Raw genomic sequence first — 288,358 nt, 5'->3', positions numbered from 1 at the left:
TAAGGCACATAAAGAAGCTAGCATAGCACCCAGTATATAAGCAGCACTTAAAAACTGTCCACACTTCCTCACCCTTTCCACTAAGATTTTTGCCAGCTTCTTTCCACTCCAAGCTAGTTGTGCAAACCGAATCTTTGCTGACACTACACCATGAAGGTCTGAGCCCCCTCCTTTCGAGTCAGTAGGGTTTTGTATTATTCTGGGGTTCTAAACAAAAATTTTTAGGGCATTAGAAGTCTAAGTTCTATACTGACTGTTGGTGTTAAAACAGACCTGCTCTGCCTTCCATCTATTTTTTGTATTCATCCAGCCTTCCCAGGAACTATGATTCAGGCATTCTTCAGACACCAATTATTACTGAGGCCTAGAAGCTCCTGCTGAAGCCTCCTGACCCTTACATGTCCAGTGCCCACTAGCCTAAGACTCACATTCACGGCTCCACCAAGGTGCCATCCTGCTGACTCCTGTCTATAAAGGGATTCTCCTGTGGGTCCCAGTTCCCAGTCACTTTCCTGCCGGCCGCAGGTACTCTCCTTCTCATCCCAGAATGTGTCATAGCTTGGAACGTCCACCAACGCTTTCTACAAGCCTCCGTACAAAATGGTAGACAGCAAATATACACCCTCCCCTGCCCTTCAGCTCCTCCCCAAGCTCGCTCCTCTACTTACACGCTGCCTTGCCTCCAGCTTTGAATAAGATTCCTTTCATGTTTATTTACATCACAGGCTAATCAAATGAAAATTAACACACAAAAAACTAATGCCAGCACAGAATGTGACAAAAGTTTAAACTCTGTGAAATCTACATCTAAGCAAGGAAGAAAATACCTATTACCACTTACTGTCAAAAGAGCTAAAATCAGGTTACTTTCAGATTTCTTTTGTATAAACACCAACTCTGAAAGGGTTGTCACAGAGTGACAACTATATCTCTCTGAAGGAGAAAAACAAAAGTAAGACCCAGGAGTTTTATACCAAGCCAAACTTTAAATACACTGTAAAGGGAATAGGATACTATCTAATTCCTAACGTTTCAGAAATATATCGTTCGAGTGTTTTTTTTAACTAAAAGGTTATGCTTAAAAGAAATTCTGAGTATTGAATAATATTTTCCTACTGATTTCTAATATATTTTCAGAGATATGTTCCCACAGGGAGCAGGAAGGGAGAAAAAACAGCCACTTGAAAAAAAGTCTCTGCTTTTAGTTAGTCTTGATGTCTTTTACTTCGCACGTGGATGTTACAGAAAAAGGTGATAGGTATGTCATCTAGTGATATTATGACAAAATATTCAACTGATAACAGAGTTAAATGCTGTGTCTTAGAGGATTCTCATTGACGCCATACAAGTTGAATATATAAAGCCAATCAATACACAGAAATGGCAATTTCCTCATTAGAATTCATAATCTGAAAGAGTCAGCTAAGAAATTTTCAGCTAAGAATTCCATTTTGCAAATTAAGAAACTAAACTGAGAGAAGTTATTAGTCCTAAGCCACAAAAGTAGTGAATGGAAGAGAGGTTCAAACCCTGCCTTTATGATGAGAGAGTTGGTGTCTTTGACTTCTCTGTTGTCACCTCCACACTGAATGGGGAACACAAAGCCCTATGTCATGTGCACAACCTTCCCACGGAACTCTGTTGCCACCCAACACGATCTTAATTGATGTGTGTTCTGATGATCTGGCGGATTCAGGGGTCTATTGTCATTTGAGCTGCTGAAGAATTTAAGAAGGTGGAGACTTACAGTCCTTTACACATCGTGTTGAAAGTATATGCTTATAAATTATAGACCTTCCCTGTTAGACTGCAACCATTTTTAAGGCATCATCTTCCTTACCTCTTTGTTAATGGAGTCTATCACTGTGTATGACAAATAAGGGCTGTTCAGTATTAAATTTTTAATGTACCTTAAGATGAGAGGCAAACCTGCCCGTAGTATTTGTGAAGCTCCAGACAAAAATGCAAATGGAAACTTCCAGTTCATGGTCTGCCTCTTTTTTTTTTTTTTTCTCATTCCCTGTTCAGTCATACACCAAGTGTCAAGGGCTCTTGACACTCGTATGTGAACACTACAACTCGTAAGTCCAATGTCTGTCCACACCCCATGCAAACAGACCTCACTTGGCTATTTCTCAGACCTGGGATGTGTCCAGTTACATCATGTGCCCTTCAGGAAGATGAGGGAGCATGCTCATGCAGCCCTAGAATAGGGCCTGGGTCCATTTGGGACAAAGAACTCTGGAGACTTGTGTACCAGACCAGGTCTAGAAAAGGGATGCCTAGGGTCTGGTTGAGCCCAGCTCCCTTGAGCTCTCTAACTCTTAGGACTGTGGAAAGGGAAATATCCAAGGACGGCCAAAAGTACAGGATCTAAAAGTGGTACTGGATCTTGCTATGACCTACTTTATAGAATGAGAGAATGAAAACTCTGATACTTTATGTGCCTTATTCAGGCTCAAAAAACTAGTGAGAAGATCTGAACCAATGCCTTCTAATGTCAATCCAAGACATTTTCCACTATGCCATTTGTACCATTGTGTTTCTATAGGGATCAATAACAAATTATTCGGAGTATTTAAAAGCAACAATTCTCTCTTAGCTTTTCTCTGTGGGTAAAGCTGGGTTCTCCCTCTGGACATCATCAAAAGGTTCACATCAACTTTATAACCTCTGGGCCTCCGACCTCTAAAGCAGAAAATGGGGCTGATTGAGCGATAGTGAATTTGTAAGGGCTACTGTCTCCTGTGGAGCAGGCTGTCAAAAATGATGCTTGTTGTGTTGAAAGAAAATTGAAGTTTTGTAAGAGCTGTAACCAGAGATGACTTCTTATCATAATATGTCACTCATCCAAGTTGGTTTCCAGTCTGGACAGGACTGTGGGAAATGAGCATTTTCTCTCTTAGCAATTGCAAAGACCGAACTGAACATCAAGGAGTTACTACTAGCGTCGCTGGGTTCTAATTAACTTCTCACTTAAAAATTAACTTCATTTAGTTAGGTTCTATTGTAAACATAGAGAATATGTTAGAATGTTAGGAAAAACTAATACTAAAACTAAGACTAGCTTTTCATGTTTCATTTTAATTCTCTTTGTGATGGAAACCCTCTCTTAAACTGAAGAGGAAGATGGAATTCCTTATGGGCACCGCATCTTCAGAGGTCTAGCCAAAAAATAATTGATAAGATTTCACAAAAAAATAGCAGTCTATTACTTTGCCTTTTGATTAATAAAAAATACGAAAATGGTGAAGATGAAGTCCATCTAGTGTCTTTTTAAAAACTGTGGTAAAAAGCATAAAAATGTCCATCTTAACTATTTTAAGTGTACATATAGCTCAGTAGTGATAAATATATTCACACTGCTGTACAACAGATCTCTAGAACTTTTTATCTTGCAAAATAGAAATGCTGCACCAATTGAACAACTCTCCATTTCCCCTTTCCCCAGCCCCTGGTGTTTCTGTAAGTTTAATCACCTTAGATATCTCCGATTAGTGAAATCATACAGTACTTGTCTTCTTGTGGGTGGCTTATTTCACTTAGTATAATATCCTCAAGTTTTATCCATGTTGCAGCAAGTGATAGAATTTCCTTCTTTTCTTTTTTTAAACTGAAATACAGTTGATAGAATTTCTCTTTTAAGGCTAAATAATATTTCATTAGATGTACATACCACATTTCCTTTATCCATTCATCTGTCTATGCACATTTGGGTTGCTTCCACCATTTGCTATTGTAAATAATGTTGCAATCAACGTGTTCCAAATTTCTCTTCATGTGTCTCTCAAATGTCTTTTATAATGTGAAAGAGTACATAAACACAGAGAAATGCATACTGAAAAGTATTCATAAACAAAGGCTTATTTATAATAAATTTATATTTAACTTGAAACTCTTTAAACCAGAAGCTTAATAATTTCCGTTTTATGCTGATTAAGAAGTCAGTTATTTTAGGCAAGTGTGTTTATTTATATCTATCTTGATTTTGTTTATAAACTATTTGACAGTGATTTTTCAATCACAGGTGGTTTGCCCTGGTTACCTGAAACACAATTTATCAGAAATCAAGTAAGTATTTCTTATATCATAAGGAACAAACACTCCTATACCTTTCTAGGCTTTATTCCTAAAGGATAAGATATAGTTGCAGTATGAGATGTGTATACTTAAGTATTTATCTTCTCCTAAATCCAAACTAGTGTTACTTATTAGTCTTTTATTATTATTAAATATTATTATAATAATTATTATTAATATACCAGAAGTCAGTATTATACCAACTACTTTACATAAATTTTCTCCTTTAATCTGCATAAAACTGGGAGATTAAAAAATCTATTTTTACAAATTAAGAAATGAAGCTCGAAATTTTTAAATAAACTTGTCAAAGGCTACTTAGCTAAAAGCAGTTGAATTCGGACTCAAAGCTAGGCTTTCTTTCTCTTCCTTAGTTGTTTGACTTTTATTTTTAAAATCCATCTAATGGAGATCAAGTTTTGCTTTTACTTTACTCACCAACCTATTTGAGGTCCTAGTTTCAAGGCAAGGATAGTATTTCCATTATTAACCCTATAAGAGAGATGATATTTCTCATGTAGTTTCATATCCCCATATGTGTATTCATGATGCTTTGGGAAGACAACAATTTTCTTTGACATCTGCCTTGACTATCCAAAACAGAATGAAGATGCTTAAAGAATAAAGACAAAGAATTGGACCTATATTTGAGAAATATGGGTCTAGACTTGAGAGCCTAAATATGTTATATGCTGCTCAACACCATGGGGTAAGTAAGCAACAATTCTTCAGGTGTATGTGTGGGCTGGTGGAGAACCTGGGCAGGTTCCTAGGTTTCCTTCTAAACATTCCTGGCTGTGCCATAAATCCCAGGAAGGTGAATTACAATTTCTTGGTCATTTCTCACTGTTTTCAGCTCATCCTGGAGGCTGGTTGAAGTTCTCATAGAGACTGCTGATCACTGGGGCTTCCCTGCCATACAGTCCCTCTGCCCTTCTGGAAGCACATCTCCCACCAGCTAAAGTAAGTCATTTTTTCCTTAGGGAACCAAACCTAAACACTAGACCTTCTCTTCCAGCCTGTAATTAAATCTGGTGGGCAGGTCAGCAGTGCCACAGGGTCAGGAAAGAGAAGAAAAAGGAAAGGGAAGTAGTGGCATTTGTTTCTTGGCTGGCATGGGTGCTCCTCTGAGAGGGAGGCTCTGGCCACCACACAGTGGTGTCCCTGTGCCCAGAGATTCGTGCTTGCTCGGGATCGCCAGCTGGCTCCAAAACGGTTCTTCCCAGTCAAGGGCTATTGTGCTCATTCAGCAGTGGAGGCTGAAGAACTTTCCTGGTGGTCTGCTGCTGTCCAGTTCACCACCTCAGATTATAACACAGCAGAACTTCTTGTACTTCAATGTGCATCACAGTCACTTAAGGGGCTTGTTAAATCAAGACGCCTGAACCCCAGTCCAAGGATGCAGATGCTGCATATTTACAGCAACAAAAGGCAATAGGCGGTCAAGGGAGGAGAAATGAGTTGAGATCAAGTTGAAAACAAGAAGGTGTCTTAATGAAGATGCATAGGAACTCTGTGGTGCCTTAGACACATAAAATCTCCTCCATAAATAGCTTTCAAGATGTAGTTGAGAGCATCATTTATTTCAACTGACTCAACTGAGTAACTAAGGGGAAACTGTCTCTTTTTAAATTATCTAGCATGAAATGCATGAATCTTAAGTGTACAGTTTGATGAATGTTGACAAATGCACACAACCATGTGCATTTGTCAAAAACTATACCCTTATAAGATACAGAAGATTCCCACCACCACAGAAAATTTCCCTCATGCCCCTTCCTAGTAAATCTCCTCCTCCTCCTTTTCTCTGGGATACCACTATTCTGATCTAGTTAACACAAATTAGTTTCCTTGCTCCAGAAATTCATATAAATAGGAAAATACAGTATATACTCTTTTGTGTCTTGTGTCTTTTGCTTTGCTCAGCATGTTTTTGAGATTCTTTAGGCTATTCCATGTTCAACAGGTGTTCCTTTTTGTTGTTGAGTAGTGTTGCAGTGTATGAATATCCTACAGTTTGTTTATCAGTTCTCCTATTGATTCAAACTTTTGGTTGATTCTAGTTTTGAGCTTTTTGAGGAAAACTGATATAAACATTCTTTTCCAAGTCTTTCTGTAGATCAGAGGGTAGGTATATTTAATGTTTTCCAAAGTGTTTGTATCATTTTACACACATAGAGAGCTCCTAATCCTCTCCAACATTTCCTGTTGTCAGGTTTTAAAATTTCAGCCATTCTCTTGGGTACATAGTGGTATTCCATTGTGATTTTAATTTACGTTTCCCTGATCACTTATGATGTTGAGCACTTTTTCTTATATTTCATGGCCATTCATATACATTTCTTCTTGCTCAAGATTTTTGCCCACTTTGAGTATTTTGGACTGTTTGGCTTTTTATTCTTGAGTTCTTTATATATTATGATTATAAGTCTTCTGTTAGATATATGTAATGTAAATATTTCTGCAACTGTGTGCTTCTTCATTTCCTTAATGGCGTCTTTTGATAAGAAGTTTATAATTTTTATAAATTCTATTTCATTTTTTTCTAGTTAGTATTTTCTGTGCCCTTTGTAAGAAATCTTTGAGTCACAAATATATTCTCCTGTATTTTCTTTTTCTATAAGCTTTATAATTTTAGCTTATTTGATATCTTATAAATGAATTTTGGTGTTTGGTGCAAGTTTGCAACTTTTAAATGATTTCCTTTTTGTCTTAGCTGCCAGGGGTATCAGAGTCTAATTTTAAAGTTAATTATGGCTATTACGTTAACTTTTATGGTTATCACATTTGCATTCTCCTTTTCCTTACTGCTTATTTTATTTTTGTTTTTTCTTCTTATTGTATATTACTTTTATTTAAGAATGGGAGTATTTATAAATTCAATAACTAAAAATAAGTACGATTTCCTTATTTATCCTAATAGGTAACTAGGCTTAAAGTGAGCTACTTCAAATTTTCTTCTGTTGTAGAATATGAAGAGCAGGTGGGACCTCAGTCATAGGCATCAGAGGTGATGTTTGGATAATATCCACCTAGCTGAATAAGAAATACTGAATTTAATGAGATTCAGATTAATGTCTCCTTCAATCAGCGTGGGGTCCAAATGCAGTTCCTGCTACATGACAAAGAATCTCCCTAATTCTGTCTCACCTTTTTTTGGTTTTGGTCCAAATGCCTAGGATTCTACCTCACTATGCCATCAGTTGGGCTTCTGTCTGTTCTTTTTGGTCAGGAAGATACAGAAAGTTAAAAGAATGTGTTTTGTCTCACCAAGTCTTATCTCAATGTTAATACACCTGTGTTTGTGGTACAGTATGAGGAAGAATGAGGCTATGAGTCAGATGCCCTGACAGTACATTTCCTCTTAGCAAATGAGATGTGTGTGCTGGCTCATTTGTCTTTCCATGAGCCCTGCCTTACTATCAAATATCAAACTCCATCACACAGAGCCTTGAATTTATATTTTCATTTATTTACAACTATGTGTAGTATATCAGTAAGATTTCTCATAGGCTTCTACATAATAAGGCAAGCTTTTTACTGTGCCAAGTGCCAATCCTAATATCTTTATTTCTCAGCTAGCTTATATGTCTTCCAAAGAAAGTTTAATAGACTGCAATTGAGTAGAAGTGATGTTGTTAGAAAGATAATCTCAAATCTTTTATAATTTACAAGAAATTAAAAATAAGGTCTTTGTAAACATTGGCCCTTCATTAGTAATACATTTCTTGTCATATACCTCACAGTCTACTGTGGCATATCGAATGTTTGGACTCTCCTTCGGGTCACTGACTTTGATTACTTGTTGGAAACCTCCTTTTTATTATGTCTGGACTTCCTGGTATGCAGTTTATCCTCTGCCTTCCTGTTTCTCTGAAAATTATTACTCACATGCATTGAACTTAAAAAAGAATCTTAGAGTAGGTTCACTGATTATGAAGAAATAAGTTTGGCACTAGTACTTGGAGAATAAAGAAGCATCAAGAGAAAGAGTGACCTTGAATAGGAACCAGTGTCTACCATCCAGAACTACTGATCTGCTGTCTTTCTAGAAGCAATTTACTCTAACCTGAGATAGAGAGAAAGCTCATATGGTCAAAAGAGGCAGGAGACAGGGATTTCAATTTCAGAAGCTGGAGCTTTTTGGGGGATTCATCAGCAGTTCTAATAGAAACAGCACAAAATAGAAGTCTGTTGGGCTCAAAGTCTAGAGTTGGTTTCTGTCACTAATTTACTTTCTACCTTGAAAAGGGAAGAGGACTAAGAAGTACTAAGTATGTACTGTTTATCAGGCATAATTTTAATTAAATTCTTCAGGGCATGCCTAGCAGTTAAGTATTATCCCCATTCCACAAAGGAGAATACTAAGGCTCAGAAAGTTTAAGTGACTCATCTAAGTGTACATGGTTACTAGGACAGGGTTCAAGTCTGGTTCTATCTGACTCTCAAACGCATGTCCTTGCATAAAACCGTACTGGCTCCTTGAGCTTCGTCTCCTCATCTGTAAAGAGAAGTAGCGCCAGCGTTCTGATGCCTCTTTGGGCTCTAGCACTCTCTCATTTTACATGCATAGGGACACGATGGCTGCGAGAGATAGGAGTAATAGAAATACACAGTGTGCTTTATCCTGTGACACAATTCTCCTTCTAACTGAATGTTATCTTCCAAAATTATAAGAGGAATGAATGTCCAAATCCAAAGTTATAAGAAGATACCACTTCAGATTTAGAACCAAACAGCAGTGTAAAAGCTGCATATTCATTCACTTCACAGTTTGCCAAAAAGATAAATAAAAATATAAAATCACACAATGTAACAGCAAGCATGTTAGTTATTAAAATTACTAGATAAAACCTCAGTCTTCTTGAGGTTTCAAATCTGACACATTTTTTAAAAATCGGACAAATAATGAAGATTTTTGGAAATGATTTTCTTATTTCAGCTCTGCTGCTTTTACAAAGTGCTTTGTAGTTTGATTGAAAGCATTAAACTTGTCCAAATATTTCCCACATGATCACTGGCTGGGAAAACAGAACAAAAGCCAGAAAGAATGAACCAGATAGAACACTCATTTCCAATGAGAGATAACCATGAACAGCAACATTCCAGGCAATTGGGTAGTTTTCTTTTCACGCTGAAATGTGTTTCTAAACACAATGTTGAACATAAAGTTAACTGAACTTGGGAGGCAACCATCCTTTTGGAAAATCATTATGTGGACATTTACTAAATATCATAATGATACTTATTGTCACTTACAACCTCTAATATACAAGAAACAGTTGTGACAATTATACTACGCTCCACAAATGTGATCAAGGAAAAGGGAAATGTAGGCTTTATATTTGTAAATAACAAAGAAAGCTTTTGTCAGCCTCTCAGTTTGGTTTTCAAAGGAGCTGGGTTTTCTCCTTCATTACTAGTTGAGCCTTGGCTTTGTAAGTTGGATCGTTTGTGCCTGAACCAAAATAAGTCTAACAGTGAGTTGCTGTTACTGTTTTATAAAAGGTGGTGTTTTTCTTTTTTTCCCTTTTCCCATTATTTGTGACTCCATATCTATTAGGAGTTTGGAGCAATCAAGAGACCTGACAGAAAACTCTCAGAGCTGGACGCTCTCGGCTGCGAGCTTCACATCTAAATGTTCTCATACATTTCACTGCACCCCCAGGACGTATCTAAGGGTCACTCTTCAGTTCCTCCTACATTGTGGTGCTAAGTGATGTTTGAGAGCATTATTTTATTGTATTTGAAACAGAACAAAACAAATACCACATATTTGGGTCTTTTACTCAAAATGTTGGCAATCCAACATGAAACTTCAAAATGTAAAGAGGAAATACTGTTTTCTTCTTTTCCTTGAACTGCGTAGGCTCAAGATTGTAAACTGTCATTAATGACAGTTGAACAGATTTTTAAGCAGATACTTGGTTTACATCTAAAAAACATCCAAATGATTCAGCTAATTCCTATTCATATTCAAGGACAGTATCCCTTGCACAGGGTAAGAGCTTAATTTGTTAAATTTTCTTTTCCCACAGCCTGCCAAACCCTCGGCTGAAGATTAGACTTGCCTAAACCCGTAGAAAGTGAGAAGATTGCACAGGGCTGTGCAGGGTAGCTGAGTGCTTCTGTTCTGGTTGGATATGGAGAGAGAAGGACAGGTCACGCACACCTTTGCTTCCTTGCTTCCCCATTAACCTGGGACAAGAGCTTTCACCTCAGACTAAAACTTCAGAGCATAACTCTGGGTAGACTTACGTCCTGAGACCAACGTGTGAAGTAGAAAATGCAGCTCTCCCTGACATTTTTGGGGAACATAGTTTTATTCAACATTGTGAAAAATTTAGCAGAGTACTAGGTAACACCTGAGAGGCTAGTAAATAAATATTTTCTACGCTTCCAGTTTCTCTATACGCCTCGGAAGTTAATTTATCTTCCATAGAAAAAGTAAGGTAAAATTAGCTGTAGAGGATGCAAATTGGAGTCTCCAAGTCCTTAAATATTGTAAAGATATGCATAAGGGAGTAATAATTATGACTTATTATCTCCATCGTTCGTGGCTGCTTGCTTAGTCAGTTGTGATTAAACCTTAATCAACTTGGAACATGGTTATTGTAAATATAGCTAAATATACTAAACACTGAATGAAGCATGAATCGCTGAGTGGTTTTTATCAAAAAGACAAGGTGTAACTCATCTTTTCCTTTCTCTTAAGCAAATGACCTGAATACCACGCTACACCTACCCTAAGATTAAATTAAAAATATGTCACTTGTCCATCTTCTCTATCAAGTCATCTTATTATAGTCTTTGAATGAATCCTGGGATTTTTTTCAAGCTGGGTCAGAGCATATCATGGGGTATTTTATATTTGCAATGCCAATAAAGATGTTGAATTCAGTTTTTAAAAGAATCATCAGGGTAAGCACTGTAAATGAAACAACTGGGAGTCTGGCAATTTTCTTAATCAACATAATTTGAAGACTTATTTCAATTTGGAAACAGCAATTAAAGCTTAAGAATGATGTCTTCTCCTAATTGCTTGGAAGATTTACAGGTTTCTGACTTTCCAAGCAATATGGTGTTTATAATAAATCTCTCACAAGTCTAGCAGAGTAGCAAATTTTCTTAAATGGAAGTATTTTCCTAATATTTTTCTTCTAATGATAATAGTTTCCATGGCTTCTTTGCAACATTCTGGAGTGGAATCTGAGTGACATAAGGCAAAATTGTAATTACTGAGGGAAGAGGACATTACAAAAGAGTGCATTGGCATTAATATTGAATTTATTTCCAGATTCTCAGTTCTGTAGAAGGACTCTGTGTGTAAATGTGTTCATGGAGTGTTAAACCTCATTATTTTTTGTTTTGTTTCTCCCAAAATGAAGATAAGTGCTATTGGGTTGAGGTCAGTCACTTCTGAATATAATCAAGAGTTAATAGAACAGAATAAAATCTATACTTCATAATGCTCTGAAGTTAAAGCCAAAAGCTGCCTTCACCATTTAATCATGTTGAAATGTTTTTACAAATGCTTGATCGGAAAATTATTAATTTGATCAAGATCATCTTTAGTGATTTTATATTATTATAATTATTTAGAATTCAATTATTTTAAATGTATGGGGAAATTTTACCTTTCTTCTTTTGCAAGAAAAGCATAAAAATTAGAAAAGAAAATTAAAGGAAACTTCATATATATTCTCTAATTACAAGTTTTTGGTGACACAAAGTATGAAGTTGCTGGAATAGAGAACAGATAATTTGTGTTTCCCTGAGATATAAGAACTAGATGTATACATTACTAGAGTAAGGAATTATGATCTGAATTAATCCTCTTTAAAGACAGCTTTAGTGCAAACTTCAGTACTAACTCAAACTTAAAAATTTTAAAAACTGAACAATATCATGGTTGCACAACACTTTAAAAAGTGCACATTTGTTTTACATATACATGTACATTTTAAAGGCATGCTGCTGTTTTTCCTATTCAAATGTTTTCTGATCTTGTTATCTGTCTTGATTTTTTCAACTTTTATAAGAATGCAAAAAAGAACCATTTTATTTTATCTCATAAAGACAAAACTTATGTTCTATGGTGGTATGGAGGTTTGGAGAAGAGCTCTTTCTTTATAACCAGTGCAACTTCCCCTATGATGTTTTGGACTTTGCTGTAGCTGTTAGTCTCACGGGCCATAAAGGCCACAGAGCATCCAGGCTCCCCTGGGTCCTGGATATCTGAAAGTCCGCCCTAGGAATCCTGGCATCATCCAGGTGATAGTGCGTTCCTTTGGATGGTAACCGTTTTCATTCCTGGGAAACCAGTCAAGGCAGAAAATTCTCCATAGAGTACTCTGCAGCTGAAAAATTGATTCCAGCCCTGAAAGTAATGATCTCCAAACTTCCTGTCTGTGTACTCCTTCAAGGAATTTGAAAATCAATATAACTCTTTGTAAAACTTTAAGGTGACATCTAAAATTTGTCCACAATGTAAATAATTACAAGTTACATAATTTTCAACTTATTTTAACTATTAACTTCTTAAAATAAAATTGTTACATAATTTAAAACTGCATCCTAGGTAATATAAATACCAAAGTGATTTAGTCCCCATTATCACCCATCTGAAGGAACAGCAGTTCTAAAACAAGCTCTTATTTAACAGTTGGACATTTTAAATTTTCCTTTTATTTTTTAAACATGTTTTTCCATTTCCCTTCCTCATCAAGTTTTATTCTAATTTTTATTTATATAATTTTATCCTTTTTTAAATAAGAAAGGAATACATTTATTTCTTTATTATGCTTAGTGTACTTGTCCCTGAAAGTGACATTGCTAGTAAATCCTTAACAGAGAAGCAAGGCAGAAAGTTTTTCCCCAGCAGTGATGACAGCAAGGAAGGTGGTAAAGACCCAGGTGTAAGGAGGCCAGTGCAGGGGCCAGCTAGCTTCTCCAGCTGGCCAGGCCTTAGGCTGCCCACCATTACCCTTTCTAACAAGTCCATTCTCTGGTGATGGTCATTATCACTCCCACTCATCTTTCTGTCAGTCTTCACGGAAAAACCAATATAATTTTATTCTTCAAAGTCTCTATTAGACACAATCATATTACTTCACAGCAAAAATATAAGCTAAATGTACTTTTAAAATTTCCTAAGTTCTAAATGTTAAAAAAATTTCTCCTGAGTAATACTACAGTTATTATTAGTAAATAGTTGAGCAAAAGATTATATTATTGAATTATGTTTAATACAATTATATTAAAATATTGATTAATATATATTCAATTAAAAGTAATAAAAAGTCATATTTTAAAAATACCTCTTTTTGCATGTGTATCTCTCAATGAGATGGAACAGCCATGATTTTTCTCCATGGACCTATATATGAATATTACTACTAGAATGAGTTAGGGGTTTAGTATTAATTATATTTCATCTATAATTTTAATTGAGGTTAGTGCTAAAACCCTAATTTGTAGATGGGGATGGAAGGGGTTTTATTATAGTTACGACACTTAATCCTTGGACTTTTAAACAGTTTTTATGTCAAAATTTATATATTTTAAAGACCTATCAGCTGAAAACTTGTTTAACCCTCCTTCATTTTTGTGGAAAGCAAAGAATTAGAGACTGCCTGTGATGTGTTACCCAGACATGAAATCCTTTCACCCTTCCACTCCTACACTAGCGCAGTACAGTATTGTCAGGTACCCATGTGTCTGGTAACACTGCTGAAGTGCTTTCACTCCAGGGCAATACAATGGGTGAAAAATGTGACTTTCTTTGTAAGGCTGCAAAAGGGCAATAATAAATACAGATGCCTTAACCACAGACCATTTCTTAGGGAAGAATTTACCGGAAAAGTGTGACTCCGAAAACATCCTCAGCGCTATCCGTGTCCTTGGAAGTTCTCTGCACCGCATATGAGTCCTCTTGTTTGAGGACCACTATTTGGAGCATCTGTGGTCCCTTAGTGGTGTAAGAGTTTTTAAAGAACAAATTATTAGGAAGATGAGCTGTCTTCATGGCTCTGCTACTGTGACTTTTCTATAATATTTTAGTTAGTGATTCGTACAGTCCTGCCTTCAAGTAACTAACATAATAAGTCAGTGCAGTATAGTAGGAAAGATCTGGATTTAGGAGTTCAAAGCATGGTTTCATCCACTACCTCTGCTCCTAACGCTGCCTCTAAAGAACACCATACTTTAAGTCTCTGGACCTCAGCTTTCTCATTGGAAGGCTGGACTAGAATAGTGTTTCCCAAAGCTAAATGGCATGATTTTTAGGTGGTACGTGTATAAACTTTTTTATTTGTCATACATTTCTTTGATTGTTTATCAGGAAAATGTAATCAGCATACTAAATATATGATTCTTGAATATAGTTTTTAAAAATGCATCTTAAAGGGGGACTATTTAAGTTTTTTTTAAAAAATGTAATCTATTTAAAAAAGGTAAATAAATAGATATATAAAATCCATGAGTATGGTATGGGAATTAATTAAGTTTGAGTAACACAGAGTAGTTACAATTGCTATGGCTCCACCAAATTCCAACATTGTATTATTTTATGAAAAATAACTGGAAGAAAACAAAAAGGAATAGAGGAAGCATAGGAGAAGAGAGGGAGGGAGAGAGGAAGAACGTTAAGAGGGATATATATTTCTCAATAGGCTTGTAAAGTGCCACAGTCATGGATGGCAAATATCAACCCACATCAGAAACTCCAAAAGGCAAGTTCAGGCAAATTATTCAGGTAAGCATTCACAGATAGATGTTTTAAAGGCAGAATACTAATTATGCAAGTCAGGCTTTCTAAACCTGCTGAGCATGAGCTAAAATCTTCGCCATGCCTACACAGCCAAGTGATGTGGAAATTTGATGTAATTACCTGGGCAAGGTAGGCAAATAAAAAACTTGGGGGACTGAGTGACAAACCTACATGGTCTGTCTTTACTGATCAAATTATCTAGGTAATCTATTCACTTCCTTGTCACATTGCCTATGTTGCCACAGTTAATTTCAATGCTGGAATTTTAATTTAGACAGTTTACTTAGAATAAATGCCCTCCAAATAAGTGTGGGGTTTTCCAGATTAGCAAAGAAATTCAACTTTTAAAAAGTTAATCATTACTCAGAGATAAAGAATAGATTGAATTACTCTGTATTAATGTGTTTCATTTTCTGAGCCTTGCAGATCTTGGGTGTAATGTGTAAATACATCCAGCTAGTGATATTACAATATTTTTACTTTATTTTTATGTTATTATGATCAATTTCCTTAAATTTTTTTAGTAAGATACTAAGAATAACCTTTGTTCTTCTTCCTTCTCATGTCCTAATCTTTTTTTAAGAATCAATAATATGAAAATTATTCAGCCAAATAAAAATTTTTAATGTGTGCACACACACAGATACACATACACTCACAAAGAACATAAAGGTACACGTAAATAAACGTACCAAATGAAGTTTCTGTTAGAAATGCCATCAATACATCTTAGAGATTGACCAATCCAATCAGTTATGTCTTCAGCTGATTCCTTGCTTGCCTTCTTGTCCTATATTCTAACAAGGAAAGAGAGGTCACCCTATCTGGTGTAGCCTTCAGTGTTTCTTGGATCTCAGGTGCCTTTTCTCTAAATAACCATAGTAACTTTGTATTTGTGGCTTTACAAAGCACTTTTCATTTTCCCTATTTAATACAGAAACCCTTCATGATAGACACCTAAAGAAAAACTGGCCAGTTTTTCTGAGCATTTCCTTTTGCTAGAAAATTTCAGGATATTGTTAAGACAACAGTAATAATAGCAGCTGTCATTTACTGAAAACATCACTACTAGTGAGTTTTACGTGCAAAAATATTTATTTTTTCTCATAACATAGCAAAGATGTATTATTTTATTTGATAGCTCAGTAAGTGATACTCTAAGAGTAACATGCCCATAGGGTTACAGATAGTAGTGATGGAGTTGAGACTGGAACCTAAATCAATTTTTTTCTGAAGCCGTAAGGACTTTTTTCTACTCAACACCATCCCCTTATTACTAATAATTACTGCTTAATGCTTGTTGAATGAAACCTAATTCTCAGATATGCTCTTTCCAGATGGGCTTTGATGGCAGATGTCAGTTCAATTCCCTTAGGTAGCTAGGATCAAGTAGAAAAGGTTGGAAGATTTCCAACTGACTATGAGTAATAATGAGGCAACCTGGGTAAATATAAACCCATTCACACCAACTCCTTTCCAAATCCCCCAAAGCGTTTTCATTTAGCAGGGCAGGCCAGCGAAGGCTAACTGGCTGCCTGAAAGGAAGGGTGAGGCAAGAGGAGCTTTGCTCTAACATGGGCAGGTCATTCTACCCCGAGGATAGTCCTGGAAGGATATAGTTTTAAAAAGTGTCAGTCCTGGGACCATCCCAACACTGGCTGAGCCATGCCAAAGTATATCTCTGTTCTCTTAAGTACCCCAGAATGAAGGAAAGCTGGCAATGTGAACATTCAATGGCAGAATATCTGAGGGTAATTCTCCTTACACTTGTGAAGTTTGCATACTCATTCTTAGTGGAAGTAACCATGTGCTGTAGGCATTCTGAGTGCCAGTCGTCTGTTATATTTATGTGCAAATTACCAAAGACTGTGCTAAAATATAACAGCAGCAAGCCCACATCAGACATGGGGAAAAAAGAAATGGGCTTATTTCTTATTTCTTTTTATTGCCAAAACAGAGTCAGATAATGCTTATAAATCACACTGAGAAACACCTCTTACCTATTACTTTGTCTAATCTGTAACATCCCTTTTGTAGCAGAGTATGATATGTTTTATTCTTCCTTTTTTCCAATTTAGGAAACAGGTTTAGGGAATAATTAAAATTTATTGAATACTAATGTGTCCCAGTCTCTGTGTTTAAGGAACAGCTCGCATTATCTTATTTAACCTTGCCACAAGCTTAAGAGGAAAATTTCATTGTTATCCTATTTATTACACGAGGAAATTGAAGGTAGAGAAGTGAATCACCAAGTCACGTGGCTGGTAAGTGGTCCGCTGAGATTCTAGCAGAGGCCCCTCTGACTCCAGAACTCCTTTAACGCCATGCTGCATTGATCTGATAAGAATTTAAGGGATTTGCCCAGAGTTACTAATCTCAATCCCATCTCCATTAATTCCAAAGCCCTTTATATTTCCATAACCACAGTCTCCTCGATACTGAATCTGGTCATGGATTTTATTAAAGGAAGCGTGGGTTCTTCCTCTCTCAGAATCTCGGAAGTGAGGTTGTTTACTCTAAGATGCTTCCATCCAGATAAGAGGCATCTCCACCAGGAATAAATATTTTTTGAGCACCCACCATCTGCCCCACTCTGTGATAAACACCGCCGAGCTCACCAAAATGAACCTGATGGCTTCTGGAAATTCCGGCAGCAACATGTTTCTCTAAAACCAGTGAAAGGAGGTACTCATACCTTTTCAGGTTACATGTTTACTGTAAACAGAAGTATGGAAATAAAATGGTTGCATTTCCTTTTGTACTGTGTGAGGAGCAGAGGCGAAAACCCAGCTTCTTGTCTTTGAATCATATACAGGCAAACTGGTGGTCACCTTCAGGTCCCAACCTGCAGAGCAACCCACCTCAGGAAGCCTCGTCATTCAGGGAGGTGAGGTGCCAGGTTCCACAAACCTGGACTTGCTGAGGGAAGGCCTCTTCAGCCAAGAACTGCACAGCCAGCAAGGGATAGTAGGAGGTGGAAGCAAGCTCAGGGCTGGCAAGTGGGCAGAGTGAGTCATCCTTTTGATGTCGAGTGGTTACTTCAAAGACAGCGAAGGTGAGCAAGCGTTTCCTTCCCCTGACTACTCTGACTACTGTGCAGCAGCCCTTTTATGTAGGCAACTGAGTCACAGGACAGGAAGGCTTCGGAATCAAGGGAGAGGAAATTGCTAGTATATAGTGTAATACAAGTTTTATTGAGATGAATTTGGTTTCGGCCTGATAAAATTTAAGCCTGCCTATTACAAACTAGTTACCTCATTTCTAAAACCTTTCCCTGCTGCCCCCTATTTTTAGTAGGCATGCCGACTGAGAGGTGTTCATATTCAGCAGAGTTAACCATTTAAAGGGATCAATTCATTTTAGTAAAAAGATTTGTGTGCGCATTAGTGTGATTGAAAATGCCATAAAGAAAAGATTATTAAACCCATTGGTGGTTCTGGAAATGCCTGGTTCTTTCCTAAGAACCGAAGATTCAAATCCTAGGTCGTATTAGATCCATCTGGCTCAGTCTGAATGGATCTAGTTTGACCACAGAAAGCACTGCTGTTCTCACTCGTTTCAACTCTGGGCCTGACTGTTGGTATTACAGCATGTTTCCTGCTTCTTTTCTGTGCTCTTCCTGGAAGCAAAGCCTAGAAGCCTGAGGATTACATTTCCTAGACCTCTTGTGAGTAGCATTCTAGTTTAGGATCTTCCAATAAAAGGCATTTGCATGAGATTTGGAAGGTAGAAGAGAAGGCACCATCATCGCTTTGGTGGTAGGTAGAAGACACAATCTTTGGCAGACAGGCCTGGGGTTTTGCCAGTGACCTCTGAGGGCCCTCCTGCAAATAACTTACTCTGCCAACGTAGGCAGCCGAAGGTTCCTTGTAACTCCTGCACTTCTATATTTCCTGAACTTTAATAGTGATTTCTCTGATTTTTTTCTTGCTTCCCAATGTTTTGTAATTACAGTGTTTTGTAATTTCCTAAATTAAATTCCTTCCTTGATTGAAATAGCTAGAGATTTCTGTTTTCTTGACCAAACTCTGCCTGGTACATACTTCAAAAGGTCAAAGGATGCATCCAAACAATTTGCTTTCCACAATTTATTAAAGATCTATTTCCATCTAGCTGTTCATCCTTTTCAAGTTTTCTATATTTTCATTGTGTACTTCCTGTGGCAATGAACTACAAAATGTACTACCCAATCATGAAGTGCATTTCATTTATTTTCTCCATTAAAAATATTTCAAGCTCTGAGGCATCTCTGGTATAATATTAATTAAATATATATTCATCTGCCTTATGCCCTTTATCTCATTATGGCTATTGATCATATTTAGACTGAAGTGTTCTGGTTGTTTACCCTGTTCTTAGATCAAAAAAATCACTTTTTAATCTGAATTTCATTTTTTAAATTTAATTGGCCTTCTCTGAATCTTTTCTGAAAAAAAAAGTAGGAGAGAAAGGTAGAAATGAGCTGAGTTGTTAACACTAGCATCCAAAGTTTTAAATTATATAGGCCAAGTGAAGAGGCAAGATAAGACTGAGAGAAAATATCTGTGAATTAACCTCCTTCTTTCACAAAGATCAGTCTTAATCTCTGTTCCCTCCTGTCTCTTTTGTATTTACTTTCTTCTCATTTCTCAACCAGCAAAGGAACTGTGCTTAATTTTAGATACTACTTACTTGAAGCTCAAAACTGTGGGTAAGGGATCTATTCTGAGTAGCTTAAACTCTAAACTTTGTGATTGCTGGATAAGCATCTAATAAAAATGGAGTGAATAAAATATCATGGAATAATGAATCTGACATTGTTGGATATGCTTTACTTTTGCATGTGAAGGATACTTTAAGTGACAGAAATGCTCTTTGAGATTGTGGATGATGTTTGACTGTTTGACTTTCTTAGAAAGTAAGTTTAGATGTTCACTGACCAAACTTTATCGTGTCTCCTTCCTTTGGGTCGTACCATGAAATTTTCAGTATAAATCAGTAGCCACAGATTGGAAGACCAGACCACAGACCAAAGATGGCCTACAGATTCAGCCATCCATTCATTAACTCATTCAAAAAACATTTATCAAGTCTCCACTATGTGCCAGATTCTATTCTAGGCACTGGGCATACAGCCATGAGCAAAATAAATCAAAATCCCTGTCATCAAGAAGCTTATATTCCACTGCAGAAAGAGATGGGGAAAAAAGTCAAATAAATAAAATGCATACATGTTCGATGCTGATAAGTGATTTCTAGCAAAATCAATCAGGAAAGAGACATAGGGAGTGTGGGGAGAGGGTGGGATTTCAAATAGGGTGACTGAGAAGGGGATATAGAGACAAGACTTGAAGGAAGCGAAGGGTGAGCTGGGTGGCTGTTTAGGGAAAAGATCTTTCAGGTGACAAAAATGCTGGTGCAAAGGACATGAGATAGAAGAGTGCATTCCACGTTCAAGGAACAGCTAGACAGAGCTAGTGAATGAGGGTGAGAGAGCAGAGAGTTGTAGGAAGGGGACCACAGAGGTAATGAGGGCCCGCTAATAGCCATGGTGAAGACGTGGTAGAGAGATGTTCTCCGTTAGTCAGCCCATTGGTTTTAAAAAATTAATTAGCTTCTAACACTTTGAAAGTATGATATTTTATATAAACATTTTGATTTCTAATATCCCAAGAAAAAATTTAAGATTTGGCAGTACTAGATGTATATTACCACGTTGTGATCAAAACACTGAGCAGTAGCTGCCCCCTTGATATGGTTCCAGGGCTCTCCAGTGACCCTTACTCTCGTATTTTCTGGCACTTGGCCTGCTCCACTGGGACCTGAAGGGGTTTTGTTGGTATTCCTATAAACGAAGGGTTGGTTTGGTAGTTAATTTACTAAAGCACATGGAATGCCCTTCGAGCTGCCTTGGTCTCTTCCTAGCCAAAGTCTGGATGGAATGACTCTGGGCCTTGGAGGCTCCAGTCCTGGCTGAGCACTGATGATGCTCTATAAATGGTCACAAACCACATGTATAAATGTGCAACAAGAATGACTCTCTCAGCACGACAACAACTAACATCCAGGTGTCTGCCAACTGTACACTCAGGAAGACATGTGGCTGTGGGTCAGCGTATAAGAAACCATTGTTCTGGTTTCATTTGGGCATTAAGAACTACCTTTGAATTTTATATTTTATTTTTTTAAGCATACATGACCTACAACACTATGCTAGTTCCAGGCACACAACATAGGGATTTGATATTTCTATATATTACAAAATGATCACCAAGATAAGTCTAGTTACCATCTGTCACCAAAGTTGTTACATCATTATTAACTACATTCCCCATCCTGTGCATTTCATCCCTGTGACTCATTTATTTTGTACTTGAAAGTCTGTATGAAAGTCTGTACTCTTAATTTCCTTCAACTTTTTCACCCATGCTCCCACCTACCTTCCCTCTGGCAACCACCTATTTGTTCCTTGTATCTATGAGTCTGTTTCTGTTTTGTTATGTTTATTTGTTTTGATTTTTAGATTTCATATACAAGTGAAATTATGTGGTATTTTTCTTTCTCTCTGACTTAGTTCAATTAGCATAATACCCTCTAGGTCCATTCATTTTGTCATAATATTTCATTCTGTTTATGGCTGTGTAATATCCCACTGTATAAATCTTTATCCTTTCATCTGTTGTTGGACACTTAGGTTGCTTTCATATCTTGCCTCTTGTAAATAATGCTGCTATAAACACTGGGGTGCATATATCTTTTCCAACTAGTGTTTTCATTTTCTTTGGGTAAATACCTAGAAGTGGAATTGCTGAATCATAAGGTTGTTCTATTTTTAATTTTTTTTAGGCTCCTCCATACTGTTTTCCATGGAGGCCGCACCAGTTTAAAGTCCCATCAGTAGTGTGCAAGGGTTCCCTCTTCTCCACATCCTTGCCAGCACCTGTTATTTGTTGTCTTTTTGATAATTGCCATTCTGGTAGCTGTGAGGTGATACCTCATTGTGGTTTTGATTGGCATTTCTCTGATGATTTGCGGTGTTGAGCATATTTTCCTGTGTCTGCTGGCCATTTGCATGTCTTCTTTGGAAAAATGTCTCTTCAAGTCTTCTGTCCATTTTATTGTTTGTTTTTGTATCCAGAGTTCTACTTTTTGACAGATAACATCGAGAAATAGAATTTAGCTGTGTTTCCACGTGTATCTGTGAGGTGGAGGCGAGCAAGGAGAGAAGGGAGAGCAAAAGAGTATTGCCCATTGTCAAATCAGAATGAAGAATATTGGCTCTTTAAACTGGGGGTATGCTTGCCCTCTGCTAATTACCCATACCCAGGAATTGATGTGGACTGCTTGGGAAATCTACAAGGCTTAAAAATGACCAGCTGGCCTCTATGTGGATGGTTTTCTCGTCATTACAAAATATATTTACTCATGGACTGATGACTCAGAAGCTATTATATTTTTATCTTCCTAATTCTGCTAGCCAAAAGTTAGGGTTGAGTCAGCCAAATGCTTCCAAAATGAGTTACAGACAGTACACTTACTCATGAGAAATACCATTGTACACAGCAGACTTGTTCTGGGGCAGTACCAACTTGTGCCTGGGACAAGTATATAGTGTTTTTTTTTTTTTAATTAAAAGAACATAAGTAGGAATGATTTTTATAGCTAACCTGTATCTTAATAAGGCTGCATTAAAGAATCTGTCATTTAAATGACAGTTTAGAAAGTTCAAGCTAAATACCTCACAGTAAATCTAACCCCAAAACATTTTAAGGTGAAAAAGAGTCTTGACTGCTTATTACTTTCTTTAAAATAATTCAGGAAGATCACTGAATCAATCCTAAAGGTTTGGCTCTGATACTTCTCCCCTTGAGTGAGGAAAATGCTTACAAAAGCAAGAACTTCATTTAAAGTAGGTCTTACGGGGGTCTGTGGCTTGCTTTGGAATTGTGGTTTCTCTAGTTTAGCAACGACTCTGATAGCAGGCAAACAGAAATAGCATCCACAGTGTGAAATACTAAAATGACAGAATCTCAGTAGGTCATGGATAGTAATAAGGTAACTGCAGCTGTCACGACAGTGAAAGTAAGGTAGAGAACTAAATATTTAGCAAATTTAGACACTGTAAATTATTCATCTGAAAAGTGCAGGACACATTTGTTATAATTCAGTGTCCACCATGTTGATGTCCTGGGTTGGATTTCAAGGGAAAGAGAGAGACAAAGACTTTGTACTGGAAGTTTATTGGAGATATCCTTGTGGGTAACACTTGTAAGAAAGTGAAGGAAGCAGGATTGGGCAGAGGAAGAAGTTCATCTTCGATTCAGTAACAACAAACACCACAGCTGGTCCTGTGGGTAGCTCTGTGGTTGGCATGACCCTTCAGAGTTGTCCTAAGATGACAGATGCAGTCCCTTGGGCCAAAGGTATTTCTGAAGAAGGGACTCATCTGTGAGTATTCATAAACCAGCGTGGCAGCTGGAGCAATGAACACCTGGATGATGGAAAGGGAATGTGGGTGTTGCGCTTCAGCACTTGCTGTGGTTAAAGTAGTTTCTTCCTCAAAGACAGGAGAAGCCATGGCACTGGGAAGGGTGAATGACACACGGACTTCACTGACTTAATACTACACAAAGTGTGTCACAGGAAGGGGTATGGTACAGTGTGTCGTTTAGATGCAGAAAACCTAGGATCAAATTGCACTGGGCCATTTATGAGCTGAGGGCAGGGGCAGCTATATAATTTGAAGTACCTGGTACAAAATGTAAGTGTGGAGTCTCTGTTCAAAAGGAAGGAAAAAGTGCTATTAAAAGTACTAAAATATAAAACTCTACCCCCCTCTTTGGCAGTCTCTCTCTCAACTTGTTGTGGCGTCTTTGATTGCTATTCAATGCTGTTCTAAGTAAAGAAAAATTTAAATTTAAATCATGAGCATGAATTTTCCCATTCATTTTTATATTGAGCAATTCCAACTTAAAGTGCAAATAGAATAACGTTTAACTTGTACATCACTATGTATTTGATTATTACCAGAACAGTGAAAATGTTGCATGAAACTAACTTAGCTGTTTTATTTCACTTCTTGATATACTCACATTCTACAAACTCTCTGTACAACTTACTGATAAGTAAGGAAGGACTTAAAAGAAAAACAACTTTGGGTTTCCTGATCTTTTCCTTTCCTCCTATCTCAAAATTTTCAGCATAAGTTGTTGGCTAGTAACATGACTGTGGAAGGATATGATAGGGTCCCTTGGTTGATTGTGTTTCTTAGAACACCATTGTCTTTTTCCTTGCATTCAAAAGAAAATTCTGCTTTGAAAAGAAAGCTGACTCAGTCAGAGATATAACATGCTTACCTTGTACTTGCTTTGGGTCTTACTGAACTTTTACACATCCCTCACCAGAATTCTGGGCTCATGGAGTAGCAAGAAACCACGCACACACACATACTGTGTGTATTGCATCTGCTCACACATATACTCCACTGTTTTATCAGACTTCACTTACACAAAAAAAATTCGAAGATAAAATTTTGTAAAGAATTTCAAGACAGTGGCAGCGGAGTATTAAACCAAGTGTGTGATGGGCATTATGCCACTGCAAATGTTGCCTGTCCACGAAGCTGACCCAGGCTGTGGGACTTTGTAAATCGTTTAATCTCTCTGAGCCTCAGTTTCCTCATCTATAAAATAGAGTAATTATGCTTGGTAAGTTAACTTAAATGATTGTCAGAGAACTAAAAGTATGTAAAATTGTTTTGTAGGGAGGGAAGAGAACTAACGTTTTTGAGCTCCTATTATGAGCTCTACTCCAGCCATTCTAAAACACTGGCCTCAAGATAACACCAGGCACTCTCTAGCCTGTAAGCCTTGGTACATTTCTTAGTCTTAGAAAATAGTTCCTGTATCTGAGCCCCCTCACTTATTTATCCTTAAGTTACAGTTTTGATGCCACTTGATGCAACAAATGTTTATTAAGCACCTAATATGTGCCAGGTGTTGAGCCAGAATGAGGTTTAAGTTAGAGATCCTGATTTGCATTGCCAAAGCTAGTTGATTATCCCCTTCCTGTAAACTTATCTCTATTATAGCATGTATCACATGATATTCTATTGCCTATTTGCATGTCTGCCATCTCCCCTAGACTGTCTCCTTGATTTATTCAACATCTTTCCAGTGTATGACACTGGTACATAGTAGTGACTCAATAAATACTGTTGATAGACTAAGCAAACACTAGCCATTATTGGAATGCAAGGTGAAGAAGCTGAATCAGCAGTTGAAACAATGGTCTGAACAAGAATAGAAGAATGGACTGAAGAAATAAATGTAGTACTCCTTAGTATCAACAGTGAAATAAACAGCAATAATAAAACTTTTAACACAGAAAAGCTAACATTTATTGCACTTTTTTTTAACCCAAGCACTATGCTGTGGTCTTTTTGTATTTTATCTAATTGGATATTCTCAACTCTCCTGTGAGATGGGAGCTATCAGTAACAAACATCACTTTTAAAACAAGAAGGCCAAGAGTCAGAATAAATAAGTAACTTAGCAGAGTTTTCCAGCCCTTTGGACTTGACTTCAGCTCTTTCAGCTCCAAAGTTGTTCCATTAAGGCCTTGGAGACACTGATGACAGCAAAGCAGTAATGAAAATGAAGGCAGAAGCTCACCAGACACACTGGCAGTTAGGATGAGAAGACAGAACATTAGCTTTTAAGGTATTTCAGAGAAAGGCAGTTTATCCAGAGGACAAGGTCCAGAAGAGCTGGTGTGTGAAGGTACATGTAGGGAAAGGTCATTGGCAGTGAGCAACTTGAGTCTCTCTCAGTGAAATGATGTGTTTAAATTATATCCAAGTCAAAATGCTATGCCCAAATTCTCTCTTTTTCCAGAAAGAAATCTTTCCTGATTGTCCCATCTGAAAAATTTTCCTTCTTATTTTGAACTCACATAATTCTATCTGTGCCTAAATTATTAAACAGTATCCTAGATATTTGTATATGTCTTATTTCCCCACATTACACATTCTCTAGACAATCTACTTCATCCCTAAACCTTTCTAAAACACCAAGGATAGAATCTTGCATCTATAAGATGCTCAATTTGAAAGACAGTGAATACATTAATTAATATAGTAAATTTAACATTTTTCTAAACATTTTCTAAATCTAAACATCTTTAAACTTTCAGATAAGAAGTGGCTTTAAGGTTTCGATTCTGTCAAAATGCAGTATTTTAAGTGCTGTTTATGTTCCTTGAAAATTTTGGACCCTGTTGAAAAGGATATGAAATCATACAGATTTCTAAATAATATATTGCATTTCTCAACTCAATTTCAACACCAATGACATGTTAGAGAGATCTAGCTGTAAGGTGGTAGCATTGCAAATTTTTCTCATATGAACCAATGATACAAAATCATACTTTTTCCATTGAGATGTACCTATCAGTAATTATGGCTGTATGATTAATTTATATTGATTTACAGTCCTAAGAATTGGAAGAGTCTACTGAAATTGAATAACTATTAAAGTGAAGAAACCAAATATAATGTAAGTTCCAATTTTAATTGGTATTTGATTTATTGAGGGGAAATGAAGATGAGGTTTTGGTAGATTTCAGTTTATTCCACATTAAAAAGAAAAGTGAAACTAAGCTTTCAACTTTCATAAAAATTAATTTTCTTCCAGGGTGATAAACTCTTTGGTTTGTGTTGTTACCAATGAAATTATATTTGACTATTGAATCATTGTTGTCTTGTAATCCTGAACACGTTTCTACTGAATTCAGGAAAGGCCATTTGAGTTCAGTAGAACACCTGCAAATGCAGCTGAATTTTAAATACTGGCTGTAGCTGAGCATATTTTATCGTTTTTTTTAAAACATTTTTTATTGATTTATAATCATTTTACAATGTTGTATCAAATTCCGGTGTAAAGCACAGTTTTTCGGTTATACATGAACATGTATACATTCATTGTCACCTTTTTTTCTCCATGAGCTACCATGAGATCTTGTATATTTTTGTTTGTTTGTTTTTTGTCGTTTTTTTGTTTTGTTTTTTGTTTTTGTAGCTGAGCATATTTTAAATGATGTGCTTTATTACTCAATTAAAAGCCTCTGAGTCATCAACTACTTAGAAATTAGAATACATTGTTGAATCAGAACCTAGGTTACAATGCAAAATCAAATTTTTTTTAGTGAGTAGAAATGTGAGAGTTCCAACATGATACACAGAATGAAATTAGCAATGATTTTGTTGGCTAATTTGGCGATTCAAATCTTCCTTTCCAAGCATGGCAGTTGTATTAGTCTGCTCGGGCTGCGATAATGAATTCCAAAGACTGGGTGGTCTAAACAACAGAAACTTACTGTCTCACAGTTCTGGGAGCTGAGAAGCCCAAGATCAAGGTGCCAGACAACTCAGTTGCTGGTGAGAGCTCTTTTCCTGGCTTACAGAGGCCACGTTCTCTATGTGTCCTCACATGGTAGAGAAAGTTAGTTCTGGTGTCTTTTCCTCTTCTTATTGGGCAATAGACCTCTCAGATTAGGACCCCATTCTTATGATATCATTTAACCTTTATCACCTCATCACAGGCCTTCTCTCCAAATGCAGTGATATAGGGGCTTAGGGCTTCAACATATAAATTTGTGGGGGATACAAACATTCAGTCTATAACAGCAGTTATGTTGATTTATTAAATTATAAGTTTTTTCTACTAATTTCTCTAGCTACTGGTCTATTTAAGTTGCTCTTTTTTGTAAACATTTTTTTATTGATTTTAATCATTTTACAATGTTGTGTCAAATTCCAGTGTAGAGCACAATTTTTCAGTTATACACTATTTAAGTTGTTCTGAAACACATATTTTACCAGTGATTCTCAACCATGGCTGCACATTAGAATCATCTTCAGGAGAGCTTTTAAGAAAATACCAAATCCTTGGGTTCTACTTCCACAAATTCTGATTTAATTGATTTGAAGTAAAGCCTGAACATCAATATTTTTGCTTTTGCTGCTATTGTTCTTGATGATGATGATAAGCTGCCCATTTAGAGGGGAAAAAAGTGACTTTATACACTTTATTCAATCATCTATATCTAAAAATGTATCTCAGCTACCCACCAGGTTTTTAAAATTGAAGTAAAACTTACACACAATGAAATATACAGATCAGTATAATTCATTGAGTTCACATGTATATCCATGTAACTACCACTACAAACAAGATATAAAATATTTTAACACCACCAAAAGCTCTGATTTCCCCTTCCAGTGAACCCTCTTTCCCCCTAAACAATCATAGTTCTGATTTCTTTTCACCATAGGTTAGTTTTGCCTATTCTTGAACGTCATATAAATGGCATCACACAGTATACACTCTCTTGTGCCTGCTTCTTTCATTTCAGTAATTTAGATTCATCTGTATCATTGCATTCTTGGTTGTTCTTCTTTACTTAACTTACTTGTACAAACGTATCGGAATTTGTGTATTCATTCTCCAATCAATGGGAATTTCTGTTGCTTCCAGTTTAGGGTTATTATGAATAAGTTGCTATGAACTTTCTTGTGCTCTTGCTGCTCTTGGTATATATCAAGGAGTGCAACTGCTAGATCATAGAGTGTGTGAAGGTTTATTCATATAAGGTCCTGCCAAACACTTTTCAAAATGATTGTATCCTTCTGCACTCTCACCAGCAATGCAAAAGGGACCCAGTTGCTCCAAATTATTTTGTTGACTGCCATGGTTGCTCTTTAATTTTCACCACTTCAGTTGGTAAAAAATGGTATCACTGTGGTTTTATTTTGAATTTATGTTTTCATCACTTATTTGCTATTCCTGTACCCTTTCTTGTGCATTATCCAACTTTTTGCCCACTCTTTTAAAATTGAATTTTTAATCTTTTCGTTATTTATTTGTAGCTGGCTTTTAAATATGCTGAATAAAAGTTCTTTGTATTCTTGACATTTTCTTCCAGTCTTGACTTTTCTTTACATTTTCTTAACATACTAGCTTTTAGAAAAACTTTTCAGATGCAGTCAGGATTGAGAACTACTGTCTCCTGCCATATCTGTAGTTTGTGTTCCTCTCCCTCTCTTCAGTGTCTCTAGATAAGAGTTACCATTTTTTGACAAAGTCATTTCCTACTTGTTTGTTCATTCACCGAGTTTATCATCATGTTGAATTGGGGGCATTAATTTTATTCAACTGTTTTGTCTCTATTTTGCTTACCAATTAAAATTTAAACTTGAGTAAAATATGGTATATTCTGGATGGTATACAAGATTGTAGTTCAGCGGAATGTTAAATTAATCCAAACGTGGTGACTTCTTATTTTAATAATTGCTTTTGATACAAAATTCTGCAAAACCCAGAGTCAACTTTTCCTTTCAGCTAATCTCACATTTAATCACTACACAATAGATGACAACAACAAATACAAACTGGATTCCACTATAAGTTGTCTTCTAGGTGTATTATTGCAGAGCACAAATAAACTTATTCAAACATACTTCATTTTCCATTTTTCACAATCTTTTCCTAATTTTATGATGATTGGAACTTTCAGAGTACATAACACTTTAATTAGCTTCTTTATGTTTTGCATGTTAGCATGAGAGCATGTTAAATTCAATGAGGTCGTCAATTTCAAATGATGGAGCCATATTAAATTTAACGAAGCTAAGAGTCACATCCATACTCATGAGAGAATGACTGTAGAGACATCATGACTTTCAGTGAAATATTCAGGTCGTCCTCAATCTTTTCTTCTTTCAAACACTTCAGTCCACCTGCCATCAAGCTATGTCAGTTCTCCTTTAAGTATCTTGAATTTTGTCCCCAGGGCTATAGTGCCTCTGTCATTTATTTCATTATTCACAATCATTTCTCACCTCATTTTTGCAAAAGCTGTCTTAACTTGTCACCTCACACTAGGCTGATCCTCTTATATTCACTTTCTGAACCACTACCAGAGTGGTTTCTCAAATAAAACCTGATCAAGCCACACTCTTGTAATGGTTCCACAGGATCACTCACATCTCTGAGGCTCAAAACTCCTTAGAATGGCAACCAAAGCCCTGTTATAAATTAGCTCTCTAAATTTATTGGAACTTATCTACTGCACTTGGTGCCAAATATCTTTCACTTCAAGTATACAAAATTCTCATTTTTTCCTTCTGTGTTTTTACACATGCTGGTACTGCTCTCCAACACCCACTTTCTTCATTACACCTAGTGAGCTTACTCTGTTCCAGATGCGGCATAAATATTGCCTTTTTTTTTTTTTTTTAATCCTCAGTTTCTTGCTTTCCAGTGTAAAAATACTACACTTTCCAGTGTATAAAAAATTTCTCCGTGAGACATTGAAGACACAAATTGATAGGATTAGAAGATAATGGTCAAAAGAGTTGGAGTCAGAGCTGAATTTGAGACTTAATTTCTTGGACATAATAACTGTCATTTGGAGAAAGTTACTTAAGTTCATTGTCTGTTTCCTTATTTATAAAATAAAATTATATACACCATAAAAGGTGGTTGTGAGGATTCAATTAAATCATGTATATAGAAGAGCTTAGTACACAGTGCCTGGAACATAGCAAACCCTCAAAGGACAATGGTGATTGTTGTTTTATTATTTATTGTCATTATTATTATTTATTATTTGTTATTTTATTATCTATTATTATTTATAATGGATTATGTTTTCATGTGGAAAAGGTTAGGTGTTGAAGAGAAAGAAGCATACCTTTTCTAAATAGATAGGAGAGAAATGGGAGAGAATGTGTATCAATACACTTCAGTGTATATTACATATAAAATCCCTACTGCATTTTCCTTACCAATACCTAGATATGTAGAGTAAGAAATCAATGTGTATAAGAACTCTAAAAAAACTAGAAATATCTATTACTATAAAAATGCATTAAAATGCATCCATCTAAAATTCCATAAATACAGTTGACCTTTGAACAACATAGACTTGAAATGCATGGGTCCACTTATAAGTGAATTTTTTTTCAATAGTAAATACTACAGTACTACATGATTTGTAGTTGGTTGAATCCATGGATGCAGGGCCACAGACAGAGAGGAGCCATGGATACAGAGGAACCATGTATGTGGAGTGCTGACTGGAAGTTTTGTTTAGAAGATGAGCCCCATTGGCTAGTTTTAAAAACTTATGGGGCTTATGACCAGAACCAGAGGGTTGCAGGAAACCATGACTCCACTCTGGACAGAAAATCAATAAGGAAACAGTTGCCTCAAATGACACAATAGGCCAGATGAACTTAATAGATCTCCATAGAACATTCCATCCAAAAATAGCAGAATACACATTCTTTTCAAGTGCACATGGAACATTCTCCAGGACAGATTGTATGCTAGGCCACAAAGTAAGTCTCAATACATTTAAGAAGACTGAAATAATATCAAGCACCTTTTCTGACTACAACCATATGAAGTTAGAACGCAATCATAGGAAGAAAACTAGGGAAAAAAAAATGTGGAGAATGAACAAAATGCTACCAAAAATGAAGAAATCAAAGAGGAAATAAAAAATACCTTGAGATGAATAAAAACAGAAACACAACTTTCCAAAACCTACGGGACACAGCAAAAGAGTTCTAAGAGGGACGTTTATGGTGACACAGGCCTACATCAAGAAACAAGAAAAATCTCAAATAAACAGCATAACTTTCCACCTAAAAGAGTTAGAAAAATAAGAACAAACAAACCCAAAGTTAGTGGAAGGAAGAAAATAATAAAGATCAGATCAAAAATAAGTGAAATACAGAACAAAAAAGCAATAGAAAAAAAATCATAAAAACTGGGTTTTTGAAAACATTAAACCACATTGATAAATCATTAGCCATACTTATCAAGTGAAAAAGAGAGAGAGCCCAAACAAATAAAATTAGAAATGAAAGTGAGGTTACAACTGATATCACAAAATACAAACAGCCATTAGAGACTACCATAAATAGTTACATACCAACATACTGAACAACTTGGAAGAAATATATAAATTTCTAGAAACATATGACCTTCTAAGACTGAATCAGGAAGAAACAGAATCCCTAAATAGACCAATTACTAATAATGAAATTGAATCAGTAATCAAAAAGCTTCCAATTAACAAAAGTCCAGGACCAGATGGCTTCACAGGAAAATTCTATAACACATTTAAAGAGGAGTTAACACCAGTCCTTCTCAAACTATATACAAAAACTGAAGAGAAAGGAATAATTCTGTACTCCTTCTATGAGGCCACCACTATCTTGATATCAAAACCAAAGACACTACAAAAGAGGAAAAATGGAGGCTAATATCCCTGATAAACATAGATGCAAAATTCCTTAACAAGATATTAGCAAACCCAAGTCAATAATACATTTAAAACATCATACATCATGGCCAAGTGGGAATTATTCCAGGGACACAAGAATGGTTCAGTATCTTCAAATCAATCAACATAATATATCACATTATCAAAACAAAGGATACAAATCACAGGATTATCTCAATAGATGCAGAAAAAATATCTGATAAAATTGAACATGCATTCATAATAAAAACTCTCAATGAAGTGGGTATAGAAGGAACATAATAAAGTCCATTTATGAGAAACTCACAGCTAACGTCATACTCAATGGTGAAAAGTTGACAGCTTTCCCCTTAAGATCAGGAACAAGACAAGGACGCCCACTTTCATCACTTCTATTTAATATAGTATTAGAAGTTCCTAGTCACAGAAATCATACAAGAAAAAGAAATGAGAGATGTAAATTGAAAGGGAAGAAGCAAAACTGTCATTGTATGTAGATGACATGATACTATATATAGAAAACCCTGAAGACACTACCAGAAAAATTAGAACCAATAATTTTAATTATTTGTAATTCTTACTAATAAGTTAATTCAGTAAGGTTGCAGGATACAAAATTAATAGAAATTTATTGTACATCCATACACTAATAATGAACTATCAGAAAGAGAAATCAAGAAAACAACCCCATTTACAATCAAATCAAAAAGAGTAAAATACCTAGGAACAAATTTAAGCAAGGAAGTAAAAGACCTGTACTCTGAAAACTGTAGGACACTGAAGAAGGAAACTGTAGATGATACAAATAAATGGAAGGATATTCTGTATTCATGGACTGGAAGAATCAGTATTGCTAAAATGTCATACTACCCAAAGCAACCTACAGATTCAGTCTAATGTCTATCAAAATACCAATAGCATTTTTCATAGAAAAAACAATTCTAAAATTTGTACTGAAACACAAATGACCCCAAACAGCTAAGGCAATCTTGAGAAAAAAGAGAAAAGCTGGAGATATTGTGCTCCCTGACTTCAAACTATACTACAAAGCTATAATCATCAAAACAGTATGGAACTGGTACAAAACAGACACTTAGATCAATGGAACAGAATAGAGAGGCCAGAAACAAACCCACAGACATATGGACAATTAATCTACAGCAAAGGAGGCAAGACTATACAATGGGGAAAAGACAGTCTCTTCAATAAGTAATGCTGGGAAAACTGGAGAGCTACATGTAAAAGAATGAAATTAGAACATTATTTAATACCATATACAAAAACAAACTCAAAATGGATTAAAGACTTAAATGTAAGACCAAAACCCATAAAACTCCTAGAAGAAAATACAGGCAAAACACTCTTTGTCATAAGTCATAGCAATATACTTTGGATCTGTCTTCTCAGGCAAAGGAAACAAAAGCGAAAAAATAAACAAACAGGACCTAATTAACCTTAAAAGCTTTTGCATCAGAAAGGAAACCATCACTAAAACAAAAAGACAACGTACTTAATGGGAGAAAATATTTTCAAATCAAATGTCTGATGAGGGGTTAATATCCAAAATATATAAACAGCTTATACAATTCATTATAAACAACTCAATTTAAAAAATAGGCAAAAGATCTGGATAGACATTTTTCCAAAGAAGATATATACATGTCCAAAGGCCACATGAAAAGATGCTCAACATCACTAATAATCAGGAAAGTGCAAATCAAAACCACAAGGAGATATTACCTCACCCTTGTCAAACCATATGTTGGGGGAGGATGTGGAGAAGAAACCCTAATACACTGTTGGTGGGGATGTAAATTGGTACAGCCCCTATGGAAATAGTATGGAGGTTACTCAAAAAAAACAAAAATAGAACTACAAAATGATTTAGCAATTCCACTATATCCAAAGAAAACGAAAACACTAGTTTGAAGAGATACATGCACCCTAATGCTCATACCAGCATTATTTACAATAGCCAAGATACGGAAGCAACCTAAGTGCCCATGGATGGATAAAAGGATAAAGAAGATGTGATTTTATATATATATATACACACACATACACACACACAATGGAATATCACTCATCCCCTCAAAAAGAATAAAATCTTGCCATTTGCAACAACATGGATGGAGCTGGAGGGTATTATGCTTAGTGAAATAACTCAAGACAGAGAAAAAAAATACTGTATGTTTTTATTAACATGTGGAATCTAAAAATTTAAATGAACTAACAAATACAACAAAACAGAAGCAGACTCAAAAGTACAGAGAACAACCTAGTGGTATGAGAGGTGAGAAGGGAAGACTGGAGGGGCAAAATAGGTGAAGGGGATTAAGAGGTATAAACTACCAGTTATAACATACATAAATCACAAGGATGTAATGTACAGCACAGGGAATATAGTCAATACTTCATAATAACTTTGAACGTGTGTAATCTATAAAAATAATGAATCACTATATACCATCTTGACACCCAAAACTAACATAATGTTGTAAGTCAACTATACTTCAACAAATTTTTAAAAACTTTTACTAAAATTGTTGCTTCTATCTTAAGTTCATACTTATAAAGTATTGTGATCACCTAATATGGTTATCACACACGATGACAATTCAACTGGATTTTTCAAATCAATTAAAATAGCTTTTATGTATTAGTTATACAAAAAAATAGTAACTTAATGGTTAGCCTGTAGTTTTCAATTCCAACCTGGTCTAAGTAATAACAGCAATAATAATAATGAATTTTCCTAATAAACATAGATGCCAAGTTTTAAAAATTTCCCTGTGAAAAATGGTCAAATTTATTGTATTTCTCTGACAAGTTCCATGAATGTGCTGATATATTACATGAAATAGAAATTATTCTAGTGACTTTTTTACAAAGTAATGTACTAATATGCTACATAAACAATATACAAACAATAGCTCTTATATATAGCTATAACAGATAAATTAGTCCTTGCTTTACAAAGGAACTTGCTACAGGATTTCCAGTATGTTCTGCTAGGTACAATTTTTAACTTCTCTGAAGTTATAAAATTCTTTGAAATCTAGTTAAAAGCTCCAGAATTCTCTTTCCAGAGAAAAAAACACATTTACACACAGACCACATTTTGAACGCATGGATTATGAAGTTTTTCATAAATCCTAAGTTATAAAGCCCAAAGCACTCCCCTAGTGTATTTAGAAAGTAGCTTAACTGTAAGAAATTCAGTTCCCAAATCACTTTTCAGGGACATGAACAACATACAACAATCTGGGAAGCTAGGTCTAATACAACAAAAAAAAAAAAAAAACATAATTATTGGAAGAGAAGAGACACCTTGGTGCCTAATAAAGGCCTTTTAATGGGTTTCATAGATGACAGAGACTGGAGGGAAGCCTGTGTATCCCACTGTTTTCATCAGGACGGCCTGCCGTTGGGGTTTGCCTTGGAAAATCATCCTCAACTCTCTCCTCCTTCCACCCTTCTTTTTCCTGGGATAAGCATTTTGACTATACAACAGCCAGGTGAGAAGTATCTTTGGTCCTACCCTTTTCCTATTCACATTGTCAATATTTTAGCAGATGTGATTTGATTTGCTTGGATGTTTCTCTCCAGGATATTTTTGCTTTTTTGATTCTATAATATAGTGATAACCTTGTAACATGTATCAAATATTGATTTTTATGCATTCATTTAACAAGTATTTATTGAGATCCTACTATATGCTTGGCACAGTGCTGTAATGGGGGATCCAATGAGTAAAATCACAGTCCCTACTGTCATAGGCCTGATAACCTAGTCTGAGATATAAACTATAATCAAAGAGAATAGCATAAATCACTACAAGAGTCCTAGTGCTATACAGGAAATGTACAGGAGCTACAAAAGGATACAATTGCAATATTGGACAAGTCAGGAGGTTAGAAAAGGAATTGAATGTGCTGAAATGTAAAGAAAGAATGAGAGTCAACCAGGTGAAATGAGTAAGAGTAGAAAAGCATTCCTCTGCAAAGGCCTGTACGCTCTTCTTGCCTTATTCAATTTGGTCTGTTGTCGGATGTTTGTAGCTTCCTCAAACAGCCTGTGCAAAGGTCCTGTGGCTAGAGGGCAAACTAATTGGAGGTGCAGGTGCAGTTCATATTGCTCTTGCAACTATATACTTTTCACTCAGAAGACTCAGGGCCTCAAAATGCCCTAAAGACTGAGTTTTCTTCTTCTTTATATAGATATAGAGATGGTTTGGCTAGGAGGATCTTTGGATCTGAGCATGAGATGAGATGGCTACTACCAGCTGTGTACTTCTGGGCAAATCACATAAACATTCCCTTCTCAGGTCTTGATGTTTTCTTTAGGATAATACATATAAGAACATTTTAGCAAATGTTCAGATAGCTATAAAGAAGACAGGAAGTGTGGGGGATACAGGTAGTGGTGATAATTTCAGTGCTGGTGGTAATATTCTTTTCGAAAACCCTAACCTGTTCAATTTTTCTTAAAGTGATTAAATGGCTGCCACAGAGCTTCTGTTATGGGGCAAGGGTGAGGAGTGGGGAGGAACTTTAAGGCAAGGTATATGAGTCTGTACAGAAAGCATTCATATTTTGGCTTCCAAAGAGAAGAAAGCCATTGCCCTTATATGTGTCTAGGGAGGGATTGTGGTCTTTAAGGTAAAGGAGCTAGAGCTAGGAATTTGCAGAGCATTTTGGAGAGAAGAAAACCTATTGGGAAAACCATGTAGGAAACAATCAAGATGTTGTACTTTGAGCAAATTTAATTCTTAGGCCAGGGTTTGAGCAAGACAGATATTTGAGCATAGACCAAATGGAGTAAGGCAAGAACAATTTAGGGCACAGAATAGAATCCTTACTGGACTAGCACAGCAGCTCTCCCCCTACACAGATCTGTAAGGACTATCCTTAGTTTTGGGGAGTGGGGACCCAGTACCCAGCTTATGTTCTTAATGTGCAGAACATACACATAGAGTACACTTTACTTGGGTCTCATCTCAAAAGAGGGGTTCAGACTTTCCCAGCAAGTCCCTATTTTGGCCTTTATAAACTAGTAAGTAAAATAGATTCTTACAAAGAGATAACTCCACTTGGTAAATCCTTTCTATTGTCCAAGACTGGGCTGTCAAGACTGAATGCAATCAGTTAACTCTGTCGATCAACCGAATTCTGTCTTGATTTTTGTTTGGTAACCTATGTGTTACCTTATGTTACATCTTGTTAAATCTTCATGTTCTCAACCAAACTTCCAGAGTTAGTTATGTATTTAAAGTCAAAGTGAATCGGAACTATTTTGACTGAGCCAGCTACTCCCGATATTTATTGTTGCATTGCTTTCTAACCCACCCAGCATTGTCTGTCTCACTCACTAATGGAGTTAATGTGAAACCACCTAATGGTCTATGCTAAGCTGTTTCACCTTCCAGCTGAACAATGCTCCCCTTTAAGAAGCATCAGAGAACCAAAATTGCTAGATGAGACCTGACTCAACTTGTTCCTCTATTGTAGCATAAGATTAAAGCATTTTTTCACCTACTTGCCCTCCCCCCTTGCCCTTCTTAATCCTCTATCCGGCTGATTCATTATAGCTGTTAAATAACTAGACATTTAGGTAAAGGCAAACTGAACCTATAAATCAATGTGTGTGATATAATAACCAACTCTTTCCGGCATAGCTTGCTCGTACTGTCTTGGTTTGCTTTTTTTATGCTGACTTCAGCTGCAGTGTCTGTATGAAGGGGTTTAGCACAGTTGTAAATACTAATCTCCAGGCTGCTAATGTTATTATGGAAATGGATATAAGTAAGTGAAACTCACAGTACATTCCTAAACATGGGATGGGAGATTCTGAAGACATATGCTTCCTCCAAGCTGTTACAACCCTCTCGAGTGTAAATATTTGTTAGGATTATCTTGCTTATGAACAATAGAAGCCAACATCAGCTAGTTAGAGCAGGGTAGGTAAATTATTAGAGTACAGGATGTCTCACCAACTCAGATGCAGGCATTCAGTGGAGCCTGAGAAGGGGACTGACACCAGAACCTGGAAAGCCTTAAAGGTTTTCTTTACATTTCATCTTGTTTAGCCCATCTGTTCATTCTTTTTGCTCTGCATTCACTGGCTTCCTCTGTGTGGTAGATCCTGGCTGGTTGTTGGCAAATCCATTTTCTCTTTCTTCTGCAGACTCATCTAGACTACATTTTCCATCAGGTATAGCCACATACTCAATTCTGGCCTCCACTTCAAAGTCTGGCCCATAAGAAGCCTCTATACAATTCTCTGTTCTCTCTCTCGCCCCATCTGCTGGCAGAATGAAGAAGACTGACACCTTGGGGGAAGCTGGGAGTCACAGGATAAAAGGAGCTCAGGCCCTGAATAACTGCATGCCCCTTTCTCCTGCTGTAAACCCCTTCCCCTCACCAGCCATGGACTCGATGTGACTGAGAAATAAAGCTCCATCCTGTTAAATTCTATTCCATTCTGTTAAGCCATTGAGATTTGGGAATTTATCTTTTATAGAAGCTAGTATCACTCCAAGTGTCCTTTCCTGAGTGGAAAATTCCCAGCCTGAAGCTTCAGAGCATATATTTTACAAATAAGGAAAAAATCTTTCCATTAGTCTTAATTCTACATTTTCAGGAATCAGACTGATAGAACCAATGGGCCAATGTCTACTCTGGATGCAATCAACTTTAATGAAGAAAGTGGGGCTGTCATGTGCAAAATGGCCACTAGAGGGTTCACCATGTGAACAGAATAAAACCAAGACTGCTATCTAAGTTCCTCTTCCAGCTCTACTGCTAATTTGTTGGACAGGCTTAATCAATGCACTTAACCATTTTGGGTATCAGTCCCCCCATATCAAAATAAAGAGATTTTAAATTGTCATCTCCAAAGTCTTTTGCAACTTTAACATTATATAACCCATAAAGCTTCCTATTATGCTTAGAAAACAACTCAAACAATGAAATGAGTTTCTTTGAATTTTTTTGTAGCTTAGCATAGAGATGCCCCAAGTATAACGGGACCTTTTGGCTATTTCCAGAGAGAACAGAGAATTGCATAGGATTTTTCCACTAATGGCTTTATCTGCTGAACTTTCTTAAGGTTTTCATAGTTCTTGAGAAGATTTGGTGTATTAATTAAAAGCACAGATGCCAAAGTCAGATTGTCTGGGTTCAGATCCCAGTTCTACCATTTACTAACTGTGGAATGTTTACCTTACAGGGTTATTGTAAGAATGTTTTTAAATTCACATTTATATGGCTCTAGCACCTAATAAGTGCTCAGTAGATATTTGCTGAGAAGATAAACTTACTTCCTTCTTTTGCACTTATTTAAGCATCTGTCTACACCACCAGACTTAAAGCACTCAAAAGACACCCAATATTATTGACCTTCCTGTCATTCAGACTCTAGCCCAGGGTCTAGCATGTAATATCTGTTAAATAAATATTTTAAGTAAGTAAATGAATAAATGATATTACATGGAATATTTAGTTAGCCTTACAAAAATATAAATGGTATGTATTTTTCTCATATTAAGGTCCTTCATTAATTACTACTTATTAAGGATATCTCCTCTTATGCTGGAGGTACATTCCTTTCTGAATAGTATGAAGTATGACCATTCTTCTATCCCAAGGTTTCTAGTATGTAGCTATTAATTATAATTACTTGGGAATCTGGGGAGCTCTTCATTTTATTTTTTTAAACAGGCAAGGAAGACTTTATTTAAGACTATTACAGTAAGGGAAAGAGGTTAAACTCAACTCCACTGAAACAGAAGGCAGGAACACTTCTAGGCACTGGCATAAACTAGTGGAAAAGTACTGGAGGGAATTAGGAAGCAGGTGGCTCAATGTGATTAGGGCATCCGTGTTTGTTAATTGTTTCTTATTGCAAGTTAGGCTTGGGGAGCTCTTTAAATACACTGATGCCTGGGTACCACCCAGACCTACTGAATTGGAATCTTGGGGGTAGATCCGAGGCATCAGGATATTTTTAATGCTTCCCAGGGTAGTAGCCAGAGTTGAGAACCTCTATTCTGGCCTATTTGTTCACGTTGCAGCCATGTATTAAATACATATGTCTTTCATTTTTATAACTCAGATTTTTTTCACTCTTCTACTTGTTCAACATGGTCTATTAGGCACTATATTAGTCAGAATTTTCCAGAGAAACAGAACCAATAGGAGATATATATGAGAGATTGATTTATCTTAAAGAATTAGTGCATATGATTGTGAAGGCTTGGCAAGTCCAAAATCTGCAGGGTAGGCTGAAGGCTGGTGACCCAGGGAAGAATTGTAATTTGAGTCCAAAGACAGTCTGCTGGCAAAATTCCCTCTTCTTCCCGGTGATCATTCTTTTCCTATGAAGCCTTTCAACTAACTAGATGAGGCCCATCCATATTATGGAGGGTAATATGTTTTCTCAAAGTCTACTGGGTTAAATGCTAATCTTATCTTAAAAAAAAAAAAAAACCCAAAACCTTCTTGGAGAAATATCTAGACTAATGTTTGACTAAATATCTGAATTCCATGGCCTTGCCAAGCTGACACATAAAATTAACCAGCATGGGCACTAAGAACCTCAGTTCTTGCTATTTCCTCTGCTTACTTAAAAGTGATTTCCAGTGGCTCTGTACATGCTCCAAAAGGGCTTGCTTTAAAATAATCTCTTTCCTTATGGTGGACATTATCACTGATACTCTGAAAGAAGCAGGGGAAGCAAACCTGAAGTGAAAGGGTTAAAATCTGACTCAAAAGCCCAGCTCTCAGGATGGTGTGGAGAGGACTCTGCATCAGCTATCTTTGTCTGCCAGACCTCTCTTGTTTCATACTTGTCTCCCTGTGAATATCTCTTAGAAAACTGAGCTACTATGTCTACCAAATGAATGTACGCATTCATCTGCTCTCATGGAAATTACATCCAGGAAATCTAGATTAATCACAGATCAAAATTGCCAGTGTAACCAACAGATTCTCTGCTGAAAGAAGTCACAATAACTATGTCAACACACAATTGTACTTTTCAAAAGTTATGATTCCATAATTTGAACCTAGTCAGAGTTCCTAAGTAAAGGTTTATAGGGTGTTCTCCTTGCTGAGATAAATAAAAATCTACTTTAGAATAAAAATACCTTTACAATTTTACTTATGGTTCCAAAATTGAAATTATTTTTGAAAGGTACAATCGTTAAGCATTGACTTTTTAATCCAGATTGAGTGGTCAGAATGTCAGAGGCACCAGATGTCCAGAATTATTAGTAATGTGCCTGACTTATTTGACCCCAAGAATTTTTAAATAGACTTTGTACAAAGTCTGCAAGACGTGTTCTGTAGCCAACATTGCTTTTACACCAACAATTCAAACTGGTGTACAGTTTTGGAATAAACTGGGATTTTAAAATAGTCAATAATTTCTGATTAATCCTTCATGTTTGTTAGACAATTTTTACACCTTTCATATAAAGGATCTGTATCACTGATTAAACTGGATGATTTATAGACTGGTTAGTCCCATAAAATTTTAAGTGAATCTGAATAAAATAATTTCTGGCTTATGTATTCATATGTTAAACCATGCATCATCTTTATAATTGAGCTAAATTACCAATAATACTATTAATAATTCCACTTATTAAAAAATTAATTACTGGCTTCAAAATTAGTAATATTATGCCAATCTAGGTCCCAACAGCTTCTATTGCTAAAGGGGTGTGTAGTGCCTACTCCAGACTAAAAGTATCACTCTTTCTCCTAATTGACTTAAAATATTGAATCATAACCATTTTTCACAGAATGAAAGTTTTGTATGGCCTGTCTTAGTTCAAAGTGATTTAAAATAGGCATGTTTTGAAAGTCATCATTAGATTTCGGGGAGGGGGAGCAAGTTGATAGATTAGGAAATTATTGATTTCTTGGAAGAGTACTGTAAACTACGTGGTTGGAAACATAAAATTACTTATATCAGGTCCTCTCAAACTACCTTAGTTGTAGAAGATTCACAGAGTGGTGGAAAATGGCATAATATCTCAATCAATGTGTCAAGATCACTTTCAAGGAACATAGCAGATAATTTATTATTATGACAAGGACCAAAAAAAAATAATAAAGCTATAAGATTTGTGAAGTTTTACCCTCCCTTCCTCCTCTGCCCCCATTTCTAAACAGAAAGACTTCTTGTTCCCTAAATCAGCTTCTGGGACCCCTGCTCATTTGTTGTACAGAATGCAGGTAAAGGTGGGACTTAATAGAAGCAAGAGAAGCAAAGTTGATCTATATGATAAGAGATGAGATAGAAAGCAGAGGGAGAAGGGATAAAAAGTTAATCAGATTGGGTTTGTGAGAGTTTTTGAGGGCAAAATGAGGAGGAAAGATGGGAATATCTGGGGATATTTGGGGAAAATTTAAAGAAATAGAGATGAGGAAAAAGGATTTAGTTTTAGCATGTTTCCTGTGCTTCATGCATGTCATTTTGGTATTTTCAAGAGAAGTGAAGAATTAAATTGCTCCTCAGTTATTTTGAATGCCAGACTCATGTTTCTCTGAATAATTCCATGCAGACAAAGAGCCACAGGGAGGTTCAGCTTTATTTAGATTATATTACTAACAATAATAATTTACATTTTTAATAAACTGGAGTAATATTACTTTTATTCAGTTGCACTCTGATATGGCTTAATGAGTGAGGAGAAAGAAGTAAGGTTAAAACTCTCCTGCCAGAAACAACACATGACCAGCGGGTGTTGATGTACTGTTACTAGTTGTGGCAATTTCAGTATACTAGAGGGTTTACAAATTGTAATTTTTAAAAATCTTACCCTCATACTATTTTCTGTCACACTGATGGAGGTTTCACACAGCTGATGTGAGAGTCAGAATTAGAACTCAAACTTAAAAAAAAAAAGTACTTTTTTTTTTTATTATAGTGCACCATACTACTGCCAGTTTTTTAAAAGATCAACAAAAACTTAGTACCATTAACATTTCCTTCATTATCTTTTTTCACCAGGTATACAGATATGTTAAAAGAAAATTATTTTCATAGTAGACAACTATTTTTATTGACCTATTAAATTACCATCAATCCTTCTTATGGTAAACAATAACAATATTATTTGATTAAACACTAGTATTATTATTCCTTGATATTCAAAAAGTACTCTATGGATCAGCAGCACAAGTATCTCCTGAGAGCTTTTAGAAATGCAGACTCTAAGACTTTGGTCCTGATGTATAGAATCAGAATCTGCATTTATCTTGATCTCCAGGTGATTTGTAATCACATTGGAGTTTGAGAAATACTTTTCTAATTCATAGAAATTCTTCAAGCAAAACCAGTGACTACCTGTATTACAATCACCTAGGATGTTTGTCAGATATGCATTTCCTAGATCCTACCTGAGACCTGGTGGGGCCTTTGAAAACAAATTCTTAATAATACTCTATCTGATTGTGAAGCACATTAAAGCTAGAGGAAAAAGTACTGTGCATTTTTGTGTATCAATATTTTTACCCATCTTCTGCTCTACGTATATTTAGCTCTAAGCCTGTAGCTAAATGATTATTAGGTTTCCTGTACTTCTTGGGTTTGTTGCACTTCCCTATTAGCACCCCCATCCTTTTGGAGCAACCAAGACACACATTCATTACTCTTGGGAGACTCTTTCTGGGCTAGTCTTAATGGCTTTTCCTGTATCTCTATTCTACTACTGGGCAAAGGCGCATTTTCTACATTCTGAACATAAAAAATCCTACCCAGAGTTTGGATACCCCAAGATAGCGGAGTAGTAGGACCACAAACTCATCTCTCCTAGCGACTACAACGAAACAACAACTGACTGCTAAACAACCATCAAAAAAAGAGTGGAACCTAGCAAAAAAGATCTTCAACTGGAAACATAAAACGGGAACCACAGCGGAATGGTAGGAGGGGCGTGCTCGCAATATAATCGGGCCTCATACCTCCTGGGTGGGCTTAAGTTGCAGAGGCCCTCCCAGAGGAGTGAGAGTTCTAAGCCCCACATCAGGCTCCCCAGCCCAGAGTTCTGGCATTGGGAGGAGGAGGAGACCCCAGGAAGTCTGGTTTTGAAGGCCAGTGGGGCTTAACTCAAGGACCCCCATGGCATTCAGAGAAATAGAGACTTCACTCTCTTGGGAAGTGCACACAGAATCTTGCCTGTGCCAGGTCCAAGGGCAGAGGCAGTGATTTCATAGGAACCTGGGCCAGACGTGCCTGCTGGTTTTGGAAGGTCTCCTGTGGAAGTAGGGGATGGCTGCAGCTCACTCAGGGGACAAAAAGGCTGGTGGTAGACATTCTGGAAGTGTTTATCTACATGAGATTTCCTGCAGGCTGACATCTTGATCGGATCATTAGCACCAAGACCTAGCCCCACCCAACAGCCTATAGGGAAGTCTCAGGCCAAACAATATACCGGGTGGGAACACAGCCACACCCATCAGCAGACTTCCTAAGCCTCTAGACACAGCCCTACCCCCCAGAGGTCCAGGACCAAGCTTTACCCAGCAGTGGGCAGGCACCAGCTCCTCCTGCCAGGAAACCTGCATGTAGCCCAGGCTCATCCACAAGGAGCAGATAGTAGAAATAAGAAAACAATCCCAAAGTCTGTGGAAGGAATCCACCAACACAGGCCAGACTGCACTGAGACCAGCTGGACCCAGGCCCTTGGGTGACAAGAGAGGAATGCACAGCTGGGACACATAGGATGTCTCCCACAGAGGGCCACTTCCCCAAAGTCAAGAAACGTAACTAACCTACCTAAAAATACAAATAGAAAAATAGACAATATGAGGCAGCAGAGGAATATCTCCTAGGCTAAGGCATAAGATAAGATCCCACAAGAAGAAATAAGTGATGAGGAGATAGGCAATTTATCTGAGAAAGAGTTTAAAGTAATGATGGCCAAGATGTTCAGAGAACTCAAGAGGAGTATAGATGTACAGAAGTTGTTGTTAGCAAAGAGTAGGAAAATATAAAGAATACCCAAACAGAGTTGAAGAATAAAATCACTGAAATGAATAACACACTAGAAGGAAACAAGAATAGACTAAATGAGCTAGAAGACAGATTAGTGGAAATCACTACTGCAGAACAGAAAAAAGAATGAAAAGAAATGAGGATAGTTTAAGAGAACTCTGGGACAACACAAAATGCACTAATATTCACATTATAGGAGTTCCAGATAGAGAAGTGAGAGAGAAGGGACTTGAGAAAATTTTTGGAGAGACAATAACTGAAAACTTACCCACCTTGGGAAAAGAAAACAGTCACTCAAGTCCAGGAAGCACAGAGAATTCCATACCAGATCAACCCAAAGAGGAAACACCGGGGCACATAGTAATCAAATTGACAAAAATTAAGGATAAGGAGAAAATATTAAAATTAGCAAGAGAAAAGCAACAAATAACATACAAGGGAACTCCCACAAGGTTATCAGCTTATTTTTCAGCAGAAACTCTACAGGCCAGAAGGGAGTGGCATGATTAATATTTAAAGTGGTGAAAGGGAAAAACTTACAACTAAGAATACTCTATCCAGCAAGTCTCTCATTCAGATTTGATGGAGAAATCAAAGCCTTCACAGATAAACAAAAACAAAAACATTTCAGCACCACCAAACCAGCTTTACAACAAATGTTAAAGGATCTTCTCTAGTCATCAAACCATAAGAAAAGAGAACAAAAAGAAGAAGGGGGGGGGGGGAAGACCTACAAAGGATTGCTTTGGCAGTTCAGGGTCTTTTATGATCCATACAAATTTTGGAATTGTTTGTTCTAGTTCTGTGAAAAATGTCAAGAGTATCTTGACAGGGGTTGCACTGGATCTGTAGATTGCTCTGGGTAGTATGGCCATTTTGATAATGTTGATTCTTCCAATCCAAGAGCACAAGATATCTTTCCATTTCTTTGTATCGTCTTCAATTTCCTTCATCAGTGTTTTACAGTTTTCAGAGTATAGGCAACCTCCTTGGTTAAGTTTATTTCTAGGTATTTTGTTGTTTTTGATGCAATGGAAATGTTTATGCCAGTTATAAAATCCTGGTTTTTGAAGTAAAAAGAAAAAAAAGTGAATGAAGGGCCACAAATGGCAAAATATCCTTCTTTCTTATGGGTGAGTTGTATTCCAGTACATATATATGCTGCATCTTCTTTATCCATTAATCTATTGATATGCACTTAGGATGCTTCCATACCTTGGCAATTATAAAGAATGTTGCTGTTAATAGCAGGGTGTATGTATCTTTTTTAATTAATTCTTATTTTGTGGTTGGCTTTAGTCCTTTGATAACTATGTAAGTTAAAAAAGCTAAAGCTCTAAACGTTCTTAGAAACAATGAACAGTACATATATGTAAATTAAAAATAGTGCAGTATATTGTGTATATGTATTTACTTGCAATACATTGTATATGTACAGTCAAACTGTAATAATTCTACCTAATAAAATTGAAAAAGGAAAAAAATCCTACCCAAAAGAACCACCTGAGAGACTATCCATAGCTGATTCTGAGGGTCTTTTATGGGAGGACAATTTTCTACTTCCAAAATATATTTTAAATTCATAATGTAGTACTAAAGGTTTTCAACCTAGCTAAAGCAAAGGGGCAATGCGAGAGAAACTACAATACCTACTTCTAGTGCCGTCTCTCCCACCTATTAGCTATTGGCCTTAGGCAGATTATGTAACCTTTCTGAGCCTCCTTGCCTCGTCTGTGAAATGAGGATAATGATACCTGTCTGAAGGTTGGGCACTGCTCCAGACTGTCCCTTAAGATCCCTTCCAACTCTGAGATCCACAATTCCATTATTCTGTCAAGTCAACATATATCACAGTAATCACCATTTTGTGTTCCTACACTCCTGGATTCTTTCATCAATTTTCCTCTCCAGTCTGTCATCTCTTTGAAATTACCCTGTACATCTCTCCCTTATTTCTAGTAAAAAAGTATTTCTAATAAAAAATGAGTTTAGAACATTCTTATCGGAGAAATTTACTTTCACCATAAGTTTAAAATATACCTTTATTTAAGGTAATCAACCTGTCACAGTTAAAACGTCATGTCTATTAATTATGTACTTAAGTGGATGCAAGTGAAATAAATGGGTGTGGCTAAAGAGCCATACCTGAGAAATTTAATGGTAGCCTATTTAATTTAACTACTCACTGAGCTCATCTAAAATGCATGAAAACAAAATAGTAAGATGAAGCCTCGAAGGTTTCACCTGTGGTAGGAACAACTCAACAAATAAATTAGTGAAAATGAAATCTGTAAAATTTGATGAGCCACCGGGATATACAAACTGCACAGGTAATTATTTAAATTCCTTCCCATCAAAAATTACCTAATCTCATCTACATTTGCTGAGTTTATTTATTAGGGCTAAAAAACTCCCTCTGTTTTCATAACCTCTAACATTTTCCTAAGTCGTGTAAAAGGACAAGGTGCTAGTGGAGCTACAATGAGGCTTGTCTAAGGGAACACTTCCACTTGAAGAATTCTTGTTAAACATTTCCTGAATGCTGCACTTGAGCAGTTCCACTTATAAAAAATTTTGCTACTGTTCCCTGTTATATTTGGGTCTTGCTTTATAGATATATGGCTATATGATGTATTCATTAAGAACAGAAGCACTGAAATCAAACAGACCTGGATTTGATTCCTGCTTGACTTACCAGTTATGTAGCATTGGGCAAATATTTTATTTTCTCATCTGCAATAATGTTAATAATACCTTCCTTTGGAGAATATTAAGGATTAAAGGAAATAAATTTAAGTAAAAATTAAATTTATGCATATCATGCTTTTGTTCATTGATTTCATCAGCAAATGTTTATTATGTGCCTTCTACGTGTCTTCTACATTACAGGCATGATTAGGCCAAGGGATGCCCAGATAGCTGGTTAAACATTTTTTCTGGGAGTGCCTGTGAGGGTGTTTCTGGAAGAGATTAGCATTTGAATCTTTGGACTCAGGAAAGTAGCTTGCCCTCCCCAATGTGAGTAGGCATCATCCAATGTACTGAGGGCTTGAATAGAACAAAAAGCAGAGGAAAGGATTTGTCCCCTTCCTGCCTGCTTGTTTGAGCTGGGACATCCGTCTTTTTATCCCCTTGGACTGAGATTTAATATCATCAACTTCTCCAGTTCTTGGGCCTTTAGATTTGGACTGAATTACACCAATGATTTTCTTGGGTCTCCAGCTTGCAGATAGCGGACAGTGAGACTTCTCAGTCTCCAAAATCATGTGAGCCAATATCTCATAATAAATCTCAGTATATTCAGGATCTATCTATGATCTCTCTCTCTCTCTTTCTCTCTTTCCCCTATTAGTTCTATTTCTCTGGAAAACCCTAATTAACACAATCCCCTTTATGATCGAGTCAAATTTCTTTTATATTCTGAGTTATAACCTATGTCAGTTTTTCTGGCTGACACATTCTTCCAGTTAAAGAAGTCATGTTTTTTAAATTGAGGTATAGTTGACTTACAATATTATACTAGTTTCAGATGTACAACATAGTGATTTGATATTTTTTATACATTATATACCATTCAACGTTACTAAAAATATTGGCTATATCCTTTGTACTGTACACTACAACCTTGTAACTTAATTTATAACTAGTAGTTTGCACTCTAAATCTTAATCTTCACCTATTTTCCCCTCCACCCACCCCTCTCCCTTCTGGTAACCACTAGTTTGTTCTCTGTTTCTGTGACTCTGTTTCTGTTTTGTTATCATTGTTCCTTTGTTTTGTTTTTTAGATTCCACATGTAAGTGAAAACACCATATTTTCTTTCTGTGTCTGACTTTTTTCTCTAAGGATAATACCCTCCAGGTCCATCCATGTTGTTGCAAATGGCAAGGCTTCTTTCTTATGAGTAATATTCCATTATTATGTACATATCTCTTGTCTTCCTTAACCATTCACCTGTTGATGGATGCTTAGGTTGCTCCCATATCTTGGCTATTATAAATAATGCTGCTATGAATATTGGGGTACATGTATATTTTCAAATTAGTCTTTTCATTCTCTTTGGATAAATATCCAGGAGTGGAACTACTGGATCATATGGTAGTTTATATTTTTAATTTTTCATGGGACATCCACACTGTCTTCAATAGCAACTGTACCAATTTACATTCCCACCAACAGTGTACTAGGATTCCCTTTTCTCCACATCCTTACCAACACTTGATATTTTTGTCTTTTGGACCATAGCCATTCTAAAGGTGTGAGGTGATAATCTCATTTTGGTTTTGACTTGCATTTCACTGATGATTAGTGATGTTGAGCATCTTTTCATGTGGCTGTTGAACATCTGTATTTTTTTTGGGGGGAAAATGCCTATTCAGTTCTTCAGCTCATTTTTTTAATCAACTTCTTTCATTTTTGATATTGAGTTGTATGAGCTTGTTATGTATTTTGAATATTAACCTCTTATCAGACAAACCATTTGCAAAAATGTTCACCCACTCGGTAGGTTGTCTTTTTGTTTTATTGGTGGTTTCCTTTGTTGTGCAAAGCTTTTAAGGTTAATTAGATCCTATTTGTTTATTTTTTTCTTGTGTTTCCTTTGCCTAGGAGTTTTATGGTTTCAGGATTCACATTTAAGTCTTTAATCCATTTTGAATTTATTTTTGTATATGGTATGAGAAACTGTTCTAGTTTCATTCTTTAACATATATCTGTATAGTTTTCCCAATACCACTTACTGTCTTTTCTCTATTGTATATTCTTGCCTCCTTGTCATAGATTAATTGAACATATAAGCATGGCTTTATTTCTGGCCTCTGTATTCTGTTCCATTGGTCTAAGTGTCTGTTTTTGTGCCAGTACCATACTGTTTTGATTATGATAGCTTTGTAGTACACTTTGAAGTCAGGAAGTGTGATATCTCCAGTTTTCCTCTTTTTCTCAAGAATGCTTTGAATATTCAGGGTCTTTTTAGGATTATTTGTTCTAGTTCTGTGAAAAATGCCATGTGTATTTTGATAGAAATTGCATTGACTCTTTAGATTTCTTTGGGTAGTATAGACATTTTTACAGTATTAAGTCTTCCAATCCAAGAGCATGGGATATCTTTCCATTTATCTGTGTCATCTTCAATTTTCTTCATCACTGTCTTATAGTTTTCAGAGTACAGGCCTTTCTTCTCTTCAGTTTTAATTCCTAGGTATATTATTCTTTTTTACTTCATTGTAAATGTGATTTTTTAAAATTTCTTTTTCTGATAGTTCATTATTAGTGTATAGATACAACAGATTTCTGTATATTATTTTTGTATCCTGCAACTTTACTGAATTCATTTATTAGTTCTAGTATTTTTTGGTAGTGTCTTAAGGGTTTTCTATATATAGTATCATACTCCCTGCAAATAGTGACAGTTTTAGATCTTCCCTTCCAACTTGGACATTGTTTATTCCTTTTTTTGTCTGACTGCTGTGGCTAGGACTTCCAATACCATGTTAACTAGAAGTGATGAGAATGAGCATCCCTTGTCTTATTCTGATCTTACAAAAAAAGCTTTCAACTTTTCACCTTTGAGTATGATGTTAGCTGTGGTTTGTCATAAATGACCTTTATTATGTTGAGGTATGTTTCCTCTATACCCACTTTAATGAGTGTGGAATTTTCTCAAATGCTTTTTCTTATCTATTGATACAGTCCTGGAATTGTTATCCTTTGTTTTGTTAATGTGGTGTACCAAGTTAATTGATTTGCAGAAAGTGAACTGTTCATAGCATTCGCTTATAATTACCTGTATTTCTGTGATAAGAAGTCACATTTTGGATTTAATAATATGGACCTACAAGGGAAGCCTACAGATTAAACAATAAACTTGTAAATCTAACTTAGAATGCTCATTCTGGAGGGAACCTAAGAGACTGTCTGATCCACTGCAGATAGTGACTAGATTCACATTATACTTTCATTAAAGGGCTTTATTTTATCTTCAGGAAGATTAATGGACATCAGCAGTTTATTATACTCTTTTCTTTTGCCTATGGCTAAAATTTGCAAAAGATATTGAAAAATATCTAACAAAATATTTCATAGAGAAGGTACCTTAAATTCTTTTTAGCCATCTATCTGAACTTTGATCTTTGGACAGAGCTATCAGCTCATTTTGGAGGTGAAATTTAATGACAATAAACATTGTGTGAAAGCCTGCATGTTTACATAGCTTACATAGATTTCTTGCACTAGCTGAAAGAATTTACAATGTTCTTTCCATCTCTTACCATCCCCTCCAATCAAAAACTCATTTGTTCACTTCTCCCGCATTCAGATATCTCATGAACTTACATCAGTGCTCAAGTTTCAGACATCACAGGCCAACACACAAAGTGAGAGCCCACAACAATTATTCTAACTCACAGCTTTACTGATGACTAGTTTAACTGTGGGAAAATTTGTCATCTGTCTTCCTCCATCTTGCCACCAACCTACTACCACCGCTTGCACAGTATCCTATTTTAGTGATGTCTCCAGCACTTCCACCAAGAATAATCTTCCTATGAAATGTGTAGCATGCCTCTCCTAACATTTCCCCCAACTTCTATTTTTATGATAATATAACATGAGATAAAATGTTTGCATTCTCCCAACATGTTCCATAGCCTTGTACCCAGATTCTTGTATCTATAGAAAATTAAAATTGATGTCAGAGATAACCTGGTCTGTTGTTTTCAAAAGTATGTTACACAGGTTATTATTACGTATTTGGTAGAAAAACGATTGCTTTACTTCAGGAATTCTGGGAGACTTTAATATGCTACTAGAGTGATTTTTTTTTTTAAGAGTTAAGGAACACAGCATTTTCCAAATGCATGTGCTCATGAAAATGTTTTTCCTACAACACTAGAATCTGAGTTCTGTGGACTATGATTTGGTAATTAATTCCATCCTTATACTACAGGAGGGGAAAATAAGATCTAGAGAACAGGAACAACTTGTCCAGAATCTCTCAGATACATATATAGTAGAATAAAGATATATATCGTAGACTAGAACCCTTGAGTTCTTTTTCTCACACTCAAGTTTTCAATATCTTTGTGTGGGTCCAGCCACACCTCTTTCTTGGTTCCTGTAATAATCAATAGACTGTGTATAGCTAGTAAATCAGATATGGGTGAGACTCAAGGGTAAGAGTCATTCTGAGGTAAAATTCCTCTCCAGCTGCAAACCCATGAGACCAGACAAGTTGTGTGCTACCAAAACACAATGGTGGGAATGAGACATTCTCATTTCAAAAGGGGGAAATAGGAAAGAAAGAAGAGGTGACGGGTCCAAAGGAAGTTCAAAACCCGGCCAGGCAAACTTGATGAGATCTTAAGCCTGGAGAGTAATCCTCTTTGGCTCCATGCTCTGTTCTCCAGGCCTGCTGGAGAAGATGTCCCACATTCTGGATCCACTGGGGTGGTGGTCTTGCCCCCAAAGTTTTGCTGGGCAGGGGTTGGCCCCATAGCTCTGGGATGCCCCATTTTGGGCAGAGGTTGTCTCGCCAGTTGAAAGTAAGATGATGACTTCCTATTTTGAAACCACGGAGGCAACTCTGATGCTCTCTGAGTCAGCTTCAGAGTCATTCTTCCCTTGTCTTCAAGAACGACAGCACACATTTGCAAACAAATAGCTCTTTGGTCCGGTCCTGTAAAATCCAAGGAGTCCAATACCCTCCCCTCATTCCTTTCCTTTTCTTTGCTCTTCAGTTCAAACTGGCAGTTTATCTGCTGGGGTGGCTGACTAAGTTCAGGGTTCATATCTACGTCCCTTATCAAATGGATGCCTGGCCACATCCTTCGTGTTCCCTTCTGAACATACATTCTCTTTTTTTGCAACATGGATAGGCCGAGAATTTTCCAAGTCTCAAAGTTCTAGTTCCTTTTTGCTTAATAATTCTGTCTTCAAGTCATGTTTCTCTCCCCGAATTTTACGATGAACAGTCAGGAGGAGCCAAGTTGCACCTTCAACACTTTGCTTAGATACCACTTCAGCTAAATATCCAATTCCATTATCTGCAAGTTCTACCTTCCAAAAAACACTAGAACATGAACAGATTAGCCAAGTTCTTTGTCACTTTATAACAAGTATCTTCTTTCCTCCATTTTCCAATGACATGTTCCTCGTTTCCATCTGAGACCTCACCAGAAAGCCCTTTACCATTCAAATTTCTACCAAAATTCTGTTCAAGATTATTTATTCTCTAAGAAGATTAAGACTTTGTCTGCAACTCTCCTTTTTTCTTTCTGAGCTCTCACCAGAATTACCCTTAAACATCCACTCACAGCAATGTAGGCTTTTTTTAGCCTCTACCCATTTACCCTGTTCTAAAATCACTTCCACATTTTAGTTATCTGTTACAGCAGCACCTCAACTTCTTGGTACCAGTTGCTATCTTAGTTCAGGCTGCTATAATGAAATACCATAAAATGGGTAGCTTAATAGTGACAGAAATTTATTTCTCACAATTCTTGAGGCTTAAAGTCCAAGAGCATGGTGTTAGCATGGTCCATTTCTGAAAAGAGTGTTCTTCTGGGTTGCAGACTGCTGATTTTTCATTGTATTCTCATATGATGGCTAACAGAGAGAGATAGGAAGCAAGCTCTCTCACTTGCTTCCTCCACATCTTTTAGACTGTATTTTTCAATTTGGGGGAAAATCAACTCACTACAGATATAAGATATAAGAAATTTAGCAATAAGAAAAGACATTCAACACATTTCATTGAGTATCTACAATATGCCAGGCACTGTGGCTAAAACCATGAACAAACCACACACAATCCTTGGCATCAGGGAATTTACTGTCTAGTGAGGTATACCCACTAGTGAGCAGGAAGCAATGCAGTATAGGTATAGCGTGATGCAAAAGCACAGATAAGGGACAACTGATTCAGATCTGGAAAGAAGGAGGAGGTCAAGGAAGATTTCACAGAGAAAGTGATATTCAAGATGACCCCTAAAAGATGAGTAGTGAAGATGAAGGTGGGTTTCAGCAAAAGGGGTTCTAAACTGAAAGGACATCTTCAAAGCCCTGAGATTAAAGGGAACTTGACATGTTTGAGGAACTGACAGCATCTAAAGTGTAAAGGTTAAGAGATGAGGCTAGAGTGATAATGCTGCTAGATCACAAAAGGCCATGTAAGCCACATTCAGAATTCAGGGTATTACACAGATGGGATTGGGAGCCACTGGCATGTTTTAAGAAGAGGAGTTTTGCATTTGCATTTAAAAGGCTGGCTAGGGTGCAGAGTGGAGAACTGATACGAAGGAATCAAGGCAGGAGTCAAAGACCTGGTGGAAGGTGTTGCAGTCACCGCAGGAAGAGATAGATAATGCTAACTATGCTAAGGGAGTAGCAAGGTGGACAGGGAGAAGCAGGGTGCATTTATGAGGTGAACCAACAGGATTTGGTGGTTGGTATGTTGAGACAGGTGAGACAGAGCAAGTCAAGGATGAGCTGGGTAGATGATGGACCACTCACAGTATAAGGATCTCTCGTAGGAACAGAACAGTTGAAAGAAGGAATTAAGAATATATTTACAGATATATTAAGAGGAGACTGTTACAATATATTTCTTAAGTTAGCATTCTATATAAACCAAATGCAGAATGTATATTGAAAATGTATTTATGATTCTGTCATTCTGTCATTCTATTGTCATACATCAGTAGGGAATATAATAGTAGTGAATTCCTTTTACATAATTTAGTAAAAGTTGAAAATAATCTTTACTCCTTTTCTGAACACTTACAGATTATTCTAATTCTCAACAAGTACTGTATTGTCCTGGCTATCCTGGTTTTAAATATACTTTTTATATAATAAAAGAGAAACTAAAAGTCCAAAGTTAACAGTCAGAAAGAAAATACAAATTGGGAGCTATAGATGGACTAAAATTTATAGGCATTGTATGTTTTTTCCCCATACTTCCATATTGCTTTGTACTCCTTTAAAAATATTTCTCTAACAGTTGGTAAAAATGCTCACATGGAATACCAACAATTATAGCAGCTGGTGTTTACAGCAAATGACAAGGCTGAATTAAACAATTATTATCTCCATTTCAGAATGGCTTATAAAAACAGTAAAACTCTTTTAAGAAAGCACTGACTTTTAAACAAGGTCCAACTAAATTTGTGCTCCTATCTGGAACTATAGTACTAATCTTGGGATCAAAATAGAATGCTACTAACATTGAAAAGTGACCTCAAAAAATTGTGCAAAAGTTTACACAGCTCATAACAAAACATACTCTGATAATAAGCTACAAATTCAGTGTGTTAGCTAAATTGGCAAAAGTCTCAGGAATTTTTATATGAGAACTCTGGAAAATTCCTAGCTTTGAAAATTAGTAAGAATTCTTACCCTTTATGATCAAATACAGACACCATAAACAATAGAAATCCATTTTAAAAGAAAACAATCTCAAATTAAATAATTGCTTCTTTATTTATCATAATTGTGTTTTGCTTACTTGTCCCCATTTTTGTTTTAAATAGCATCTCACAATATTTATTATCTTTTTAAAGTGAAAGTGGTAGAAAGAAATTAAAGAAAGGAATTCTTATTCACTTTCTTCCAGTTGTATGGCAAGTACCTCCAGATATATAAGAGATGCTGTTGAGTAGTGGAGAATGTATTTTCCTGATCAGAACAAGATCCCAAATGCCATGCAGTTTTGTCTCAGCAGACATAGCAGACTTCCTACTTCTCTAGTCCTATGAAATGTGTATAGCTCATCCACTCATGTTTACAGTTAGTTGGCAATCAAAACTTAGTTACAGGTTTGGAAATATTAAAGAACAATCAGAGCAGCCAGGAATATAAGATGCAGAAAGAAGAAAAATGCATCGAAATTATCCTGTATTTACTGCTACTTTTTCCTCTTGGGCATTTGCTAATTCACAGCTCAGGGCACCAGAGCTACAAAAAGTAGTGTTCTCAAGTCTGTGGCAGTCTCAGCGGGCTGAGAGAGAAGAAATTAGAGTTCAAAACTTCAAAGACAGACACTGCTTAAAGGACCGATTTTCTGAAGAAAAGTGAGTCCAACATTCTGCATGTATTTTCCTCCTAAAACAATTGCCAATCCCTAAGCTTTGCATTGGTGACAGAGAGACAAAATTGGAGTCTACATCCTGTTGAGGAGGTAGAGCCTGGTAAAAACTCCAGGATTTCATGTAAAATCCTTAAAAATCTTAGACTCTAAGAGTAAATACAAATTATAAACATGCCAGTTTTCGTAAATCCTGAAATTTAACCTCAAATCAATTCAGTCCACAATTGAATCAAGGTATCTTGCTGGTACTGTATCTTCCTACCAAAAGAAAATTAAAATCTCTTTGGAGGATGTTAACATCTCTTACAATTTTTCATAGACTATATCCATATTCAAAATTAACAGGCATATGTGTACAAAGAATCAAATGATTGAAGGCCAAGAGCAAAAATTGACAATGGAGATAAATCAAGAAATGATCAAGATAATTAAGTTATCAAACATAAACTTTAAAATAACCATGATTAAAATTTTTAAGAAAAGAGGTTAAAAAAAGAAACAGAATTTCACCAGGGAACCAGAATCTACTAAAAAATAACATCCAAGAAATTATAGAACTTAAAAACACATAACCATAATTAAAAATTCAAATTCAATAAATGGGTTTAATACTGTAGACAGCAGAACACAAAATTCAGAGTACAGTTCAATAGAAAATAACCAAATTGGTACCCACCAAGACAAAAAGAGAAAAAATACAGAAAAGAACATGAGACATCTGAGACTTAAGAGAAAATATCTAACATATGTGTAACTGAACTTCCTAAAGGAGAAGAGAAGAAATAACTGGCCAAAACTTTTTCAAAATTAGTGAAAGATACAAGAAATTCTTTGTACCCCAGGCAAGAGAACTACAAAGAAAATCATGGTTAATATACAAATAAGAAAACTACTGAAGGCCAAAAACAAAGTGAAAATCTTAAAACCACTCAGAGGAAGAAGACACATTACCTTCAAAAGGGTAATGAAAGACTACAGTTGACTTTTCAATATTTTCAACAGAAACGTTGGAAACCGGAAGAAAATGAAATGACACATTTAAAGTGCTAAAAGAAGGTTAATGGTCAACTCAGAATTCTTTGTCTAGGGAAAACAGCCTTCTAAAATGAAGACAAAATGAAAAGTTTTCAGACAAACATAAACTGAGAGAACCTTGTTGCCACTATAGAAATACTCAGTGGAGTTCTTCAAGCAGGAGAAAAATGATCCCAGGTAAAAGGTCAATCATAAGAAAAAATGAAGAGCACAGGAGAGAATAAATAGGTAGGTAAACCTAAGTGAACAGAAACTGTGAAAACAGTAGATAAAATAATTAAAATTTTTAGTTTTAATTTGAAAAACACTGCTCCTACCAGACTTTTGAGCTATCAGTTCTAGTTGTTTGGCTATGATGGAGATAAGCACAGGAGACAGGGAGAGGACAGAGCAAGGGCACCCAGACATCTTGGAGACACAGGAGAGATTTTTTTTTGAGAAAGTAATAGGTGTAAATTATCTCTGATTACTCCCCTTAACAAATTCTTTGCTCCCAACAAAGTAAATAGTCCCTGGTTTGTTGAATCATAGCCTACTGTTTCTTCACTTAGGATTTTGCTCATGCTATTCACTCTGACTAAAATGCAACAATCCTCTCTATGTCACCTTCCAATCTCCATGTGTTCAAACCTTTTAGGCTTGAAATTCGGTGTCCCTATAACATTCAAGCCTTCCCTGGCCACATATCACCAACCATCTCTGACACCCACCCCAATCCACACTGTAATAATCTTTGAGTGTCTTTTGTAAAAGGTATATATGTTTATGTTATCTTCTCTATTAGGATTTTGGCACTTTAAGAACATTTTTTCTTTTTCATGATCGTTTACCCTCCAATAAATGTCTGTTGAATAGACAGATAATGGATACACAGACAGATGGATGGATGGACAAATGAATGGGGAAGGCTTTCTAATCATTCCCCAGGTAAGTATGGATTTTTCTATGATATGTCACTTATTAAACTATCATTCAAGGTCCAACATGCCATTTTCTCTTGATCCCTGCTTTCTCCTGGTTTTAATCCCACACTTACTTTTTAATCATCAAATGCAAAAGCCGGAACATGTTCAAGCTAGTGAAAATTCCCAGTAACTATTTCCGACCTTGAAGTCAGTTAGAAGGATACTATAAAAGGAGAAAGTGATAAGTTGTTGATATTGTGATTTGGTGAGGGGGAAATACAAAAGACAGAGTGGTTTTTAATACATTCAACTGGTTTATAATTTTCAGAGTAATACATCAGCAAGTATATGCCTGTGAAATCAGTGTTTCTCTATGCTGTTTTATGTCTGGATCAGGACAGGGAAAGTAAGCAATATTCATAGTAAAATGAAAACGAAATGCTGAGTTGTTCTTTCATGCAATGTGCTGGCCTGCATACAGATAGCTGAAGTCTATAAAATTAATCTATTTTCAGTTACACACAGATAAAAACTGCCACTAACACCAGCAACTTAGAACAGAAACACTGCCTGAACCCTCACATACACAAAGAAAAAAACCTCCTTAACTGAACCCATGTAGTGTTTTCTTCTCAATATTTTTCTTGTAAATATTCAAGCAGATGATATAGGAAGGTCAGACTTCACCATCAGTGACTCTTGATTTTCTGGTTGAAGGCATTTTAAAAGAGCCTGTGTAAATGATGCAACTGACAAAGGTTTAATTTCCAGAATATATGAACAGCTAATACAACTTAATAATAAAAAAACAAACAACCCAATCCAAAAATGGGCAGAAGACCTAAACTAGCAATTCTCCCGTAAAGACTTACAAATGGTCAATAGGCACATGAAAACATGCTCAATACCACTAATTATCAGAGAAATGCAAATCAAAACTTCAATGAAGTATCACCTCACACCAGTCAGAATGGCCATCATTAAAAAGTCCACAAACAATAAATGCTGGAGAGGGTGTGGAGAAAAGGGAACTCTCCTACCCTGTTTGTGGGAATATAGTTCGCTGCAGCCATTATGGAAAACAGTTTGAAGATTCCTCAAAAAACTAAAAATAGAGTTACCATATGAGCCAGCAATCCCACTCCTGATCATATAGCTGGAGGAAACTCCAACCCGAAAAGATACATGCACCTCAGTGTTCATAGCAGCACTATATACAATAGCCAAGACATGGAAGCAACTTAAATGTCTGTAAATAGATGACTGAATAAAGAAGCTGTGGTATATTTATACAATGGAATACTACTCAGCCATAAATAAGAATAAAATAATGTCATCTGCAGCAACATGGATAGACCTAGAGATCATCATTCTAAGTGAAGTAAGCCAGAAAGAGAAAGAAAAATACCATATGATATCGCTTATATGTGGAATCTTAAAAAAAAAAGAGAAAAAGAGGACTAATGAACTCATCTACAAAACAGAAACAGATCATAGACACAGTAAATAATCTTATGTTTACCAGAGGAAAGGGAGTAGGGAAGGGATAAATGTGGGAGTGTGAAATTTGCAAATGTTAGCCACTAGAAACAAAAGTAGAATAAAAAATTTCTTCTGTATAGCACAGGGAACTATATTCAATATCTTCTAATAACCTTTAATGAAAAAGAATATTAAAGCAAATATATGTATGTATATGCATGACTGGAACATTGTGCTGTACACCAGAAGTTGATACATTGTAACTGACTGTACTTCAATTAAATAAATAAATAAAAGAGCCCATGTTTTGGTATAAGTGTATTGAGTGAGTTTTCCACAGCCCTTAGAAGCAAAACAACAACAACATCTAGACAGAATTGATAAGATATCTCATGGACTTCAAGTGCATTGAGCAGACTTGACTGAAATGCCTACCTGTTTATCCATTCTCCACTTCTCACTAACATTCATTCTTTTGTTGCACATTTCAATGTGCTCAGCTTAAAATAAGACAAAACAAACAAAAAAATACAGACATCTCATAGTCTTTCTTGCAGCTAAGAATAGGTCATGTGACATAGGTCTGGCCAATGAAATGTAGGCAGAAGTCAAGTACAGATTTCGGACAATTTTATTTTCCTGGAATAAACATTACCCTTTTCTTCTGTCCTCCTGTCTGGGATATGAACAAAATGACTGGTGCTGTGGCTGCAACAGCTGTCAGGTAACCTGAGGAAATGGCTGAGAGAATTTCTAAGACCTCTGTTCTCACTGCTTAAAGTATGGAACCAATGCTAGCAACTGTACACCTCCAGACTCATGTGAGACAAATAACATGTGCTTTTTTAAATCAAAAAAATTTAAGGTTTTCAGTTACATTTGGCTGAAATTAAATCCCAGAATGAATCACCTCTCAAGAGGATGAACCATTTCTTATCAATTTCTACCCTCAACAACCTAGTATATACTGTTTTCTTAACACAACAGAAATGAATGAATGAATGAGTGAATTATGAATGAATGAAGTAAGCAATCATTCTACTACTCATGGCAACATGTATTTGAAATGCCTAGGAAAAAAAAGAAGTGTGAAAAAGCAACACCAAATGCTATGGCAGGCACTATTACCCCATTTCAAAACAGGCTGCTGGGCATCCTGAGTCATGGAATACATATTTGGACAATCAAAAGTGGTCTTGTTTGAGCTATGTCAGTGAGAAACTGATCCCTATGGCAGCCAGCTTCTTGCATAAAGAGATATTAAAACTTTGGAATCAGACCTGTTAGAATTAACTGCTCTTCTGTGATCACCTAGATCAGAAATGGAGAGGGAGTTAATTCTGCCAGTGAAGAAGATCAGTAGACTCAATTTTAGGCCAGTGGAGTGTGCAGGAGCAAGTAAGTACAGTGGGGGAGTGGAAGTTCAACCCTTCCTCCTTCAGGAAGGTCTCCAGGCAATATGCCAAGATTGACAGATAAGGAAATGAATTTTCTCCCCTACTCTATCCAAGAACTTTTTGTGTCAAGGACATTTGACTCCACTGTTCAATTTTTGACTTCAGAAATATGAAAGGTAGTTCTGCATTATAGAAAGCTCAAGGACTCCTCTCCATCCTGCTACTTAAAGTGTAGCTCCTACACCAGCAGCATTAGCATTAACTGGGGGCTTATAGAAATGCAGGTGTTTGGGCCCCAACTTTAGACTATTGAATCAAGTGCTTCTTTTGCATATTAAAATTTAAGATATGGTCTGCTAGGAGGCTTACTAAATATTGTCTGTCTTGATGTTTGAGTAGTTATTGAACTATATTTAGGCCAGTCCAGACAGTAAAAAAATTCCTTTCCTCCTTCATTTGTAAATTCTCTCATTAATAATTTATTGAAGGGTTATAACTTCTCTAAGTTCTAGGTATCAAATAATTTTTTAGAATGTCTCTCACAATTTTTCTTTTCCATATTATTTTATAAAAATGGCTATGTTAGAAAAATAATCTTGAGATAAACTGATAAATGAAAGAAAATGATCCTCCCCCCACCTTTCCCCAGGAGGTCGCGAGAGATGTGCCATTCACCGGGCATTGCATTTACTAAGTCTATAAACTAGCCCCTTTAGTAATACCTTTGTTATCTATTGCAAAGTGAGGTTTTTGACTGTGTTGTTTAAAAGCCTACAAAGCCCTTGAGAATTTGAATCATCCTTTTCTCCTTTTTGCCAATATACTTTCACTTGTAGGGAAGCTCTAAATGAATGGCATGAGGAAAGGCCAAATAACTTGGCTGGAAGTCAGATTCGTTTTTACAGACATTCTTAAAGAAATGAATTATAGTGTGGTTAGGAAATAAGAACTCTTTCTGCTGACCATGCCTATTCCAGAAATGATACAACTGTGAGTGAAGTTATTGTCTCTACATTTCTTCAAAGAATGATGTCAGGGTAGGCACAGGTGGTCAACCTACCAAGGGCTCATTCCTTCTGCCCACAGATATGCACACTCCTTGAGCACAATGGTTACAGTTTTAAACATCACAGCCCAGATGTGCAGAGAAAAACAGTTTCTTTATTTTCTCTGTAACCTATTGGATTTTCCTTTATACCTATCAGAGGAGAGGCTTTAAGTCTGATACAATAAATAGTCTATCAAATTAAATGTTCAACCTTTTTCAAATAAAAGGCTCAGAACTACAGGTTCTGCCTCTACCCAGCTCCTCTCCAAGAAGGCCGTGGATGAATGGAATCATACTTTCTGTTGTCCCCTCCTTTCTCTGCTGACCAGTGGCTGCTGTCTGGTGTCTCTCAGGAACCACCAGGTGTGATTGGTTCCATCCCTGAGCATGCAGGTATCTGCTGCTAAAGTTTGCAGCAGACATAACCTAGAGTCCCTCTTTCAGTTTAGTTACATCTTACTGTCCCTGAATGACTTGGTCCTGCCATGGGTTTTACACTGCTATAGTAGACCCCTCTAAGACTCTGGCATTTTCTCCATCTATATTTTGGCCTTGGCTACCCAACCCATAGCCTCTGTCACAGTCACCTGATGCCTTGCCTCAGTGAGCTATGGTAGACCCACTCCCCCCAATTCAGCTTTCTTCAGCAACTGCTAAGGGACATGCAGGCTATCCCTGAGTTCCTTATCTGTCTCCCTTGCTACCATCTGCCAATGAGATATGCCATTGCCCCTGGCCATGATGGAAGCAGGTGCTGGTAGGATAGAATCCTACAAAGCTGATGGAGAGGATAGGATTACGGAAAGAACACAAAAGTCTTGTGTTCTGTCTTCTCACTCTGCTTCTTTCTCCTCTTCTTTCAAATCTCTGGCTTTCCAGTTCCCCTACACCAGTGCTACTCAAATAGGTGCCAAGCTACAGACTGCCACTGGCCCACAACAAGACAAACACCAATACTGAGAGTAAAGTTTTTGATACATTTTTAGCAGTTTTGCAGAGTAACTTTGTTTCTATTGAATCTATTAAAAATGTAGGGCTTTTATTTCATCTGTCTTTGTTTTTCTATTTGATTTTTCTCGTAATTCATTTTTATTATATTTACCAAGTTATAAATGTAAGATGTGTTGGAAACTTTTAAAAAGTGTTCCTTCCTCATGGGAATTTGAGAGGCACTAAACTTCATCATATCTACTTTTTATTCAGCAAGCTTAATGCCTAGAAGGGGCATCCTCTCTTTGCTACAGGAGAAACATGGGGTGAGTCCACCAGACTTGAGCCTGGGTGCACGAAAGAAATTTATGACTTTTTTTTTTCTTGACAAAGCCTAACTTTTGCACTTATTTTAAGTTGTAGATGCAAACTAAAATCTAATTTGACACACAAAGCTGAGTAGATTTCCTGTGTTCTGTTGGGGGCTGTGTCCTGACACCCTTTCCCTGAAGCACCGAAACCCATTGTTTCAAGGAGTGAGAAACCCCAGAGCAATATGATGTACAAGATAAGGAAAAGATGTATCAAAGGAAATATTATCCTGAGATTGCTGATGTAAGGAGAATTGGTTGGAGAATGACTCTACTTTAAGAATATCTGAAAAGAACGTTTTTCATAATCATGAAAAAGCCCATATAAGCAATCAATACAATATGTTCTACATGTTCCTGTTCCTTGCAAGAGAGAAGAAAATCTCCAGCAAACCGTAAGCATTCAAGTACACTTTGCAATACCTGCAGCAGATACTGGGTCTCAGTCTTTTCCAGTCCAAAGACCAATGAAAATAATCTGTACACCACATTTAAACAACATAAATTGAATGCTGTTCCCTAGAGAAAGCTCACACAAGCTGGGATGCCTGAAGCAGTTCTGGCATTAAGTGGGTGGGTATTATCACTATTAATATTTAATTAAGCTTCTCGCTGAGCATCCTGTTGAAAGGACCTCTAAAAACTAACCTAACATCATTACTCTAACAAAGACCTAAAATAGGAAACAGGAGAAAGCTATAGTGATTTTTCATCATTCTGAACTACCTTAGAGGTAACACTGAATCTCCTTGGAGTTGGTTTCCAAAATACAAGTTCCTCTGTCACCACCAAACTGAAGAAAGGCTAAGCTGCGCTTGAACATAATTGTCTTGATATTGCCTGGTCCTTACCTTCACCCCTTCTTTAAGGACCCAATTTCATTCAATGTGCCCGCCAGACTTGGTCTCAACTCGAGTCAAAATAGGGAGGATCTGATGTGATTTATCTACCAAGTCACACTGTTAGTCTATATACTATTCAAGGTCTATTTGTATCTCTGCTCTCTGCCTTTGATCTGTAATTGTAGACTTCAGACAACTGCAAATCACACTAGGTTTATCTCATTTGAGAGAAAAGAGACTTTTCTTCAAGGAAAATCTCTGTTCTCCCCTACCCAGGTGGACCTCTGCTTCCTGAGCAGAATCCATGCTGTAAGTTATGCAGGTAAAAGGGCGGTGTCCTTCCTCCCCAGTTTCTGGTATAAGGCATGGCTGTGGCCCTCTTGCCTTTAAAGATGAAATTCCTTATCATACTTAATATATTAAAATATATTCACATTATAGATTAAATATATATAATATGTCAACTAAATTCAGTTGCTACAGACTCACTGATATACTGTCAAATTTTGTAGGAATTTCTTTCATTTAGTGGTTTCATTTCTTTCATTTCATTTTATTTATTTATATGTTCGCATATATATTATACATAAATGTATGTTTTTATTTATTTATTTATTTCAATCTGGTAGTTCTCTTGTTTTGGTGTCAATTTGTTTTTAGCTTTCAAATATTTTTAGTTGCCTTGGTCCAGGTCCCGCAGAAGCAGAACCTGAGATGAGGATTCATGGACAGGTGGTTTATTAGAGAAATGATCCCAGGAGTTGGGAGAAGGGAGTGGGAAAAACCAGGGAGACGAAGAAGCCAAGCAGGGGTGTGATTTCAGCTGAAGTCCCAGCCTTAGCTTGGATCTGTGGGGAGCTCTGGAACATAAATCACACAGCAAGGTTTGTCCTACCTTGTGAGGCAAAGGAGCCAGGCTTTTGTACCCTCATATCAGTCAGTCGTTGGCTGGCAGCCAGTGGATAGGAATATTCCCAGGCACTTTCCTTACTGGTAAGGCAACCATGTGCCAAGGACAGTCCCCTGACAGCAAAGAATGCCAAGGCTCAGGGGACAGGAGCACGGTGGTGGTGAGAGGGATTGTGGAGGAGGCATCTGGTCAGGACAAACAGTGTCCAGTACAACAAGCTTTTAAAAGATCAGTAGCACCATCCTGGAGCACCTACAGGATGAAATATGCCTTGAAACCCAGACCGTTTCTGGCATATCATAGGTCTGCCAAGAAGTGTCTCCCTTCTTCTGTCCAGCCTAATCCCATCTTTATCTTCTCCTTTCTTCCTTTAGCCCAGGACAAGCATTATTTGTGGTGTCTGGTACACTTGAGGACTCTGCTAGGTCTCCTGAATTAAACAAGGAGAGAAGCGTTTTAGCATCCTATCTGGTAAAGTAAAAGAAACAGTTTTTTCAATGATTCATCTATTTTCATTGTTATAATTTCATATTTGCCTATCTTATTTTCTGATTGGTTCTTACTCAACAATTGTTTCCCATATTTTAGCCTTGAGTTGTTCTCTCTCTTATTTAATGATCTGACTCCAACTCAAGAGATACCAAGATCCTTTTTATACTACGATGCTTGCACTCTCATTGCCTTTTTTTCAAGTACAGTTCCCAGGTACAGATGTAAAGCTTTCTACTTCAGAATATAAAAGAATGTAAGAGACTATTCCATGAAAAAATCTATAGAAAAACTTTTTTTGAAAACCTCAGCCCTAGACAGGAATGGTGGTTTTGGCAAAAGCACTGCAAGCATGAAAGCAAACTTGAATCTGGAATTCGTATCTATTCCATGAGGACATATCTCTGCTTTCTCCAAGTGGTTAGCTATTTTCCCTAGGAATAATGATATGTCAGGACCTTACTGTTGGCCTCTGTGCTACAGCAATGGCCATAGCCAGATCAGCCTCGATGGTGTGAATTCTATGTTGTTGAGCTCATACATAGCCACATTCCAATCGTTATGAAAGCTTTCTGGTTCTTCACTCCCACTTTCAGTGGGGAGTTCAAGGCTCTAAACTTACTTTTTTTTTTTTTTTTTTATAAACCCTCTAACAAAATCAGGTGCAGTAAACATGCCCTGTAATCTTTGTAATCATCATTGTTGCACAGCAATCAAATGTAACCTCTACCTGATCACTCTCAACCTTGCTTTCTATCAGCTCACCATCTCACACTGTCACCACTGGTAATCTGCAGAATCATGACACTATTACATGCCACCCATTACCAGGTTCAACTTCTACCTAACAAAGAGATCATTCATGTGTTCATAAAATATGTAGCAACTCTAGTTTCAAAATCCCTTCCAGAAGGTCTGTTTTCTGAGGCTACTCCTGGTACCAAGAACCACATCATCTAGAGATCAAGCAATAGAACAAGGTACAGGGCATTTTAGGTGGATAATGAACCTGTGGGGACAAGAAGGGTTGATGAAATAGGATGCTTCACAAGGACCTATAACCTAAAACTGGGATTATTACTACCTTCATTTCAAAAACTCTACTTTATACAGCTGTCTTACAGGTTGCAAAAGTTAAAGAAGATAAATATTAAAATTCATGGATACCTAATCCTTTGAAAACATATTTATATTAAGGACTTTTCATTGGTTCTGCCACTCTTCCATACAGATGTATATGTGTGTATATCTATATACGAATGATTGCTTCTAACCTCAGCTTCTTTTTCCCCATTGTTCTAGCTTTTGGCCTGTAGGTATTTCATCAATGTCATATCAATTTGATTTAATGCTTGGCTTCACAGCTAGATTAACAGCCCTACAGAGTGACCACTGCAGAAGTCTCAGGTGTTAGCACCCATGACCACAAAAACTGTGCAACCAGGAGCTATTTATTTGAGGCTCTAGGACAAGCTCCACACAAACACCTAATCCCCTAGTTTTCTTAAAATTGTTTTCCACCATGTTGTGGGATGTTGTCTGGCCTAATATGATGGGGCATGACATGATAGATATCAAGAGAGTCAGGAAAATGTAGGGGGAAGTTTGTCCAGGGGGAAAAAAAAACGTAAGACTTTCTGCCAGATCCTTCATGTCAGACTTGATGGAAACGCAGACCTACCACCATGGACTCTGGTAGTCAAAGCAAACTTTTGAGTGGTGCTAAGAAACCTTTGGCATGTGTGAATTGGCAGCCTGTATTGCTTCTGATTCAGCATAATTTCTTAAGCTTCTTGGCATGTTTGTTAGGGATTATGAGGCACAAAAGCGCATGTCTTTTTTAAAAGAGAAAAGAGCCTTTTTAGTGATTGTGACAACGTCCCAGATCAAGAAGGCTGGCACTCAGCAGTCATTGGCCAAAGCTGGTAGCTCAGGATCTTGGAAGGTGGGAGTGGGGATTTCACAGCCCAGGTGTCTCCCTGATGCTAACATGCAGGCCTCTACTTAGGGAAATCACAGTTCTACTCTACCTACATGCCATTGCCTTGTTGGATATGGTTCCCTCTGGGCTCCTCTAGATCTGGATTAGATACCCAGTGTTTAACACCACCTAAAAATCAATGGTATAAGTGGTCAGTTGACTTTCTTAGTGAAAAAAAAGTTCTCTGAAGTCAGGGATATGGCTCAGTTAAGCTTGCTACCTTTCATGATCCTAATTAAAGCTAAAACCCAACTATCCAACTCGTAAGTGAACTGCAGAGATGGGGCAAAACTGTGCAGTCGGAGGAGTGTAATTCTTCCAGAAAGAGTTCCCTTCTCTGAAATACTGCATACCATACTGGGCCTTACCATACCATACTGGGCCTTACCATACCATACTGCATCCTGTCAAATTTCCTGGCTAGTCAAGGGATGACAGGAGGAAGGTAGGGTTTTAATCACTGGCTTGGCTTTTCCCCCAAATAGATATTCCTTTGAGGTGTCTTATAATTGTAGTCAGACATAACTTTTGTCTGGAAAGCATTCAATTTCACAAGCAGTTGTTGAGAACTTACTATATGTCTAGCACAATCCTAGGCACTATAGATACAACGATGAACATAAACAAATTCTATACCATCCCGAAGCCTACATTTGAGAGGAAGGAGACAGATATTAAAAAATAAATACATAAAATGTATAAAGTATGTAAGATGATGATAAGCATAATAGAAATAAAATAGGAAGAGGGGAGTCAGAGAAGGCAGCAGGGGTCAATTTTAAATAAGGTAGTCAAGGAAGACTTTACAGAAGAGAAGTCAACATTTGAGCAAGGACCTGAAGAAGATGAGGATGATGCCACACGGCAACCAGTGGAGGCCAGTGTGGCTGAAGCAGAGAGATGAGCTCAGAGAAAGAGGAGCTGCAGTGCAGGATGTTGCAAACCCACATGTCTTTTTCCCTGTGTAGTGATGAGAAACCATCGGCGGATTTTGAGCACGGCTAATGTCTCTTGTAAAAATATGTTGTGTGATCACTCTGTTAGAATCACTACGGCTGCTTTGTTGGAATTGGCTGCCAGGGAGCAAAGGTGGAAGCAGAGAACCCAACCCAGAGGTCACTGCACTGATCCTAATGAGAGGTGATGGTGGCTTGGGCCGGGGTAAAAGCAGTGGGAGTGGTGAGAAATTGTTGTATTTCAAATATATTTTGCAGCTAACACAGACAGCATTTGCTGATGAGTAGGATGTGGAGTGGGAGAGAATGAGAGGAGTCAAGCTGGACCTCATGAGCAACTGGAAGGCTGGACTCTAATATGTAAGCAGAATCACCTGGCAAAGAAGCCAAGCCAGGTACAAGATGGATTTATATGTTTAATGCTCACCTGTAAAAGGAAGCTAATGTGTGGCTATTTTCTTATGCTTTCATAAATCAGCATGTATTAAATACTGAAGTGTGTTATTTAAAGGATAGGATACAGTCTGCACACATTTAAGTTTCATAACAGTAAATATTATTCCTGCCTCATTAATTGGGAGTTGACATCACCCTCAGTCAGCCTGTGGTTGAGTCTTGCAGGGAGAATGCTATTGAGTTTTCCCAGCCTTAAGAAAATAACGTGGGCTTTCCTCTAACCTAAAATCGGGAGCTGTGAAAGAAAATGCAAAGTTGGATGCATGAACATAAATGAAATCATACAGCAGAATACTATAAAGTTGAAGACTTAATACTAAAGTAAGTTTATCCTGTTATAAAATTTTAGTCCTAATATCTTTTCTTTCAGAGTGTATTTTTTTCTTTTCCCCCCATATTCTCAGCATATTTTTGCCCTCAAAATTTGGGCAAGGTAACAAAAAATTAGTGTAAAAAATTGAGCAAGAGTCAGACAGTATATAAATTATTTTATCCTTTTTTTCAACCATTAGATCACACATTCCAAAGACAATCCCAATTTTTAATTTGATTTCCAAGGAAATAAAATCTCAAGGAACCTCAAGAATCACCATTGCGCTTTACTTTTCTTGTGTCCTCAATCAGTTTCTTGCTCTGACTATATTGTATAGTACTTTTGAAATCATGTGGAAGAAGCTTTGAAAGTGGAAAACACCCAGACCCTGGATCAAATCAAATTGTTGAAGTATGACTATGGGGGAGTGATTAAAATACCGTAATTCTCAATTTCTATAAAAGGTAATAATGGATAATATTACTGGATAATAATGGATAAGAATATCTGATAGGGTTGTATGTAAGACTCAAATTAATTAACATGTATAAAGCACTTATGTAAAAAGCATGGATTTAACATGAACAATGATTACTGTCAGCATTTTTGTAAATACAGAAATAAAACTTCAGTGAGCATAGCCACATTTATAGAGAAACACAATTTTGAGATTAGTCCAAGTTGATAAAAAGATATTTTACTCTATCATAAAATAAGGTCTGTCTTCCAAGAACAAATGAGTGATCATTATTTCACATTTCATGTTTTTCCCCTCATTTTTATGACCCATGCAGGGCATCATATGTTTCACAAACATGACCTGTCTGTATTTTACTCCTTTTATGGCCAAGTGATGCACCATTACATGGATATACCACATTTTGTTTATCCATTAATCAGCTGATGGACATTTGGATTGTTTCTACCTTTGGGATATTATAAATAATGCAACTATAAACATTCGTATAGAGAATTTTGTGTAAAGGGAAAAATACCTTGTGTTTCAGAGGGTAGCTAAAATCTGTTCTAAATGGACAAAAAGTCTCTATTTCCTTGAGTTGATTTCTGGCAAATTTCCACCTTTCTTATTTTCTCTCAGGCCTGCCCATCATTCTTATTTTAAACAAGCTATCATCATCCACTCTCACAGGCTGATTCATGGTCGATTTGTTCAACAACCGCAAGGCATCGCATTTACTGAAGAATATACGAGGACCCTCGGGGAGAATGAAAGTGTCACTGTAAACAGAGCACCAGGTCCATTAGAAGCTCAGTCTGAGAAAAGACATGAGGGTGAGTGGGTGGATGTGGACGTGAAGAGCTGTATATGTGTTCAGAAGCATTAAAGGTCTCCCCAGGTGTGGAAGGGCTGGCCAAATCATGTTAGATTGAAATGCAGTCGCTGAAGCTCTGCCAGAAAAGGAGAGGCATTTGCGTTAGATGAGATGCACCTGGCCCATTAGCAGCAGGCTGTTCTTCAGAGCTCACATAAAGATAATTTGTCAGAATCCTATTTAACCATTACTTGTAATATGAGCCAATAAACAGTGGGAAAGTCACAGGATCTTGATCATTGTTAAATTATATCCTGGAGAGCCTGAAAGAAGAAATTTATGAGTATACTGATGGAGCAGGTCACCAAGTCCCTGTTTTGACTAAGGTTCCCCCCTTCTTTTTTGGCATGGGAATGCAATTTTTTAAATAAAGGCATTCTCATAGTAATAATATAAAGGTGGGAGTGTACACTGTGTCTCCATGGCAGGCTTGTAAGAATAATGGTCTCACAGAGTTGGTTCAGCAACTGTGTAATGAGCAGAGCACTTACTGTGTGCCAGACATCATGCTACATGCCAGACACGCTGTTGTGAAATAAGATGAACATGGTCCTTGCCCCCACACTGTCCCAGACAAGGTTATTCTCTGATTCTTGGATTAGTGAATCAGTCCTGACACATCTGCTGGATATTTCATCCCTGTAGAATCTGGTTAGATAAACAATATCTCTCTTATGCCTTTGGATATTCTTGGATTCTTAAATATCAGTCTAACAACTGAGCACTTGTGTGTGCCAAACACTTTGCTAGGCACAGCAAGTTCAAAGAATAATTAAAATATATAGTCCTTCAGCAGCATGTAAAGCAATGAAGCTAGAACACTCCCTTACACCATTCACAAAAATCAACTCAAGATGGATCAAACACTTAAAACATATGACAAGATAAAATAAACCTCCTAGAAGAAAATATAGGCAAAACATTATCTAACATACGTCTCAAAAATGTCCTCCTAGAAGAGTCTACTCAAGCAATAGAAATAAAAGCAAGAATAAACAAACGGGACCTAATGAAACTTATAAGCTTCTGCACTGCAAAGGAAACCGTAAGTAAAACAAGACAACCTACGGAATGGGAGAAAATTTTTGCAAGTGAAACCGACAAAGGCTTGATCTCCAGAATATATAAATATAGCAGCTCATACGACTTAATAAGAAACAACCAAACAACCCAATCCAAAAATGGGCAAAAGACCTAAATAAGCAATTCTTCAAGGAAGATATACAAATGATCAATAGACACATGAAAAAATGCTCAATATCACTAATTATCAGAGAAATGCAAATCAAAACTACAATGAGGTATCACCTCACACCAGTCAGAATGGCCATCATTCAAAAGTCGACAAATCACAAATGCTGGAGAGGCTGTGGAGAAAGGGGAACCCTCCTACACTGCTGGTGGGAATGCAGTTTGGTGCAGCCACTGTGGAAAACAGGATGGAGATTCCTCAAAAGACTAGGAATAGACTTACCATATGACCCAGGAATCCCGCTCTTGGGCATATATCCAGAAGGAATCCTACTTCAGGATGACACCTGCACCCCAATGTTCATAGCAGCACTATTTACAATAGCCAAGACATGGAAACAGCCTAAATGTCCATCAACGGATGACTGGATAAAGAAGACGTGGTATATTTATACAATGGAATACTACTCAGCCATAAAAACTGACAATGTAACGCCATTTGCAGCAACATGGATGCTCCTGGAGAATGTCATTCTAAGTGAAGTAAGCCAGAAAGAGAAAGAAAAATACCATATGAGATCACTCATATGTGGAATCTAAAAACAAACAAACAAACAAACAAACAAACAAAGCATAAATATAAAACAGAAATAGACTCAGACACAGAATACAAGCTTGTGGTTGCCAAGGGGGCGGAGGGTGGGAAGGGATAGACGGGCTTTCAAAATTGTAGCACAGATAAACAAGATTATACTGTATAGCACAGGGAAATATACACAAGATCTTATGGTAGCTCACAGAGAAAAAATGTCTCAATGAATATATATATGTTCATGTATGACTGAAAAATTGTGCTGTACACTGGAATTTGACACAACATTGTAAAATGATTATAAATCAATAAAAAATTTAAAAAAATATATAGTCCTTGCCTTAAAAGTACTAACAATCTAGGATGTGCTTATACATGTGCAATACCATAAACCATAGCATGTACATATACCAGGTATATGATGGAAAATTCTAAAATAGAGGTATAGAGGTATAAAAAAAATAGGAGCACAGAAATCCTCATCCTTCCAAAGAATATGGCTGGTGGTTGTGCAGCAGAAGAGTTGGGGAGTTTTCACAGAGAAAGTGAGGCTTGAGCCAGCTCTAAGGATTAAAAACATTTGGGCAGATAGTGAATGAAGTTAAGGGAACTCTGCTTGGAGGGAATAGCTTGAGGAATGGCTGAACAGCATGAAAGTAGTGTTTGGAGGAGGGCAAATAGGCAGACATCCTGTCTATTATTTTCTCTGTCACCTCCCAAAGACAAAAGGCTCAGACTCAAAGACAGTTCCGGTTAAACACTTCAATGGTAAGTTAAGACCAGTCTGTCATTTCTCATTTGAACACCTGGAAGGTCTCTAAGCACATCAAAGTATGCTCAACTTTCTGGGGCTTAGCACATACTCAACTTCAATTTCTATAAAAGCAGAGGACAAGTTTAATAGGAAAACAATGTTGATGGATAGGATCTTGCCATGTCAACACTAAGTAGAGACTCAGGTTTAAGTATAGTATGTCCTTTAGCAAAACTGACACTAGGTAGTCCTCCAATTTTCAGTGATGACTTTAACTTGGATATAACTGGCAATGCTCTTCCCACAAATTTATGTTAATTGGGTTACTACAGGTCAAGGGCAAACTGTGTTCAAACCTGATGGAAGCATCACAGCATAGGATAAGTTCTGAAATCAAATTGCCTTTGTTTAGATCCAAACTCTTCTACCTGCTAGATTTACTCTTTTCGAACCACACAAACTCACTTGGCCTCAATTATTTCACTTGTAAAATGTGAATACAATTGTACCTGCCTTAGGGGCTGTTGTGAGGATTAAATAAAATAGTACATGTAGAGCAGTCAGCCTGGGACCTGTACAACATTGGCATATGTGAGCTGCTACTGCAGAGTTGTGGGGAAGACCCTGGGTGTCCTTTGGTTCTCATCTGAATCTGAATCCTGCCTCTGTGAAATCTTTACTTAGTTTCTAAACTTTGGTTTCTTCATTTATAAACAAGACAATTGTGAAGGTAAATAAGAAAACTACATCTCAATAAAACTGGAAAAAAGATATATTGAGAAAAAATGTATATGTAAAGTGATAACCACAATACCTGGCACACAGTAGGTGCTCAAAAAGAACAGTTGTCAATGTTATTATTCATATTATATAAATCATACTAAAGGAAAATTTAAATGTTCTTAACAGTCATATTTTCTAAAATTAATTTTTGGTGTAAAGTAATCATGAATACATTCTGAATATTTAATAAAAGCCTGTGGTTGGCCCTTTTGCATGGATCCTCTGATGACTTTCTCTTTATTTGTATTAGAAATTTGCTGGGGACTTTCTGCTTGTCAGCAGCATTTCCCTATTTCTGTCTTAATATTTAGACTTTTTAGCTTTAATATCTATTGATACTTGGGTTTTTTGGAGGAACTGTTGGGGTTGGTTTACTTGGGAAGCAGACCCTGATATGTAGTGAGGAATATGGAAGGTTTTAGGAGAGTAAAATTGAAGGAAGTAGCCAGGATCGGGCAGGGATAGGCTTGAGATTCACTGCAGACCTACAAGGCCTCTGCCAGGCCAGAGGAGAGCTTCAGAGCAAGATTTACCCATTAGTGTCATCATGAGCTTGATGGAAAGGGTTGAGTCCTTGTACTCTGCCTTCACCAATTATTGCTCAGAACCATTCTAAGAAGCACATAATCTTAGCTTGGCTTAGTTGTTTTCCAGAGCACTCCAAGACAGGTATGCCCTCAGCTTGAAAACTGAGATGGATTGTGAAGGAGAGAGCTGGAAGCCTGCAGCTAGTTGAATTCCTCACAGCCAGGCAGCAAGTCCCTTCTGGGAGGAACATCTGAAGAGTGCATGTCTGCGTCTGCCTCCAGAAGATTTCAGGGGATAATAATGGCAACAATGGACCCTGTCTTGATTGTTCAGGTCACTATAACAGCACACTACAGACTAGGTGGCTTATAAACAACAGAAATTTATCTTTCCCAATTCTAGAGGGTGGGAAGTCCAAAATCAAGGCATGGGTAGGGTCAGTGTCTGGTAAGAATCAGCTTCCTGTTTCACAGAAGGCCATCTTGTTGTGCTCTCATGTGGCAGAAGGGGCAAGGGAGTTCTACGGAGTCTCTTTTATAAAGACACTAATTCCAGTTAAGAGGGCTCTGCTTTCATGATCTAATCACCTCCCCAAAGCACTCCCCCTCTGCAAATGCTATCACTGTACTATCGGGGATTGGATTTTAACATATGGACTTTGGGGAAAAACAAATACTCAGTGCATAGCAGACCCAGTTTATGTACTTCCCCACATTTTCTTAGCCCTTAACCTGTCCTGGAGTTCAGCTGCTTCCCCAAGGAAGAGCCCCAGCAACCCCCAATTTCCCCTTATCTCCTACACCAGCAGCTGCTTCAGCTTCCCCTAAGCTGTGGGCCAGGTTCACATTTGGCCTCCACTGCACCTTCCATGGGTAGAGATTGCAGCAGCTCTGACGTTCACCCCAGTCAACTAGATCCTTGAAGGCTCTGGCTCCCTAACTTCTGAACTCAGATGAGGTCCCATGCATAGGACATAAATTTATCCAGGTAACCGGACCTGCTGGAAGTGAAGGGGAATTAATGCCCCATGGGCTGAACTCTGACCAATGAGAAACAGAAGATTAAAAGGATCAAGCAAAGAAATCTCTTGTACTTCCTCTCCTCCAATGGACTGTCCCAGGATGCCGTGGATCCACATACCCCTATCTGCTTGACGTCCCATAAGATTGAGTGCCTGCCTGTGTTTTCTTGTGACTCTATTGTCAGCTCAAAAACACTACCTTGCACTTGTTTCCCTCTATCCCTACCTCATTTCTTTTTTCTTTGTCTCTCTTACTGCCCTGGAATCCCAGTTCCAAATAAAGTTTTAGCACATAACCTTAGCTTCCAGATTATTTTCCTGGACCTGAGCTGAGAAACTAGTTAATTATTCCATGATTATTATGTGTCCAGAATTGTTCTAGGAGCTTTAAATATGCTCTCATTGGATTTTCAAAACAACCCAATGACAGAAGTATCCTTAGTATCATCATTTCTGTTTTACAGGTGAGGAGCCAAGGCAAGGAATATTAAGGATCTTCCACAAAGTTCTATAGCTAAGATTTGAAATACAGATAGTTTGACTCTAGACACAAGGCCCTATGTTGCATCTGCAGCTGAGTTTGGTCCTCAAGTCTGTTTTTATGGTTAAATGTAAATGTGGTGCCAATTCCACTGGCAAAAAGGCTGTCACATATCATCCAAGGGAGTACTGCTGAATCCAACATGATATAAGAAATCGTTACCTGATTAGAAAATTTGAATCAAGTGAAGAAAGATCATCTAGAGGCCTTGGAAGAAAAATTGGGAAGTCTGGATTCCTCCTGGCTTCCTCAGTTTAGTTAGCTATTTGGATTTGGATAAATCACATAACTACTCTGTACCTACTCACTAGCTACAGTATGAATGTATAATCCATAAATTGCCTGTTTCACATAATTTTTTAATAAGTGGATAAGTCATATCTATGAAAGCATTTCTAAATACTAAATTATTACTGCCATCTCAATACAAGTAATTCTATTAACAAGGGACTTACTAAATATTATGAAAATTTATATTAGTTTTTTACATCTCCAAAAAAAGGACTGAAGTAGACTTTTGAAGACACTAGAATACAACAAGACAATACAAATTTAAAATAATGAACAAAAATAAGGCAAAAGGAAAAGTTGCAAAGCAAATAGATCTAGGAACAAGAGCTATGCATGGCACAAATGCTATCTACCTTTGCTAGTGGTAGAATCCACGTTTTATTCTGTGCTTTCTGGAGCCAACATAAGAAGACAACATTATCAGTTACTGCACTCCAGCATTCACAAACTGAAAATCAGCCAATTGCTCAAATAATCCTGAAACTGAGAGCAGAGAGAAATTTCTCTACTGATCTGCACCCAGAGGACTTTACAAAAGTAATGAATAGTACCCTCAATAATATTCTAGCAATGCACACATTTTTCCCCTCAGGATAGGGTAATGACAACACAGAATACAACTGTATAAAGCAATCCTGGGAAGAGCCCACTCTGAAGCAGTCTGTGCTATTCCAGCTCAATCCTGAGCTATCTTTTATAATTCCTAGATAAAACAGAACACAATATGAATAATAAAAATAACAAAAATATTAATAGCTAATTCATTATTTTATTCAACAGATAGTTCTTTGGGCAACTACTGCACAAGCCAAACACTGCAGAGATGGCAGTGAACAAAACAGATAAAAATCAATGCCACCACTGAGTTTCATTCTAAGTAAAAAAGACAGACAATAGATAGATCAGTTAAATACATTGTATGTCTGGTAGTGATAAATGTTATGGAGAAAGATAAAACTGAGAAGTGGGATAAAACAGCAGTAGAAGAATTTAGCACTATTGAAGTAGGAGTGTGTGAGCTCACACACAAAAAAAATCTCAGATTGTGTCTACAAACTTGTACCCTTTGGAGTCTGTAATATTAGGAGGCAATAATGTTCTTTGCTTTTTTCTGTGAGTGGCCAAAGCAAAACTTGTATCAAAGTTAAACAAGCAAGACTATTACAATAGGAGAAAGAGGCCAGAACTCAGTCTGAACTCAACCCCACTAAAACAAAGGGTGGAAGGGTCTTTAAGGGCTAAGATGACTGGTGGGAAATTCCTGGAGGACGCTGGAGCATGATCAATGGGATGTGTGGAGCACACTGAGTTTACAAATGTTTTTCTCTGTAATCAGGCCATCTGTGTTCACTAACAAGTGCCCGTGGGCTCCAATGTTTCCTCAGAGACTGAGAGATGTAGGGTGTAGGGTGCTACCTTCCATGATAATTACATTGCAAAATGATGGCTCTGAGGTCCCTGAGAAAGACATTCATGGATTGTAAAACTGAAAAGAGGCTTTTAAAAAGAATGACAACTAGAGGGACAGAGAAAGAATGTACAATTACAAGTTTTCTTATGTAAGTCCCCTCGGAAAAGGGAGATCAGGTCCTAGAGTCAGGAAGAAGTCTGTCCAAAATGTAGTCCTGCTGAGGGAAACATAAAGCCATCTTGGCCCATATGTATCCACTCACACATACTTGCACATAATTTAACTTCAACATATAGGCTTTGCTATTAGTGCTCACAATGCTTCCTCTTTATTATGTCATATTTACTTGACAGAATCGGCACAATAAGCATTGTTAAAGTGTGTTATATAATTACATGGAAGTTGCTTTATACCATAAACAATGAGACAACAGACAGCAAAAATAATATGATTTGTACATACTCCATCATTACTAATAGAATATAGGCAAGCCAATAGGGTGGGATATTGGTATTCAACAAATGTATGTTTGCTGATTGGTCACCAAATTTTGTTTGATTTCATGATCCATTTCTTACCAATGTATTAGAAGATGTCTATTAAATGCTTTTTTGTGTTTTAAGAGCACTTGGGAGATATTTCAGGATATTTCTGAAAACCATTTGTATCATCATTGCGGAATGTCACATATACAGCTAAGGATGAATTTAAAGAGTAATACATCAGAATCTCTGCAGTAAAGGAGGAAGGTCAATAATGTTTACATGGGAAATGTCATAGCATCCATCTTTCCACCAAGTGGAGGATCCATTTTCAACTCAAACTCAGTTTGAAAGTTATTCTTCTTTCTGAAGGAAACAAAATTTAACAGTCCCCCAGTTTTTCTATTAGGGAGAACATGGAGGGAGGAGACTGAATGAGAGAGAGCAGTCAGGGCACAAGAATGGTAGAAAGCAGTAGATCAAGGCAAACAGAAAGAAGGGTTTCCAGAGAGTTAATCAGAGGCTGGCAGTGTGGGGAAATGTCACTGTCTTTTAATACTCTTGATAAAGACTATAAATGAAATCATCCAAAGACCAAGAATTTTTTCTTGCAACAACATGGATGGACCTGGCGGATATTATGCTAAGTGAAATAAGTCAGACAGAGAATGACAAATACTGTATGGTATCACTTACATGCAGAATCTAAAATGACAACAAACTAGTGAATACAACAAAAAAAGAAACAGACTCACAGATATAGAGAACAAACTAGTGGCTACCAGTTGAGAGAGGAAAGGGGGAAGGGGCAAATTAGGGGAAGAGGATTAAGAGATTTAAACTATTATGTATGAAATAAACAAACTACAAGGATCTGTTGCACAATGTGGGGAATATAGCCAATATTTTATAATAACTACAAATGGAGTATAACCTTTAAAAATTATGAATCACTACCTTGTACACCTGTAACTCTTATATTATACATCAACTACACTTCAGTAAAGAAGTCTTTTAACTTTTTAAAAAAGAATTTTTTGCTACTACTAATAAACACTGACATAAAAATAAATGACCATCTCAGTGAAAGTCAATTGGCGACAGCAAGGAAGTAAGAGGGACAGATGAGAGTAAGAGGGATCTAGATAATAAAGGAAAATAAATCCAATGAGACCAAACCAGAAACAATTAGCCAGCACACACTTGGCTTAAACCTGGAAAGGAAGGATTTGAAATTTTGGCAGAAACCTACAAATTTTAATTAGAACTTATAAGTAATTATGCTTAAGTTAACGTACTACCGAGTTCCAGTTATTTCAACTAATCCTTCATTTTTCCCATAAAGTCTAGAGATAAAAGACCCCAATAGGTACATTGAAGATGGAAACCCAGGTCAGAGGGGAATCCTAACCTGACCACTGCAGTTAAGATTCTGGTGCCCAGTAGGGCAGAAAACATAAATAGAGCCCCTTAGCAGGCCTGATTTCCTGTCTGGGACTGTTCCCATGTCACAGCTTAGAATCAGGAGGACTACTAGCAACCTATTTCCCCTGTACTTCAAGTAATGAGTTAAAGCATTTTCTCACAAGAGGAACATAAGTACTGTTAAGGGATCCTTGGCAGTATACTTGGCGTACAGAACTCACAGAGCTTGCCACTGGAGATCAACCATTTATTTTCTAAACAAAGGTCAAGATGAAGCTTGAGGGATTTAGCTAAATCTCTAATACAAAAGGATACAGTTAAGATTGGAGTTCACCTCTTCCTTCCTAAATCTCACAAGAGAGAAAACCTGCCCAAGGCACTGGGGAGCAAGGTACCTAATGCACAAATGTTAATATTGTCCTCTAGCACTTTGTGAAAATAAATCCATAGAAAGCGTTAAAGCTCCCTCCATTTTTGTTTTTGTTTTCTTTTCTCCTGTTTTCATTCTCTTTACTTCAACCCAGGATCAGCACATGACTGAGATGACTAGGTACAAAAGAGAAGGGAAACTGATGGTGTGGATTTAAGTTTCTGTCTAGATTGATCATTTCAGCAGGGACAGTATGCATATTAGAAAATGCATCAGGCAGGTATAAGTAATCTCTATTCTCTTGGCATTTAAAAAAAGTTATTAAATAGAAGTCATCAGATATTGCTTTTACCTGAAATGGTATTTTTTTAAATTTATTCATTTTTTTAATTGAAGTACAGTCAGTTACAATGTGTCAGTTTCTGGTGTACATCACAATGTCCCAGTCATGCATATACATACATATATTCATTTTCTGCAGTGGTATTTTCTTTAAAGGAAAATGATCAGTGGAAAATGGTACTAGGATTGTTTAATTCAGAATTATTTTGAAGCTCCTGTAAGTTTCTATGCAGTTCTGCCAATGTATTCCATTTCTGACAGTCTTATGAGTCACTGGCATCTTGTCAATTATAGTAGCCAACCTCTCTACCTATGTATCTACAGGAAATTAGCAGGCATGTGAATTTAGGAGATGTATCAGGGAAAATACATCAGCAGCTCCAGAAAGTGGATCAAATAATCTCTCAAAAGGCAGAAGGGATATCAGGTTCCTCTGCCTTGATTTTGAATAACCTCCCTCATTTTTTGCCCTTTTGAAAATCTGGATAATATGCAAACTTTGATATATCCAGGTTTTTTAATCCTGCCAAGAAAACATTATACATGTGAAATTATCAAGAAGACAGCACTGCTGCTAATTTTCAGAAGAAACACAAGGAAAAAAAATCAAACCACAGAGCTTATGAAAAGACCCTAGAGCACTCAGAGCTTGTAAATGAAACACGTTGTTTCCTTTAGGTTGAGTTTTTCCTTTCATGAGGAAAACTCTAAGATATACAAAAAGAGTTCTTTATAGCTGGACGCTCTTATATTGTTAATGGCTTTTGACAGTGTCCTACAGCTTATTTAATCCAATTGAATTTGATTAGTCATGTCAGTAACAAGATAAACTAGTTGACAGAGGGAATTTTCTTCAGCCACTGGTTTATATCAAATCCGCAAATTCAGTTGTCTAGAAAAAAAGAGACAGGGGCAGGAGAGAGCCAGAGAGGCCATTCTAATCCAGGTTATTCCTGAAATTTGAATTTGACTATGGAGAAGGTATTGATTGTGTAGAAAATCGATACTTTCTCTAAAAATTAGAGTGAAAACTTTCCAGTGGAATATATATATCACTCATAAAAATACAGTCCCAAACAACATTATCAGCCATGTCCAGCCCATTTATGCACACACACACACACACACACACACACACACACACACACACACATCCCTCACTGCAGTTACACAACACTTCATGTTTCCTAAATAGAATAAATCCCCTCTTTCCTATTTCTGTGCCTTTGGACATTTTATCCTTTGCAGGGTGTTCTTCTCTGAATTGACAAACTACTTATCCTTCAAAATGCAGCAAAAAAAACATACTGCTTTCTCAATAAAGTCCTCCAGGAATCCCTCAGTGTCCCATAGCAATATGTATACCCTCTTAGCTCAATGTCCCTCAACCTTCTGTGCACTTAGGCACCCCTGGAATCTGGGACCATCTTGTTAGTAGCAGCAGCTCACTGGGATTCTATATAAAGGGAGTGGCAGGGTGAGGAGTGGGGGGACAATGCCTCTCTCTATTATAGAGTTGAAATTTCCACTCCTTCCCCACTCCTACACCATCAAAAGTTTTGGTTTGTCCACCCCCAATTCCAAATTCTATAGCCAATCACTGCTCCAGTTATTTCTTTTGTCATAACATCTTATAAATACTTGCTTACACCTCTGTCTCTAATACTAGATGCCATTATTTGTCTTTATAGTCATCATGCCACAACCCCTCATACACAGTAGGTGTTCAAAAAGTGTTTGTTCAAGGAAAAGGTAAGTGAGTGAATGAATTAAGTAAAGGAATGATTTCTGGGACACCATAAGCAGTTAGCATCCATAATTAGTGAAGAGAAGAACCAAAAAAGAAAGTTCTTCAAACTGAAAAGAGAGGATGCTAACCAGTATCATGAAATCATATGAAAGCATAAAACTCATTGGTAAAGATAAATATATATTCAAATGCAAAATAAAATAATATTTTAATAATGATGTTTAAATCACATATAACTCTAGCTATAAAGGTTAAAAGTCAAAATTAGTAAAAATAACTATACCTACAACAATTTTAAATGGGTACATAATATAAAAAGTTATAAATTGTGACATCAAAAATATAAAATAGTGGGGGGGGGGAGTAAAATGTTGAGCTTTGGTATGTGAATAAAGTTAAGTTGTTACCAACCTAAAATAGGCTGTTTATAAGATGTTTTATGTCTCGTGGTAACCACAAAGCAAAAAATTTATGGCAGATACACAAAAGATAAAGGATTCAAAGTGTACAACCACAGAAAATTATAAGATCAGAAAGGAAACAGTAAAGGAGGAAGAAAGGAACAAAGGATCCACAAAACAGCCAGAAAATAATTAATAAAATGGCAATATTGAGTCCCTACTTATCAGTAATTATTTTAAATGTAAATGGACAAAATCAACAAAATGAAAAGACAACCTACAGAACAGGAAAAAATATTTGCAAACTGTATATCTGATAAGTGGTTAATAGCCAAAATATATAAGGAAATGGGCTTACCATATGATCCAGCAATCCCACTTCTGGGTATGTATCCAGAGGGAATTCTAATTCAAAAAGACACATGTACCCCAATGTCCTTAGCAGCACTATACACAATAGCCAAGACATGGAAGCAACCTAAATGTCCATCAACAGATGACTGGATAAAGAAGCTGTGGTATATTTATACAATAGAATACTATTCAGCCATTAAAAAGAACAAAATAATGCCATTTGCAGCAACATGAATGGACCTAGAGGTCATCATTCTAAGTGAAGTAAGCCAGAAAGAGAAAGAAAAATATCATATATCACTCATATGTGGAATCTAAAAAAAAAGAAAAAGGACACTATAAACTCATCTACAAAATAGAAATAGACTTGTAGATACATATATAGATGTAGATATATATATATATATATAAACAATCTTATGGTTACTGGGGTAAGGGGGTGGGAAGGGATAAATTTGGGAGTTTGAGATTTGCAAATGTAAGCCACTATATATAAAAATAGATTAAAAAAACAAATTTCTTCTGTATAGTACAGGGAACTGTATTCAGTATCTTATAATAACCTTTAATGAAAATGAATATATGTATGTATATGCATGACTGGGACATTGTGTTGTACACCAGAAATTGACACACTGTAACTAACTGTATTTCAATAAAAAACTGTAAACTCTAAAAAAATCAAAACACCCCACAAAATATATAAGGAACTCATTCATCTAATAGCAAAAACAAAAACAAAAACAAAAACAAAACCCTCCCCCAAAGTGTCCAATTAAAAATGGCAAGAGGGGAGGAGGAGGGTATAATTTAAGTGGGAGAGCTTAGCATGCACGAGGTCCTGGGTTCAATCCCCAGTACCTCCATCAAAAAATAAATAAATAAAAGTCTAATTATCTCCCCTCACACACACAAAAAATGGCAAGGGACCTGAATAGACATCTTTTCAAAGAAGACATACAAATGGCCAACAGGTACATGAAAAGATGCTCAACACCACTAATCACCATGAAATGCAAATCAAAACCATGGTGAGATATCAATTCACACCAGTTAGGATGGCTATTATCAAAAAGTCAAAAGATAGCAAGTGTTGGTGAGAATGTGGAAAAAAGAAAATCCTTGCACACTGTTGCTGGAAATGTAAGTTGGTATGGTCATTATATAAAACAGTATGGAGGTTCCTCAAAAAATTAAAAATAGAACTACCTTATAATCCAGCAATCACATCTCTGAATATATATATATCAAGGCAATAAAGTAACCATATCAAAGAGATACTTGTACTCCCATGTTCACTGCACTATTATTCACAGTAATTAATATGTGGAAACAATCTAAATGTCTGTCAACAAATGATAGATAAAGAATATGTGATATATATACACGTGTGTGTGTATCAATGGAATATTATTCAGCTTAAAAAAGAAAGAAATTCTACAATTTGCAAAAACATAGATGAACCTGAAGGATGTTATGCTATGTGAAATAAGCCAGACACAGAAAGCCAAATGCATGATCTCATATATTTATAGAATCTAAAAAAAAAAAAAAAAAAATGCCAACACAGACTGTAACAGACTAAAATGGTGATTACCAGAGGCTAGGCTAGGAGGTAGGGGAAAAGGGGAGATATCAATCAAGGATACAAACTTTGAGTTATAAGATGAATAAGTCTTGGAGGCCTAATGTATAGCATGGTGACTATAGTTAGTAATAATGTATTATAAACTTAAAATTTTCTGAGAGAGTAGACTGCAAGTTTTAACCATACACACACACGCACACACACACACACACACACACACACACACACACAACAGGTAACTATGGGAGGTGATGGTAATCAACTCACAATGTATATGTATATCAAAACATAATCTTGCACACCTTAAATATCTACAATTTTTATGTTAAAAATAAATAAATAAATAATTTAAAGAAACAATAAACAAATTTAAAAAAGAAAAACTCATCTGAACCTCAAGGTGAGTGGTTTCTTTCCTTCTAATGAATATACTACTTCCAGCCATTCTCTATCAAGATAAATAGACTCCATCATAAAAGGATGTCTGCTGAAAGCAAGAAAGTAGAAGAAACACTACTGAAATATAACAAGCTGACAGAGTACATTCATTCCTAGCCTCAGGACTTCCTTCTGCACTAGTCTCCAACTTTAAAAAAAATACTTGTTTACACTCCAAGAAGGTGAGGCTGGGACGTCACCTCCAGATGGGTTCAGAAGGATAATTGCCTCTGATCAAGTTGTCTGTCAGCCATAACTGTTACTAGTACTGTGAGACAAGCTCCCTAAGTCAAGACCATTTAACAACAACAAAAAAGGAATCACTGCTTTCTAAATGTTTCATTTTCCCAAGCAGATGGCTACCTTCTCCACTGTCTTAAAGGATTTTCAACTATCGTACTATATATACTAGCATACTACTTGCACAGAGCAGTAGTATATCCATGTATTAGAGGAAATAAACATATTTATTTACATAGCTTATGGAGCATTTCCCTAAAATACTTTAGATGTTTTATTTCTTCATAACAACTGAATTTTGTCCATCAATTGGAAAAAATTGTAACACATTACCTGTTAATTATTTAAGAATTTAATTTTCTTGAGTGGTGGGAAGATTGTGAATAAAATAGAAATATCTTCAAATTTTCCAAAAATTTTATCTTTGATTCCATTTTACTACCACTTATCAGACAGATGGTGCAGGAATAAGAGAACAGTGATGAGGAGAGGAAGGAGCACACGGGAACCACGGTTAGTGCTTTAAACTTTTATTTACACATCCAGTTATCAAGATCTGTTCTCATTTTAGATTTTATAGAAAAATGGATTTAATGTGAAGATGTGGAACCTATCCATTTATTTGAAATATTTGATATACTATCAATTCAAAAACAAACAGCTGAAAGAAAACTGAAACAGTTCATCAGTCAGAAATTTTCAGAAATATCTAGATGCACTGAACACAATAACTTAGTGACTGGAGTTTTTAATTTTCTCCCAGACAACTGGAAATCTTTGGATAGAGTCTTCTAAGTTGTTCTAAGATTCTCTCAAGCATACGAATACATAACAAATCATAAATAACATAAAAATATAATTGCAGCATACTCTGATGTTAACTCCGACACTTCTTTTTTTTTTTTAATTTTATCTTATTGAGTTGTAGTCAGTTTACAATGTTGTGTCAATTTCCAGTGTAGAGCACAATTTTTCAGTTATACATGAATGTATATATATTCGCTGTCACATTCTTTTTCACCGTGAGCTACCACAAGATCTTGTATACATTTCCCTGTGCTATACAGTATAATCTTGTTTTATCTATTCTATATATACCTGTCAGTATCTACAAATTTCGAGCTCCTAGTCTTTCCCTTCCCACCCTCTCCCCACTGGCAACCACAAGTTTGTAATCTATGTCTATGAGCCTGTTTCTGTTTTATATTTATGTTCATTTGTCTTTTTCTTTTTTTTTTTTTTTTTTTTAGATTCCACATAAGAGCGATCTCATATGGTATTTTTCTTTCTCTTTTTGGCTTACTTCACTTAGAATGACATTCTCCAGGAACATCCATGTTGCTGCAAATGGCGTTATGCTGTCGGTTTTTATGGCTGAATAGTATTCCATTGTATAAATATACCACATCTTCTTTATCCAGTCATCTGTCGATGGACATTTAGGCTGTTTCCATGTCTTGGCTATTGTAAATAGTGCTGCTATGAACATCTGGGTGCAGGTGTCTTTTTGAAGTAGGGTTCCTTCTGGATATATGCCCAGGAGTGGGATTACTGGGTCATATGGTTAAGTCTATTCCTAGTCTTTTGAGGAATCTCCATCCTGTTTTCCACAGTGGCTGCACCAAACTGCATTCCTACCAGCAGTGTAGAAGGGTTCCCTTTTCTCCACAGCCATTCCTACACTTCTTCACCAGAGTACAGGTCTTGTACCTAAACAGTTGTGTCAGTACTGAGTCTTAATTTGCCTCTCCCCTGTCCTGAATTTATATTTCTAACCCTGGTTGATCTTTTCTACATCCTCACATTGCACTATGCCAGACCAGTCACTTCCTGGTAACAGGACGATACACTAAAGATGGGAGAGTTTTGTGCACTTTGCAACTGTTCTAAATTCAGAGCTGCAAATGCAGGCTTTCCATTTCGGCCATGGAAACTTCATCAACCACATTTCGATTGCTCCTGTTATTACTGCTTCTGTTCTGAATTGCTGTTCTATAATTCCTTATGCAAGAAGTAGAGATGGCACTTCTATGTGACTAATGTCAAATGCTCTAAGCTTTCTTGCCTGAACTACCCTGAGTGAAAGTGATGGGACACCAATTGTGGCTTTCAGAATGAATAAACCCTGCTCTCATTCAACTGCTCTTCTCAAAGTTGCCCTTAGTGTCGAATTCCAAGTGGAATTATTTTATTATTGCTTGGACACTCTTTTTCCCCCAGCTTTATTGAGATATAATTGAGATACAATATAGCATTGTAAGACGCAGTCTTGATGTAAATTTTATATTACTGTACCATGACTCGGCTTTTTAACCAGCTCTTAGTCCTCAATGGACATTTTTGAAAGATGCTGATTAACTGTTTAATGAGGAAAATACTCTGACTCACTCAACAAACTCTCCCCAAGTTTCTAAGCACCTTTGAATATAATTAAAACAGATAATGCTGGTGGGATGTCAGAAAGCTTCTTTTTTTCCACTAAAGCCAGAGTAATTCAGAAGAGTCTAAGATTGGTACAAATGGGATTCAATTTAAATATAAGGATCTAATTCCTGACTTTAAGGCTTTAAATCTTGTAGAATAGTAAAAGTTTGTCATCTTTTTTAAGAGTTCTTAGAATAGACAACATTTGCACAAATATTGAGAATCTACTAAATATCAAGCACTAAAACCAGTAAGACGGTCTTAGTTCCCATGAAGCTTGCAGTAGAAAATCAAGGCAGCTAACTAAACAAGAAACTATGATAAAGTTTGATGTGTGCTATGACAGAGGAAATTCAGGTACTCTGGCATCAAGGAAAAGTCAAGAAAAGATATTCTGGAAGAAGTGCTACCTAAAAAGATACTGAAGGGTGGGTGAGTTGCAGTTAGGAGAAGAAGGAAAAGAGGTGAAGAATGTTTGAAACATTCTCCAAAGCACTGATTTATTTGTGGTAATGAAAGCGCAGTAGAAACACAGAACCGACAGAAATTCAGAATGAGATGGTGGAGTGGTTTGAGAGGAAGTTGAAACCCAAGGGTAAGAGTGGAGAGAAAATTGCAAGCCATTTAAAGGAACTTCCCCCCCAGGGAATACAGGAAGTTATTGAAGGGATTATTATTTTACAAAAAAATGTCATTGGCAACAATATGGTCAAAAGATTAGGGACAAGTTAGAACGTAGGAGACCAAGTAAGAAGCTGTGAAAGGTAATGGCGACTTGGATTAGGATAATGGCAAAGGGAACAGAGAGAAATGAATGGAGTCGGGATTTTCTGAAAGTCAGATAGATTGGCTGGAAGGGAAGGGAAAGGAAAAGAAAGATGGGAAACAGGTAAGGAAGAAACAAGGTAATAGCTCAAGTGAGGTTATTACTGAGCTCAAAAATATGATTATAGGAATTTAAGCACAGAGCTCTGTTTTCATCAAATAAAAATGGTTTAGATTATTCAGAGTCTTTCTTGTTCAATGGTTCTATAGATATGTGTCTCCTAGTCACTTGGTGCTAAGACGAAATTTAATTTTTCATATTATCTCTAGCTCTAAGTACTCTCTGTGAAACAACCATCATCATTCAGACTTCTAATTAGCCATCCCCATATGTAGAAAGATAGCCAATGTTCACACTTTTAACACTATAAAATGTCTGTGTGTAAATTTTGATCTACTGAGCATAATTTGAGAAGGTACAGATTGGGAAATTTTTTTTGAAAAGTTACAATGTCCTTATTATTATTTATTTATTTATTAAACTTTTTTTTATTGAGTTATAGTCATTTTACAATGTTGTGTAGATTGGGAAATTTTTGATGCAAAGTATTTTGAATTACACAGCAAAAGCATATTTTCTATATGACATGTATTCTCCTAGAGACGAAGAACTAACATATTTCTTTACATAGAAATAATTAAAAAAACAAAATCTTAATGAATTCCCAGTTAGACCCCATTTTAAAGGATTATTAAAAGAATACAGAAAATTAATCTATTCACGATACAGGGGATCTTCAATATTTATATGTGGTTCTTTTAAAATATATATTACATGTCTACAGAAATTATTGGTAAGAAAAATATACTGGAAAACAGTCTACCGACAACAGTTCCTATTAGAAGTACAATGAATGTTTACAGAAAACTGAGTGAAATAAAAGTACTGAAAATAAATGTAATTCTGTCCTGCTCAGTATCAATATGCTGGGAACATATTTTAGAATCCTAACATTAATACAGAGGAACACAATGAAGTCCTAGTAATCAATGTATCATTGTGAAATACTGAGACTTTTTAGGATTTTTTTCCTAAAAAATATCCTTAGCACCTGCAGTAAGTAAAGGGTCTGGATGTGTACATACGTCTAGTATAACAAACTCCTTACCTCCTCAGCCCCTAAATCTGTTTACCTTCCTATGTTCCCTGTATTATTGACAGTTTGCTCTTGCTACTAGGCATCAAAATAAAAATCTGGGAAGCATGCTGGACCTCACCCCTGACATCTACTAAGTCTCTGATTTCAGCCAATTGTATTTCTTCAATTTGTTCAAATTCATCTTTTGTTCTCTAGAATCACCTCTAGCCCTCAAAGTCTCTCGCATGAATTTACTGCAATATTTTCCTAACTAGGTTCCACTCCCTCGAGTTTTTACTTTTCCTTCAAATCTATCATCCATGCTTCCACCAAAGAGATTTATCTAAAACATAGATCAGACCAGGTCACACTCTGTCTAAACTTCTTTATCAGCTTTCCAGTTTTCCTTGCAGTATATAGCTTTTATTTCTTTTTTGAAAGGTTTTTAAATGGAATTTTAAATGTTATGATCTCAGAGACTTCCAGCCTGATAATGACAGAACTTCTTGCATCAGACTAACAGTTCCTCAGAAAATAATTACAAACTCTGCACCAAATACTTTTAAAACAACACTGTAAAAGCACTAGAGAGCAGCCAAAAGCAGGCAGAAAATGGAGGTGATCTGCCCCTTGCGATGAGGGAATTACATTGGATTCATACAGGTTTTCCCCTGAGGCCTTCTCTGGTCTCTGTGGTGTTTGAGATATAGAGCTCCAAAACAGAATTGCAGACTTACTGGCCTGAGAAGGGAAATGAAGTATTTCCCTCCAAGAAAAGATGAAGTCACAAAAAGGGAGGTCTTAAACGTTGCACATACATATGACGTCATTTATATGAAGAATCTAAAAAATAATACCGATAATAATGACACGAATTAATTATTATTTTGATTTCTTGAATATGTGTAAGCACATTTGACTATCCTTTATGATTGGATTACCGCATTCTGTTGATTCTTATTTGTAGTTGGCTTTATTCCTTTGATAATTATGTAAGTTTAAAAAGCTAAAGATCTAATCTGTTCTTAGAAACAATTAGTACATATATGAAAACTAAAAAAGTACACAGTATACTGTTTATATGTACTTACATGCAATATAATGTGAATGTACAGTCAAACTGTAATAATTCTACAAAATAAAACTGGAAAAAAGTTGCACATAAATATCCCCTCAAATCCTCGCTGATCTCCCCAGCTGCGGGTGTGTGGGGAAGAGCGTCCAAGGAAGCCAGAGGGAAAATGACTGAAAGGCTGAAAGAACTAATCAAACATTTTAGCTGTCACCTGCTGCAGAGAAGCAGTTTAGGGTTCAAGTCCAACCAAATTAGAGGGGTTTGGTAAACATTTTGGGTTTTCCACTGAATTCCAGAAAGGTCACACATTGAAAATAAAGATAACATTCTAGGACTAAGGGATTTTCTCTTGAACTAAGGAAAAAACTAAAATAGGCCTGATTTAGCAAATTGTCAAACCAAACCCTGTAGGTTCAAAACGATCTATAATTCAACTGTCTCCTAGAATAAAACTTAACTCCGAGTAAGGGTTAGCAAACTACAGTCTATGGCTTGTTATTTAAGAACCTCAAGATAAAAATGGTTTTTACATTCTTGAAGGGTTAAAGAAGAGGAAGCAGAAGCAGAGGCAGGAGTGGCAGCAGCAGAAGAAACAGAAACTGTTAAGAGGCCCACAAAGCCTAAACACTTACTATCTGTCCCTTTATAGAAACAATTTTCCAGCTCATGGCATGTCTCCAAGGAACACAGCATAACTTAGTATTTGTACAGAGATGCTTAAACTTTTCAACTGTACCATAAAGAAAGTAAAAAATAAAAACTCTCCATGTCCCCATTTCCACTTCCCAAAGGTATTATTACTAATAGTTTCTTCTCTATCAATATATTCACACACATGCCTCTTAAAACACTATTACAGGTTGGATTATGGCATGTATTTAAAGTATATACTACTCTCAAACAGCTTCTTAATACTTAATAATGTATTCTAACTGTTTTCCGTATTAACACACATAACTCATTATTTTCAACTGTTGCTTAGAAACTCACTGTACCATGACTTATTTAGTCATATCCCTGTAGGTGAATATTTAGTTCACTTGCAACTTTTTGTTGTTATTATTGAAATATGCCTAGACGGTCTTCGCATGTGTTGCAGTGGGAAACATATTCATAGAATAAATCTCTAGAATAGGAATTTGGGTCCAAAATTTTACATATTTCAAATTTTGATAGTGATAAAAGATCTTCCATAAAGATTGTACCAATTACTAGAGTAGTATCAAAATATCTGCTTTCCTATTCACACACACACACAAAACAGAACCCAGCATAACCTGGGGTTTTATGATGTATCATCCACCGTGTCCCATATGCCATTAAAAATTACTAGTAATGTAAAGAAACAGGTAAATATGTCTCAAAGTCAAGAGAAAAATCAACTAATGGAAACAGATCCACAATGCTGGCCCATAAGAAATTCTTAAAACAATCATAATAAATATGTCACATACAGCTTCTATAGGTGAAGGGAGGAGAAATTCCAGGAGAGCTCTGTAAGCTGAAAATAACAAAAACACAAGTGGAAATCCTAGAACTGAAAATTCAATATCTGAAATAAAAAATGCATTGTTTGGAATTATTGGTAAAATTGCATACAATAGAAAAAAAATCAATAAGCATGAAGACTATGTAAGAAAACTCCTCCAATTTAAGCATATAGAGATTAAAAAAAGCTTCAAGGATCTATAGGGCAGTATCAAGCAGTCTAACTTGTGGGTAATTAGAATTCCAGCCAAGAAGAGAGACAATGGGTTAAAAAATGTATATATCTATATACAGACAGATAAATTTAAAAAAAAATCTAAATTTGGTTGAAAACTATGATCCAAAGATTCAGGAAGTTCAGTGAATTCCAAACAGGGTAAATACAAATGGTATGGTTTCAGTTTGCTTCAGAGAAAGGTGGAGGGAACCCGTGAAGTCGGAGGCTGACTTCACAAAGCTCATCTCTAGCTCTGCGAAGAGTGCTCACCTCTCCATGAGGACAAAGCCTCGGTCCCTGGTTAAAGTAGTTGGTAAAGAAAAAATGAACTTCATCCTCAGTTGCCAAATTTGTGTACATCTATTATTTATTCAGTTTCTACTATGTGCTAGCCATTTGGGTGCTTTAACACGTCCTGTCATTTAATCCACACAAATTTATGTATAATTTTACAGACCCTATGACTCACAGAGGTTTGTAGCTTGCTCCAGATCATAAACCTTGTAACTTTTGGAAGTAGAATTTAAGTACAATTTTGTCTATAAATGAAACCTATACTCTTTCTACCAATCTTTTACCTTAGACCCCCTCACACACATATATACATACACAGAGTTCAATAATTATTTGCTAATTTAATGACTAATGTTAAATTATTACATGAATCCAATGACATCTTACTCACTGTCATTCCCCAGATTTGGTCAGATATGTCCTGCAACCAGCAAGTGAAGCTCTGCCCACACCCTGATCCAAACCTGGCCAAAGCAGTTAAATATTTGCAGCTTCAGACTCATCCACTGATTCAATCTAGAATTACTCTTATTTCCCTAAACAGAATAGTTAGTGTCCCAAGATCATCCCATCAGGATGCTTTCTTTGCTCAACATCTGGCTGATTTGCTCTATGATTTAGTTCTGAGCTCATACTTTAGTTTCTTATTGTGTATTCCCTTTGCTCACTTAGGCCTGGGGCTGCTCTCGGCGGAAGCCCAGTCATCAAGATATCTACCCTTCAGTATGAGTGAACCCTACCCTCTTTATCCACTGGCAGGGATTCTGAATCAAATTAAATGGGTGATTTTGAGTCACACTAATGACTTGGAAAACACTCTGTCTCCCTTGGCTATCAGACACCAGCCTAGACTGAGTACCAGTTTACTTTTTGGTCCTACAGGCATTCAGAAATGTTCTATTACGCATGGCTATGATGATCATTCTAACAACGAAGGTCATGTCCTGAAAAATCATAGTATTTCCCAATTACCCGATTCCATCCTTTATGCACCAGGCAGATATAGTGGTCTCAAATGCCCAGCAGCAGAGCCTGCTTAAGATTGTGGAGGTTTCAAAATCCAATCCTCATGAACATTTATTTGAATATGAAGAGTGGTAGTATTTGTGGTTGGTGAGCATTCAATCTGAGGTAACACATGTGAAAACTTTGCCTTTACAAAGTAACAGAGGTAATATTAACGAACATTTATTGAGTATTTGTACGGGCCAGATTTACACATGTAGCGTCTCATTTAGTCCTCACAACAACCATAAAAGAGGGGTGTGGAAGGAAGAATAATGGTCTCCAAAAGATGGCCACACTCTAATCTGCCTAACCTATGAAAATGTTACTTCACAATGCAAAGGAGAAGTAAAGTAGCAGATGAAATTAAGGCTGCTAATCAGCTAACCTTAAAATAGGGAGAATATTGTGAGTTATCTGGATGGGCCCAACATAACCAGAAGAGTTCTGTAAATGTGGAAGACAGAGGCAGGAGAGTCAGTGTCAGAGTGATACAGTGTGAGAAAGACTTAAATGGCTGTCGCTGGCTTCAAAGATGGGAGGAGATCACGAGCCAAAGAGCGTGAACAGCCTCAAGAAGCTGGAAAAGGCAAGAAAGAGACTCCCCCGTGGGGTCTTCAGAAGGAATGAAGCCCTGCTAACATATTGATTTTAGTCCAGTGAGACCCACATCAGATTTCTGACCTACAAAACTGAAAGATAATTGTGTGTTGTTTCAAACCACTAAGTTTGTGATCATTTATTACCGCAGTAATAGGAAACTAATACAGGGAGCCACTATTATTCCTCTGAATTTAAGATGAGAAATTTTGAGTCCCAGCTGAGGGGAGTTAATTACCTCAATGGACAGTCTCACAGTTTGGATTATGAATATGGTGAAATTTCTGCTTATTTTCTTTAATGACTTTGTAATTTCTGCTACCCCTCTCCCCAAAATGGATGTATCGCACTAGTTGACTGCACTTAGTCATATAACATATGGCTTTAAAAACTAGAAAACTGGCCTGCATATAATAAAGGAATTTTTCTGAAAAATTTTCATCTCGCAATCACGGGATGAATATTTCACATACCTCAAATGACAAAAGCATCCTCCCAGCACCAGTAAAATTTCCATGTAAGAAGTTCAGGAACTAAAAAAAAAAAAAAAAAAGTCGATAAAAGGGAGTTATCCAAGCAAAGAAATCTATCAGAAAACGGTTTAAATCTATCAGAAAATAGCTTAAAACTGGGAACAGCATATGGATGTTTATAACCAAGCTAAAATGGCATTTTCTATGGTTGACTGTATAAATCAAACTGCTGTATCTCTTGAAGTCAACTAGCTCATATTAGCGTTCTTGGTATGTAGCAGAGCTTTAGTGTTTGTGCCAAATTCCTTAGAAGTGTCAGACACATCACAGGAGCATATTTCATGATAAGCCCATGTGTGTTTTTATTAAATATTACAGTAAATCCTCACCTGCATAACTCTGAATAACGTATTTCTGTGTTAAATCCTTCACCAGGCAATGATTTACACTGAGAACAAAAATGCCTCAAGCACCTTCATTTTTAGCACTTTGTTCCAGTGACTTTAATCTATAGCTTACTTCATGAGCAAAGTATACACTGATATATCTAATGGGGCCTAAGCCCTATTTGGCTTAAGATACCATCCTCCAGGAAAATGAAATGCGGTTACTAGTATGAAGTCAGCTAGTAACGTAAAAACTATGTTTAGCAATTTATGAATTTCATTTGTAAGGCTGCAAAGAGCCAAGACAACAACTGTCTTAATCATTTGTTCCTTATCCTATTTCCACCCACTGACAGGCAGCATCTGGGTGGCTCCTAGGGCTAAGCTTAGGAGTCTGCCCAGGGAAGAGCTCTCACACTGGCAGGGCTCTCTTCCACCCCTCACACTCAAGCTCCCTCCAGGTCCAGCAAATGAACACTCAGGAACAAGTTCTCACATGTGCTTAGGCCATGTATTCAAGTCCCCTTTGTCATGGACTTTCATTTCTGACTTTCTGTCTTGAATGACTTAGAAAGACTAAAGATGTGGAAGAGTATTTTTCATCTCATGCATCTCCAATTATTCTATGTATACATCTTGGCTACATTAGTCACCTACAGGCACAATATTGCTGCATGACAAATGAGCCCCCAAAACTCAGCGGCCCATAGCAATAAGCATTTATTCTTAAATTTGTGGATCTGCATGTGATATGGTTTAGCTAATCTAGGCTCTCTTTCAGGCTATGGTTTGGCTGGCCTTGGCTCCTGGCTACAGGTACAGATCAAGTCTGTTTCAATTATCTTTGTCTGGGACTAGGCTGATGGGGAAACAGCTATCCAGGGCATGTTCTTCTCATGGTAGGACACTGGAGCACAAGAGGGCAAGCAGGACCATTCAGGTACATTTGTGGTCTCTGCTGTGTCACCCGAAGCAAGTAATGTGTCCAAGCCCAAAGTCAAAGAATAGGAAAAATACAGTCCACACACATGAGAGTAAGGCAAGGGAGGAAATGATATAAATCTCTCATGGGAGAGTGAAGAATTGAGACCAAAATGCAATCTACCACACTGGCCCATGTCCATAGGATATATTGGGCTTCCTAGCGAACCAATTCCTGAAAGGAGTGGAGTAGAGGAGTGTTTAAAAAAAAAAAAAAAAAAAAGCAAACTGCAGTTAGAATACCTATGAGTTCCCAGCAATAAATCAAACCGGGCAGTTATACATTAGATGGTTTTGTTTGCTGGAATCCATAATTCTCACATTTTTAGCATAACTGTAATTCATCCACACCTTCTTTTACAGTTATTCTCCCATTTTCCCCATGTGTAGATATTCTACTACTAGCACTGAGTTATTTAAAGATATTGATAGACTTGGAGTTTGAAAAGCCACATTTTTAGTCACAGATCTCTTGTACTTTTTTTGAAGTAACCCTGAGTGAGTTCTTGTGTGTTTCATGGCCTTGTCTTTAAACTATAACAACACCTGTGCTGCAGAGTTCTTGCAAGGATTAGACATAACACATGTAATACTTCTGGCACATGGTAGGGGTCCAAAACATAGGAACAGACTTTCTCATAATTTGTCCTTCTTCTCTCCCCTTCTCTCTGCTCTTTCACCCAGCATCCACCACAGAAATTCGTGTGTTGGTTCAGAATGGTCAGTGGACATCTGACCATTTGTCCATTTTGACCATTTGTGAGAAGACAAATAGTAATTTGGGGCCACGCCATTGGGGGTCATCAGGAGCGCACCATCTGGAGATCTTTCTCACAAGTCGCAAGTCGCAAGTCCCTGACTTTGTTCTCATTCCTGTGGAATATCTTAGAAGAAATGTAACAAATACAGAATGTCAAGCATATCAGTGTCTAACCGTACCATCAGTTTTCAACAAGGCTACAAAGAAAAACAAATTCCACTTCCTGCCAGGGTGCTTCAGGTCAATAGGTTTTAGAAGCTTTAAATATTCCTTTATAAGAAAGGAGAACTTGAGATCCAATACTCCACCTCAACCTTGATGTCTGACCCCACTTCAACTTCCTAATATATGTTATAATTATAACTTATCAATAAATAGTGTAGTCGACTAATCACAGTCTATTTCAAGAAGGTATACCACTGTATTCTTGGCACAGCAGATGCTCTATGAATATTCGTCAAATAAATAAATAAAAGAATTAATGACTAAATCTAAATTTTAAACTCTAGAACTTCCTAATTAAATACAAACCAAGTCCATTAACTTTACTTCTCAACTCAAAATGCATTTTTATTACCTGCTCCAGAGTGACTTTAAGCTGTGATTTCAAATAGCTGTCAGTTCAAGGTGTTCATATTTGAATTATAATAATTTACTCTTTGAGACTTACTGTGTAATAGCTTATTTTCTACTTTATATGCATGCAGCATTTAGGGGTTAAAGAGGAGGTCATTATAATCTAACCAGAGATATATTTAAATTTATAAAATGAAAAATAATGCTAAAATGAAGCTCTCATTGTTCCATAGTTTGATCTTTAAACAATTGGGTTTTAACTTTTTAATTCTCATAAAATGATATAATTACACTTAAACTTATTTATCATATTATCCTTGCTTTAGAATAAAAGACAAATGCTTGGGAATCATTTGAAGGGATTATCATAAAATCACACTTCAGAATTTGAAGTGAAGCAGCAGTTCAAGAGCTGCCAAGGAATTTGCTAAACAATAAAATTACGTTAGTGTCCATGTGTGCACACATATATGTATATACATGTATATGTACCATATATACAATATATTCCAATCCACTAATTGATATAAATATATATGTAATGCATAATAATGTATGATATTTTATTCATATAGTTTTATTCATATAATGTACTTATAATGCAAAAGTTTAAATATAGTTTCAAACAATGCATTAAACCTTAGAGTGTACTTTTCGTGGAAAGGTTTCTAAGTAAAATGATTTTTTTCTAGTCACATTAATTTAATTTGAAAAATTTATAAAACTATAAGAAAAAATAAAATTGAATATAATGAAGATATTCCTACAATTCTCACTGGCATCATCTAGGGAAAAAAGCTCTATTAAATTTTTGGTGTATTTCTTTTTTTTTCTTGTGAAGGTATATGGGGGTTGGGGAGAATTATCAAAATTAAAGTCATACTGCATAAACAACTTTGTTTTCCATTTCTTTCACTCAACAATACATACTATAGAGTAAGCATACCTTTCAAAGGTCTTTATTTGCATCATTTTAATGAGTGTATAACATTCTATACTATGTGTTTACCCAATCCTCTAATTTTGGACATTTAAGGTATTTTAAATTTTCTAATGTCATAAACAAGACAATAATTATGGTCTGCTGCTAGCTACTCTGTTCAACCCAGAAGCAGGTTTTAACCTAAGTACACAGTAATGCCTTCTTTGGCCAGATTTTCAAACAAGGACAACTTTTTAGTCAACCAGGTACCTACCCCTGGTTGAACCAGTCAGAATCACCAGAGAGTATATGTTCACAGGGTAGAGAATAGAGCCAATCAAAGTGCAGTAAATGTAGTGGAATTCAAAGGTAGGCAAGATGGTTTGGGGTGGTACAGGGACACATGAGTAGTTATACATTTGGTTTTTAATGAGTAATAAAGTATTATCAATAAGGCAACCTCTTTGCATGAATTCTTATGTCAGTTTTAGTGATGATTTATGCCTCTCATTCATTCATTGAACAAACATTTATTGAGAATCTCCTAGATCCTAGGCTCTGTTTTTAAGCATTGGGGATTTCACTATAAACAAGACAGATAAGATTTCTACCCTCAGGAGGCTTATATTCTAACAAAATAAATAATAATTAAAAAGTAAACAAATAATAGTTTAAGTTCAGGAGGAAATAAAGGAAAGTAAGATAACAGAACATGACTGGGCAGCCTTGGCTTCATTTTGGATAGAGAGGTCTGGATAGAAAGTACCCCTCCTAAGAAATGAAGGAAAGAGATCTGTGAAGATCTAGAGGAGTAGCATTCTCAGCAGAATAGGCAACAAGGACAAAGACCTGAAAGAGAGAGTAAGCTTGGTGCATTCCAGGAAACAAAACCAGCCTGCTTGACTTAGGCAGACTGAGCAAGGGGAGCTGGTAAAGATGAGGTCAGAAGGGTGATTCTGCAGCCAGATCATAGAGGGCCTTGTAAGACTTGATAAGGATTTACTTTGTTCAAAGTGTAATAATAGCAAGCCACAGGATGGTTTTAATTGTGTTTATTAAACAAATTCATATTTTGAAAGTATAATCTGCTGCTGTATGGGGAATGATTGGAAGAATACAGGAACAAAAATAAGATAACAAGTTAGGAATTTAATTAATGCCACAGCCAGATATAATAACTTGGACCAAAATGATAGAGGTGGATGTGGTAAGAATTGCTAGATTCAAGGTATGCTCTGAAGGTACAGCTGCTACGACTTATTGATGAAAGAGAAATGAAGTTTGAGATAATAAAGGATGACACCCAGACATCTGATTATGTAACTCAGGCAATGGTGATGCCATATACTTAAAAAGAGAATCTGTATAAAGAGCAGATTTAAGAAGGAAAAATTATTAATTTTGGTTTTAACATGTTATGCTTTTTAGACATAAAAGTGGAAGTATCCAGTAGACAGATATTCAAACCTGGAGTTAGGGGTGGGGGGTTATTATCAGCCCGAATATGCTATTTAAAGCCTGGATGAGCTTACCTAGGGAGTGATTACAGACAGTGAGAGGGCAGGACCTGGAGCTTCAAGCTGGAGCACTCAAACATTGTGAGGTCTGGAGAGAAGGGGGAGGGTACAGAGGAAACCAGGAAGCAGGAATTGGGAGATGAGAGGACAACCAGTAGAGTATGGTAGGCAGGAGGGCAGAGACAAAAGTGCCTCAGAATGGATGACAATTGTGCCAAATCTGCTGGGAGGCCGCATAAAATGAAGATTGAGAATTGATCGTTGCTTTTAGAAATATGGAGATTGCTGGTGATTTTCACAGAGCAATTTCAGGGGGCTAGTGGACACAAAATCCCAATCAAAGTGAGTTAGAGTTAAACAAGATAAGAAAATGTGATGGTGAGTACAGAAAACTCTCAAGCAGTCTTGCTGTAAAGGAAGCCCAGAAAAGCTGCTGGAGTCAGAGTGTGATAGTAAGTCTAGGAGGTTCTCTTTTGTTTATGGAGATGAGAGGTCTATTTGTATGCTGATGAGAGAATAATCTAGTAAGGGGGTGCAGCAAGAGTGGAGGAACTGTCCTTAGGAAGAGCAAGAGCTGCCCATCCTTTGTGGCTGGAGGGAAGACCGAGCGTGAGGGCAGGAACTGGAGGCTGGTGGATTTGATAAGGGGGAAAGGAAGCAGTTCTTCTCTTCTTGCTTTTATTTTCTTAATGAACTTTTAAAAATCAAGGTTATCAGCAGAGAGTGAGGACTGGGAGGAAATGTTGGAGGTTTGAAAAGAGAGAAGAAGATATAAATCAGTCGTTTGAAAAAGTGAACAGGAAACTGACCAGAGAATTCTAGCAAAATTATCCTACAGTGCTGAGAACTCACTTGAGATTTGTGGCAACAAATGTAAAGCGAATGTGTTTTCCTCCCATCCCATTTAGCTGCTTGAATGTAGATGTCGAGTAGGCAGAGTTGAATATAACGAGGGTTTGGGTTTTGCTAAAGAAGCACAATGGAGATGGAGAAGGACAGAAGAACTGAGGGTGCATGAAAGGGAGTTATGGTGACAATCTACGGAATCTAAACTGAGTAAGAAAAGAAGGACAAAGGAGAGGACTGGACAGAGAAAAGGTCATGGGGTGGATTCATGAATTATTGAGGTGGTGCTGTTCTTAAGTGTTCTTGAGGAAGCAGGAGGAAATGCTGTGTAAATCAGAAAGTGGGATGATGGAAAACAAGAATTTGGAGGGTACTGATAATGATAACATCTAGGCTATGACTGTAGGAGTAACAGGTTTTGGGAAGCCTGAGCCCAGGTAATCTTTAAAAACAACCCCAGCTGATTGAACTGTGTAGCCAAATTTGAGAACCAATGATCTATACAGATGTTGAATTCACCAAAAACAATGCCAAGGGTGTTATCAAATCAAACTTGGGTCCACTCGCCCACAGCGCAGCAGAGCCCATCCACTGACACCAGGTTGTGGTGAAGGAAATTATAAGCAAGCAAGGAGAACGGGCAGTTCATGCTCAAAAGACCCAAAGTCCCCAAAGGCTTTCAGGGAAGGGTTTTTAAAGATAACATTGGGGATGAAGGTTGCAGCTTCCAGTTGGCTGGTGGTGAGGTAACAGGGTGATGTTTTGGGAATTTGAATCATCAACCTCTGGTTCCAACCATTCTGGGGTCTGGTTGTGATCAGCATGCAGTCACCACCTGCTACTTGGGTGGGGGGTCTTGGTTTCTGCAGAACAACTCAAAGATATGAATCAGATTGTTATGTATATTGCTTGAGGAGGAACTAGGATTCTTATTTTATCCCTGAACTATTGTCATTACTTTTCTTGCTTGACTGTTTTTCCTTTGTTTCTGCATTCTCCCACTTCCCTAATCAGTAACTGGTTGAGTCTGCTCTTTAGAACTCCAGGAAGGCTAGGAGACTAAAACCTTATTATACAAAATAGAAACAGGGGACACAGAGAGGCTTCTGTACGCACAGAATCCTGCTTGGTTTCAGTATCTCCCTTTCCTTTGATACTCCTCAATTCTGAAGGGAACAGGGATAGGACAAGAAAGGGAGTAAAGTTTTGGATAGAGGAATTAATCATAAACTTGACAGGGGAACTTGATTTTCAGGGACTTGATATCAAGAGCAGTGGTAGAGGGAAATGCAGTGAGTCTTTGCTAAAATCTTCAGTGCAACAAGCAGAGTGACGGAGTGGATAGGATATGAAAGTAGCTTAATATAATCTCAAGGGAACTGGGGTTTCTGAAAGAGAAGCAATGATGAGAAACAAGAAGAATACCTATTTTTATATTCTCACCTCCAGGATCTGGAAAGGTAGGGTGTGGAAGCAAAAACAGCCACCATTTGAAAGAGAAGCAGGTCAGCAGGATGTGGGGAGGAAGACTAAGTCTTAGAGCAAGAAGGTGAAGGTATTCAAAGAACAGATTGAGAAGAAAATTCAAGGAAGACAATTTAGTAGAGAAGAGTTCAAAGGTAAAAGTTGTTCAAGCTCTGAGTTCCAAAGGCTGCCCTTGAAAGGACTGCAGTTTGAGAAAAATGAGAGAATGGGTCCAATAAAGAGATACTGCAGAAATGTATGAATAAGAGTCTCTGTGTTGTTATGAGAGGCTTGGACTTGTGATGACTAAGGCCAACAGAGTGTGAGACGTGATGATTAGTCCCATAGACTCTCAGGGAATGGTGGGAAATTAATTCTAAGTACAGCTTCTGATGCAGGAAAACGGATATGGGGCATGAGGAGGGCAGTGTCCCAGGCCTCAGTTCAGCCCCTGGGATGTGCCCCACCAGGTGTGGGTCCTTGACTTCGCACAGGAAAGAATTCAAGCGAGAGCCACAGCTGAGTAAAGGTAGATTTATTTAAAGAGATACATACTGCATAGAGTGTAAGGCAAGAGAAAGGCAAGGAAAGAGGTGTGGGAATTGGGTGCTCAGGTTAAAGTAAAAGTAGGTACACACTCCATAGACAGAGTGCGGGCCATCTCCAAAGAGGAGGGAGCGGAAAAGGGCCACTAGGCATGGTGTTGTCAGTTTTTATGGGCTCAGTAGCTTCACATGCCTACAGGTGGGAACATTCCAACTGCCCTGGGCAAGGGGCTGAGATTCCCAGGAACTGGGCCACCGCCCATTCCTTGGCCTTTTGCTGTTATCCTTGGGGCTGTCATGGCACCTGCGGGGATGTTATTCATCACACTGTTACAATGAGCATATAATGAAGCTCAAGGTCTACTAGAAGTCAAACCTCTTAATCCTTAAGGCCAACTAGGAGTTGAATCTTCCACCATTTTGGTGTTAAATTGCTGTCATTCCTTGAGTGGCTGTGCCCTGCTCCCTTCCCTCATGTCTCACTTCCTTCTTGGGATAGATTACTTAGGTAGCGTGTGGTGATGGAGCAAGTGGAGGAACTGAGTGGGCGAGGCAGGAGCCTGTGAGTCTCAAGCCCTTTAAAGTTGGAACCAAGAACAGTGTCAAAAGAGGTAGTGATATGGTGTAGGATCCTGCACCCATCCCCCACCCCGCACCCCTGCCTCTTGTTTATAGAAAAGCTGAAGTCTGTCAGGCCTTCCTGCGTCATACAAGAGCAGAGTCAAGTAGTTGATGATTAGGACAAGTCTGCACGCAGAGGGGGATGGTGACAACTCTGACCACCTATCTGAATGATTAACTGAGATTACTTCCTTGTTTCCCTTAACATTTTCATGGCTTAGCAGAATCTTCAGAGATGGTTTGGGGGCAGGGGGCAGGGAGGACACTGGATCCACCAGATTGCTGGCATTCTGATTAAAGTCAACTTCCCTTTTTGTTACCAAGGCTGTTGCCTCCAAGATAATATGCCTGCCCCTCCCTCAAACAGAAACCAATTACTCTTATCTAAGTCTCAGGAAGCAGTTGAAACAGAATAAACAAGAAATGGTTAGAACCAACCAGTCTCAAGATGGCGGATGATTTGACTTTCAGTGGTCCTTGAGCTTCATTATATGCTCATTGCAATGTATTAGCATGCTAAATGACACACCCACCAGCACCATGACAGTCAATGATTGCCATGGCAGCAACCAGAAAAGCCCATACAACGATGGGTAAGAAAGGTGATTTACTCCAGCACACCCAGAGGGAGGATATGACAGAAGCTCCTAACGAAAATTCACTTGGCCCGACCTGGAGCTGGAGCTGTCTTGACTGGCTATCTTGGATGACAGTTCCCTGCTCAATAGCTTCTCTTTCCTTTTCCTCACTCAAGCACTTTATTTCCCTCTCCTCTGTAGAGCAATAAAGCAGCTTTTCACTTTGTCCCTCTGCCTCTGCTGTGAATTCTTCCACACCCAGCAGCAAGGACCCACACTTCAGTGAGCTTCCTAATTTAGGGGTCTCTCTATCTGCTAACAGTAGAAGAGTCCTATAGGATATAAACTATAAGCCTTCCTTAAAATCTTTGACACAAGCAATGAAATGGTCTGACTTTCTGAACTTAATGAATTATGTTGCAATTATCTATTTATGTGCCTGTCTACAACTAGGCTTTAAATTGCCCCAGCAGAATCTTTTTTTTTATCTTTTTACCCCTAAGCGCCTGGTATAATGCCAGCTATAGGGGAAGTGCATAATAAATGTTTGCTGTACTGAAATAAAATGCTTAAAAAGCTGAAGAAAAAGTTTTATTGTGTCTAGAGTGAAGTAACCAAGTGAGGCACAATATTTTGTTAGAAATTCTAAATTGCAATCTTACCAGGCTGGACCTATTGCTAAATACGCTTATATTTCTAACCACAAACAGCATTTTTATTTTTTACATGTTAAAATAACTAAATTAAAATGGTTTCTGCCAGGAATTGATGCCATAATATATGTGGTTAAGTGTTACATTAAGAAATCAATATTTCTAGCCTGCACTAAGTACATTAAGGATCCCTTAATTTAGAAGCATGAATAGTGTGTCTGTTTAAGATTCATTTCATGAAAAGAAAAAATAAATGAGAATAGCTAATCAAAGGAGACAATGAGGCCTCAACATTGTAATTCTAAAAACTTTGCTCTATTTGGGGCACAGGTTTTCCCCTTTTTTTGGAATTTGTTGTTTGGAATCAGGGCAATTTAACACAAAGCAAAAGCAAAAAAGAGATTCTCTGTGTAAAGAATTGGCTGTCTGTTCTCAGTCTCTTGTGGTAGAATCCTGTTATATTTCTTCCTTATTTATACTAACATATCTCAAAAAAAAATTCCAAGTGTTTAAACAAATACAATGATTTGCTAGAATATTTTTTAAAGATCTTTTATATGCTGTATATCAGAATAAACCCCAAAGTTAAGAATTTGATTATGAGGGGGAAAAAATGAAGGAAAATAGAAGAACTCATCCTATTTGGATGCAACCCAAATGCAAGGAAAAAATTCAAAGAAAAATACTCAAATATACAAAAATTTATAAAATCACAAATATGTAAATCACAAAACAATTGAAAGAAAAAATATTTTCCTCAAATATGAAAAAGAGTTAATATCAATATTCAAGTGTATAAAAAATTACCTCAATAGTTAAATGGTCAAAGGATACAAATAACTTCACATAAAAAGAGCTAAAAATTGTAAAAAAAATAAACTTAAAATAATAAACAATTAAAATATTAGTTAACACTTATCAAATGAGCCAAACTAGATTAATAATAATCCAAATGCTAGTGAGGGTTTGGTACAAAATATTTACACAATATTGGTAATATTGTAATTTAGGATAACCAATTTTAAAACATATTGAAATGTTACTGTTTTAAAGTTCATACCTTTATATTTAATAATTCTAGCTTCTCAGTGAAAAAAACAATAGCATGAATACAAAATTTTCTAAGATGTTTATCGTGTATTTACAATTGTAAAGTTATAATAGGAACAGTCTGTACAAGTTACAACAAAGGGATAGTCACAGTACCACAAAAGGTATGTGGCACTTGAACTACGTACAGTAGTCCCGCCTTACCTGTGGTTTCACTTTCAGTTACCTATGGTCAATTGCGGTCCAAAAGTACTAAATGGAAAATTCCAGAAATAAACAACTTATAAGTTTTAAATTGTATGTCATTCTGAGAATCATGATATAATCTCACGCCATCTCGCTCCATCCCGTCTGGGACATGAACCATCTCTTTGTCCTGCTATTCCACCCCTTAGTCTCTTAACAGCCATCTCAGTGATCAGATCAACTATTGCACTATCGCAGTGCTTGTGTTCAACTAACTCTTATTTTACTTAAAAATGGCCCCAAAGTACTAGAGTAGTGGTGCTGGCAATTCGGATATGCCAAAGAGAAGCTGTAAAAAGATTCCTTTAAGTGAAAAGATGAAAGTTCTTGACTTAATACGGAAAGAAAAAAAATTTATGCAGAGATTGCTAAAACCTACAGTAAGAACTAATCTTCAATCCATAACATTGTGAAGAAAGAAAAATAAATTCATACTGGTTTGCTGTTGCACCTCAAACTACAAAAGCTATGGCCACACTGTGTGATAAATGCTTAGCTAAGATTGAAAAGGCATTAAATTTGTACAATAAGGTATTTTCAGAGAGACCACGTTCACATAACTTTTATTACAGTATATTGCTATAATTGTTCTATTTTATTATTAATTATTACTGTTAATCTCTTACTGTGCCTAATTTATAAATTATACTTTATGATAGGTATGTATACATAGGAAAAAACAGTGTATATAGGGTTCAGTACTGTCTATGGTTTCAGGCATCCAGTAAGGATGCTGGAATGTAGCCCCCATGGGTAACAGACCACTGTAGTACATGACACTAGAACAACTTCATGGAGCTATTAAAGGTAATACTTATGAAGTCTATATAGCCACATGAGAAAATATTTATGCAGATCAATAAAAATGAGTAAGTTTAAAACTGTATTGCAGTGAGATTATACCCAATAAAAAAAATGTGGAACTTGGATTTAGACTAAAAGGGACTAATATTTTAAATACAATTGCTTCAAAATTAATAATAGAAGTAGCTAATATTTAGTAAGTACTTAGTAGTGCAAAACACTGCTCTAAGTACTTCATGTATTTTATTTAATGTAATCCTCAAACAACCCACTTAAGTAGGTATTGTCACCATTTTGTAGATGAGGAAATCGAAGTCCAAAGAGGTTTAACAGGTTTCTGCAAGGTCACTCAGTTACAGTTACAAGGCAGAGAGTCAGAATTCAATCCCTGGCAATCTGGCCTCCTGACGACATAACAATGAATTACTCTTCTTTTTCAAGCTGTTCTGTACTATGGTTAAGATATTGCTTAAATGATTAACAAAGAAGGAATTTCCTGCAAATCTTTCTACTAAAACAAAGCTAAAGATGTGGAAAATAGATCTCTTTAATTCTTTGCCAAATTCCATAGGGATTTCTCTAACTCTTCAGAATTATTTATTTTAAAATAGCCTGGAAAACAAGGACTGACACTCCATTCCTACTATCATTCCTAATAAACCAGTCCCCATTACAACTTGGTTCAGGAAGAGTTAATACAGCTCACTCTCCAGAGCAATCAGCTCCGTAAGGTATGCTGGGATAAAGATAATATTCTTTTGTTCTTATCTACCTGGTGAATATTGCTACAGTTCAACTGTAGAAAAAACTACAATCAAAGCATAGAAAATCATGTGTGCTGTGTGAATAAACGCAAAGGCATAGGCTTGAAAAAAATGTGCTACAACAATTGGGTTTTTTTTTCCTCTAATTCTACCTTGAGCATTTTTGCCCAATGTCATAGCATTCTCTTTTTGCTTTCACTCAACAACAAAGGTAAATCTGAGTGCCCTCCAGCACACATATGCAGTTTAGATTCCTTTTAGAGGAACAACCCACTGATTTCTCTTGCATAGTGTGAGACCACAGGGTTGCAGTGACGTTTTCAGCAGACTCAAAATACTGATTCATCACTCCAAACTAGTCCTCTTCTCTAGCTCATTAAGAATCAATATTCTTTTTTTATTTTTAATATATTATGGTTTAAATATTTCAGAGACTTTAACTACAAGTCTCCAACAATAATGAAAGAAATCTGAGACAGAAGAGAAGGAAACAACAAATATATAAAGATTAACTTTCAGCTAAATCAAGCCTTCAATGAACTACCTCTGGAATAATAAATTGCTTTTATTCTCTGAGAGTACTTGTGACTGTTTAGACTTTGCTGATTTTTTCCCTTAGATTCCCATCTGGGTGACCCGGATAATGTAAAAGATGTTCAGTAAGTTGCTCAGTAGGTAGGAGGAAGTCACTAATTTATCCTTCTTACTTTACTGGCTACCAGGCAAATCTACTTAGAGGTAAGGCTGCAGAAGCACCTTCTCCATGACTGACCAGCTGTTGGACAATGTGGCTTCTGGGACAGGATGATGTCAGCAGCTAGCCAAGGCTAACCCTGGCTAATGTTTCTCAAGTTTGAGTAAGTCATTTCAACTGTCAGTCTTGCTTTCTCTTAGTGGCCAGAGGAGGAAGAAGACAACAGTTAAATCTACTCCATGCATATTTGTAAAACATTTTGCAGGTTGATTTCCTTCACTAGACTATAAGCTCCTTGGCCTGCAAAATCTGTGTCTTGTTCACTCAAGTGTACTCTTCCTCCAAGTATTTATAGCAACAGACTCTTTAAAAGCAGAGAAGAACTGGAAAGTAGAGAGCTTTGCACACAGCAGGTTCTCTACGTTTGTTCAGCTGAAACATGGTTTCTCAGAGATGGGCATTGCTCAGTAGCAGAATCTCCTTCCTCTCTCAGCCCGTGACACAGGACCAACCTATGTGATAATGTCTCTATATGATAATGAGTTTCAGGTATCAACTTGCCCAGGCTCTACAGCCCAGTTGTTTGGTGAGACATCAGTCTATATGGCCGGGGAAGGTTGCATTTTTTTTTAAACATGTGATTAACATTCAAATGAGTAAACTGGGAGAAAAAAAAAAAAAAAAAAACAGATTACCCTCCACAGTGTGAATGGGACTCATCTAATTATTTGAAGGCCTTAAGAGAGAAAACCGAGGTCCCCTGAGAAAGAAGTAATTCTGCCTCCAGGCTGCCCTCAGACTGATGACCACAATATCAACTCTACCCTGGGTCTCCTGCCTACTGCCTGCTGGCAATGCTCTCCTGCTACAAACCAACTGGCGCTTTATCAGAAATTAAGAACATGAGTATAGGATTAGTTCACACCTCTCATGATTAGCTTCCTTGCTCTCACTACTGGAACCAAAAGGGAAGTGGATATGACATGCTTCATAAACATTTCCATCACTCTGGACTCTGATCCCAGCACAGCAGCTTCTGTTCTGCCTCTGTCAACCTCCCAAAGGTTAGCCAGGGAAGCCCTGGGTTTATCTATATCTACCAACTCAATTTAAGCCATGTGCCTTTTCCCTGGGAAGTCACAGGTTATCTGAAAATGAAGAGTTGTCTTTATAAGAAGAGTGGGTTTTAGGTGGTAAAACCCACTCTGCCAAAAATACCTTGCTGCTTCTCAGCAACTACTGTTTTGCACCGTCTCCCTCCCCTGCTAATCATACACATTCCCTTTAGCCCTTTCCAGGTGTGTTAAGATACGATTTTATCTCATCATCAATTCTTAGGGGACTATCTATTGATCTTTAAAGGAGCTGTCAAATTAGATTGAGCTCTCCTCTTAAAAATCCTAGACCTCTTGTATACCTTTAAAAATAAAAATAACACAAAGGTGACTGGAAGATTGATCACTCCTCCATAACAAGATTAAAGGTCAGCGTTTTCAAAGAATGAATTCTATTTACTAATAAAATCTTACAGTAAAAGCCAATGATATTCAATTGCCCAGGTGTGTATCCAGACACTTCTCATGATAAAACTTTTGTTTTATCCTCCACATGAAAATGCAATTAAATCACTGCAGAATCTGCTACTTAAAACACTTTAATGCGCTGCATGCCCTATGGAATAGAATCAGAACTCCTTAGCATGAAGATCAGAGACACAAATGCCGATGGGCTGGAAGTTGATGACTGTACTGAAGGAGGAGAGACCTGGGACAAATCAGGCAGTACACACGTGATCTTTGGTGCTGTGCTGGAACTTAAACAGTACTGCCAGCCTCTCCAAGTTTTCTAGAAAGCCTGGAATCCAGGTGTTTCCATGTAAAAGATGCTAAATTTTAAATGTTGACACCATATTTAAGAAAAATACTCAATAAACCACACAAAACCAATCTAATTTCCAAATTCAGGCTACAGGGCCCTCTTTGCAATGCTGAATTCTCTGATGTCTGCCATCCATACAGCTTCACCTCTCACCCTGCCCCTTAAGCACATACCCTGTGCTCTGATCATAGTCTGAGAAGGGCAGCTCAGTAAATGCACTGCCTTCAGTCACATATTCGCAAGCCCCTTCTTGCCCCCTTCTCTTGCCTGCAAACACATAAGTCATATTTCATGATTCAGATCAAGGGCCTTTCCTCAAGACATCCCTCACCCTTACCCAGGCCATACTCAACACACTGTCCCTTGTACCCCTCTTTCCAAACTCTATATAACTTTCCAATTACAATTGTAACTTATTGTTCTTTTCTGTTTACCCAGATCCCCCCTGAAAGACTCTAAGCTTCTCAAAGACAGAGATAGTATTTTATCGATCTCTACATTCTCAGCACCTAATGCAGTGCTTGGTACATGACCATCATCACTAACACATACAGCTCTTACTACATTCCCAATGCCTTACAAGTATTAACTTGCACTCTCACACCACACTGGTGTTTTCCTCCTCATTTTACAGATGGGGTAACTGAAGCACAGAGTGCGACAAGATTTAACACCAAATAGTCTGGAGTTAGACCGTGCTTCTAGACCATACTTCCTCCCTTATGGAGCAATGTTGTTCTTTGGAAATAAAATTAGATCTAAGGGTCATTTCCTAATAGTTGACCCCTCTTTAGGATTTCTAATCCTTTTCTTATTCATCTTTCAGTTGCTAATCAGATAGAAAAGCTGAGAGACTGTTTTGCCAAGAAGGCAAAACTTCATTAAAATAGTGGTGTTTAAAGAATGTAAACCCACCTAGCCTTCTGAATTCATCTGCCATTGATTCGGGCTTGGTGAAAAACAGAGTGCAGCCTGACCCAGTGATAACCCCATTAGGGAATTTCTTTTGGTGCAAACAGCAATTTAAGCAAATATGCCCTTCTGTTTTTTCTAGTGCTCTTTGTTATTGTAGTAAAATCCAAGTTGGGTTTCATGTGGGAAATCACAGAGCCAAAAACGGGAACTTTTCTTTATACGCAAAAATGCAATGAAATGCTTTTAATTCCCATACAGCCAGTTATTATTTATCCGCACGGCTAAGGAATGGAAGATCTAAAAAGAAACTAAGTGCTAGACTGGCCTCGGCCCCTTTACACAGATGGAAGTTTCACAGGCCTGTTTGAAGTTTCAGGGTAAGTGCTGTCAATCTCAAAAACCAGTGGGTCTGCATTTTCCTTTGCAGTTCAAGTACTCAAACTATAGACATTGTTCCTGTTTTTAATCTGATTATAAATATTCAACTAAAGTAGTTAAATGTTTAGAAAAGGTGAAGACCTGATAATACGTAAGAGACTCTGAGGTACTCTGTTGACACTTAAATAATGTAGCCAAGGACAACGTAGGAAGTCATTTAGTGCTATTAATCAGTAATCTAAAAGCATTGTGTCTGTGTGCAAGTGTCTTTCTCTTGGCTAACATCTGTGAAATGATCATTGAAAAATTTGATAAAGGAACATTTCTAAAAGTACACAGTAAAATCCAAATGACTGCCATCAATTACAGCTCACCTTCTGTAAGGCTCAAACTTGACATTTTAAAACATTTTAGATATCACCCTGCTTCAGAATGAACAATATACTCATGGTTAAAATTCTACCTTCCTTTCACCGAGATATTTCATCAAGATATTTGAGACCTACAAGGTTTAATCCTCTACTTAGTATTGATTTTACTCCTGTAATTTTTAAAATAAAGGTTTCATGCCCTGTAAATGCTTAATTTTTTTCCCCAAAACCTTGTTCTGTATTCCTGATCCGTGAAAAGCTCTGCCATCTGCTGGCCATTGGTATATAATGCTCTATGAGCAGTTTGGGGTCCTTGAGGAAAGAACTTTGAAGAAAAAAAAAAAAACAAAAACCCTGTGCATTGTTCTACAAGCAACTGAAGTTGCATACACTTGTCACTTTAGAATTCACCTTTAAGTTACAACACTTCTCTTACGTTCTCACTCTCTCCTTTGAAGCCAACTCAAGCATTAGACAATGCTGACTTGTAGGGTTTAAAAAAAAAGCTTATGTTTGCTGCCCCCTACTGTTCAAATTTCTCAGCATTTCTGAGCTTTCATTCCCTCTTGCTGAAACTAAAAACATAATTAATGCGTTTGTTCCTCTATTTATTCACTCATATAGTCATTCACTCAGTTACTCATTCAGTGAATGCATATAAGCCATCCTATGCACCAAAAAGCATGCTGTATGCAAGATGACTGGGACACAAAACTCCAATGTGACAAGGAAAGGAAAAAGAAGAATTTCAAGGCAAAATTACATGAAAATCTGTTTTAAAATGCCCATAGAGTCCATCAATTCAGTTGTACCAAATCTTTAATGCCTGGGCTTAATAACAGTCCGAGTAAGAGAGGGCGAGAGAATGGAAGGGGAAGACAGGTGAGGAGCAGGGTGGGGAGAAGAAGAGTGGACAGGTTCAGTGAACATGGTATAATCCAGTCATGACAAACTGCTGCTTCCTCTTTAAGTCCATCATAAGCAGAAAACTTTTTAATGAGGAGCTAGATGAGTTTAACAGGAGTATGTTCCTTTTGGAGCAAGATTTGTGTCTAATGTTTCAATTTTCTTCAGATAATGTGCCCTGCTCTGTCCTTTCATAATACCGAGTGGCAGTCTCTACCTGCACCCTAACCACACTGTTTTAGAATACCTGGCTTCCCTTTCTGACTCCTCTCACCAGACAGGAGTTCCTTAGAGGCTGAGATTGGATAGGTCATGCATCTTTCTCTCTTTAGCATTTAGCTTAAGGCCCAGCACATGGTAGGAAAAATAATATGGTAATTAAGAATTCAGACTTTGCAGTTAAGACAGATTGAGGACTGAAGCCCATTTACCCTAGTTATATAAATCTGAGAAGACTTCTTAAATATGCTGAGCCTCGTGTGATAACTGTGATAATGACACCTACCCTTGCATTTTCTCAAACATCACAATCCACCTAGAATTTTATTACCTTAGTTTGCTTTAATCTTTGTAAAATTCCTAGACCCCAAGGAAAGGTAACATTTTAAGCTACATTGGACATTTAAAACTTAACAGTAATGATAGATTTGATGGACTTTTTGGTGAGGTGTGGAGGTGGTGGACTGAAAGCCCCAAACAGACAAGGAAGCTTCTGAAAAAGGCAAATCAGGGGGAAAAAAAGCAGTGAGGGTAAGTCAACTTCTCTCAGTCTCCCTTATCTGTAAAATGGGGATTATAATAGGATCCAGGTCAAGGGTGGCTGTAAGGATTAAATGAAGAATACACAGTTTTCAAGAAATACTAGCTATTTTCAACATTGCTCTTGAAGATTCTCAGAAGAAAACATGACCTTGCTCTGAATTTATTTTTAAGGCTTCATTTCCAGACAACACATGGATTTAGCAGGGAAAGAAAGAAATGCTATTAGAGTTTTCTTATATTTAAATTTTTCTCCAGTGCCATAGGTGTTCCTCGAGTTTTAAAAGCAGAATGATGAGCAGAAGCCACACAAGGACCCCTCATATGAGCCTGTCATTGTCCAAGTCCAAGATTAAAGTACTGGGAGACTTGGTGTCTAGTGAGGACCTGCTTCCCAGTTCATAGATGGCTATCCTCTCACTTGTCCTCACAGGGCAGGGAGGGTAAAGGAGCTCTCTGGGGTCTCTTTTATAAGAGGACTAATCCCATTCATGAGGACTGCAGTCTTATGATCTAATCACCAATCAAAGGCCTGACCTCCTAATACCATCATCATGGGGGTTAGGATTTCAAAATACAAATTCTGGGGGGACACATTCAGTCAGTAACATCTGCCATAGCTCAGATACTGGCATACTGAACAGAGCAAATTATGCTGCACCTGTATACTAAAGCATATCTAAGGACCTGCAACTTCCTGGTCCTTGTCTATCCTGAGCACAGAAAAGCCCATGTCTGCTTATAACAAGACTGAAGGGAGATGTTTAGTGTTTCATCTTGCTATCTGTTTATCCTGTAACAGAAAATAATAGTATCTACCTCCTACAGGATGTGAGGGTCCTGGGATGCTAGGATTCCAGGAGAGATGGCCATTCAATCAACCAGAACATGTTCTTAATCTGCAGCATTATTCAGGGAGAGTGGAAAACTAGACAAGATTTTTCTTTAATAAATCCAAATAATATGTGACTTTAATCATCTTCAGCAGGGTCTCTAGAAGTGAAAGGACAGATTCATTTTGAAGTGAACATTGAAGAGAAAAGGTGACTTGGAATAGAGGCTATTTCTAGATATTTCTTGGATCAAATGAACTCAGAATAGAAGGAAGAAGCAGAGGAAGCACTAAAGGAGTAAAACTTGATTGGACTGAAATAAGACAATTGACTAGGGGAATCTCCAACTATCTGGAGCGCACCAAATTCAAACCAGACCCTGCTTACTTCATTTCAAAGCATGTGGTTCTTCCTTCAACCAGATATACAAGTTACATGCCACTCCACTTTTATAAAGGTCATAAAGGATTGCCACCTAAACTTTGCTATATTTTTGAGGAAGTTAACTTCTAATTCCCTCTACAAAGTGCCTTGCAATAAATGTATTATAAAAATCTAGATTTTAAATAAATAATGAAATAATGCTTTCTTCTTGTGACACATGACTATGCTTCTTCATCCTGACTTAACAGGAGAACTGAGCATTTTTTTCTTCTTGTTTTCTTAAATGTTTACTCTAAGTAGTAATTACTTGCTGGCCTGTAAGACAAATATAACAAATTTAGAAAGGTCAAATTAATTAGGCTTTCTGTGATAAAACAAATCCAAGTTTCTAGTTACTAAAATGTTAATGTTATATGGTGTTATGACCTACACTATACATCGTCAGAGAGAAGACACACAGCTTCACCACAACCAGGAGTTTTAAAGAACATGGCTTGTAGATACATCTTCTATTTACTTACCAAGTAATACTAATTTTGTAACAGAATGTTACCTTAAGTACATATTTACATATCTTTCACTTCTTATCATAACAAACACCAGGCACTGTTCCTTTTTAAGAATTTTTTTCCCCTCTCCTGGCAAGGGAAAAAAATTCAAGTATTTGGAGAACTGCCTGTGGGAAAATTTCTCTAAACACAATTTTGTTAAAGTTCATTGTGTCTGTTTGCGATTAATTTTTTTCCAATGACTACACTGTGTATAATGATGACACTGAGGTTTCTGAACCTGAATTTACACCAATTCTGACATCTCTGGGGTCTTTACACCTGCATAGGCTTGCCTGCCTAGGACCTGAAGGGGAAACAATTTCAAACATTTATAGTTATTACTATTGATTTTCTTACCATCCTCTTAAGATATTTTGTTGAAAATGTTCTGCTGCATCCAGAATGGCTGCATGCTAATAGAACTTCAGCTTTTTCCCTAGGCTTCCAATGACAAATTCTAATCCACTGACAAAAGTGGCGGCCAAAATGTCCATCCCTATAGCATCTGTGACACAGGAACATGGTAAAAAGATCTGAGTCACACAGAATTGGGGATCTGTAAGGACACACGCTTAGGTGGTTCATAATTTTTATTTTGGCCCAAATTTCTACAAGGTGGGGGGGAGTCATGTGAATTGCTTCAGCCGTGACAACTTGACAGCTTTAACATGCCCAGATGTGGAGTTATCACCAGCCTGGTTCTACACTATAGCACCATCCAGCACGGACACACCAGTCAGGAGCAGAGATGTGGCTTTCAGTGGGAAAGCTGACAGAGCTGGCTGAGATGATATATTTCGTGCATTTGTGTGAATACTTCCTCTTGAATATTTGATGATCTTGGAATGATTTGGTTAAGTCTTTAAAATTGGCATATAATTTAGTCACGTTTAAGCACATAAATTATTGTAGGTCTTTCCACTACAAGGGGACTGTGGGACACTGAAGGACCACTGCTCAACAGCTGGTATGGACAGCTATTGGCAACACCATCTCAGTACCATGTCGACTAAGAGCTGGAAGCTGGCAAAGTTGTACGAGGGATTATCTGAAAAAAGAGAAAGCTATTGAACTATCCATGTAGTGTCATAATCAGAATTGCTGTAAGGTGGCCTGGGTACTTTTTTAGAATTGTCTTTAGGAAGGCAAGGGTACAGGCAAACAGAGGGAAATTTATAGGACAAGCTGCTATTTTCATAGACAAACCCTTGAGATTCCTGTTGTCTTGTTGAGGATTTTTTATACCAATCAAAACGGGAGACCACTTTGTCCTACTTTGATTTTGGGGCTTGGTAAGAGAAAATTATCCAAAAGTTGGAAATAAGCCAAAAAGATTTCTGTCTGCCTTTTCAAATACACATTAAAGTTTTGTCCAACAAGTCTACCCAAGGATCATCTGCTTCTGGGAGGGGAGTGGCAAACAACGGCCCAAGTCCTCAGCCAAACCAGCTCTCTACCTGTTTTTGCATAACTTTGAACTAAGAATCTTTTTTACAACCTTAAGTAATTGGAAAACAAAAATCTAGAGAACAATAATATTTTGTCACACGTGAGAAGTATATGAAATTCAAATTTTAGTGTCCATAGGGTTGTACTGGAATATGGCCAGGCTCATTCAATTAGATTTTGCCTATATTTCTGAGCTTCACACACTCCTCGATATTTGCCTCTTTGTAGGCAAGGTTTGCAGACCCTTTACCTGAGAGCTGTAACTTTGTTTTATCGTTCCTTATTGTAGCGTTCAGACTTTGGTGGTAGATATCTTGCTTGTTATGATTGATACATTCAATCTTTTCTTCAGAATTAAAGATTGGTATCTGCAAATGGTATCTGTTCACAGACAACCCCAAAGGCTAGAGTTTTATTGCCTTGTAAAATATAATATCAGTTTTGTACCTAATTTTTCTATCTTATTCTAACATTCTCTTTTCTGCTGTTGCAGCTTCTTGTATCCTCCCTTGAATTAGTTTTGCCATTCTGCTGATTCCTTTATTAATGAGTTAAATACATCTCTGACACATGCCAACTATATGTTTGTTTGAATTTTATGCTTTTAACTTTTTGAAAATCGATTTTGACACGTTTTTCTAAAATGGATTCTTTTATTAAAAGAACCCTGTAATGCCTGTTGTCAGTTCAAATCACCTATAGTAAGCCAGTCCCTTGGTTCTATTATTTGTATGCTCTTTTCTCATAAAGCATAATGGTGAAAACTGCTAGAGTCCCCTTGGGAGGTGGATCAAACTGTCTTGAACTACATGCCTTACACACAGAGAACAAACTAGTGCCTGACAACCAGCTGATGGGTGGCTGCCTGGTTTCTGAGAAGAAGTTAGAAAATTGCTTAAATTTTGTATGGAAATGCTAATTTCTTTCCAGAAGTGGCTTAAAATTATATCACTCGAAAAAACCAGACCAGTAATTTAAAAAGATACATGCACCACTATGTTCACTGCATCATTATTTGCAATAGCCAAGACTTTTATGAAGAAACCAAAGTGCCTATCAATATGTGAATGGATAAGAAGATTTGGCATATATGCACAATGGAATACTATTCAGCCATAAAAAAGAATGAAATCTTGCCATTTGCAACAACATGGATCGACCTAGACAGAGTTATGCTAAGTGAGATTTACTTGTAAATATTGTGGCATTTCACTCATGTGTGGAATCTAAAATACAAAACAGTGAACAAAATTAACAAAAGACAAACAGATTTACAGATGCAGAGGATAAATAGGTGGCTAACAGAAGGGAGTGAGGTTGGGGAGGAGAGAAATAGGTGAGGGAGATTAAGAGGTACAAATTTCTAGTTGTAAAATAGACGAGTTGAGGGCTGAAATATACAGTGTGGGGAATACATTCAATAACTATGTAATATATTTGTATGGTGACAGATGGTAATTAAACTGATAATCATGAATGTATAGAAATATTAAATCACTATGTTGTATAACAGAAATTAATGTAGTGTTGTAGGTCAATTATACTTCAAACACAAACAAACAAACTCATAGTAAAAGAGATCAGATTTGTGGTTACCAGAGGTGGGAATGGGGGTGGGAGGACTGGATGAAGGCAGTCAAAAGGTACAAACTTCCAGTTATAAGATAAATAAATTATAGGGATGTCATGTACAACATGATAAATATAATTAACACTGCTGTATGTTACACATGAAAATTGTTAACAGTGAATCCTAAGAGTTCTCATCACAAAAAAAAATCTATTTTTTTCAATTTCTTTTATTTTCTACCTACATGAGATGATGGATGTTCACTAAACTTACTGTGGTCGTCATTTCATGATGTATGTAAATCAAATCATTATGCTGTACACCTTATTTTATACAGTGCTATACATCATTAATATCTCAATAAAACTGGAAGAAAAACACACACACACACACACACACACACACGCACACACAACAGACCAGACTTGGGACAATGTTCCCTTCACAGACATTACATAGTTAAGAGCCCTGACCTGCAACTTACAGTAGAAAAGTCCAGAAGTCCAGTTTAGCCCTGTTAAAACAGAAGACCAAACGCCCAAAATAGCATCACTTGTGCTAAAAGCCCATGGTACCAAACCTAGATTCAATACCCAAATTAAATGCAGTTTAGACCTTCCCCAGAAATATAATCTTAATCAACCAGTTTGAAATTTTCTGGTCAGGACCAATGAAGTAATCTCTCACACGGGTCCTCTCCACCCACCCCTCAGAGCAGACAGGCTCCTAGGAAACTAATTCCTGAAGGACTCCCAGCCTTCTGCCCTTTTCAAAGGAACGTCCCAATCTTCTTTTATTCTTCGCCTTTGCATTTTATAACTTAAAAGAAACAGAAAAAAACTGCGCGCCGTAAGAAAATTTAGACCAACAGCAAACAATGAGAGAGTAAGTCTTTACCGTTTAAGTTAACAGTAAATGGGCAGCAACAATATAGTGATATTTTTAATGAACTTATACTTGTGTCTTGTTTCAGTGTCTCACTGCTGTAGGGAAGGAGGAAAATCTACCCTTTTACAGCCATCCTCCCAACCCCAGAGTAATTTGCAACATTTCTGTATCTCAGAATGTTACTACCGCTCAGCATTTTATTTAGGAGAGTTTAATCCAGCCAGGGAGTTTAAATAGGATTACTCCTGTAAGAAAGGGATGGGGATTTTGAAAGTAACGGATTATCCCAGTGGAGGGCTGGTGTAACATCGAGGGTAGGGGGCGGGAGTGGAGGGTGACCAGTCAGTGTTGAGTGAGGAAGACATAAATCTGGATTCTGAATCAAGGTGTACTGGACGTTGCCCGGGGTGGGAACGGTTAAAGATGGCCCTGGCCCTTCGGACCCAGGATGGGAGATAGCGAATGTTTCATCCTCTTAAAAAAAGCCTCCCCTCAAATAGCCAGTTGGTAGGTCAGAAAGGTTATCCAGTAGCACGTTACTCTGTTCATTTTCTTTTTGTCATCACTGAGTCTTGGGTCAACCCCACCTACGCTCTGTCTAGGAGGAATTAACTGAAAGGAGCAAAACCCCGGTTGGGTCTCAGTGGCAAGAAGAGCCAAACGCACCCCGCCCCGCGTTAGCAGCTGGAGGGAATCTCCCCGAACAGCATGCTCCCTCCTCGCCACAATTTTCCCTCCCGCGAGAACTTCTGGAACGTAGATGGGCCTAGTTTTACAGAAAAGGCCCAGCCCGCTGCTGATACGAGGCGGAGCCGGGAGTGTTGCACTTCCTCGTAGAGTTCTCGTTAAAGTTAACAGAGCCGATTAAAGTGCAAAGCACATGGTTTGGAACAATGCAAGGGCTCAATAAACAGTCTTTATTATTATCACTATCATCAGCCCGTTAGTTATAACGGGGGTGAAAAAAAATCAACGGAGAACCGGAAAGGTCCGCAATAGGGGCGGGAGGCGGGGACCTGGAATTGAGGAGGGGGTGGCGGGGGAGAGCCCACACCAGCAGCCAATCCAGCTGTCCCGGGGAGGAAGAGGAGGAGCCAGAGCCGCCCCCGGGACTGCACTGCTCAGTCCCGCGCCGCGCGCGTGAACCCGCTCCGCGCCTCCAGCCCGCGCGTGGTCGCCGCTCCTTCCCAGCGCAGACATGGCCTCAGGTGCCACTCCCGCGGCCGTGAAGGTGAGATCAGCCGTCCCGGCTGTTGTCCGCTCTGCCCTGTAGTCTTTCGCTGCCGTCCGGTGGGAGTGCACTTCTGGGCCGTGAGCCCAGCTTGTGAGCCCCCGCCGCGACGGGGAAGGTCTGTGGCTGGTTAGCCCCGGGGTAAGGGAGAGCGAATGATTGCCAAGCTGTGCCCCCAACCTCTGGTCTCAGATGCACCCGCAGGGCGGGGGCAAGCTCTTCCGAGAAGGGCAGCGGGCGTGGCTGCGCTAGCGCCCCACCTTTCCCGAGCGCCACTCCTTTCTGGGCAGATGCGTCTGGTCGGGAGTAACGGGTGTGCCAGGTGAGTGGACCCCCGCAACTGCCGAGACAGTCCCTTCGTGCCCTGCTCTACTCAGTGCTTTCGCTCTGACTTGGCTCTTTGGCCGTGGCCCACGTGGGAGAACTGCTTGCTTGCTCTTTTGCAAGCTTCCGGCTTTTTTTCTCTCCTTAACGTGGGCCTTCTCTGTCCTGAAGTTATCCCCCTGCAGCGCAATGCTTTGGGGATTCTGAGACTTTTACAACACCGAAATGGAGTACAGGAGTACTGGGCCGTTCCCTGTTTGGAGGCCTCAGCCCTTAAACTGCTTTTTGGCAACCTTGAAAGTTAGAGATCAGTTTCCTTGTGCCCTCAGTCCTCAAAAGTCTCCGTACAAGGGATCACTGTACGGTGGCAGTGGAGTTTTACCCGGAGGAGAGCACAAATTCCAAGGATTGCAGCGAGTTTCCCTGGGGCTTTTAAACACTTCTTCCTAGTTGGTGCTTGCGGAGAGAGAGTTAGAATTACAGTCCACAAAATGAATTGTTGATAAAACTCAAGATACCTTCCAGGCAGCTTATGACTGGTGAAGAACTGTTAATTTGTTTGGCTTTAGAAATTCTGGCCAATGGGATAGAAAGGTCCATCACCTTCAAGTCTCTCTCTTGATTCCGCGTTTTGTGTTCAGTTCTGCCTGGAGAAGGCGGATCTCTGGTCTGTGTGTCCTCAGCCAGAGTGATTAGTTCAGTAGGCCCTTGCAGCTCTTAGTGAGACACATGATGTAAGAGAGACTGGGGTGGAAAGAGTTGCAGTCATACTTAGATACCAATTTTCTTCTATTTTGAAAAGAATCTTGCATTAAATATTTGTTGACTGCCTCTTACCAGTCACGGAAGACAAAGCAGAATTTTTATGACGCTCTTTTGTAAGAGTGAGTGAGTTCCTTAGGTGCCCGTCTATAAATCGGGAACTGTACTGCACGGTTTTCTGGGACTTAGAATTGTATTGTTTGTCTAGCACACAGTTGAAACTTATTAAATAGTAGTGCTTATAAGTGGAGGAGCTGAGATTAATTTTGAATCTTTTCTCCAACAATTAAATTATTTGTAGGCCCCAGCTTTCAGTGGGCAAGAGGGAACTATTACCTTTCCAAGAATACACTTAGTGACATTAAAAATAAAGAGGGGTGGTATTTAAAACACTCTCACTTTAATCTGGTTTGGCATTCTCCCCACCACAATTTCCCTGTAAAATTAGTGCAGTGCATTTAAGTGCAGAATGGGCACTGTGATTAGAGCAGTGATGTAAATATTGCATGATATATATTTTTTTTCTTGGCGAGCTGCTGAATATAAAATTAATATCGGGCTGCCTGCTTATTTCTCTCTTTGGGGTTAGGTGACAATTTTGTTCTTGCAAATCCTTGATTCCAACACCATCTCCCACAGACTGCTGAGGCAACATCCTATATAGAAAAATTGAGATGTCAGTGTCCAGAGCAAAATAAGCTAATGAAAACCATATGCTATCCCCAGATCATAGGATGAAGAGCTAGAATGTTCTGTAAGACTGTGTAATCACACAAACCATTTTGGGGACATAAACCTGAGGCAAAGAAAGATCACCTAAGGAGCCCAGAATTACACAGCTGGACCTGGATAATGACAGAACTGGCCTCAAGCCTGGCATTCCATCAACTAGACGTGAGCCATTTCTGAAATATGACATGTGGTCCCTGTGCCCCATTTAATTCTGTTGAGAAAGAGGTGTGCAGCCTTAAGGAAGAGGGAGTGTGGAGTGTGTGCATAAAATACCCACTGGATGCTCTCCTGTAGTGTTAATAACAGCCATTGTCTAGTAGGACCTCAGGGAGACATCCTCCAGTAGCAGCCATGGGCAAGTGGTACGTTTGACCGCAGAGAGCCCAGCCGGTCTTTGGCATTCTGGAGGGCTCCTTTAATGGGCCATGGCTACCCTAGGCAGCAGCCCAGCTTTTAACTCTGAATGATGAAAATAAGTCTTGTTAATCATGGTTGCTATGACAAAGAGGAGATATGGTCCCATCAAAACAGTATTAAGGGGGTTGGGCAAGTCATGGAATCTAGACTGTGGAGAACAGGCCTTTGAACTTCTCTTTTTTGCTGGCTGGGAGTGGTTGGCAAAGGCCTTCACACTGAAAGTTCTTGAATGACCTTCAGAAACCAGGAGACAACCCCAAGGCCCCAACTGGACACCAGATGACCAGTGAGCATTTTTTACCTAGAGACACAATGCCATTTGGGGAGGACAGTTCCCCCCTTAGAACTGCCCTGAGCATTGCAGGACATAGAACATATCCTTGGTTTCCCCTTCGCACGAAACGCTGGTGGCACTCTCCCCCATCAGTGTGGCAGCCTGAAAATACCCCCATGGGTTTCCACACACCTCACCTCATCCCCTAGGAGGGCCAGTTCACACTTGGCTGAGGAGTCTTAGGTTAAATCCCTGAGAGAGAGACTGCCTGGTGAGGGGACAGAGAAGCAGCCAGGTTTTCTCTCCTGAGCAGCAGAGAAAAACTAAGGGATAAGGGGCTTCTTTGTTATTGCTTCAAGGAAGTTTATTATGATTTTATTTTTGCTGGATTTGGGAGGGTGTACAGAAACAGTGACAGATGTTAATGCACTGTTTCACTTGATTCTCATAGTCGTACAGATTGAGGAAAGATCTTACCCTTATAGGGGCAGATGGGAAACAGGTACTAGAAATCTTTGTGGGGAATGGACCTTGAGTCCTCCATTGGTATTCTAGTCTGCGCCGCACAAGCATCTCAAGCAGCGGTTCTCAAAGCTACATCTGCCGCCTCCCGGGAGTTTGTTAGAAGTGCAGATTCTTGGGCCCCACCCCAGTCCTGCTGAATCTGAAATGGGGGTGGGGAGAAGCAAACTGGGTTTTAAAGAGCCTCAGTATATCCAAGTGTCACTGAAGTGTGATAGCTGTTGACCAGGGAGCTTTGAAAAGGCCGGGCACCTGCATTTTTAACAGGCTTCTTGGCTGCTGTAACAATTACAACAAACTGGATGTAGTCACTTAACAATTCTAGAGGTCAGAAGTCCAGAATGAGTCCTGTGGGGCCAAAATCAGTGTCAGTAGGGAAGGTCCTCTTGGAGGACCTAAGGGAGAATGTTTCCTTGCCTTTTCCAGCTACTGGAGATCACCAGCAGTGCTTGGCTCAAGGCCCTGCTCACATTGCCTTTTCTCCCCCTGCTTCCTTCGTCACATCGCCTTCTTCCTCCTTCGACCTTATGAGGACCTTTATGATTACATTAGGGCCCACCCAGATAATCCAGGATAATCTCATCTCAAAATCATTAATTTAGTCTCACAAGGCAACATTCAGAGGTTCTGGTAATTAGGATGAAGACGGGCTCTCCTGCAGGAGCCATTTTTCAGCCTGTGACACTCAACTAACCCAGATTTTAAAAATTAATGATCTAGGCCCTACAGCAAGGATGCCCAATTCTGGCTACGCCCCAGAACCACCTGAGGTGCTGTAAGAAGGGAAAAATGCCTTGCCCAATTAGAATCTCTGGAGTCTGGGCCCTGGGCTTCGGTACTGAAGGCTCCCCTGGGGATTCCAGTATCCAGCAGCTGACCCAGGAGGAGCACCAGGGAGAATCCTGCGTTTCTCCACAAACAGAGGAGAGCGCTGCAGAATAAAATAAGCTCTGAGGAAAATCCTCCTCTGAAATGACCATTTCAGGAGGTGGACTGTATCCTCAAGAGTGTCTACCCATCAGAATAATCCCTTGACTTTGCTAGGGGAGGCTGGTTAAACAAAGGCCACGGATATTCTGAACCTGCCATTATTTCTGGCCAAAATGTACTGTTAACTAACTTGTTAGCTGGGGCTGCCATAACAAAGTACCACAGACTGGGCGGCGTAAGCAACAAGAAATTTGTCTCCTCACAATTCTGGAAGCCAGAAGTTCAAGATCTTCCTTCTGCATACCTGTGTCCTAGTCTCTTCTTGTAAGGTCAACAATCATAATGGATTAGCACTACCAACCCAACAAGACTTCATTTAACTTGAATTACCTCTTCACACACCCTATTTCCAAAAATAGTCAAATTCTGCTCAACACTGCTAATCATCAAATGCAAATCAAAAACCACAATGAAGTACCATCTCACACCTGTCGGAAATGACTATCATCAAGTAACAAATATTGGTGAGGATGTGGAGAAAAGGGAACCCTAGTACACTGTTCCACTGCTGCGTACACATCTGAAGAAAACAAAAACACTAATTCTAAAAGATACATGAACCTCAGTGTTTACGGAATCACTATTTACAATAGCCAAGACATAGAAGCAGCCTAAGTGCCCATCAACAGATGAATGGATAAGAAATGGTGTGATATGTGTGTGTGTGTGTATAAATATAAATATAAAATGTGTATAAATGTATATACACATACACACAATGCAATATTACCCAACTATAAAAAATGAATTTCTGCAATTTGCAATAAAATGGATAGACCTAGAAAGTATGAGGCTTAGTGAAATAAGTCAGAGAAATATGAATTCTCTATTTACCACTTAAATGTGGAATCTAAAAAATAAAACAAATGAATGTCTATAACAAAACAGAAACAGACTCATAGAGAATAAACTAGAGGTTACCGGTGGGGAGAGGGAAGGGGGTGGGGCAAGATGGGTATGAGATTAAGAGATATCAATGACTACGTGTAAAATAAAAAACCAACAAGGATACATTGTACAGCACAGAGAAATATAGCCATTATTTTGTAATAACTTTAAATGGAGTATAATCTATGAAAATATTGAATTGCTCTATTGTACACCTGAAACTAATATAATGTAAAACAGCTGTACTTCAATCAAAAACAGAAGTCAAATTCTGAAGTATTGGGGGTTAGAACTTCAACATATGGATCTGAGGGGCACAACTGAGCCCACAGCCATCACCTACAAGGGTGGCATGCAGAGAAGGGTTTCCTGGCAGAGAGGGAGCCACCAGCTGTCTCTCTGGACCGTACTGCAAGTTCTGATCAGGCCCCCAAGACATTTGGCCATTCTCTCTCCATGCAGCTAGCCTTCCAAGATTTTGCAAGGCTCTGGGAGGCCTAAAAGCTAATTTAGCCCAACAAAAGGAGAGCGTCTGTCTGCCGCACTTGCCAAACTTGTCAATGGTGACCAGAGCTGGAGGACTGAAATGCTCAAAGCAGAGACTGCTGGCATCTGGAGCTCTGGCTGTTTCACCTTATGAGTTGAGGAACTCAGAGGCAGCCCATCTCCGTGGCAGGAGCTAGTCTTACTTGCTCGGGGTTACGGTGTTCTGAGAGTGCTGTCATGAAGTGCTAGATTCCTTCATGTAGTGCATCCAGGCCTCAGAGTAATGGGGAGTGGTTCCTGAAGCCATGTGGGGTATGTGAAATCTGTGGCATAGCACCAGGGGAAGTGGACACAGGGTAGGAGTTGGTGTGAACCCTTTCAGCATAGCTAGAAGTAACCATTGTGGCCAGCTAAGCCAACATTTAGATAAAATGCTTTCAAACCATCTCTTCTTTTTGAGGAGACTGACTTGGTGGTCTGCAAGTGCAAAAGTATGGCATGAAGCAACTGTTAAAATCTGGCAATGACCTTGATTGAGTAGGGGGTCCCTATTTCAGAACTTTACCTTGTGTAACGAAGTGCTGCCTGGGGAGAATTGGCCCAGAATTTCCATCTCAGACCCTGAATACATTTCCTGAGCAGTCTAGGATTGCCTGGACTGAGGGCATTGCCTCTGGCCCAGGAGGCCTGGTTCGTATACATGAGGTCATGGATGGAGAGCCCCTCCCTCCAGGGTGGTTCACTCAGGTTCCCAGAGTTGCTGCTTTCATGTTTGCCCTGGGACCTTGATCCAGAATTTGAATTCTGAGCATCAGTTTATTCATAACATGGAGACAATAAATTTCTAATAGGGTGTGTGATGTTATCAAGGATTACAGGGGATACTGTACATCATAGTGGTTGAGTGTGAAAGACCTGTGTTCCTATCTCAGTGTTGTGCTTTATAATTTGCTGTTTGGACAAATTTCTTAATTTTTGTGTCTCTTTCCTCTTTTGTAAAATGGTTGTTACACTATAGGACCTAACTTACAGAGTAGTTGTGAAGACTGAATGAGGTAAGGGCACTGAAGCACTTGGCATAGTGCCAGTGACATCTAAATGCACAGACATAGTTAATCGCCAAGGCAGGTATTGAGCTGACCCCTGAATTTGGAAACTGGAGGGGATGACAGAATTACGCTTTTGGTGCTTGGGATTCCATCCTAGTTATACTTCACTGTGGAGCCAGCAGGTGGCGACATTGCCACATCTTGGTGCTGCTGGCCTCTAGCTGCAGCCAAAAAAAAAAAAAAAAAGAAAGCCAGTTCCCTGGTGTGGCAGTACTCAGTTGCTACACTACACTTGTCCTGTATCCCTTGCAAGATGAGGGTTTCCATAAACAACTGGAGCCAGTTTGACTGGACAGGCTCTCCTGCAGATAATTCTAGCGCCAGAGACCACATCCTGGTCTTTCTGATGAGCTGTGACAGCTCTTGCTTTCACGCCCAGTACGAAATATTCCTCGCTGAGGGTTGAGTTACCAGCCACCTAATGCAGGGTCATTATGAAGCCAGGGTGGTGTGGACTGAAGCTTAGGGCTGCTGAGGATGGGCTCAAGGGCACTGAACTTCAGCAAGGCCCCAGTTAGCATTTCTTATTCACTGCTGTGATGCTGGGCTAGCTTGCCCACAACAGAGAGTGGTTTCAAAACCAAGTCAGGCTTGTTTCATATATATGAGTCTGACTCCAGTGTTGAATCCAGAATGGGAGAGGCCATGACCCAGGGAATAGTCAGAAACAGCCAAGTCAAAGTGGTAGAACTTAAAGAAAAAGACAAACAAACAAAAGTTTCCATGACTAGCAGAATCCCAATTTCAGAGGGTAATTTCAGAGTCAGCAACTTAGTTTGGCAGTCTGAGGTGATGACACGGGCAAGACAGTTCATTACGTGTGCACACACACACACCTGTTATGATATGTGGTGCTTCAGAGTAAACATGAAATGGATAAAATGGAGCAGCCACTGCAGAAAGGGTTGGGATTCATTAAATAGTGAGATTTTTAAGATTTCTCCTGAAGTGGAAAGATTTAAACACACTGACTTCAGTGAACATTTCTGTTGATCTGAAAACTGCAATATTGGTTAGTCTTTACCTATGATGTTTTAAGTTGTAACAAAGCAGGAGAAAAATGTTGGGTTGGAGTTGATACGTAACCTGCTGTGGTTTCAACAATGTACCACAAGGTGGCAGCAACTCCAAAAACTTGTTTAACCACTTAAGGAAGTTATGGGGATGCTTTCAAAGTTTTAAATTATGTAATCTGCAGTTCTTTGTAAAAGTTTCAATTGCTCTTTTTCTTATTTTGTTGATTTTTTTCCCTAGGAAATAGAGCCAGAGAGGTAACTATTTTCCCACATATTAATATAAATCAACTGTGTAACCTGATCTGGAAATATTTAATTCACATGTTCAGTTAATTCTTAACTTCGGAATTTTTTTTCTCAAGGAGCTACTTTCATTGAGTAGAAAATTTTACTCAAGCGACAACTGATTTAAAGCTTTTCATTGAAAAAAATGCTCAGGTGACTTTTCATTAGGTTTCTAATAAAGAGTCATCTCTGTAGTCTGCTGGTGACAATTTTAAGTAATATTTTTCCTTTAAGAAGTATCAACCCACAAAAACCTTCCTAATGATTTCAGTTATATAATGTTTAGTTAACATATTTAGTTGTCTTTGTAACTGTTCCTGTTCATGTGTCTTAATCATCAAATTAGAGTAACTCTAAAGGGTAATACCAGGGCATTTTAACTCAGATTAATCCCTGAAGACAAGGACAGTTAAGTTACTCTCTGAAAAATGCAATACAACACTTGAAATGTGCAAATTTGTTTTTTTGGAGGGATATTATTTTTAAAATTTTTAAATTTTTGCTCGGGGAGGTAATTAGATTTATTTACTTAAATGGAGGTACTGGGAATTGAACCCATGACCTCCTGCATGCTAAGCATGCACTCTACCACAGAGCTGTACCCACCCCCCTGAACTGTGCTAATTTGTTATTCAAATAGCAAAAATGTGGTAGAGTCCAAAAAAGGTGACTCATGCTTTGGTTACTTCTGGAACATAGAAGGCCTTCGAATATTTGTGGGATGAATGATTGCTTTTCAGTAATATTCAGATTTTTAAAAATAACCAGGGTTTAGGAATGGAGAAGAACATGTGAGTATGAATAAACAAATTTGCTTAAAATAATGATTTTGTTTCTAATGAAAAATGATCAAGTGTGGTATCTTTTTATTGTCTCCTCTAGATTGGAATAATTGGTGGGACAGGCCTGGATGATCCAGAAATCTTAGAAGGAAGAACTGAAAAATATGTGGATACTCCATTTGGCAAGGTTAATATCCAGTTAGTGGAGACATACTAGCTTTCTCCTTGCTGGCCTAATTTTTAAGTTAAAAAAGTTTTTTTAAATTGCTTTTGTCTTGGCAGTGCAGGGCTGCCTGCCCCAGGCTGAGAGGGGGCCAAGAGTTCTGTCATAGGGTTCCACCACCTGAAACAGTGTCCCCAAGGATGCCCTGGACTTGACTGCACTGAGAATGTGACTTTTATGTATGTGCAAATAACTTGCTAGTTTATATCCCTAGATGCCACACACTCATTTGAGACATAGCAACTGTACTCTTGAGATCTCTGTATTCAAATCAGCTTCTAATTTGGGGCCTGTTGGTCATACCATAATCTTTAACAAATGGGAGGAAATGTCAAAGTGGCCTTTTCTTAGTGAGCCCTGGCCCACAGGGGAATTTCTTGGGAGTTCGAGAACACAATTGCATAACCGAATTGGAAATAAAACACTCCTCCTTTTCTATGAAAAGGAAGCTATTCTCCCAACCCTTGTGTCATCCAGCTGGGAAGGGTGTCTGCCTTCCCTTAATTCCATCTGGCAAATTCCAAACTTTGTGATTCCTCTGATCCTCCTGAAGATCCCTGCATCTGGCAATCCCAACCAAACCCCTCCTCTCAGCCAAGTCCTTAGATCTGACCTCATGTCCTCCAAGCCCAGCTGTCCATGTTTTCTTAACCTCCTAGGTGCTCAGGACATTTCCCTCCATTACTTGTGGTCATCCCATGGCCATCTAAGACCTGGTTAACACAGCACATGGTTCCAGCGCTGAGTTCTTAAATTCCTTGACAGTGGACTGCTATTCTTTTTGCATTTCACTCTCACACCCGTTCTTGAACCTGCCCAACACCGTTGACAAGTCTGGTGTGACCAGTCTGGCATCAGTCTCCAGGGTGCTGCTACAAATAGGTCTCACTGAACGGCACCTACCCACACACCGTCTAGGTCTCACAGACCTCTGTGCTGGCAGAGGCCTCCGTAGGTATCGAGGGATGAAGCTGACTGATCAAATCTAGATTCTTTTACTCTAAAATATATCTTCAAACCCCAAGTTTCTATGAATCCTACTGCAGTTGAACAATTGAAATGGAAGCTTTTTGATGGTTTCTATATATGTTTTCAAATCACTGAGTTGTAACCATTTTTCATTATGTGCAGCCTTCTGATGCCTTAATTTTGGGGAAGATAAAGAATGTTGATTGCGTCCTCCTTGCAAGGTAAGGTATTCCAAGCTTTTTCAATGTTAACTACCAAGGAGAATCTAAATTTAACTTAAATTTTGGAAAGAGTAATGATGCTGGTATGAGTTATTAATGTGTTGGAGCCAGACTGTCTGAGTTATCTTTATTTATCACTTATGGTTTTGGGGTAAGTTAATTGACTTTGGAGATTGAAGATCTTGTCCATCCCCCCCTCAGGTTGGGAAAGTGGAAAGTGTTTAGAACAATCCCATGAGCAATACGATCATTTGACTAAAATTTAAGCTCTGCTTTCAGTTTTAGCTACAAGAGGAAATGTTTTCTTCTGTTCTTTTTTGTCTTTCATCTTCTAATTAACAAGATCAAGAAAAACTGCTTCATTCATGACCCCTTGTGTAGTAACACTTCTAGACTTGTGGGGAGTGGGTTTCAGGTCCCTGAAGTGGGTTCCCGGGGGTGTCTGCACCCTTCCTTGACAAGTCTCATCCTGTTCCATGAAGAAAGGAGGCAAGCTGTTTCATCACAGTTAGAAATTAGTCAAGACTGCCTGTATTAGATTTCTATTGCTGCATAACAAATGACCACAAATTTAGCATCTTAAAACAGAATACATTATCTCAGTTTCCTAGTGACTGAAGTGTGGGCTGAGTCCTCTTCAGGGTCACAAAAGGTATATTTAACAGCTTATTTGCATCTGGGGCCCATGTCCTCGTTCCAGCTCACGCGTAGTTGGCAGAACTTGGTTCCTCAGGGTTGAAGGATTGAGACCTTCAGCTCTTAGAGGCTGTCTATGTCCCCTGCTGTGTGGCCATCCTCATGGGCAGTTCACAAGATAGCAGCTTGCTCTCCAAGGTCAGCAGGAGGGTCTCCAGTGCATGCTGGCAGGTGGGGCCTGACCGTGGGAGTGACTCCCAGCACTTTCCCTGTATGACCTCAGGCAGCTTCAGGCATCCATAGGGGGCTTGTAACATATCCCCCACGGAAAAGCAGGGACTGCGGGCATTCATGGGACCTCCCCCCTCTGAGAGGTCATCTATGAACTTGGGGTAAAAATCCTGATATGCTATGCTTATCTCCAGTTACGTACAGATTATTTTGGTATTTTTAATAATTCTGTTGGCGGTCATTTGGTGATATAATTCAAAATATAAGGATGGGGTGATACCTTAAGGAGCAGGTTTTTATTATCCATTTTACAGGTGAAAAAAAATCGGGCTGAGAGAGCTGAGTGACTTTGATGAGGTCACACAGCTAGTAAGTGGCAGAGCCAGGATTTGAACCCAGGCAGTTTTACTTCAGACCCCAAACTTTTAATCAGCATTGTACAGTATGATTTTTGTCTATTCAGCTACTTCCTTGAAAGCCTGCTTCTGCATCATCACATGTGAAGACCACTGGACTCTTGCCACTTAGCCTTTCTGTGGTAGAACATTACCTGTGATGTTTGTAGTTTCTCAAACAGCTGAGGATAATTTTAACTCTTTGTGAAGTATTGCTTATAAGTAATAAGTATACCCTCTAATGTGTGAATTTTAAAAATTTTAGAATTTGTGTTCCCTTTACTGGCTGTTTACTGGCATTGTGGGTGGTGTGGGGGAGAGAGAGGGTGTTGTGGAGGGGGGTGTTAAATACTCAGTTTTTTGTCCAACAACTTGAACTACTCTCATGGCAAGTCCAGTTTTAGGTACCAGCAAGGAAGACAGACGCTAGTAGGAAAGATGGACACTGAGAAGGAAATACAAAGTTTGAGTGGCCGATAGGTGCCAGAAATAAAAATAAGGTCAGAGGATAGTGACGTGATACAGATGCAGTGGTCACGGAAAACACCTCCGTGAGGAGGCGACACGGGAGCCAAGCCTGAGCAGGAGTGAGTGCAGCAGGCCAGTGAGCCTGAGCAGGGGTGGGAAGGGACGTTGCCATTTGTAGGCTGGGCCCAGGTGACATGAGGGCCATGGTAAGGTGTTCAGGTTGTATGTGAAGTGTGACAGGAAATAAATCACTGGTGGCTGTATCAGTCTGCTAGGGCTGCCATAACAAAGTACCACAGATTTGTTTCCTCACAGTCCTGGAGACAGAGGTCCAGGACCAAGGGGTCACCAGGGTTGGTTCCTTCTGAGTGCGGGAGGGAAGGATCTGTTCCAGGCCCCTCTCTGGCTTGTAGATGGCCGTCCTCCCCCTTTGTACATTCTTCCCTGTGTGTCTGTGTCCAGATCTCCTCTTACAAGGACACCATTCATGCTGGATTAGGACCCACCCTAATAACCTTATTTTAACTTAATTACCTCATCAAATAACCTTATTTACCTTAATTACCTGTCCCCAAAGACAGTCACATTTGGGTGTACTGGGGCTAGGATTTCAACATATGCACGTGGCAAGGACACACGTTTCAGCCCCTCACAGCAGTGATGCATAAGGTGATCTGTTCTTGGACAATACCTGCTGATGTCAACATAAACAACTGGGAAATGTAGTATTTTAAATGTTTCATTAACTTATTTGGGTGGTCAGGCAAAAAAGAATAGGGAGATTAAACTGGAAACTTGAGTTTCTGTTTCCATTTTGTGTGCTCCTTCATTGGCACCTCTTGTTTGCTGTGTTATGGCTTATGTGAGCCCTGATGCCTCAGATCCTGGGGTGTTTAGTGGCCCACAGGATGGACATGGCAGGTCTTCCTGGAGAGTGAATCTGAGTGAGCTACTGCCCACTGCTGACAGGAGAACAGAAGATGGGCTGTAAAGTGAGCCTGCACTTTAAAACCAAATCGTTTACACTTAACGTAGGCTGCTTGTTGCCCGACCTGTCCTCATTCTCCCTCTGCCAAAGAAAGCACTTTGGTGGAAAGGGCTGGAAGGCACTGCTGTAAGTAAGTTTTCTTTTCCAACAGTATTAAAATGCCCTGCTCACTCCTCTACTGTGTTTACTCTCCTTCTTTAGGCATGGGAGGCAGCATACCATCATGCCTTCAAAAGTCAACTATCAGGCGAACATCTGGGCCCTGAAGGAGGAGGGCTGTACACACGTCATAGTGACCACAGCCTGTGGTTCCCTGAGGGAAGAGATCCAACCTGGCGATATTGTCATTATCGACCAGTTCATCGACAGGTAGGCTGCCATCTAGGATGCTTCAGGGTCTTGTAAGATCATTCCCAGCTCAAAGGGACAATGTGTGGGGACTTGGCGCAGAGGAGGAACAGGCCCACAGACATGTTTTACTGTAGGAGTTTTTAAATATATACAAAATAAAATCATCATCATGAACTCTGGTTCTTAATTCATGGCACCTACATTTATCAGTTTGTAACTTTAAAAGATATGAACTCTTTAAAAAAAACAAATTACTTAATATTTCCTAGAATTGGATGCCTAAGCAGTGTTCTCTTTTTCCCTACTGTCTCACAGACTTTTTTTTAATAATTGGTTTGTTCAGATGAGGGTCCAGGGGAGGTCCATGCATTAATAAGCTTTTTTGTCCAGAGGTTTTCACCCCTTCCCCCCCCCCGCTTTTTTCTCCTATGGAGTTTCCCCACATGCTGGATTTTACTGATTGCATCCTTAAGTGTCATTTAGTGTCTTCCTCTATCCCCTGTGTTTACTGTAAACCAGCGCTTAACTCTGGAGGCCTGATCAAAATCAGGTTTGAATTCTTGGCAAGAACCTTTCTGCATCATTCAAGAGGCACGTAATGTCTGGTTGTCTGTCCTGTCGTTTCATGTTGTTACTATCAATAGTTGGTTCAGGAGCTAGGGATTTTTTGTTACTTAAATTGCGCAAGGAATATATAATGTTCCTTTACTAAAATATTTAACAATAATGGACTGCTAAGATCTTGGGCTCTCTCTGCATTTAGAAGTAGCTGAACAATCACAAGAGAGTGAGAGGCCTCCTAAGGTCCCATCTGTATGCTGTGCCTCCTCCATCCCTGGAGGAGGTACCTTCCTCCTGGGGTGCTCTGGATGGAGACAGCGACTACACTCTGCTACCTGAGGCAGAGTGGTGGGGAGAAGGACCACAGGGAGTAAACTACTTGGTGGCTCCCACCAAACTCCCACATCCAGTCACCCAGACCATCGCCTTAGTCCATCGTGTTCTCCCCTCTGTTAGCTCTGAGCTCACTGTTCTCCACGCCTCTCCTACCTCTTCTGTTATGGAAGGAAGGTTTATTCAGTCCTGTTCTGTGTGTCTTCTGCCTTTCAGGGGTTTATTATAATCTAGTCCATCAGAACCACTCTTGATTGTTTCCTGATGAATTGAAGCTGTTAGCTTGAACCAAGCCCACTGTGTAAGTTAGAAATGGTTGTATATCAGTCATTTCTTGTGGTTCAATCTAATAAATAATAAGCATCAACTAAAATCATTACATGCCCCTCATCATTTTTCCATACCTGACTCTAATATATATATATGTTTTCATCTTCCCCTCAAGAATGTAAATCATGTGAGGGCAAGGACGCCATCTGTCTTGCATGCCACTTTATCCCCAACACCCACAACACTACCTGGCCCGTGGCTGCTCAATCAGTATTTTTTGAGTGATTGAATGAACATGATCCTTCAAAGGGTTTTGTAAGATCATTCCCAGCTCAAAGGGACAATGTGTGGGGACTTGGCACAGAGGAGGAACAGGCCCACAGACATGTTTTACTGTAGGAGTTTTTAAATATATACAAAATAAAATCATCATCATGAACTCTCAAGTTCTTAATTCACGGCACCTACATTTATCAGTTTGTAACTTTAAAAGATATGAACTCTTTAAAAAAAACAAATTATTTAATATTTCCTAGAATTGGATGCCTAAGCAGTGTTCTCTTTTTCCCTACTGTCTCACAGACTTTTTTTTAATAATTGGTTTGTTCAGATGAGGGTCCAGGGGAGGTCCATGCATTAATAAGCTTTTTTGTCCAGAGGTTTTCACCCCTTCCCCCCCCGCTTTTTTCTCCTATGGAGTTTCCCCACATGCTGGATTTTACTGATTGCATCCTTAAGTGTCATTTAGTGTCTTTAGTGATGTTAGATAAGATAGTAAAGCTAATTTTACCTATTTCTTTTTTACTTTTTGACATAGCTGCTAGAAAATTTAAAATTGTATGTATGACGTGCATTATAATCGCTGTTGGCGAACATCTTCTAAGTGGTACTGCTGCTGGTTGCGCTACATGCTTTCTGTTAACCAGGCTTGAGCATGTACATGATTCACCGTGAGTATGTTTGAATGTCTTAAAGGAGAGGAGAATCAGAACTTTCTCCTTGTCAGAAATGCCCTGTGTGTGGTGTACTGATAGCACTTTTTATTTTGACAGAGTAAATCTTGGTGTGTTGAGACGTGTACCTCTATCCCCAGTTAGTCCTGTGGTCGGGCAGGAATGGTGAGCTGGAGGCTGTGCTGTCTGTAGCCTGAGTACCCAGAGCCTCAGCCCGTTTGATAGAATTGCAACATTCTGCAGGGCTGGCTCTGGCTAGTGGACTAAACCTGTGGGCACGAGAGCGTTGGATTAGAAGGTTTTATCTTGGCTCTGTTTGGCCTCAGGAAGATCACTTTACCTATGTGGCCTTTGGTCCTGTCTTCAAGATTATGGGTTGAACTCCATCACTTAAGCTCTTTTTCTTTGTACTATCCATGGATTCTTCTCCAGGGACTGATCTGGAAACACATATTTGCCTACTGCTGTAACTTTGCCAGTCCATCATCTTAGAAAAAAAAAGTCCTCATCCTAAAGTAGTCTTCCAAGGCCAGAGAGATTGTTTTAATCTCCCTAACATACATTTGTAATAAAAAATCAAAATGGAATAGTATGGCTATTCTTATTTAACAGATGGCAGACCTAAAGCATCTTGCTTTCTCTGCCCTCGATGCCCAGAATAGGGGAAAAACACCCACCTGGCCTATCAACCATGCCATGCAAACCTTAGAGGTCACTGAGATTTAAGAGTGACAGGTAGCTCTGAGTTTTATGGGTGTTTTTAAAATCATAGATTTCTATACTCTAAAGAGGAAAAAATGCCCTTAAAGGAGTCTTGACAGTCTGGAAGCTTTTTTAAGAATATAAGATCACTCTCTTCTGAAAATCATTTGGTTTGCTCATACTACAGTCCAGCCTGTGAAAACTTGAAATCCTAGGCATGTGAAAAGGGAATCCTTGGGTGTGACTGACCTGGAGAAATCAGGACAGCAGACAGGTGGGGAAGGGAGTGGTTACGAGTATTTTGGGGTGTGGTCAGTCCTTGCATCTGTTTCTCAGACATGCAAGGAAATAACCTTCACTAATACTCAAAGTGAAAATAATCTCTCATTTGTGATTAGGGCAGCTGTAGAAAGGAAAATGTATGTGGATCTCAAACTTAAATGCCTAAAGAACATGTTGTCTTGTTATTTTCCTGTGTGTGTTGCACAATGACAAGCTTCTTAACTCTTGTCCTGGGCCCCATGGGCAATGTTCTTCACAAAACAAACCTGACTTGCTCATTGGATTCTGCTGTTATGTCCCTTTCTGGTAATGGAAGCACCTCTCTCCTTTGAGCCCAGCAGGATCAGTGATAGGTGTTTGATGAGGCTGGATCCTCCTGCCTGTGGCTCGGTGAGAGCCCCATATAAGACTATCCAAATTCTGACACAAGACTTAGAGAAATTTAGAGGCATGGCTGTGCATTTACTTGGCTTTGTTTTGTTTCTGCTTTTCAGCCTTGAGGCTGAAGGCATAACCATCCCTCGCATCCCACACCTAACCCACTTCTAAAGCCTGACTTTAACGATGCACTATAAAGTGGAGTGTAGAACTGATCTGAAATGAGATTTTTGCCGTTAGACTAAGCAAGACTGTTTCCCACTGGCTGCTTTTTTCAAAACATGAGGCATTCTGTTGTCTCTTCCTGTTTTCCTTCTGTTACACATACCCTCCACTGTCGACCCAGTTGCTGTTAGATGCCCCTACAAATCCATGTGTCTGTGAGGGGGGAGCTGGTTATATGGCCTCTCTTTCACCCCAAACTACTAACTGTCCATGGTCCATGCCATGGAAGATGCACATGGGCAGGGGGTTCCAGCAGTTTCCACACATGACCATTCTCTTCACCATCAATCCTGATTATCATCATTGAAGGGAATTCAGTTCACCGTATTTACTATTCATGTACTAAAGAACAGTTAGATCTGTAAAGTGTTTGGAAAGATGCCCATGTTACATTAAGTTAAAAAAAAAACAAAAGATGCAGACCAGAACTATCTCAAGGTGAGGCTAGATAACATATCCCTAAGGACAAGGATAAGACTGTTTCATTTTAATAGTGGCCTATATCAGGAATGTTTAAGGGTTGTTTTTTTTTAACAATGAGAAAAATACGACCAAAAACTTAAAATTAAAAAAAAGCAGAATGTAATTCCTAATGCCAGTTGTTTTCTGCAAAATGCTGTCAACACGTTGGCCTGAGGCCCCCGGTTAGGTTCTGCTTGAAGAGTGTGGTAGAAGCAGCCCCAGCTTGGAAGTGAGGACATCTAAAATTGTTCCCTGGCTCTGCCACCAAATTCCTGTGTCACTTAGTGTCCTCATCTGCCTAATGAGGGTGTTGGACTGATAGAGTTCTGATGTCCGCCCTATTTTCTCGCTAGAATCGAGAGAGGGTGGGGGTCGGGTGAGCTCTGGCTGGTGATGCATGCTTAATCATCAGGAAAGTCCCACTCTAACCACCGCAGTAAGGGATTATGTCAGTCTGTTTCCCTCTTCCAAAGACACAGCCCTGCCTTGGGCTTCCCCCACCGTGTCACGGCACCAAGTTCTTACCCACCCTTGGAAGGACAGGCCCGGGAGGTTGAGCTGTGTGGATTCGTATCAATAGAAATGGAGGTTTATGATAAAGAATTGTACAGGAAGCTCCTTCTCTCGTTCCTGTCAGGACTGTTCTCTCACAGCTTCCTGCCCATATCCATAGCTCTTGGTTGAGAATGTTGCCTCTTTACAAGAAAACAGATGCTGTTAGGATAAACTTACCATCTTCCTGCCCCTTCCCTTTCCCCAGCTACTTGCATCCCTGTTCTTTTGTTGTCATCTTGCTGCCTATAGCGTCCTTGAAGTAGGGGCAGCTACTCCCTGTGTGAGGTTAACTCTTCTTGTGTTCACTCTGCAATCTAATCCTATTAATCTCCTCACCTTATATCCTTACTGTAATTAAAAAATGCTTATAAGCTCCCAGTGTTTGAGTTCCTACCAGGTGCCACAAGTCAGTTAACCCTATTTACTGCATATAAGGATAGTTTCCCCAGCTTATAGTCGAAGGAACTTAAGCTCAAGAATACTGGTCATTTGCTAGTAAGTGGGACCTGTAGGGTTTGAATTTGGGTTCATTTCCAAAGCCTATGACCTCAACCACTCCTGATACATGGACATACAGCTTCCACCCTCCCCTCAGAGATGCATTTTGCTCCTAGATCAGGACAAGGTCCCAAAGATAGCTCACACTTTGTAATTCAAGATTAAATTATCCCCCTTGGTTGTCTTCTAGCCCCACACCTTCCCTAGCCTCGAGCTCCCTCTTCTCCACTTGGAAAGTTGCTAAGTTGGTAGTATCACACTGCCATCTACCCAGTGATCTGCGATCATTGCTGTGGATCTGTCACCCCTACATCTAGTCTCCAAGTCATGCCCACATGTGCCTTGAATCCACCCCATCATCTCTCAACACTGCCCTTATCTGGGTTAATTCTTAAAATGTTTACTTCTCCCATCTTGACACCCCTCAAAGCTGGTTTCCATACTACTCACTGAAAATATAACAGAAAGGAAGACACAGTTACAAGAGTGCTGGAAACACAAGCCCAAATATCTGCTACCCTCTGAAAATGCCTGCCCCGGAATCTGTAACTGAGCGGTGATGAGCACCAGCTCATATGCAGACTTCTGAGTTAGAGGCACAGTCTGGGGAGAAGGGGTGTCTCTGCAGGAGACCTCAGCTCCTCAGCTCTTCCTGTAATTTGATGTAATATTTTTCCTTTTTCCCTTTTGTCTTTGATGGTGATTTTTGATGTGTATTTAAAACTGTCTTGTCCCCTTTGTGGTGGTTTCTTCCATTGCTTTTGTGCTTTGCATCCATATTCAGTTCCATCTCCCCAGAGAAATGTTAGTGTTTATTATCTGGTCACCTCTGGTCTTTTGAATGTAAAGTCGAGTTATTTCTGGATAATTCTGAAGGGAAAGAAAATACTGAGTTCTTCCCACCTGTGAGATGGTATTAGGCCCTGGATAATTAACATGCACATTCCTATTGCTGGTAAAGATGGTTAGAACCCTAATAAAAGGCAACCTGACCCATAACTGAAGTTTAAAATATTCATTCCTTTCCAACCAGCCTTCCCCTTTTGCAGTTTGCAATCCTAAGAATAAACACACTAAATGGTGCATTTTTCTAGACACACGTGCCAGGGTGTGTGCATTCGTTTCCTGAGTGCACAGCCTAAGGCAGTGGTCAAACAACCGTCCTGTGGGATGGCATGAAGCTGTAAATAAGGATTTGTTAATGTTAATACGTTGATACTCTATGGTGGAAACAAAGCTGCTAGTCTTTACTGTTCTGGTACTGCTAATTATCACTGCACTAGGAGGCCTCCCTTACATACCTTATTATCCCCTTTTACAGATGATAAAACTGAGGCCCACACAGATTGTTAGTCACTACTTGTGTGAGAGCTGGGATTTTACCCTTGTACTACTGCTCCATTTAGCAAGACCTCATGAAAAATGGAAAACAAGAGGGTAAAACTATGTTACCTATTTATTGAGCAGTTTTGCTTCGTTAGCATATAAGCATGAATTTTTTTCTCTTCCTTTCCTTCAGCATCAGTTAGGGGCACTCATTAGATAAACTGTTTGGATAGCTTTGAAGTGATGTGGGTAGAATCATTTCCCCAAAACCATGCTCCTTATGAGTGGCCGTTTGGCTCCGCTTTGCCAGTAAATTAAGTGCCTTCTGTTTCTGCGTGCTGAGGCTTGTGGACGTGTGCCGTGCTCTAAAACCACCTTGGAGGTATGAGGCTTCTGCTGTGAGACAGGTGTTTTCCCTCATCTGGTTTGCGATTCAGAGGAAAAATACTAATAGATGGCTGTTGCTGGCCCGATTCAAGGGTCTTGATCCAGAAAGAACCAACCGGTCAGTCTTTGGGCTTTCTTCCTCTGCTGTGTCTGAAAGTGCCCAGTGTTCTCTCCTTGACTGTCTTGAACTCATTTCTCTTGCCAGTGCACAGAATAACTTTGTCAGCTTCACTCTTCATGGATAGTTTGTACCCTAACTTTTCTCAGCACGTATCGCTGTTTAGGGAGTACCGCTGATTTGAGCCCCATGCACGTGTCACACTCTGAGGCAGGCAGACAGAAGAGTACAGAAGTAGATATTCCATGGATGGTAGTTACTAGGGCCGAGCATTTACTCACACGTTCTCATTTAGTCTTCACGTTGACAGTGTAAGTTAGGTGGTATAAGACTGATACAGTCTGAGGTGCAGGGAGGTCAGAGTGACTTTCCCAGAGGCACAGATAGCAAGTGAGTGGTGAAGCCAGCAGATAAGGCAGTTCCTGAAGTCTGTCTCCAATGGGTGTCCCAGCCTATGGGTGCTGAAATTAGCAGTCCCCTTGCCTTGCTAGGAGGGTTCACTGAGTGAAACACAAGTTGGGTACAGACTTTTGCATCAGATCCCTTGTTAAATCATGTGAGCACGTATATTAGCTTCCTATTGCTGCTGTAACAAATTACCACAAACTAAGTGCCTTAAGCAGCACAAATGTATTATCTAATTCTGCAGGTTAGGAGTCTAACATGGATGTCACTGGGCCATAATCGAGGTGTCAGCAGGGCTGCATTCCCTTCTGGAGACGCTTTCCTTGCTCTTTGCTCCCTGCATTCCTTGGCTTGTGGGCCCCTTCCATCTTCAAAGCCGGCAGTGGCAGGTTGAGTCCTTTGCATCACTCTGACACTGACTCTTCTGCCTCCCTCTTCCACATGTCAGGGATCCCGGGGTGACACTGGGCCCACCTGGGGCCAGATGAATCCAGAATAGTCAAAGTCCATCCAGTTAACAACCTTAATTCCATCTGCCATGTAAAGTCACATATTCATAGGTTCTGGGCATTGTGATGTGGATACTCGGTTGGATACCCGCCACCGTGTGCCATTTTCACAGCTTGGTGGGACAGAGGCCACCACCCCTACACGCTCTCGTCCTTGGGTCTAGGTTGCTTCCGGGAGGTGTGTGATCCTTCTCATTCTTCTTGGTCCCAAGCTGGAACACAGATCCAGCCAGTTGGGCGTTGTCTAAGGCTAATTCTGTCCTACAGTCCAGGAATTCAGTTCTCTTTTGATGGAAGAAAAAACAGATTCCATTAAGGGCCCCTTTTTCCTCAGGGAAAGGTGCTCACCTGGGCACTGCTGCAGATCTCAAGAAAACCTGCAGGTGTTTTCTGCTGATCTGCTCCATATGCTTGTTTCTGCTGCACCTCCATCCATCTGTAATGTGACTTGAATACTGTGCGGGATGCTGGCTCTGTTCCCACGGTGGTCCTCAGGGCAACAGGAGCAGCAGCACATTACAACAGTTATCTATCCCCAGATGCACACATTTGATAAACTAAATGGAGGTGCTATTGCATCAGTCTATTGGGATGAGGATGGTTTTTGCGGCCCTGTTTTCATATTTAAACAAGGTGTAAGTGTGGACGTTGCTAATAACCTTATGAATGAAGAACTCGGGTAAGTTAAGTAATTTGCTTAAGATGACACAAAAAATCGGTAAGATTCAGATCCAGGTACAAAACAGCATTTCCTATATTCTCTCCAAATCCCTTAGAAAACTCCACATGAGGGTGAACTGCTATTCTCTTTATAGAAGAGCTCTTTTGACTGGAAATTGGGAGCGAACAGGCAGGAATCCCCGTCAATGCAGCCTCAATCAGGTAACGGTCCTGTGGAACGTTCCTGGCAAGTTTATTCCTGGCTTCTTGCTGAGTTGTAGAGGCTTTCACTTCTCTGATAAAAACCCTCAGAGGAAGGATAGGAGATCTTAAAATTACACTTATTTTCATTTTGGACTTTCCCTTGGGTGGTATCCCTCATCACTTCACCTGCGATGGTAAATCCCTTTGCTCTTGGTCTGAATTTCATGCAGCATAATCATGCTTCATCATTTTATTGCTGTATAGGAGTATATATAGTGATTTAAGATTAGATCATTACTTTTCCTTGAACATGCTGATATTTGAGTTAGTTGTGCAAAGCACCACAGAGGCAGACAGGCTGTAGGAAGAGGTGTTTCTCACCAGCCCCTCCCCAGATCTTAATGGTATAACCCTGAAACCATTAGAAATACTGGTATGATAGTCCCCAATTCTTCCTCGGGGCTACCCCTCCTACAAGGTTGGGTGCTCTGAGGCCCCATTCTCAGCTACAGCTTCTCGGTGCTGACTCCCAATTCTGTCTCTAGCCCAGACCTCACTTCTGAGCTGCTGTGGGATATCTGGACATCGTAACTCACTTAATCCTCATAACACTCATAAATGGGTGGGTGAACACTACATTTTGAAGTATACAAAGAAACAAAAAGATACAGCAGTTTGCTATAATCCTTAGAGGGAGTAGTTAGGGAGCTTTGTTTAAAGAGAAAAATGTAAAATATTCCACTTGAGAGGGAATTAAAACTGTAGGCAGTGTTGCATGTATATAGCATAACATAAAACGTAAGTATTGTTATTCCTTAACGTAAATGTTCAGAACACAGGGAGGAGTGATTAGGCAAAGAAGAGGTGGAGACAGAAGAGAGGGACAGAGATAAGCTGGGACTGTTGATGCACAGATGCCTGTTGGGGTCTAACCACTGAAGGGTTTTGTGGCCCTGTTTTTGGTTGTAAATGGGATTGTTGCTAATACTTGACTCACTGAAGGCTGAAACCAAGCCAGAGCTGGGATACGTGGCACCATTTTATTGGTCAATTTTACAAAAAGAGAAAAGCCTGTTTACACAGGCTGGAACAGTCATTTGACCTGTTCTTCAACCCAAACTGGAATTGCCTGGGGATTAACTTAGCCTTTCCTTTAAGACACATATGACAAGGCATTGGGAGGAGCACTGACTGCGTTTTCATTGCTCCTGAGCTCTTGAGGCCTCATCTCTGAGCAAAGTGGCTTTGGTGCCAGCTGGTGTCACTGTTGACTGTGACAGGGAGGAAGTAACAGTTTAACTTTGGTAGGTGGACATGCCAGCTGTGCAAACTGAACCAGTATATTTCTCCATGCTGTTCCCTACCCTCCCACCCCCAGAAGTAGACATGAAGTGATGTACCTTCCACTGTTGGTCTCCTTTGCCTCGCCCCCGCCTTCTCTCCCCTCTCTAGGAAAACGAGGACTCTTTCCTATATTACTCATGAGTTCAAGTTTAGAACACTATAATGGACATAGAAAGTGCTTTATTCTGAAAACTTTGGGTGAGAAATTGCTGAGTGACTTGGCAGTGGGTTAATTTTAGCATCTCTTTTGTGGATTCAAAAATATTTTACCAAAAGTTGAACACTGGAACTTTTATGAGACTTCAGAATTAATTATAGTGGGTAGTGGAACAAGCTAATCAAATCAGCAGAGAGACCGATGATTCTGCAATGTGAAGCAGGATGAAAGGCTACTTTCTTCAATGGGTCCAAAGCTTAAAAAAAAAAAAAGTTGGGGGTAGAGGGCAGGAATTACTCTCAGTTTAGAGACAGGACAGTCAAATGCAAGGACTGGACCTTGTTTGGAACCTGAAGCTAACTAACAAAGCAATAGTTTAAAAAGAAAAAAAAATTTTTTTGAGGACATCAGGGAAATTTGATATATGTGTTAGGTGATTCTGACAAATTAATGTCATCTTTATTAGATGTGATAATGACATTGCCATGGAACATAATCCACATATTTTGGTCCATTTGAAGTAGGAGTGAAGTGACACAAGTCTTGGATTTGCAACCACAGAGAAGCTAACAGAGGAAGCAAGTTTGACAAAAATGTAGGAAATTGTTGAATCCAGGTGATAGACATGTAACATGGTATAACACGGCTCACTATACAATCCTTTACATACAAGATGATGGAGAGTTTTCATATTGAATCCTTAAGTGTTTTTCCCGCTCTCCTGAGCCCACAGTGGAGCTGCATCTGTAGTCCAGTGGTTATCCTGCCACAGCCACCAGACCACAGACACTTTAATTCCTGTTAACAGTTGCCTTCAGCTTATCCAGAGCTATTCATTCTGGAGTGAGGACCAAGATGTCGCCCCAGATACAACTGACTCACCAACCCCCAGAGGGTAGAGAGATGGCTTTTTAAAAAATAACCTTTTTTATTTTATTTTGTAGGACCACCATAAGGCCTCAGTCCTTCTATGACGGAAGTCATTCCTGTGCCAGAGGAGTGTGCCATATTCCAATGGCTGAGCCATTCTGCCCGAAAACAAGAGAGGTTTGTAGTCTTTTAGAAGTTGCACCAAAATAACATGATGAGGGCTTGGGTGGCATCTAGAGTTAGATTAGTTGGCCAAGCATGTGGTCTCTCTTCCCCTCTCCAGTTTGCTCCTTATGCTAGGTTTTACGAAGCATTGTTTCCCTTTGCTAATAACGCCTCCAGTCATTTGTAAGCTGAATCACTCAAAATTTTGATTTTGCTGTCAGGATACCTTTTTAAAAATTTGGAATAGCATGTTAGTCCCGAGTGTACAATCTGGTACCAGGTTACTTGGGATCAGGTCCCTACCCTTCAGCTTAATTGTTGTAGTCTTTGGACCAGAATCTCTGGCTTCTGTTTCCTCATTTGTAAAATGGAGTAATGATAACATGTACCTCGTAGGTCTGTGAGGGATAAAAGAGTTATTTACTTACAAACTGCTATAAGTGATGCCTGTCAGTTATGAGACATCCAGGGACTAGTAACTGCTTTTTTATGAATTAAGTTATTATTAATAACCTATAAATTGTCTGATTGGTATCATTTGCCTTTGAGCCATTAGGTGTCCAGCTTCCTCTTCAGGATTATATCAGGATCTCAGAACAAAGAGGGCAGCCCTACAAAAGTGGTGGCATAAAGCGAGGAATCTCAGCTTTAGTTTTCAGAGAATAAAAATGACCACCACAATTCACAAGTCCATCCCTTGGTCCATGCATGGTCCTTTTCTTATAACCCCAGATCTGAAAGTCCAGTACAACCCAGTAGGTCAGAAGTACTATCAGAGGCAAACTGGCTAGAAAAATCTACTTTATAAAATAACTTAGTACAAATATCTAAACATGTTAATTGTTCAAGTAACTTTAACACCTGCATGTGGAAAATAGATTTTAGCTTTTACGTTCAGCCATGCATAATGGTGTAAAACTAGTTTTCTTACAGTTAACAACTAGGTCACCTTAACCTCACTCTGGTCTCAAAAATCTAGATCCAAAGCCAAGGGCTGAAGGGAGCTATTTCACATATATCACCGCATGTTGATGAGTCTCTGTGCACATTTTTTACTTGTTTAAGGGGGAAAAAAAAAGGCAGGTTAAGTTTTTAAATATGAGTTTAGATATATAGTTGACTGTTGAACAACATTGGGAGTTGAGGCACTGACCCACCATGCAGTTGAAAATCTGAGTATAACTTTACAGTTGGCCTTCTGTATCTGCAGTTCTGCATCCAGGGATTCAGCCAACCACAGATCGTGTATACTGTAGTATGTGTTTACTGGAAAAAATCCATATGAGTGGACCACACAGCTCAAATTTGTGTTGTTCAAGGATCAACTGTATATGTTTCTGGGTAGTTACTAGCAGAATGCCAAGATAAGTTTATTTCTGGACAGAAAAAATCAGCATAGCCCCATTCTGTTTTTACTGTATGTCTTTAGAGAAGCAGCAGGCAAAAGACACTATAAAATTACTTCCTACCCAAAAAAAAGCTTTCACAAAAGTCCTCAGGTTTTGTGTAAAAGAGCAATGAGAACGAGTTTCTCAGGAGCATGGAAGCAGTCCTCTGCACATCTCTTTGAGATGTGAGTCAGGAGTGGCACTTCAGTTTAGCCTTAGAGGTTAGGAGCTCAGACTCAAGTCCACATTCACAATCCATGTTAGTCTCTTAAAACTGTTAAGAAGTGAGATTGAAGCATGTAAGCAAATGCCTGGTGTGCTCTTGTAGCTGTGAGCTATATGTGCAAGGGGCTGGGGTGGGATGGGATTATGTAAACAGGTAAGGATCTAGGAAGCACCCCTCTGTGGTCTTCCAGGTTCTCTTTGAGGGCCTGCAGGTACTAGGTATTTATAGTAAAAATCTTTAAGGAAATAATTAACTTGTTGAACATCAGGGAAAAAATAAAGCTGCACTTTTGTTTGTATGTTTTGAGTTTGGTTCTTTCTGTCCTAGGTCCTCATAGAAACTGCTAAGAAGCTAGGACTCCGGTGCCACTCAAAAGGGACAATGATCACAATCGAGGGACCTCGTTTTAGCTCCCGGGCGGAAAGCTTCATGTTCCGAACCTGGGGGGCGGATGTTATCAACATGACCACAGTTCCAGAGGTGGTTCTTGCTAAGGAGGCTGGGATGTGCTATGCAAGTATTGCCATGGCAACAGATTACGACTGCTGGAAGGAGCATGAGGAAGCGGTAGGTGGAATTCTTTTCTGAGCATGTGTGGCCTGGGTTTCCATGTGCCATGAGAGCCATTAAGAGAGTGTCTTAACTCTGTTTCTATTACATTAGTTCCAGAAAGTGCCTTTCTGCCGAGTTTTAAAGCCAGCTTTTTATACACAGTCACTGGGTATTACCAGATATTTTCTGTAGTTCACATTGGAAAATGAGGACAAAAGTCTTCATAGAAAAGAAAAAGACACTTTTATAGAGTACACTGTAAGCATGTAGGTGTGTTGGGAATCACTGGGGCTTGGCCCTTATTTTAAGGATAAACATGTCTTTTGGTTTAAAGTTCTTTATGCTGTGCTACTGTTTATTATGTAGGGAAGAACGTACTATTCCTGACCTCTTCCTGGTAAGAGGAGTCTATATTCCTATCTTTCTATTTAACCTACCATGGCTGGGTACTGTGCTTCATGTAAGAATACGACAGCAGACAGACAAGTCCATAAGAAGCCAGCCAGCATTCTGGGTTTTGGGGGGGCTTGGTAGAGGTGAAGCAAACCAACATGAGAAAGCTCAGGCTTATAAAGAAACAAGTGTGGTGAGATACAGAAGCACATATTCAGTTGGCCCATCCAGATACTTGTCCAGGAAGCCTTCCTGGTTTAAGTGAGATGGGAAGGATGGGCACACTTGAGGAGGGGGAGAGAGGGAGGCAGGGCCATGGAGACCAAGTAAGGATCTCGGATGGGAGGTCAATGAGGTTTCTTAGGTGGGAAAGACAACAAGGTCCAGCTGGTATCTGAGGACACTGGGCCACTGAGAAAAACAGAACATCTACAGAAGTAGGGCGTCTGTAGTGAGCCCCCAGTCACCCATCAGCCAGCTTCCCACAGTTACCAGTCATGGCCGACCTTGTGTCACCTATGTTGCCCCTCCCCCCTTCTTCTCTCCCCTACCCCCATATGTTGAAGTAAGTTCTTCTAAAAGGCCTCTCCTTTAAAATGAAATTTTAAAAACCACACCACCATTGTATGAAAAAATATTGATATTAATTCCGTAATATAATCAAACATCCAGACTTTTCACATTTTCTCTCATCTCATAATTTTTAACTGTTAAAATCAGGATCCCTTATATTCCACATACTGCATTTGAATATTATGCCTCTTAAATCTCTTTAATATTCCCTCCCTTCCTTTTCGTTCTTCACATTTTACTTGAAGAAACCAGATCATTTGTCTTGTCATTTATCTCATCTTAAAAATAAAAAGGGGAAAAAAATACAGTCAAGAAATTTTGAAGGAAGAAGTAAGTGCAAGGATGGCTGTTTTGAGCACAGTTAGGTGAGTCGACACATTCTCCAAGGGGACCTTACCACCATCTCAGAGCTGCTTGTTTCACTATCCAATCTCATGTCAAACAGGATAAGATATTCTAGCTGCTTATCCATCCAAGGGTATGGAGTTCAGGTCATGGATGAACACAGGTTCTTTATTTTTCATGAATGCCATATCCTGACTCCTCAGTGTAACGAACTGTTGTTAAACTACTAGGATGTTTGTTATGTAAGAGATTTGCAAATCCTGACACAGCATAATCTCTGACTTGGCAGCTTTGGTCACCTAAGGGACAGCTTAGCTTCATAGTGTTGAGAGACTGCTTCCAATTTATAGGCGACCCCAGCCTCTGCCACTCCCCGAGAGCAGACTGCTTCCTGCCTGTGGCTTTCTGCTCAGTCGAGTAACATTTGTGTCCTCTGCAGAGCTAACGGTGCTTTCCTTCAGTAGGCCACATGAGGTTTGGAAAGCAGTCAGTTGGAGCTACTTCAATTAAGAGCAGAAAAACTAAGCTCTGTGTAAATGGTAAGGCATGAAGGCAAATAATGTTAAATGCCACAAGGAAAGCACAAAGATGGCATGGTCTCAACCAGCTATGTGTGTCACTGTGCTTTAAACCAGATGTGCAGCCTGGCATGGTGGCAAAAAGGTTTTCGAGTTGCCTAAACTCTTTTAATTCCTACTGTTCTTTGTACTTGTATTACTGGGTGAGTTATTTAACCCATTTGCTCTTCTGCAGAGTGGAGGCAGAGGTGATACGTGGAGGTTGTTTAGTTACATTTTTTTTGACCTTGCAGAATTACTGGGAGAATTAAACCAAATGATAAATGTAGAGCACCTAGAAAAGTGCTGGTTCCTAAGAGGGTGATCATCAGATGGTGGATATGATGGAACTAGAGGTGGGGGGTTGCTGTGAGAAGGTTAGCAGGAAGGACATTTTGGGTGAAGTGCAACAGCAGAAACAAGAAAAAAGAGGTCAGAATCTATACAGAAATATTAGTCACAGGAAAAGTGTGAGGAAAAGAATAAAATATAAGGTAAATCTCTTAGATGCTTCATGGCCCTGCATTTGAAGATTCCTCTTAAAACATGTCTGTACAAGTACCTGGCAGGCACCCAGCTGGTCACTGCTTTGTGCTGTGATCCCCTCCTGCAGTCGTGAGACTCCCCTCTGCTACGGTACGCATCACTTTGTTCTAAACACATCCACTGTTTGTGGGTGGGGTCTCGACTTGATATTCCAGGAAACAGAAAGAAAGGTGTAATCATTGTGTCCCTGAATCTTCATTTCCTCTAAGCTTTATGAAGCATGACAAGTACTCTCCTCTGATCACATGTTTTACACTCAACTTTTTCCAGCTTCCTTATGAAGCAATTTCAGTCACACACAAAAGCAGATGACAGTATGAGCTTCCGTGATTCCAACATCCAGCTTCAACCATAAACATATCAACTTAAGGCCAATCATATTTCATCTATACTCTGATCCATAATTTTCTCCATAAACATTTTAGAAGACATCTAGCATAACCACATTATTGTTATCACATTCCAACAATTATTCCTTAATATATCCAGGCAAAGGTCAATTTTCTAGTTATCCCAAATATCATAGATGATTTTTTTCTTCCAAGTATTCTTAGAAGAAACCAGATATGTACTTATCTTCTAATTGGTTATTCGGTATAGCAACAGTTTTAAAACTGGAATCCGCTCTGTGGACATGGGGAGAAGTGCCACATCTTTCTAGAACATGCCAATACCTGGCACATCTGAGACAGTTTCTCAGACACCATATTGAAAACCAGCAGTGCTTTTCATAGATGTCATTAGGTTTCTCCAAGACCTTTTCCCTGATGAATGCAGAACTTGGGCTCAGGGGATTGAAACTGGAGTAAACTGACTTCAACAGATCAGGTAGGAACTCAAGGAAATGTTCTTAAAAAGCAGTGGAATTTTAAATTGCTGGTAACATCCTGTGCTGTTGTTTCTCTAGGTTTCAGTGGACCGGGTCTTAAAGACCCTGAAAGAAAATGCCAATAAAGCCAAAAGTTTACTTCTAAGTACTATACCTCAGATAGGATCCGTGGAGTGGTCAGAAACCCTCCATAACCTCAAGGTAAGTACCCTCAGCCGTCTGCAAGCAGACACTCCCACAGACCCTCAGCTTCCCTCTTCTCTTATTTGCCTTTTACCTTTGGTCTGTCTCCTCCCGTATTTTATACTAGCTTAGATATTTTCTACAAGTTTTCATGCCATTTACTACCATACTACCCATCTGTGAAACTGAATAGCCATATATTCTGGCTGGTAGTGTAAGGCCGTTGGAAGCTGAAGTGTGGAGAATTTCACCTGGTCTGTCAGGTTCTTGACATCGTCCTGCATTGCAGTGTCTCCCTAGGTCTTACTTCAGAAGATGATAGTGTTTGCTCTGCACATGGATTATATTGTGGACAAAGCTGTTTTCTCTTTGACAGATCTGTGCATAAAGCCAAAGCATGGGTGATGGTGCCAGGGAATGTCTTTTACGGTTAATGCTGCATCAAATTAAGACAGTAATTAAATGATAAACATGAGATGGGTTGCAGATTGGTAGCCTTTCTGCTCTGGTATTAACTCCCAGAATATAATTTAAACTGGCTGCTGAGCTTAGAAATGTGTAGTTTTTATCTAGACATTCTGTGACTCAAACTGATCAGATGTTACATTCACCTGGTATCCAAAGAGAGTAGCCATCCTAAGGTCTCCTAGAACCCACCTCTACTCTTAGGTCTTATGACAAGTAGTTGAGAGAAGATTGGAAAAGCTGATAAAGCCCTCCCTACCTGAATTACCACCAAGGAGCCCTGGAATGAGAGCCACAATTTTAGTCTGATGAGGACACTGCGGCAGTAAATGACTGCTGACTGTTGGGCATTGAGGAGCCATGATTTCTAGGGTTTGCTGATTAATATGGTATAAATGGTCCAGCAGCGCCAATTTCAAGTTACCAGTGCTAAACTAGGAAGTGACACGCATAGCTTTTTGCAAGCTGGTATAAGCAGACTCAGAACACTGTAATAATTAGGTGCCTCTGAGTCTTGAGGACTGGCAAAGTCAGGAATATTGGAATTGGTAATCTATCCTCCCTACAAGACTTTTAAGTCCATAAGGAGCAGGAGACAAATACCTGTTGGTTTTAAGCTGTATACTCAGAAGATGAGTGTTCTTTAAGGAGTAAGTGACAGCCCCTTTCCCTCATGAAGTATTTCATCATAACTGAAATTCAAGCGCCCTTATAATGATGAAGAAACAGAAAATAAGTTCTAAGAATTGAAGAATGTCCGTTTAAACTAGAAATGGTTACATCTGGCTGAATATGGTGAGTGTAACGCAGCAGAGCAGCATGACTTTGGCTTGTCTAAATAAACACACTGTTGATTGGCAGGAAATGTGACTCACTCTTCTGCTGCTGAAGAGGCTAATGTTACCTGCAAGGTGCAATAGTGTGTTTCATATTGTTTAAGGTTTCTGACCCCATTTTGACCATAGTCTCTTAAACTTTAGAAGACAATTTCTCATGCAATAAATTCATTATTTCAGCTTCATTTTTAAGGAAAAATGTTTAAATAGTAGAAACTGGTGTTCTTGACTCCTATAAAGCTTCTTAAAGTGTATATAAAATTGTGTTTCTGTATGTATGCATTTTTAAAGAGGGTTCATCTGCATAGCTTTCCTTAGTCTCAAAGGGAAATGTGATCTAAAGAGAGAAAATGAAGAGCTGCTGCTCTAGACAAAATTGAGAATCATGGCCTCCATTCTGCAGCATTAAGGAACAGCACAGTAATAATCCCGTGTTCTGGGGTAGTATTTTCAATTCTCTCAGCACTGAAATGTGTATCATTAATTCACTCACTAATTCAATTCAGAGATACTTAGCACCCACTGTATGTCAAGCTGTGGTTTACACAGATACATAAGACCTGGGATAATGAAGAAGATACTATTCTACTTGGAGATACTAACATTAAAGTTTCAATGACTTTTTAGTGGTATAAGGAGAATGAGGGAGGTTGCATATAAACAATAGTCCAGACTGGGGGTTGGTGTGTATGTAACATGTGTCCTAGAGAATGTCAAGGGGGTGGAGATAAGTGAGGATCAGAACAGTCCTCTGAGACAGATATTCTGAACTCACTTTGCAGGAAAAGAAAATGAGAAGCTAACAGAAGTTAAGGAGTTATGCTCAGTCCCACATCTGCTTAGTGATTTTTAAATTTTGGTGGACATGAAAATTTTCTGGAGCGCTTACTGAATGTATATCCCAGGAGTCCTCACTCTATAAAATCAAACTCTGTGGACAAGCATTCCAGGTGACTATCACGCCCCCACAAAGCATGAACGTCTCTCCCTATACGTAGGTGCTTGGTTAATCATAATCTGTGCCTACTTTCTTCCTTTCAGAATATGGCCCAGTTTTCTGTTTTGTTACCAAGACATTAAAATAGCATGGCTGCCTAGAAGATGAGACCTTCTAATTCCAGTCATTTGGGGAATTCCTGCTTAACTTGAGAAAATATCGAAGAGATATGTAGCTTTCATGCCCTTGCCCATTAAGGACGAACAAGCAATAAGACAAGACACTGTCACATCAGAGATGTCCTCTAAAAGACTTGGACTGCTTCAAGTAACAGAAAGAAGGCAAATGACCAGTAAACATGTGGGAAGATTCTTACACTTTAGAAAAAAAGACAAGAAGACATGATTCACCATTCTCCCAATAAATTTGTAACAAAGGGTGGGCAGTAACATCCAGTTTCCTATGTTGCCAAGGAATACGAAGAAGAAATGAGACTCTTAGGCTATTTATTTTTGTGACTGTAAACTGGTACAATCTTTTTGGAGGGCAGTTGGGTAAAATGTACCAAAAGGCTTAAAAGTACTTCCTTTGTGCTGGGTACTCTACTCCTAGGAATTTATCTCTAAGAAATTATCAGAGATACAAATAATTATGTATAAAGAGGGATGTCTAACAGTATTAGCAAATATTCAAAACAATCTGAATATCCAGCAACTGGAGGTAAATTGTAGTTAGCTCTAATTAGATTTTGAAGATGCCAGCTGAAGATCATGTTTTCACACTTACTGTACTAAAGAAAAAGTTCCTGTACAATAAGAAATGAAAAAAGGGTATGTATGCATTTTACATTACTAATTGTTTTAAAATTCTACATAAATATGTACAAAGACTAGAAAAATGTAATCTTTCGTCGTTGTATTTGGAGGGAGGGATGCTGTATACTTTCTTTCCTTAAATTTTCTGTGTCTTCACATTTTTCTACAATGAATATAATCAAATGGTAACGTTGTTATAAAAATATACTTAGATCCAGTTCTTGAAAACAGTTTCTTGGTAATGTAGCAAAAGTTATGACGGTAATATTAAGAAGAGTTTTCTTTGAGTTCCATCTTTATTTTGTTTAAAAGGTCATTAATGACTGTACAGTCAGAACCATACTTGGGTTTGCAACAACTTGGGGAAAGCTGGGTGTTTAATACAGAGTCTTAAATTATTTAAGGGACTACGTAGACACATTACAGTGTGTCAGATATTTTTTAACTTGATATTTGACTTTGTTTCTCCTCCTTTTTATGATTTTTGTTTTGTAATAAAGAAAATGAAAGCTTGCTTCTGTTTTTTATTGTCAATTTTATAGGAATGTGTTTTGTTTTCTATCATAGGAAGAGCATTTTCCCCTCAGAATTACTCCTCCTCACTATGGTCTGTTACTGGGTCCTTCAGTGATATATCTCTTGTCTGTTTAAAGAGTCTGTAGAGTGAATGTGTTTGTGTCTAAGAAATTGTCTTCACAATAATAAGCTGCTAATGGTGAACAACAAAATAAACCCGTTACCCTTCAGAATTAATACTGATCGGTTTGGGTTACATGTGAGTACAGTTCTTGGATTCTCTGATGAAGTGGTTTCAACTGTTTGCACATGAAAGATCCACAGAGGACCTAGTGAATCTGTGTAACATATATTATACCTTACGCTCCTTCATTCTTGGTAGATGTCTGAGGATGTCAAGGCCAAAATGGCATTTTCTTTGCAACCTCATTTTCAGACTTCCAAATGGCGTATACAGTATTCTGGTTACCTATCATTCATTCCTTAAACAAAGCAAATTAATATAATTTTTCTCATACCTCATTCTTGAGGACTGCTGACCATTTCTTCCTGGAACGCTTCACACTTCTATGATATTTCACTTCTTTTTTTCAGCTACAAAAATAAGTGACATTGTGATTAGTTTTGAGCACTTCGAAGTTTTCCCTGTGGATTATGGGCATGATGGCAAAGTTCTAGCTCAGTGACTCAGTCCCTTGGAAGAGTGCAGAGCTGCTGATTAGTACATCTGCAACTACTTAGAAACTATTGGCATTGTGAGCTGCTCATTTCTGTTTTGCATTGTTTTTCCTGATTTTGATGATGAGACAACCAGAATAGTTCATATGCAGAGTGTTAATCAAAAAAGAGTGGAGAAGGCTGGGACAGCAGAGTTACATTTGAGACCAGAAAATACTTAACAAACTAGCCTTGGTGCATCCTGGAGTTGTTTATAATAGGCCAAAGCTTAGGAATGGCTAAAACTCTCAGTGGTGGGAGGGAGTTTAAGGGGCACCAATTCAAATAAATAAGAACTTTATGCGCCAATATGGAATGATTGTGGTAAAACTGGAAATCAGAAACATATGTAAAATAAGGGTGTAGGTGTGTGGATAACATATTGGTGCTTAATGTTCATAGTTTTTCTGGAAAGAAGCTGAGTGATAACCTCGGCAGTACGAATTCAGAGACCTGCTGTCTTCTTCATACCTATCTGTACTGTTTGGACTTTTTACCAAAGCGTCTACTCTTAGTTTATACATTTTGAGGAATGGAAACTAGAGGAGACCATGCTTTCTAACAATTCATATAAAATAAAATCGTTTCTTTCTTAACCTGACATTGAATTCTGTTGGGTCGTGTCTGGAACACTGTGTCCAGTTCTGGGCACAATACTTTCAGGAGCACAATGACGATCTAAAAAAGCACCAATAGAAGGGTCTGGGGACTGGGAAGATCATGCCACATATGTAACAGTTAAAGGAACTATGTCTAACCATTTAAGAGAAAATCTTAAGTGAACATTTCAAGTATTTTAAGAGCTGTCGTTCAGATATGGACTAATTATCTGTCTCATTATTGGGTAAGCCTTCATAAAAGCCTTCATAAGTCTTTTTCACTTATTGTGAGATCCTCTGTTCCTTGTACTTAGCACAAGATCAATGAATATTTGTGTAAGTGAAGATCTGATCCTATCTTTCCTATATAAACCCTTCATCAGCTCTTCATCCATCTTCACTTTGAGCAGGTAACTTCAGTTCCTTCTTCACTGACAAAACTGAAGCATCTGCAGAGAACTTCCAAGGATACCCCCACTACCTTCCTCAGATTCTTTCCCCCTCTGTTGTCATTTATGACAGTGCACGTCAGCATCATCTGGAGGGCTTCGTAAAACAGATCGCATAGCCCCACCCTAGAGTTTCTTTTTTTTATTGGTCAGTCTGGGACACTGTAATCTGGGTTTCATTGCCATCTCAAAATTGTGCACACTTCTGTACTGGTGTCTCAGTCTCCCTTTCTCTGTCTTTGTATCTTCCAGCCTCTGTTGAGCTTGTCGACTGCTTCTCCTCTATTCAAAATAAACCTCAGTCGGTCAACCACAACCATCCTACTTTAACAGAAGGCAATGATCCTCACTCCACACCCCAAGCTCTCCTGTGGACAATTTCCTGGCTCAACTTTTTTTTCCCATAACTCTTTAACATTCCCAACATGCTCTAGTATTTGTTTCTGTTTGCTTGCTTGTTTATTGTATTTGTTTGCTGACCCCCCTGCCCTGCTCTCTCTAAATGTAAACTCTGTGAGAGCAGGAATCTTGTCATTCACTGGTGCATATCCCAAGTGGCCAGAACAGTGTCTGACACTCAGTAGGTTTTCAGTCAATACTATTTTGAATGTACAGCATCCCCCTCCTCATCACAAGCCCTGCATGTTCTGGCTTACTCCAGCCTCTTCTCTCACTTCCCACACCTCATGGCAATCTAGATCAGAGCTATTCAATTGATATTTAATGGGAACCAATATGTAATTTTAAATCTTCTTCTAGGAGCCACATTTAACAATAAGAAACAATGAAATTAGTTGATCTAATATTTCCAAAATAGTATGTCAACAATACTGTCAATATTAAAAAGTTATGAAACTTTACACATTCTTTTTCAAATACTAAACTTTTGGAATCTGGCATGTATTTTATACCAACAGGGCATCTCAATTCAAATGTTAAACTCTTATCAAAAATATTTGACCTATATTTACATTTCATAAAATTTACTTTGAAAAGTTAAATAGCAAAGTTGTTGCAAGTATACTGAAATTATAAATTAAAATTAAATAAAATTAAAATTCAGTTTCTCAGTCACATTGCTACATTTGAAGTGTTCAACAGATGCATGTGACTAAGGGTTACCATAGCGGACAGAGCAGTTCTTAGGCTCCAGCTCCAAGAAGGCTGGAATTGCTCTTGCCTCTGGCCCTTTATAACTGTTAGCTCTCCACAGATATCCAGGTACAGGAAGCACAGAGGGTCCCAAACAAAATGAACCCAAACATACCTACACCAAGACATATTATAATTAAAATGGCAAAAATTACAGATAAAGAGAAGATTTTAAAGTCAGCAAGAGAAAAACAAAGAGTTACAAAGGACCCCACAATAAGGCAACAGCTGTATTCTCTAAAGAAAGGTTGCAGGCCAGAAGGGAGTGGCAAGATATATTCCAAGTCCTGAAAGAGAAAGACCTGTAACCTAGGATACTCTACCCAGTAAGATTAAAACTTAGAATAGAAGCAGAGATGAAGAATTTCTCAGACAAGCAAAAACTAAAAGAATATAGCAATACTAAAACTATTCTAAAAGAAACATTAAAAGTTCTTCTCTAAATAGAAAAGCAAGAATCTATAGAAAAAAGAAAAAAATCAATTGGAAATGCGATGATAACTGCAATGAACAGTAAGAGAATAAACATGAATATATAAAAGAGGACCTCAAAATCATAAAAGGTGGGGGAGGGGATCAAGAAAAATGCAGGATGTCTTCTTTCTATTTTTAATGTGTTTAAGCCTATATGATTACCAGTATAAAATAAGTAGATATAGAAAGGGGTTAACATACTTGAAAAACAAAAACATACAATAACATATAACAGAGTCACAAACATGTAACAGTCACAAGAACCAAAAAGTAAAGAACTCAAGCATAATACAGAAGAAAATCATCAAACCACAAAAAGAAAAACAAAAAGAAAAAGGTACATAGAAGAAGTACAAAATCAACTGGAAAACAAGGTTTAAAATGGCAGTAAATACATACCAATAATTACTTTAAATGTCAATAGACTAAATGCTCTAATCAAAAGACATAGAGTGGCAGATTAGATTTTCTTTATACTAACAATGGAATACCAGAAAAACAAAGTAAAAAATCCCTTTTAAAATTGCATCAAAAATAAACAAAATACTTATGAATAAACCTGACCAAGGAGGTGAAAGACTTACATGCTGAGAACTATAAAATGTTGATAAAGAAAATTAAAGATGATTTAAAGAAACGGAAAGATATCCCATGGTCTTGGACTGCAAGAATTAATATTGTTAAAATGGCCACACTACCAAATGTGATCTACAGTTTTAATGTGATTCCTAACAAATTACCCAGGACATTTTTCACAGAACTAGAACATATAATCCTAAAATCTATATGGAATCACAAAAAGACCCCAAAATTGCCAAAGCAATACTAAAGAAAAAGAATAAAGCTGCAGGAATAACCCTCCCAGATTTAAGACAATACTAGAGAACTACAGTAATCAAAACAGCATGGTATTTGCACAAAAACAGATATATGGATCAACAGAACAGAACAGAGAACCCAGAAATAAACCCATACACCTACAGTCAATTAATCTTCAACAAAGGAGGCAAGAATATACAATGGAGAAGAGTCTCTTCTGCAAGTGTTATTGGGAAGAGTGAGCAGCCGCATGTAAATTAATAAAGACAGAACACTCCCTCACACCAGTACACAAAAATAAACTCAAAATGGCTTAAAAACTTAAACATAAGACAGGACACCATAAATCTAGAAGCAAACACAGGCAAAATATTCTCTGACATAAATCATAGCAATGTTCTCCTAGGTCAGTCTACCAAGGCAATAGAAATAAAAGCAAAAATAAACAACTGGGACCTAATTAAACTTAAAAGCTTTTGCACAGCAAAGGAAATTATAAACAAAATGAAAAGACAACCTATGGAATGGGAGAAAATATTTGCAATCAATGTGACTGAAAAGGACTTAATTTCCAGAAAATACAAACAGCTCATACAACTTAATAACAAGACAAAGAACCCAATCAAAAAGTCGGCAGAAGACCTAAACAGACATTTCCCCAAAGAAGACATATAGATGGCCAATAGGCCATAGAGATGGCCAACATGAAAAAAATGTTCAATATTGCTAATTATCAGAGAAATGAAAATTAAAACTTCAATGAAGTATTACCTCACACCAGTCAGAATGGCTATCCTTAAAAAGTCCACAAATGGTAAATGCTGGAGAGGGTGTGAAGAAAAGGGAACCCTCCTACACTGTCGGTGGGAATGTAATTTGGTACAGCCACTATGAAAAATCATATGGAGATTCCTTAAAAATACTAAAAATAGACTTATCCTATGATCCAGCAATCTCACTCTTAGGCGTATATCCAGAGGAAACTCTAATTTGAAAAGATACACGTACCTCAATGTTCATAGCAGCACTGTTTACAATAGCCAAGACATGGAAACCACCTAAATGTCCATCAACAGATGACTGGATAAAGAAGCTGTGGTATATTTATACAATGGAATACTACTTGGCCAAAAAAAGGAAAAAATAATGCCATCTGCAGCCACATGGGTGGACCTGGAGATTGTCATTCTAAGTGAAATAAGCCAGAAAGAGAAAGAAAAATACTGTATGATAGCACTCATATGTGGAATCTAAAAAATATGACACAAATAAACTTATACAAAACAGAAATAGACTCACAGACATATAAAACAAACCTATGGTTACAGGAGGGAAAGAGGCAGGGAGGGATAAATTAGAAGTTTAGGATTTGCAGACACTAACTACTATATATAAAATAGATTAACAGGGTGCTACTGTATAGCATAGGGAACTATATTCAATATTGTGTAAAGAGAGAAAGAAAAGAGGAGAAAGAGAAAGGGAGGAAGGAAGGAAGGAAATGGTAACATTAAAAAAGAAAGAATCCCAACACAAAATGTTATGGTAGCTCACAGAGAAAAAAATGTGGCAATGAGTGTGTATATGTTCATATATGACTGAAAAATTGTGCTGAACACTGGAATTTGACACAACGTTGTAAAATGATTATAAATCAATAAAAAAAGTTAAAAAAAAAAAAAGAAAAGCTCAATAAAAGTACAACCTCATTAAAAAGAAAAAAAGAAAGAATCCCAGAGGCAAAGTGGGACCTGCCTATGGGTGGATGTGAGCCTACAGTCTGGCTCCCTGTAACTGTTCAATTCATGATAAGGATTGTGGTGTCCTGGCAAGACAGAAGCCAAAAATCTATGACTTCCAAGGGAATGAACACATTTACAGATCTTATGTTGGTGCCTTAATTAATGGTACTAGAGTCTTTTTCCCATTCTCTCCTATTTTCGCAATTTGTGCAGCCTTGTTATCTTAGCAAAAGTGAAGATTAATCAGGGTATAATATAGTTGAAAAATACCAAGGATGGAAGGAATTAAGAATTCTGGGTATTGAATTCTGAGTTGGCAAAAAAATCACATAACATTTATTCTGTTGCCTTGACAATTATTTGCTTCTGTTGTTCATACTGTCATGTAATTTGTCTTCCCAAGGACATTCTAGGTTTCTTTTTTTAATAGCTCTAACTACAACTTCAAATATTTACATATTTTTATTGTAAAACACATTTGTTTGTAGTGAAAAACAGCTGAGTGGAAATATGATTAAAAAGCAACTATCATTGATTTCACATGGCTCTGTTGATTGCCTGCCATTCCTTCCATACATTCTTTATCTTTTATTTTTTTGGTAGGTTTCTATAAATTGTGAAGTGATTTAGGTGCCACTCCCAAAAGCCTGGCACATGCCTTATACTTACTGAGCAATCAATGAAAAGTTGTTGGTTTTACCTCAATCAGTAGTTTAAGTTGAACATAGAAACTGAACAACTAGTCATGATACGTCTTCCACTTAATTTGCTCACATCTTAGGATTTTACGTTACTTGATTGCCTTTACGTCTATATTTTCAAAGATTAATTGTTATACAATTTAACTTCATTTCTGCTTAGCTACTCTGCCTTTAAAATTCGAATTGTATTTATTTGGTTTTCATGCTGAATACTCTAGATCTCTTGAACTGTGTGTCCTTAATCTTTTGTATATGTTCCTTCATCTTTTAAAATCTTACATATCTTTTAAAAACAAAAAGGATCCTGAAAAAATGATTTTTGAAAAGCATTTAACTGAAAAAGAGATATGTATTTTATTTCATAGGTATTTTGTTGCAGAGCGCATTTCTGCACAGTAAAAAACAGAAACATTTGATGATTTCATTTAGGGAAGATAACAGGAAATTGTCAGTATTTTCAAACCATGCCCTCAGTTTTATGGATGATTCAGTCTTAAAAAGTCTACACATCGGAATGTGATGATGCATTCATTAACTACTGTTTTTGATCTCACTTTAGTTTACAAATTCCCTCCCTGTAAGAATCAAGTTCACAAGGCTAAAGGAGTAATAGGAAAGCCAATTCCAAATACATACAAAAATACAAAGAACAGTATGATCCTTCTCCATCACTCATCTTCAAGAATTATCATCTCATAGCCAGTTTGTTTCTTCTATACTCCAACCCACTACTCTCCTCCCATGTTATTTTTGAAGCATTTCACATATATTATATAATTTCATCCATGAATACTTCAAGGGCACTTCTAAAGGATAAGTATTTTAAGATAACAACAATATCATTAGTACACATAAATGAATAAAAATTCATTAATGCCATTAAATATGTACTAAATAGTCAAAAGTTCAAATGTTTCATAAATGCCAATTTTTTACACATTCTTTATTTGAATCAGGAAGCAGTTGCAGCACACACACTGCAGTTGGTTGATATGTATTTTCTGTTCCTTTTAAACTCTGTGTTCATCTTCCTCTCTTGCTGGCCCTTTCACTAACTTCCTTTCTCCCCGTCGCCATCTTTCTTGTGCACCCACCTCTCTCTTTCTCCTTACAGTTTATAAACTATAACTGGTTTCTGGTAAAGAAATCCAATTGTTTGTCCTTGAGAGTTTTATATAATCCAGATTTTTGTACCTGCATCCCCAAAGCATAGTTTAACATTATCCTCTATCCTCTGTACTTCCTCTAAATTGCTAAGTTGTATATGGAGAGGTTTTCCAAGGCTACTTCAGAAAATATGGAGTATTTGTCCATCAGGAGTTACATAATGTCTCATCTCTCTTGGATTTAGCAATCATCAAGTTTTACTGCCTTCATCCATCAATTTAATATGAGTTGCAAAAAAAAAAAAAAAAAGAAATTCTAATTCAAAGTTACCGTCATTTAAACACATGAAAAGGTGATAACCTCTCTGTTTTAATTAAGATTTAAAACATGTTAATATACACAGAAAGAGCATTTCATAAAATTTAAGGCATTCATAGTGAACAATCTTAGAAAGCAATGGATCAAAATTTCTTAGAATTTAAGAATGGATCAGATATATACCATGAAATATGTATTGGATAAATGATCAGGAAGAAACCCATAGAAAAGAAAATATAAGAAAACAATGAGACTCTATCTTAACATATTTTTAAAATATAGGTAGTACTGAAGGAAATTTGAAAGATAGTCAATAAAATTAGAAACTCAGAAGAGATTTACCCAGAACATTAGATGGAGCTGGAGAGAAAAGTAATAAGCTGGATTATGAATGAAAGGAGAAACCCAGGATGTACAGAGAAATAAAGAGATGGAAAATATGACAGAGATCTTGAAACATAAAGTGTAGCAGGAGGTCTAACCTAAATCTTATTAAAGAGAATAAATGGTCCAGAAAGGGGAGCCAAAAAGAATGGGTGGTGTGACTCTGACCTCCAGCTTGACAGTATGAGGAACTCTGGACTCAGTTACCAGTGAAGCTAGTAAAAGTTACTTTTAAACAACCAGTTAAAATCTCTGTATACAGGTTGAAGGACATACAGCAACTAAAGAAACACACATTCAAAGAAATTTTTAAATAATTAAAAAAAAAAAAAACTGAGAGTCTGTGGTATTTAAACAGAGATCTGCTTCCTCCTTCCTCCTTGATAACTCAGCAAGATGGGAACTTCACTCCAGGCTGGTACAGCCAAGAACACAGGAATCCACCTCCTCCAGTTCCCAGCTGGAGGGATTTTGTAAGTAGTAGGGTAAGGAGGGTCCCCTGGAGAAAACCAAGTATAGCTTTCTTGACATAAAAGTAGCCATTTTCAGCCTAAGCCATTTTGTGATCTAAGCCTGGCCACAATGCTTGTCCCTTCAACAGGTCTCAGTAATCAATGATCTTAAGGGAAGTAAGGGGATGCAGGAACAAAGGAAAATGAGTCAAAAAACAACAGTTCAGTGATAAAACAGAGTCCTACTTTCTCCTCAAGGAATATACATAACAATTTGATTGACACATGACTTTGACTTCTGCATGAACAAAGGCCCCCACCCAGGTGGAGGATGGAATGGTGATGTTGACCTTCTTGACCTTCAATCAACTAAAGCTTGAACTCTATTGATGTTGGCCCCAGTTCTACGCTGAATTCTTCTCTGCTCAAGCCCCTTCATGAGTATGCATGTTCCCTTAGCTTAACATCTCCCCAAGTTTGCTGTTCAGAGCTTAGGAAAGATCCCCCACATTCTCCCTACTTGCTGCAAGTAATAAGTACTTCCTTCTCTCAATCTTTGGCTTGGTTTTGTCTTTTGTCTAGATATCTATCAAGAGACAAACCCAGTTCTGGGGTAACACTATCATTCCAGGATAGGTAGGATGTCAGTATTTCTCATCCTGCCCCTCTATCTGTTACTGAGGCTAAGTTATGGGCAAGTGTACATGAGAGGTGGGGTCTCTCTTCTGCCCAGGCCCCAAGAAGGCTCTACCCTGGGTGTGGTGCTACTGAGAATACAGGGCCCAAATCATCTTTCTCCTGGCTTGTAAGGCAGTGATTCTATGCTGCAAGTGTCAAGGGAAAAAAGAGCTGAAGGTACTGTCTCCCCCTCCACCCCCACCACTGAGCATTCAGCTCCTAAATTGGAAGTGTCACTGAGAAGCTTGCCATGGTCCCCACTTTCAGCTCCATAGCCATAACTGAGAGATTCTGCCTAGAGGGAGAGCAGGCCACAATCCAGAGAACTCCTATCCTCTTCCAAAAGGAACTTACTTCATTTGCAACAGAGTGTGAAGTTCAACCCTAAGGACTCTCAAAAGCAGCAGAGGTTGTGGTAAAGAACAACTGGGATGATATTGGAAGAATCACTGGACATATAAGCTAAACTGTTGGCTGGTTAGTTTGTGTGAGAGAAGCTGAGAAGGAAATAGCTGGGGGGAGACTGTCTGGGGTCAGAACAAATCTCAATAACTGACTTCCAGAACTATCCCATCAAAGGATTCTGAATTTCATCAATTCAGTTGGTAAGCAATTTATGCCCCAGAGCATTGTTGAAAGCAATGAAGCAATCATCCAGCAATTAGTAGAGCTTTACAGCTGTGTATGTTCAGGGACAGAGACAGCCAAAGAGAACCCTGAAAATAACACTGTTAAAAAACAGTTAACCCAAGTTAACTGGTACCACAGGTAATCACAGGTAACTGTGGGCATAACCCAAGGATATGCTTCTGAGGAGCAATATCAGAAATTTACCAGTGCAAGAGAGAGAAATGACTCCACTAAAATAATGCAGCCAGTTACTTGACCAATAAACCAGCAAACAGTAATACCAAGCACCAGAGGGAGGCACCAGTACCCAGAGTTGCTACAATATATTACCTAAAATATCTAGTTTCCAATAAAAATTAGTCATGCAAAGAAACAGGAAAGTATGACCCATACTGTGGAAAAAAATTAGGCAACATAAACTGCCTGGGAGAGCAACCAGATATCAAATTAAACAAAGTCTTCAAAGCAGCAATTATAACTACATTCAAGGAACTGAAGGGAACCATGACTAAAGAGCAAAACCGGTATGATGAAAATGTTGAGGCAAATAGGGAGTATCTATAAAGAGACGGAAATTATAAAAAAAGAACAGAATGGAATTTCTAGAGTTGAAAAGTACAATAACTGAAGTGAAAAATTCACTAAAGGTCTCAATAGTAGATTTAAATTAGCAAAAGTAATAATAAGCAAATTGGAAGAAAGATCAATGAAGATTACACAACCTGAAGAAAAAAGAGAAAGAAGAATGAACAGAGCTTCAGAGTGGGTGACTATTAAGTGAAGCAATATTTGAAGAAATAAATGCTGATTTCTCAAATCTATTGAAAAATAATAATCTACACACCCAAGAATCTCAACAAACACAGAGATCCACAAACAGAAACATCATAGTAAAAATGCTGAGAATCAATGAAAAGGAGAAAATCTCGACAGAAAGCAATAAAAAAATGACTTATCACTTCCAAGAGAATTCCAATAGGATTAAAATCTGACTTCTCAGCAGAAACAATGGAGGCCAGAAGGCAGAATAACATATTGAAAGTGCTCAAAGAAAGAAACTGTTAACCAAGAATCCTATATTAAGCAAAACTATCTTTAAAAAATTAAAGCAAATTGAAGATACTTTCAGATAAACAAAAACAGAGAATATGTTATTAGCAGCAGACCCTCCTTACAAGAAATTTTAAAGGAAATTAATCAGACTGAAAGTGAGTGACCCCAAAGTCAAGTATAAAAGTATAAAAGACAGCATAAATGCTTATTTCTCTCCTTTCTCCTCCTACTAAATTTAAAAAGCAATTGCAGTGAGGAGGACATAGCTCAAGTGGTAGAGTGCATGCTTAGCATACACAAAGTCCTGGGTTTAATCCCTAATACCTCCTCTAAAAATAAATAGAAAGGTAAGCCTAATTACTTACCCCCCCAAAAAAAAAACAACAACAAAATTTTTTTGAAAGCAATTGTATCAAACAATATGTATATAATGTATTCTTGAGTCTATAACAAATAAAACTGTAAAATATTTGCTGGAAGTACCTTATAAAAGCAAAGCTGTATTCTGCTAAGGAAATAACTCCAGATGGTAATTTGAATCTCTGAGAATAAATGAAGAGGATCAGAAGTAATAAATAAGCAGTTTAATATAACAAATGCTATAAATATATACTTGCTACCCTTTCTTCTCTCAGCTAGTCTAAAAGACATAAAATTATACAAAGTAATAATTATAAGCATATATTGTTGGGTATGTAACATTTATGGCAAGACTAACAGAAAGCACAGAATAGGGAATAGAACTAAGTAAGAGTAATTTTTCTAAATCTCATTGGAATTAAGTTAATATTAATCTGAATCTGATTCTGATAAGTTAAGATGTATATAGCAAGCCCTAGAGCAATCAGTAAAAAAGTTACTTTAAAAACATATAGTGCAAAAAACATTAAAAAATTAAAATGCTACATTAGATAATATTAATTCAATGCAAAATAAGGCAATAAAGGAGGAATAGAAGAAAAAAAAGACACAAGACATAGAGAAAACACGAAGTAAAATGGCAGATATAAATCTAACTACAGGCATATCTCAACGATATTGCAGGTTTGGTTCCAGACCACCACAATAAAGGGAATATTACAATAAAGCAAGTCACAAGAATTCTTTGTTTTCCCATTGCATATAAAAGTTATGTTTACACTGTAAGTGTGCAACAGCATTATGTCTGAAAAAATATACATACCTTAATTTAAAATATTTTATCGCTAAAAAATGTTAACCATCATCTGAGCCTTCAGCTAGATGTAGTAGTATCAAAGATCACTGATCACAGATCACCATAACTAACATAATAATTATGAAAAAGTTTGAAATATTGCAATAACCAAAATGTGACACAGAGAAATGAAGTAAGCAAATTCTGTAGAAAAATTGCACTAAGAGATTTGATCAACCCAAAGTTGCCACAAATCTTCAATTTGTAAAAAAACAATATCTGTAAAAAACAGTATCTGTGAAGTACAGTAAAGTGAAGCACAGTAAAACAAGGTTTGCCCATATATCAATAATCATGTTAAATGTAACTATACTAAACAATTCAAAGGCAGAGACTGTCAGACTGGATTAAAAACAACAAGATTCAACTATATACTTTCCACAGAAGATGCATTTTAGATTCAAAATACAAACAAATTCAAAGTAAAGGGGTAGAAAAAGATATGATATGCAAACAGTAACCAAAAGAAACCAGGAATGGCTATACTAATGTCAGAAAAAAATAGACGTTAAAAAATGCTGCTAGAGATAAAATAAAGAGGGACATTTTATAATGATAAGAGTCAACTCATGAGGAAGACATAACATTTATAAGCATATATGTACCTAAAAACAGAGCATAAAAATATATAAAACAAAACCGAGAATTAAGGTAGAAACAGACAAGTCAGCAAGAATACTTTAAAATTTCAATACCCCACTTTCAGTAAAAGATAGGACAGAACAACTAGCCAGAAGATCAACAAGGAAATAGAAGACTTGGACAACACAATAAAGCACTCATTTATAGACCAATCATAGTACCCTCTACAAAACAGGAAAAGAATATACATTCTTTCCAAGTGTACATGTGACATTCTCCAGGATAGATGTTAAACCTCAATGAATTTAAAGTATAGAAGATAAAAATAATGAAAAGATTGTTTTAATGAAGTATTTGGGATAAAAATAATTATAAGACTAAAAGGATATATATAATACAAAAATATGTTTTCCAACACTAGAAGTCATTAATAATAACTGAAAAATTTAGAAATACAAGGAAATTAAACAATACAATACTAAATAACCAATGGGTCAAAGAAGGAATCAAAAATGAACTTTAAAAATACTTTCAAATGAGTAAAAAGACACATACCAAAACTTAAGGGATGCAGCAAAAGCAGTGCTCACAAAGACATTTATAGCTGTGAATATCTAATTTAAGAAAAATATAAGATCTCAGATCAATAACCTAACCTTCCATTTTAAGATACTGGAAAAAGAAGAGCAAAATACACCTAAAGCAAGAAGAAAGAAAATAGTAGATTAGAGTGGAGATTAATGAAACAGAAATAGAAAAATAATAAAGAAAATCAATTAAACAAAAGGCTGATTCTTTTTTAAAAAAGGGACAAAATTGACAAAACTTTAGCTTCATTAATCAAGACAAAAGTAATGGGACTCAAATTACTACAATTAGAAATAAAAGAAGGGACACTTCTACTGATCTTACAGAAATCAAAATGATTGTAGATACAAATACTATAAACAACTGTATGCTAACAAGTTAGGTAACCCAGATAAAATGGGCAAAGTCCTAGAAAAACACAAATTTGCAAAATTAACTCAAAAGAAAAAGACAATCTGAATAGACTTACAATAAATGAAGAGATTTAAACTGGCAATCAAAATACTACCCAAAATGATCATTTCAATAGATATAGAAGAAGCATCTGACAAAATTCAACATCCACTTATGATAAAACTCTCAACAATTTAGGAACAGAAAGAAATTACCTTAACATAATAATGACCATATGCAAAAAGCCCACAATTAACATCATACTGAACAGTGAAAACCTGAAAGCATTTCCTGAAACTGAAACATCAGAAACAAGGCAAGGATGCCCATTCTTGCCACTTCTATACATCATCATACTATGTGTCTTAGCCACAGCAATTACACAAAAGAAGGGAGGGAGGGAGGGAGGGGGGAAGGAAGAAAGGAAGGAAGAGAGAGAAAGAGAGGGAGGGACGAAGAAAGGAAAGAAGAAAGCATGAACATCCAAATTGCAAAGAAAGAAGTAAAGTTATTTCTGTTTGCAGATAAGACAATCTGATATGCATAAAACATTAAAGACTACAAAATACACTAAAAACAAAAACAAAAACAGTCTGCTAGAACTCATAAATGAATTCAGTAAAGTTGTAGGATATAAAATAAGTATTAAAAAATCAGCTACACTTCTATACACTAACAATGAACTACCCCCCAAAATCCCATTTACAATAGCATTAAAAAAGAATAAAATGCTTAGAAATAAACCTAACTAATGAGATGAAAGACCTGCACACTGAAAACTTCAAAACATTGATTAATGACATTAAAGAAAACACAAATTAATGGAAAGATGTCCTGCATTCACGGATTGAAAGAATTAATATTGTTAAATGTCTATACTATCTTACCCAAAGTGATCTACCAAGTCCAAGCAATCCTTACCATAACTCAATGGCATTTTTTTCAGACAGAAAAAGAATCCTAAAATTCATGTGGAACCACAAAGACACAGAATAGCCAAAACAATCTTGAGGAAGATGAACAAAGCTGGAGGCATCATATGTCCTGAATGTGAAATATATTACAAAGCTACAGTAATTAAAACACTGTGGTACTGGCATGAAGACAGACAAACAAATAGAACAGCACAGAGTCCAGAAATAAACCCACACATATACAGTCAACTAATACTCAATAAGGGTGTCAAGAATATACAATGGGAAAAGGACAGTCTCTTCAATAAGTGGTGCCAGGAAAACTGGGTATCTACATACAAAAGAATAAAGTTTGACTCTTACCTTACACCATATACAAAAATTAACTCAAAATGGATTAAAGACTTAAACACTAGACTTAAAAACTATACTACTACAAGAAAATATAGGGAGAAAGTTTCAAGACATTGAATTTGGCAGTTTATTCCTTGTATATGACACTAAAAGCACAGGTAACAAAAGTAAAAAGAGACAATGGAACCACATCTAACTTTTTAACTTCTGCAGCTTATGGGATGGGAGAAAAATATTTCCAAACCATATAACTGACAAAGGGTTAATATCCAGTATATATAAAGAATTCCTACAACTCAACAACAAATAAACAAATAACCCAATTAAAATAAACAAAGTAAGAAATGAATGAGAAGAAATAACAACCAAAAGGACAGAGATACAAAACACCATGAGAGAATACTATAAAGTTATATGCCAACAAATTGGACAAGCTAGAAGGAATGGACAAATTTATAGAAACATACAGTCTGCCAAGACTTAGCAAGAAGTAACAGAAAATTTGAACAGACCAATCACTAGAAGTAAAACAGAATCTGATTTTTAAAAAAATCCCTGCAAACAAAAGTCCAGGACTGGATGACTTCCCTGGAGAATAACAAACATACAAAGAATTTCTATCTCTCCTTCTCAAATTATTCCAAAAAACTGAAGAGAGAGGAACACTCCAAATTTACTCTATGAGGCCACCATTATCCTGATACCAAAAGCAGACAAAGACACTATAAAAAAGAAAAAAAAAAAAGAAAAAGAAAGAAAGAAAACTATGGGCCAATATCTTTGATGAATATAGAAGCAAAAATCCTCAAGAAAATATTAGCAAACTGGGGCAGGGGGTGGGAAGGGATAGACTGGGATTTCAAAATGTAGAATAGATAAACAAGATTATACTGTATAGCACAGGGAAATATATACAAGGTCTTATCATAGCTCACAGAGAAAAAAATGTGACAATAAATATATATATGTTCATGTATAATTGAAAAATTGTGCTCTACACTGGAATTTGACACAACATTGTAAAATGATTATAACTCAATTAAAAATGTTAAAAAAAAAACTAAAAGAAAAAAGAAAATATTAGCAAACCGAATCAAATAATATTTAAAAAGGACCATACACCATAATCAAGTTGGATTTATTCCAGGGTCACAGCATGGTTCCACATACATGAATCAATGTGATATATCACATTAACAAAGGGAAAGACAAAACCACATGATCATCTCAATAGAAACCGAAAAAGCATATGACAACATTCAACATCCATTCATGATAAAAACTCTCATCAAGGTGGGTATATAGGGAACATATCTCTACATAATAAAAGCTGTTTATGACAAACATGCAGCCAACATAATATTCAATGGTGAAAAGCTGAAAGCCTTCCCACTAAATTCAGGAACAAGACAAGGACGTCCACTCTGGCTGCTTCTATTTAACATACTGTTGGAAGTATTAGCCATGCAATTAGACAAGATAAAGAAATAAAGGTATCCAACTTGGAAGAAAAGAGGTAAAAATTGTCACCATTTGCAATGACATGATACTCTAAATAGAGAACCCTATAATCTCCACCCAAAAACTATTAGAGCTAATAAGTGAATTCAGCACGGTTGCAGGAGACAAGATTAAAATACAGAAATATGTTTCTATACACTAATAATGAAAAATTAGAAAGAGAAAGTAAAGAAACAGTCCTATTTAAAATTGCATCAAAAATACCTGGAAATAAACTTAACCAAGGAGGTGAAAGACCTATACTCTGAAAATTATGAAACAACGATGAAGGAAATTGACAATGATACCAAAAAAAGGAAAAATACCTCATATTCTTGGATTGGAGGAATTAATATTATTAAAATAGCCATACTACTCAAAGCAGTCTACAGATTTAATGCAATTCCTATCAAAACATGACATTTTTCACAGAATTAGAATAATCCTAAAATTCACATAAACGTAGGAAAGATCCAGAATTGCCAAAGCAATCCTGAGAACAAAGAACAAAGCTAGAGGTATAACCTTCCCAGAATTCAGACTATATTACAGAGCTATAGTAATCAAAACAGTGTGATACTGACACAAAAATAAACACACAGTTCAATGTTACAGAATAGAGAGCCCAGAAATAAACCCACACACCTACAGTCAATCCATCTTCAACAAAGGAGGCAAGAATACACAGTGGAGAAAAGACAGTCTCTTCAACAAGCAGTGCTGGGAAAACTGGACAGTCAATTGCAAAACAACTGAGATTAGAACATTTCCTCACAGCATATACAAAAATAAACCCAAAATAATTTAAGGACCTAAATGTAGGAGCAGAAACCATAAAACTACTAGAAGAAAACACAGGCAGAACGCTCTTTGACATAAACGACTGCAATGTTTTCTTGAATCAGTATCTTTTGTAGAACAAAGGAAACCATCAATAAAACAAAAAGACAACCTACAGAATGAGTGAAAGTATTTGCAAATTATACAACTGACCAGGGGTTAATATCCAAAATATACCAATTGCTCATATAATTGAATATTTTTTTAAAAAACCCAATCAAAAAATAAAGACCTGAATAAACATTTTTTTCCAAAGAAGACATACAGATGACCGACTAACAGGCACCATGAAAAGATGCTCAGCATCACTAATTATTAGAAAAATGCAAATCAAAAACTACAATAAAGTATCACCTCACACCAATCAAAATGGCCATCATCAAAAAGTCTACAAATAAATACTGGAGAGAGCATGGAGAAAAGGGAATGCTACTACACTGTTAGTGGGAATGTAAATTGGTACAGCCACCATGGAAAATAGTACAGAGGGTCCATAAAAAAACTAAAAGTAGAACTATTACATGATCCAGCAATTCCACTCCTAGGTATATATCCAGAAAAATTTAAAACACAAATTTAAAAAGATACATGCAACCCAATGTTCATAGCAGCACTATTTACAATAGCCAAGACATGGAAGCAACTCAAGTGACCATTAACAGATGACTGGATTTAGAAGACACAGAGGAATATTAGCCATAAAAAAACAACAAAATACTACCACTTACAGCAATGTGGATGGGTCTGGAGAATACTATGCTTAGTTAAATAAATCAGAAAGGGAAAGATAAATACTGCATGGTATCACTTGTATGTGGAATCTAAAAAAATAATACAAATGAATGCTCATGCAAAACAGACACAGACTCACAGATATACAAAACAAACTTTTGGTTACCAAATGGGAAAGGGCGGAGGGACAATTTAGGGTTATGGGATTAACAGATACAAACTACTATATCTAAAATAGATAAGCAACAAGAATATACTGTATAGCACAGGGGATTATATCTGTTATTTTGTAACAGCCTATAGAGGAGTATAATCTGCAAAAATACTGAATCACTATGCTGTACACTTGAAACTAACACAATATTATAAATCAACTTTACTTCAATAAAAAGATTAATATTTAAAAATTGATGGCATGTTTTATACAATCAACAAACATTATAAATACACTTTTAAAGATCATATTTATAACAGCAACAAAAATAAGGTCTCTTGGAAAAAATATAGGATTTATGGAGAAGATACAAAAATTTATTGTAAGACACTGAAGAAAACATAAATAAAGAAGTCTTCATAAATGTAAATATTCACTGTTAGAAAAACATCAATTTTCCTCAAGGTAAATTATACAATGTAATTCCAATTTTTAAAATATTGGATAGATTTGAGCTTAAAAAAAAATTTGTACTACTTCATAGCAAAACAATTTTAAGTTTAAATAGAATAGGAGGGAGTTTAGTAAAGCTTGAAAATTAAAAGGGAGGCAGAGTCCCAATAGCACTTTGAGTAACTTTCAGAAAGAGAACCATACATCATATAAAATTGCCAGATTTTAGAATCCAGGCTGTTCATATTTTGCTAAAGTTTTCTATTGTTATTAACTACGAAATCCTTAAATAAGCTTTTATTAGCAGTCAGGGAGAAGAGAGTAGGGCCGGGGAGCCTAAATCATCCCCCTTTGCCAGCTGTATGAACTGGGCAAGAAGGGTGATTTCAACTACAAGGGCAAGGAAAGAAGACCAAGACACAGGGGCCTGCCACACAGAAGGAATGAAAATTTGGGGAACAGACAAGGGCCTGAAAAGACCTGTGGAGCCTTCTGATAGGCTGCTTACAACCAATGATATCACAATACAAATAAAATTAATTTTAAAAACAAGGGTGGGGGGGGAGCAAAGGTAAATAAGCCAATTGTACTAATTATAAGAGTTACTCTCTGTACTACAGTCAAGTTCCAAACTTGATTCTGAGATATCCGGCTGCCAGGAATAATAAAAAGGAAAGCATGACAGGTGTTATAGTGCTCATTACTAGAAATGAGGCAACATGTTAAGTACACAATAAATCCCTAAGTAAAGTTTGTATGAAACAGCTGTCAGTCTCGACTCTCAAATGCAAGAAAGCTGTTAAGCAAAAATTAAGTCACAAAACAGACAGTAGGATAGCTTACAGAATCTACTATGAGGGACATATATAGGCTTAAGGCTAAGCCACTAGGAAAAAATGCACAGAAGCACGTTTCAGAATTGGTCTGGAGATAGAACTGCTCCCTCCAGTGCTGTAGATATTGCCACTTCCACCTACAGAGCTAGTGTAGCTAGGGAGGCAAGTCCTATCTGGCAGCATCTGATTGGTAAAGCCTAGGTCACGTGTCTGTGCCCTAGCTGCAAAAGAGGAAGGGAAAATAAGTATCTGGCACTTTTGGCTCCTATAGTATATCCTACCATACAAACCAAGTATTTTTCAGGTTAGGAATCCCATAAACATAAAAAGTGGTTCTGTTGCTGGACACTAAAACAAATGATAAATTTCCCAACAAAAACCGTAACTGTCTTCTGAGTTTGCTGTATAATCAATGAAGTCCACCCTGGGAGGGGCTTAACTAAGACAGCAAACTGTTTCTTGTTCCATATTAACTTACTGATCTAACTATTCTCAATCCAATAATGTATTATAATCCTGCATTTATTTACTGTTTCCAGTAAGCTCTTAATATATCCATTTAAGTAGTTTTCTTGGATCAATTTAACTTGACCCAAGAATAGAACTCAGAATGTATGGAAGAGTGGACAGAAAAGCAAATCCTTCTTATTATCTCTAAAGGCTCTTAATAAAACTGAATTCATCAGTTTAAAGAGCAAATGATTAGGTTAAGAACAGCACTATCAACATGTAATAAATACTTGTTTACTTTACAATGAAATTAGCCACTATTTGAATAGGAAGTGAAATTCCTACCAAAACAAAAATCTCAAAAGTGACAGAAGTGCATATGAAGAACAACTGAAAACTGCAATAATAAAAAAGCTACTGGGGAGAAGACTAATTCAACCACATGCACAACCATCTCAAAAGACAAAGACAGCTCTGCTGTCTTCTCCCTGAGTAGGGACTGCAAATGAGGAAGGAGGATCCCATAAATGCCTGCTTCTTTCCGTGGTGCTGAGTGGTGCCTGTTTTGTTAGATGACTTCAACTGCACTTTATTTCAAAAGGTAGATACAGGGACAGTATATTATTGAGAGTATGGCTGCCAGGGACACAGGTGAGGCATGCTTAGGCTTGCTGCAGGATGATGATCCCTGGATTATATGGACAAGTTAGTCTGAAACATGTAACCTGAGACTCCCCCTCCAAAACCTCCAGGTCCAGCTCTTCACCAGAATCTAAAATGTCCTCTACTGATAACATAGTGTTTGGAATTAGAAGGAAATGTTCTTGGAAGGAGAAGAGATTGAAAATAGGAAGCCAAGCTGCTGGGAGAAGAGAGCCCTTTTCACTACTCACAGAGCTGCTGTCTGTCCCAGGGGCACTCTGGGCTCCTCTCCATACCTTCATCAAAACCACTTCTCTATTGCTCTTGCTTAACAAGCCCAAGCCCTGTATGTGACTCATTATTACCAGCAACGCAGACAGGCCTTGCTAAATGCTGAACAGCATGAACAAACAATCCTGATTCACGCAAAAAGAAAAAATATACATTAAACATCACAGTCAGGATGAAGCAGAGAAAAAAGTTCAGGCCAGAAAGAATTATCTGATGATGCATGAAACTATCTTGGTTGATGTTGCTGCTGATTAATAAGGATTTATTTTTAACACCAGATGTTCAACACATAATTGTCTCAAGTTATTTAAAACATCGCTAAGGTTAACATTGTTCAGAGGCTGTCATTTTACTGTGGAAAGTGGAAAGTTGCTTAGAGCTTAAATTGTGAGATTTTGATCTGCTTATTATTTCTTAGTGAATAGAGGCCAATAAAGTCAACATACTTTCAAGAAAAGCTATTGGTTTAGGCTGGTGATGTTTTCTCTCCCAATTTTCTGTTAATATTCCTAATTACAATACACACACAGAGTCACTGCCTTTCTCAGGACTATGGAAGACTAAAAGAGGTGAAAATATTTCACCACATAAAGTCAGAAATGCTGGACAAAATGTTGCAAACACTCTGTTAAGTGCATAGGTGAGATACCAATAAAGTGAAAGAATTTCCAAGGGCCCTCAAACAAGAGGAAATTGAAAAGCAAAACAAGAAGATGGAAAGGGGAGCTTCTGATATCAGGAATCAAGATTTGGGCTATAATAGCCACTCACTGGTGTAGACAAGACCTTGAGACTAAGAAAGGAAGACATCAAAACTGAAATTCCCACACAGACCCAGATTTCTTAAAGAGCTATAAACTGATAGCTAGGAGGTCCTAGAAAATACTGTAAAGGGAGGTGACAATATGTAAGATTGTGCCACTTGCTGCCATAGGTGGCTTCAGGTTGGGAGAAACATCTTGTGAGAAAGTCTGCCTTCAAGTTGGTTTGGTATTTATTTTAGTTGCATAATCTGGGTACCTCCAGGTCAAGAAATTCACTAATCATAGGCTGGTAATATTCTTGGGAGGCCTGATATAAACACACAGAAGCAAATGCTTTGGAGGCATTCACCTAAAACCTAGGCAACACAAGATTCTTATGGATAAAGCCCCACTTAAAATGAACTCATTTTCCAATATATAAAACTCAAAGAGGAAAAATCTTCCAGGAAGAAATGTCAGCAAAGATAAAAAGATAGTCAGATTATTAGATTTCTAAGAACCTAAGACAACAGAGATATTAGCACAAATTGTCAAATAAGTATGTCAAAGAAAGAAATGAAAACATGATAAAAAGTAAAAATATAAGTGTTTTTAAACATACTTTAGAAAATAAGAATTATAGAAATAAAAAATAATAATTAAAAATAAAAATCATTGGAAGGGTTAAACAGCAGGTGAACACAACTGGAGAGTTGGTCAACTGCATTACAGACCTGAAGTTACACAGAATGGGGGAGAGAGAGAGAATGAATATGCAAGAAATGTTAAGAGACATGGAGTATAGAAGGACCAACATAAAATCTAACAGAAGTACCAGATGGAAAGAAGAGAAAGAATGAGAGAATAAAGGACTGATAGGTATTGCTTGAGAAAAATATAAAGACTGAAATGTTTACCAAGTTATAGAGAAACTTGAATACTTAGAATCAGAAAACAAAATTAGCTCCAAACTAGAGAAATCAAATTCACACCTAGACAAACAGTAGTGAAACTGCAGAAAATTCTTAAAAGCAACGAAAGATAAAGGATGACCTACAAAAGAATACTCATCAGTATACTAGCAGATGTGTCATTTTCAGCAACAGAAGTCATAAATCAATGGAAAGAATTACCAGAATACACAGTGAACTATGTATGCCCTATGATTTTTAAAAATCAATTCTTTTTGAGAAGAAAATTAGAAGTTGAGTCATCTCTTTTCCTGTCAAAGAATGCTTGGCAGTAATTCTCTAAATCAGAGGACTAGCCTGGCAACTGAAAACTGAACCCAGCAACTGAAACAAATGTTAAGTAACAGGTATTTTCCACTAATTAAGGCTATGTGATTCTATAAAGGAATGTGGTAGGGATAAGGGTCAAGTGGAAAAGTTTACTGAAGAAACAGCATGTGGTATCTAAGCACAGTGCCAGATGTTGGGATCAACTTATCTAGATTTTGGCTATTTAGACAAGAGAAACACAATGGTGGTCAGCAGTGTTTAATTTACATTAGGTTCTAATGTGCGGACCTGCACAAGGTGTCACATAATATTCTTAATTCTTAATAGTTTGTATATAATAAAACAAAGCTGTAAATGTATTTCAAATTGTTTGATTAGATTTTCAGAGTTATTCATTCTTATAAGTGATACTTTTTTTTACTACAAAAGTTATTCCTGTGCATTCCAAAAAATTTTAAAGATACATATAAGCCACAAAAAAATTTTAATTTCCCTTAATGTCATCATTCAGAGAAAACACTGATCAGCTTTTTAGAGTATTTCAAGTATATCCTATTTAATTTTTTAATTAAGATTTTTATTCTGAGAGACAGATTCACATGCAATTGTAAGAAATAATACAGACAGATCCTGGCAACCTTCTGTCCAGTTTCCTCCAACAGTAATATCTTGTAAAATCATAGTACAATATCATATTACTACAATATCACGGTATTAAGACAGTCAAAACACAGAACATTTCCTTCACCAAAAGAATCCTTCATGTCGCCCTTTTAAGAAGATTAAACCTGAGAATTTCCAAGTTTTATACTTAATAGCAAAACCATCACAAAGTACCCCACTATGACATAAGTTTAATTTAGCTGTGGATTATTTTCATTCTCTTGCACTCTCTCTAAACTTTGGACATTCCCATTATTCCTCAGCATCAACAATATAAATGGCTTTTTCAATATTTGTGAATAACTGGTCAGTCCTACCTTCCCCCTTAAAGGAGGAGAACGATCTCTGTATGATAAGCATAAAAAATAGCTAACGTTCACTCTATACTTTCCATGTGCCAGACAGGATGTATTCATTTAACAGGTATTAGATATCTTGATTCTCACAACACATCCATGAGGCAGATACTGTTAAATTCCTCATTACACAGAAGAGGAGGCTAAGGCTCAAGGATGTTAGGTAACCTGCCCCAATCACACACAGTTAACAGTGGCATAACCAGGATCAAAAGCTATGGCCCATCTCTAGATTCAGTGAAAGTGGAGGTATAGGGGGAAAAGAAAAACTAGTGTAGGTAAGGAGGATCACCAGAGGAGTGTGCAGGTTGTAAGCAACTTCAAATAGAATGGTCAGCATAAGAAAATGACACATGATGACGAGACAATTAGGCTTTGGGGAAAAGGAATCCAGGTAGAAAGAAGAGCTCTAAGACCCTAAGTTGGGAGACGGCCTGGCATGTTTGAAGAATGGCAAGGAGGTCCATGTGGTTGAAGCAAAATGATCCAGTGGAATAGTAGTAGCAGAGGTAAGAGACATGTATAGGCGTGAAAGTCACTGAAAGGTTTTGGGAATTTTTTTGAGGGACAGTGGTGTCTTTGTTTTCCTTTATTTTTAATAACAGCTTTATTGTGTTATAATTCACATACTATAAAGTTCACACTAATAAAATGTCCAATTCAGTGGTTTACAGTATAATCAGAGCTATATTACCACCACCGCAATCTAACTTCAAAGTATTTTCACTACCCCAAAAAGAATCCCCATACCTTACTAGCAGTTGTTCCTCACTTCACCCTTCCCCTAGGCCCTAGAAACCGCTGATTTACTCCCTGTCTCTCTGGAATTGCCTATTCTAGACATCTTATATAAAAAGAATCATACAATATGTGGTCATTGGTGTCTGGATTCTTCTGCTTGGGATAACAGTTTCAAGGTTCAGCCACACTGTAGCATGTATCACCCCTTTAATATTACTTTTAGGGCTGAACGATACCACATTTTATATATTAATTTAGCATTGGGCTATAAAAACGACAAATATGTTTGCTGGTATATTATAAGGGATACAACTCAGGAATAGTCAAATGGAAGAGATGCACAGGGCATGGTATGGGGGCAGGGCACAAGTGAGGCGTGTCTGTTGAGGTGTTACAGAAAGCTTCCATTCCCTCTCCAGGCACACTACCTCCTGGGACCTCAATGTATTCACCAACTGGGAAGTTCTCTGAACCCCACTCTTTATAGAGGTTTGTATGGAGAATTCATTGCATAGACATGATTGATTAAATTATTGGCCACTGGTGACTGAACTCAATCTATACCTGCCTCCTTCCCTGAGGTGGGGAGGAAGGAACTGAAAGTTCCAACCCTCTTATTCTGACTTGATCTTTTAAATGACTAGCCCCCAATCTGAAGCTATCTTTTTAATGACTAGTCCCCAGTCTGAAGCTATACAAAGATACTCATCTCAGGAGATTCCAAGGGTTAGCAGCTCTGTGCCAGGAAGGAGGTGGGGCTGGCAAAAACCAAATACATTTCTTATTATATCACAGTACTGTATAGTAAGATTTGATTTTTGAACCCCACAAATAGAATAGGTATTAAAAGTTGAGAATATACCAGTTTTGCAGCTGAATTCTGGTATTTTCCTCCTGGTTTTGTCTCACATTTTAATCCACCATCACATCTAAAACACTTGTACAGCATCTGCCACCCCACCTCCAACTGGGAAGAGACACCTATTTTTAAAAATCTAAGAAGCACCTCAAAAGTTGTCATTCTCTTGCATCCACACTGATCACCAAGGCATTGTCTGCCCCAAGTTGCATAATTATAACTGCATAGTGCATTCTTGGCTAATCTCAAGACAGCATTAGCTATTTGCTACTACCATTTGAAAAAGAGCAAGTTTCATCTATCTGGAACTAAAAACCATGGTAGGCCATCTAGCTCTTAATGTTCTATAATCCTCACTAGAAGATGAACATGGCCAAATGTAGGAAATGGTAAGAGGCCATGTAATGGCTGCAGCAAATTAAAACGTGACTATAACTGCCACGAAATCCTCCAACAGTATCTGAGGCAACTGCTGCTAAAGACTATGAAGAAGATTCTGGAGACCATAGGACAGTCAATAAAAAATTCAACTAAGCCAGGAAAAAGAATCAATAAAATAATCATCAAAGTGGACAAGAGCAAGAAATAGGACTCAAAAAGAAGCTAAGTGTTATTTAGGAAGTAATTATCTGATAACACAAAACTCAGAGCCCTCCCAAACCTAACCTTCATGCACATATTAAATATGGGTTAACTGATAAGTCTTAGTAGATTATGTTTGCCAAAGGTTATTTGTATTTCAAAAAGGAATTAACTTCTAAAACAATGGACTTCTTTCATTCATTCAACAGATATTTGCTGAGCACCTATTCTGGGGATATGATGGTAAGCAAAACAGAAAGTTTTGCTGGGGTCATGGAGTCTAGGAGCTAGAGGTAAAGCCAAATATAAGATGACACTAACATTTGCGCAATTGCAAACTGAGATAAATAAGTGTTCCAAAAAGAAAGAAAATCATCCTGTGAGAGTTTATATACCAAAGAATCTAATCAAGGAAGTATCCTGGAGGAAATAACCATTAAACTGAGATCTGAAGGATGAGTTGGGTTGAATAGTCTGAGCCTTAAAATGCAACAGGGTTTTTACCAGAGAGCTAGGTTATAACTTTGCTAGGACTGCCATAACAAAGTATCACAAACTGGGTGGCTTCACAGTTCTAAAAGCTAGAAGTCAAGGTTTCAGTAAGATTGGTTCCTTCTGAGAGTGGTGAGGGAAAATCTGTTCCATTCCTTTCCCCTAGATTCTGGTGGTTTGCTGGCACTCTTTGGTTATCCTTGGCTTACAGAGTTTCTGCTTCACTTTTTTATAGCATTCTCCCTGTGTGCATATCTGTGCCTAAATATCCCCTTTTTATAAGGACACCGCTCATATTAAATTAGGGGTTCACCCTAATCCTCATCTTAACTAGTTATATCTGCAATAAGCCTATTTTCAGACAAGGTCACATTTTGAGGCATTAGAGGCTAGTAATATGTATTTTGCAGGTACAAAATTCAATCCACAATAGTTGGGGAAGATACAATAGGAAGTAAGATGCATCTCAAATTCACCTCCTGACTTCAGATGGGTTGCTCATGAGAGAGAATTAAAAACTTTCACTTCAGAGACATTCAGGATGTTCAGTGTCCTCAAGGGAGAGTTACATTACATTTATACCAAGAAGGAGTCAGAAACTAAGAAGAAATTGAGGTAATAGGGCATTGGCTGATTACAGGAGTAACAGGGAATACAGTGGAAAGTTTGGGAGGTGGGAAAGTTTTGGGTTAAGAACGAGGGAGTATAGAGCATTATGGGGATAAAGTGCAGGTAAAGGAAATTAGAGTACTTACTTATACTGAGGTCTCTGATCGATGAAAACAGGAATAAGAAGCAAAGTGTCTTTAATCTGAACTGTCTTTTTTGAGAAATGCCAAAAGACTTCCCAGCTGAGAGCTATGTCAGGTTCAATGAGCAAAGTCTGTGTTTTCCTGGACAGAACTGGGATCAAATACCAGCTGTATCATTCACTAGATGTATGCAGTTGGGCCAGTTACACCACCTCTCTCAGCCTCAGCTTCTTCATTTACAATATGTATAGTAATAGCTCTTAGTTGAGGAAGCTTTTTCAGTAAATCTCAGTATCACTACTGAAGGCCTTGAGGATTCTCATGCCCTCAGCAAATTGTATGATCTCTAAGATTCTCTATTTCCTGATTTTAAAGTTGAAATAGTAATGTCTTATAGGGAGGGTTGCAACAATTCATGGAAATCTTTTTTATTAAAGTGATTCGAAAACAGAAAAGTAATGTTAATTTTCCTAGTTATACTGAGCCAAAATTGTGTCCTCTGACTGTGTCTAAATGTATGCACAGAAGGTACATGAAGAAAGAAGCCGCATTCCATTCTATTTTCCTCCTATTCCTCAGTCTGAGTTGATCCTGTGTGCTGATTTATCTTCCTTGATCCACCTAGCCCTATTAATAGATCATTCCTGTTAGTGTCCTCACACCAGTTTATGAGAGAGAAATCTTGTCTAGATTTTTCTTAATGGCACAAAAGTCAAACCCTTATCATCTTTGGGTTTACTCTAAAAATTCATATCCAGTCAGGGCTCTAATTTTACTCTCCAGAGATGCTGGATGTCTTTAACTGATCTTGCAAAAGTTTTCATGTTTGGGGCTAATCTCCAAAAAATCTATTTCTGGTCTCATGTGCCTTTTTTCTCTAGTCTAAAAGAAAAAGCAGTGAATTAAGCAGTATAGTAAGTTGTATAGTGTCTCCCAAAACTACATGTCCAAGTCCTACTCCTTATTTAGAAGTAGGCTCTTTGCAGATGTAATTAAATAAAGAATCTCAGCATGAGACTATGTTGGATTAAGGGGGCCCTAAATCTAATAACTAATGTCCTTATAAGAGAAAGAAGAGGAAGATTTGGTAGCACAGAGAGACCGAGGGGAGAAGGCCATGAGAAGATGGAATCAGAGACTGGAGTGACGCATCTACAAACCAAGGAATACCAAGGATTTCTGACAACCACCAGAAGCCAAGAGACAGGCCATAGAAGACAGCCTCCCTCAGAGATTCTAGGAGGAATCAACTCTACCAACACCTTGATTTTGGACTTCTGGCCTCAAGAACTGTCAGAGAATAAATTTCTATTGTTTTAAGCCACTCAGTTTGTGATTTTTTTTTTTTAATGGAAGATTCAGGAAACTAATACAGGCAGGTTTCAAACTCAAGATATTTTAAGTGAAGTAAGCAAGAAAGAGAAAGAAAGAAAAATACCATGTGATATGAAAGGGCTCATTATGTGGAATCTTAAAAAAAAAAAAAAGAAAAAAGAGGGCACTAATGAACTCATCTACAAAACAGAAACAGACTAGCAGACACAGTAAACAATCTTATGGTTACTGGGGGAATAGGAGTGGGAAGGGACAAATTTGGGAGTCTGAGATTTGCAAATGTTAACCACTATATATAAAAATAGATAAAAAACAAATTTCTTCATAGCACAGGGAACTATATTCAAGATCTTGTAATAACCTTTAATGAAAAAGAAAATGAAAACAAATATATGTATATATATGCATGACTGGGACACTATGCTGTACACCAGAAACTGACACATTGTAACTGATTATACTTCAATAAAAATTTTTTTTCTAAACACTTGTTATGTGCCATATATGGTGCTAGCTCTTGCATGCAATTTATTCTTCATAACATCTGAGTCCTTTCTGCATCTATCTTTCATTTCCTAGGTGTGTGCAACTGTACAACACACTTGTATCAGTCTTTCAACTTTTTTCTCTGTCGGCTAATTGTTTTCTTTTATTGATTTCTCCTCTTCATTTTCTTCCTTCTACTTTCTTTGCAATTAATTTAATGCCTTTTTATCTAGCTACTTGAGATAATGCTTAGATCACTGATTTTCAGCCTGCTTTTTTTCCTAATATTCACATTCAAGGCTAAAAAATTATACTCTAAGAGTTCTCATCACAAAAATACTTTTTTTCTCTTTTTTTTAATTTAATGAGATGATGATGATGGTGAAACTTACTGTGGTAACCATTTCATGATATTTATAAGTCATATCACTATCTTGTACACCTTAAACTCATACATTGCTGTATGTTGATTATCTCTCAATAAAACTGGGGAAAACAGTATCCTCTAAGTGCTGCCTTAATTCCAAACCACAGGTTTTGATATGTTGTACAGTATCATGAAAATAAAAATATTTTAAAATTTTCTATTGTGATTTCTTGTTTGATCTATAGATTGTTTCAGAGTGCACTGCTTAATTACCAATGATGATTTTTCTAGTTATCTTACTGTAAATGTCCTTAGCTTAATTCCATCTGACCAAAGATTATACTCCATATGATTTAAACTATCTGAAATTTGTTGAGACTTCTATGGTTCAGTATAAGATTCATTCTGTAAATGTTCCATGTTGAAAGAATGTATACTATAGAATACCCTGTGCCTATAAAGTCTGTTATTCACGATACTCAAATCTTTTACATTCTCACTATTTTTGTCTGTTTTTTCTATTAGTTACTAAGAGAGCCATGTTAAAATCTCCAAATATGATTATAAGTTATCTATATACCTTATACATTCTGACAGTTTTTATTTTATATACTTTGAGGCTATATTTTAGTTTTAAGGTTTTTTAATGGCATTTTCATCATTACGGAGTAATCCTTAAGATTTTTTGAAATAATTCTTGCCTAAAATCCTTCTTTACTGCTATTTCAAATCCTATCTTCTCCCTGGAAGAAATAGTGTTGAAAGTTTGATGTATATCCTTTTAGATCCTTCTCTATAAGTTTATAAACACACACAATTAAACATACAATGAAGAGTTTTGTTGTATGTATGTTTAAAGATAAAGGGAATGTTATGTACTATTAAGCAATTTCCTTTCTCCCCTCTTAATAAGTCTTAAGGATCTTTCTGTATTCCTATATTTATATACCCAAAGTCCATCCTCACCAGAACGGATATCAGTGCCTATTTTAAAAATATTAGCTCCAGAGGCAATTCAAAGGAAAAGGGGTAATCTTTTCAACAAACATCACTGGGAGAGCTGGACATCCACATACAAAAAAATAAACCTAGACAGAGACATAACACATTTCACAAAAATTAATGTAAAATTTACCATAAACCCAAATGTAAAATGTAAACTATAAAACTTCAAAGATAACATAAGAGAAAACCTAGTTAAATGTGGGTTAGGTGATGAATTTTTAGATAGAACCACAAAAGCTTGATCCATGAAAGAAAAAAAAAAGGCAACCTAGATTTCACCAAAATCTTGGATGGACTGGTATCCAAAATATACAAAGGACTCTTAATACTTAGCAATAAGAAAACAACCAAATAAAAAAACATTCAAAAGATCTGAACAGACACCTACCCAAAGGCAAATATACAAATGGCAAATAAACATACGAAAAGGTGCTCAACATAATTTGTCATTAAGAAATTGCAAATTAAAACAACAGTGAGATGTCACTATATATCTATCAGAGTGGCTAATATACAAAATCTGAGAATACCAACTGCTAGCAAGGATGTGGAGAAAAGGACTTGTCATGTATTGTTGGTGGGACTGCAAAATGGTACACTTTGGAAGACAGTTGGGCAATTTCTTACAAAGCTAAATATAGACTTACCATACAATCCAGTAATCATTTTCCTAAGTATTTACTCAGCTGATCTGAAAACATATGAATATTTATAGCAGATTTATTCATATTCAGCAAAACTGGAAGCAACTAAGATGTCCTATAATAGGTGAATAAAGAAACTGTGGTACAACCAGATAATAGAACATCACTCAGTGATTAAAAAAAAAGAATTGAGCTATCAAGCCACAAAAAAGATATGGATGAGTCTTAAATGTATATTGTTAAGTGAAAGAAGTTACTCTTAAATGTTTACTTACTATGTGATTCCAAGAATATGACATCCTGGAAAAGGAAAAATGATAGTGATGACGAAAAGATCAGTGGCTGCCAGGGATTCAGGAAAAGGAGAGAAGGGTTGAATTGGTGAAGCACGGGGATTTTTTTAGAGCAGTGAAATTATTCTGTATGATACTGTAATTGTGTATACATGACATTGAGCTTTTTAAAAATCATAGAATTTTACAATACAAAGGGTGAAACTTAATGTATACAATTTAAAAAGTCACTTAGGAGATCAGGAAAATGCAGGATAGAGTGCAAAATGTGACAAAATAATCTAACCGTTTAACTATATGAAACAACCTCACCATAGGGAATGGGGAAATTGCTAACCTAAGTAACTTCTGGAAATGTATGGAGTCTATAGAGCAAAAGGCAAAAGCTGTTCATAAGGACCATACTCTTGTTTTTCCACCCAGATACAGGCTAACAATTCTAATACTTCTATACAGATATACTGGAATAGAACAATTAAGTAAATTCTTCTCACCATCAGAGTGGGAGTTTACAGCTACTCAAGGGAAGGAGATTAGAAAGCTCCCTGTGCTAATTAATGGGTTGCATTTGGAGACATTAATATGAAATCATGTTAAGTTTAATGTAGATACAAATGGTTATGTACAAAAAGGTTTATAGACATGTGCATATACATGGATTAGTATACACATATGTTCCCTTGTACTGTCAGCTGAGGTCTAGGAGGACATCTGCTCCAGTTCTTGGTTTATAATACTATTCTCCAATAAAAGGAACTAAGCTCTTTAGAAAAAAATGCTGGGTCTGGGACCTCAATTTAGGGAACTAGAAATGAAAGCCGGCTCAAAGTTAGGCTTCCAAAAGGACGCCTAACATTCTCCAGTTTAGGGTACTCAAGAGGCTACACTTTCAAGGTATAGAGGAACTAGAAATAAACTGGCCTAACCAGAGATTTGCAACATAGGGTCACATTGCCTGAACTGGCCATGGAACTCAAGCTAGAAATTTGGTTTAAATTAGTTCTGGACTGAAGTGTACAGACTGAAGTGTCCAGGGCTACCTGGCAACATATAAATCCTCCTTGGAGGGAAGCATCTTCATACCAGACCTCAAATTATTTTTACAAATGATTTTCAATGATGATAATCAGTTTACAAAGATAAGTACATACAGAGATCTTTAAAAAAGATTCTATGTGAGAGAATCCACAGAAACAGACTCACAAAGACATCACATATTAAAAGCTTGTTTACATATGTTCCAGGATATATTTACAAGAATGTCTTCAAGTAATAATGGGTGTAAAAGCCCCAAACTGGAGACAAACTCAAATTTACACCAATGATGGGATAAACTTTGGTATATTCATACCATGGAATACTATTGAAGAGTGAAAACATTCAAAAGAAACAATGCTGGGCAAAAGAAGAAACAAAAAATCCATACAGCATAATTCTATACAGATATATAGAGATATACATAGAAATAGATATAGATATAAAGATAAAAATAGGAGAAATAAAACAATTTTAGGGATGAATAGGTGGAAAACTATAAAGAAAAACAAGGAAGTAACTATTACAAAGGTTAATACAGAGGTTACATCTAGGGAAAAGGGAGGGCTCATGATCAAGGAAAGATATTCTGTGGAACCCTAGAGCACTGTTGGTAAATTGGTACAGTCACCATGGAATATAGTATGGAGATCCAGTAATTTCACTCCTGGTAATTTATCCAAAGAAACCCTAATCTGAAAAGGTAGAAGTACCCCAATGTTCACAGCAACACTGTTTATAATAGTCAAGACATGGAAGCAACCTCAGCATTAATCAACAGACAAACAGATCAAGAAGGAGTGATATTCCTGCAATGGAATCCCTGGGTACATGACTAAAGGTGGTGTCCCACAGCTCCTCTATTTACACATTCTTAAATTCCAAACACATGTAACAATGACTCTTTAAAGAAAACAATATGTATTCTTTTCTTGCTGATTCTTTGCTGATTACAAAAATAGTAGGTGCTCACAATTTAAAATATTTTTTAAATTATACTTTGATTTTGAGAACAGTTTTAGGTTAATGGAAAAAAAGAGGAGAAATTACAGAGTTTTATTATTCCTCCTCTCCCCTGCCACATGCAGTTTCCCCTATTACTAACAACCTGCATTGCTCTAATGTATTTTCTATAATTGATGAACTGATACATCCTTGCTAGCATGACATTTTTAATATATACTTTTACTGAGGTAACACATTTATAATGTTATATGTTTCACGTGTACATCATGTTTCTACTTCTGTGCACACTGCAGCACGCTCACTACCAAAATGTAGTTTCCATCCATCATCATACAGTTGATCCCCTTTACCTATTCACCCTCCCCACAACTCCTCCTTTGGTCATTATTATCCTCTGTACCTATATGTTTGTTAGTGTTTGCTTTTGTCTATTGATGAACTGATATTGATACATTATTATTAACTAAAGTTCATAGTTCATATTAGGGTTCACATGTTATGTTATACAGTTCTATGGGTTTTGCCAAATCCATACTACCATTTATCTATCATTGTAGTACCATACAGAATGGTTTCACTGCCCTAAAAATTTCCTGTTTCACCCCACTTTCCCTCACTCCCTCCATTCTTCACTCCCAAATCCTGATCATCACTGACCTTTTTACTATCTCTATCATTTTGCGATTTCCAAAATGTCATATAATTGGAGTCGTACAGTATGTAGTTGTTTCGGGCTGCCTTCTTTCACTCAGCAATATGTATTGAAGTTTCTTCATGGCTTTTTTCTGGCTTTATAGATCATTTTTTTTTATCACTGAATAATGTTCCACTGTGTAGATGTGCCACAGTTTGCTTATCCATTAACCTATTGAAGGGCATCTTGATTGCTTCTAATATTTGGCAACTATCAATAAAGCTATTATAAACATTTGTGTTCAAGTTTCTATGTGGATATAAGTTTCAATTCATTTCCATTCATGCCTAAAAGTATAGTTGCTGGGTGATATGGTAAGATTATACTTAGGTTTGCAAGTAACTGCCAAAACGTCTTCCAATGTGGCTGTATCATTTAGCGTTTCCATGAATGATAAATGTGAGTTTCTGTTGTTCCACATCCTAACCAGCTACTCCCAGCATTTGCTGTCAAGTGTTTTGGATTTTAGCTATTCTATTAAGTATGTAGTGATATCTCACTGTTATTTTAATTTTCAATTCCCAGATGACATACGATGTGCACATCCTCAAAGGGGAGGAGATGACATAAGAGCAGATCATTGGAGGGCCATTTTTAGAATGATGCCTACCACACATCCCTTCTTCACATCTATATTAGTTTCTTATTGCTACTGTAACAAATTACTTCAACCATTAGTCACTTCAAACAATGCAAAGTTATTGTCTTACAGTTCAAGACATAAGTTTAAGATAGGAGTGATGTCAGCAAAATGAAGGTGCAGGACCCACCTTTCCCCAACAAACACAATGATTCAGCAGACAAACTCTTTTTGTGAGAAATCCAGAAACTACTGAAAGGCTCCTGTGCCACATGTAAACACAAAATTAGATTTATTCAAGTCAGTAGGGAGATTCAGTGCAGTCTCTTGCCAAAATCCCTACCTTGGCACAGAACTGTATGATCAGGAAGAGATTCCCTGGCTCCCAGCTACTCTAAGGGGAGGGAAAGAGTTGGTTCATTTGTCTAGTGCCTCAACTTTTTTGATGGGGCTCCTCAGAGGACTGGTTTCTCTCTTGCTTGTGCTGAAGCTCTGGAAGCTCCAGCACAATCTAGTCCCCCAGAGGAGAGTCAAGATGGTGGCATGGGCTGGTAGTATGAAAATATTTGTTTAAAGGTAAATCTATAGACAAATATTGAACACTGTGTTAGAGCAGGCAGATAGCTAGATATGAGCAGAGAAAAGGGGACACAGACCAAATGGCAGTAATTGGGCAGAAAGGAGGGGCACAAGCCAAATGCAGGAAACCACACATCCTGTAAGCACCAGGGGGCCCTGGGCAGAGAAAGAAAAGCAAGAACCTTTGGGCTGATAAGGGGTCACACCTTTTGGAGTGATGAGTGGCCTCAAGATGAACAAAGAAAGGTGAGAAAAGGCAGGAATTTCCAGTGTCTGAATGTAACCTTTTGCTCATTATGCCCTCATTTCAATAAAATTAGTCTTGCAGATTAGAAGTACCCATCATGTACCAACTCCATGACACTTCTGATCCAGACTAAATATGGACAAAAATCCCTCCTCCCTTTGGGAAGGTGGAGTCAGGATGATAATCAGGGACTATGACCCCAAACCCTTCCCTCCCCAATGAATATTCCACCCATTCATTTTTACACCCTATGTAACTAACCTGCCAAAGAAACACAGGACAGCCTCTCACCTGAGCCTGCCTGCTCTTCCCTTGAGTGTACACTCCATCCTTTAATAAATCCTCACTTCACTTTTCTAACCACTACGTCTTGTACTGAATGCTTTCTGTGAAGGGAAAAGAACCTGGAACACTGGTTGCATCTACCAACAGCATCTTTGGCAAGCCAGCCAGGAGATTGGAGATTTGGTAAGCCAAGGCCTCTCATCTCCCTTGCGCTTGAGAGGCACTAACTTTCTCTCTCTGTTATTCTCTTATCATCTGTCACTTCTTTCAGCACTATTACCACAAAAATGTAGACAAAAATCAAGCATGTAAAAGCTTCTAGGGCGCTCACCACTAAAAACAGTCTCTCCTGTGAGGGTGAGGGGATCACGGATCGAACTAAAGAGACAATAGTTCTGTCCACCCACTGCAAAAGAATTTCCAGAATGCATTCTCTAGGTGCACAGTTAAGACCATAGCACTGCCCCCTCCCTGAGGCTAACCTTGTCTCCTCTCCCCACCTCTATCTCACTGCACTTTCCTGTCTTACTCTGCAAAGAGAATGGAGGAAGGAGGAATTTACCGAGCACTTTCCAAACCTTGCTGACAGGTTTTTATATTTCTCCTTGTTACATACGCACAGGGCTTGTTAAGGAAAGTTCCCAGCAACTTTCACAGGCAGCTAAGGACCCAAGCAAGCTATAGCATTTTCGCCCTCTGCATTTCAAAAATAAATACAGCTTTAAATAGACTGTAAGAGAGCTCACACAGTGGCTGAGGCCGCAGTCCTTATGGCAGCTCCCTCCTGCCACAAGTGCTCAATGGGGGACCATGTCCCTGATGTCAGTGGGGGGACAATCCCTTGTCAGGTGGTGGGGTTGGGGCCATCATTTGCTGCCTGCCACAGCACAAGGTCCCGGTGTCTAACAGACCCCTCCACGGTCCACCAGTCCACCGTGTGTCTGGAGTCTACACCAGCTCCAACCCCGCCTCTCACTCTTAAGGTGGGACAGGACTGCAGCGACAGGGCCATGCTCTTAGCTGTGCCCTGCTGACACTGTGCTCGGTGTTTGCCACCCAGGCCCTCCGTTCCCCCTCAGTACAGGCCTAATGCTTCCACCTCACGCCACCAGACACCCCCCCCCCCCCCCCCCCCGTGCAGCCCCGCGCCCGCTGACGGAGCACATGTGGGAGGGAGAAGGGGGATTAGAGTGCTGAGATCTGGGGCATCAACCACAAAAGAAAGAGCTTATCCCACTGGGCCTTCAGAAAGGTCACCGTCTCTGGTTCTGCAGACCCAGGATGGGCCACAGTGAGCCCCCAGGATGCTGGGACAAGAACAGCAGGTTGCCATGTGGGGGGCTGCTACCCGCACGTTGGCCAGCATCGGCAGGACTAGGTAGACAAGGACACCTGGAACCAGTCCTTTCTCACAGAGTCCCCAGGGGACCTCCTAACATTAATGTTCCTTTTCTGTTACAGGAGCACTCTCTCCCTGAAGGATCCATGGGAAACACTTCCTCCATCCCCAAGGACTCACCTCTTGGGTGCATTCTGAGTCACTGGGACCAATTTCCTCTAGATCCTTTAAACAGAAAAAGCTCACTTTCTTTTGTAACACAGCCTGGCCCCAGTATAAACTCGGGGACAATGAGGTCTGGCCAGAAAATGGAAGCCTCAACTATGATAGTATCCTACAGTTAGATATTTTTTGCAAATTACAGGGAAAATGAACAGAAGTTCCTTATGTTCAGGCCTTTATGGCCTTAAGAGAAAACCCAGAGCTATGAAAGTCCTATGTAAGGGAACCTTGTTGGCGGGAACCCATTCAGGCTACACAAAAGCCCCCTATAACAGCAATTCTGGAGGAGCACAAGCCCCACACAGAAGACCCAAGCCTGGGTACCCTTTCACCGTCTTCAGCCCCTCCTCCACCCTATAAGCCTCTTTACCCTTCCATACCAGAAGTGCAGCCAGAACTCCTTTGCCCCTCCAGAAGGTAGCCAGGTGGGCCTCAGGGAGTTACCAGAGTCCACACCCCGTTTTCTTTGTCTGACCTCAACCAGTGTCTCACTCACTTGGGCCGATTCTCAGAAGACCCTAGTCAGTTCACTGAAAAATTGCAGGCACTGACTCTCTCCTTTGATCTTACATGGAAGGACCTAAATATTGTCCTTTCCCACTGCTGCACCACCAAGGAAAAGACCCATATCTGGGCACAGGTTCAAACATATGCTGATGAATTACACATCACCCAGCCTCATCAGTACCCTGTGGGCTTGACAGCAGTGCCTCTAATTGATCCCAATTGGGATTATCAACCAGGCCAGCCTGGCATCACTAGAAGGGACCACATGGTCCTTTGCCTTACTGAGGGGATGAAATGGTGCATAATTAAACCTGTTAACTATGATAAGGTTAAAGAGATCACCCAGGGCCAAGATGAAGATCCAGCCCTATTTCAGGCTCGGTTGGTAGACACCCTCAGAAAGTATACTAATGTAGGCCCAAACACTTTCGAGGGACATGTTGTATTTGCAACCCATTTTATTAGCCAATCAGCCCCTGAAACCCGTAGAAAGCTTCAAAAGCTTGCCATGGGGCCCCAAACCCCTCTTAACCATCTATTGATATGGCCTTCAGTGTCTTTAATAATAGAGACCTGGCTGAGGAGGAAAAAAAAGAACAGCGTGGTTTAAGAAGGGAGCAACAGCAAGCCAAGCTTTTGGCAGCTGTCATGATAAGACCTAACCCACCTCTTGGTCACCCCAAAAGTACTCCGAGAAGACCCCCACCAGAAAGGGGAGCCTGTTTTGGCTGTGGGAGCCCTGGACCCTGGAGCAAGGAATGCCCAGGAAGCTGGTCTCAGCCTCCACCAAGATGCCATGCCCAATCTGCAAAAAACAAAAAAATGGGCCACTAGAAGAGGGAATGCCGTCAGCTCCAAAGGGAGCAGGGAAATTCCCTCATGCCAGTCATGGCAGTGGTTGATTGACAGGACTAGGACCTCCCAAGGCTCCTGAGAAGACAGTCATCATCTGGGAGGAACCATGGGTGACCACTGACGTGGCAGGTAAGCTTGTCCAGTTTCTAGTGGACACAGGAGTCACTTACTCTGTCCTGACTTCTCACGCTGGGCCGCTTTCCCCTGAAACCTGCTCCATTGCCAGGGTAGAAGGAAACATTTCATCACCTCAATATACAGACAAGGAAATAAAATGGGCTAAGAATAGGGGATACCAAAAGGGCCCTGATGGCTGGTGGATTAAGGAACAAACAATAATGCTGCCCAGAGCAATACAATGGAAAATTTTAAAGCCACTCCATGACTCCTCTCATCTAGGGAGGGATGCTTTGACTAGCCTGGTAAAAAACGTTTTCTCGGGCATGGGCCTTCCTCAGACTATCTTAAAAATCATGAAGACTTGCAATGTATGTTACTATAATGACCCAGGGGGAAAACTTAGGCCCCCACCCCTCCTCCAGCCTGTCCAAAGGAGAAGAACTTATCCAGGAGAGAACTGGCAAATAGATTTACCCACATGCCATCCTCCCAGGGATATAAATACCTTCTGGTTTTTATTGACACTTTCACTGGACGGGTGGAAGCCTTTCCAACAAGGACGGAAAAAGCTCAAGAAGTCATAAAGATATTATTAAAAGAAATAATTCCTCGGTTTGGACTTCCATGGTCCTTGCAAAGTGACAATGGCCCCTCCTGTGGCTAGCTTTACACAATGAATTTCTACTGCCCTAGGCATTTGCTCCCACCTCCATGCTGCCTGGAGGCCTCAATCATCAGGAAAAGTAGAAAGGGCAAATCAAACCTTAAAAAGTCCTAGCTAAGTTTTGTCAAGAAACATCAAAACAGTGGACAAAGCTCTTACCCATAGCCTTCCTGAGAATCAGGGCGGCACCTAAAGTGGGGCTAAGGCTCAGCCCCTTTGAAGTGGCTTATGGTGGACCCTTTTATCCTCTGATATATTGGTGGACTCTAAAACTACTGAGCTTGTTAAATACCTAGTTAATCTGGGACAAGTCCAAAAGGCAATTACACAATACGGAAATCAGGTTTTTATCAAGCCCCAGCCAGGAAACAGGTTCCATTAAGGTTCAACCAGGAGTCTTCATCCTCCTAAAACCAAGGAGAGAAGGACTCCCCTCTGACCAACTACCGCCCAAGTGGACGGGGCCTGACCAGCTCCTTCTCAGCACTCCCACTGTAGTAAAGTTACAGGGGATCGCTAACTGGGTGCACCTTTCTAGGATTAAACCCCCCGCCCCCGAGTCTTCACAGGACACAAAGGGCCTTGGACAGCCAGAGGAGCCCAGGTGGACGAGTGAGCCTGTTTCACGACCTGAAACTCTTATTCAAGAAGGACAAAGGCACTTCACAGATCCCAGGCTGAGTACCATTATTTTCCCTTGTGCCTGCTGCTACCCTCGTCCACCCGCCCACCCAACATGCTCCGGTGGACGAAGATACTTACCGCCCTCCTGTTCCCCGGCTCGCTCTCACAGTCTTTTACGAGAGCTGCTTTAACACCGCACCCATACCTGAGAGGAAGCTTCTCTGCCTGTACTGGCTTTAATACGACCTGCCCCAAATCTGAAAGGCACCCCACAGCTTCTATTCTTTCTTTTTTTTCCTTTTTCCTTTCTCCTCCCAAAGAATACTAGGGACCCTACCTCCACCCTTACCTGCTCTTGTCTAATTCTTCCAATCTCTTTGGTCTCAAGAGTTAGCATGGAAAAATAACGTAATAGTCAGTAACTCTTGGATTACTGCTAAAGGAGAAAATCTCTCTCTGCTGGATTTGCCACCCACAACCCACCACCCTAGGAGACATAAGCACCACCTTCAAGGCCCACCCAGTCAACAACCGCGTGGTATCTCGACTTTTAACCAATCTTCTTTTAATCACTCTAGACAAGGTTTCTCTTTGTTACGTGGGAGAGGCCCCCTCCACTCTGTTACCACATCACACCTCCCTACTCTGAGGCTATAAATATCACCAAAATCTCCCTTATCTGTACTCAGCCTCTAGGATGCACCACGTGTTACTCAGATACAGAGGACACACAGACCCCTTTTCAGTCCTTAAGGCTCTCTCTAACAGAAACCTAAGTCTGCCCCTGGATATCTTTAAGCCTATAAATTGGAGTGATATAGTGGGCCAGCCTATTTACACATCACCCTGCATTCCTAACAACACACGTGTGCTATGACAATTCACAAACTAATGCCAACAGAACTTCTCGCGCTGGATATTATATCAGACATCCCCTTAATATAGCCCTCCCTGACTACAGACCCCCTCACGGATACTTCAAACCAAAAACAAAATTCAAAACACAGATGGGGCCCCCCTGCAAAAGTCTCCCACCTCCCAAAACTTTTCTCCAGCTGTATAACCAAACCAATCACACAGTTTTACCAGCGCCGCCTGGATTATTATGGCTATGTGGGACCTCAGATAGCTACCTCACAAGGACCAAAGCCATTGCTCTCACATCCAGACAACACACTTCACTATGGGGGCTGCACCTTGGGAACTGTGGCTCCAGCCCAAATAACCATCCTCAATGTGACCCACGTGAGACAGAAAAGAGCCTTTGGTCTGGTACTAGAGGGAATTATAGGGATGTTAGCTACAGTTGCCCGTTGGGGAGGATTTGCCTACAATGAGACAACCCTGAGGGACCTGACCCCTTCCCTGGATAACGCACGCACACACACACAAAACTGTAGACACTCTAACACTCTTACAGAAGTCCCTTGATTCTCTGGCAGGGGTGGTCTTTGACAATCACCAAGCCCTAGGCTATCCCCTAGCAAGCGAAGGAGGGGTTTTGCAGTCATAAACAAAAAATGCTGCACATACATTAATGTCTCAGGAGAAGTAGAAGTCAATGTTTAAAAAAATTATGAACAGGCTTTCTGGCTCCAGAGGGACAACCATGGAAAACAGGAATGGACTGAGACTCTTAAGGGATGGTTTCCAGGATATACCTGGCTTCTTCCATTTCTAGGCCTTGTAGTCACCATATTTCTCATCTTACTTTTTGGTCTTTGTATTTTTAACTATCTAGTAAAATTTCTATCCTCTAAAATACAACAAGTTTAACTTCAAATGATGATGCAGCAAGGATTCCAACCAACCCACCTGAAGATGAAGACCATCAACATCACTGGACAAGGCCTCTGCCTCCTACTCCCCACTCTCCATCCCTGCCGACACTAACAACCCCTACCTCTGACAGACAGCAAGGAGATCTGGGCCCACAGAGAGGGGCTACATCCATGTTCAGCTTGAAGTAGTTACGGAAGACTGGCCATCGTCCCATTTCCCCTTAAAAGATTTTAAGGGTCTAGAATCCTTGAGGGGGAAATGTTGCAGCAGGAAGATAGCTAGAAATGAGCAGAGAAAGGGGGACACAGACCAAATGGCAATAATTGGGCAGAAAGGAGGGACACAAGCCAAATGCAGGAAACCACACATCATGTAAGCACCAGGGGGCCCTGGGCAGAGAAAGAAAAGCAGGAAACTTTGGGCTGATAAGGGGTCACACCTTTTGGAGTGATGAGTGGCCTCGAGATGAACGGCCTCAAGATGAATAAAGAAAGGTGAGAAAAGGCAGGAATTTCCAGTGTCTGAATATAACCTTTTGCTCATTATGCCCTCATTTCAATAAAATTAGCCTTGCAGATTAGAAGTACCCATCACGTACCAACTCCATGACACTTCTGATCCAGACTAAATATGGACAAAAATCCCTCCTCCCTTTGGGAAGGTGGAGTTGGGATGATAATCAGGGACTATGACCCCAAACCCTTCCCTCCCCAGTGAATATTCTGCCCATTCATTTTTATACCCTTGCAGATAACTTGCTAAAGAAACACAGGGCAGCCACTCACCTGAGCCTGCCCGCTCTCCCCTTGAGAGTGTACTATCCATCCTTTAATAAATCCTCACTTTACTTTTTTAACCACTGCATCTTGTCTCTGAATTCTTTCTGGGATGGGACAAGAACCTGGAACACTGGTTGCATCTACCAACAACAACTGTATTATGTTAATCATGGTGGGTAAGTCACTTTCAATAGTAGTATAAAAGTTAAAGGAAAAATGTATTAAAAATAACTTATTTTAAAACTATGTTAAAAGATACATGATACGAACAGATGTAAAATGTAACAACAACAATATAAAGCATGGGGGGAGTTAAAATGTAGAGGTTTTGTATGCGATTAAACTTAAGTTGTTATTAGTCTTAAAACAGACTGTTAAAACTATAGAATACTACATGTAACCCTCAAGGTAACCACATTTAAAACATACCTATAGCTTCACACCATTAGGATGGGTAACATCAAAAAAACAGAAACCAAGTGTCAGTGAAGATGTGGAAAAACAGAAACCTTTATGCACTATTGGCAGGCATGCAAAATGGCACACTAGCTGTGGAAAACTGCATGGCAGTTCCTCAAAAAAATTAAAAATAGAAATACCATGTGATCCAGCAATTTCACTTCTCAGTATACACCCAGAAGATGGACAGCAGGATCTCAAAGAGGTATCTGTATACCCATCTTCAAAGCAGCATTATTCACAATAGCTAAAATGTGAAAGCAACCTAAACGTCCATAGACGGAAGAATGGATAACCAACATGTGGTATATACATACAATGGAACATTATTCAGTCTTAAAAAGGAAGGAAATTCTGCAATATACTATAATATGAATGAACCTTGAGGACATCATGTTAGCGAAATGAGCCAGTCACAAAAAAAAAATACTATATGATTCTATTTTAAAGGGTACTAGTGTTGTCAATATTGTACAGACAGAAAGTAGAAAGCTGGTGGCCAGAAGCTGGAGAGAGGGGAAAATGGAGAGTTATTGTTTAATGGGTATAGAATTTCAGTTTTATAAGAAGAAAAAATGATAGTAACATATTTAATACCACTGAACCACATCTAAAAATGGCTAAGATGATAAATATTATGTTATGTATATTTTACCGCAATGAAAAAAAGAAAAAGAGAAACTCCACAAAAGAAAAAGAGAGGAATCAAAGCAGAGTTATACAAAAAACTCAACAAAACACAAAGGAAGACATCAAGAGAGGAAAAGGCAGATAAAATAATTAAAAGACAAACAGAAAACAATGAACAAAACGGCAACAGTGTTTTTCTATCAATAATTACATTAAATGAAAAAAAGATAAAACTCTTTAATCAAAACTTAAAGAGTGAGGGGGAGGGTATAGCTCAAGTGGTAGAGCACATACTTAGCATGCAAGAGGTCCTGGGTTCAATCCCCAGTCCCTCCTATAAAAATAAATAAACCTAATTACCTCCCCTAATCTGCCAAAATAAAATAACTAAATAATACAATATAAAAAAAAAAACACAAAGAGTGGCTGAATGGATTTAAAAAACAAGACTCAACTATGTGCTGTCTAAAAGGACACATAGACTGAAAGTGAAGAGATGGAAAAAGATATTCCATGCAAATGGTAACCAAAACAGAACAGGGGTGGCTATACTTTATATCACACAATCTTGAGTATGAGTCAAAAATTATCGTAAGAGACAGAAGGACATTATAATGATAAAAGTGTCAATCCACCAGCAAAACTTAAGAATTACATGTATATAAAACATGCACCATTATAGTACCTAAATATATAAAGCAAACATTGACAGACCAAAGGAAGGAATAAATAATATAAGATAATACAATAATAGTAAGAGACTGTACTCTCAATAATGGATAGAACATCCAGACAGGTCAAAAAGAAAACAGAGTACTTGAACAAAACTGTAGATCAAATGGATCTAACAGATATATATATAGATTAGATAGATAGATAGATAGATAGATAGATAGATATAGATAGATATCTATCTATATATATACACATACATACATACATACATACATACATACATACATACACACACATATACAACATTACACCCAACAGCAGCAGAATACACATTCTTCTCAAACACATGTGGAACATTCTCCAGGATAGCTCACCTTTAGGTCAGAAAACAAGTCTTAACAAATTTAAGAAGACTGAAATTACACCAAGTATCTTTTCTGATCACAACTGAATGAAACTAGCAATCAATAGTAGACAGAAAACCAGAAAATTCACAAATACAGAAATGAACACTCTTAAACAACAACCGGGTTAAAGGGAAATTAGAAAACATCTTGAGATAAACACATAACATGTCAAAACATATGAGATGCAACAAAAGCAGTACTAAGAGGGAAGTTTATTGTGATAAATGCATGTATTTTTTAAAAAGGGGGGAAAAGATCAAAAAAAAACTTAAACTTTACACTTCAAAAAGCTAGAAAAAGAAGAATTAACTAAGCCTAAAGTTAATGAAAAGATGGCAATAAGAAAGATTAGAACAGAAATAAGTGAAATACAGAATAGAAAAACAATGGGAAAAAAACAACAAAATTGGGTTGATTTTTTTTAAAATATTTTTAAAATTAACAGTCTTTATCTAAGAAAAAATAGAAATGACTTAAAATAAAATCAGAAATGAAAGAGAAGATATTAAAAATGATGCCATAGAAATAAAAAGGATCATAAGTGATCCATATGAACAATTATACACGAACAAACTGGATAACCTAGAAATAAATGATAAATTCCTGGAAACACACAACCTATCAAGACTCAATTATAAAGAAATAGAAAGGCTAAACAGACCTACAACTTGTTTGAAGATTGACTCAATAATCAAAAATCTCCCAAAAAAGAAAAGCCCAGGACCAAACATTTTAAAAGAATTCATGCGAATCTTTCTCAAACTCTTTCAGAAACTTGAAGAGCAGTATACACTTCCAAACTCATTTTATGAGGTCACTGTTACCCTGATACCAAAGCCAGGAAAAAGATTTTTCTTCCCAAATACTAAACTAAATTTATTTTGCTAAAGAGAAACTGTTAAGCTGTAAGAAAAATAAGTGCAGTCTAGATTTTGTGCCTATGTGGGGAAAAACCCTGAGATTGCTAATTGTGCATCACAATCCTCTTCTGTAGACACTCAAAACAATGGTATCAGTACAACTTGTACAGTGGATTAATTTACAGTCTAAACTTAATCTAAATATTACCTTTGAATATTTACTTTATACTGAAAGAACAAATTCTAACAAGTTAGGAAACTAATCTAAAGGAGTTAATGTTGAGTTAAAGCTCCTAACAACTTCATTTAAATAGTTTCTATTATTTTACTGCTTAAGTTCAGCATTTTAACCACCTAAGGTAATGCAGGTATTTAAAATCACAAAGGCCCACTACATTTCTATTAATAAAGACAAGACAAAACAACTTTACTGAAAATAGCCACTTTCCCTTTGCCATCAGTTATATATTTTTTTAACACAAAGAGTAGACAAGATCAAATAACTAGACAGTAAAACACTACAAGAAAAGAAAACTATAAGCCAATATCCCAGATGAATACAGATGCAAAAATCCTAAACAAAATACTAGAAAACCAAAGCCAACAGCATTTTAAAAGGATCATAAATCATGACCAAGTGGGATTTCTCCCTGGGATGTAAGGGTAGATCAACATGCAAATCAAAAAATGTGATTCACCACAATAACAGACTATAGAATAAAAATTACATAATCATCTCAAAAGATACAAAACAAAGCATTTGGCAAAATTCAATACCCTTTCATGATTAAAAAAAACTCAATAAACTAGGAGTACACGGAAAGTATCTCAACATAATAAAGGCCATATATGACAAGCCCACAGCTAACATCATACTAGATGGTAAAAAATTGAAAGGTTCCTCTAATATCAGCAACAGACAAGGATGCCTGCTCCTGTTACTTTTATTTAACATAGTACTGGAAGTTATAGCTAGAGTACTTAGGCAAGAAAAAGAAGTAAAAGGCATCCAAATTGGAAAGGAAGAGGAAAAATTGTCCATGTTTGCAAATAACATGATCTTATATGTAGAAAACCCTAAAGATTCCACCAAAAAACTGTTAGAACTAAAAAATTCAGCAAAGTTGCAGGATACAAAATTAACATACAAAAATCATGCATTTCTATATACTAACAATGAACTATCTGAAAAAATTAAAGAAACAATTTCACTGACAATAGCATTAAAAACAACAGCATATTTAGGAATAAATATAAACAAGGAAGTGAAAGAACTGCACACTAAAAACTGAAAGACACTGAGAAGATACAAATAAATGGAAAGATATCCTATGTTCATGGACTGAATAATTAATTTTATTAAAATGTTCATATTACCCAAAGTGATCTACAGATTCTCTGTAACCCCTATCAAAATTCCAATGGCATTTTTCATGGAAATAGAAAAAACAATCATAAAACTCATATGGAACTACCAAAGAACCTGAATAGCCAAAGCAATCTTGCAAAGTGGGAGGCATTCTACTTTCTGACTTCAAAATATATGATAGCACTACAGTAGTCAAAACAGTACCATACTGGCATAACGACGACATTTAGACTAATGGAACAGAATAGAGAGCCAAGAAATAAACATATGCATATATGGTCAACTGATCTTTGACAAAGTGTCAAGAATACACAATGGAGAAAGGATAGTCTCTTCAACAAATAGTGTTAGGAAAACTGGAAATCCATATGCAAAAGAATGAAATTGTACCCTTATCTTATACCATACACAGAAATCAATTCAAAATTACCATTTATAGAAGAGATTGAAAAATGTAAAACTCTTAGAAGAAAATGTAGAGGAAAAGCTTCATGATACTGTGTTCCTTTCTGAAGCTCTAGAGTATAATTTGTTTCTTGCTTTTTCCACTCTCTAGAGGTCTTCCACATGCCTTGGCATATTGCCCGCTCTTTTCATCTTCAGAGCCATTACTATCAAACTAAATCTTTTCCACACTGCCAGCTCTCTGGTTCTTTGTTATGCCCACCTCTTCCACTTATAAGAATCATAATTACATTGGGGCCATCTGGATATTCCAGGGTAATCTCTCTACACATAGTAAATAATGTCCTCCAAAGATATCCAGGCCTGAATTCCTAGAACCTATGATTGTTACCATAGATGGGAAAAGGGACTTTTGTGTATGCAATTATGTTAGGGATTTTGAAATGGGGAGATTATACTAGATTACCTGGGTGAATTCTATAATTACAAGTGTCCTTATAAGAGGGAGACTGAGAGAGATTTGATGACAGAGAGGTGAAGCAGAGATGAGAGAGAGATGCTTTGAAAATAGAGAAAGGGGTCCCAAAGCAAGGAATACAAGTGGCCACCAGAAGATGGAAAAAGCAAGAAAAGGGACTTTCCACTCAGAGAGTCCACAAAGAACCAGCTCTGCAGACATTTTGATTTTAACCCAGTAAAAGTGATTTTGCCCTTCTGACATCCAGAACTGTAAAAGAATAAATTTGTGTTGTTTTAAGCCACTAAATTTGTAGTGACAATGGGAAACTAATACACCATCTCAAGGTCTGCAAATTACCAACCTTAATTCCATCTGCAACTTTCATTCCATTTTGCCTTGTAATTTAACATATTCACAGTTTCCAGAGATTAGGACATGGACATCTTAGGGGAAAGGGCATTATACTGCCAGCACAACTTCACACATACTGAAAATAAAGTTCAAGTCGACAAAATACGTAAATGTCAAATTTTAACAGAAAATGTAGAAGAATGTGTTTATAATCTTGGGTGTGTAAAAGACCTTAAGACAACATAGTTTTTTAAGATATCCTTTTTAAAAACTGATACATTTGTTTCCATCAAAGTTTTAAAATTCTATAGATTAATACCATATGTAAAGTAACAGTACAAACAACAAGCTGGCAGAAAACATTCATAACATATATAACCAAGAATTATTAGCCTATTTTATACTAGTAAAAATAGAAGACAACTTAAGTGTCCATCAGTAGGAGAATAATTAAATAAATGGTACATTTATCCATACAATAGGCTACCTACAGCAGTTGTAAAAAATGAGGGAGAATCTTTCTGACTTCCAAAAATCTTACTGATTTTTTTACACAGTTACACAGACATATTGATATTTTACACAGTTATAAAACAGCATGTACTGTATGATGCTATTTTATGGGGGAAACAGCGTGCATCAAACCAAGCTGTAAGTCTTAAAGGATCTCCCCTCCTTTTACAAGGATATCAGTAGTTACCTCTGGGTAGAGGAGTAGCAGCAAAGGGAAACATTAATTTTGTTCTATATTATCTGAATGCAAATACATTCATGTATAAACTGCATAACATTTTTAAAATGGCAGTTTGCCTTACTCATCATTATATCCAAGCACCCAACACCGTACATGACAGGTAATGTTTGTTTAGTGAATGGAATCCAAGGGAGTGGGACTTATTGCTAATGCCAAATCCTTTGCTGGTGAGATGTCCTAGTTATACCTAAATTTTTCTCGCTTCAAGCCCAGCTTGATCTTCACTGGGGAACTGCTTTGGGCAACTGGAAGGCTGAGCCACGTGTGTGTGTGTGTGTGTGTGTGTGTGTGTGTACAAGCACGTAAATGATTTATAATCTTTATGTCTAATCCAGACAACAATCCTGCAAAGTAGTCACCCTTGTACCCATTTTACAAATGAGGAAACTAAGGTTTAGATAAGGGACTAACTTAATCACTTACTCTAGTGTTTTCTTTTTTCTCTTCCCATAAATGCAATTTTGACAGCTTGCAGAATTCTTACAAAACAGAATGTGGTCAATTCAAGAGAAACTTCCTTCTAGGTAATACATCAAGAGTGCTTATAACAGTCCTCTGCATCTAGTAAGACCTGTATAAATGTTCGTGATTATTGTTGGTGTTTCTACTGTTCCTATAATTATTATTAGTTTCACTGACTAAATGTCTTATAAGCAACTGATGGCAAATAATAATGAGGAATAAATTAATGAATGTATCCCAAACAAAAAGAAAAAGAAAAAACTTCCTTCTACTAGTACCTGACTTAGTTTACTAGTTACTTATTTTATTTGTATTAGATAGCTCATACACTTGTTTTTAAAATTGGCAGTAGTAGTAAATTCTCCCTCCACACAGCCCCTAGTCGACCACTTCCTTCCCTTGAAACAATAGTCAACAACTTTTTGTGTCTTTCCAGAGATATTCTATGTATATACAAGCACAGTCACAAATATTTCTAAAATTTAATTTGAAGTATTTTACAAACATTGCTCTGTGCCTCTCTTATTTCACTCAGCAGTGTATCTTGGAAATCATTACATATTTGCTAGAACTGCCACATTCTGGTTAATAGCTGTACATTATTAATTTTAGGGAGATCTCATAATTTAATTAATTCCTCCTCATTTATGTCTCATATTTTTCTTATTACAAAGCTACAGTGACTAATCTTATACATGGGCCATTTTGCACATGTGCAAATGTATGTGCAGAATAATTTCTAGAGGTGCAATTGCTGAGTCAAAGAGATATCCCCTTAAATTTTTCATGGATATTGATAATTGTCCTCTGTAGATGTCATATAACTCTACTCTTCCCCCAGTAATGTGTATTCACACACCCCCCAACACTTTCCTATACAAGAGAGAAAAGACAGAAAAAAGAAAACAATTGATTTCATTTGTACTTGACACCCAAAGGTAGTTTTTTCAACCACACCCAGGGTTGGCTATGTGGTTGCATCAACACCCCATTTCCTGGAACACTACGACTTTTTACCTGAAACTGTGAAACCTATTCCCCTCTCTGGACGTGGAAATTATTAATTATTAATTCTGCTCTTCTTTTTAAAAGTCTGCCTTCGAGCTGATTAACCCCTCACAACCCTGGGTCACTTTCTGATTGCACTTTCCAAAAATATCCACCTTTGATTCTGTGATGGACCTACTTTCCCTTTCCAAGAAATATTTACTTGAGGTACTTTTCTTGGCAAAAAGAAATACCCTGTCCCCATTTCTCTCTTCTCTCCTTTAAACAGTCTCATCTCAATGATTCTGAAAAAGATACTTTATTTCATTATTATTTTGCTTTGTGCAAACTAGTTTCCCCAGTTCCCCACCTACAAAGATAGATTCCTTGATTTCTAAGACCAAATCTATTTTGTCTTTCTATTCCTAGATAAAGCTTGAAAGTATGGCAACTAATAAAAACTTTTTACATGTTAAAACAGCTTTAAAGCTATTATCAGCTATTATTAATTATAAAACAACTAATGGTGACTTGGATGTTGGCAGGTAGGAAGGATCCTGAGATTTACTTCCTGGGTTGCTAGCTTTAAATTCCATCTGTAGCAACACTTTCCACACCTGAATTATTCACAAAAATTACCACAATTTTAAAAAGCATTTCATTATACGATTTATAATGAGAGGGAGCACTATTTTTTTCTCTCTCCTTACCTCCAATAAAGAAAAAATACTATCACTACCTTCTTCTGGGTAGAGCTAACATGTTTATTTGTTCTCTTATTCATGAAAAAAAATAATTTTTTTTGGCAATCTTTACCAAATCAAGGATGACTGACTTGGTTGGAAAAGAAATTTGCCTTTATGTAACAGGAAAGAATTTCTCAGAAGGTAGCCAGAACAGAACACTGGAAGATTTATGACCACCACCAGTACTTTCTGTTTCTTTCCTTAGAGATAATGAGCCCTTTACTCCTATTGCCTAGCATAGTGCCTGGCTTATAAGAGGTGCTCAATAATTATTTCTTGAGTGAATTAATGAATGAGAAGATTACTCACAGGGGCAGAAGTCCTCACACTCTTCCCGCCAGATCTTACATCTTTTTCTAGTAAACGGGAGTGCAAACAGGATCTGGGGCAGCTACATTATCCACCTGAATGGAGACAGGGGTTGGGGAATGATTATTCTCAATATGCTTCAGAAATACCTTAAAGATATTGATAAGTAAACAGAGAAGATAACTTAAATAATTTTAGATAGCAGTCCACAGGCAGCCTTGTCCCATGGCTGCGATGCCTCAAGAAAAACAATTCTTTAAGACGAGGCTGTCTAGAGAGGAGAGGATAGCTCAAAGTGGTAGAGTGCATGCACGAGGTCCTGGGTTCAATCCTCAATACCTCCTCTTTAAAAAAAAAAAAAAGGTAAATGAAAGATCTAGCCATCTACAGGCAGAACTGTGGCAACACCCAATGATTAAGTCAGCTATTTAAGGAAAAGACAATTCACTCAAAGAAAAGTTCAAATAGAAAAAAAAAGGGGGAGTAATATTCATTTTAAAATACACGTTTGTTTGCTTATTGCTTGAACGTTATTGCTTAAATCAGGTACGTGAGACCTGGGAGGAGGTGCGGCTACTAGGGCACCCAGGACGGCGAATCCGAGGCTGCCCTCCGGGGCCTCGAGCTCCCAGTTTCATTGAGGCGCTCCGCAATGAAGCTAGAAAATGCCTCAGTCCGGCAGTACCTTTTTTCCTTCCCTCCACGGCTGGCTGGCTCCGAGGTTTCGAGGTTTCGTCCGTTATGTCCGTTACTACGGGAAAGCCCCGGCCTCCGAGCTGAGCTGCGGTCCCTCAGCCTCCCCTCCAGCCTCAAGGCCCCGCCGTCTAGCTTAGAACAGGCCTTCTTTCTTTTTCCTCGCTCCCTCCTCTCGCTTCTTCTTTCTTTACTTTCTTCCTTAGTTTTTTTTTTTTTAACCAGAGAAAGCCGCCCGAGTCTGCCAGCCACTCCCGTTCTCGTGGGGCCGAGCTCCGGATTTCACTTCCACGTCCGTCGCTCTTAGGCGCCGGGGCGGCGCGCTCTGCGTGCTCGGAGACGCACACGTGCACGCCTGCGAGCGAGCGAGCGAGCAAGCGAGCGCAGGGCCGGGGAAGGGCCCCGGGCTCCAGCTCGGTCAGGTGGGAGGCCCTTGGGACCTTCAATAAGCGCCGGTGCTGCCCCTGAGGCGCGCCCCGCCTGCTGGCGAGGGAGCGGCAGGCAGGGGAATGACTGCACGTGAGGAATCTCTGAAGAGGAGCGTGTGTGTTTGCGCTCGCAAGACAATTCAGGAAAGGAAAAAAGCCAGCTCTTATGGTGCAAAAAAGAGGGAGGAGGGCGGTGGAGAAAATCTGGAGGGGGAGAGCTGAGTTTTAGAACTGGAGTGGAGTTCAGAGAAATGGTGGGTGACGATAACTCAGAGCCGGAGGCCTGGGCGAGAGGTGGGTAATGGGGGGAATGGAGGACAGAGTCACAGTCACAGGGGATGTTTGGAGGAAGGAACTTGGTACATCAGAGGCATTTTGCCGTTCTGCTCGAAAGTAAAACAGATCAAACAAAACAATTGAAGTTACATCAGTGGAAAAGGCAGAATAGGAAGCTCCAAGGGCCCATCTCTACACAGAAACACCAAAAGATGTGTCAGATTGACTTTGTGGAAACACTGGAAAATAGTCAAAGGTTTACAGCATCCAAGTGAACCCTCAGTCAGGTAAAAGATGACTTAAACACAGCATAATGGGGACGTTATTAAAGAATTTAAAGGAATAAAGAAGTTTACAAGAGAAAATTATGAACAATGTGTACTAACAAATCAGGTAACCTAGATAAAGTGAACAAATTCCTACAAAAACACAAACTACCAAAACTGATCCAGGAAAAAAAAAGAAAATCTGAATAGACTTACAACAAGTAAGGAGATTGAATCAGTAGGGGGAAAAACCCCTCTTGACAAAGAAAAACCCGGGACCAGATGGATTCACTAGTGAAGTATATCAAACTTTTAAAGAATAGTTAACACCAATCTTTTTCAAACTCTTCTAAGAATAAAAAAAAGTAGTAAATACTTCCTAATTCGTTCAATAAGACTAACATTACCAGATACCAAAAACCAGAGACATCACAAGAAAAGAAAATTACAGACCAATATTCCCTATGAATGTAGATGCAAAAAATCCTCAACCGAATCCAGCAGAATGTCAAAAGAATTACACACCATGACCAAGTGATATTTATCTCAGGAGGGGTTCAAAATATGAAAATCAATCAATGTAATATACCATATAATAGAAAAACATGATCATCTCAATTAACGCAGCAAAAGAATTTGACAAAACCCAACACTCTTTCAAGATAAAAACATTCAACAAACTAGGAATAAAGAGAAATTCCTCAATCTGATTAAGGGCATTTATGAAAAACAAAACTACAACTAACATCAGATTCAGTAGTGAAAGACTGAAAGATTTCCCCCAAAGATCAGGAACAACAACAACAAAAAGAATAACTGCCTTTGCTTCCTCTATTCAGAATCATACAAGTGACATTGTCCTGAAAGTTCTAACCTGAGCAATAAGGCAAGAAAAAAAGAAATGAGTCATCCAAATTGGGGAAGTAAGGGGGTGGGGGGAAGTAAAACTATCCATCTTTGCAGATAACATGATCTTATATAGAAAATCCTAAATAAATCCACAAAAAAACTAGTAGAGCTAATAAACAAATTCAGTGAAGCTGCAGGATAAAAGATCAACACATGAAAGTTATTTGTATTTCTAAACATTAGTAATGAACAATCCAGACAGGCAATTAAAAAAAACTCAATTGTCAATAGCATCAAAAAGAATAAAATACTTAGAAATAAATTTAGCCAAGTAGGTGCAATACTTGTACACTGAAAATACTTGTACACACAAAATGTTGCTGGAACTAAAGAAAACCTAAATGAATGGAGAGACATCCTGTGTTTATGGACTAGAAGACTAAATATTGTTGAGATGGCAGTAGTACCTAAAGCAATCTACATATCCAGCACAATCCCTATAAAAATCCCAGTGCCCCCCTCCTTTTTTAAGAAATGAAAAAGCTGACTCTAAAACTTACATGGAATTGCAAGGGGCCTTGGATACAAACTTGAAACAGACCAAAGAATTTTGAAAAAAGAAGAACAGAGATGGAGTACTCACACTTCCCAATTTCAAAACATACTACAAAACTACAGTAATCAAAACAGTGTGGCATGGACATAAAAGTATACATATATCTCAATAAAATATAATTGCGAGTCCAGAAATAAAGCAATACATCTATACTCAATTGAATTTTGACAAGGATCATAGACCATTCAAAAGACAAAGAATAGTCTCATTAACAAATCGTGCTAGGACAATTGGATATCCACTTGCAAGAGAATAAAATTAGGCCCCTACCTCACACTGTATGCAAAAACAAAAACCAGAAATATTAGGCAGCTGCTGTGGAAAGAGTATGGCAGCCTCAAAAAGTTAAACAGTATTATTATATGACCTAGCAACTTCACTCCTAGGTATACACCCAAAAATATTAAAAACAAGTATTCAAACAAATACTTGTATAAGAATGTTCACAGCACTATTCACAAAAGCCAGAAAGGTGGAAACAACTCAAATGTTCATGACCAGATGAAGGAATAAACAATGAAATATTATTCAGCCATAAAAGGAGCGGAGTACTGATACATGCTACAACATGGATGAAGTTCAAAAAACATGCTAAGTGAAAGAAGACAGACACATAAAGCAAAATATTGTATGATTCCACTCACATGAAATGTCTAGAATAGGTAAATCCATAGAGACAATAGGAGACTAGTGGTTGCCAGGGCCTGGGGACAGGGAGGGTCTAATGAATACACTTAATGGGTTATAGGGTCTCCTTCAGAGATGATGAAAATATTTTGCAACTAGATAAATGATAATAACCATCAATACTCAATATTATGAGTGTACTAAATGGCACTGAATTATACATTTTAAAATTGTTCATTTTATGTCATGTGAATTTCATATCAATAAAAAATAAACAAGCAACTGGAGGCCAAGGCGACTGAAATTAGAGCCACATTCCTGCAGCATCCTTGCTCTGGCAGAGAAGTGCAGAGCTGCTTTTGGTTTGGGTGGCGGTCAGAGCAGCAACCTCACAGCGCGCTGCTGGCACGGGTGAGCCAGCTCACTCAGGCCTCTGGGGATTGCAGAACCGGCTAGTGGGTGTAGGCCAGGAAGACGGAGAAGATGGCGGAGTAGAAGGACGCTCGCAGGTCACCCTCTCCCACAAATACACCAAGACCCACATCTACAGACCCACTCAGCCAACCAGAGCACCTGTGGAACTCCGGTAGTGGGTGTAGGCCAGGTTCTGCAACCCCCATATCTCCAGGCTCCGCCACCTATTGGCTGTGACGCTTTGTGTAAAATATCAAAACCTTGAGGGGCTTCAGTTGCTGGAGCCGGGTAAGTAACGAAAGTCCAAGGGTGCGAGAATCTCTCAACCTGAAGTCTCTTTGGAGTTTCCATTTATCACTTTTTACCCCTTCTCATCCATCTTAAGATCCAGATTTTGACATTTTATCATCTGAAATCCAGATGTGTCTTAATAATCTATGGTATGTACTCTTACTGCAGCGTTTTTCTTAGGTACATGAAGCAATGGTGAGTCCTGGAAACAATGCTATATCTGCGATTCAATGAAATAGGTTGTTAAAATTTCTAGTTATGTGTTTCTGTGCTTATTAGTTGATGTCTGTCTCCTCTTTTCCCAACTATACCCTGGCACAGTGCCATAAAAAGTGCTCAATAAATGTGGACTGAATGAGTGAATCAAAGAACACTGTTTTAATTTTTTTTGAGCCTTGGCTTTGCCATTTGCTGGCAGTTGTACACAAGAAAGGCCACGTAACCCATTTAAACTTCGTTTTCCTGGTTTACAAAATGGCTGTAGTAACAGCGCCCAGCCCGTGTGAGGCTCGAAAGAGGAAGTCCCCGCATAGACGTGTTCACCGGGTCTGAGTACTAGCTCCTGAAAACTCCAACCCGATGAAAAGACAAGAAAGTGTCGGTTTATAACAATATATAAATGGAAATTTAAGAGAAAAGAAAGGCAAATCCACGTGAAGAAACGATTTCTAAATTTTTATATATTTATTTAGTTTTAATTAAGATGGTAGGAAATTTTCACACTTCGACGATTTTCACCCTTCTGTGATCAAATTATGTTGTCGAAGATTTCAATGATGCTTTAGGTTGGGACTCTCTGTAGACGGCAGAAAGAAAAAAGACATTAGAATCCAGAAATCAAAGACGTGCGATCCCTCCCTCCCTCCTTCCTCTTTCGCAGACCTAGCTGGGTATGCAGACACCTCTTCTCAACATCCACCAACCCTCAGCATGGGGTCTGTCTAGGGAGTCTGGACCCTTCCAGCTGTCGCTGCACTCCGGAGCCTCCCTCATCTCACAGCGCGTCCGCTGCCCTGCTGGGCCGCTCCTGGCTCGCCAGCGGCTCGCGCGCTCCGGGCCCGCCGCACGGGGGCCGGGAGACAGCAGCCCCGAAGGCCGCGGGGTTGCAAAAGGAAAGCGAGTCTACGACTGCCAAGTGTTTATCGCATGGCAAAGCCAGGCTCCTGGATGTGAAGTTGTCGTCTCGCCCTTCTAAGGTCCTCAGGTGTCTGTTGCACCTAACACGGCGAAATCGAGTAACCACAGAGCACCTCAGGCTCCGCGCGCTCCGAGAGCTCCGCGCGCAGTGTGAGAACCTTCGGTTCCAGCCCCATCGTCTTTCCCAGACCCCCCTCTCCCAAACTGGCTAATGGCTTCCTAGAGTTTCTAGAGTAAAAGCCATGTTATGATCTAGCAGCCTTTGACTCAACAGGGCCACTGCGTTATCTGGCTTCTGCCCTATTTGATTTCGTTGTGTACTCGCTCCAGCTCGCCTTTCCGTTCTTAACCCGTAACGTTCTTTTCCGCTGAAGCCTTTACGTTTGAGTTTCTCTGCCTCCAGTGGCTAATTTCTTTTCATTAGTCAGGTTCTCTGACCACTCTGATTGACAGCCTCCCCTCCTATTCACACTTTACTCTTATCCATCACACTGATTTTTACAAACTCACTCTTCGAAATACATTGTTATATTGCGGAAAGTCTATGTCCCAGAATGTAAGCTCTATGAGGGAAAGACTCCTGTTATGCCTTGTTCGCTTTTGTATCCCACTTGGAACGGAGCTGATCACGCAGTAGAATCTTAAAGAGAAGGAAGGAAGGAAGGAAAGAAGGAAGGAAGGAAGGAAGGCAGGCAGGCAGGCAGGCAGGCCATGTGTACTTGGGTTAAGTATCTTAGATTTGGTTATAAAGTAAAGGGTCGTCCTATCCATTTGCCTGTAGCCCAATTCAATCATCTCGATCCTTGCCTTTGTCTTCCCCGCCAGTTCTTGCTCCGCCCAACAGCCCTGTGATTGGCTTCTAGGTCTGCTCCGCTTCCCAGATGCAGACTTCAACTGGAAGAGTGAGTGGTCAGGCCAAAGGAGATATTCGTCCTCTCACACCCAAGGTACAGCTCAAGGCATCTCCCAGTTGAAGGTCCAGAGCAAGCCTTTCCACTCTGTCATAGGCTCAGGGAGTCTAATGCCTCAGTTCTGAGCCAAAACAGAATAGACTTCGATCTTTTCGAAGTCATGGTTTACCTTAAATTTCCATGTTAATTTTGTATATTTCTTCATATATAGATGTAGAAAATGATTCCCCCTTTAGAGAAAGTCACAGTAAAGTTGGTAGTTTAGGGAGGCAGGAGTAAAGATGAGGGAAATGGAGCGGAGGGAAAAGAAGTCCTTGTGGTCGTAGAAAAAGGCAAGGAGGGCCACATATCCATCTCTTTCTCTCAGTGGTCTATTTTCTCGCAGAAACAGAAAGCTTAAGAGAGGAAAAGGCTTAAGAGAGGGTCTCTATTTCTCAGAGCGTGCAGCAAATCCCGATGTGCAGACTGCGGGGGTTGGGGAGGGCTCCATCCCAGATGCCTCCGGAACGCCCTGAGGGAGCTCCGGAAAAACTCCAAAGCATAGAGCAGAGGGTCGGATTTAAGTACAATTTTGCAACGGAGACAAGAATGGCAGATCTCTGCCAGACGATGCCACGCACAATTGGCTTTGGAAATCATAGGGTTGGTTCAGCGACCTAGGTAAGCTAATGGGGAAACTGGGGCCTTTGAGTGGATGCAGGTGGCCCGCTAATTTGGAGGAAGAGAAGCCACGAGACCTTTAGCCTCCTGAGTGTTCAATTCTCCACAGTCTGTTCCTGTTCAGCTGTGGGGTGAGTGTTTAGAGGGTGGGAGGCATTGTTTATGGGATGGGCTTTAACGCGAGGAAGTCCATCTATTTGCTGTCCGAAGCCCTAACAAGGCAGTGCGATCGGGAGACTGGGTTGTCCCACTGGTTGGCAGAGTGAGCTACGATCAAACACCCTGCTCTTCTGGGGTCCACTTTCTCTTCTGAAAAAGGAGTGCGTTGGGCTGCGGAAGCTTTCTGAGTTCAAATTCTTGGACTGCCACCTCACCTGCGGGACCTTCCGCGGCGTCTGCGTGAGCGTGGCTACCGCCTCCGGTGTCCCGTGCGGCCACGCGCAGGTACCGGACGACGTCGCGGTGGCCCCGCTCCTCAGCCAGGTCCACGGGCAGGCGGCCCCAGGCGTCGCGCACGTCCAGCCGCGCCCCGGCTCGGTGCAGCGCCACCAGCGTGTCCAGGAATCCCTCCCGGGCTGCGTCGTGCACGGGTCGGGTGAGGGTGGCGGGGTCCGCGCAGTTGGGGTCCGCGCCGTGGAGCAGCAGCAGCTCGGCCACTCGGACGCTGCCCATCATCATGACCTGCCCGGGAGAGCAGAGTGGTGAGGACTGGGATGGAGGCAGGGAGTATTAAAGAAACTATTTGTGAAGACCCCACCCAGTGTAAACGCCTTGCAAGCCACAAGGGTCTAGTTATTCCTTATGTGCTTTCAGCTCCCAGCTCCCTTAGCCAGTTCTCCTACCTATTCCATTTTTCTGTACACATTAAATTCTGTTATATTTGCCAAACTTTTGTGGAGTTCCAGCCACACACACAACGCTGTCAGAGTCATAAACAACAGCAACAGGGTGAGGGACAAACTGCCTTTTCCTATAGCCTAACCTCCTGTTTCTTCTTCCTCATTTTGATATGAAGTTATGTAAGGCCCAGAGATTTCTGTATTGTTCCCTGCTGTATATACAAGCCCAGAACATGATAATTGTTTAAAAACAAAAATTAAAAAAAAAACCAACACCTTAATTCCTGCAAAACTTTAAAGCTACCCTGCTTTCCATGAATGTTAAACTTCAATTTCTTCAAGTATACAATGAGAAAAATTTGTCCAACCAGCCCTAAAATTCCTTCCTCTGGTAACCTAAATAATGCCCCCAAAGATGTCCACTTCCTAACACTCAGAAGCTGCAAATATATTTACTTTACATGGCAAAAGAGAACTTGCAGATGCAGTTAAATTAAGGATTTTGAGGAGATTAACCTGGATTGTCATGGTGGTGCCAATGTAAGCACAAGTTTCCTTTAAAGAAGGTCATAGTTGGAGAGAAGATATAAAAATGGAAGCAGAGGACCGAGAGAAGATGCAGGGGCCATGAGCCAAGGAATATTGATGGTCACTAGAAATTGGAAAAGACAAGGAAATGGATCCTTTCTTAGAACCCCCACCAAAGGAGTGCAACTCTGTGGATCCATTTTAGAATTCTGACTTCCAGAACCATAAGATAATAGATTCATGCTGATTTAAGATACTAAATTTGTGGTAATTTGTTATAGCAGAAATAGGAAACTAAGGCACTTTCCAAGATTACACTTTGAGAGTTAATTAAACAAGAGGTGCTCACCTCATCTGGCTCTAAATCATCTCTGAAACAACACCATTGCCAAAAAGGAATTTTTACACAGTGTCCACAATCATAGCAACCTTACAATTTGAGTGCTACAAGGTGGATGGTGACGGTAGACCACTCTTTTTTAGGGTAGCCATTATTTGGTTATATTAGCTAGACCACAGTGACTGTATAAAGAGAAATTACTTATTTTTACATTCTGTATTAAACACAATTTGTACAAACCAAGGAATCATAATAAGTTATACTGTGGCTGTTGATTGCTCTCTTGGAGAAAGTGAAACTGATTTAATTTTCAAAAAGAGAGAGAAATATAAGTTAACAAAACAGCTACAAAAAGAAAGAAAAACTGTCACAGTACATTAGAAGAAAAACTGGGAAGGCTTTCACACCATTACTAACTACTTATTTACACTATTAGATTTCTAATAGATTAGGGATCAATTTTCAGAACAAAGGGGCCATCCCCAAGGAAGCCGTAATCTTCTGGGAGCTCTACTGAAAGTGCCAAATTTAATATAGATATGTCTACCTCATGTCTGTATGTAACACAGGTGAAAATATAACAGATGGACTGGATAAATGAAGTCCTTCACCTCAGTCATAAAACAGGTTTTAAAAGTTTTTATTATATTTTACAGTATTAAAGGTTGAAAAGTAAATAACATAATATTTAAATATTTAAATCATAATAGCAATCCAAAGAAAAAGAAAATGAATCAATTAAATGAATATTTATAGGGTGCTTAAATCCATTTGATAAGACAATAAATTTAATTTAATGTTTAAAAATTTTTCTATAAGCTAAGGATTTTTGTATTAAACAAAAATTTGGGGTTCTAAACCAAAATCATGTCCCCTTTTTTTCTATACACTTATCCTCTCTATTTAAAAAAATTAATTATCCAACTTTCTTTTTTCTTTTTGTATTTAAACAAATAAAGTTTCATCAAACATATTACAGAACTTGAAGGCTGAACACTCAGTCTGCAAGCTGCTGGCAAAATTTTAGCGATATCAAATTATGAATCATGCATGCATTTTTAAAAAAGGATTCATGCTTCTCTTTTATAACCATTTAACCTTTCTATCCCCAAATCTCTCCATATTTCAAATCCCAAATAATCTCAGGTTTGAAGGTATTTTAGTTTTATTTTTATACCTGTATTTTAAAGTGTATGGGGGGGGTGGATAAACCGGGAGTTTGAGATTTGTAGATACTGACAGGTATATATAAAAGAGATAAACAAGTTTGTACTGCATGGCACAGGGAAATATATTCAAGATCTTGTAGTAGCTCACGGTGAAAAAGAATATGAGGATGAATGTATGTGTATGTTCATGTATGACTGAAAAATTGTGCTGTACGCCAGAAATTGACACATTGTAAACTGACTATAACTCAATAAAAAAAATTAAAAATTAAAGTGTGTATAAAATTTATCCCATGTAGCATAGTTTCAGGAAAGGAATATTCACTTGTGAAATTTGTGAAATTCTAAGTAGAGTTACTTTCCTTTGTCTTGCTTTGCTGGAGTTTTTACAATGTGTTTTTGTTTCATATAATTTTTATTTTTCAGAATCAGAAATTATTGTCAAAACTGGGACTAAAACTAGGGTGGTGACTGCCAGGAAGAATTTGCCTTTAGCATCAAATTTAGGAAGTTAGTGAACACAAAAATAACCAACAGAAAAATGAACTCACAACACCCTCACACACACACACAACTGGAGTGGGGAGGGGTGAAATTACATTTTTCAACAATGAGGAATTGAAAACTTCCAAATAAATTAATCCATATCAAGTAAGTTTAAAACATCAAAAATAATAGGCGATACCCCCCAAATTGTAACTAGATTGACAGCATTATTTCAGGCAAAGTCACATTAATGTTTTTGTTCATGTTATGTCTCTGTATTTCCTAAGTTCTTACAAGTATTTTTTTTTTGCTTATTTAGTTTAACAAAAACACGGTATGTAATTACTTCTGATTAATTCCAATCGACCTTTATTCCAACATACACAGCAGTAGATTTCCACTGAAATCCACCCCCTCCTCCACACACACACATCCCCCAACCCCACCCTCGCTCCTAACAAAGAAGATGATCAGCTCCTTTCAGTGAGTGAATTCGACTCAGTGAGTTCGCGGTTAAGTGGTCCAGCAGGTCTTGCATTTCTTTAAACTCTTTCTCCAAACGTTCGTAAATTTTGCGTCTGATAAAGCGCATACCTCAGTCTACATTAACACAAATAGACTCTCCCCTCTAGATCTTCACACCATTCTAGAGGTCGAATCCCATGTGCTTTTTCATTCCTCCGGTGGCTTCCCAAGCCCCTGGGCGTCCTCAAGGGGAGCTCTCCGACTCCAAACTCCGCCTGGAAACTCCCCAAGAAGTCTCCCCTTTACCAGGAAACGCTTACCTGGTTTCGATTCCCTGGCAAACGTCGTCCTCCAAAGTCACCCTCCTTCCCCTACTCCCGCGGCAGACCTGCCAACCCACCTGAATCGGGCTCCGACCATAACGGTTCGGCGCGTTGGCCGGCGCCCCCGCCTCTAGCAGCGCCCGCACCTCTTCGGCGCGGCCCCGGGCGGCGGCGGCGGTCAGCCAGTCTGCGGAGGGCTCCATGCTGCTCCCCAACGCTCGCCCCTCGCTCCCTCGCTCCCTCCCTCCCGCCCGCCTCCGTCGAGCGCTGGCGGCGCGGCCCGCCCCGGCAGCTGGGGAGAAGCCCGCCCCTCCTTTTTCCTCCTCCGCAGCGGGCGGAAGCTGCCCCCAACCCCGGCCCCTCGACTCCTCCGCTGGAGTCTTTCCACCCTGGGGAGCGCCCTCCATGCGTTCTTCCAGGAGGCACCCCTTGCTCCGAACGCGCTATGAATGAGACCCCTGAAGTCGCCCCACACCGGGCCTCTGCAGCCACGAGTCTGCAGCTCGCCCGGGGACACCGGCCGGAAACGGTCCGCGCCTGGAGTCAGACGGAGCGAGTGAGAAGGGCGCCCTGGCCTTCCCACCTGCCCCCTCCCCAGGTCCCCCCCACCCTCCTCCCTGCGCTGCGCCCCCACGCCTCACAGAGGCTCAGACGAGCTCCGGGCGTGTTCACTCTACCAAAGCGGAATTCCTCCCCTGTACACCCCCTCTGACATTAGAGAGCCGTACAGGAGTCCTAACTGCCAAGTTCGAACCAGTGTATTCGGTGTCATAGGCAAAGTATTGCTTCCTCTTTTAATCTGGAGAAACTGCCAGCCTGTCCTCGCGGTAAGAGTCCTGCGCAGGATCGGTGTCACCCGCATCGATAAGAGGCTTCCCTTCTTTTGGACAACACACTCCCCACTCCAACCCTCAGCGCTTCAGCTTCGCCCGCTGAGTCTACTGTGCCAGAAATCCTAGCTCAGACGTTCCTTTTGGAGAGTCGGCTCGCCTGCCAGCCTGAGCCTCCCTCCCTCCACACACGTGTTAAACGGATGTCGGGGGCGAGCGTTTCCTAGACTTGTACAATGCCTGGTACTAGTGCCTATTCTAAGGGCTGGCTCGGAGAAGATGAGGTCTATTTCCTGGGATGGTGCAGATTTCTATCGATAAGCAGGTAGGAAAGTGGCAAGAAAGTCATTCGGCTGATAGACTCAGTTCTTAATAAGGAATTCCTGTTCGACCAGGAAAAGTGCTCTGATTTCTAGAGGCAGAGGTGCATTCAGAGTTGGTTCAGAGACCAGGCTCACACACTGTCCTGGGGCCACTCCTGTCCCGCCCCCTACACCTCTCCCCACTACTGGAAAAATCTTACAATTTTCTTAGTTATAAAATTGGGGGCTAAGAGTGGTCCCTACTGCATAGGACTGTTCTGAGTTTTAAATGTTCTGAAATACATATAAGCATTTAATATAGTACCATACATCCTAAGCTAATACCTGTTAGCTTTTAAATTATCCATTTTGAGGATTCTCTCGCAATCTTGTTATGAGACACAGAGAAGAAAATTCTTTGGATAGAATTTTCAATATTACATAAAAGGGAACGTCAAGAATGCCTTAATCACTGAAATGATGATGAACATCCTCCAACAACTGATATATATCATATACATACAATTTTTAAAAATTGGATTGCTCAGGTTTTCCTGATGCCTTAAGCACATGCTTAATCTGTCTACTAGATAACCCAGCTCTAATTAAAAATTGTGTTTCAATCCCTGGTTGACTCTTCTTGAAGATCCAGGATACCTGACTGTACTTTCAGTTGCTGTTCGCTCAGGCAAAACATGAAGCTTTAAAATGATGCCAATTAGAACACTTATGGGGTGCCAAATCCATTATAAAAGTCCACAATGCATTACTATGCCATCTATATTTTCCTCCAGGAGTGTCTCAATTATTAGGGTAACAATGGTGTGGAAAATTCAAACTGTGGCAGGGAACATAAAATTCTTTTAATATAGCTTAAGGTATTGTCTGATGGGGGAGGAGGAAATAGTGGTTGTGGTGATGGGGTGGAGGGAAAAGATTTCCCTTGTAATATTTCTGACTTTTTATACTAATAACCAAAGCTCCCTTCAGTAAAATAAGGTTCTTAATCTCGGGGCAGGGAGAGTAGGCCCCTTGGAGAACCCGCTGAAAGATATATACCCTCTCCTCAAAAAATAAAGTATGCAATTTTATCTAGAAAGTGGGTTCACTGGCACACAGAGCTTTCAGAGAATTCAGAAATTCCTCTAAAACTCAACGATAGATTCCTACATCAAGAACTCTTCAAACTCTCAGACAATATATTGGACTGTTGTTGAAGGAAATGGGTGATGAAACCATATAAAAACATCCCTTAGATTCATTATATACAGACCTGGAGGTTGACTTTCTTCAAGAAAAGGTTTTAGACATGTATGCACTAGCTCCAGAACTTACAGTAGAGCTCCCACAAGATTATGGCATCCTTGAGTGTGGCCCTCCTTTTTCTGGAAATTGACCCCATTCTCCATTAGAAGTCTTGTGTAGTTAATGATAGTATGAAAACTTTCCTGGTTTTTCTTCTAAAGAACCTACTAAACTCCCAATTTACTCATCTATATCATCTCAGACCTAAGGGGAAAAACCTCAGAAGTGGTTTAATATAAATATAATGTATCTTCTTTCAGAAGAAAGAAAAAGCCCAGGATCCTAATGCTGGTTATGCTGGTCTCCAATTCCCCAAGTGTAAAATGAAATCATAATATATTTTGTGGTTTGATAAAATAAGGTGGTATATGTCAAAGAGCATTTTAAAGTCTAAAGTTTGTTGGTTATTGCTATGACATCCTCAAACTTCCTTCTCTTCTTCCCTGAGAATGCCATGGCCTTATTTAGGTTTGTGCTGTGTTGGCAGTTTTGCAAGTCTGTACAATGAAATTAAAATCTGTCTCAATTCTGATCAGTTTTTAAAGATTATTCACTTAAAAAAATGAATGTTCTAGATCAATGGAATAGGATAGAAAGTTCAGAAATAAACCCATGCACTATGGTCAATTAATCTATGACAAAGGAGGCAAGAATATACAATGGAGAAAAGACAGTCTCTTCAATAAGTGGTGCTGGGGAAACTAGACAGCTACATGTAAAAGAATGAAGTTACAACATTCTCTAACACCATAGACAAAAATAAACTCAAAATGGATTAAAGACCTAAATGTAAGACTGGATAATATAAAACTCCTAGAGAAAAAGACAGGCAGAACACTCTTTGACATAAATCACAGGAAAAAAAAAATTTGAACCAGCTCCTAGAGTAATGGAAATAAAAGCAACAATAAACAAACGGGACCTAATTAAACTTAAAAGCTTTTGCACATCTAAGGATACCATAAACAAAATGAAAAGATAACCTACAGAATGGGAGAAAATATTTGAAAATGATGCAACTGACAAGGGACTAATTTCCAAAATATACAAATGACTCATACAGCTTAATATCAAAAAAGCAACCCAATCAAAAAATGGACAGAAGACCTAAACAGACATCTCTCCAAAGAAGAGATCCAGATGGCCAACAGGCACATGAACATGCTCAATGTTGCTAAGCATTAGAGAAATGCAAATCAAAACTACAATGAGTTATCACTTCACACCAGTCAGAATGGCCAACATTAAAAAGTCTACAAATAATAAATGTTGAAGAGGGTGTGGAGAAAAGGGAACCCTCCTACACTGTTGGTGGGAATGTAAATTGGTGCAGCTACTATGGAGGACGGTGTGGAGGTTCCTTAAAAAACTAAAAGAAGACTTATATTATCCAGCAATCCCAGTCCTGGGCATATATCTGGAGAAAACTATAATTCTAAAAGACACATGCACCCCAATGTTCACAGCAGCTCTATTTACAGTAGCCAAGATATGGAAGCAACCTAAATGTCCATCAGCAGGTGAATGAATAAAGAAGGTGTGGTGTATATATATAATATATACATATATATTACTCAGCCATAAAAAAAGAAATAATGCCATTTGCAGCAACATGCGTAGACTAGAGATTATCAAAATAAGTGAAGTAAGATGGAGAAAGACATGTTGCTTATATGCAGAATTTTTTAAAAAGATACAAATTTTGTTTACAAGCCAGAAGTAGACTCACAGACGCAGAAAACAAACTGTGGTTACCAGGGGGAAAGTGGGGTGGTGCAAGGGATAGATAAGGAGTTTGGGATTGATAGATACACATTACTATATATAAAATAGATAAACAACAAAGACCTAGCGAATGGCACAAGGAACTACATTCAATTTCTTGTAATGAGCTGTAATGGAAAAGAATCTGAGATATATGTATATACATATGTGTATATGTGTGTGTGTGTATATATATATATATATATCTGAATTGCTTTGCTGAATACCTGAAAATAACATTGTAAATCAACTACACTTCAATACAAAATTAGAATTAAAAATAAATAAATAAAACAAACAAAAAATGAATGTTCATTCAACAAGCTCAGAGGCCAAGGGTAGAGTATTGGGTTCAGGGGTGGGGAAGGAGGTGTTAAATATATGGGCTTGAGTTGGACTGCCTGGATTTTTTACTTAATTGCTCCATAACTTTGAACAATGTTACTTAACGTATCTGGACTTCAGTTTTTTTCATCTGTATAACTGGGATGAGAGTACTTCCCTCAAAACGCTGCTGTAGGGATTAAATGAGGCATTATATGTAATGAGTGTAGGAGAGCAAAGGGAAGAAGAGGATGACACAAGAAAATGAAACAGAACCAAACTCATCCTGGTGGCTTAGGCAAAGTCTCCATGGATGCTGAAATCTGACCCTAGTCTGGAAAAGTGCAAGAGTCTAAAGACGTAAAAGAAGAAGAAAGATGTTTTAGGCAGAGGTGAGGGCATGTGCAAAAACACAGACATCTGGGAAAACTGAAAGTAATTTACTGAGATGCATGGTGCGAAGATGGAAAAATAAACTTCTGGAAGAAAAGCCTGCAAAGGAGCCTGGTAAGTGCTGCTGGGATTGTCAGAGGAAAACTAGGAGTGAATGGGATGTTGAGGAAATGTGTGTAGGCTACTCTTTCACAGATTAGCTGTGATAACTCAAGTGTGTGGTGAAAGGAGACAGAGGGAAGGTGGAAGAGGCCTGAGCACACACATACCCTGAAGGAAAAGTGCCAGGTGAAGAGGACAGTTAGAAGAGAGAAAAAGAGAAACCGAGGACAGAGGCAAGAGAAGGTATTTTTGAGGACCTGAGGTCCCTAAAAAGTCAGGAAGAAATGGAATACAAAGCACAGGGAGTCATAAATTTGGATGCAGGAGATTCAGCTAGATTTGCGAAGGGAGAAAAGGTCGGGGCAGGGAGGAAGTTGAAACACTTCCTTCCGTGAACCAGAGGCTGGCTTGTTTTCAGTGAGGATATGATGGTAGGTTACGGAGTGAGAGTGGCAAAGGTTTAGAATATTTGTTATAAGGAAAGAGGGTTGGGCTAAGCAGAACTTAGAAAAAGAATCCTTTTCATCAGCCTGGAGACTCTAGCTGAGGGTAGGTGACACTAGAGGAGCACCTGACTATTTTATTTAAATTAAAGAAACCCTTGCAATGATGGTGGCCTAGTAACCCTACAAATCAAAGCATAGTAATTCTAGATGTAAATATTAATTCAACACATCACAAGAAAGAAAAAGAAAGATATTTGAGAAAGTAGTGTTCTGAAGTTAGGTTCTGATTCTGACAAGGCACTGAAGGATGGACAAGGTACAATATGCATGATATGCAAACATGTCAGATGATAACCAACATTATTTTATCAGGAAAATAAAGGCTGTTGGAGAAATAGCTCTGAACTGGGACCCAGTGATAGTCCTGACGTACGTATCTAATAATATGCTTTTTGATTGTAAAATGCTTTGAGACTATTTAGCTTCAGTGTCCATATTTTTTAAATGGGTTCTGTCTTGCTCTATCTTTTATACCTCATGAGGTTATTATATCAAGTGAGACAATACATACAAACGTTATTTTAAAAGCATATGACTTTTTAAGGCCAAGTGAGGACACAGCCATGAGATCATCTGCAAGCTGAAGAAAGAGGCCTCAGAAGAAACCAAACCTATCAAAACCTTGGACTTCCAGCCTCCAGAACTATGAGAAAATAAAATTCTATTTTTAAGTCCCCTCCAAAAGCATATGTCTTTTTACCATATTAAATATTAGTACTGTTATAAAAGAATTGTTCAAAATATAGCTTGAGGTTAAAAATTAAATGTACATAGAATATCTCTGGAAAGATACAGAAAAGTCTGTTAACTGTGGGGAGAGGAAATGGGGAACTGGAATGAGATCTTTTCACAGTCTGCAACTTGTATTGCTTGAATTTTGTACTATATGCATATATTAGCCATCTAATTAAATAAATACACTTATTAGACAAGTAAGCACTGCTTTTCTGAAAGCCATCACTTAAAAAAAAGAAAAGAAAAGAAGGGTCCTTAGTCAAGAGGGTAAATTGCGAACAAGCATCAACATGTGTGATACTCTGGAGGAGGAAGGCGGTCTGGCATTGGGATGCACTCTTTAGCGGAGCCTACCTTAACAGTATAGAAGAAGACCCACTCTGATAACTGACACCTCAGACCTGTGTTACCAGGAAAAAGATGCTGTCTTTCAGGGTCTGGAGAGAATCCTATAGTTAAGGAGCCCTCCTTGGGAAATGGCTTATTTAGAGCAAGGTATGCTCTGTTAATGGAGCTTCTGGATATAGCTGGATCAAACCTGAATAGATGGGCTCTGGGGTTGAATGCTGGGTGCAGCAGATTATTTGAAGACTAAAGCAATGGGGGAATAATTTCATGCACCCCTTTTACTTTAGAAAGAATTAATAAAGTAAGGAAAAGAAAACCCCAGGTCTAGCTCCATCACTGATTTTATCATCTTGAGAAAGTGACACTTTATTCTGGCTTCTGTATCTCCAACTACAAAGCGGGCATAACAGCTGTACCTCAAGAGCCAAGAAAAGTGCCCTGGGGAAGAATTCTGAGGGCTCAGTGTCCAATCTGGGTATTTTAAATGGGAACGAAGGACTTCCTTGGGTGAAAAATGGCAAAGAATGTAGGGTTTTCCTTTATTTATTTTTCCACAAGGGAAAAAAGGTAGATTTAGCATGAAAGGGAAAACTCTGAGAAAAGGAGCAGACCTTGGAACAGGTTAGTTAAGAAAAGGGAATGTGTATCCAGGGATAGATCTATGGAAAATTCAAGATGGAGGATGTTTTCTTTGCCTTTTTACTATTATCTGATTAAGTTCAATCCAGCACAATGACTGAGTATCTGCTAGGAATAAGGCACTCATTTAGGGACTCTATGACATCTCTTTCCATTTTCACTTAGAATTATTGTAATACTTACCTTCCTACTCAAACAGGACTTTGGCAAATAGCACAAAACATAAAATCCCTTAACTTTTAAATCTGATGCATGATTGTAGCTAAGTACCAATTTTTCAATCTTAATTTCCAAAGTATTATTTGGGTATAGAATCTGCAGTACTGTCATCATCTTCCCAAGATCATTCTGAGCATAACTTAAAAATGTATTACATGTTATAGCAGATGTCTTTTCTAAATTGTGTGCAAAATAAATGTAACTTTAAATCTATGTAAGGAGTTTACTATTAAAAGTATCTGTAGAGTGGACCCTTGTGAAATGAAGAATCTTTGCAGTTCATGTGAACAACCACTCCCTAACTCAGCTGTTCTGTAAATGTCTGTCTTTGGTTGTTAAGAAGTTTCTTTTGGTGATCTACTTACCTGTAGCTACTTGGTCAGTTGAAAAATCTAAAAGATTAGCACAATATGTTTGTATGTGTATCTCTGTCTCTGTCTCTTTGTCTTCTGTCTCTCTGCAAATAGTATGTAATAGTAGTATACTATATATGTGTATTAGGTAGTTTAGATAGAAATGAGCGCTGGGCAGGGGGAAAGGAAGGAGAAAGGAACAATCCAGAACACAAGGAACCTGAGCTGTCAATCAATCAGAGCGCAGGGAACTTGAGTTGTCGATCAATCGATCAATCAATCAATCAATCACAAAACCAGGATATAAAAACAGGGAAAAACGGGTGAAGGCACCATTTTTCCTCTCTTGGATTGGCCTGCTCCCAATTCTTGGGAGTGTACAATCTTTCACTATTTTTTTTTTTACTTCACTAATAAAAATCTTGCTTATGTCACACTTTTTGTCTCTCCTCAAAGATCTTTTTTTCGGGTGACTAAGAACCGAGGTAATTCTTACTTCCCTTTTCTCGGTAACATTAATTTTGGTGCCGGGACTAGGATCGCGTGCTTAAACCTAGTCTTTCCTCCTTCATTTCCCTCTCCCCCGCCCCAGGCCCGTGGAGCACAAGCTCCTGGGGCCGGCTGTGGAGGCTGGAGCATGGATACAGGGCGTGGAGCTCCAAGCGGTGCTGGGCCGGTCAAGCAGCGAGTGGCCCTTCTGGGACCCCGCGACGGGCGGGTTGCGGCGCGAGGGCACTGAGGCCATGCGCTGCCTCCCCCACGCCCAGCCACCTGCACGCCCGCCCCAGCGCGCTCTGCCCCCACCCGCCCCGGCCGCCAGGGAGCTCCAAGTAGAGATAATCAGGCTTACTCCAGAACCACAGTAAACTATCACTTCTGGCCCTTACACTGGACTGGCCTATAGAGAAGACTACTGATCACCTTAAAACAATGCTCAAAGAGAAGCTACCAAACCAGGAAGAGAAGATGACATTTGAGGTAGATAGCTAACCCAAGACACGACCAGGCCTGCATACCAATTACTTTATCACTCGCACCTTTATATACTGGTCTCTATCCTTTGCTGGGGGTCCTTGCTTCTGCTTTCTGATCTCTGTTATCGAGTTCTCTAAAAAACAAGCTCCTTCAGTCTCTAACTCTCTTTTTCCCACTGGTCACTGCAAGGTCCTATGGCTAAGACAAGTGTGCCTCCTTCTTGGGCTATTATTAACTTACTCTCCGACCTAAAAGGAAACTCAGTTTCCCAATGTGGCTGGGCCATGCCCTGGTTGCCACCATTTCAACCTATGGTGCCCTTAGCTACAATCATGCATCAGATTTAAAAGTTAAGGGATTTTATGTTTTGTGCTATTTGCCAAAGTCCTGTTTGAGTAGGAAGGTAAGTATTACAATAATTCTTATAACCATATCCTATTTGCCTTATTCACTGGCCAGCAAGTATTTAGCCACCTCTCTCGTACATCTCTGCCTTAGAAAATTGAGCTGCTGGAGTTCTAGCCCAAGTTCTCCTCTCCTGCTGCCTTCCCCATTCAGGAGCTTCCATGTGGACCCTATAACCCTAACTCACACCTCTATTTTTGCCCCCCCTTTCTCTGGCTATCCCAGTTGAGCAGCTCCCCTGCTCCTGGATCACCAACCACCTGAGGGGTTAAAACTATTTCCTTGGACTTCGGGAACTCCCAGCTCATGGTAAGACTGTGGCCGCTTTCCCCATCCAGAAAGGAGGCGGAGATGCCAGGTCCTCCTTCTGCAGACCAATGACCCTGGGACGCCAGGCTCTCTTCGGTCCATGGCTTCAGGGTACTCTGGCTACAGGCAGAAGACTGAGACGTCAGACTATAGCCTGTGGGCTTCACCTTGGGACATGGAGCTCTGAAGATCCCCCTTCCCCCCCAGTATCCTGCCCTTCAGATGGAAAGCCAACAGTTGATCCCTGCTGGGACTTCCCTGGGCTACATCTTAGCCAAAAGCATGGCCCACAATTAAGAGCATAAAATCAACCACCGCGCTCCAGCTTAATCTCTTCTACAATACACAAGGCAAATGGTCTAAAATACCATATATCCAGATCTTTTATTTGGTGAGGGACAGCAGTGATCTTCTAAAGAAATGCAAAATACCCACCTTGGCCCTGGTTACTATCAGCAACCTGCTGTCCCCAACAACTTGAGAGGGGGACTCCCTTATACGTACGTCCTCCCCTGCTCTCCCTACCATATACCCCTCAGTTAAAGGATAAATTTCCCACCCAGTCTGCCCCTGATATTAGACAAAAACTCCAAAAGGCAGTCCAGGAACCCAGAGTAACCCTTGATAAATGCTAACCATTGCTGCCACAGGTTTTGTTTTTGTTTTTGTTTTTTTTCAATTGAGATCAGGTACAAGAGGCCAAGGCTCAGGAGAAGCACAGAAGGAAAGAGGCCAGGCATGCCCAGATGATTACAGTCCTTCAAGGGCAGCCACCGTCCTTAAGTACCTGGCCGGCCCGAGGTACGTCCAACGACAAGTGCTGCCATTCAGGAGCCTCCCGTGCAAGGGGCACTGGTTCCTACCCTGTCTTTACCAAGCCCCCATTATACTCAAAAAGAAGATTTGGGGAAAACAGGAAGGATTTCTACTTGGACCTTCAGGCTGGTTACAACAGGGAGAAGTTTTACTTTTACCACAGGATCTCCAATGGGGTGTCTTGAAGGCCTTACATGAAGCTACACATTTGAGTAAGGATGCTTTTTCCTTGCTAATCTCAAGGACATTTAAAGGAAAGGGACTAACTAAGACCACAGACCGAGTGACCAGGTCTTGCCCTACCTGTGTGGTTAACAATCCACAGGGAGTTTTAAAACCCCAATTAATTCAACCTGTTCAGCACAGAGGGCGTTATCCAGGAGAGGACTGGCAACTTGGCTTTACTCAGATGCCCCCATATCAAGGTTACAAACACCTGCTGATCTTTGTTGACACATTCACAGGATGGATAGAAGCATATCCCACCAGAACTGAAAAGGCATCAGAGGTAACAAAACAACTATTTCATGAAATAATTCCCAGGTTTGGTCTCCCTTTTTCTCTCCAAAGTGATAATGGGCCTTCATTTATCTTCTCGATAGTCTAATCTGTTTCTAAAGCCTTGGGAATTCAATGTAATCTACATTGCTCCTGGAGGCCTCAATCCTCAGGAAAAGTTGAAAGGGCCAATTAATTCCTTAAGACTGTTCTTAGAAAGCTCATCCAAGAAACCTCTTTAAGTTGGAAAGAGGCTTTACCAATAGCTCTTTTACGAACCAGGGTCGCCCCGGATGTTAGTCTTTATGAAGCTCTCTACGGAAGACCATTTATTCGGACAGAAATACTGATAGATAATGAAGTCACTTCTTTAGGGGCATATGACCAGGCTCTTAATCAATTCCAAAACACCTTGAGAGAATTTGGTATACGTAGTATGTATTTGTGTGTGTACATGTATAATTTGTTTACATGCACAGATATGGATAATTAGCCTCATTTTGAGGGACAAAATAAGTAAAGCATATCATTAGAAGAGAGAGACAGACAGACAGAGATAGAGACAACAGAAAATTCATTCAAAGTTGCCAAGAAAATAATAATGGCTACCATTTATTGACCCCCAACTATGTGACAAGCTTTAAGCAGCTTTACATGTATCATTTATAATCCCACAACTGTCTTGTGGGGTAGAGTGGATTAGCTTTCTTTTACAAATAAAAAAAAGATGCCCAGAGTGCTAAAGTAACTATGCTTAAGGAGATGGAGTTCAAATTCAAGGTTCCCAGTTCTGTCTGAGAGGTGCACACTCTCCCCACTATGTTTCCCTGTTGATTAATTTGTGGACAACTCAGCAGTGCTTCCTTTTCTTTGAGAACGGTGCTTTCAAGCAGGCTGTAAATTCTGAACCAAGATTACAGGATCTCCACTTTCAGAATTACTGTACTTTCTGTGGGATTATTCTTCGGTAATAATACACATAGTGAAAATTTGGATGTTAAAGTTCCCTCAAAGTCACTTAATCCAGTCCCCCCATTTTTGAATGATTTTTTTCCTGAGTATAGTTCACATTGCAAAAAATGTAAGAAATGAACTTCATAAAGGAAATGAAAAATTACACTATGCAGAAACAATAACAACATTTTAAAACACTTCCAGGCTTTTTCTTTGCTCATTTCTTATGGATATAACACAGTTTTGCAATGAGCTTTTACTTTTACTTATCATTAGACAGTTCCTCAAATTCTTGAAAATCACTTTATAAACACTACTTTTAACAGCTGCAATATATTCCACTGGGAGGGGTAGGTGAGGTTCAGTTTACTTATGATGCCCTTGTTGGCAGATATTTAAAGTGTTTCTAATTGCTACAATACATAGTATTGCCACACATATGGCAAAATCGCTTTTCAAAAAGCTACCCCCTTGATTTATAGATAAGAAAATGTAGGGGTAGTGTATTGCCATGGTTACCTAGTTAATAAATGTTTGCTGTAGATCTTAAACCCAGTCCTTTTTCTATATTCTTTCTATGGCCACAGCTATTTACTCTGACTCAGATAGATGTGATCGGTGAGGGTGTCAACCATATCCTTAAATAATAATCTTGGAGGAAACATAAATGCAGCATGGGTAATAAGGCTACCTCAGTCTTTACGCTCAGGTAGACTTCATCCCTCATTTACCAGTTTTGCAGACTTGAGTAAATTATGTAAACTTTCTGAGCCTCCATTTCCTTACCTCTCAAATAGGAAATAAAAAGTATTTCATAGGGTTATTATTAGGAATAAAGAATATCTAGGTACACAGTAGGCTCTCAATAAATGGAATTTACTTTTTTTTTTAAGGATATGACATTTACTATCATCTTATTCATTTAGGCCTTGAAAGTCAATTTCCTCTTGGGTTGTTTTTTTTTTTTTTTTTTTGCTTATTACTGTACATTCTGCAGGCATCTGTGGTTTGAACAAGCACACTCCTTTCCAGAAGGTGTGATTAATTCTGTCTTTGAATTCTAACCCTCTGCAAACAGAGCTTCTTTGTAATAAAGTTGGCTGTGTTATAACAAAAGTACCTCCACAAAAACTTCATTAAATCATGGGAGGTGACAATAGAGTGTGTTGCTGTGTTCAATATTTCCTCTGCGTGCATTGCCACCCACCACCATTCCCTGCAGTGCAGTTCATGTAGAAAGGCCAATGGGGAAACTACAGGCAAAACTGAGAAATTTTAAAGTTTACCTTTTCTAAACCTCTGTTCCCAACCTCCTTCTTTTTCTTCCTTGATGGGATACATTTTCTTTCAAACATGTGTTGCTCTCTTAATTGCTCACCTTGAACATACATAATATTTAATTGCTGCTTATGCTGCTAATATATGTACATGCTATTATCTCCCTGAGAAAGCAAAACTCACAGAGAAGTAATATTGTGTTCAGATTTCACTCTTGGTGTGAGTTGAGTGTACATGACTGATTAACTGGGTTTCACAATGATTTAGGACACTCTAATTTCAGGGGAATCATCCACACTGAAGCTTTCCTCTTCAAAGGAAGACCTAGTTGCCCACTTCCCCACAACTAACTGCCTTCTTGGGGCTCTACAGTCTGTCATCTTCAATTTTTTTTTTTTTTGCCTTTCCTGGACTTCTGAAAATTCTGAAGCCAAACCATCCTCTGATATTGTAAAAGATCAGAAGAAAAATTTCTTGTATTGGATCATTCTTCCTGAAGTCACATTCTTCACTCAATATGTAATTAAACTCCTCTGGGAGGAATCAACTTCATGATGATATACAACAATCCTGAATAAATCAGAAAATGCTTCCTACTTATGCTTTAGCACCTTTCACTTACAGATTTAACATTTACACTCATGTTTTCCTTTGAGTTTCCGGGTTGAGGGTATAGTTTTATATTTCTCTTTCTTATGGTTAAGATTAGAACTTCCAGACTTCATTTTTTAAAAGGTGATGATAACAAAATTACTTTCCATTTACTCTGCACTAACTTTGTATACCTAAGTCAATGTTGCCTCAGGAAGTATATTTAATATACTTTGCCTCTTTGATAGCCTACTGAATGTGAATAAGAATATTTGAAGGTCATCTTCCAAGGCAGACATTTTGAAGGTTTTGAGGATGACTTTAATGTTTCTGCCCCTCTCTCCTTCCATCACATACACACACACACTTTTTATACTAAAGAATTTTTAGAAAATTCTGCACCAAAACTATTGATTCAGATATTCAGACTGCAGCAACCATACTGAAGGAATCAAGAACCCATTACCTCAGTGCTTCCTCCAGAAATTATTTTGAGTTATTGAATTTTTGATAAATTGAAGGCAAATTAATAATTTTTTGCAGTTTTCTAAAACTAATTTAATTTCTTATCTTAGAAAACAGAAGTTCACAATCTTGTTTAATATCTGTTAAATAATTACAAATATTAGAAACTTCAGAGTCACACCATAAAGGCCATCATATAGGGCTTTTGTACAGGTGTGGGTAAAAAATTAGGCAAAATTTACATTGATTTTACCTGACATCTTGGAATGTGCCAACAATTTGAATATATAAATATATATTTTATTATGATATGCATATTCTTTAAAATGGAGTTCAAGAATTTCTAGCTAAACAGTTAAATTACAATTAAGAAGGTATTTACTGTAAAAGTAAATTAATGAGCATTTAAGGGTGTAGTTTAACTAGGCACTTTAACAATAATTGACAAATGTATGGATGAAAGTTTACAATGTATCTTTATGTATACTATTTTATCTAATTAGATGAGTACTATAGGCTACTATCTCAAGTTTACAATGAGAAAATGGAAGCACTGAGAATTTTAAGTACGAGACTTATTACCACATAGCTAATAAGTAAAGGAAATGGAATCTAATCACAGATCATATACCCCAAGAAAATGACATTTCTGCTTCTACTGATTCCTATGCTAGTACATAGATTTCCCATTATTGCTCTTAAATCAAAGTGGAGGTAAGTAATTTATATTTAATTTACAAGAGAGTTTTGAGTTAGTTTTATTCTGGGCAAGAAATAAACCTCTGAAAGAAATTAATCTTTCTTTATTATGAGATTCAATGGCTTTTAGAGCTGACAGGACTTCAGTTATCATATTGCATTATTGTTCAGAATTTTTTCATTCACTCAATCAGTATATGTTTACTGGAACATACATGGTTGGTACTGAATGAAAAAGAGGTCCAAGGGAGTTAAGCAACTTTGAAAACAACAATTAACCAGAAGAGATGGAACTGAAACTATGTATGTGTGTGTGTGTGTGTTTGTGTGTGTGTTTGTGTGTGTGTGTGTGTGTGTGTGTGTGTATGTATACCCACATACTCACTCAAGGGCAGCTATAAAATGCTATGTGAGGGCATTTGTGGCAAGATACACACACAATTCAATTTTGCATGTATTACTAGTCAATGGCTTTTGACAGACCATGCAACCTCAAGCTGAGCCTCAGTCTCCAGTGTATGAAATGAGAGAATAAAATCCCTGAAGCATGAGGATAATATGACAATTAAATGAGATAATATAACTTAATGTGTCTAATACTGTTAAGCTCCTTATGATTATTCTGAGGGAAAAGAGAAAGCAAACTTGACCGTGTGCTTTTGGAAGAAAGTTTCAATAAGCTTCTTTTAGAAACTGTGTTACATAAAATATATTCAGCTTCAATTATTCAGCATGTAAATTGAATGGAGTAAAATTCAAAGTATCCCATGTTGTATGTACATTTAACAATTATTTCAGAGTTAAAACACACTGCTTGTTCTACAGGTTGGGAAAGATTAGCGACTGGGGGGATTCATTGTTCTTTGGATAGCTGCTGTTTCTTTAAATTGGGTGAAAGAGTTGTACAGTTGCTGAGTCAGATGATCTGGCAGCCTGAGAGATTCAGGGCAAGAAAATGGTGGCACTCAAAAAAAGAAAGTAAAACAGAAGCTTTCCCCCCCCAATATATCACAAAGTAATAGGTGTAACATTAGAAAAATATAGTTTAAAAGCAGAAAAATATGGTTAGAATTTGAAAGGCATAATATTTTACTTTTTCTTATAATTGCACATTGTTTTTTAGCTTATAACATTCATATGTATTTCCTTCCTCGTCAGTGTGCTTTTACAGACACAAATACCCATCATTTTGTCTATAAGTGCTTTACTCTATTATGCCTACATTTTACTGCAGTTTTGCCTTGATCGTAAATAAATATAATTTAAAACTGTGAAATACTGGTGTTTTCTTTTTCTTCTCTAACATATTGTTAGCTTGTTATGTTTACTGCCTCGTTCTGGTTTGGAAAATAAAATAAAATGAATGAAATCCCTTATCTATCTACCTATCTATCTATCTATCTATCTATCTATCTACCTACCTACCTACCTAAGAGTGCCATCCATCCTATGTAAACAAGGATGAGTGTATATAGTGTTTCAAAAACATATCATAAATGACTTTTGTGGAAAATTTCTATCTGGTGCTACAAGTTTTAATGCACAAGTGTATCCTGTTACATCTTTTGCCCCAAAATATGTTCTAATTGTAGAAATGTGGCATCTAAGAGATAATCTTTTCCAATTCAGATGAAGGATCACATAATAATAATAAAGGGCCTCCCTCTTTTGGTAAAAGAGCTCCTCCAATGTTTATTCAGATTCTCAGTGTGCTTCCTGGGACCCAAAGTATAACTGACTGATTCTAAAATTTTAAATCTTACCTAAAAGCTTGGACCTCAATTTAAAAATAAATAAGAAAAAGTAAGGTTAAAAGAAAAGCAATGCAATGTTGATCAAATTTGTCAAATGGTGTCCCAGTGAGCCACCTGTAACAGAATCTTCCTCATGTGCTTTTAAGGTTCAGATTTCTGATTCTTGGGACCCATAGCAAATCTGCTGAGTCAAATTTTCTGAGACTGAACCCCAGAAATGTGTATTTTAAACAGCAGCCCAGGTAATGCTGCTGCTGATAACCTTTGTCTTACTTCTTGATCTCTCATTATTTTCGTGCTTAAATTAAGAAAGTAAGGACATATTTATTTACACCATTCTGATTGCACAATTTTATTATTAGTTTCAATTTGCTTAAAAGAGTATCTTTGTTCATACAATTCTGAACGTCTACAATCTACAAACCTTTTCTTCCTTGGGAAAAAAAAAAAGCCCTCCTGGCTTCACAACAATTTAAATAAGTTTTGAGGTTTTTTTTTTTTTTTTTTTTTTAAGGTAAATGGGAAAACTGAAAGCTAGTTGAAGAATTAAAAAGTCATTTATGATAGAAAATAAAAATCAACAATTCTTTTTCAAAGGACCTCTGAGGCATTGTAATTTTAAAGCTTGTAGTTGATGTTTTTAACTGCCCCCCCATTACTTCTTTCTGATTATGTAGCTCTGCCCAACTGCAACAGTCATTCTAGGGTTTATGAAATAAATACCTTCACTGAGAAGCAGAGATTTTCTTCAATCCTCACCTCTTTAAAAAAAATGCTATTGATGCTTAGTAAATTCAATAATTGTCAATATACATGGGATTGCTGAACACATACTGAAATAGCATGAATTAAGATAATCTGCAGAGGTCCCAAATTGTGGGCATTTTCTAAAATGGAGCAGAGTCTTAAAAGAATCTTCCTTCTCCTACCGAACAAAGCCTTACTTTATTCCCAAGGTTTTCTCCATCAGTTGGCTTACTGACATAGAAGTTGATCTTATTTTAATACTTACTGATGTTTTTTTCATTCTAATAAGTGATTTCATTCTTTTTAACTAAGGGGGAATCTATTCAAACATGAGGGAAGTTTCAGCATAAGAAATCTGTCGAGAGACATCATCACTGGAAAAATATCACTGGCCATTCTCCTTGCACCTCAGAAAGAGAAACAAAGAAGAGAAGACCCTTCAATACTCTGGTCGCCATCTGGTCTGGAAGGGAATGGAATGGCCAGGGAACCTCAGAAGTGCCGCGGACCCCTCGACCCCAGAGTGAATCTGTCGCACTCTGCCCCCTCCCTTCCAGAAAAAAAGGCCTAGCCAGTTTCAAGCTACAGATGTCGGCTGTCATACCTATACCTCGCACGCCTCCTGAGCCCACTCAGACTGCCTGTCCCCATCCCCTCCCCCCCCCTCCAGGGCAGCCCCTAACCTGCTCAGCTTTTAGCCCCTACTTTGCAGTTACTGTTACTCTGATAAAAATCTTACCTGCGGAAATAGATGGGGTGAAGGATGAGGCCCCGGGGAGGCTAAAAGTAGAAGGGGTTCGTTCGCGCAGTGGGGTGAGAAGTGGCCAGCGTCTAACTCTTGGTGGAGGGTCCTACCCCAGCGGCCAATAAAATCTCCGGCATCCGAAGCGTCTCTAAGACTTGAGAGGGTGGGGAGATGTGTCCAGGAGGGTGGTTGGAGCTGGGAGGTGGTGGAGGCTAGGCGTGAGCAGTTTCGAGTCTCACTTCCTACTCTAGGGTTCTGGGAACACCCGTTGCGACCCCAGCCCCGTTCTGAGAGGTGGTGAGCCCCACTCTGAAGTCGTCCGCTGAGGGCTTGTGAGAAGGGATCCCGAGAAGGACGCACGTTCTGGAACCAGAGAGGCCTAACACCGGCCAGGCGCCTTGGAAACAGGTATAGCTACCCACTTATCATTAAAAAAAAACGAACTACATTGTGAATTGGCGCAGCGTGCGCTAGAGTCTGAAGTCAGAACCCTCTCAGGCTTTCTCCAGACCTTAAAGCCACAGTCTTCTATAGGATACCTGCACAACTCATCTTCCTCACCCTTTCTCACTCCTTCCCCAAATAACACTAAGAAAGCTCTTAGTTCATCGGTACTGTACGGTCGTTTCAGTGGCAAAGGCTTTGAAAATAATTAGTGATGGTCACAGAATTTTGGAAAACTCAAATGAAGAAATAAAAGAACACCAACCATCCTGAGGAAGCCACCATTAATATTCTGGAATGTTTGTGTGTGTGTGCGCGTGAGCATGTATGTGTGCTCGTGTGTTGTGTGTGTGTGTGTGTGTAGGGAGAGAGAGAGGAAAAGAATAAAAGTTTACTGTTTTGAATTTTTAAAAACTGCCTAACTTTATAATGTAATAATTTTACATTCTATTATTCTTCAAAAACATGATGATATATAATTTCCCAGCTCTGAAATACTTCAGACCATAATTCCAGAGTGTAAGTGTACCATAATTTAACAACCTGATTGCTAGAATTTCAGGTAATTTTCAATTTCTTGCTATTATTTGTCTGTATTGGTCTTTGTCAGAATATTTCCTTAAGATAATGCCTTCATATAGAAAAACTGAATAAAAGTGTATGGATATTTTACAATTTCTTGATACATAACTGTAAAAATGTTCTTGCCGGTGGCTGTTTAGAAAAATTTACAAATCTTCAGTCAATAAACAGACACAAGATTATTCATCAGATGTGTGAAAACCAGAATTCAGAGAACTACAGTTTTTTAAAAAGCTATTCAATATAATACTTTTATATTTAGAAAATGAAACTATACCCATTGTTTACATAATGTAAGCTGTGGCATTAAAGCACCACAAAAACTTTTTATCAGGTTGGATTTTGGAGTAGACAGGATTCCCTGGCCTAGGGTATTTTAGGATGGAGTAGGGCAAGTAAGATTGTTATGCTTCTCAAAAAAGACTAAAGGTTTTAAAAGAGCAAAAACACTGGGCCAAACGTTCAGCCTTCCTTTAAGAAAGTATCTTTGAGGTGATGTGGACCATGTTACTATCAGGAGTCATTCACATATTGAGAAAATGGTTTAGCTTAACTCTACCATAGTCGTTACTAGTGATGAACTAATATGTAATTAGCAGACCTGTAAAATATTATGGACATACATAACAACAGACTGTGTCACTGTTGCCTTAGGATGAGCATGGACTTTTAAAAATTCAAGTCCCCAAAGAACTGAGCGAATATTAAGTGTTGATTTCTGAAAGGATTATTGTTCATTTAGAACACATATAAGCTAGGGATCATGTACACATTAGGAATAATAGTTTATACTACCTGTACGATGCTTACCTTGATAGGACACATGCTCTTAAAGGAGAGAAAAACCTCTAAGAGTTTCCAGATAGCAGTAAACAAATAAATATTTAAATTCATTAAAAATGACTATTTTGTAAATACACTCAGGTAGAAATAACAAATCAATTAATGAAATTAATCAGGCATGTGTGGATAAGAAACTAGTAATGTGGAATTTTATTATTTACACTTTCCAGTCATATAAAAAAGTCATAATGAACATACTTGCAGAAACTTTAAAAGACGTTAAAATAATAACACCTTACAGATCTGTATTGTTAAATAAGTCATACAAGTTATTTTTTAGCACTGTGACTCCCAAGGAATTGTGTGAATCCCAACATACATACTATCCATACATATTCTGAAATCAATAAAACCAATAGACATAACACATTAATATGAAATATATAATTATGTGTCATTTGTAATTATACTTCCAGATATTTATATACATGTATAATTTCATATATGAAGTTGGAGAATTGCACATATTTTTAAAACATATTCTATTCTATCCAAGTCATATGTTCTGTCTTCAGCTATTTGTTGAAAATTGGGCTTTTCATATAGTCAATGCATTTTTAAATAGCTTTCACTTCATTTCAGAAAATTGATATGTATCTTAAAAATGAGAAATAAATGGCTATTTTCAATGAAACTATCATTTTCATATGTTAACACTTTATACAATAAACAGACTATAAAATGAATATTTCTGTAATTTAAATTAATCACAGTATTTACAGTATGTATTCCTAAAATTGAAAAGATATAATTATAGTATTTACATAGATTAAAACTTCTACTTTGTTACTATAGATTTTTGAATGCAACCTAATTATTTAAATAAAGTAGCTTTATATACAGAGTAACATTAACAGCAATGAGATCCAAAAACATGGTGGCTAAATGTTTGCTGGTATGGATAAAGCACCATTTAAAAAAAAAGGATCCTATTAATGTTATAAAATGAACTAAAATCAAGTCCAGCAGCACGCCATGAAATTCTTTACAAAGCTCCTTCTACTAATTCTTAAAAAGCTGAACTTTCATAATAATGTGAAAAAGAAAATGTGTATTCTCCCTATAAATTGTTTGTAGTTTTTTTGTCAATAGAAATTGAGGCACTTAATTAAACGTCTAATTAAAAACGTTAACAGTTTTACATTTACATGTCAAAAGGTCTATTTACGTTACAATAAAAATTAATTCCCCCTCTGCTAGCCTTTGCTTTTCCAAAACATATATTCCCACGGAAATAGTGCCACAAGAATGGTAAAAAAAAAGTGAAGTCTCATTAATTTGTTTTTGGATTTATTATCCAAGCTTTAATTAGGATTCCACATATTGTAACTATATGTATATATAATATTTCAATTATTCTAGTCATAGGAAATTACATCGATGATGTAAAGATTGATCTGATGTGGGTACAAAACTACCTAGAATTCTTTTTTCAAAAAGTAGGCCTCACTTTTTAAAAAAGTGTTAATTGGGGCCTGAGATGACTAAAATCTGATCAGTGTGATCCTCAGACTCCTCACTGTACGTCTATCGGTTGCCAGACATACGGGCATTGTCCCGAGCATTTTAAATATAACCAGGCCGCTAAAGAAGAAACCTCCATCTCACCAAGAAAGTCCACCTCTATTGACTGCAAAAGCAAGTGTTTGCTCCTCTTAGCAGTTACTGATCCTTCGATCAATGTTACTATTTCGGGAAGTCAAACTCTGTTCGAGCCCCCACCCTCAAACCTCCTCCACTACTGGAAGGAGGGAGGGTTGACCTCGCAGGAAGGTTGGGGAGAAAAAAGGCGGTATCCAGAAAACTGAGACCGTTAGTAATACTTTCCTCCAGGGCGCAATAAAGTGCCTTAGAAATACACCTTGTGTGTGTGTGTGTGTGTTCACTGACTGCCACCCAGGAAATTCAGGAGTGACTGACTTCTAAAGTGGGTTTAGAATCTCCCGGTATCCCCCAGAGTTTCACGGGATTACTCAGGTGGGTGAAGGGGGCTCCAGGCTCAAAATACTAGAGAACGGCACTTCTAAGTAACAATAACCCGTATGGGGAGAAAGTGGAAGGAGCCTCCCACACAGTAACAACCTCCTCCAACCTCGTCCGGAAGATGTTTTATCTGAGTATTAGACTATATCAAACAAAATCATCCAAGGGCCGATTGTGCCCGGGATTTTCGAGGCCTTTCCTACCTGGTCTAGGATGCGGCTGCTGCGCTCTGCGCTGGCTCCTCACTAGCATCAGCACGAGGGCCGCAGCGGCCCGCACACCCGGCGCTGCCCACTCACCCGCTGGCCGCGCGATGTGCACCACGAAAGCCCTGACTCGCGGCGGGCCGCACGCGCGCCGAATCCGCACTGTGACCAGGAGCCGGCGCACCATGTTCTTGCCGCCGCGGAGCTCGGCGGGCGCAGTGCCGCCTTTTGGCTTCAGAGGTAGGCAGTTCGGCGCCCGCCCCCCGAGTCGCACACTGAAAACCGCGCACCGCCCCCCGCCCATCCCCGCCCCGCAGGCGCGCACCCGCCTTCCATGCGCGCGCCCGCTCGACCCCGACCTCCCCAGAGCTTAGAACCGTTCTGCGCACAACGCGCGCGGGAAAGGCCGGCAGAGGCGCCTGGCGGCGCGCGCGCGCGGGCGGCTAGCGTCCTAGGTTCCTCTCCCTCCCCCCAACCTCCTCTTTCCCGCCCGGTCCGCGCTCCCCCCCCCCCCACCTTTCCACCCTCCGCGCGGGCGCCCCACGCGGTGACAGCTCAAGGTCCTGACGCCACAACGCATCTCCAGGCAGCCCGCCCCCTCGCAACATCCGTCACCTGACCCTGCCATATCAGGAACCGCCGCGGTCCCGCTCGCGTCCCTGCTTGCCTGTCCCCCTTCCTTTATTATTCGCGCCCTTCGCCGAGGGTCCTCCATTTTTCCAAACCGGATTATTTAAAAGAGAAAAAGAAAGAAAGAAAGGGGGGGGGGGAAGCAAAGTCATCTCGTAGCTCTATCCTCCATTCAGGAGGCTGGATGTTATTTTTGAAAGAAATGGCGCTATGTTCCACTTCTAGATTTGGGAAATGAGTGAAATTAAAGGAAACTGCTGCGACATATGGACACTGCGTGGCGCTGGCGCCGCTGGAGCGGCGGGCCCGGGGCCGGACCAGGTAGGCGGAGCCGAACCCCAACCCCTGTTGGGTCCGGGAGCCCTTTCCCCTCCCTGTTCCCGGCGTTGCGGAGGGCTCTGGGCTAGGCCGACAGTCCATTCACCAGAATTTTTATTTTCGCTTTTAACCTCCGGCGCAGCGAAGCATCTGAACGCTTCTTCCTCTTTCCTCCGCCCGTGGTGCTCCCCTCCCCCACCAGCTGCTATTCGCTCTCCGCGAGGCCCGGCGTCCACTGGTCGTTACGCCCGCGGCGGCCCGCAGCCGCCGCCTCCTCCTCCCGCCCGGCTCTCCGACACCCTTCCCTCTTTCCGCCTGACTCCTCAGCGTGGTCCCTCTCCTCTGTCCTCTCCTCCTCGTTTCTTCCACATCACTGTTCCTTTCTTTCTGGACACCCACCCTGCTCCTCGCGCCGCTGTGGTCCTCTCTGCACAGGAAAAGCAGGGGAAGGAAAGGAAAGAGCCGCATAAAGCAGGGGTGAGTCGAGGACACCGCGGCGGCCTGAGGACACGGAGGAGCCGGGTTCCAGAGCGCTGTCTGACGGGTCCCAGCTCTCTGGCTGGATGGAGCTCTGACCCGGGCTCGCCTGCTCCCCGAAGGCGGGTGGTCGAGCCCAGGCCGCCGCTTTCAGGCGGACGGCGCTGACCCGATGCTCCAGCGTCCCAGGCCTGAAGTCAGTCTCGATCGGCTGAGAGCCTCGTGGGCTGGAGGCGCGGCCTGGCCGACCAGGCATGTAAGAGAGGATGTGGGACTAGGCCCAATCTTCGGAACTTGAAAGGTGGCCCACCTCGAAGTGGCTTCTTTTATATGTGCCCGGACCTAGTGGTTGAGCTGCAGAAGTGGATCCGCAGCGTGAGAACCGACAGGTCCAAAGGATCTGAGCCCCTCACTGTCTGGAGAAGGCAAGTGAGGCTTGGATGGTGCAATCACCGTACTGTAACTGAGAGGCCAGTTCCAGCGGCAGGCTGCTTCCACTCCCCACCTCTCACCTTGGCACAGGATGTAACCGCCTAACGGGCCGGTTAAAGTGAGACTTAGGGACCAGGCTTAAATAGCCACTCATTTTTACACACATCTTTTACAAACCTACCTCTCCCCTCTCCTGCAGGACTCCCTCAGAATTTACCAAACGTCGGGCTCCACACTGAGGCTGCTTGCCACTCCTCTGCGACAGAATAAAAGGGCTTTTTCTGCTCTTCACAAGGCTAGCTCTTTCTCCTTCAGGTCTGTTCTCAAGTATCCGGGCTCAGAGACTTTTCCTCTTTCAGGCACCATCATATCTCCGTATTTCTTTGTTGTTTTTGGTTTTGTTTTCCCTAAAGCACTTACCATACAGAAATCATCGTAAGTAATTGTTTGTTTGTTTGTCTCTCAATAGTTAGTATGTAGTTAGTATGTAAACTCTGTGGAAGGCCCAACTTGCTCTGTCTTCCTCCTCCCACCCTCCGCACCACCCGTCCCCCACCCCCCAGCACAAATCTCATAGGAGAGATGGACTAGTAAACACGTACAATTATGAGAAAATTTCGCTTTATGGCAAACAGAGGGGGGGTACTTTAGGGAGTGGGGGGATCAGAGAAAGCATCCTTGAGGGAAAATGTTGCCCAATCTCAGCATAGTATTATTTAAAGTCTCTAGAGAAGGGGAGGAGTTAGGGATTTCCTGGACCCCGGCAGTTTAATTAGCTGTGGCAATAAATCATGGTGAGTGAGGGTGAGAAGATCTGTATTACACATTTCTTGAAATTATTAGTCAGAGTTCTCCAGAGAGACAGTACCAATAGGGTGTGTGTGTGTGTGTGTGTGTGTGTGTGTTTGTGTGTGTGTGTATGATTTATTTTAAGGAACTGGCTTACCCAATTGTGGGGGCTGGCAAGTCTGAAATCTGTAAGACAGGTAGACAGGCTGGAGACTCCCAGAAGAGCTGATGTTGCAGTTTTGAGTCAGAAGGCAGCCTGGAGACTGATCTTTCTTCTTTGAGCAACTTCTTTTCACTTAAGGCCTTCCAATGATTGGATGAGGCCCAGGTGCATTATGGAGGATAATCTTTGTTCAAGTCTGTGGATTCAAATGTTAGTTATATCTAAAAAAAAAAAAAAACTTTACAGCAATAAAAAGACTGTTGTTTGACCAAACAGTTGGGTACCATAGACTAGCCAAGTTGACACATGAAATGTGACATCACGTTATCTCATTATGCTGGAGAGGTCTGCTGAGCCTCAGTTTCCCAGCCAAGTTTAAATTCAGAAGATTTGTCTGTGTTGATTGGGCCTGTATAGCTTAACCTATAACCCTTCTCTCTCCACCCAAACTTATTCTTGATAAAAGGAGAGTTGCCCACTTCAGAGGAATGCCATTTGAGTAAGACCAATGAGTAAAATTGTAACACAGTAAGCACTGTATTCGATGAACATAAATTTTACACCTTAAACTTAAATCCCATCTTCGTTTTCTTCTGCTGCCCAACACCTATGTTTTGTTAGTTGTGGTATGCAGGGGAATTCTATCTAATTTTAGTGTTAGACTAAGCAAAATACAATTATGAAGATGAATCTTTAGCAACACAACTAATTTGTGGTGTTCCAAAGACGTTTGGAATTCCAAATGATTTTTGATTATGTGCTCTTCAAAAACAGTATGATCAAAAACTGAACAGTGTTATTTGTGTGCACTTTCACTTATGTTACTCATTTTATCACCACAGTGGCCCTTTAAATCTGGGATTACTAATCTAGTTTACAGGTGAGAAAACTGAGGCCCAGAGGGACGCAAATCTTTGATTGCTTTATGGCCAGCAAGTGCCAGGGCTGGAATCATTAAGAAGTTCTTTGGACTACAAACTCTTTCTTTTGTACTAAAGGCCAAAGTCAATGGGGAGTGAGCTACTGATGGGTCATTTGTGCAGACAGAAGACCACTAAATATTGGAGCTTTTTTTTTTCCTCTCTTCCTTTTGCTTAAAAACTGACTTGCAAGATCTGAGTTTTAGATTGGTGGCAAATGATTTCTATTTTGAATCAGCAAATTCATCCAACAGGCAGAGATAGGAGGGGGCATTTACTTAACATATCTTGTCTGTACCACCCACCCCACCCCTAGTCATGATGTTCCAGGACACTAGCTTTTTCCCTCAGGTATCTCTTGATTATCAAATTCCTTGAGAAACGTCCCTACTATTGCACATGCTCAAAATGAAAAGCCCAAAGGTATAAGACAAAAGACACCATAAGCAAGATTTAAAAACCATTATTTGAACATATATGACAAAATATTAACTTCTAGAATACATAAATAAATACTGAAATGAGTAAAAAAAAAAAAAAAAAGTAACCCAGTATAAAAATTAGCAAAGAATATAACTGGCAGTTTAGAGGATGTACAAATAGTCAAATGGCCAAAAATACATGAAATTGTACTAAATTTTACTGATTAGTAAAGAAACATAACAAAAACACTGACATATACCTATAGGTGTGGCAAAAACTAAAAGGAGAGATGACACTGGCAAAGTTGTCAGAAAACAATCACTCTTGTGGGGAGGGTATAGCTCAAAGAGGTAGAGTGCATGCTTAGCATACACAAGGTCCTGGGTTCAATCTCCAGTACCTATTCTTAAAAAAGTAAATAAATAAACCTAATTATCCCCCCCCAAAAAAAACCTAAAAGAAAAAAAGAAAACAATCACTCTTACATTCTATTGTAACTAGGTGCATTCACTTTGGAGGGCAACTTCACAGTTTTTATCAAAACTATATGCATATACATCCTCTGTCTCAGCAAGTCCACTCCTGTACCTCATATAAGTGTGCAAAGAAACATGTACATAAATATAGAAAGATTTTACACACACACACATATACAGATATACACTGTATGTTTTACATGTACCCTTAGCCTCAGCAATATCACTCCTATAAATTGCTACAGATAGGTCATGTAAGGATGTGAAAAGGTTCTTTATAGCATGATATGTAGTAGGAGAAAAAGGAAATAATTTACATGGTTGTCAATAGGAGACTGGTTTTAAAAAATTGGGGTTCCTCCATAAAATAAAGAACTATGCAGCTGTACAAGAAATGAAGTGCATCTCTATATACTAATGCAAATTGTCAAAGACCTACTGCGAATCAAAGAAAACAAGTTGCAGAATGGTATGATCCCATTTACATTTTCCAAATGTGTGTGTTCGGGCAGGGGTATTTACCATTATATGTACCTATATATCTGGAAGGCTGATTACTTTTTTAAAATAGTGGCTACTCCTGGATAGTGAGAATGGTGGGTAGGGAGGTTTCAGGAAATTTTATTTTCTATACTGTTTGAAAATTTACCATGAACAAGAATTTTAAAGTAACAATGGAAATTTGGGGCTTCAAACCTAGAGGTTTTTTTTAAGTTTATTTTAGGTTTATCTTGATTTAAAAAAAATTTTAATTGAAGTATAGTCTATTTACAATGTGTTAGTTTCTGGTGTACAGCATAGAGATTCAATTATATAAATGTATGTATGTATGTGTATATATATATATATATATATATATATATATATATATATATATATATATATTCCTTTTCATATTCTTTTCCAATATAGGTTATTACAAGATATTGAATATAGTTCCTTGTACTAAAACCTAGAGATTCTAATTCGGTTGTCCTAAAGTTGGTCAGTGAATTCAAAATTTAGACCCCTCCAAGAGTAATTGAGAGCCAAGGTTGAGAACCACTTCCCTATATGTTGGTCTCAGATGACCGGTGTGGATAGCATCATTGTACAGATATAATAAATATCTGAGGGGCGAATGTAAAATAAAATGCCATGTAATTTTTCCCTAGAAAGGGGATGACATTAAATTCTTCTGTTTAAGGTGGGATTTAAACAGATCAAAAGGCTCCTGAAACCCTGGAATAAATTCATATACGATACCTCTAACAAAGGCAATCCAGAGATTAGAGAATAGTAGAGGATGACAAAATATTTTAGGCAAGGTTATAGCTTGTAACTCTAGGTGGCATATTAGGAGCAGGTACAGGAGTCTGTAAAGGGTACCACTGTGCCCTAGGAAAGGTGGTAGAGGTTAGTAACTCATAACCTACAGATGGAATGAGAAGCCATTGAGTATAAATATTTCTAACATTCACCCTTCAGAAGCAAACTTCATGTGTTGTCAATCTGTTGACCTTTCAGTGGCTTTGTGAACAGAATAAGTTGCTTACTGTTTTATACTTATATGTTATCTCTTATAAACATATTATAAAATACACTGACATTATTTATAACTTAGTCTGATAAAGAAAATGCAATTATTTATACTAAGAGATGAGTGAAATCTGAAGGACAATGGATAACCCTTACCTATCTGGTGTAGGACTGTATCAAAAGCTACCCAAACAGCAGACACTCATTACTAGTCCTGACTGCCACTCTGCCGTCTAGAGCCCAGTAACTGGTAACTAGTCAGAAAAAAGTGGAATTCTCAGGGAAACCAAGTTTTTAGCTAAGGAAAGAGGATGGGGAAATTTGTGCAGGGATAAGAAGGTAGAGGGGGGTTTGTTCAAAAAGAAATAGAGACCCAGACATCACATAAGAGAAGGTTGAAACAAAGTAGTACCACTCATATCATAATATAGACTATTCCAAAAATAAGATAGACAAAAAGATTATGCCTTTTGGGAGGAGGCCAAATTTTAAAGAAAAACGGGCATGGTTTAATCACTGTAATTGGTTTTCAGTTTAACTCTGTTGTAAAATATTTTCCCTGCCAGCACTGACTCTAGATCTACTGGAGGTCTAACGTCACGAGCTTCTGAATGGGAAGGGGATTAATAGGTGTTTGGGGTTCCTTTGTAAACTTCCAGTAGAATGTGAATGTCTGTGAGACAGCAAATCATCTTCATTCATCTCTTAGAGTTTTTTTTTCCCCCAGAAAAATCTTTGGTTTGTATTTATTTCAAACTTCAAATTAGTAAATCAGAATTGGGTGCTCAGTTGTGACATACATGCTGATTTATATTACTGTGTTTAATATGTAATCCATGCCAATTACATATTATTTCATTAGCAGCACTGGCTTCAAAGCACTACTTCCGTTATTACATAATTAACAAAGGGATGATATATAAAAGTTACCATTTCTATAAAGTATTTTTTGCCTTATGCAAGAAACTCTAAGTGAGGGATTCAAGAGGTCAAAAAGGACTCCTACCATTTGTTATAGCTGATATTGAGAAATGCTTTATAGAAAATCAAGACGGTAGGGAATGAGTAGATTCCCATCATTTTAGGCCTCGAATTATTTCACAAATCCTATCAGCTTGTAGACCATAACAGTTTAGTTTGATTTGATTAATTATGTTGAACTATTGACCCATTTTCCACAGAACACCACCATGCCTCTCTTCCTTCTAGTCCTTTTGTTGCTTTTCTTTTTGTCTCATTCTCGGCCCTCCTGAAATGGCAGACTTGTACATATTTAGGTGACACAGAGCTCTTCCCTGACCAGCTAGTTCCTACTAGCACCCAGGCAACATTTACAGACCTGAAGTTTCAAGGAATCCAATGGAAACAAACCAGAAAGTACAGAGGTTTAGAAATAGGTCTGTAAAATCCATAACAGCTGTTTACAGAGTTACTCATCTTCTAATGACTTTTCTACATATTTTAGCTTTCTCATGCCTTTGCACTTTCTATCTCTTCTAATATTCCCAACATTTTCTCCCAACATTTTCTCTTGGTTCTAACTCCTATACCAACCCCTTTTAGGTTAGAATCCCTTGTTATATGTGTACTTAAAAACCATTGTTTTCTTTGGGAACATTTACACTAGTTTGTGAATACCTACTTCAGCATTATTCTAATAAATGTATTCAGTCTACCTGCTTAGCTCACTTGAAGTGATTTTTTTTTTTTAGTGACTCTGAGTGACATGAGAGAAATGCAAAATGCAAAAGAAAAAAAATCAGAGGTAAGATGAAGTAAGAAAGAGCTTAAAATTAAGCTATTTTGGCAAAGCATCTTTTCTGTGCTGGTACCCATAAGCTTGTCTGTAATTTTCAGCTAACTGGTGGAGGTAGTGTTTATAAAGATTCTGCCCCTCTCTCCACCCAGGGCTCCAGAATTTAAAATGTGTCTTCTCTCCACTCCTCTATATAGCTTTTTGGGGGCTCATATCATGGCAAAAATCATTATTAATAAAATATAAGACCACATTACAGTCATGTGTGCAACAAATGCATAAAAGGATAAAACTTTAGTGATGATAGGGAGCTTAAAAGTAATCTAGTCCAACTCCCAACTTGTATAAATGAGGAAATTGAGGCTAATCAATGTCACATGACTTAACAGGCCATATATTGAATTAGTTGAAGAACCAATTCTGAAACCCAGGTCTTCTACCTTCCAGTGAAGTCCTAATTTCTCTTTACTTCATTCCTTCTTTCTTCCCTGGGATTATGAATAGAACAGGAGAAGATACTGGAAGTATTATGATTCAATTGTTGTTGCTCCTTCAAGTAATTTTTAAAATTAAAATCTTCCTATTTTCTTATGTTCTCTGTCTTTTTTAGCTTGGTAATTGAACACTGACATTTATACCAACCTAAAGTTTATTTTTCAAGTTTTCACAAAATAAAAAAATAGTTTGTTAATAATGAATGTCAGATTTTGGTTATGATTAGCTGCTGACATAAACATGAAAACAGAATTCTTACGCTGTAGATGACACTAGCTTTTGTATTTGTTTCAAAGGCAGTCAACAAGAGTGCTTCTTCAAATGATTTCTATCATTTTTGCAGATCATTAATCCTACTTGCTCTTTTTTAGGTAGAGTGGCCATGTCTTGAGCATTGGAAAAATTATACCCTGTCATAAAAACAAGCAGTCTTAGGAAAAGCATAAGAGGGAAATAAGCATGTCTTTTGTTTTTTGAAATACAGAATTACTTACAGAGGTGATGGAAAAAAATCTCTGTTGACGATTACCTATTAACACACAAGTAGTTTGTTTTTAACATTTCCCATAAAGGAAGGGCAATATAGAATCTCAATGTAAGTGTAAGTTAATTTTATTTATTTGCTGAAGGTCAGTTATGTACCTAGCTTCACTAATTTGGTCCTGGACACTGTATTCTTCTTATTTTTGTCATAATACAGAAACAAAATATCATAAAAGCATTCCTATGAACACACTTTCCCAAACCTGTTTGGAGTTGTAAGGACCTTGAGCACTCTGTTTGAATCTATTTCATTCTTTATATCTCAAATTACTAACATTAGCCATTAGAACACAGGAAATTTTAAATAGATTTTGCTTTCATAGTAAATCATCCCTGTTTTCTCATCCATTCACTCAGCTGAAAAAGGAAATATAAAAATGAGGCCAAATGAATACATTTTTGAGTTCTGAATTTATTTCACTTCCAGATCTTGCAATGAAGGTCAGGTAGTAAGATTGGTACAAACCTTGGTAATATTTTAGATTTAGATACAGAAATTAACATATATATATTTTTTGTAATTGCACAGTGGAGCCAGAGGCAGGGTTCCTGTATATAGAGCTATGTTTGTTTGCATGTATCCTTCAAAGTGAAATCTTTACAAACTTAACAGTATATACTTCTTGTGCTGCTGATAAAACACACCAGCCAAACCTGCCTACCAGGTGGATTTGAAACTGAATTTACTTTTACATGCACTTATAAATTACTATTTCAGTCCAACCAAGTGGTTCTTGATGTCCAATGTATAATGTTTTTGTTTTGCCAAATATATGTCATTCATTTATATATATATAACTGTGGACCTCACAGTACCATATTACATTTTTCATATATATTACACATATGAAAATTTTATACATTATATATTTATGAAAAAATGTAATATGGTGCCCTGTGAGATCCACAACCACATTTTCTTGATTTAAGTTTCCCTTAATATTAGAGTGTCATAAGATTTTGCAATATTTAAGTTAAAAATGAAATCACATTTTAAGCCAAAATCTTAGGAGTCCAATCTCTATTTTTAAAAAATTAAAGCAATGAAGTATCAGTTGTTCCAATGCTATAATGTATCAAGTAGCACTGGAAATTAAGTCCCCAAACAGTGCACGTTGAGTTTGTTCAGCAGATATTGACGTTCTACAAGCCATCATTATATATATTTTCAACAATTTTATATTCAATCTACTCTTTCAGCGAAACTTTGGGAAATATCCCGAGATAATTTACTGGGTAAGTGCATCCATCTTCTAAAAGACATTTGTAATATTTCAGTTTGACCCCGTAGACACTCTATTAAAGGAAACAAAATTTAAGTAATAAACAGGTGAAGGGTGAAAGTAATCTAGATGTTGGCACTGTGCCATAGCTTCATTTAAAAGCTATAGTTCTTCCTCTCCCCTTTCCTAAGGGCCAGAGTTACTTAGTTATTTAAAGTCTCCGTATTAAGACTGTTACTGAAGAACCTAGAAGTACAAAATATCACGAAATCTTTTCAAGTTGCACACAGCGGGTTTTCTGTATCCTACCGTATATAAGGCAAATCGTTACAGTTAACCACCTACCTACGGTTGCTCTTGCTACAATCCACGTCAGCCTGTGCGCGGACTTGTCAGCCTGTGCGCGGACTTCTGGAACCCCGCAGGAATCTCGCTGAGATTGAATAACAAACAGCAAAAGCCCTCCCCTTTCGGAGAGCTGTTCAACACCATCTTGATGAAGGGATTTTTGAATAAGCGGGCAAACTCGAGATGGCTCCCAGATTCCCTTTTCCCAGGCACTATCCAGTGGACCGGGCTCGAGTCTCCAAGGTTTCAGTAAGTATCGTCTTGCACGTGACTTGCTCTGCTCCGCCCACCGTGTAAAGGAAGCGTTGGGTGCCTACTGACGCTTATGTCGACCGTTGTCACTGTCTGGTCCTGTTTTCACCTTTTCCCTCAGAGCCCCCAGGGCCTAACGCCCGAAGTGGGGATTCACAAGGGGCTCCTTCAAGGTCAGTGGGGCGGACCTTATCACCTGCCTCCAACGCGAATGCCAATCACTGCCGCCTCCCACTCCGCCCCAGCATCTTCTGTGTGAAGAGTCAGCACCAGGGATCTCTTGTGGACTTCTTCACAGGCCACTTTTCTCCAGAAAACCCCGAAAAGTAAACCTAGGAGTTTCATATTCCGCTCCTAAATCTTGCTGGAAACCCATGTGCTCCACCTCTCTCACCTCTCTGCGTTTGGCTTCGAGGCGAGTGTCGAGGGCTACATCCAGGAAAAAAAGAAAAAAAAAATTTTATTCCCAGTCTGCCACTTCTTTCCTGCGGAGAATCGAGTCGCCCAGGAAGACTTAACGCCGCTCCATGTTTGCAGCCCTTATTGAATTGAGTTAGGGTGGGGAATTGGAGAGAAGAGTCGTTGTGGGCGGTTGTATGCACGCACCATCAGTCTCCTGCGGCCGTGTGCAGGTACCGGGCGACGTCGCGGTGGCCCCGCTCCTCAGCCAGGTCCACGGGCAGGCGGCCCCAGGCGTCCCGCACGTCCAGCCGCGCCCCGGCTCGGTGCAGCGCCACCAGCGTGTCCAGGAAGCCCTCCCGGGCTGCGTCATGCACAGGTCGGGTGAGGGTGGCGGGGTCCGCGCAGTTGGGGTCCGCGCCATGGAGCAGCAGGAGCTCGGCCACTCGGACGCTGCCCATCATCATGACCTGCCCGGGAGAGAAGAGTGATCACGAAGGCCGTAGGGGCAGGTAGAGACTTTGCAAAGAAATACCTATTCATGAAGTATCCATCTAACGTAGAGGCGCTTACAAGCCTCAAGAGTCTAGGTAAGCTTTATTTGCTGACCCAGTTACCCGCCACTCCCCACCCCGGCCCTAATTAGTTCCATTTGATTCTTCAAACATGGGAAGACAAGAAAGCGCTAATGATAAAGACCTTGTAGTCGCTGTGGGGGAAAAAAGATTCTTTTTCTTTCGATTTCCATTGAAACATGGAATCTATTTTGTTAAATGATTTAAGTGTGTTGGGGGGTTAAGTTTAAAGACTCAGTAAGTTACTAAGTCTTAAATTATTTCCCTTGCTGTCTCCTCTACCCCAGTCATAATCCCGATCTGAAAATATTTATTAGACAGTTAGCTGATTTAAAAAAAAAGAAGTTTAGAGTAATGCTTTAGGAAAGAAAATAAACAACTAAGTTTAAAACAAGGTTTACTTTGTTTAGCTCTTGTATTAATCCCCTGTGGAAGGCTTTTTCTTTTCACTGTTACATACATCTGTGCTCATAAAGGGAATATAGTCCCACAGTTTGAGCCAAAAATGGAGATAGAGGTGAAACAATAAAGTCACTTACAGTTTTATAAGATGATGAAAACAAATTTTTTTTAAAATAAAAGGTTCACCACTTTTAATATTTAGTGTTAGAGATAAGGGCTAAAGTTTAAAGGGTAATATATTTAATGTAATGTAAAATAAATACAATATTTACATTGCACAGGATTTTATAATGTACTAGGATTTTATAGTGTTAAATAGTAAATATTTGCTATATAAAAAAGAGCTGGGATCTTAGCAGTTAAATCAGAGCAATGCATAATTTTAAAAGATGTTTTAGAGCTGTAATCTTACAGTATCCATTTGTGTACATGTACATTATGCAAGCATTTACTTTCTTATTTTAACAATAAAACACTTTTTAATAACTACCCACAATGGAGTTACTTGTTTTTGTGAGTTTGTTTTAAAATGTACCACAGAATCAAAAGATAGTATGCTAATTTTTTGTTTCATGAATAACAAAAACATTCATTTCCTCCCTTAAAAACCATGATACGTTATGATTTCTATTAGTGATGTTAAGGGCATTTCATATAAAAGGAAAAGGGGAAAAGTGGTTCTTAATATCTTAGAAAATGGTGAATTAAAAAGACAAACCTCTTCTTACAATTATTCATATAATTTGACATCTTTAAGAACTACTTTACAATAATTTTGCTCCTTTAAACTATCTCTCATTTCTTCTATCACTTCATATGAATTAAAAAAGAATGAACACATATTTTCTTTAAAATATACGCGATTAACAAGATTCCCTAAAGATAGCTTGGTTCTGGGAGGTGACTGTGAGGTGGGTACTAACTATGACCATAATAGTCAACAGTAAAGCACAAAACATTAACTTAAATTTTAAAGGAATTAGAAAATATATTAGTATCAATTAAAGCTGGATTAATAGTTAAACATATTGAATAAATTAATTTTAACAATGAAGAGGCTAATTATGAACAGACTTTGCCATTTTAAAAAGGTGAAGGAATGCTTATGTAATCCAAGCATTCAGTATAAAAATTAAACAATAAAAATCTATTGAAGCATATTTTTTCTTAGGTAACACTCAAGAGACTGCTAACATAAAAGGAATTAAGTACTGTGATTGAGGAATCCTGTCTTATTTCGTCGTATTCAATTCACCTGTATGAGGAAAGAATACAAAATTTCATATCGCAGCTTAAAAATTCATAGTGATATTTTTCATGTGCTATGATTTAGTATGATTCCTTAAATCCAATCCAAATTGTTGTAACTTGTAATTTAATTATCTTAGTCGTTGAAAGTTGATCGCTGTTTGTCGAAAGGCAAAAAGGGCAAGACAAAACAATTCTCCCCCAAATAACCTCTCCTTTCTCCCTTTCCTCCCCAAATGAATCTATTTCTTGCATCTTTTATCATGAGATGAGAAAGGGATTATTGGTCTCTTTCTCTACCGTTAAAAAGAAACCAAACCGAAGGGGTGAGTTGTCCAACCCCTTTCTTTAGAATTTTTGAAAACCTGCTTTACACTTGAGCTCCACACTCCAGCAAGAGATACAGATCTAAGCCAGTGGACATCTCAAGTTGCAGCTGCGTCCCACAGAGACCACGGACCCGTGTTCCTACGCCCCCTGCCGGCGAGGCCCGGGTGCCCCAGCTACCTGGATCGGGCGCCTGCCGAAGCGGCTGAGTCCGTTGGGATCCGCACCGGCTTCCAGGAGCTGCCGCACGGTCTCCACTTGCCCCCGCGCCGCGGCATTAGCCAGGCGGGCATCGCCGCCGCCACCACTGAGCATACCCTTGTCCTCCTCGCTCAATTCGCAGCCCTCAGACGCAAACTGTCCCGGATAATCCACCGCTGGCTGTGAGCTTCGCAACACCCCTCCCTCCCGTCCCACCTCGCCCTGGCGCACTCTCCCCACTCCGGGAGAGCTCAGCTCAGCTTCAGGCCCCTTTCACCGTCCTTCTGCAGCTTGGGGGGACCCGTACAACGGCCAACCGGCCCGTAGTTAAGCTGGACTTTCCCAGATCGCTGCCAGGAAAAGGCGTCTCACGCAGTCGCAGCCTCGCGTGAATCCGCTCTGGCCACAGAGTGCGGGCGCGCTGCGGCGTGCTCACCGCCGAGCTCCCCCTGGCAGAGTGGAGAGCCGGCAGAGACTGAATCGGTTCCCAGCTGGGCTGCGGGGCTGGGCTCTACCCACCTCCTTAGGCTCCGCCCCTGTCCGTCCAGCCGGCGCGGGCACGTCCCACTGTGCTGGCTGGGAGACCTGGCAGGCAGATGACGTTACAGTCGACGAGGGTAGGGGCGGGGGGAGCAGCCCAGACGGTGCTGGGACGCATGCGCCAGACACCGGCGGCCCCCACTAAGCAACTAGCTGAGCAACTCGCTGCGGGGTGTCCAGCAAAGCCTAGGCTAAGTTTTTTGGAAACGTTAAATCATTGCGCTCAGCTCCCAATCACCTACCTCCAGCAGGCGGAGCAGAGGATTTCTATTCCTTCAGCTCCGGGCCAGCTGGTTTTACTTGGAGATGTCAGTCGCTCCCTGTATAATCAAAAGGCCGAGAGAAATACATTTAAAAAAATTCCATCCCTCTTAAGATGCCTGAAAGTGACAGCTCTACACCTGTTATGCAAGTTAAATTTATCCCCAGGCTGCACTTGAACTTCTAGCTTCATATCTTACATCAGCCTTAGCAATTTGGTGTCTTCCTATCTGAATCAGCAAAAAATCAGTCTCAGCAAAAAATACTGAGAATCCTGTTTTGAATGTGCTTTTTATTCTTTTCATCTTTAAATTATGGGTAAGACCCTAAAACACACACACACACACACACACACACACACACACACACACACAACTAGTCTGAGATTGAGAGTTGCATCCTGGTACACGTCAGACACTTAAAAAACACAAATATGTATTTTAAGAATCTGAGATCCAGTTTCATGATATTTGAACAATCTATTTTTGTTTGTACTCTAACCTATTTAAACCCAGCTCAGCAAGTATTTTATTTCTATTTATCATGAGTAATAAAGGAAATTATGCAGTAATAATGAAACATAATAAAACAGGGGTGTGGTCCTGGGCCTGTCATTAAACAGGCTGAACCTGTCATTAAATCCACTTCTGAAGATTTAAAGGCCAAGTGCTTTGCTTTTCTTCCTAATCGACTTAGGTGAGTTTGTTTAACATATGCATTGCTTTAAAGATTTAAAAAATTACAGCTGATACTCTACTGAACTTGTGGAAGAGAACCACAAGTTATGTAACTGTTGCCTGAAAACTTTGATGAGGAGAGTAGGCTCTCCTAAACCTGAACAGCTCTTCTCTATAACATCATTTTTGGTTTAGAGTGCCAAGGAACGCAGTCTTAAAGGGTGGGCAATTGCTTGCTCACTCACAAAATAGAAACTCTACAAGTTTCTTCTAGCATGCCTTAGCTTGAACCCCTCTCCTCCCAATCAACTACAGAATGAAGAAGAGCTCTTTACAGATGGGGGTTTGGGGATACATGGAACTGGTGGTTGGGGCTAAAGATCTGCTGACTGAGTCTCAACAGAGATGAAATCCACCTGGTGGGGGAAATGAAGGGGGCAGCATTAATAACAATTTCTCTCTCTCTCTCTGACCACACCTCTATTTCTTAGTTTTCAGTTTCTTAATTCCTCTTCCTTCCACTCTTATTTGAACTTTCATTCTTACCTGGAAAAAAATGTCTTTTTATTTGTTGATGATGATTCCATTCCTGTTTGAAAAGAGGAATCGAAGTCTACTGCTGGGTGTAAAGCATGGACGAACTGTTTTGTTTAGTGTAGGGGGCCAGTCCCCATGCATGGTGTATTGGGTGTTATAGGTATGTAGGCAGAATGGGAGAAGGAAGAGGAAAAGATGGACAGTAGGAAGCCAGAGTCTTTGAAATGAATGGCTTTGGTTCTTTGCCAGTTACCTTGAGGGGCTGTCACTGGACTGATATGGGTGGGTGTGGTGGCAAATGGGCTCAGTCAAGAATATCTTCATCAGAACAACCTAATTACTCTGAAATTTAGTGCACAGCCAAATGTAACAAAGGCAGATTACCTTCTAAAGAAGTGTTGTTGGACTGTCCCTCTAATGGATTCAGTCATTAAATCTGGTTCAACAAAACTTAATTCAGCATATCCTGTATTATAGGAGTCCACAGTTAAATAAGATGTGGGTCCTAGATTTTAAGAAACTCTCTCCAGTGGTGTTCAAACCAACAGAAAGTTTCAGATTCAATGCAATCCCTATGAGCATTCCAATGGCATTTTTCAAATAAATAGACAAATACTACTCAAATTTCCATGCAGCCACGAAAAGCCCCAAATAGCCAAAGTAATCTTGAGAAAGAACAACAAAGCAGGAAGCATCACATTTTCTGATTTTAAACAACGTTACAAAGCTACAGTAATTAAAACAGTTTGGTATTGGCATAAAAACAGACACATAGACCAATGGAACAGAACTGAGAGCCCAGAAATAAACCCATGCTTATCTGGTCAATTAATTTATGACAAAGGAGCCAAGAATATACAACAGGGAAAGGACAATCTCTTCAATAAATGGTTTTGAGAAAACTGGACAGCCACATGCAAAATAATGAAACTTGACTGCTATTTTACACCATACACAAATATTAACTGAAAATTAATTAAAGACTTGAATGTAAGACTTTAAACCATCAAAGTCCTGGAAGAAAACATAGGCAGTAAGCTCTTTGACATAGTACTTGACAATAATTTTTTGACTATGACAACAAAAGCAAAAATAACTAAGTAGGACTATATCATACCAAAAAGTTTCTTCACAGAAAAGGAAACCATCAACAAAATGAAAAGGCAGCCTATGAATGGGAGAAAATATTTACAAACCATATATCTAATAAGGGGTTAATATCCAAAATATATAAAGAACTCATATGACTCAATAGCAAAAAACCAAACAATCAAATTAGAAAATGGGCAGAAGATCTGAATAGAAATTTTTCCAAAGAAGACATACAGATGGCCAACAGACACATGAAAAGATGCTCAATGTAACTAATCATCAGGGAAATGAAAATCAGGATCACAGTGATATATTATAGATATGGCAAAAAGGCAACCCTTGTACACTGTTGGTGGGATATAAATTGATGCAGTCACTATGGAAAACAATATGGAAGTTCCTCAAAAAAATAAAAAGTAGAACTACCATAAGATCCAGCAATTCTACTTCTGAGTATTTATCTGAAAAAAATGAAAACACTAACTCAAAAAGATGTATGAATCCCTTTGTTTATTGCATAGTTTTTTACACTAGCCAAGATATGGAAGTGACCTAAGTGTGTCCATTGATGGATGAATGGATAAAGAAGTTGTAATTCATATATATATATATGTATGTATGTATGTGTGTATATGTGTGTGTGTGTGTGTGTATTTCAGCCCCCAAAAGAATGAAATCTTAGCATTTGGACAGTATGAAAGGAACTCAAGGGCATTATGCTAAGTGAAATAAGTCAGATGGAGAAAGACAATTACTATATGATCTCTTTCATATTTAGAATCTAAAACAAAAATAACCCCTCCCCTAAACAAAACAGAAATAATCAAGCTCATAAATACAGAAAACAGATTGGTGGTTTCCAGAGTTGGGGGTTGAGGATGTGTGAGAAATGGGTGAACTTTTAATTACTTTTAAAAATTTAAATAAATTGTTTTTAAAAATGTTAAAAAAAAATATTTCTCACTTTTATTGTAAAAACGATTGCCTCTTTCTCAGCTCTACATTTTCTCCTTTGGTGTATTTTTATGTTTGAAGTCTTGTTTACTCCAGGAGCAAGTCAGAATACTTGTGAAGGTTAGGGGAACAAACTACAGCCCCTGCTGCTGCAGCTGGTTGTAAAACCACTACTAATAATCACTGTCTGCCTCTTCAACTACCCATTCTAGATTCTCTCATGCTTTGCACATCTGGTGATCTAGGTGTCTAAATTGGTAGGAGAAATAGACCTTCATTCTTGACAGTTGTGAGCTAGTCACCATGCACTTCTCAGACAATGACTGATATTCTTGTCCATTTATTATCAAAATTGGGCAGTGAAATATAAAGAGATATTCCAATGGATTACCTGAATATCAAATGCATTTTCCACTTCTTAGATTCAGAAGCCCTATCTTCTCCTGATAAACACAATCATAGGAAGGTAACTGGTCTCTCAGTGTGAAGTGATTGTGCAGCATTTAGAACTTAAATGGGGATCCTTCCAATATCCCATGGTGAGATTTTTCTCTGTATATGAACCAAGATTTCCAGGCCACAGATATTAGAATTTTAAGGGTGGAAAATATAAATTCCTCATGTGGGTTACAAAATATGATAAATGAAGCCACTGCTGGCAATGGTCAGAGAGGTAGCAGTGTCTGGGTTCCAGGAGGGCCATCCAGGATGAAATAGAATCCTAGTTCATGGTAATAAAAACAGAGGAAACCTAGGCAAAGTTCCAGGGTTCCAAATCAAAATGAGTTCAGGTTAGAATTTACTAATAAGAGTTCTGTCTTACAACAAGAAACTGAGCCAGAAGCATTAGGATTGAGGAATTGAAGGAAAGGCTACTAATGATGGATAACAAGGTACTCAAGAACTCAGATGTAGAACAACATATTATTTGCAGATTTCCTTTTTGAAAAGGTAGACATAGAGATGAATGAAAGCAGTGCTTGAATATACTACTACTATGACTATGACTACTACCATATAAGTGTATAACTTTTAACTCCAGTCTAAAATGGATACTTGTATGACTGCATACAAAATATGGCTGCATGAATTACTGAGAATGAAAGCTAAGACCATAAATTTTCCTTAAACTGAAATGACTTCCCTGGCCTAGTCTTCTGAAACTGCATGCTTCTTCAGCATAGGTAGGTATGGCATGTTGGAGAACAGAGGAAGAGTGAAGTGGGTACAAGCTGGCAGTGCTTAAAAAATAAAAAAGTGTTCTAGATTTTAAGAAACTCTTTCTACTGACACTCAAAACTAACAAAAAAAAAGAGATTCAATTTAAAATGATAACCTTACTGAGAAGTGTATCTACAGGATACCCTGGAGTAAGGAAGAGAGGAACTTAACTCAAGATAGGAAGTGCAGGGAAAGTTTCTTAGAGGTGTTGCAGCTAAAGAGAGTCTTTAAAGAATGTATTGAATATTAATTGTTTCCTGTGTTCTTGATTCGACCTTGGGTTTCTCTGAAACTTAGCAAAGAGATTAGAAAAATATAGCCTAAGCCAATTTTTGAGCCATCTTCTTAAGTGACAGGCATGGCCAAAGTGTCTGGGAAAAAAAAAAAAAAACTATTCAAAGTTGATAAGATGAAAGAGAATTTTTGTTGTTGTTGAAGGGGACATAGATAAAGTATGTTAAGATAGGAAAAACCCAAATTGCAGAATGACTGATAATATTCCCAGAGACAGATACATGAGCTGCACAAAACAAACTGCTGGAAAATAACTTCGGGCAGGGAGAATGTTACCTGGGGTACGCGTGGTTGCTAGCACCACGGACAGCGCTTTCCTATTAAGCAAAATCTAGGTGGTCCTAACCCACTCCAGACTGAGAATTCCTAAAGCTTTAAATTTGATCTTCCAAAGCACTTGTCTCCTCTAAATAGAAACCACGTGGAAGCTCAATGTACTTCTTTATCAAACCAACCTGCTCAACCTTGTTTCCAAATATTATTGGATTATCTAATATTCTCTATGTAAAGAATATTAAATATCCTCTATACTTAAAGGAGAGGAGAAATTACACTATTGTATACTCTGTTCCAAATGCTTTACAAGTATTATTTTATTTAATCCTAATAAAACTCCTATGCAATGTGCATTTGTATCTCATTTTTACAGGCTAGACAAAAGATAAATTGAGTAATTTTCATGCTAACTAATCATTGTTGGATATATGATCTAACTGTGTGGCTTCAGAGCCTCTACCATTTACACTGCATAGTGTTTTTAGCAGCTGTCATGGTAGGCTTAACTGGAGAAAAAGCACAAAAACTGATTTATAATTATTTTTCAGTCTATACTGTATTTTCCAGATGGCTTACTTCACAGCACACACTTAACAGACTTCAAAGATGACATTTCACACGTAATACAATAGCACATTTGTCTTGTACGATAGAGTGAGATAATGAAACATTTTACCTCTCTGAAACCCAGCTGTCTGTAGGATGAAACACAACCTGTTGTTAATACTTTATACACATTTAAGAAATGAAATGGATGGGAATACAGCAGCAGCTGAAATTTGGAATTGTCATTGCCCTTTCTTTTAATAGGGTGGATTATTTATAAATGAGAAGAGAGAGAAAGTAAACGGTAAATTGGCATAGAATTTTGGAAGAAGATAAAAGGGAGGGAGTAGAATCGGTTCCAATATTATAAATAATTCAGATCCTTAATGATAGTATTTATATTCTAGTTGGTGAAACTATATATGAACTCCTATAAAAGCGTAAATACAATCAGTTGAGTGACCAAGAGAAATAGTGACATGACTATGTCTTCATTTATGTGTGTTTTTTGTATTTGGTTGGATCTAAGACAGTGATTCTACATGGGGAGAGAAAGAAATTCAGAATTATTTTTGTGGCTTTTTCAAGCTGTATATGACCAACTGAAACAATAGAATTTTATTTTCTCAATTTTGGTTCTCTCTCCTTGGCTTGTAGATGGCCTCTCTCCTGCTGCTTCTTTACATAGTCATCCTGTGTACAAACCCCTAGTATCTCTTGTGTGTGTCCAAATTTGCTCTTTTTATAAAAACACTAGTCAGGTTGGATTAGGGCCCACCCTAACAGCCTCATTTTAACTTAATCACTTTAATGCCATATCTTCAAATACAGTCACATTCTGAGATACAAGGGTTTAGAGACTTGACATATGAGTTTTGATGGGGGGGAATAATTCAGTCCATACAGAGTCTCTTCTCATTTTCACACATCATTTTTCACTGTTTTTTTAAACTGTTGTTAATAATTTATTTACTTGAATAAGATGAAAATAAGATTAACACATTGAAATTGGTTGAAATTTATACTAGCCTCTTGTCTCTTATAATCTATAAGTTTTCCTTTTTTTCTTCTTTTTTTTTTCATTTTCAATTTATTTCTTGCAAGAATTGGGTTGTTAGTTCTGTAGTTTTCTGAAGTCTGGATGTTGTAGAATGCTTCTTCATGATGATATTTACCATTTTTCTCTGTCACTCGTATTTCTTATAACTTGTTATTTACATCTAGAGTTTGGAAGTGATTCAGATTTGATCTTTTGGAAAAAATACTTCACAAGTAGAATTATAAACTTCACCAAGAGGCACATTATCTGAGAATCTCTTTTTCTATGCTTTCAGCAGCCATTGATAATCATTTCTTAGATCTGTTATTTACTTAAACGAGTTGCAAAATGGTGATATTCATTTCATTAACCCCTCTTCATCTACTAGCTGGACTACTTCTATAAAGAGAACATTTTCTTTATTAAATATTTGGTTGCCCTCAGGTACACATAAGAAAGACAGAACAGATATCTTATTTTCAAGTTTCCAAATAATGAGTTGACTCTCTAGCCTCTTCCAAAGGAGATTACTAATTTTTAAATGACTGTAAGTGTATGCATTTAAACACAATTGGTATGTTTCAATTCACTGTAATTATCATTCCCACTGATGCTCAAGCCCTATCTTTGGGTCACGGGGAGCTCCTGCAAGTTGGTTCCTGAGCCTTTTTAACATGACTTCAGTAGTCTTTAACAGAATCCTTGATATCTGGTATGACAATATATTCTACTTTTATCTTGTACATTTCCTGTACTATGCCTGGTATCAGCAATTTCTCAAAGAGGTGCTGATTATTTTTTAGTGGAAAACTGTATGTAAAAAGCACAATCTATGTGCTGGGGACCTTACTGCTACCCAGCTGGTCATTATATTCTAAGATTTTATGTTTACATATTAAACATAATTAGTTTCTTAGCTCAGAATATTTATACATATTTTCACCTACTTGAGTGTCTGGGGGTGGCACTAAAAATTCAATGGTATGGGTCTTTTGGCCTATCTCTGAGCTAGGAAGACCCCCAAATCATTGTTACGACCAAACACGCCACTAAAAAATATCCAAAATGCCCCATGGGGTGCCTCCCTTTGAAAAACCACTGAGTTAAATGACAACTAGATAGCGAGAGAGATCAAAAGGATGATTTAATTACAAAATCAGAAATCCTCTGTCTCTACAGGTCTTCTATCTTCATTCCACCACCCTCAACTGAATTCAGACTCTCTGTGTCCCCGGCATGTTTGAACTTTTTAATGTGCACACACAGGAGTATACTGCACTCAGTTCAGGTATACAATAGTTCATTTCCTCATTTTATTAAATTTCATTCTCTCACTGAAGCTTGCACTTGAATAAAGTTATCACATATTGCTCAATTACAGCAGGGACCCTATTTTAAAAAATTAGGCCAACCTTGGCTACACTGTGTCCGTTATAATGGAAGTAACGTACAGTTCTAATTTGCCAGAAACTCTATAATGAATAATATATCTAATTTATTAAGTTAATGGATTCTGCTGAGACACTGGTGTGTATTTGTTAACTTATGGTATTTTTAAAACAAAAGCACCTTCTCACGTTGAAGAGAATTTAATAAGCCATTGCATGCAAAGAGGGCAGAGAAGTGCTACATCAGCAAACAAACTTCAGCTCCTGCTGAAATGACTTACTGCTCAGGTTAGACATATTGAGTAACTCAGCAATACAGGAGCCAGCAATTATGTGTGAAATTAAGTTGTGTCCAGACTTCTCTCTCTTTCTTTTATTTTTGATGTCTAGTTTTAATGAGTATCCAGTACATTTCACAACTGTTACTATTGCAGATGGAATATCAGGAAGGGGAATGAGAGGTTGAGTTAGCTGAAAATATTTTCTTAAGGTAGAGATAGTTAATTTCTTGAAACATGCTTTAAAAAAGATCAGTGAATTGAGAATTTTACTTTACCTTAATTTTCTTTTGAAGATCATTATTTAGCATAAACTACATATTTAATTTGTGTTTTTTTCTCAGAAAGGCATTATTTTAGACTATATTTAGCACTAATCTTTCATTAGGGATAATTCATACATTTCTGATAAAGTATATTTCCCCCCCAGGGCTCTTGGCATAAAATCCACTCTAAAAAAGGTAGTAATTCTTTTAAAAAATTTAAATTTTATGAGGCGTCTTTGTTAAAAAAAAATGCATGTGCACATATACACATATCTCAGCAGGATCAATTGGATTGAAGATTTGATTAATCTGATATGCTGTGGATCCAGCCCCACATTCAAGCCTCCACCTTCATGAGTTACTGTGAAATGGAAACAAGATTTTTTTCCTCATCTGAAATTGTCGCTCTTGTAGATCTAATCATACAGCACATACACAATCAAATAATTACCTTTTGCACTGCTAGAGAAGCTACATGTTCAGAATTTAAGATCCTTGAAGAGGAATGTTATCTCTATTTCCATTCAGTCCTCTGTAATCTGGCTTTCATTCAGAATCTGGGTAACCAATTGCCAAGGTAATCAATGACTTTCTTGTTGCTAAATCCAATAATTTCAGTCTTCATCTCAGTGTAGTTTCTTCTCTGAAGATTTGGATCCTGATGAACTCTTTTCTCTTGCTGTTTTTAACTTTCTTGCCTCTCATGAAGCCATCCTTTCATATATTACCAATAACATATGTCATGGTGTGATGCACATAATACCAACATGTTCATATCCTCCTAAAAACATATTCTTAATCCACATTTAGTTCATCCATATTTTTAGTAACAATGCCAAAATAAAATCTTGAACTGTTATCTATCTGTGAAATATTTACTTGTCCATTAAAATTTTTGATGTTGAGTCCCTCTTAAATATCAGATACCATGAGCTAGGCGTAAGTGATGAGCAAATCATAGAGTATTAACTACAAAAGATGGTAACTGCCGTTAAGTAAAAGTCCTGGATGCCATGTGAATGCATAATGAGGGAGCTGATCTGGCCTGGTGGTCAGGGAAATTAAGGGATATTTAAGTTGAGATCTGAAGGTTTATGTTGGTATTAACCAATCAAAGAAATGAGGCAGTAGTTGTAAGGAGGAACATTCCAGGCTGAAGGAACTGCATGTGGCAAGCTCCGACGTGGGAAAAAGTGTGGACATATTGAAGGAATTATGGTTAAGCATAGGGATGGAGGAGGAGAGTACAGCTAGCTGTGGTTAGAGAAATAAGCACAGCAAAATCTTGTAGGGCTGTATAGGCCATGTGAGGAATTTTTATCTTTAAGGAAAGGAGAAGCCATTGATGTATTTAAGCAGAGAAATGATGTGATCAGATTTTCAGTTAAAGAAAAAAAGAAAAAAAAAACACTTTAGATGCACTTTGGAGAATGGTTTTGAGAAGAAGCAAGAGTGGATACCAGTGGGCTGAGAGTTCAAGGACAGATGATCATAGTTTGGACTAAAGTGTTTGTACCCGAGATAAAGAGAAGCAGAATGCTTTAAGATATACTTAAGAAGTAACTTCAACAGAGCTGAACAATAAACTTGAGATGGCAGATGAGGGAGAGGAAGATGTTAGGCAAGTTTGTACAACCGAAGAGGCTGGTGATCATGGTCACCAAAACAGGGAACATTGGATGAAAATGCAGTTTGAGGTAAAGATAATGAATTTGAGTTCAGAGAGCTTGAACTTCACACATGGTGATATATCCGGGGTGGAGATGTCCAATGCTGGAGAAATGGGCCTGCAGCTCAGAGAGGAGTACATAGTTTTAATTTAGACTAAGTTATACTGACAAATGTAGAAATGAAATTTTCTGTCACAATCTTAGCATAGAAAATAAGTTTAGTTTTTGGAAAAGTATTAGCAGAAGTTATAGTAATTAATTCTGAAAATTTTCCAGCAAAAATTTTTGATAAAATATGTTGATACCACCTCTTCTGTGTCTAAATTTGCTTAATCATTCTGAAGAAAGTCTTTACATTTCTTTACATTGTTGATACTTTTTTACTTTAAAATTTGTAGGCTGAACATTTTCTTTGATTATTTATATATAATAAATATAAATATATAGGCATACTTTAGAGATATTGTAAGTTCAGTTCCAGACCACTGCAATAAAGCAAATATTGCAATAAAGAAAATTACACATTTTTTGTTTCCCAGTGCATAAAAAGTTATGTTTACACTATACTGTATCTATTAAGTGCTAAATAGCATTATGTCTAAAAACACAAAGTGCATACCTTAATAAAAGCACTTTATTGCTAAAAAATGCTAACCATCATCTGAATCTTCAGCGAGTCATAATCTGTTTGCTGGTGGAGGGTCTTGCCTCCATGTTGATGGCTGCTAACTGATCAGGGTGGTGGTTGCTGAAGGTTGGGTGACAGCGGCAATTTCTTAAAATAAGACAACAATGAAATTTGCTGCATCCACTGACTCTTCCTTTCATGAAAGATTTCTCTGAGCTGCAGTGCAGTTTGATAGCATTTTACCCACAGTAGAACTTCTTTCAAAATTGGAGTCAATCCTCTCAAATTCTGCTGCTGCTTTATCAACTAAGTTTATGTAATATTCTAAATCCCTTGTTTTCATTTTGACAGTCTTCACAGCAGTAGTTTTCATCTCAAGAAGCCACTTTCTTTGCTCATCCATAAAAATCAACTTCTCATTTAAGTTTTATCATGAGATCGCAGCAATTTGGTCACAGCTTCAGGCTCCACTTCTAATCTAGTTCTATTGCTATTCCCCCCACAACTGCAGTTACTTCCTTCACTGAAGTCTTCAAGCCCTTATAGTCATCCATGAGGGCTGGAATCAACTTCTTCCAAACCCCTATTAATGTTGATACTTTGACCTCTTTCCATGAATCACAAATGTTCTTAATGCCTCCTTTCCAGGAGGTTTTCAATTGACTTCTCCCAGAATCCATCAGAGGAATCACTATCTGTGGCAGCTGTAGCCTTATAAAATGTATTTCTTAAATAGTAAGACTTGAAAGTCAAAATTACTCCTTGATCCATGGGCTGCAGAATAAATGTTGTGTTAGCAGGCATGAAAACAACATTAATCTCATGGTACATCTATCTCCATCAGAGCTCGTAGGTCATCAGGTGCATTGTCAATGAGCAGTAATATTTTGAAAAGAACATTTTTTTTTCCCCTGAGAAATAGGTCTCAGTAGTGGGTTTAAACTATTCAGCAAACCATGTTGTAAACAGACATGCTGTTATCCAGGTTTTGTTGTTCCATTTATAGAGCACAGGCAGAGTATAGCATTACTACTAAGGGCTCTAGGATTTTTGGAATGGCAAATGAGCATTGGCTTCAACTCAAAGCCATCAGCTGCATTAGTCCTCAACAAGAGAGTCAGCAGGTCCTTTGAAGCTTGGAATTCAGCCATTGACGTCTCCGCTCTAGCTATGGAAGTCTCAGATGGCATCTTCTTCAAATACAAGGTCATTTCATCTACAGTGAAAATCTGTTGTTTAGTGTAGCCATCTTTGTTAATTATCTTAAGCCAGATCTCTGGATATGTTGCTGCAACTTCTACATCTGCACTTGACGCTTCACCTTGCACCTTTACGTTATGGAGACATAAACCTTGTGAACCTCTGCTCACTTCAAAATTTCTCCTGCAGCTTCCTCACCTCTCTCAGCCTTCACAGAATTTAAGAGAGTGAGGGCTTTGCTCTGGGTTAGGCTTCTTAAGGGAATGCTGTGGCTGGTTTGATCTTGTGTTCAAACCACTAAAACTTTCTCCATATCAGCAATAAGGCTCTTTCACTTTCTTATCATTCATACGTTCACTGGAGTAGCACTTTTAATTTCCTTTAAGAACTTTTCATTTGCATTCACAAGTTGGCTGACTGGGCACGAGGCCTAGCCTTTGACCTGTCTTGGTTTTCAACATGCCTTCCTCACTAAGCTTAATCATTTCTAGCTTTTGATTTAAAGTGAGACCTGCAACTCTTCCTTCACTCAACACTTAGAGACCATTGTAGGGTGACTAACTGATCTAATTTTAATATTGCTGTGAATAGGGAGGCTTGAAAAGAGGGAGGGAGACAGGGAATGGCAGGTCGGGGGAACAGGCCGAACACACATAGCATTTACCCATTAACTTTGTCCTCATATGCGGCTACGGTTCATGATGCACCCAAACAATTAAAGTAGTAACATCAGAGATCACTGATCACAGATCACCGTAACAAATATAATAATGATGAAAAGGTTTGAAATACTGCAAGAATGATGAATATCTGACACAGAGACACGAAGTGAGCAAAGGCCGTTGGAAAAATGGTGCCAATAAGCTTGCTTGATGTAGGGTTGCAACAGACCTTCAATTTATAAAATATGCAGTATCTGTGAAGCACAAGAAAGTGAAGTTTAATAAATGAGGTCTGCCTGTGATTCAGATTCAAACTTAGAATAATCTAGTGAAAAAAAATCAAAGAACTACATAAAAACACTCAGAAACAATGCCAGGAGAAGGCATTTACTACATGACATCTCTGATAAGAATTTCTTCTAAAATTTCTTTATGTATGCATTCTTACTAAGTGAAAAAAATATTGAGAAAACAATATTAGTAGAAAATCATGTAAAAATAATGCCCTTTCTGAATGAGGAACATTTTTCCCATGGTTGCTCATTTCTGTGTACAAGTGTGATGATTATTCAACACATCTGATAGCCACTCAGCAAATATTTACTGAGTGTCTGTTATGTGCCAGGCACTCTTCTAAACTCTTAAGATACATCAGTGACAAAATAGTAAAAGATCCCCATCCTCATGGCTCTTTTATTCTAGCAGGGGTAGCAATTTCTGCTGTAAAGTCAATCGTATTATAGAAATGACCCTTAGAAGAAGTTATTTTTAAATTGAATATACTTCATATTTTATACCACATCCTCAAACATACAAGGCCCGGCTAATGAGAAAATAATACCTGCATCATAGAAGGACTTTTAAAATAATTTTTGTTATGTGAATAAGTCAATAATTAAACCATTTTCTCAAAAATCATAAACTGAATGCAAAGTGACTGTTCATCTCAGAAAAACTTTGACAGAGTTAAAATAAAAGTTTTAAGAAACAGACCTTGGAACAAGAATAAGGCATGTTGGGTTTGGGTTTCTAATTTCGCTATTCCTATAAGTGAGTACTGACAATTTAGTGTTGAAAAACTAGATATGTTTATAAACCAAGGCACAGTTGAAATGAAAGTTTTAAAGAAGAATAAGCCAAAATTCAGCATCATTATGATGGCAGTTTTAGGATTTTAATTTTGACACCCTAGTCTCATGTTGTGTTTGATGTGGTTATAAACCTAGGTGGTGTTGAAACGAAAATTTCAAAACCAATACAAATAAAGAGTTAGCAAAAAAATAATCAATATAAAGACAGTTTTAGGATTTAAAATTTGGCATCCTAATTTCGGATTAGCACTTGAAATTTAACAGTGAATTATCAGAGGTATTTATAAAATAATGTTTCTGATTTTGATGTATAGTTTGTGTAATATTTTATAATCACATGTAGTATCATTTCAGAAACCTGTGCCTTGATAAACCTGAGTTGATTAAAGACATCCAACTCCTTTTCTTGGCATGATACAAATAAATTACTAAATAACAATAATAACAATAATAAATATAAATGATAATATTCATCATTATCTATAAACCTCTTTTAGATTATTTGATTATGGCATAATAAAATTTTAACATTGCCATATTCCCCAAAATAAACTTTTATTCTCTAACTGGCTTAATTTGAGAAAATGTGGACAACAAAAAGAATGATGATACAACTTAAAACCACACTAAATGTAAAAAATAATCTGTTGGAGGTGGGAGCGACAGTAAGGTTCTCTTTCTAGAGCATGGTTACTAATATACAGTGAATCCTAGACTTAGAAAATCACCATATTGTGACCCCCAAGGGATCACAATAGACCACAGTTGGGGAACAGAATAGTTTCTGGTCTCACCCCAAAGATTCATTTATTAGTCACAAAGGGAAAATGCACTTCTCAAGAGAGTGAGATCTGGCAGTTATTACCTTACCCAAATAAGAGAGCCTGACCATGTACATTTTGAGGTTCATCTAAGTGGGGTTTTTGATGGAATGTTGGATATGAATCTAATTACAGAGGAGGCAGTCTAACAAATCCAGATTGTTGGATGTTCTGCAGGAATACTGGACTCTTTAAAGGATTCAGAGAAGAGAGAATGTTGGTGGCCATGCTAAGACAGCACCTCCCATCTGGTTTCTGACCCAACCTACAAGACTCTCTTTGTGGTCACGGAGGTATGTGCCACTGAGGCACCTGCCTCCCACTGTGTGTGCCGTCATCCAGGGATACGTGGGAAGAGAAGAGCAATGGGAAGACATCTCTTCTAAGTTTAATCTGTACATTATTAGAGAATATTCCAATGGCCTGTTTTCAAATATTTACTCATAATTTCCAATTTCATGTATTTACTTCAGACTTCGTATTTTTACAAGTTCGTTTTACCTTCTTCATAATTACTAAGGTCTGAATATTGTGATATTAATATCCTATGATTCAAATAAGCAAAAACTTGCTTTCTGTTACAAAATGGATAGTGAATAATATGAGTATGGAAAGTACTATCTCCTATCTGGGACCATTCCACTCCCTGCAGTCTCCTGAATTCTCATTTCCACTGGTTTGCGAGCTATAACTTCAGTGATCAGTTTTCTCAAAGTAGATTTTTTAAGTTTATTTTTCTTGGTCTAAAGGCAGAAAGCTCAAAGCACTTCTTGAAAAGAAGATTAAACACATTTTAGTTACCCTTATCACTTGGGAAATTTGGTTTCAGTCAAAACTTATATGCCATACTGAAAAAGCAAAAGTGAGGTCTTTCTTTTCTTGAGGAGAGGCTTCTTAGCAGTTAAACAGCTCACCAGGTGTTTGGAGCCCATGGATAACGTGCTGCTTCTTTACTTGTAGAGTTGCCCTTGGTTGAGAGGTCATACAGGGGAAGTGGTGAGTGCCAGCATCCCTGCCTGTAAGGAGCCCTAGGAAATGCCTGAACTTTATCTTTCTGTTTGCTTCTCTGTTCTTCAGAGTGAGTGGGGTGGAAGAGTTTGAGCCAGGAACCAATTGCTTCTTTTATTCTATTTAACGTATATGTCCTGTCTGGGTATTTGGCAAAAATGACTCATTCTCTGACCTTGTTTGGAATGCCCTGGTGTTGACATATTTTCCCACATTCCAGAGGAAAAAAAAAATACTACAATGCCAAGATGTAAAAGTGTAAGAAGTTGAAAAGGATGAAATGTGGGCATAGTGAGTGGAAGTTCAGCCCTTTAAGACATTACTGGCAGAGTAGAATTAACACAAGCTTTGGAGTTAGGCAGACTTGGGTTTGAACTCTAGCTTTGCTATTTCTAGCTGAGTTATTTTGACCAAGTTATTTAACATCTTTAAGCTTCAGTTTCCTTATTCATAAGATATGATAATACAACCTTCCTCATAGGATAAGTATTAATTAAAATTGTACATTTTAGCATACAGTAAGCTCCTAATTAATGGAAGTTATTATTAATACACTGCTAGGAAAAGAAAATGCATAGGGTACAAATAATATAAACATTTTATTAATAAAATAGAAGGATTATTTGTGGACAAAAAATTCAGGATTACATTTTCAAGCAGTCATCTCTTTCACCAGGTGTAGTCAGGTTTGCTCGGCTAGTGACAAAGAATATACCTAGTTACCTTCTTAAACCAGAGTCACGGGACATAAGTTAATGAATAAGATTTGATGCATTTGTGGAGCATGTTCAATTTTACATAGTCATTTGTATACCACTCACAGTGTTTACCCCACTCTTAGATGATCTATTATATTATTTTCTCAATATTTTTCTTTAAGTTGACTCACCTTTTTTCCAACTTTTAAGTCCCATTTAAAAAACACTAACTGTAAAAAAAAAATCATGCATTTGCTTTGCAAATTATGTTTTTTTTTAAATCCACTCTAGAAACACTTGAAAGAAGTTCCAGCTGTATTCCATGTACCACCGATAATCATCTCAAGCACCTCCAGAGCTGTTACTGTGCCTGGGAAAACACTGACACACATGATCTTCCTTGGTCCTTGTCATACGAGTCATATGAGTTAAGCAGAGAAGGCATGATTATCCCCATTTCAAAGATGAGAAAATCAGGTTCATGGATAGAACCTTATAGCCAGTAAATTTCCAGAACTGGGCCTGATACTTATGCTTTCTCCATATCAACCAATGCTTCTACTGTATTACTAATGCTTCTAAGGAACACCAATCTAGAACTGAAAATAAAGTTTTATTGATTTAGATATGACTATGTTGGAATTTTGTGGTAATCTGAATAGAGATCAGGTAGAAAAACAATTAACAAACAAAAAAACTGAGAGAGGATTGCCAGGTTGGGTGGGCAGCTTCTCAGAGCGCTCCTGATTATCTCAGTCCCCTAGGATTCATGCCTGGGTGATCCCTTCCACTTGAGTAACTTACTTTTAACCAATGAATATGGCAACTTAGAGGACGTATCATTTCCATGATTAGTTTACAAAAGATTGTCACTTCGATTTTGCTAGAAGACTCTCTCCCTTGCTGATTTTGATGAAACAAAGCTGCCATAGGAGAGAGGCCCCGAGGGCAGCCTCCGGCCAAAACTGGCAGGAAACCGAAGCCCCTAGTTCAACATCCCTCAAGGAAATGAGTCCTGCCAACAATCTCAGGCATCAAGTTGGAGGCAGCTCCTTCCCCAAGTGAGCCTTTAGCTGAGCCCCTAGCCCTGACTGGGGCTCTCACTGCAGCCTGGTGAGAGACTGTGAAGCAGAGGACCTGGTTAAACCCGCGGAACCCTGAACCACAGGTGTTTTAAGCCATTCATTTTTGGGGGGAGGGGGTGGATTTAATTTGTTATTCAGCAGTACATAATACAAGTCCACAGGGGTCATTTTCGGAAGTGAGTCAGTGGAGGTGGAATGAAGTGAACACAGCTCTGCACAGGCTCCAGGTGCTTGCAGTTCTCCCAGCCTGTGATATCTAACACTGGACACTATCTCTTATTCTTCCATTGTTTCATCCCTTCCCTCTCCCTTCCCCTCCTTCTCTTCATTTCTTCTACGCTTTCCTATACTTTTAATTAATAGAGCAGTTGGAAACTTAAAGTCAATAGCAACAGAAAACTCCTGCATCTGCAAAACATGATCATTTATACATTTCCCCTGTGCCCTGTCCTGGGCTTCAGATGTAGGCTTAGTGTGCACATGTAGGAGGTACTTAACAGAAGTCTGGCTGTTGGTATTATTTAATTATCATGGAGTTGCTGCATTGCTGTCCATTCCATTTTGTTTTCATTTTTCTATGTATTCTTTGTGGACTTTTTGTACTTCTGTTTTCTCTTTTCCGCTGCAGGCAATTTACAGCACTCATCTATCAGTACCACTTGCTGATCGCAATGTGCAGATGATTTTTCCTGCAGGTACTTGCTCTACAAAATTAACAATTTTGATTCATTTGACTTGATTTTTGAATTGATTAATTTTTCACTGAGCACGAGGAAATAACACCCATGCTTTTACATTGTTACTGATTCCCCCTAGTTTCTCCATTCCCTGCCCTACCTGAGAGATTTTCACTTTTGAGCAGTGTGTGCTTCTATTTCATATGTGCAAGTAGCTAAAGAGAATTAGGCAAGGACCATTCCAAGTGAGTCTATCTGCATAAAACCTTGAAGAAAATCTGAAAATAGTCGTAAGTGGGGGAGGGGCGGGGTGTGCGAAGGGATAGAGAGGGTGGGGGGGGAGGTGCCTATATGGATGAATTTGAGTCACAGGTTCCTCACTACAGACTAGCTAAAAATTAATAGTAGAACTCCTAAACATACACACACACGTAAATGAGTCAGTCACACCATAAAAACCTTCAACAAGTGCTGGCAAGTCAGATGGCAGACTCACCCCGAAACCTGTCTCTCCAATAAAAACCTTATAATTAAAAACAAGGCTGTCCATAAATTATAACATAATAGCAATTACATGCAACTGGTACAAGACTTGATTAGGAAGTTAAAAGTTAGCTTTCTCAGGTGAATTCTTTACCTCTACATATACAGCCAGCAGGTTATCATCTATTCTTGAAGAGTAAAATGCTACCTGGTGCAACTACTAACACCTACTGACCTTGGTCCTAGAGGGGACTGAGGTGATACAGTTTTTCTCATCTTGTAAGAACAATACTACTAGCGTTTGCCATATGCTGAGAAAGTTCCTACTATGTGCCAGATACTTTGTTAGGCACGGAATGTACTATCTCATTTTATCTTCTTTAAACTCAGGAAACAATTAATTTCACTTTTATAAAACTGAGGCTTAACATGGTTTACCGATTTTCCTAAATTGACCTGACTTTCCTAAATTTCCTAAATTAAGGTAAGTCACCAAATCAGGGCTTGGGCACAAGTCTACCTGATTCCCCAAAGGTGCTTTTTCCATCAGAGTTGTGACCTTGATAAAGGCCATGAAGTGGGTGAATATATGGAAGCTGGTGAATAGGATACAGTTGTTGATCTGGCCTTAAACCAGATCCTCTTGACTGTATGGTAGAAGGGGTAAGAGAGGACTTTCTCTGTTGCTACCTTTTTAACCCTGGACAAGTCACCCAGCTTGGTTGGGTCCTTTTTTTTTTTTCTCCCCAAATTGATTTTTTTTTGTTTGGCATAGTGTATTACAATTAGTATGCATAGAAAACCACATAAAATCACAGGGTAAATGGTTTATTCTCCATAATAACCACAGATAGTCTGCTGGGAACTTCTAGTACCCTCAGTATTTTAACATTTGTACGTTTCACAAAAAGTCATAGTCATACAAATAAGATTATAATACTTTTTCCAGGGAAAGGCTTTTTTGGTCCACATTTTCTATTTAAACAAAGAAACAAACAAACATCTCAACTGGTTATTACCTGATGTGCCTTCCAGATTCAGATTCTATTATTCTAGTCTATAAATTCCTCCACCCAGGTGCATCAGTCTGGCAAGCCGAAACTAAATAAACCCTGAGAGTTGGCCTGTCGTTCCTTGGAGCCTCCCTGTGGCAGGTGGTCAGGGTCTGAAAATGGAATGGAAGTTCCATGAAACTATTGCATGACTTTTCCATTGTGTTCCTCCCTCTCTTTCTCTCTTAGGTGCCTAGTTTGGTGAGATGTCCTGTGAGAACTTGAGGTGAGAAGAAGCTGGAAGTAGGACTGGGAAGGAGATGGAAGAATCAGCTGCTAAAATTCAGCTTCTAGTTTCCTGAAACACAACTGAGATTTTGAGGAGTGGAAGAAAGCTCTGTGCATAGGCAGAATGTCTTAGGGTAGCATTTAACAACAAAATTGATTGCAGTGAATTCCCATTTCTTACAATTTCATAATTCTCCGAAAGTATTTATTATTCTCAACCTTTTAAAAATTCTTAATGGCATCCTGCATTGCAGAAGTTGGCAAATGCTTTCTCTAAAGGGCCAGACAGTAAACTGTTTACCCTTGGTGGGCCATGTGGTTTCTGTCACAATTACTCAACTCTGCTGTTGTAACACCAAAGCAACCGTAGATAATACATAAATGAGTGAGAATGTCTGCACTCCAGTACAACTTTACTTACAAAAACAGGCAGCAGGACAGATTTGACGCAAGCCTCACAGTTTGCTGAGTGCTGGTATAGTGGAAACAGTTCAGTTGGAGTTTTGATTATGGCTCTTTGACTCCAGCTAGTATTCTTGGGGAATATATTTAATTTAGATTTGATGTACTTCCCTATGTGTAAAATGGGGATAATAAAACCTATTTCACAGACCGTTGTGAAGATTAAGCTATGTAGCTAAATACAGCAAACTGTCTGGCACATATTAGGTGCTTAATAAATGATAACTATAATTATTATTATCATCATAATGGTATTATTATTTTAATTTCTCTTAGTTTTTTTTTTTCAGTTGTTTCAGCAGTTTGACTAATGTATTTATAGAAAACCAGTAAGTGCTGTCGAGGGCAGCTGTAACTAACTATGTTTTCCTGGCTCATTATTGAAGATTCTTCTACTGGAATTGGAAAGTTGCTTTAGAGAGCATTGGCGCTCATTTCATACTTCTTGAGCTAACACTGTTCTTAGTTCCAGTTTGTCTACCTCAAGTCCTCTGAAAAGAACTGTATAGAAGGGTGGAGGTGTTGCTTTACTTTCTTATTTTCCTTGTTGGGTAATCATGCATATGTTGATTGGCATCAAGCAGAGCTCTTGCCTATCCTCACGCCATAACTTTCCACTGACTTGAATTCAGACCAGCCCCGGTGGCCCTGTGAGTGGGAAAGTCTCGGTGTGTCTGGCTTGGGCTGTGGCACCGGGAGAGGGTGGATGCACCTGCTCTACTTGTGTAACACTGGCACCAGTGGAGTGGTTGCTTCTCTGTGTATTTATCTTATTCTTCTTTGTGAAAGGTCACTGGCTGATCTGAACTGCTGGGCTGAGCCCCTGCCTGTGTGGGGCTCCATGTGTGCTGTACTGCCTTTTTCTATGGCATGCTGCCTCATTTCTAGAGGTAAATTTGGCTTATGAAAGTGAGACTCTAGCTTTTTATCTTTAAGAATTTCCCTAGAAGGAGAGATGGCTATGATTACATCTAAGGGTCTTGAGTCATTGTAGACATGAACTTACTCAAAGAGAATTTTTCGTTAAAGGAGAAAACCCATCACAGTAAAGCAGAAGCCGCAGGATGGGGCTTGGGTTGTTAACTTACCGAAAGTGTAAGGGCGACATTTAACAGATACCTTTCAATTCCTGCTATTGAAAAGATGGTCAGTTCTTTTCTCTTTTTTCTGGTACCTTTCCCCCTCCTCTCCTTTTCTTTCTCCTATCTTATAATGAAGAGTAAAGACAAATGACAACACATGTGCTTTAGGCTGATACAGAGGCAAGATATCCATTTAATAACAGAAGTTGGGTCAAAGTTCACTTTTCTCTTTTTCAATTGAAATTATAGTGTGCATAGGCTAATTAGATGGAAGGCTTTAAATATTAATGAAGATAAAGCTTGCAAAAGTGCCTCCAGAGAAAGAGTCTACAACAACGTAGTAATATTTAAGGATAATATTAAAAGTATTCCTACATGCATTTTAAGACAAACATTTAATTTGTCTTAAAATACAAACTTTTTTTTGGTAGATAAAATAACTAATACAAATACCAAATATTTTTAAATTAAAATTCACTCTAAATTATTATAATTCTGGGAGTATAACATAATAGAGATAAGTGAAAAATGCATAATATTGTATATTTGTGCCATTTTCTGCTTTTGCTTAACCTTTAGAAAAAGTGTTCAAGTTACATCAAATAACAAGGCAAGTTTATAGTCTAAATTGTTTTCTTCTGTTTTCCTTCACTTCTATATATAGAGGTATTTCTATGCTAAGCTAGTTCATTCTTTTAAAGTCGCTGTAGATTTTAAAAGAGATAACAGATATTCTAGTAACTCATTTATGCTCTTGTGTTAATGGATATTTAGCTTGTTTCTTATTTTACTTAGGCACGTTTATACTTGCGTACTCATGACAAAGTTAGGAATAGTATGTTAATTTAATGGGTGGTGTTTTCTTTCATAATACCAGGCTTTTTGTTTTTTTTTTTTTTTTCACATGAAAAAAACTTGATTATATTTTAAATGTTTTTTAACAGTGAAAAAAACTATGATGATATTTCTTGTCTTATACAATGTTTTGTTATCCCTTAAGTTAGTAATTATTTTTATAAAAGTTTACTTGATGTTCTGTGTATCCAGGACTGCCCTCTGCCCTTGGCCATGAGCTTTAGACTCTGGTTTCCCCGTTCTTGCCCATCTATGACAAGGAATCCATGGGGTCCTTGGGGATGGGGCCATGCCCACTGCAACCTGTGCCACTGTGCTCTCCTGGACCTGGCTTCTGAAACCCTGGACTCCAGAATTCCCTGCCCAGATGGTCCCAAGCACCCTTTCAGATCCCTCTTTGCAAAGGCAGATGGTCTTACTGTGTGCACTCTCCAAGGTCAAGGACTGATGAAGGAGCAGGTGTTGTAGTGTTCACAGGTTTGTGCAAGACCCCTTGTAGTAAAGGAAGGAGCTGGGGGTGGGCTGTGGACTGGAGGCCTCCATCCTCGGCTGATGTGTGTGCACCTGTCAGTAATGCACCCTCAACAGATGACTGGACTAAATAGCCTCTTAGTTTCTTCAAATGCAATTGCTAGTATCTTTGCATAATGCCTAACTTCTTGCATGCCTTTGAGAATGATCTTATGAAACAAGCTCAAAATGCTTTTGGAAATGTACTATATATATTTATATTGACTCCAGGTCTATTTCAATGATTTAGCTATATCAGAGACCCAGGAGTGTAGGTTTAATTTGAAATCCAGTAAAAATTAATACTATGGTTGGACTCTGGTCAGACAAGTTGCCAGTAACCCACCTGTGGCGTGGGATTAAAGGTGACTCTTCCAAATTCTCACATCAACATACCAATTTGGCCTTACTTTCTCTCCCTTTCTCTTGATTGCTCTCATATGATTATTTGCATACATGTCTTCCTCACACCACTAAGGGATGCCTTATTCATCTTTGCATTATTCTAAGTTTCAACTACAGGGCCTGGCCCAGAGTGTTTACTCAACAAATGTATGTTAGAGAAATAATTATATTCAGCTAGAAATTCTCATTCAGATTTCTATATCTGAACAACTGGCTTTCAGCTTTTTGGGTGGGATAAAGAAGAAATATGGGTTTTAGGTACACGCTATACTTTAATGTAGAATTTAAGAGCTACCACACAAGTTCAGAATCCTCTGTGGTTTTCCAGTGTTAAACTCACTTCTATCACTAGCCACGTCTCAATGCTAGGTGACTCTTATCCTGGCATGTTTTGGCAAGAAAGAACTCTTTACCTGGTTTGTCTAATCTACTTTGGCTTCTAGTTTCAACAAGACTTGTTTACAAGCATTTAATTTTAGCTCTTGGGCTATAACATGTCATTGTTCTTTTTCCTCGTCCTCTGCCCTTGTATTTGGAAATAGGCAGGCATCTTCAATTCTTGCTATTCCTGTTTGGTGTGCTCTTAGATGGATTTTACCTTTGCCTTTTGGCTTTCCTGGCACTCCAAGATATCTTACAGTTGTATTTCTTATATAAGAAAATATAGACTATGTTATCACAAAGGGAAGTGGAAATTGGGGGATATTATTTAAATGATTCAGGGAACTCATATGCTGGCTTGAAGGAAAATTAAAGCAAGGTATTTGAGTTAATTTATCTCATTTGATTGTTCAATTCAATTAACAGGATATTCAATTTCCTGGATAATACATTCCTATATTCATATATTCCTACATAGGATAATAATTTCCTATATTCAATTTACAGGATAATACATTCAGGTCTTATTCAATTTTATCTGTTCCTGTCACAATGAATCTAGAAGAAAAAAAAGTATATTTGGGGCTTAGTTTAAAAAATCATTTTTAGTAAAATTATTTTTATTTTATTTTTTTCTTATTTAGAGGAAAATGAATTCCATAGAAAAATAATAATGAACTTTGGACAAAACAATGTTTTCCTAAGAATAAGTACTTCATGAAAATTGAAAGTACCCAAAGCAATCTTACACAAGTGCTTTGAAAAGTCTCTTGCACAATTCAATTTCTTTATAGTACTTACACAATCATATTTCTGAATAATTTTCTATGAACATTTTTTTTTTTGCCCACAAGTTTGAAGATGTACAAATAAAGAGATAACTTTGGAAGAAAATACATTTGTGGTTGTGTACTTCTACACCAGGACAGACATAAAATTATGTTTTTTTTTTTTTTTTTTTACAGTACGATTTTCATGTCAGTTTTAGAGACAAGGAAATGTGAAACACTGTAGAAGGTATCAGTTCGCCACCTAGAGGGGAGATATGAAATTCAACATTTCTCCAAACTTACTTCAGGAGAATTCATTCATTCATTCATTCATTTAATTACTCATTTAATTATAAAAAAAAAAATGAAGTACCTACTAGGCTTAATTATTGTGCCAGTGCAGATTTGATAATCTACTCAAGAGCTATGAGATCAAAGAAACTACAAAGTGTATCTTATTTTAATTGCACAATTACATTTAAAACCTTTTATTTTTATTTTTAAGATTTTAACTCAAATATCTGGACAATTTCAAGTATCTGAATTTGTGATGTCTATTACTTTTATCCCTTGGGCTGTAACAGATTTTTTTTTGTTTTTTACTCATCCTACTGAAATATCTATAGTGCAGATATTAGTGACTTCCCTGTACAAATTAGGAAATGTAGTCTCAGAGAAATTAAACAACAAGTTTAAAGTGTCACAGCTATTTAATTATAGAGCCAGTGTCTGAACTGAAGCCAATCTGACTCCAGAGTGAAATCACACTGGTCAATTTTAGTCTAATGTAGATGCTCACAACCAACCAGACTGCAGCTTGGGGTGTGGGCAGTGCTTAGGGGTTGAAAAGGAGATCATGGCCAGCATCAGATGGTCAATGAAGCAGGCTGGGAGAAGCCCTACGAAGCCAACTACGTAGACAGGGTATACTAAAGATGGTAGGATTGCTCACACATATGGATTTCTTCTACCCGGAGGAACGAACTCCAAATATCCCTGAGTTAGTCCAGTCTAGGCAAGAGTAAACAAGGCTGGGACAGTTGGTGGGCATGAGTGCCCCTTGTAGCTGGGTGTCTAGCATCATTAACAACCACATCTCATGTAATACAGAGATATGCAATTTATAAATTAACTCCTGCAGTCTGATTCAATGTAATTGCCATTTCTGCCAGGTAGACAGGGCCAGTGTTAGCATGCTGATTATATATATGAGGAAACTGCAATACAAGAGGTTCCCTGAATTCGAAGGTTGCAAGGTAATCATTGGTGCCAGAACCAATCCCTAGGTTTTTTGAAGTCAATCCAGCATTCTTTCTATCATTTCTCACTGCCAAAAGAACCAGCTTTGCTTTCTCTGACTTTTCTTAGTCACTCCTGTGGTTTTATACCATTCCCTCCTTCTCACTAAATAACTCTCTGGCAAGGCAGAAATTCCCATGAAAACAGAAAACAAATGTACCAGAGAGGTTGACTGTATAAGAGAGAAACAGATAAGGAGAAGGCATGTTGCAAAGTTGTGTCCATTCCTGCAAAAGAGAAAAGGGATGTTTTGGGAGTAAAGAAAAGAGAAAATGAAACACCATGGGTCAGTTCTGAGGTGGTGAGGAGAGCAAATGCCACACGCATACCCGAATCTCTTCAATAGGTATGACCCTGAAGAGCTGCACACAAGGTGAACAAACGCACACTGCACTGTGGAAATTGTCAGCCGTTGGGATCCTATGTGAGCCATTTTTCAAAGTGAAGAAAACTCGGATCAACCTCTACTTTGCATATGCAGAGGACTTTGCCCCACTGTACCCAGAAAGCTTGAGAACACCACACAGGCATAACTCCAAGACTATTTTGTTTACCAGGAAAATATGCTTAAATGCTTAAAAAGAAACATTAAAATTTAATTCTACTCAGGGACATGTGATATGTGCATGATGATCTTCTACTGTGAACTTGGAAGACTTAACCTTTCTGCATCTGCTGCTGAGACAGGAAGGAGAGCATTTTCTTAGGGTTTTGAGCTACTTCAGTTGAAATCTGTCCAAAACACAGCAGCACCAGAGACTGCATCTTACTTATTTTGTATCTTTCTCTGCACCTAACATAATTTTTTTTGGTGATTAATAAAGGGTGCTGTATTTTACTTAGGTTCTAGATATTATTCAATAAATTTAAAGTATTTTATTAAAGTCATTCGAAGACAATTTACATTCAAAAATTGAATCAGTTTGACTCACATTTCCCTCTGGTTGGAAAAGTCACAAACTCTAAAGCAACTGTTTTCTTTCTGAAAAAAGTGAAAAAATAAAAAATCACCCAGAAGCAATGGCCCTGATCCTTATGCTTTATTTATGTGCGGTTAAAGTTCAAATTTCTCAACATACCATAATCTCAGTCTAACTGGCCAAATTCCACATTGGATAATTAAATCTAGTTTAGCAGGGCAGATTTGGATGGAGGGAGTAGTCACACTGTACTTCTGGGGGAATCTATTAGCCAAGTTTACTGTGTTTGTCATGAGCGGTTGGACTCACCTCACTTGCTGACTGGACTCACCCAGCAGGTTCTACAGGTGAGATCACTGCTGGGCTCTCTCACTCCCCAGCCTGGTAGGCAGAAGAGGCTATGAAATAAATGGCCTGACTTTGGATTTCAGAAATTGTCTTTCCTATTTCCTCTCCCAAACCCCTTCTTCTGCCAACTCTAGCGACGGAAGCATTCATTTATAACTCATTCATTCATTCAACAAATATTTACTGAATACCTATAATTGTAAGGCAATGACCCGGGCCCTAGAAATGTAATAGTGAACATTTACTGCCTTCAAGGATTTACAAATGAATAATTATAATACTCAGTGAAAAATGTTACCATTCACAGAGCTTATAAATCTAAATCTTTCTTTTTTCTGTCTTTAAAAAACAGAAAGGGCGCAACTGCTGTTTGGAAAGGTATGGCATGGGAATGTATTTATATATTTGAACGCATAAAATTAATGGATGTGTGAAGACCTGTTCAGCTGTCTCACTGTCTGTTTGGAGTAAACCCCACCCTCCCTGCTGTACCCTGACTCCACCTTGGCCAAAGCCACCAACACAGTATGGCTGGAAGCTCTGCTCTCCAGGGTCTCAATCCACACTGTCTTTGAGTGTCTTCATGGTGCTGTCCCACTGGTACTCAGACCCAGTGGTTAGATAAAAAATTTCACATAATATTCCTGTTTGGCTTTGTTATATTAGATGAAAAACAGGTATGACTGAACTTACTTCTCAAAAAGCCCTCATGTTTCAGCAAAAGTCTCTTAATTCTCTGTCATCACATAAACAAAGAAGAATGACTATGCTTAAACTCTCCTAATCAATTAAATTCATAATACAATTAGATAATGTGTTGCCTTGCTTATGAAATGTAAACATGCTTTGAAAACCTATTTACAATGGAGTTTTTAATGACATTCTTATTAATAGGCTGTCATTGTAACAATATTATAACATTGTTTATATGGAATCTTAATTCCATCTGATTTTTTAAATTTTTAGCTCCCTTTCCCCAGTTGTAAAGGGCTATCCAGCCTGTACTTTTTATGATTGTGAAGCTTTAGGTTATTTGTAGATATAATATCCACTGATATCCACATCAATCATTGATTCAACAAAAAATTATTGAATGCTACTGTGTGCTTGGACTTTCCCAACGTTGTGAAGGATGAGAAATTAAAATTTTCCTCCCATACATTAGCAACTTAAGAGTTTTTTTTTAATCCATGTATTTTAAACATTGGTAAAGATTGCCTCATATTCATAGGTTTTTCTCAATAGTAAGAAATCATTGGTGTTGAATAAGGTATGAATTACAGTTTAAGCCTTTTTTATATTTGCTGCCTTTATAAGACATTTTTCTCCATTAAGAGCTACCTGCATAAGGGGAATGTTCTGATCAAAGACACTCACATACATGGAGTTTCAATTATCTTCAAATCTAGGTAACACTGAGTCGTTGAGCACATGTTAATTTACTGACATAGGTGAAGACTGGATCTTCCTTCTAGAGGTTTATAATCTAGTAAGTGAGAGATTTGCGTCTTTCAAAATGTGACATTCCTTCCCCACTCCTTAGATAGTGAAAGCAGTTGTTCATGCTTTATTTGTTTCCCAAACTTCAGTTGTTCCTGTGCCATCTTCCCAGTTTTTGCTGTAGTCACATATCACCTATCCTATTGTGCTCTGTAAATATACTACTATTTTTAACTTAATTAAATTTAATTAATAATATCTGTTAAATCATTAGGGTAATGTACTAGCTATCCATTTTTCAAATATACCTTAATATAAATATATGACTACTAAATTAAATATTTTCACGTGTGTCTGTGTGCATCCTCAGATCTCAAGTGCTCTTGGTACTAAACAGACCAGACTTTGGGAAGCTTTACATGTAGGAGTTACCTTTGAAAGTGAGGAATGGCAGAAAAACAATAAAATGTATAAATAATGATAATAATCATAGCAATGGTAACAACAGCTATTATTTATTAAAGGCTATACATGTATCATTTAAATTTATCTCATTTTATCTCTGCAACTCTCACAGACATGCCTATCACAATGTGAGGCAAAAGGGCAGGAAAAAGGGAACAGTGGAAGTGAAAATTCATTTTGTGTAGAGCAGCTGTAACTCATACAGGCCCTCATATTTTAGTGTTTGTTCTTTAGTTAGCTGAGGTTTCATACCAGATTTTATGAAAATTGGTGTATGATGGTGGCAGATTAAAACACTTTTTATCAAATATATTTGCTGTTAGTCAAACAGAATAATCATCTCAGAAAAAGGATGTTAGTGTCAATTACACCCATTCTAGGAATGCAGGGTCAAGTGGGAGAAATCAGATTAAAAATTTTGGGGAGGGGGGGCTAATGGTTTTCTGTTTCTCCAGTTGCTAATAAGTGAGAATGTCTTTGTCCTACTGAACCAAGGCATTTCTTACAAAGCCTCTGCATTCTCTGGTATAAGTGCCTAATTTACTAAAGGCAAAATTCTTCCAGTTCTCTGCTAAAAAATGGTAAAATAAATATTTTATAAACATCACAAAATTAAAATGAAAGTTGAAAGGAACCTGAGGGGCCTAAGACAACTCCCTCACTTTACAGAGGGAAAAAAATGTTGAAACGCAGCAGTAACTAGAAAAAAAATTTCCCTGTGTTTGCATACTTAGTATTTCCATCATAAAGTTTATGATATGCACATCTTTTTATTTGCATACCTTAATTTTGCTTCCAATATACAGTGAACTCCAAGTACAAACCATGCCTTGCTTGTTTCTCATCTGTGTTTTCAGCAGAATGTCTTGATTTATTGGTGCTAAATAATTGTTTTTTGACTAACTAAATGGGATAATATATCCCTTAAACCTATCTTTTAACTCTTCTTTGACATAAGCTTTCTGGATACTTAAATTCATTCCATTATTTATCTTCCCTATAAAAGTGTTAAGACAGTGTATGAGGATTACTTTGGCGTGAAATGTACATTAAGAAGTGTTGTATTTCCAGAGCCCTGTCTGTACCTTGTGCATCTTCCTTTTTAAGCCTCAAATTTTTTTTTTCTTCAGCAGCTTGATGGAATATAACATGCTTCTCCTACCTTCCCCTTTTTCCCGTGCCTTTTCCTCAACCAGGTGGTTTGTGTATGTGTGTGTGTGTGTGTACGCATATGTGTGTGTTTCCCATTCCTTCTGGCACTTGGACTTCTTTTTCTGCCGAATGAGTCTGTTAGAGTGGAAATGTTTAACTCACATTTCCCATCTTGGCTGGGAGAAGAGGTCTGAAGGCAAAGATGCCTGAATATGCTTCATTTGGGTCCTCACACAACCCTCCTGACCCTCTCATGAGAACCCCACTTTATATTCAAGTTAGAAAGCATCAGTGATCAGCCACTGTGCAGAAAAAAATCACAAGATCTTGAAATTACAAGATCAGTGTTCAGTTTAGAAAGTTTTTCTTTGAAGAAAGAGAAAAAATGTTATTGATTCATTTGTGTGTACAGTTTTTCTTAATGCCTAGTCTCCCTTCACAAAGGATTTAAGGAGTTTCTACAAACAAATAATACTGTAGGATAAAGAGTGGAAAGAAAAAATATATAGTTATGGCAAAAAAAGGGAAAGGGAAATAGGGGTAGGATTATAAACTGAAAACGAATTGTTTCTATTCTAGCATACAGTAGCTACTGCTGTTGAACATTTATTATATGTGGAACACTTAACACTACCTAACCAAAATATCTAATCTAATCTCATGGAATAATTACTGTTTTGAATCTGTTTAGATTTTGTAGATGTAGAAATTGAGGCTTAGATTAGTTTATTCGACTCTACACTGCTAATTAGTGGTGGAAATGGGAATGAATTAGCTTCGTTAAATTAGTCAGTTCCCTCCTCACCAAAAAGGACAAGAGGTAGAATTGGTTGGAGGAGCAGTAATTGTTGGGTACTGGGGATAGGTGTGGTTTTTACCGAGAAACTAGTGAAATACACAGGCTGTCCCTGCTCTTTGCTACAATGCAGGTCAAAAAGTAGATCATTTAAAGCTTAATGTTATCCTTGCAGGTTGTATTCTTCACCAAGATCTGAATATTAAATAAACCATATAGACTTAGCAATATGCTGTAAAAGTGAAGATACTATAAAATTCTGCTATAATGTAAACTGCTCAAAATTGTGGTCAAAGCTCTTTAAAATCCTCAAAAATCACCATGCACATTCATTAAACAGTTCAATAATGCACACACACACACACACACACACACACACACACACACACACAATAATACAATACCATACTGCAATATCACAAATTGGACCTAAAATGAATTCACTGGCTGTAATAAATACTAAATATTTAATAGGTTGCAATTTTGTTTGCACTAGACTTAGAACACAGGGTAAAATTGGGACAACCTGAATAACAGTTCTCTTGAGAAAGCTTTTTTGAAGGCTTTTTTTCCTCTAGATAAATTTCCCTGCAGCAAATGAGAGCCATCAGAATAGAATGATTCCCTAGACCTTAAAGCTACCTCCAGGTGCTGTTACTTTGTCTCCTTGACAGCTTATTGAAATAGATCAGAGTAACAAGTCAAGGAAAATATACTGACTCTCTGTATCTCGGGCACCATGCTAGGAACATTATGCATGTCATTTTATTTAATTTAATAGCAACTCCATGAAATGTTATTACCCCCCATTTTAGGGAAACCAATTGAGAAACAATAGAAAGATCAGAGAAGTGAAATAATTTGCTTTTACAAAGCGCATAGGTAATGGAGCCTAAATTTGAACCTGGGTTTGGTGCCAAACTAGACTGTCTGCCAACTCTCTCAAGGAACTGCTAAGGTTGTCACAGAGGCTTGACTATGTATAGACAGTTGCTTCAAGAGAGGAAAAAGGCAAGAGGATTTGTTATATAGGTTTTAAACTAGCTAAAATTGCAAGATGGAACTATTATATTCTAGTTATTGAGTAGAGGTATATCATGTTCAATGTGTTTCTCTCCTCCACATGCTGTCCAGGTGATAAAGGGGCCTAGGAAGAGGGACTAGGGAATATCTTCTCTGTGTAGGTCACAGCCAAATCACAGGATGAACGTTTATCGCTTCTTTCTCCTACATCCAGTCTCTCTTTTGATGAGAAGAATAACTTCATTCTGAATCAATGAAAAGACTTCTGTCCTCTTGCCATTGGATGTACAGTTATCTGCACTTACAGAATTGAAATTTGCACATCAAAGGAGCATTCTCTTGGGAAGAAAGATAATGAGATACATTGAACGAGAATGGGTACTTTTAAAACTGTGGAGACCTAGGATCAATTTCTGGGGTTGATGCTTTTTAGTAGCATAGCCTACCTTACTTCTTTGAGCACTGATTTTTTTTTTTTCTGAAAAATGAGGGTGATCCAAGTTACCTCCAGAGTTATAATAAAAATTAGTGCCATGAGTTTATCTGTATTATATGCATTATGAGACAGAAATGAAGTCTTTTCATCTCCTGTATTTGCCCAAGCTCTTCCCTTCCTTTGCCTCCTCTCTTCTCCCCTCCTCCTTTCCTCTCTTCTCCCCTCCCTTCCTCTCTTTTTCTCTCTCCTCTCTTCCCCTTTTGTTTTCTTTTTCTTATTGTTTCTGTACCCAGCAGTTTTTCATAAGCCCTAGAGTTTTGTATATGTATATTGTTGCTGCAACTATGTAGAAAGGAGACACTGATTCTTTGCATCCTTTTACATGCTAATATAATGTTTCATTCGCACAAGTTTTAGAATGAAAGTCTGGATGCTGGTGGATTGGTAAGAAAGCAATGCTTATTTTACCTTAACTTGAGCACTGAAGAGATACCCTTTCACCGTGGTTGCAACTCCATGCTTCTAAGAACTGGGGAGTTAAAGAACTTATCGCTTCTGATGGACTAATCAAGCAAAAAGACTGAAATGAACAGTCCATAACACCAGTCTATAACACTACACTACATTACAAATGTTAAAATGTATTACAATGATCATTATTAATTATAATTCTTATAGCCCAAGTTTACACTGTTGTACAAAATTCCTTATATCATTTTATGACTCACACTGTCTCTGTTCAAGAAAATATATTGTAAAACATAGCTAATGATTGCAATAACAACAGGAACAGTAAGAATGACCTACTGTGTAACTCCTTCCTAAATATTTTCCCATTAAGGCAATTTTGAGATCCAGCTTTTCTGTGGTTAAACACTGGATAAGAAAATATTAAGTTGGAAACTCCGAAGATGATGTAAGTAATTGGATGTATTTTAGAGCTGGATTTCATCGACAACTAGCTTGTCACTGTCATCCTGTAAACGTCTTTCTGTACTAACCCCACTGCCCCGGGCAGTTGTGTGCCTCTGTATGAAATCTCTCAGCTGTGGCCTTCTCTTGGAGGGAGGGAGCTGGCCAAAGGTTGTATACCAACCAAAGCTCCTCGTTCTATTGGCCTAACTCTCCTGAGCCTACATTTCTCAACAAATTTCTCTTTCTCCTTCTCTTTTGCATAAATCCAGGGGAATCATTTCCTTTGATTTACATGGAAGAGTCTGTACAGCTAGTCTGGCAGTTAGGGTTCTCTGCTGGATTTTTAGCTTTCACAATTTCCAGCTGGAGTGCATGGACTGACTTTTAATAGCAACACAAAAGTTTGGGGCGAAAGAGAAACATGGTTTCCTTCACAGACCCATACTGGCTCTGGTTAAGATCAAGGGCCCTGAAGTCAGACAGACCTGGATTTCAGTATCAGCTCAAATAATACACTTCTTCATTAAGAGGCCTAAGGTATAGTCTATTAAATAATACACATTTCACAGGATTGTAATGAAGAGGAAGGGAAGTAATATTTGTAAAGTGCTTCATGGATTGGCCGGCATATAGTAAACATTTAATAAGAAGTAGCTATTATTATTTTTTGCTCAAAATATTTTGTCTGCCAGCAGTCATGAACGTCAGTCTCGTGTAGACTCCACGACTAGGGCTTGGAGAAGAAAAATGGTCTGAACAGTTTAGACAATTGTCTTTTCCCTTTCAACCAAGGGAAGCATTTTTGTTCGTAAATCCAGACCCATGTCACTTTAGTTACCCAGGCACTTGCCAGATGTGGACTTCACTTTTATGCAATTGGAAAGCATTTAAAAAGTTGTGTGCACGCACACACAAATACACATGCTGAAGCATTATATATGAATATACCTTCTGTAACATTTTGCCCTTCTACTCTCTCCTATGACTACAGCCCTATGAAGCAGGTTTTATATTATCCTATTTTATGATTAAAGGAAAAGGGAAGCAACTTGGCCAGGCTAAAGGCCTTGCAGCTGATTAGGGATAGAGCTGAGGTGTCCTGACCCCTTTCCGGTTTTTCTTCCTTTGTCCTGCTCTGATGACCATGGAAATAAAATACACTAGAACTTGGCTGCCAAAGAAGTTTCAGCTGATAGGTAACCAAAGGAAACAGCATGGCTGAAATCCAGTTAAAAGTTAAAAGTCTGTTGGGCAATTTCTCTTTAATCGACAACAGGAATTGCCGTCAGTGCCCTGTCTAGCCACTTTGCAAACAGCGGGGTTATTAGCAAGAGCTCACAGTAGAC

The 288,358-nt window shown here is 38.3% G+C and overlaps 5 protein-coding genes and 2 long non-coding RNA genes across 11 annotated transcripts; 3 read left to right on the top strand and 4 right to left on the bottom strand.

Annotated features, from left to right (window-relative positions):
• Positions 1-94,451: 94,451 nt before the first annotated feature.
• On the bottom strand, positions 94,452-206,756 carry LOC116663070. The gene is made up of 4 exons (XR_004319123.1): positions 206,420-206,756; positions 205,735-205,829; positions 154,322-154,397; positions 94,452-94,749 (listed from the first exon to the last, which is right to left on the bottom strand). It is a non-coding gene; the product is annotated as an uncharacterized LOC116663070 (long non-coding RNA).
• MTAP (methylthioadenosine phosphorylase) lies at positions 120,053-153,801 on the top strand. 2 transcript variants are annotated; one of them, XR_004319121.1, is made up of 9 exons: positions 120,053-120,209; positions 128,897-128,983; positions 130,151-130,209; positions 133,129-133,296; positions 144,552-144,654; positions 146,584-146,823; positions 150,130-150,252; positions 152,318-152,485; positions 152,577-153,801. XR_004319121.1 is itself a non-coding variant. In XM_032477599.1 (8 exons), the coding sequence occupies exons 1-8, from the start codon at positions 120,177-120,179 to the stop codon at positions 152,613-152,615; spliced, it is 852 nt and encodes a 283-aa protein (XP_032333490.1). In that variant the 5' UTR covers positions 120,053-120,176; the 3' UTR covers positions 152,616-153,801. The 2 variants fall into 2 exon arrangements, 1 of the variants encoding a protein (XP_032333490.1); XM_032477599.1 differs by lacking the exon at positions 152,318-152,485.
• A 4,125-nt stretch (positions 206,757-210,881) lies between the features above and the next one.
• Positions 210,882-249,812, bottom strand: LOC102517211 (cyclin-dependent kinase inhibitor 2A). Of its 4 annotated transcripts, XM_032477596.1 has the most exons (5): positions 249,675-249,812; positions 241,970-242,171; positions 241,205-241,438; positions 213,277-213,583; positions 210,882-210,990 (listed from the first exon to the last, which is right to left on the bottom strand). In XM_032477596.1, exons 4-5 carry the CDS (start codon positions 213,578-213,580, stop codon positions 210,965-210,967), a joined length of 330 nt encoding a protein of 109 aa, XP_032333487.1. In that variant the 5' UTR covers positions 213,581-213,583; positions 241,205-241,438; positions 241,970-242,171; positions 249,675-249,812; the 3' UTR covers positions 210,882-210,964. The 4 variants fall into 4 exon arrangements, with proteins under 4 accessions (XP_032333487.1, XP_032333486.1, XP_032333485.1 ...); XM_032477595.1 differs by lacking the exons at positions 241,205-241,438; positions 241,970-242,171; positions 249,675-249,812 and adding an exon at positions 239,260-239,379; XM_032477594.1 differs by lacking the exons at positions 241,205-241,438; positions 241,970-242,171; positions 249,675-249,812 and adding an exon at positions 239,164-239,296.
• Positions 237,105-239,608, bottom strand: LOC116663068 (tumor suppressor ARF-like). The gene has a single exon (XM_032477598.1). It carries the CDS (start codon positions 239,468-239,470, stop codon positions 239,108-239,110), a length of 363 nt encoding a protein of 120 aa, XP_032333489.1. The 5' UTR covers positions 239,471-239,608; the 3' UTR covers positions 237,105-239,107.
• Positions 239,704-240,892, top strand: LOC116663066 (proline-rich receptor-like protein kinase PERK10). The gene is made up of 2 exons (XM_032477592.1): positions 239,704-240,117; positions 240,257-240,892. Exons 1-2 carry the CDS (start codon positions 240,063-240,065, stop codon positions 240,757-240,759), a joined length of 558 nt encoding a protein of 185 aa, XP_032333483.1. The 5' UTR covers positions 239,704-240,062; the 3' UTR covers positions 240,760-240,892.
• CDKN2B (cyclin dependent kinase inhibitor 2B) lies at positions 248,499-253,229 on the bottom strand. Its single transcript, XM_032477597.1, has 2 exons — positions 253,061-253,229; positions 248,499-250,798 (listed from the first exon to the last, which is right to left on the bottom strand). The coding sequence occupies exons 1-2, from the start codon at positions 253,193-253,195 to the stop codon at positions 250,538-250,540; spliced, it is 396 nt and encodes a 131-aa protein (XP_032333488.1). The 5' UTR covers positions 253,196-253,229; the 3' UTR covers positions 248,499-250,537.
• A 1,250-nt stretch (positions 253,230-254,479) lies between these two features.
• On the top strand, positions 254,480-274,285 carry LOC116663069. Its single transcript, XR_004319120.1, has 4 exons — positions 254,480-254,578; positions 268,700-268,815; positions 271,942-272,008; positions 273,715-274,285. It is a non-coding gene; the product is annotated as an uncharacterized LOC116663069 (long non-coding RNA).
• The last annotated feature ends 14,073 nt before the right edge of the window (positions 274,286-288,358 follow it).

The sequence above is a fragment of the Camelus ferus genome, chromosome 4 (assembly GCF_009834535.1).
Source record: "Camelus ferus isolate YT-003-E chromosome 4, BCGSAC_Cfer_1.0, whole genome shotgun sequence".
Classification (NCBI taxonomy): Eukaryota; Metazoa; Chordata; class Mammalia; order Artiodactyla; family Camelidae; genus Camelus; species Camelus ferus.
Note: the sequence above shows the minus strand (reverse complement) of the source record. Positions and strands in the feature narration are given on the sequence as shown.

Coding starts and splice junctions, on each gene's coding strand:
- LOC102517211 (XM_032477593.1), bottom strand. CDS start 217,255: ATGGAGCCCTCCGCAGACTGGCTGACCGCCGCCGCCGCCCGGGGCCGC. Junction 213,584..217,129: donor ATGGTCGGAGCCCGATTCAG/GTGGGTTGGCAG, acceptor TCTCCCGGGCAG/GTCATGATGATGGGCAGCGT. Junction 210,991..213,276: donor CGCCGCGGAAGGTCCCGCAG/GTGAGGTGGCAG, acceptor TGCCGTCTACAG/AGAGTCCCAACCTAAAGCAT.
- MTAP (XM_032477599.1), top strand. CDS start 120,177: ATGGCCTCAGGTGCCACTCCCGCGGCCGTGAAG. Junction 133,297..144,551: donor ATCGACCAGTTCATCGACAG/GTAGGCTGCCAT, acceptor TTTATTTTGTAG/GACCACCATAAGGCCTCAGT. Junction 150,253..152,576: donor AAACCCTCCATAACCTCAAG/GTAAGTACCCTC, acceptor TCTTCCTTTCAG/AATATGGCCCAGTTTTCTGT.
- CDKN2B (XM_032477597.1), bottom strand. CDS start 253,195: ATGCTCAGTGGTGGCGGCGGCGATGCCCGCCTGGCTAATGCCGCGGCG. Junction 250,799..253,060: donor TCGGCAGGCGCCCGATCCAG/GTAGCTGGGGCA, acceptor TCTCCCGGGCAG/GTCATGATGATGGGCAGCGT.
- LOC116663066 (XM_032477592.1), top strand. CDS start 240,063: ATGGACACTGCGTGGCGCTGGCGCCGCTGGAGCGGCGGGCCCGGGGCC. Junction 240,118..240,256: donor CGGGCCCGGGGCCGGACCAG/GTAGGCGGAGCC, acceptor CCTCCGGCGCAG/CGAAGCATCTGAACGCTTCT.
- LOC116663068 (XM_032477598.1), bottom strand. CDS start 239,470: ATGGGCGGGGGGCGGTGCGCGGTTTTCAGTGTGCGACTCGGGGGGCGG.